The 288,358-nt window shown below is 42.5% G+C and overlaps 6 protein-coding genes and 1 long non-coding RNA gene across 10 annotated transcripts in view; 3 read left to right on the top strand and 4 right to left on the bottom strand.

The window, feature by feature from the left end:
• Nucleotides 1-145,099, bottom strand: part of GABBR2 (gamma-aminobutyric acid type B receptor subunit 2) — a 257,568-nt gene extending 112,469 nt beyond the window's left edge. Inside the window, exons 1-8 of the mRNA XM_035124845.2 lie at nt 144,760-145,099; nt 110,361-110,498; nt 76,140-76,310; nt 51,079-51,180; nt 48,123-48,188; nt 46,641-46,841; nt 44,000-44,236; nt 10,280-10,340 (exon numbers count right to left, since the gene is read on the bottom strand). Of these exons, the coding sequence (XP_034980736.1) occupies nt 10,280-10,340; nt 44,000-44,236; nt 46,641-46,841; nt 48,123-48,188; nt 51,079-51,180; nt 76,140-76,310; nt 110,361-110,498; nt 144,760-145,074 (1,291 nt within the window). The 5' untranslated portion in view covers nt 145,075-145,099. The remainder of the gene's footprint in view (nt 1-10,279; nt 10,341-43,999; nt 44,237-46,640; nt 46,842-48,122; nt 48,189-51,078; nt 51,181-76,139; nt 76,311-110,360; nt 110,499-144,759) is intronic.
• An 11,265-nt stretch (nt 145,100-156,364) lies between these two features.
• On the bottom strand, nt 156,365-190,672 carry GALNT12 (polypeptide N-acetylgalactosaminyltransferase 12). Its single transcript, XM_035125262.2, has 10 exons — nt 190,257-190,672; nt 186,271-186,440; nt 185,161-185,350; nt 179,783-179,968; nt 171,475-171,592; nt 169,791-169,967; nt 167,105-167,236; nt 163,647-163,760; nt 160,850-161,005; nt 156,365-159,372 (listed from the first exon to the last, which is right to left on the bottom strand). Exons 1-10 carry the CDS (start codon nt 190,649-190,651, stop codon nt 159,235-159,237), a joined length of 1,776 nt encoding a protein of 591 aa, XP_034981153.1. The 5' UTR covers nt 190,652-190,672; the 3' UTR covers nt 156,365-159,234.
• Nucleotides 190,673-191,156: 484 nt separating this feature from the next.
• Nucleotides 191,157-222,804, top strand: ANKS6 (ankyrin repeat and sterile alpha motif domain containing 6). 3 transcript variants are annotated; one of them, XM_035125443.2, is made up of 16 exons: nt 191,157-191,829; nt 192,766-193,262; nt 198,252-198,296; nt 199,495-199,699; nt 201,099-201,205; nt 201,369-201,517; nt 202,784-202,988; nt 203,402-203,451; nt 210,425-210,637; nt 210,907-211,072; nt 213,183-213,352; nt 214,992-215,181; nt 215,949-216,016; nt 219,709-219,825; nt 220,719-220,812; nt 222,340-222,804. In XM_035125443.2, exons 1-16 carry the CDS (start codon nt 191,477-191,479, stop codon nt 222,387-222,389), a joined length of 2,679 nt encoding a protein of 892 aa, XP_034981334.2. In that variant the 5' UTR covers nt 191,157-191,476; the 3' UTR covers nt 222,390-222,804. The 3 variants fall into 3 exon arrangements, with proteins under 3 accessions (XP_034981334.2, XP_060134039.1, XP_034981335.2); XM_060278056.1 differs by having other exon boundaries at nt 191,519-191,749; XM_035125444.2 differs by lacking the exon at nt 191,157-191,829 and adding an exon at nt 191,865-191,934.
• Nucleotides 222,805-228,928: 6,124 nt separating this feature from the next.
• Nucleotides 228,929-262,179, top strand: NFX1 (nuclear transcription factor, X-box binding 1). Of its 2 annotated transcripts, none has more exons than XM_035124986.2 (24): nt 228,929-229,074; nt 230,728-231,717; nt 233,584-233,745; nt 233,976-234,053; nt 235,157-235,262; nt 236,243-236,314; nt 239,090-239,229; nt 240,270-240,351; nt 240,444-240,661; nt 241,528-241,625; nt 243,650-243,680; nt 245,859-245,941; nt 246,502-246,610; nt 247,396-247,515; nt 248,534-248,613; nt 250,019-250,249; nt 251,509-251,582; nt 253,552-253,653; nt 254,067-254,108; nt 255,696-255,794; nt 257,238-257,304; nt 257,649-257,794; nt 258,520-258,621; nt 260,363-262,179. In XM_035124986.2, exons 1-24 carry the CDS (start codon nt 229,047-229,049, stop codon nt 260,433-260,435), a joined length of 3,333 nt encoding a protein of 1,110 aa, XP_034980877.2. In that variant the 5' UTR covers nt 228,929-229,046; the 3' UTR covers nt 260,436-262,179. The 2 variants fall into 2 exon arrangements, with proteins under 2 accessions (XP_034980877.2, XP_034980879.2); XM_035124988.2 differs by lacking the exon at nt 228,929-229,074 and adding an exon at nt 229,345-229,823.
• Nucleotides 262,180-268,205: 6,026 nt separating this feature from the next.
• Nucleotides 268,206-276,045, bottom strand: LOC118089886 (carboxymethylenebutenolidase homolog). Its single transcript, XM_035124989.2, has 6 exons — nt 275,863-276,045; nt 274,414-274,628; nt 272,502-272,609; nt 270,987-271,129; nt 269,135-269,226; nt 268,206-268,837 (listed from the first exon to the last, which is right to left on the bottom strand). The coding sequence occupies exons 2-6, from the start codon at nt 274,626-274,628 to the stop codon at nt 268,658-268,660; spliced, it is 738 nt and encodes a 245-aa protein (XP_034980880.1). The 5' UTR covers nt 275,863-276,045; the 3' UTR covers nt 268,206-268,657.
• A 139-nt stretch (nt 276,046-276,184) lies between these two features.
• Nucleotides 276,185-283,482, top strand: LOC132592563 (uncharacterized). Its single transcript, XR_009558069.1, has 3 exons — nt 276,185-276,206; nt 278,520-278,567; nt 283,384-283,482. It is a non-coding gene; the product is annotated as an uncharacterized LOC132592563 (long non-coding RNA).
• LOC118089818 (carboxymethylenebutenolidase homolog) lies at nt 278,959-288,038 on the bottom strand. Its single transcript, XM_035124777.2, has 5 exons — nt 287,822-288,038; nt 285,496-285,603; nt 282,778-282,920; nt 281,417-281,508; nt 278,959-279,270 (listed from the first exon to the last, which is right to left on the bottom strand). The coding sequence occupies exons 1-5, from the start codon at nt 288,034-288,036 to the stop codon at nt 279,085-279,087; spliced, it is 744 nt and encodes a 247-aa protein (XP_034980668.1). The 5' UTR covers nt 288,037-288,038; the 3' UTR covers nt 278,959-279,084.
• Between the last annotated feature and the right edge of the window lie 320 nt (nt 288,039-288,358).

Below are 288,358 nucleotides of genomic sequence, written 5' to 3'. Positions count from 1 at the left end.
CAGGAGAAAACAATGTGTTTGCCATGTAGTAATGAAAGAGCATACAACCAGCCAGCTGTGGTAGACTCAGAGGCCCTACAATCTTACTGCTGTTTGTGATGGCAGACAGAGAGAAGGACTCAACTCTAGGGTGCTACAAGGTAAATATAAGGCCTCTACATGTACCCAAGGTATACCACAACACTGTGTAGGACAAATGGTTATGATAACATTCCCGCCTCCCCTTCTGCATAATGAAGAATTCAACTAAGGAAGGAAGGGAGGGTCCAGATTAATAATAAGTATATCTTTCAAAAGTCACAAGTGGTACTGGCACCAAGAGGCAGAAGCGACTGTGTGTTGATGAGGAAAGCTGGTAACATTGCCAAGTCAGATTGAGGGGCAAACTTCAAAGGCTCATTAACCCAACTTCAAAAGAAGTACACTTTTTTCCAGAGATTGTACTTTCTTTATCTGCATACTAGCTTAATAGCAATGTGTGCTTTACACTTTCCTTTACGTCTTACTTCTGAAAGGAACACCTACTTATGCAGGCATTGGGTGCGAGACAAACAGCAGTGCAGTTTGAGGGCAGCAAAGACCAACTGATTTCTCCAGTTATAGCAGTCTATGTGGCTCCTTGTACAGTGTTGACATGCAACACAATGGCAAAGTAAGAACTGTCCTGCATAGTGCTGACTCCTGTAGGATAGCTAGAGGAGTCAAGAAGTGGATTTCTGCAGATCAACAACATGCATTTAGAGAAGGCCAGAGTTTTGCCTAGTACAAAGAGCCTAAAGCAAATTCTACGAATAAAATTCAGTCTGACAGGCCATTTAAAGTATGGCTGTGTTCCAGCTGGAGGATTCTGCTGAGTAAACCCCAACACAAGAGTCCTGCTAAGAAATATATTGAGGGACTTCCAAGTTTATGGGGATACCAGCTATAATTACTACCCCCATGAACTATTTATACAACCTGAAAACTTCACCCTAATCTTTTGAAACAATACATTTGGATATATGCAGCTAGGAAAACCGTAGCCATCTGGTCCCCACGATGCGTAAAAATGCTTTGCCAGCGCCAATGACTTTCTCTCTCTTCTATTTCTGGCTGTGACATATTAGATGCAATGGATACTTGAGATCAAATGGAAGCAGTTCAAAATTCACAAAGCAACATCCAGGACCTCATGCGGTTGCGAATGCAGACACGGTAACTGCAGGACCGTGTAGTTTATTTCTTAATTGAAAGCATAGAAAAATTAAGAAGAAAAATTCTTAGATCAGACGTCTTCCACTGACTAGATTGCACAGAAGTCATTCCCATTTATTGGTCTGTTAGCTGGAAATCTATCTGTTGACACCTGGTCCCCAAGTTAGTTGGGTGTTTTTTTTAGGAGACTAGGTAGCTAAGCTATATTTTTTTCTCCTTTTCAAGAAGAAGGTAGGTTTAAGGGTTGGAAGAATGCAGAGGCTGCTTATTCAGACCAACTACAAGTGATGCAACAGGGCGGCAGCGATGCTGGAAGACTCCCAAGACACCCCCTGAATCTGCGTAAAACACAAGGTGTGGGAACAAGCACAAGAGAGGTCCCAGGGATATAGAAAGAAGGAATGGATGGAATTTGCAGGATGAGTAAGCACAGTGCTGAGCCAGGAGAGAGAGAGGGAGGAAAAATAAGGGCAAGGGTGAGGGAGGGCAACCACTGTACTACAGAAAACCTTAGGGATATAAGGAAGCATTACACTACAGAAAACACCCACTAGGTGGTCTCTGACAGGAAGAGGCAACTCGGGACTCTGAAGTTTCTGGGGACCATAAGGAGCACAAATGTAAAAATAAGCATATGGCATGCATTCAACAGTTTGTTATGATTTTAGCTATTCCTGTTTTATCTGTAAGCCACCTTGAGTCCCTGTCAGGGGAAAAAGGCAGGGTATAAATAAATATAATAATAATAACAGCAGCAGCAACAAAACAACAACAACAACAACAAGAAGAAGAACGTCATCTCCTTATCTCTCTTATGGCCCATGATGCCACATAGAGATGACAATGATGTTTCATTCATTCAATTTTGCTCCCTTCCCTTTCTCTCAAGAAGTACCCGAGGTAACCAATGTACAAGCAGGAAACAAAATCAAATAAATACATAAATGAAACCTCAACTGATAATACATAACGCAAGAACACATAAAAAAGCAACAAGAAGAGAACAATTTAAAAGAAGTAGCAATGAAAAAAGAATCATGCTGATGGGTGCACAGCCCTAGTTTTTAACCATGATATAAGACACATTAAAGAGGGGAAAGGAAGCTGTAATCGAGTGGTTCTCAAAGGTGTGCCATGCAGGTGTGGCAGGAGAAGATGGCAAACGTGGAAGGCAATCAATATTATATTTTGGGAATGATTCATGTTGTTATGTAGTAGCTGCATTGTTTTATACTTTCTGGATGTCCCATGATCAGATTATAAGGTAGCTGTGTTGTATGTTATTAATCAAGCACTGCTAGGAGTTGTGTCTTTATGTTTTTCAATGTATTTCTTATTAATAAAAAATTAGTGTAGTGCAAGCAAATATTTATTCTGAAAGTGTGGCCCAGAGGGGGGGAAAGTTTAAGAGTGGCTGATGGGCCAAGATCCAATACATGCCTTAGAAGGGTCTACTGGTCAGCCTCACAGCTACAATCACCACATCTACACATACATCCTCTGGCCTGCGGGTTGGTCACTTGGAGGCTTGGTTGACCGCTCAAACACAGGAGAAACATATGCAGTCACCAGTTCCTGAATGATAATTGACACACTGTTACAGTAACTGCTCCCATGTAATCAACGCATAATGCTGCAGCTAGACATGCACATGTTAAAACAGGAATTGAGCACATGTAAATAAAAAGGATGACTGTGTGGCTTTTTAACTCAAGGCATGGTAGAAGCACATGCACCCGAATCCAAACTAGTTTGCTTCTACTAAAGGGAGAATCCAATATCAATTGTGTTGTGGCTCAAAGGGCTTCGTTTGAAGTACGCATATATTAGGATGAGTTTTGTTCTTCTCCTTGACATTTGGATGAGGCTGACTGGTCTGCAAATGGCTTCCTTCTCACAGCCAGACCTCATGCTATTTGTTAATGCTAGACAATGTTAGCCTGCTGTCACATCACACTGTCACAACCTTGCTTCAAATGTCACATTAGCAAAGTCAGACAAGAACTGCTTTGTATGAGAACATTTTTTATGCTGACCTTTTGAACAGTCAAAATGACAGGAAAGGCTCCCCTCACGGGTCTGCATAGGGAGTCCATATTTACACAATGAGAAGCAACACAAGTCTTAATATTTTCAGTTTGCTACTAAAATGCTCAATGCTATATAAATTTTAAAAAATGCCACCATCGCACACAACAGAAAATAGCAAGTTAATGGTTCGGGTGGGTGGGTGTGGACTGTCCTTCTGAAAACTGGCTGCCCATATAAATTTGTAAGCATCATTCGGCTCCTCCACGATAATATGACAGCAACAATCGCAGATAACAATGGCTCTCATAGTGAACCATTCACAGTGGGATCAGGTGTTAAACAGGGTTGTGTTATTGCCCCAACTCTATTCATTATGTTCATTCCCTTTGTCGAAGGGAAACTCCCCACCAGAGTAGAAATCATATATTGAACAGATGGAAAGCTCTTCAATCTGAGCAGGCTGAGCAGTTATTTCTAGAAGGCTAACGAATAATAGAATTGTGGAATTGGAAGCGACCACAATGGTCATCTAGTCCAACCCTCTGCAGTGCAGAAATCTTTTGCCCTACGTGGGGCTCAAACCCGTGACCCTAAGATTAAGAGTCACGTGCTCTAACAACTATCCCAGCTGCTTATACTGTGATTTTTTATTTAATTACTGTATCGAAATATTGATTATGTTTAATATTTCTATACTCATAGACAGACTATCTTCTCCTTAATAATTATTCTAATAAAGCTTAAAATAAATTTAAGCAAAATGCTAATGTGGCCATAGTACATCCACAATGAAACTTTAAAAAAAAACCACTAGTGTTGATTTTTTAAAAAACATGCTGCTGTTATTATTAATTATTATTATTATTACGAATTTTCGGTTTACGAACGCCGTGGACCCATCTGGAACGGATTAATTCACTTTCCATTACTTTCAATGGGAAAGTTCGCTTTAGTTTATGAATGCTTCAGCTTATGAACAGACTTCCGGAACCAATTACACCAATGCTTCGGATTAAGTACGCTTCAGGTTGAGTACTCCGCGGACCCGTCTGGAACGGATTAATCCACTTTCCATTACTTTCAATGGGAATGTTCGCTTCAGTTTATGAACAGACTTCCGGAACCAATTGTGTTCATAAACCAAGGTACCACTGTACATGACTTTTGGCTTTTGTCCTATATATTTATTAGAAGGTAGTAAAGGCAGTATGTTGTACTTACACTGGTACTGTGAAGGCATAAACTGGAGTGAGCTTTAGTACATTAGCCACAATCCAGCACAAATGAACACTTAATCCAATTTATTTCAAAGAGCTTATGCATTTCTAACTTTGTGCTGGATTGTGATCAATATGAAATGATGGAAGAACACAGAGAAATGAACACAGATTTTTCTCCTGCTTTCCAACTTGCTAAAGAAAAAACAACCCAGTATAGTATTTGAGCCAGTGAGTGCACTAGAAACCCTTGAAGGCATTTATTGCAGGGAAGCAGATGAGAGATGTAAAAAGGAGAAAATAGCTAACAAGAGCAAGCTAGATCATGCCTGTACAAATTTTGCAAACAGCTGGAATAAAATCAAGTTTCTCCAATTCATCTGAATAACGACTCATGCTTTTTTCCTAAACTGCAAACTACATATACCTAGAGCTAGTGAAAAAGATGGAGCGATTAAGGGCTAGTTCACAAGTCGAGAGGTGTCTTGGGGCATTGGCTATCACTGATTTAGCACTGCAAAACGAACTTTCATGTCACCTCAATGACATTGTTTTTAAATGAAGTGGATTCACATATTGAGCTGCCAGTCACTTGTAAAGAAAGCAAGTACATATTCATGTATGTGTGAAACAGTCACCCATCCTTTCTACCTAATTATTTTCCATGCACAGAAATAGTACTCAATTTCCTCCAGGCAGAATCTACATAAAACTCTTCCAAATCTTTTGGGTTTTAACTAGCACTAATCAAAGCCCATTCACAATATTTTCATACATCCCTATCAACTTGGCTGCAGGCCCAGAAGGAAAACTGGCTTTAAAAAAAAGCTCCAAGAAAGAAATTGTTAGCGATGTAAAAAGAGGGAGGAATGAACGCCTTGGTGCAGATTTTAACATGGTGGATATACTAGCAAAGAAGCTAAGGGAGCTCCAAAGATTTCAAACAATGTAAGCTTTTTCAAAAGATTTCATTTAGAAAGCGAAAGCCGGACTATACATTTTGTTACACATAAAATTGCAATGGAACTGCAACAACCACATCTTTGCGACAAAGTCCCACTAGAAACAGATAATAGGTAGCAGAGATACAATGGTAAGAGGCAAGTACTTAAAATTGTTCCTACCAGGCACTTGCCATCTCAAATTCCCTCTACACACACACACACACACACACACACACACACACACACACACACACACCGCCAAACCATTGACATTCCAGCAAGGAAGGATTTTCAAATTGCCATTATTAAAGGAAATGAAGGAATTTGCAAAGTCTACTGGTGTCAGAAAGGCCTATGTAAAAGAACCTCCAACCAACCACAAACTTAACAATTAAGCGTGCATGCAATTATATACCATTGTCACCTCTAAAAGATATGCATCTGTGAGTGCAAGTATTTCCATTTTCTGATAGCTGAGAAGTGCAGACTATGATGTGGGACTCAATTAAATCATAGCCTTTGGCCATGATCCAGGGAACAAGTGCAGCAGAAATTCACGGGGATGCCATGAGCACAACTGCAGGTTTCCATGAAAGAGGGGTAGTCAATAGATTTGGAAACAATTGCTTCCTACTGAAGATTTAACTGTATACGTACTAGATGTTTTGCTTCCTGACTGATCCTGCTCTTAGACCTGCTCCTGAGGGGATGCTGACGGGCAACACTAGATGTTAGAGGCCCTTGCTCTCTTTTTCTCTCTTTATGGATGTAGTTTAGACCATAGCTGTCAAGTTCTCCCTTTTTTTTTAAAGGGAAATTCCCTTATGCTGAATAGGCTTCCTCACGAGAAAAGGGAAAACTTGACAGCTATGGTTTGGACCCACTTTTCTGCACTGGACAGGATTCTAGTGATACAGGAATTGGTGGTATTGATATTAGTCTGTTGGATCACTACCTGAACAAGGCATGGATTGACCTTGCAACACTTTTCCAGACAGGCCTAGAGCTTTATGTCCTGGGTGCCATCAAAGATGTGTAATTTGACAAGCTTTATCTACTATGGATGTGCTACTATGCCTAGAAAAAAGGGGAAGCCATTTTGATTTCCCTGTAATACTGAATGGAAGGAGGAATGAAGATTACTTTACTGAAGCAGATTTGGCCTCAAACCCCAAGCTGAATCAGGTCGCCTTCAAAGCACAAAACTGACATATGAACTGAATATTCTGGAAGGTGCATACCTTTACGGTAGTTAACAAGTTAGCGCAAAGGCCTTCTACTCCACTTTTACAGCAGCCCCCATTCATGGTTGTTGAAAGACTCTCACTGAATCTGATGGGGCATAGGTAAAGGTAAAGGGACCCCTGACCATTAGGTCCAGTCATTACCGACTCTGGGGTTGCGGCGCTCATCTCGCGTTATTGGCCGAGGGAGCTGGCGTACAGCTTCCAGGTCATGTGGCCAGCATGACTAAGCCGCTTCTGGTGAACCAGAGCAGCGCACGGAAACGCCGTTTACCTTCCCGCTGTAGCGGTACCTATTTATCTACTTGCACTTTGACGTGCTTTCAAACTGCTAGGTTGGCAGGAGCTAGGACCAAGCAACGGGAGCTAACCCATTGCGGGGATTCGAACTGCCGACTTTCTGATTGGCAAGCGCTAGGCTTTGTGGGTTAACCCACAGTGCCACCCACGTCCCTACTCTGATGGGGCATACCACAGAGTTAATATGCAAGTTTTTGAGGGGGCAGCAATAGCAGCAAATAGGTCTGTCTATCTCTGTCATCACTGCATTAATTGAATCCTTATGAGCTTTTCTAGATTTTTTAATATGTCAACCATGCCTTGGCCTGAAATCATACCTGGCTGCAGTAAGTTATGCTCTAGCACAGGGCTAGGCATCCTAAGGCCCGTGGGCCGGACGCGGCCCAATTGCCTTCTCAATCCGGCCCACGGGTGGTCCAGGAATCAACGTGTTTCTACATGAGTAGAATGTGTCCTTTTATTTAAAATGCATCTCTGGGTTATTTGTGGGGCATAGGAATTAGTTCATATACAGTGGTACCTCGGTTTATGAACACAATTGGTTCCGGAAGTCTGTTCATAAACTAAAGCATTCACAAACTGAAGCGAACTTTCCCATTGAAAGTAATGGAAAGTGGATTAATCCGTTCCAGACGGGTCCGCAGAGTACTCAACCTGAAGTGTACTTAACCCGAAGCATGGGTGCAATTGGTTCCGGAAGTCTGTTCATAAACTGAAGCGTTCACAAACTGAAGCGAACTTTCCCATTGAAAGTAATGGAAAGTGGATTAATCCGTTCCAGACGGGTCCGCAGAGTACTCAACCTGAAGTGTACTTAACCCGAAGCATGGGTGCAATTGGTTCCGGAAGTCTGTTCATAAACTGAAGCGTTCATAAACTGAAGCGAACTTTCCCATTGAAAGTAATGGAAAGTGAATTAATCCGTTCCAGATGGGTCTGCGGCGTTTGTAAACCGAAAATTTGTAAACTGAGGTGTTCATAAACCGAGGTTCCACTGTAATTTTTTCAAAATATAGTCCGGCCCACCACATAGTCTGAGGGACAGTGGACTGGCCCATGGCTGAAAAAGGTTGCTGACCCCTGCTCTAGCACCATCTGATAGGTTTGTTGCAATGTACTTTATGGGTGTGTGTGTGTGTGTGTAGGATGGGGGGAGGGATTGATATTGGTTACTGGTTGGTTGGTTGGTTCTTGCTTTCATTATCCAGTTTGTGTTTTTATATTGCATTTTTATGTTGTGAACCATCCTGAGATCTACAGATGAAGGGCGGTATACAAATTTAATTAATAAGTAAAAAAATAAAAAATAAAATATGTGGGGCAATTAGACTTAAGGCACAGACTTTGGTTGTTAAAGCCCTAAATGACAGCATGCACTAGGAATGAACAGGGCATATTAGGAATGACCAACCCTCATATGAGATTTCTGAACTGAGCAGAGAGAAAAAATAGGGATCTTTCAGTTTCAGCAAAGCATTACCCTGATATCATGCACTGGTTAAAAGCCTAGCTGTTGCATTTTGCACCAACTGAAGCTTGTGGTTGCTCCTCAAGGGTAGCCCTATGTGGAGTGTGTTGTGGGTAACATGGAGAAGATTGACTTGGGAAAGGTCACAGCTGGTGCAGCAAATGTAACTGTGCAGAAACACACCTTGCCACTGCCATGACCTGAAAATTCAGGGACAACACAGGATCCAGAAACACTCCTAAGCTCTTTCATTTATTTTCGGGGCAGTGCAGCCACTTCTAGAACATGCTGAATCTCAGTTCCCAAGACAACACCAAACCTGCCATGCCTGGATTTATTCTCATCTTATTCACTCTCATCCAGTCCATTATTAAATCCCGACAACATTCAAGGGTATCAACTTTTATCTTTGCACAAGGAGCAATAGAGGCAAACGTCATCAGCATACTGGCAGCTCTTAACTCCAAAACTCTGAATGCTATCTCCCAGTACACTGTGTGGATGTCAAACAGCATTGGGGACAGAACAGAACCCTATTGCATACCATAAGCCAAGCCTCTGTTGTCAAAAAGCAGAATTCAGAACCACTTTCTGGACACAGTCCAACATACAAGACCAGATCCCCCGAAATATAATTTCCACAAGGCCCAACCCAGTCAGGAAATCAAGAAGGAAACCATAGTAGATGGTACTGAAAACCACTGAGAACTCCAAGAGAACTAGTAGCGCCATACTCTCTGCAGGCATCCAAAACACTCTCAGGGGTTATTCACACTTCTTCTTGCCTGCTGCTTCCCCCTGAGGAAAACCATTCTTTGGTGCTTAATCAGAGGAGACAGCAATTCAGGTTTTCTCCAGATTGCCATTTGTTCCTATCTATCGCTAAACAGCGGGAAAGGAGCGGGAAAGGGGGAAACCACTCAGACTCATGATTCTAGGTGAAGTGCAGACAAGCCCTTAGTTCCACATCCCAATTGAAGCCCAATTGCAATGGGTCTAAGTTTTGTTTTGTTTGGCCTTTCAGAGGGGTGTGTGTGTGTGTGTGAGAGAGAGAGAGAGAGAGAGAGAGAGAGCAAATTAGTTTGAATTTGTTTTAAGGAACCATGCATAGGATTGTGTTCTCAGGCAACTGAAGGTTATGTAATCAACTGACAGCCCTAATGATCTGATCATTTTAAAAAAACCTTCAATATGATCTTTTAAACATGTTGTGAGAATGTAACAGGAAAAAGTTTTTTTCAGTAATCTAAATGTTATGGAATGTTTCAAGGAATATATAGCTTAATAGGGAAGACATGAGGAAGCTGGCTGATCAAGTTTGGAGTATGAAAACCCTCTCTACAAGGGAGGAGTTAAGTTGTATGCCTGGAACTAACCCAAGTCACTGTACTGTTGTAATTCCTCATCAATGATTAGGTTTCAAAATATATTTTCATTTTTTTAAAAAAAATTCTTTAAGGAAAGTAAGCCAGTAGAAATGTTCTTATTAGAACAGCTGTTCTCATTTTCTAAATATGTCTCACTTTTCAGGTGGGACAAGAGGTTAGCACATGTTATTTCTATAATATACATTTTCAGCACACTTATCCAATCTGTATGCCAGATCACATGTAGGATGCCATGTATTTTTGTAAGCAAAGAAGGCCAGACTCACAAGTGGAGAGAGTTTCACACAATGCATTCCCCCGCCCCACTGACAAAAAAGAACCCATTATTTCTGGGCATTCTGCCACGTTTTATTACCACATATTCAGTTAATTTCCTTTCAACCTACTATATACAGTGCAAAGTGGCTATTAGGACAAATGCATCTCATATTCACATGCTTTACGAACTGTAATAATATAAATGCAAATGGATAAATAAATATCTGTCACCTACCTTGGAACTGTGTAAATTTGATTGTCCCCATCCTCTCTCCATTTCTGAACATAACTTGACCCTAAATAAAGTAAACAGACAACCTTATAAAGCTACAGTTCACTCTAAATGACAATGAGATCAACTATCTAATCTGGACTTTTCTTATTAAAAATACACTTGGAAATCAGAGACCTTGATGAACTAAAGAGATTTACACTTACAGAACCCATTTTATAAAGTAACATGACACTTGTGCAAGGCTGTGCTGGAGCAGTTATGCAATAATGATTATATAGGGGCAACTACTGGCGAAGACCATTGGTCTTTTTATGCTGAATAGCTGCCCAAAGCCAAGTCTATCATTGCAAAGATAGATAGATCAACCACCACCACCACCCCACCCAAATTGCAGGCACTATCTATATAAATAAATGTTGCATTATTGCAGGTCTGACAAGCAATTAACTTAAAGGTCACATATACACACAGGGAGTCAATTATTTTATCAATTCCATTGCAGGCAAGGAAACACAGAAAAGAAAGGTGTGGATTGCATATAGTTAAGCTGAAAGCCTCCATATAGGCAGACCCATCCAATATATAACACATAAGCCATGGGTAGGCAAACTAAGGCCCAAGGGCCAGATCCGACCCAATCGCCTTCTAAATCCGGCCCGCAGACAGTCCGGGAATCAGCATGTTTTTACATGAGTAGAATGTGTCCTTTTATTTACAATGCATCTCTGGGTTATTTGTGGGGCATAAGAATTCGTCCGTTCTTTCTTTTTTCAAAATATATTCCAGCCCCTACAAGTTCTGAGGGACAGTGGACCAGCCCCCTGCTGAAAAAGTTTGCTGACCCCTGACATAAGCAGAGGAAATGTACTTGGGTGTAAATAACTGTGAGGATATTTTTGTGCATGCTCCAGCCAATTAAGCTTCTGCCTGTATTAAATAAGGAAGAAGTCAACAAACTCCACATACAGGAAGCAGAACTGAAAACACACAAACTTGGGAATGGTGTGAAGCAGGAGCAGTCAGCAGGGGAGAGCAGCGGTGCTCACCTGACTGACTGCCACCTTTGTTACTACTGCTTACAGGCAGGTGGGGTGGTGGTGGTGATGCAGCAGCAAAGTCAGCATAGTGCAAAGGCACTGATGGAGCCAACCATGCACTCCTGCCAGTGTGTTTGCACCACACTGACCTCGCCACTGGCTCACCCCTCCCTGTAATGCAGGAGCTGGGACATCCAGAGAACTCCACCCTGCCAACAGCTGCTGGTGTGGGTACATATTGGCGGGGGGGGGCACTGCCAAGAACCACCCCTTTACATACCGTAAACAGAGAAAACACCTGAGACCCAAGCCATAGCTACTGAGTAATTACAAAAGTTGTATCTTCCATTATTCATAATGGAAAGTATTCCAGTGTGGGGTCATTGCTACTGAAAGTCACCTCCTTAATGTGAATTTGGGGAGAAACTAGTTCATACATGTATTATCTCACTGGGTTTCTCATCCCTTGGTGGCTCAACACTTGATGGATGGCAGCTGGATGTGTGGACTGCCTCCATTGGGAAGCACTGATGTGAGGAAGACATTGAGGTTCTGTTGGAAGTGTTAGCTCTACTATAGCTCTTCCATGCAAGGGAACAATCACCCAATGATGCAGACATCAAAGGACAGACATGAATGTTTGAACCAGCCCTGAGTGAAATGGGGAGGAAGCAGCATTCTGCTGCAGATTCAAAGCTAACCAGAGTGGCAGCAGCTTAGGGTTTAGTGACAGTGCTTAGGGTCTGGCGTGCTCTGGTCCATAGGGTCACGAAGAGTCGGGCATGATTAAACAACACAACAACAACAAGGGCTTAAGCCCCTCATGGAATCATAGTTGTTAACTTTTCCTAACAAAAGAGCCACTGACTGCTAAACTGAGATAATAAAGTAACCTACAGACATTCAAAAACATACATACATACATACCGTGTTTCTCATATTATAAGACACGTCTTATATTTATTTTTTCCTGAAAAAAACACACCATGGCTTATTTTCAAGGGATGTCTTATTTTTTAATTAAGTACCGGTACCGGTATCTGTACAGACCACAGACCTGCTCCCACCGGGTCGTCGCGCACGGCAGGCAAAGGCTGCAGCCGGGTCCTGGGGCTGCGCGCGCGGCAGGCAAAGGCTGCAGCCGGGCCCTGGGTGTCCGCGCGCGGTGCGCAAAGGCAGCAGCTGGGTTTTGGGGCTGCGCGCGCTGCGCGCTGAGGCTACAGCCGGGTCCTGGGTGTCCATGCGCGGTGCGCAAAGGCTGCAGCCGGGTTCTGGGGCTGCGCGCGCTGAGGCTGCAGCCAGGTCCCAGGGGTTAACGCGGCAGCAGCAACCCTTCTTTGCCACAGACCTGCTCCCACCACCCGGTACGGCTTATTTTCGAGGTATGCCTTATATTTTTCCACCTCAGGAAAATCCTGCCATGCCTTATTTTGTAGGGATGCCTTAAAATATGAGAAACACAGTACATACATACATACATACATACATACGTACATGCATACATACATGATAGATAGATAGATAGATAGATAGATAGATAGATAGATAGATAGATAGATAGCCTTGTCACTTGATTTAGTTCAGACACGAGTTCCAAGGTAAATCAAGTAGGGATTTGAACTCTGATCTCCCAGGTCTTAGTCCAACACTCTAACCCAGGCATCCCCAAACTGTGGCCCTCCAGATGTTTTGGCCTACAACTCCCATGATCCCTAGCTAACAGGACCAGTGGTCGGGGAAGATGTGAATTGTAGTCCAAAACATCTGGAGGGCTGAAGTTTGGGGGTGCCTGCTCTAACCACTGCACTACACTGGTTCATCAGGTGGAGAGGGGCAGGGGGTAGTCTGAAATAGTGGCTTGCTTAAGGCTACATAGTAAGTTCACAGCAGATGCAAGATTCAGAGACTTCCTGATTTGTAGCTCTGTGTTGTTGTTTTTAGCCACTGTGCTATGCCAGTCTGGGGTGTAGTGGGGAGGGGATTGGGTGAGTCTTACATAAGGTCCCCAGCAAACATAAAAGCAATCACAACAACTTCTGAAAGACAACATCCTAGAAATTTCTCATTATTATTTCCTGTGCAATGTATACTGTGCCTCTCAGAGCGATGGAAAGTTAGTATGGGTATCACTTTATTTATCTTCCCATTTTACTTCCTTTTTTCCTCTGTGCCAGTCAAGATAGGCCGCAGTTCTTTCACTGTGTGCAAAGCAGTGCTATTTTTCTAGAAAAAAAGAGGTGCTGGAACTCAGAATGAACACCTCCCTTGTTCTCTTAGAACGGCAATGGCCTCCACCTGAGAGGTACCAGAACTGAGTTCTGGTGAGTTCCAGCTGGAAAAAAGCCCTAGTGCAGTGGTGCAAAGTATTTATATAATGCAGCAGAATTAATGTAGCTAATGAGATGTTTCCTCTGGTCTACTTATCTCAATGTGCAAAAAGGGGAGGGGGGGAGAGATAAGTTTCCATCTCTGGCACTGGGTGTACAACAAGCATTTATAATGCTTTTTATTACGCAGCAGAAATCTGACAACATTCAGTTCTAGAGCGAACCAAGGTCATAAGATGCTCAAAGAGATTCTGCCCCACTTTGTACTCTTATTCAGAAAAGATAATTCGTACTGGTACAACATCTAACACAAACAACTACTGTTCAAATTAGATCACATTTCATCGTCATATTCCAAATGAACCATGGAAAAAGATGTCGCCTATGTCTAAAGAACACTAATAGGAACTATGTTTGCTCTTAATAGTGATGACTAATCAAAATGTATTTAATTAAGTGAACAATGCCAAATATTTCCCACTCTCACTCCCAGGGCAGTGTCGAGCAGGTCGCGCGCCCTGATGCTGAGGGGCGGAGATCGCTCCGGCGCCCCCGCCCTTGCAGGGCGCAACATGGTTTCCACGCGACGCCCTGCCTACTGGCCCAGCGCCCTGGCGCACCGCACCACCGGGGGTCTACCTAGAGCCGGCCCTGCTCACTCCACCACAATGGCGGTGGCTGGTAGAGCAGGGCAATGGTCCGCATAAGAGATCTATGGAGGGATTTTAAAAAAAATCTCTTCCTTTTTACTCTCATAGTATTCCTCAGAAAAGGGCCTTACACAGGGTAACGGCAAAGTAAGTCAAAGCTCCTGTGCCTTTGTAATTTTGCAATTGCACAGATATGATTCACCATGCAGGGACATGAAAAGCTGCAACCTTATGCTTAATTCCATGATGAGCCACTGTCTCAGGGCTGCTTCTCAGCATGAGCCTAGGAGTCAGGCTGGCAACACTCAAGAAGCCATTAAACAATTACAAGTCAATGCGCCTCCCGTAGTTTGCTCTCTGTTTCCAGAAAACAGAGTACTGGCGAGTGGAGACACCTTAAGAAAAGAGATGCATCCTCATGTTAACAGTTAATGCATCTCAGCTGATCAGTACTGATGGACCTGCGCCTCGTTAATTTAATGTGATCATCTTCTGAATCCATTTATGCTACTATCTTTTGCAAAATACTGTAATGAAAAATGTGGTGACTTGCACACTGAATGAAACAGTATTTCTCTCTGTCAATTTTAAATCTATGAAGATTTTTTTATATATAGGTTTCGAGAGAGTTAGTGGCATTTCCCTATCTGTGATTTCCTCCAACACAGATGAAGTGATATAGTTGTGCAATGCCCACACCCACCCATTATCTTCTTTTTAAGCAAATGAATGAGTTTGTCAAGTTGCAACCTGGAAAACCCTCCTCTCTTTAAAAAAACCGTGCAGCCACAAAGCAGAATGCAGTCATTTGTCTGAGTATTCATCTCTGTATGAGCTCCCAACAATGTCAGTAAGGGTGGAACTATGCATTATGAAGCAAGGGTGGAATTCCCTTGCCTCCAATGCTGAGGGTAACCGGTGAGCTTGAATGGGCTGCTTACCCATTCCCGCACCCACCAATTTTCCTCTGCAAATTTCCTCTGCAATTTTCCTGTTCACAATAAACAGCAGACAGTTTGTTGGGCAGTTCCGCCCTAAGAATGCAAGCCTTATTATAATGGACCACATTATCTCAAGGACTGCCTCTCCCCATATAATCCGACCCAGACTCTGTGTTCATCATCTGAGGCCCTCCTTCGCATGTCTACTCCTCGACAGGGTGGCAACATGAGAACAGGCTTTCTCTGCAGTGGCTCCCCATCTATGGAATGTTCTCCCCAGGGAAGTTTGCCTGGCGCCTTCATTATGCAACTTTAGGCACCAGGCAAAAGTGTTCCTTTATAACCAGGCCTTTGGTTGATCTTATTGACATCCAACACCCTTTTAGAATGTGGCTTTTTTGGGGGGGTGTTACTGGGTTACTACTTTTGGTTTGATTTTTTATGTTGTGCTCTTGTTGTGAACTGCCCTGAGACCTCCAGGTATAGGGCAGTGTATAAGTTGAATGACTGAAGGAATGAATGAATGATGGACTGATTTTACAGACAGGAGTAACAATACCAATCACCAATCAGAGACTGATATTGACCACATATTAGAGGCCTCCAAATAATATACACCGTACTTTTCCATGTATAACACTAGAGTTTTTTTACTTAAAAAGTATGTGAAAAACTGTGGGTCGTCTTACACACAAGGCAATCTCCCCCCCTATTATCTTAAATTGGAGTCCCTAAAAATAGGGGGTATCTTATACACCTAAAAATATGGTACATCACCTAAAAACGTGTCAAAAGAACAGGAAGGAGGTCCCTGTAAGCAGAAACCTCTTGAGCTGACCTCTGTGTGTGTGCTTGTGTGCTTTATCTTTAAACTTTTATAGGCTGTGGTTCTGTTCCAATACTAAACACTGCTTACAAAAATAAACAAGTAAGAAAATGAGATACAACAATGGAAAGATAAAAGCATGACATAGATTGAAATGATGTTTAACAATTTGCCTCCAAATCTTCAACAGTTTTAGCCTCAAAACACTCCATCACTAGACCAGTGTTTCCCAACCAGTGTGCCTCCAGATGTTTTGGGACTACAACTCCCATCATCCCTAGCTAGCAAGACCAGTGGTCAGGAATGATGGGAGTTGTAGTCCCAAAACATCTGGAGGCACACTGGTTGGGAAACACTGCACTAGACTATTCCAATCTCAAAATGGCTGCAATAAATATGGAAAAGGTCAACTAAAATAATCACAGTGGGAGCATTTTCCCTAGTGAAGTTTTCCATCTTCCAGGGGAAAACAAGGGGCATGAATATTGTGAATGAAAATGTTCTCCCTGACTTATACTACCTGAACTACCCAATGAAGGTGGACTGAGAACTTTAGGTCTGACAAAAAGAGCTATTACTTCATGCAGCTCATAATTTACATGTAATTCATGACTACAAAATGTGACTGCAGATTTTGTAAAGATGTAGGCAGCTGCTGAAAAAATTATTAGGCAAATTTATGGAGGGTATGCTTATCCATGGCCATTAGCCACAGCAAATAAATGAAAGCTCTGCCTGCTTCTAAGATTCCAATCTCCACCATTGTGTCCTCCTTGTAGGCTTCTGGAGTCATTTGAGTAGCCACTGTCAAAAACAAAATACTGTCATAGTCTGATCTACCAAGGCAACTATTGTCTTCATCTACCCATGGGGAACCAAGGCAAGAGATTTGCCCAAGGCCAAACCACAAGCAAAGTTCAGACTGGAATCCAGCCCTTCCTGATGCAAGTCTAACAGGACCTCATCATGTCATTTGCTCTTCCATCTCTGTCCCTCAATTCCCTATCCTGCTTCCTCACAGCAAGAAAAGAGAAAAATCTAAACGGTACAAAATCTGTTTTAAAAATCCATTCCCAAACCAAGTTGGCTGTCTCCTTTTAAAAAAACAAAAAACAAAACCTTGTTTCTCCTCCTAAATCTCCTGGGAACTAGGTCACACTATATTATCATCAGACACAGATGAGGAAATGAAGACAACAAAAATGACTTTTGGGGGGCAGCCAATGAATATATGACCATTTAAAAAAGAAAACCTCATGAGTGAGGCAGGGAGTGCAAATAGGCTATGAAACGGTAACTGAGTGGGAAATGGATGAAGGGTAAGAAAACATGGGGCGATATGGAAATGTTGTATGGTAGGTAGACTCAGACCAGGGAAAACGCAATGGCCCTACAATAAAAACCCATACACAGGGCAGGTCATTTAGCTCCAACTCTCCATCTCCTCCCATTCCACTTCCACAGCCGACCACTTTCTCAAAGGCATTGCCACGGGACTCATGATAGAGGAGAGCAACACTATGTCCTTGGGTTGGTTGGTGCTTCTGGTGGGTTATGTGCACCAGGGACTTGTCCTGAGGGCCAATCCCTCTCCCACTCAGAATACCTGGCTTCATCATTTAATTGATTCACCTTCTCAACGATTTTATCACATTTATATCAATTAGCTAACCACCTGTTCTGTGATTTAATGAATCTCATTTTACATTTTAAAGTCACATTAACCCTGCATATGGGAGACGATGCTACAGCTTGAATAAAAGGCAATAAGTACAATCATGTTTTCTATAGTATCCTATTATTATTATTATTATTATTATTATTATTATTATTATTATGCTTCAACAAGTGATGAATTCTGGGGCTAGCTGAATTGAGATGCTACGTGTTCCTGGAAAAGCACTGTGGCAGTCAGCAGGATGGCGTCGATACTAGTAAGAGGTTTTATTATCTCAGTGCTTGCCTCCATTTGTCAGCCCTGTTTTTGACTATTAATATCAAGGAAGAACTATAACCCAATAAATATAATATGTTCCATGCACTCTAACACTGTGCAATTAGAGCTGCAGTATTTCCTGGCATGTCTCTTTGCACAAGTGAAATGCATATCACAAGCTGGATTAACAGATGCGACAAGGCCCCAAGGCTGCGGCATGCCTCAATTGGTGGGGGTGGGTGGGTAATATGCCTGTGACATGCCTTTCCATTTCATTAAAGCACACGCCACAAAAGTGTACAGTCTCTCAGATTTTGTATAAGTCGTTTCCCACCCTTAAAGGAGGCTGCTAGTTGTGTACTGTATTGGGGGGGGGGGGAGCCAGAAAGAGTGTAGTTTGCATCATAACTTGCTAACTAACCAGGGGAGCTTCAACCTGGCAGTTTATTGAGAGCTTGGACGCTGCTCATGCATGAAACATTTTGTGTGTGTGTGTGTCTTGCAGCATCCATATAACACTGTCCCTCATCAAAATGAGACCCTTTCCCCCTATTTCTGTGGGATTTTCCCACTTACTGAATGTTCTGTGGATTAAATGTGAAAATAGCACTTCAATGCAGACATCATGGGGACAGTGTGCAAAACTGGACCAGACCCAAATGTGGAAATGCCACATTTAGTTAACAACTTTAGTCAAGAGAAACATTTAAGTAAACTATACCCAACCACCACAGACCTTTCCTAGTGCTAGAAATAATCAGTTGTGCACCTAGTGATAGTCTTCCAATTATGTGTTTTCCTCCCTGTGAGGTATTACCCTCAGACTGACCACTTTGGCAAAATTTGGCAAGGTGAGAGTCATGCTTCCAGTTCCAACAAGAACTTCAAAGATAACACTCTGCCTGGGCTCCTGCTTTCATATCTAGCTGATTCATCTACCACCTTGCCGGGGTGTGTGTGTGTGTGTGCCGCGGGGAGAAGGGATTGTTTTTTTTAAAAAAGATGTTGCATTTATAACTGCCAATATTGCACACCTACTTCCTATCCCTGTCCAAGTTGTACCTCTGTCTCCCCACTTGTATATACTGCTTTCTCTCCATATCCCAGAGATAGTAAATGAGAGCTCCTCATTTGGGGTGCATGCTCTCCTTCACACTCTTAAACATGAGCAGTCATGACTCAAAAACATAGCCTGCTGGATGTCTAAAGCAAAGGGTTTGAGTGCTTGCCATGCTGGGCATGGAGTGGCAGGCGTCCCATGTTCCTAGGGAATAGAACTGGAACATGCATTGCAGCACGAGCTGGTTAGAGTGTGGTGCTGATAACCCCAAGGTTGCAGGTTCGATCCCTGTACGGGGCAGCTGCATATTCCTTTATTGGACCTTCCAACACTACAACTCTATTGTTATTAATTGGTCACCTGCCTAACTCTCAGCAAACTTGGCAGCCTGCAGAATCTTTTAGGGGGAGTCTGTAGCTCAGCTTTGAATGCAGAGGGGGTTCCAGATTCAGTTCCCGGCACATCCAAGTAGAGATGGGACAAGGCTCTGTCCAAAAACCTGGACAGCCAGTCATTGTAAACAATACAGGTGGACCAAAGAGGCTGACTTGATAAAAACCAGCTTCCTATATTCCTAATACACACACACACACACACACACACACACACACACACACACACCACGAGCTGCAAATATATATAATGCCATTTTCTCAAAAAATAAAAAAGGCAAGAAGAGCTTGAAGTGTAGGAGAAACTAGATCAGGTGTGGTAGAGCGAAAGTACCTGAAATGCATTCTCAGGAGATATCAGAACGGAATAGAATTGTGAACATGCAAAATCAGGTTGTGAGCATCCACTGGAAGGGTAACCTGCTCTCAGGATACAGCATGGCATCTAAGGCCCGAGGTAGATGCCACGGAAGAAGGCAGTAGAATTTTGAAGTGGAAAAGTGGGTTTCAAACTGCAGGTGAGGAATTACCTATGTGGATGCTTCTCTACGTACAAATGCAAGTAAAAGTAACTTTCTGCAAGCAGGTAACTAGCACAGCAGGGAGAAAATCAGTATGGAACCTCCCTGATGTGCTGATTTTCTATCTGAAGGAATGTTTTTAATAATAATAATAATAATAATAATAATAATAATAATAATAATAATAATAATGTTTACATGAGAGAGCATTAAAAAATAGCACTCCTGACCTGCAGTCGATTCTATCAGCTCAAGTCTATACTACTTCATTCTGTTGCATGCCTGTTCTCAGCCATAGTGTCATCGTGTTTTTAAATAGGTAAACTAAAATGTTAATTGCCTTCGTATGCCTGCTTTCAGCTCCTTGTGCTTTAAAGGTAAAGGGACCCCTGACCATTAGGTCCAGTCGTGACCGACTCTGGGGTTGCGCACTCATCTCGCATTATTGGCCAAGGGAGCCGGCGTATAGCTTCCAGGTCATGTGGCCAGCATGACAAAGCCACTTCTGGCAAACCAGAGCAGCACATGGAAACACCGTTTACCTTCCCGCTGTAGCGGTTCCTATTCATCTACTTGCATTTTGACGTGCTTTCGAACTGCTAGGTTGGCAGGAGCTGGGACCAAGCAACGGGAGCTCATCCCGTCACAGGGATTCGAACCGTCGACCTTCTGATCAGCAAGCCCTAGGCTCAGTGGTTTAACCACAGCACCACCTGGGTGCTTTATCTTTTCTACAAATTGACAGAGTGGCTTTTGCAGCGTGTGCTCTGCAGGCCCTGACCACATGTCTTGAGCCAGGGAGGATAGCATGAGTCACAGTTACAGTGTGGCACCCACTGATGAGGACAAAAAAGCAGCAGCAACCCTAATGCTTCTCTCTGACAAGAACACTAAATGCCACAACATCACTGTCATTTACATGGTACCCCAGATTATCGGCGGGGGTGGTGGTAGGGGGAATGACTGAACTGGGACAAGATTTCCTTTTAACCCTTCCTTGTTAAAGTCATTGATTTGATTATGTCCCTCCAAATAATCAAGAGAACAAAAAGCAGTGTTTTTATTAACCATCTAAAATTAACTCATCTGCTGCACTATATTCTTGTAAATTTTGCATTGCTTGTAGTAAGCTCTCCTGGAAATGCTAATTAGAACTGAAGGGCAGGGTATAAATTTTAACACACCCCCCCAAAAAAAAAAATATTGCTGGAGCAAAGGGAGTGGCACAAGCAGATCCTCCTGAAGTCAAATAGCCCTAATATGCAATGCAGAAAATGTCCTGTGTCCCCATGAGCTAATTAACCCATGGCACTTTCTGTTCTCCTCAAAGGAGTCCCATCATTTCTAGATAATCCAGAACAAAGCTTTTAAAATGTGGCCTAGTTCTCACCGAGCCATGTTTTGGCTGCACTACACTCAGATTGTACTACCTGCAAGTTCAATGCTTCTCCATACAAAATAAAAATAAAAATCTACACAGAAAAAGCTTGCATGCCAAAAGAAAGGTTAGATGGGAATCATGGCCTTTGGCATTCTAGTTGACATATGTGGGGAATTATTCTGCATGATGGGAGAGCATTCATTCCTGCCAGCCGCCACCTGCAAATGGAAGTTGCACAGCATAGATACAGGTTTACTACCTCATTGAGAATTAGGCCTAAGATCCATTGATTACTCATTTCTCAACCATCATCAAGTCCCAAGATATGTTGCTCGAATGACTAATAGCCCTCACCATGAATAATGTGTGGCCTGCTCCAGTTTGAAATTTGTCTAGTTCCAACAGCAGATCTCATTATGCCTTCGTTTGCTACATTAAAGAGACAGCTCCCCGCTATGTAGTTAATTTTAGATGATTAGTCAAGGCACTGCTTTTCCTTCTCTTGATAATATGAAGGGGCAGCTTTCCTTGGAATGGAGAAGGAACTGTACAAGAATACAAAGTGAGTAGAATTTGTACAAAACCATGGCAAGATCAGCCAAGTGATGACGTGACCGCAACATCAATTCACTAGTGGAAGATTACCTTTTCCATGACTGCCCACCGTGTTCCAGTTCTACTACTCTTTATTGTCCTCAAGCCTCCTGCACACTATCCCTTCCTTTTCCCAGTGCCCTCTTCCAGAACATTTACTTGGAGCAATTTTTCTCTCTTCCTTCAATTGCCTTCACACAAAAAAACCCTTCCTCTTCTATGAAGGCTATGGCTTGTCCCCCTTAGAGCTCAGCCTTAATCTCTCATTTCCTTCTATGTTTTCTTTCCTACAGTTGAACTTTGTTAGCTCATCAGAGCAGGGACCTGGCTTTTGCGGGGATGGCAGTGATGTTTTTCTCGAAAGTGCCATGTACACTGATGGTGCTATAATAACTTATAATGATTGTAATGGCTTTCCCCCCTAAAATTCTAAATGGTTGGGAACTTCCTTTCCGCAGAATAAAAATGGATCAGTGGTATCCACGACACATGCATTCATCAGAAAATATTATGCCCTTCCAAAAAAAAAAAAAGTAGAATCGGCATACAATCCAAAATGATTTTCTAGTGATTTGTGTCCTGAGCTAGTTACAGGTAGGTAGCCGTTTTGGTCTGAGTCGAAGCAAAATAAAAAAATTCCTTCAGTAGCACCTTAAAGACCAACTAAGTTTTTATTTTGGTATGAGCTTTCGTGTGCATGCACACTTCTTCAGATACACAGATACATGCACACAAAAGCTCATACCAAAATAAAAACTTAGTTGGTCTTTAAGGTGCTACTGAAGGAATTTTTTGTGTGTGTCCTGAGCATTACCCTCTAATTTAAGATGAAAATCAGACCAACACAAACATGCACAACGGTGAACTTTGTGTGTGGGGATTCTGAAATCCTAATTAAATTATGCATCAAAAAGGACAGGGGTGGGGGTGGGGGAGATGTCTTGCTCCGTCTTGGGTAATCTGTCCACCTTTGGTCCTCACCCTGCACTCAGCTCTCACCTGTGGCTCCTAGAAGCTGTCAGCATGCGAAAGCGGCCACACCCCAGGAAATGGTTTCGGCTGGTCAGCTAAATCAGGTGAGGGCAGCTGATGGGTCTTCAACCCTCAGTGAGTTAAGGTCTTCACCTGCATGCAAAGACAGGCTCTGGCAGATTGAGTTGATGAGACCAATAGCGGGTCCAATGGGCAAGAAGGTTGTATCTGCACGTGCTGTAGAGGGAAGTGGGGGGCAGATGGGGCTCGTCTACCAGGAAAGGTAGCCCATCTAGGAGAGCGCAACTCTGATCCTAAACCTCCGCTGCCTTCATGAGAAAGGCTTTCCTTTGGACCACATCAGCAAGGCGGGGGGGGGGGTCTTGTCATCCGGGCAGCCATACACACAGCCCAGACTTTTGCCCCAGAGAGGTCACATTTTGCTAACACAGCCAAAACAATGCTATGATTCTCCAGCGGTTTGACTTCACCCCTGGAAGCGCACTCCATTGTCTCTAGAGATAGACAGGTGCCAGCAACAACAACAAAAAGGACAAATCACAAAATGTAATGTTGCTAAGAACAGGGTGGTATTGAATAATTTTGGCACAACAACCAGCACGGAAAATCATTGAGAAGAAGAAATCATTGAACTGAGAAGAAGGTCACAAGAAACCTGACTTGTTTTTTGAGCTCTCAAATGATGCCTGGAAACAAAAACCAAATGCAGATTTGAAACCGCAAAATGATACTTAGGTGTTTCAAGGAGCGAGGGGGAGAACAGGAAACAGAAACGACAAAAAAAAAACCTGAAGCATAAAGGTCTCTGATCCGGAAGATGATATTACATGCACATTTGATCTATAAAAGTAGTTAGTGACCCAGATCAGAGCCTGAACAGGAAAAGAGAGAAAAAGAACATTGTAAACTAGGGTGACAATGAAAAACAAATGCCTCAAAAGTTCTACAAAAAATTGCTTCCATAAATTCTTTCACTGCAAAAAAATTAAATACAGTATCTTTCAGAGTATAATTTGATATTTTCAAATTAGCTGGGAAGCATGTGGGAATTGCAGTTGTATTTTAAGAAGACCAAACAATATTAATTCCCCTGTGTCCAGGAACTCTTCACCATGCTCCACTGCCTGATGCATGGAAAAATATAAGCTACTGTATATATGCACCACTTCATGAACCAGTTTTCAAACTGCTCATGGGAAGGTTTCTCCAGGGTTTTCCCAGAGCGGCAGACATCTCCTCCTCTCTCTTCCCTGTCCTAAGCCTCCTGCTAAAGGCCAGTTTCTCATTAGAATTTCCATTGGTTGGACAAGCGACTTTCAGTGTTGAAAACCACTACACTGCTATACCACCACAGGGGATCTGACCTCTGGCAGGGGGGGGGGGCGTGATGGTGGTTACAGTTGATTTCCCAGATTTTGGTTTTTTAATCATTTTTACTTTGAACTCATTCAACTGTTCTGTAGATGTGGATTTTGCGCATGCCCAAGATGTCCGATATAATGCAAACCATCGGCAGGAGAAGTCCCTAACTCACTTAGGATTTGAGACTCATGGTCTACCCTCACCTGGTTTAGCCGGCCTGTCAAAGCTGTATCACATGCTGACGGCTTCCATGAAACACAAAGAGAGCTGGGTGCAGTGCAGGGTGGGGGACCAAAGGTAGAAAAACTACCCCACAAGAAGCACAACATGAACCCCACCAGAGGTATTACCCCTCCCCTAACATCCCACACACCACACCTCAAATGGTTTATAATACCAAATAGTGTACTATCAAAATGAGTGAACTGCCATCCTCAAACTATTTAATACATCCAACTCAAGTTGTGAGTTACAGTCAAGGACCACAACATGTAACATTGGGGGGGGGGGAGTTGTGGAAAATGCATTTTGGTGTGGCATTCCACCCCACCTCCCTACCCTCCCAGTCACACTACCCATGCTGTTCAAAGTCAAAACATTTTTGGGAAATGTTTCTTATTTGAACAAACAAGGCAATACTCCCTTAAGGTGCTAAATCTGAACTGTGAAATGCAGGCTAAATCCTGTACCGAGGACAAATGCCACAATGGATACCTGATGTCTACTTTATTGCTGGATTATTCAGCGCCAGTTTAGCACCTAGCACACTCCATCTGCTTCAGAAATGACTTTCTAACTCAAACAGTCATTGCTATCAACAAACGTAGGAGGGACTCCGAGTTGCCATGGTGAGGAGGCGGGGAATTAAGAACAGAGACTGTTTGGAACACAACACATTTTGCAGAACATGATCCAAAAGTACCAGGGATCTATTTTTAAAAAAGTAAAGGCATCTTCTTAAATCACAGAACAAATCATTACGCTAGAAATTCAAGTAGAAAGCAGCTGCCCTTTTGTAGCACACTGCATGTAACCAGTTTGGGAAAATTAGGAAAGATGGCAGATACTAGAGATTCAAAGCAGATATGGACAATTGGGGCAAAAGGGGATCTGTTCCAAGTGCCCCAGACAGAAGCAGGGATACCCTGAAGTGCTTCATGGCACTGTGGTAATTCAGACATTTTATAAAAAAAACCACTAGACTTGCTTAAACAAAACAACTTGCCATACAATGAAAATGTCTGTGAAGGAAGAGGGGAACTCCACTGTGGCTGATGGGTCTACCTTGAAATGGGAATGATTTTGTGACCAATACTCTCCTATTCAAGTGATTTGCAGTGAGGAGGGGAGATGCTGAAGTAAATGAATTGCTTTGATCTCTGATGCTTCTTGCTTCTTTGCAAGTTCTTGCCTCTGACAAGCAGTAACGTTATTACCATTCCAACACCCATTGGAGCAAGGTTTTCATTTTGCTTAAGTTCAACTCAGCCTATCCCTTTGCCCACCCTTTCCTTTCAAACCTTTCTGTTCTTTTTCATTTATTCCTTTTGAGTTCATCTTGCTGTTGCATTGGTCTTGAACTGATGGGAAATTCTAGGTAAATGGGTGCTGCAGGCCATAATTCCCATCCTCGATCCAACAGCTGGGGCATATGCACCAAGCCCTTTTAAGAATGTTGAAATCCAGCTGATTGGCTGTTTCGAAGGGGGAGCAGAAGGCTAGATTATGTCCCCTTGATGTGTTACCTCGTCCCCACCAAAATGCTAATTTGCAAGGTTTCAGCTCTTTTTTTAAAAAAAAGGCTACACTTGTATGGCCACAGCTGTTCCTTGTGCATGCAGCTGGATTGGAACCATTGGCTACAGTACAATACATCTGCATTCATAAAAACAAGGGCCCTTAAGTATGTGTATCTGTGTCGTGCAATCTTATCCATAATTCCCTGCACTTAACTACCATTGATTCCAACAGGACTTCACAAAATTATGGACTGAGTTTGAAATTGTACCTTAATAGTCTGTGCCCTTGATCTTTAGGAAAGCTTATGACCCATTTCATATTGGAGGCCAAAGTAGCTGATATCTGTAACATTTTGTGACTGTGTAATCTATGAATCCATATAAATTAATCATGGCATTTAATTTTCCTCTGTTTTATGAAAATTCTTCCATGCTTCATGAGAACAGTTCACAATTAGAGCATCTCTCCAAGGGGGAAGAATGTGTGTGTGTGTGTGTGTGTGTGTGTGTTTTGACTGGTTCATTGCTGAAATCATGTTCGCTACAGAAGAGGGGGCACTGATGTGTGAAGAACTGCAATCCATTCAGCATCAAACCTGACAACCACAGAGCATTTGCAGACTAAGAAAATCAATGGCAGCATTGTTAACAGCACAGGTAGGATTCACAATATAAGAAATTTATTTCAGCAAATGTCTATGCCCAAAATGTTGCATTTCAAGCTACTGGATTAAGCAAAACAGTGTTGTGTGTGTGATTTTTAAATATAAAGTATGGTCATTTCACATCCTTCTTAATCATTTACAGTATGTATGTATGTATGTATGTATGTATGTATGTATGTATGTAAACACTGCCGACGTTGTATGCACTGTAACATCATGAAGTTATTTTCTGCAAATACTACTATATGACATTAAAAGAAACTCCCAAACAAAACGGCTGTCAATGGGAACAGACTCCAGCAGCTTCCAAAATGGGGTGCTGATGTCACAAGTCTGGTTCGACTTGGACTGTATGTGTTGTGACCCATCATGTTTTCATAGCAGAAATACAGTGGAACCTCGGTTTATGAACACCTCGGTTTACAAATTTTCGGTTTACGAACGCCGCAGACCCATCTGGAACGGATTAATTCACTTTCCATTACTTTCAATGGGAAAGTTCGCTTCAGTTTACCGGTATGAACGCTTCAGTTTATGAACAGACTTCCGGAACCAATTACACCCATGCTTCGGGTTAAGTACGCTTCAGTTTGAGTACTCCGCGGACCCATCTGGAACGGATTAATCCACTTTCCATTACTTTCAATGGGAAAGTTCGCTTCAGTTTATGGACGCTTCAGTTTAAGTACTCCGCGGACCGTCTGGAACAGATTGATCCACTTTCCATTACTTTCACTGGGAAAGTTCGCTTCAGTTTATGAACGCTTCAGTTTATGAACAGACTTCCGGAACCAATTGTGTTCATAAACCGAGGTACCACTGTAGTACTAGATGGGACATCCTTGAAGCAAGAGGCCACAGATGCTTAGGATGACTTGAGACTCAAACCTTACCATCGGTTCTCAGGAAGCTGACAGTGCAGAACTGGCACTGTTACCTCTTTGGAGACCAGTTACAGTGGAGGAAATTTATACATTAATGGAGAAACTGAAGAATGGCAAGGCCCCGGGAAAAGACTTTATACCAGCGGAACTTATAACATCCAACCAGCTCTGGTGGGCTCCGCTTTTGGCGGCCCTTTTCACAGTGGTAAACAGCTCAGGCAAAGTACCACAAAGCTGGAAGCATGCTATAGTCGTCCCAATATTCAAGAAAGGTGACCCTAAAGAACCCTCAAATTACAGGCCAATTAGCCTGCTATCAGTAATTGGGAAGTTGTATGCCTGCTTCCTAAGTAATAAACTGACAACTTTTCTTAATGAATATAACATCCTATCTGAAGCCCAGGCAGCCTATCGAGAGAATCACTCAACCACAGACCACTGCCTAATGCTGTCTTTCCTAGCCGAAAAATATACCAGGCCGCTTCAGGGCAAGCTCTTTGTGGCATTTATGGATCTGAAGTCAGCATTCGATTCTGTCCCCAGATCCCATTTGTGGACCAAGTTAGATCAGATAATACAGGACAAGCGTCTCCTCTTTCTTATAAAAGCCCTATATAACGGAACCAAACTGCAGGTCCGATGCGGTCAGCAGGGACAGCTATCAAATAATATCGAAATGAGTAGGGGGGTTCGACAGGGTTGTGTCCTGGCCCCAACATTGTTTTGCTTATTCCTAAATGATCTAGAAGAGTGCCTAATGGACGCAGATGGTCACCTTCCAAAAATAGGTATAAGAAGGACCCCCTTGCTGCTTTATGCTGATGACGCGGCCATAATTTCACGCACCAGACCGGGTTTGAAACACCTGTTGATGAAATTTTCTGAATATTGTCTTGGAAATGGCTTAACAATAAATTATGAAAAATCAAAAATCTTAGTATTTGAAAGAAGCTTTTCCCGGTTAAACTGGTCGCTGGATGGCCATGAACTTGAACAGATTAAACATTTCAGCTATTTAGGACTAACATTCCACCATACAAGATCATGGAAGTACCACTGGCAAACCTCCCTTCAAAAGGCGGAGATTACAAAACTAGCCATACTCCGATTCTTCCATACAAAGGGCGGCAAGTATGTACCGGCAGCTCTAAAAGTATTCAATGCAAAAACTGTCCCCCAAATCCTGTATGCAGCAAATGTCTGGCAGAATGGGGACCTGCCTAAGCTAGATGGCTTCCAAGCACAATTTATTCGATCCTTGCTTCAGGTGCCCAATTGTGTGCGAAATTCCATACTCCTGCTAGAAACGGGTGAATGCCCAATTTCAACAAAGGCATGGTGGGCTGCACTAAAACATTGGCTCAAGATTGTAGCATTTGAACTTGGGGAGGGACTGTATAAATACCTGAACAATGAGGAATACATCAGCCAATGGCAGAAAACCATGGCGAGAAAAGCCACTGCTTTAGGTCTGTCACCCACCCAACTCTATTGCCTGGGATATGAAGGTGCCCTAAAGACCTTAAAGCAAAGACTTTGGGATAATTCACACAGTGATCTACGACATCAATCACTTGCGATCTGCAGTCCATTGGCAGTAGGAGTACAATATGGGCATGTCTTTAAGCCAGCAGCCTATATTCAAAACTTGACAGTGCCAAACTACCGAAGGCTGTTCACAAAAGCAAGACTGAATGTATTCCCCTCTGCAGTGCTGGAGGGCAGGATGAGAGGAGTACCCTACCAGGAAAGACTGTGCTCGTGCACCCATGATGTAGATTCTATAAAACACATTGTGCTGCACTGTGGGAAGTTTGAGCAAGCTAGGGCTGAAGTGATTTCACCCCTGCTAGCCTTGCTCCCAGGAAAATCAGAGGATTTCTATATCAGGTTCCTATTGGAAGACCGGTCAAATGCCAGAACACTAGCAGTGGCAAAGTTTTTATCGGTGGTCACAAGAACTAATGTTTCCTATTCCGAATTTGAGTAAGATGTCTGAGTGGTTTGAGGGCGGGGTGTCCCAGCTGTGTATCGCTTGGTAACGAATTGATGGGTCTATGGACCGTAATAAAGATTGTTGTTGATTACATTAAAAACCCACTAATTCTACAGGATACTCAAAGGCAGCTTCCAGTCCAAGACCCTAACCACAAGGAGACCTGCTGAGTTCATTTATTTTAACAGGTGTCCTTAAACCATTTTCCAGGCATATTGAGCAAGTTCTTTAAATTTGAAGAATAGGCCTGTCTAGTAAAACTGCCTTTTTGGGACTACCTTCATTGATACTTAGGCCCATTAAAATATATGCACTCACCACACCGATAGTATCCAGCACCTAGAGAACCTACCCTGCCACCAAATCCCTCCCTCCATTGCAAGGGTTTAATTTGTAGAAATTAATGTCCTTAGTAGGATGTTCCCACTAAGCTCTGCTATTTTATTGGCAATAACAATGTGAAACATGGTCTGCAAAAATATGATAAAATAAAAGTTCAGAATTGCAGATCAAAATATTGCTGTGCAAAAATGGGCTGTAATTATTAACTATATATATGAAAAGACACTGCATAATATGTGTATTGCTCAAGCCCATGATTCAACATACGACTAAAATATCACCACATAGAAAAAGGCTTCATTAGCAAAATCTCTCAAAAGTGCTCTGAAGAGCTGATGACTGCAAATGTGTCCTCCTCCCTTCTCTCAAGCAAGGTTCACATGAGTTTTCTCTCCTTTGTTATCTTCTCTGAGAATAATCTAAAAATTAACATGTCATGTTTCTACATCTCAGACTAAATATTTGCATTTGACAACTAGGACGGTGCTAATAAAATCCATCACTTGCATCTTGACAGACTGTCAAGTCTAAACAAGAGGTAGAAACAGGGAAGGAGGGAAGGGGTGGTGGTGGAGAAAACAAATGCAGTAAGAAAGTGTCTCATTTCCGAAATGTCTATATCTCCAGTAATTATTTTAACCCACAACCCTTTCTAATGCTTTCCCAACATCTCTCTCAGTAAGAACGTCTTTTTGTGCATTGTGGATCTTTGTTCTTAAATCTTGGGAAGTTGGTAGGTGGATTTTAAATGCACAAGGTGTGAAAAACACAAGATGACTCCACACCTCCACCCCAAACCACAGTCTCAAGGGGGGGGGGGAGTTGTTAGCAGGAAGTGACCCGAGTCCACAGTCATTTGCAATGGACTTTGGCTTCCTTGCCCCTTCCTCCCTTTTTAAAAGTCACACACACACACACACCGCCCGCTTAAAAGGGTGGCTGGGAACTCTGCAAGGCACAGTGATGGCAAGGACCCAGAAGTCGCTCTCCACCTTCATTTCCCTAGAGGCAGGCAAAACTGTGTCAAATTAAGTACCTACAAACACCCCCGCAGTCTCCAGTGTTGAGCTGACAAAACAAAACAAAACCCCAAATTCTATCACATGGTTCAGCTTCACAATTTCTGTGCAATAATACTGCAGTGAATGTTGCCTCTGCCCACAATCCCCAAACTGAAGAAGAGAAAGAGGGGGGGGGGCTCTGCTGGTGCTGCTCTACATGGTAACATTTAAGACAGAAAAGCAGCTTGCTCTGTCAGGAGCACAAGAGGATGCAGTGAGAACTTCAAACTTCCATGTGCCCAAAGATTTTCATCCTATAGCTCCTTCAAATTACACCTTCGAGAGACAAATGTGAAAGCTAAGTTCAAACTGGTAGCTATTCCAGTTACATTAGAATTTTGCAGTGTGTCAAACTGATCACTGCTCCAGGTAGCTTTTTGCCCCTTCTTCACCTTCCATCACTTTTCCTCCCAGTCCTCACATAGAGCTTGTCAAGACATTCCGTGTGTGTGTGTGTGTGTGTGTGTGTGTGTGTGTGTGTGTGTGTGTGTGTGTATATATATATATATATATATATATATATATATATATATATATATAATGGCACCTTCCTTCAAGGACAATGCATTGTGTGAATCATTTCATGTTATACGATCACGTTTCTGCTCGTACAATTCCAATGGAATACCCTACGTGGGAATCAATCAACCAACCAACCAGCCAATCAATCAATCTATTTTTCATAGCCAAAAGCCTTTACAATGTACAGTAGAGGGCATGGCAAGGCTTTCCTCTGAAATTGCAAAACATACTCTAGTCTATAAAAAGTTTACAGCATAAAAAGTTTACAGCATAATTTTCAAAATAAATTTGAGGTGATTAACATATCCAGAATGGAGTTTCTTAGCTGGCAGAGCAAATTTGGCTACCAGGTGTGTAATCTGAAGATCTTTATCAGTTGAGAGACAGTCAAGTACAGGTGATAAATTTATCTGGGCATTGAATATAAGGGGTGAAGTAGCAGGCAATGCATGACATCCTCAACCTGACTGCATCCATAAATCCACCTGCTTTCCATATGGGGAATTCCCAGGTATCTCCCCTCTAAATACGCTGAGGGCATCTGTTGGAACCTTAGTTCAACAAACGCCCTACGCAGCTGCGAGAAAGTCAGTGTCTCAAGGTAATGGGGCCTTGAGTGGTTGATCTTGATTTGGGGGTACCAAATAGAATAACAATACTCTGCATGGAAAATCTAGGTTGAAATACTCTACATGGAAATCTGCAATTCAGATGATGAAATGTTATTTAATGATTTGGGAGAAATCTTGTAGTAAATTCCACCAGAATGAGTGGGGCTAGGATTCAGGAGCTCTATGGCTGAGTAGGAGGTTCCTGCTCAGGGCACAGAAAGGCTATGGGACATAATTCTCCATCCTCCACTGCTCCCCCCCCCAAATTCTGGCTCGGCTGGTATGCAGTTGGTTGAACCAGTGCAAGTGGATCTTAAACTGACATAAGCCCTGAAATAAGGCATGAATTAGAGAGGAGGGATTTAGACTGTATCTTAAGCTCATTCATCTTGGTCACATGACACACACACCCCAGGGGTGGGGAGACAGTTGGTGTAACTCAAACACTATCTAGAGGCAAGTTTTTCAGAACAGAGTCTGGATCTGGTGTACTTTTACCCCAGCTTAACTTAATTTTACATTAGCTTCTTGTGTATGGAATAGCCCTGCTAAACAGTACAGTTGAACCTCAGTCTTTGAAGACTTCAGAAGTCGAACGATTTGGCTTTCGAACACCGACAACCCGGAAGTGAATGCTTCCGTTTTATAACGCACCTCAGAAGTCGAACGGCTTCCAAGGCACATTTCTCCATTTTTTTCAATGGATTTTGCTGACCGGCAATTGTGCCTCAGTTGTTGAACGTTTCGGAAGTCGAACAGTCTTCTAGAACGGATTACGTTCGACAACCAAGGTTCCACTGTAATTCACTTGCTTTTTGCTAGAATTTAAAAGATTCCATACTCTCTTCTAAGAGTTCCACTTAGGAAACATTTCACACATTCACAAAGTTTAGACAAATATTATTTTTAAATGCTTTCAAAACCAATTTAAAATATTGGGGGGGGGGGGTTAATATATTTTTTTTGACCAATATTTAAAACAATCACCACAAAGCATATCATTTATAGTTCTCTGGCACAAAGTTAGGAGGTTTAAGTATCAGTGTTAGAAAAGGTGCAGAAGATTGCATCTGGACTCATTTTGGAGCAGGCATCCAAACATTTGATTTTATTTTAGTGAAAAGCTGTCAGTTGCTATCATTTTTACATTGAAAAAGAGCGCTTTCACAATAAACTCCCCTTGCTGCAGAAATCCCCAGCAAAAGGTGCCCTTGGGCAGAACTAGGCATGAACGAAGAACTTGGGACTGCGGCCATATTATAATATACCGGTGGCCCAGTTTCCACTTCACACACGAAGGATGATTTCACACTAGAACTATTTAGCACTTTGCTTTTTCTGGAATCAGCTGGGTGGTAATAAAATGGCGGTTCTATGCTGCATTTTTTTTTATGACCTTCCCACAAAAATCTGGTGGTACCCATCCTCATAGACAACATCTGATATAAGCAACCATTATGGAATGCCAGGGAGGCATGGAATGGTTGAGCAGCTGTTGCATCAACCAGTATGGAAGGCTGGTTCCCTTCCACCCAGTTTAAACCACACCAGTTAGATAAGGGATCCAAGAACCAGGCCACCTGAAAATGATCCACAGATGGTATTAAACTCCAAGTAGGCTTGCTAAGATGTATAAGTCTGAATCAGATAAGTGCTGGAGATGCAAAGAGATGGAGGGAATGGTCGTTCATATGTGGTAGACTTGTAAAAGGGTAAGAGAGTATTGGGAAATGATCCACAATGAATTGGGGGAAAATGTTTGAAAGTACTTCCCCCCCCCCCCCAAAACCAGAGTCCTTTCTGTTGGGGATAATTCAGACTGAAATTCCCAGGTGTCAAAAAAGCTGATTTATGTATGCTACTACTGCTGGCCCATGTTTTGCTGGCCCCAAAATGGAAAACGAGCAAGGTCCCAACCAAAGAAGAATGGCAACTTAAGTTGACAGAATACGCACAACTTGCAGACTTAACATATAGAATAAGAGAACAAGAAGAACATACGTTTAAAGAAGATTGGACAACGTTTGTTGAATATATGGGAAATAATTGTGTACAGCTGAAAACATTGGCAGCATTAAGATAAATTCAACAGTGTAAATAAGTTTTGGTGGATGCAATAATGGAATACTGAATGGTATAGTTTTTGTAAAATATGCAGGGATTTATGATACATAAAATGAACCATGGGAAGAGAAGAAGGGAAGTCGTTGATATTTTAAGGATGTAAAATGAGTATTTTAAACTGCAAAACAGAAAATTTAATGAAAATTATATATATAAAAGAATCAGGCCACGGGACTCTGGATCCAAAGCCACTGGCATCTGCCCCCCCCCCAACCCCGAAATACCCACATTTCAAAGCTTTCCACAGTCTACCATCAGCAAGGGAAGTACTGGCAGCTGTTTAGCACCAGATTTGGTGGAGAAGGGCCTCTGTCACAGTGAAGACCGCCCCCCACAGGGGCACCCCTCCACCGATGCGAGGCCAGCAGCGAGGTGACTGTGCACCATTTCAACACCCACCTGGTCATCAGCACCATGGGGCTACGATTGGCTTGTGATATATGCTTTGACATCTGAAGGCAGCCCTGTTTAGGGACGTTTTTAATGTGTGACATTTTAATGTATTTTTAATCTTTGTTGGAAGCCGCCCAGAGTGGATGGGGAAACCCAGCCAGATGGGCGGGGTACAAATAATAATAATATATTATTATTATTATTAATCAACAAAGATCCCACTTATCACTCCCAACTTTAATATATAGTTTCCTCTGACGCTCCTTTCTTCGAAAGCCGCTTCTGTTGTTCAGCTACTGACCCTAATTAGTTTCTTCCTGTTCGCTCTTGTGACAGTGGCGTTCATGAATCAACACTTTAATTAGAGAGAGCTCCTGTTTTCTTTGGTAGGGGAGTTTTAATTACTGCTTTCCTCTTTGCAGAAGGAACTACTACCAATTAATTATTTTGTTTCATTTTTTTATGATTTCTTAATTGATTACTACCATGAAGGGGGGTGGGAGAGAGCGTGGGTGATTGTTCAGACTACCCCACCCCAAGCCATAGAAACCTACTGGGGCTGATTCAGGAATACCATGTAAATTGATAGTGAATAGGAAGAAACCATGGCTGTGTACGCACATACATTTAAAGCATGTTCCCTCTCTCAAATAATCTCAGGCACTGTAGTTTACCCCTTGGAAAGTTGCAAATCCCAGCAACTGTAAACAACAACAACCACCCTATGGTTCTCTGGATCCTTTGGTTGAGGGGTGGAAGCTTAAAATGTGCTTTAAATGTATGAAGCGTATGCAGCCTCAGTAGCTAAGAAGCAGGAACTGCTTTCAAAGGAAGGGGCAAGGAGGAAATTACTAATTCAAGCACCACTTTAGAGAGAAGCCTCCGTAAGTGGACAAGCCGATACTGCATTTTTAGTCTGAAAAAAATCACCACAAATGATCACCCTGGACAAATAAGGCAGAGTGACAAATAAGCACAACACTGTGTTTTGTTGTTTCGATTCTCCGCAGCAGCAGTAAATGCACAATGACCATTCTGGAGAAATTGTAGAAGCCCAAGAACAGACGTATAGAGTTTTACAACTTGCAAAAAAGCACGGTGGTGGCAGACAGTTGCTGCCTCTCCCTGTACTTTGCTTTGGAATACCTGGCCATCTGCTGCCATCGATCCCCATGGCAACTTCCCACCTACCCTGCCACTACCTGTGGCATTTGCAAGGAGGGCCCCAGCAGGGCGGCATTGCCCAAGGTGCCCTCTTTTAGCCCTGGTTCTGAAGATATATTAGAACTGGGGAAATTTGAGGTTAACTGGAATAATGGTCTGGCATTATTTACACAGGTGCATTATTTACACACCTGGGGACGCAGGTGGCGCTGTGGGTTAAACGACAGAGCCTAGTAGGGCTTGCTGATCAGAAGGTTGGCGGTTCGGATCCCTGCAACGGGGTGAGCTCCCATTGCTTGGTCCTAGCTCCTGCCAACCTAGCAGTTCGAAAGCACGTCAAAGCGCAAGTAAATAAATAGGTACCGCTACAGCGGGAAGGTAAACGGTGTTTCCGTGTGCTGCTCCGGTTTGCCACATGCTGGCCACATGACCTGGAAGCTGTACGCCGGCTCCCTTGGCCAATAACGCGAGATGAGCGCCACAACCAAAGAGTTGGTCACTTTACCTTTACCCATATGTAAGCAGAAGTAAAATGCCCTGAAAACAATTATACTTCCTGCTTAGCAGTGCTTTTTCCCCCTAGCCATAAGCAGTACTGCCACCTTTTGCGGGGGAAGGAGGCAGGAGGGCTCTTGGATCCTCTCAGAGCATCACACCATCTTTCTTAAAGTGGGTAAATGCTTCCTGGGCTTGGTGAAGGAGGTGTGAGGCTCTAACAGGATCCTGGAGCTTTGCTGCCTCCTTTCCAAAACCAGGCTCTCTTGAACGGTATGACCCTGTGGTGAAAAAAGACATGCACAGTCAAGGTACTGTATTGAGAGTACAGAAAGAGGTATGGTGTTGCAGCTAGTCATTTAATTATCATGCATCATGTAATAACTATATACCAAGATCTTAATGAAGTTCCAGTAAAACATGCAATTGTTTTGTATGTAATTGTTTTTCCTGGCCCCAAGGAAATTTTGTACTCCGGGCAACTACTCAGAGTACCGGCATCCTTTTCCCACAAACAAACCACTGCCACTTAGTAAATGAGTATAGGATGGCTGTGTTATTGTGCATTTATATAAAGGTCAGCTAGCCATATTACGCTCCTACAAAAGAAACCAAAATTGCTGTAGTGTAGTGGCTAAAGGAGATGAGTCTCCAAGTCATGTCATAGCCACATCCTTATTAGATGGTTTTAGGAAAGACACTGTTGCCTCAGCCTCAACCAGCAATATAGAGATAAATAATAATGACCTGTCTTACAAGGTTGGCACAAGAATTCTATAGGTAATGTACACAGCAAACTTGGAATGCTACACAATATGCTATATGCTAAAATATGTAGATGTGAGTGCTAATTCATGTGATAAGAATAATCTGCAACACCAGAAAACATCTACCAAATTATGAAGGCAGGGAAGTCAGTGCTATGCACCTCACCAAATAACCTAAGAGTAAAGGCCACCTCATGAGAAGAGAAGACTCCCTGGAAAAGATCCTGATTCTGGGAAAGATTGAGGGCACTAGGAGAAGGGGACAACAGAGGATGAGATGGTTGGACAGTGTTCTTGAAGCTACTAATATGAGTCTGACCAAACTGCGGGAGGCAGTGGAAGATAGGAGTGCCTGGCGTGCTATGGTCCATGGGGTCACGAAGAGTCGGACATGACTAAATGACTAAACAACAACAACAACAACAAACAAAGGCCCAGTTTGGTATGCAAATATCCTAGCATCCAGCTTTCAGAAAAAGGGGGGGAGTGCACACTCATTTAAATGAAACTTGCATGCCCACATTTTTCTGCAGCTGTTTCTTGGCAGTTAAGGCAGACCCATAATGTATGTACCAGACACCATTTATTATGACACTAGGAAGTGTTGGGAAACAAGAACTCTCAGGCTGTTTCATAAATTACACAGCAACAGACCCAGGTTTACTGCTGAATGTAGACTCAACAGGGAGTTGTAGCCAATCCCAGGGCTTTAATAATTGGACCAATACAAGTTTGCAATTCACTTGTCACCTTCACATTTTTAGGTATATATGTTAGGAATGTGGTATATCAACAGCCCTGTATCTTATTCAACCACTTTAATGCCATATGTACCACAGATAAAACCTTCCACTGGCTTAAACACAGCCTAAGATTCTCAGAGGCTATGTTAATGTATTATAATGCAATCAGCGATTAGAATTCCTTTATGGTTGCGACAAAAAAAATCTTTCCTAAAGGCTACTAGCTTTCCATTCATTAACAAAAACACACATATAAGGCATACCGAATTTATAAAGCATTTCAGAATATACTAATAGTTCTTGTACCTCAGGCAGTTCTTGAGCATCCAAGTGCAGATAAATGTTTGGTTAGCAAATGACTTAGCTGCAAGGATTGCTGCTCTGCTGAGGGACAGATCATGAAATTACTCTAGGGTTAGAAAAGGTCTTGTCATAAACAGACTGCAAAAAAAAAAAAATCTGCAAACTTGCCAGATGCTCTTATTTTAAATGCTGTCCTTTATTTGAGCGTGCTGAAGAATTAATCTGCTGCTCTGCACATGAGATTGCTAACAGTTTTTTGCGGAAGGGAAGAAGCCATTTGGCTTCAGCAGAAATCCCTTGACATGATAGCAGTGATGGGTGTTTTAAATCATAAGCCTTTGCTCTACGGTTGCCCCTGAATGCATTACTTTGCTAGCAGTAGGGTTGCCGCCACTGGCCACTGGCTCCAGGTTTTATTTTTGGTCATTGACAACTTTGACAGGAAGATGGTATTGAGCCTCAGTCCACTGACCTCAATGATACTGACCACTAGCCCGGATCATCAGCCTAGGACCCCTCACCACTTCAAAACCCATCAGAATCAAGAGAAATAAACTTCCCATAGGCCTTGTTGAAGAGGAATTAGCTCAGAATGGCAAAATACATTTTGAAGGCATGCTTTGGCACCTGGCCATCAGACTCTCAGAATCACTTTGTTGCCCCATGGGGCAAAACAGCCAACCCTGGTCTCCATGAGATTTGAATTGGCGCTTGCTAGGTGCCAGTCAGCACCACAGTTTTAACTTGGTCTTAGTCTTATTGTATTGGGGCTCTTGTGCACTGCTGTGATTAAGCAGTATACAAATTCTTGAAATAAATAATGAATTGATGCAAGGATCTGGCCCCAAGAACAGGGATCCCTCATGTAATTGAGCTGTGCTTCTCAGCACAGCACAGAAACTGAAGGGATGATCTCTGCCCCTTTTCCATTCCAAGCTAGTGAGGAAAATGTGATTATTCTCATCACCCTTACCAATGCATATCTGCCTATTCACCCTGCCAGAGACGCCAGCTTCTCCAGACGATTGAGGTGGCCCGACGTGACATCCTGACATTGCACGACATCCTGTTTTACATGCAGCCCTTAAAAAAACATCAGGGAGCACCCAGAGTGCCTCATTCCCAGGAGCTGCCGCCTATGCATCCCAAAGCTGCTATTTACCAGAGGAGAGGGGCTGCTCTTAGTGCCAATGGCCACCTCCTTCATGCAGTAAACAACAGCTAGTGAGGATGCAATTTTAATTTGATCCATGGCATGGGGAGAGAGGATTAATTCGCCTTCCTGTGATCCTGATCTGGCTCCCCACGTGCTCCTAACAAAAATAACATCCTGTATGTTAAATGTGACCACCCATTTGGTATGTTAAATGTGACCACCGATTTGATATAATGTGTAAGTAGCTCTCTATTGCACTTTATATTGGTAGGGTTCAATATGGTAGGGTCCAACTTCCTCAAGAGTTTCCCCAGGTTTTGCAGTATCTGAGCTCTCTGTCTTCTGGAAGTGTTTCTCAGACTTGGGTCCCCTGCTGTTGTTGGACTACACCTCCCATCATCCCTAGCTAGCAGGACCAGTGGTCAGAGATCAGCGGAGAAGGAATCCCACAACAGCCAGGGAGCTAAGTTTGAGAAAGACTGGTTTTGTGCCTTGCTACCGCATCCTGCTGCTGGCTGCCCTCTCCTCCTAGTTAGTTCTTCCTAGATCTTTCCCAGCACAGCAGAGACCCTCTTATCCTAGTTGGAACAGGAGAGGGGGGAAGCATGGCGATTATTCTGAACTTCTTGGCAAGTGTCTTATGAATTTTCTCAGGGATTTCAAGCATGGGCACATTTCTCCCAGAGTATGCCTGCTGTATGACAATACTGATCCCTAAGCAAAGGCATGGTCTATAGATACCTTGTTGTTTTCTCTCTGACAAAAAGCCAAGCCGGGGGGGGGGGGGGAATTCCTCTGGGGAATTGTGTACATCAATGTGGCTATTTAAAAGGCTTCTTGCATGCTTTAAAACGGATGCACTTCCTGACCGACCTTTACAAGGAACCGAACTGGGAAGCCCATAAAATATTTACATCCCTTCTGCTTGTCAAGCTCATTAGCTATCATAAAGGTTGTTCACTATTTAATTTTTCTTTTGGTTAGCTTTCCAAAAGATCACCAAAGAGACCATTTTTTTTGCCTGATGCCTCTCTTTTCTGTTTTGCAGTCGACACAAGTGTAGAAATGTAGAGAAACTCTACCATGAAGTCCAACAGCCTAGATTTATTAAGGAATATACCTAAGCACCTGTTAAAAGCTTGAAAGCAGATTTCCCACTTCCTTAATTGCTCAAGCTGGCAGTTGTTGCAAAAGCAACTATGGATAAGTAAAAACACTGAGAAGTTTTGCCAGGGAAAATAATGTAATGCTGCTGCGCTCTAGTTTCAAGAGTGGCTAAGCCTGTCTGAGCATGCCCAGAGGCTTCTAACATACTGAGAAGTTCAGCACATCACAGGTCTCTGGGTATTTCCAGACATTAGATGGAAGTCACCTGGATCCAATCCATAAATATTTCTGCTGGTACCAAGGGTCCTGGCCTCAGTGAGATATGGTAGCACTTCTAAAGGCACAATTAACAACTTTTTTGACAGGCATTTTAAGTGAAGGCTTTCATCCCAGCCTACATCTGCACTAGATTTGGAACTGTTCTTATATATGATATTCATATATATAGGACTCTGGTAGCGCTGTGGTCTAAACCAGTGCTCCCCAACCTTTTTATCGCCGCGGACCAGTCAACATTTGATAATTTTACCGCGGCCCGCTGAGGGGGGGGGCGTTGATTGTTTATATTTTATTTAGATTGTTTTGATTTAATAATTTTAATTTAATTGTATTTAAATGTTCCTTGGGCGGCCCGGTACCAATTGATCCATGGACCGGTACCGGTCCGTGGCCCGGGGGTTGAGGACCACTGGTCTAAACCACTGAGCCTCTTGGGCTTGCCAATCTTAAGGTTGGCAGTTCAAATCCACACGGCAGGGTGAGTTCCCATTGCTCTGTCCCAGCTCCTGCCAACCTAGCAGTTCGAAAGCACATCAAAGTGCAAGTAGATAGACAGGTACAGCTGCAGTGGCAAAGTAAATGGTGTTTCCATGCACCAAAAGCAGTTTAGTCATGCTGGCATGACCCATAAAAGCTTTCTGTGGACAAATGCCGGCTCCCTCAGCCTGAAAGCAGAGATGAGCAGTCAAATTTGACTGGACTTAACTGTCCAGGGGTCTTTTACCTTTTCCTAATTCATATATAATATTTCATATATGTAATTGCTGTAACTGCTTTTACTGTTAAATGGCTTCCTAGTCAGTTTACAGGAAGTGGTTCATAAATAGAAATCGGTAAATGGATAAATAAAAAACATACAAGTGATCCCTGTTCCCATGTAGTAATACAAAAAGAGCTCTTATGGATCAGACCAAAGGCTCATGTGGTCCACCATTATACGTTCACAGTGGCCAATCAGATGTTTCTGGGAAGCTTACAAACAGAGCATGGGTGCAACTGTATTAGTGATCCCCAGCAACTTGTATTTAGAGGGGGGGATACCAGAGGTCATGTGTAGACATAATGAATAGCATCTGCAGACAGCCTTATTCTCCATGAGTTTGTACAATCCCCTTTCAGAGCTGTCTAAGTTGGAGAAAGAGGCCGATCTCCTGCCGCGGGCTCACCTTTATCGATAAGCCACGCCCTCCCGGCGCACCCCGATTGGGTGCACCGCAGGCGTGCCGCGGCAGGGAACCGACCAATGGGCTGGGGGGAATGCTAGCCATTCCCCCCCCCCATGTGAAGGCCTCATGAAGCCCACAACATCTCCTCCCCGTGAGTCGGGAAGAGATTATATTAAACCGATGAATTAAACAAACCCCATAGCCAAACCATAAAGACAGAAGCAGGAACTAGCAACGGCTTTCCCGCATAGATGGTTCCAGAGGCTGTCTTAAAAAGTACAAGGTGCTGAAATGCCAACAGACACGTGTGGACTGAGGTTCCCCTCAGAAGAGATATGATGTCTAAGCATAAGGAAGAAGACAACCACTGAGAGGTGGTGAGAGGAATTAGGAGACAACCAAGTCCAGTTTTACCACCTGTTGGTATACTCTCAGCTGACTCCCTGACGAACGTTGATTACATTTTGTTTATGGGTTTTTAATGGGTTTTTTATATAAACCTAGATGTACACCACAAATACACAGTGCAGAATGGCTCTAAGGGTCAACAACCAGGTTAGTCTAACACAGGCATCCCCAGACTACGGTCTGCGGGCCTCATTTATCTGGGGGGCGGCGACCCCCGCCGTCCGCTCTTACTGGCGTGGTGTAGCATGGCTGCCCACTTCCGGGTCGCAGGAGCACCGGATGTAGCTTGTGTGCATGCGCAAGCGTCATTTCCAGCACACTTCCGGGTCGGAGGAGGCCCATGCGCATACACACAAGCTATTTCTGGTGCTCCTGCGACCCGGAAGTACGTCGGAAATAGCATGTGCGCGCACTCCCCCACCCTCCAGCCTGCCGCGCGATCGGCACTGCAGGCACCAGCCCAAAGTGCAGTAAGTTTGGAGACCCCTGGTCTAATACATACTTGCTGCCAATTAGCTTGGAAAAAGCAATCACCTGAGTTGCAACTGGGGAAAACGGCTCCCTAATTCTATATGCACCTTTTCAAAGCGTAACCCTCTAGCTCTGATCATAGACTCACAGAATTGTAGAGTTGGAAAGGACCATGGGGGTCATCTAGTCCAACCCCCTGCAATGCAGTAGTCTTCTGCCCAACGTGGGGTTAAAACCCACTGCCCATCTATTCCCTAACCTTTTACAAAAGCCTAGGAGAAAACCCATACCCAGTTACTCCCTAATACCCTGATTATCTTGACTGGGGGCAGATTACCCTGAAGGCCTTGCCAGAATATTTTTTTTTTTAAATACATTTTATTCCAATTTTCCAAATTCAACAAATTAACAAAACCAATCTTTTATACAAAATCTTATATTCACATCTTTTACCTTGCTCCGCCGAGCTATGACTTCCCCCCCTCCCTTCATGCGGGTTTCTTGTTAATTCCCTTTTTTGCAGTTCCTTTTTTAACATATTGGTCAATTCGTAAGGTTTATTTTAATCCTGCGAGAGTTTTTAATGATCTACAGTTTTTCTCCATATAGTCCACATATTTACTCCAGTCCTTTTGAAACCTTGTCTCCCCCTGGTCACGAATCTTGCATGTCAATCTAGCAAGTTCAGCATAGTCCATCATTTTTATCTGCCACTCCACAATTGTAGGTAATTCCTGTAATTTCCATTTTTGGGCTAACAAAGTCCTAGCCGCGGTTGTTGCATACATAAACAGTGTTTGATCTTCTTTTCTAATCTCTCCTCCTATTATTCCTAACAAAAATGCTTCTGGTTTTTTTGGAAAGGTATATCTAAACATCTTTTTCAATTCGTTATATAAACTTTCCCAAAATCTTTTAACTTTTTCGCATGTCCACCACATATGATAAAATTCACCATCTTTCTCTTTACATTTCCAGCAACTTTTATCACTCATTCTATACATTTTAGCTAATTTAACTGGAGTTAAATACCATCTGTACATCATCTTATATACATTTTCTTTCAAGGCAGTACATGCTGTAAATCTTAAAGTTTGATTCCATAATTTCAACCACGCATCATATTCAATATTATGCCCCAAATCTTTTGCCCTTGCCAGAATAAGAAGGCCTTGCCAGAATAAACACCCACAAAGCAACAAAACTTTGATTCAGCACTCAAAATATTCTTTTCTGAAGTACTTTTCACAACAGACGTTTCTATTTCTAATAACCAACAGCTGAAATAATGAAGGCAGGCTTACCGTTACACCGAAGAAGCTGGTCTGATTCATTGCATCTAGGAAAATTTTTCCAAGTTCTTTGTTGGTGTAGTTAAAGTCCTCAATTTTTTGGCTTCTGTTGGTGGCATTGAGAATCTTCATTGCTTGCTGAAGTGTTTTGGCAATTACCCAAATTCCATCATAAGCAAAGCCATGGAACTTACTTGGCTCAACATTCCCTCGCCTTTGATCATACTCCTCTTCATACTGCTGTGGTGTCTGTGTAAAAGAATACAAGGCCGGTTCACTGATCAGCATGTTAAAGTCTGTGCCCAAAATGTTAAAAGCCATGGAAGAGTCCTGTGGAGCTCAAGAAATAATGAGAAGCATTTCAGGGCAGAAAAATACAATTTTATCATTCATTATGTAATATTGTGCCATCAAGGCAACTAGTGACTCAGGTCACATCCCCACAATAGGTTTAAACCATATTTAAAGCATGTGGTTTCCCGGAAACAATTCTGGGAACTGTAGTTTGCCCCTCACATGGATAAAATACCCAGCACTCTTAATAAACTAGTTCCTGGGATTCTTTCAAAGAAGCAATGTGCTTTGAATTTATGGTGTGGATGTAGACTTGCATTAAAAAATATTTGCCTAGACCTACCAAACTAAATTACTTGCACTTGGGCCCACTGAAATCAATAGGACAAGTTAGTAATGAAGGAAGTTCAAACTAAGTCTGGTTCCAAGCAATTATTCTTAAATCAGTTTTCTCCAAACTAATGATATCAAAGGCACACTGAATTAAAATGGGGCACATGCTTTATTTTGGCACCCAAAACACTTTACTTTCAGAATGTAAATGGGTAACGGAGGGAACAACCTCATGCTTCTCAGTGTGCTACTGTGGTGGGGGTAGTTCTTGATTTGAAGGAGATAAACCCATGGCAGTAACTCATGCAGGTGCTCAATGGACACCCCTCCTCCATGGGCAGGCAATTTTGCAGGGTCTCTCCACCAGGAGTGATTGAATGGTCCAATCACGCCAACTCCAGAAATGGCACAACATTGCAAGTTCTAAACTCGTTACATTAAGTGTGAAAGAAGAAAGATCTTCCTCATGTTGTTTGGGGCACTGTTGCCAGGGTGAACTTCATTTGCTAAACAGAGCTCAAAATAATTGTTTGTGTTTACTAACAGAAAACGATTTAATAATATCCATGCACCATTAAGGTGCATATGTACATGGTTTTATAAACAAGAGTCAACATGATTCCCCTCACATCTCCCTCTCTGCAGGGTGAACAAAGATTGCTTCAACCTTTGCAGTGCCTCTGATAGAACATTTCCCAGAAATTCCACCTGATTTGAGTTGCCTTGCCTTGCCCCTCCCCTCTGCCCATCTGAAGTGCAAAGGTCTGAGTCTTTTCTAATTCCTGGATCCAACAAGGTTCCAACTGCTGGAATGGGCAGACCAGCCACAACTTAGGTAACATCCTAAGTATGGGTTGTTAAGATAACAAAGGAAGTAGTTCTGTGCCAGAGAAGCAAATGAGTGCCCCCCTCCCTCAACTGCCTGGTAGTTGGAAAGACAAAAGAGAGAGAGTTGAGGTGTGTGAGGAGTTAGAACAGGCATCCCCAAACTGCGGCCCTCCAGATGTTTTGGCCTACAACTCCCATGATCCCTAGCTAACAGGAACAGTGGTTGGGGAAGATGGGAATTGTAGTCCAAAACATCTGGAGGGCCGAAGTTTGGGGATGCCTGAGTTAGAACATGGGTAGGCAAACTAAGGCCCAGGGGCTGGATCCAGCCCAATCGCCTTCTAAATCTGTCCCGCGGATGGTCTGGGAATCAGCATGTTTTTGCATGAGTAGAATGTGTGTTTTTATTTGAAATGCATCTCTGGGTTATTTGTGGGGCCTGCCTGGTGTTTTTACATGAGTAGAATGTGTGTTTTTATTTGAAATGCATCTCTGGGTTATTTGTGGGGCCTGCCTGGTGTTTTTACATGAGTAGAATGTGTGTTTTTATTTGAAATGCATCTCTGGGTTATTTGTGGGGCCTGCCTGGTGTTTTTACATGAGTAGAATGTGTGTTTTTATTTGAAATGCATCTCTGGGTTATTTGTGGGGCATAGGAATTTGTTTATTTATTTATTTTTTTCAAAATATAGTCCAGCCCCACACAAGGTCTGAGGGACAGTGGACCGGCCCCCTGATGAAAAAGCTTGCTGACCCATGAGTTAGAAACAGGCAGAATCCAGGGGGAGACAGAGCCGTGCCTGATTTCTGGTGGAATCCAAAGCTGTGGCTATGGGAGAAGCAAGACACTTTTGGAGTGTTAATGCTGTGAGCCTCCCCACCCCCCTCAAGCTGCATATATAGTAAATAAACCATATATCCTAATGACACCTCAGTCTCAGCTGTCCCTCGTTCCGAGGAAACAGAACTCTGGGTAAATGCCTGGAACTCCTGGCCGCTCGGCGATTGGGGTGGTGTGCAACAGTATTTTAAAGTGACGCATAACGCTAGAGTATTTTTTTCTGCTGGGTATCTTTAATATTTGACAGGGGTTTGCGCTGCCATCTCAAGGTTTAAGACTGGGCTGAAAACCTACTATGACAGAAGTTTTTTGCATGCCTTTATATGCTACAAATGGTAAAAAGGAAATCAAACTCACCCTTCCTGAAATGGTTTTGATCGGTTTTGAACTGAGAGGTTCAAAATCCACTCCAATGTACCCTTCCATGGCGCCAAGAACGTTCATGGAGATACAGTGAGATGAGTTAAGCTTTGGAATAGCTTTTTCCCACCAGTGGCTCTGATACCACCCAGGAATGATCCACTGATATTTAGGGCCAAACATCTTTTCATTAAATGCCTACAGTGGAAACATAAAAGAGGGGAGAAAGAGTTACAACATTTATTTTAAAAAACCTTGTAGAGATTTAAATAATCTCAGCTACGATAGCCACTTCTTAAAAATAAACACCTTTCTTGGGGGGAAATGAACCTAAAGGAACACACACATTTTAACAAGGGAAACCCTAAATATATACTTATACATAACTTAGAATCTGTACTGGTTACACAAGAAGATGCCATCAACTGAGGACTGCTATAATACAAACAATTTCATAATTAATATGCCAATTTCATAATTAATATGCAGAAGCATTAAGAGCTTCTATATATAGGCTTGGTGGCCAAAATGCAAACAAGAAGGAATGGGGTTCCAAAGTGAGAAAAAGAGCAAGACTGAAAGTCTGCTCCTTCTCAGTCACTCAAGCTGAGCCATATGGATAAAGATGGCTAGTAGTTGGGCTCTGGAATACCCTCCCCTACTACAGCATGTGATACGGATTGTCTGGGTGACAAGGAATGGTTGGGGGCACCAGTTGGGGAACCCCCTGGGGGAGCCTCAGAAGAGGGAGGCTCAGAGCCCGGGAAGTGGTGGTGGGACCCTGAGGACAGGTCCAAGGGTGAAGTGGGTTGGGAGGGATGGTTGGATGCTGAAGAAGCTACAGGCTTTAGCAAACAAGAAGAGCCAGGTGCAGAAAGCAGTGCAGACTCTGCAGAGGAAGCAGAGGAGGAAGCAGCAGTGTCTGCAGAAGCAGCCCAGGAGCTTGCTGTTCCTACTGTACTAAGCTCCCCTCCCCCTTTGCCCCTGAGGACACAGAGGGCTATGCCTGCGGCAGAACCCCCCACCATCGTAGTTTAAGGCTGCTTGGGAAACTTCTGGCTGAGGAGGAGTCTCAGGGGGGAGGAGAGCACAGAGGCCTTCAGTCCTGCCAACTGCTTAATGGGAACAAGTCCGGCTGGGAGGCATTGCCAAGCTGTATGCCATTTACCTGAATAAAGAATTAAATACACTGCTGAGTCTTGTATGCTGAGCTGCCACCCTCGCACCTGGCATGTGTAGTTGCATAGCTTCCTGCAAAATGGCCTGCCCATTTATTTCTAGTTAAGGCCCTCTCAAAGTCTTCTGCCTTGTCCAAAAACCAGCATGTCCTTTCGTCCACCAGCTGGGAAAATTTATTGTTTTCCCTTCAATTGTCAAGGTGGCATACATAGAGTTCCCAAGTTATCTCTCATCCAGGCATTGGCCAAACCAAGTCTGCAGAGATCCCCTCCTTTTCTCCCTCTCTTTTTCTTTACTTACACAGCAGAATACTTTTGCTGCCATTTCTTCATTGAACTGGCCAAGGATAATTCGAACATCATTTCCCTGCAGAATACAATAAAAAGTATTAGTGAAATCACTACATTCTCTTCCTCTCACAGATCACAGGTATGAGATATATACTCATTAGTAATTAATTATTTTTTATTGCCACCAACTCATTTACCATTAACAAGGCGGTGTATGGCAATACACAAGGCACTGTAAAAAGCCTGATATGACTAGCTCATCAAGAAAGTTTAAACAGCTACGTAGGCCTGCTCCCATAAAATGGCCTTCAAGAGACACCTGAAAATAAAAAAGTGAGGATAACGGCCGAATCTTTTTTTTAAAATAATTTTTATTCATTTTCCAAATACAAAATCACAAAAAGCAAAACAGAAACTGAGAACAAGAAAAAAACAAAGGAAAAAGACAAAAATAAAACATAAAAAAGAAAAACATCTTAAATCTTATATTGTTTACTTAACATTGTTGACTTACTCAATTCCACCCTCACTGGTCCATTTTATAATTCCAGTTAAGCAGTTTTCATCTTATATCTTAAATTAATCTAACACATTTTATCATTAACACTCGAATATTCTATTCTAAAAATATCATCTATTCTCCACCAATAATTAATCAATTTATCCAAATCAAAAATTATTTTCCCTTCCTTGTATCTTCTGTTTCTCCCCTTAGCCTAGAAATTTTTACAAAGAACTTTCCATAAATTTAAATATTAATTCTTATATCATACTAACATTTAAGCACATTATAACAAATTTAACCCCCATTCCCCTGAACTCAGGGTCTCCCAAATTCTTCAGCGAGTTCCATAAGTCATTCCAGTTTCGGACCATCTAGAGATAACTGCTGAATCTTTACTGGAAGAGTCTTTCACAACACAGGAATCACAACACTAAAAGCCTGACTTCTGGCAAAAGCCAACCAGGGTTCTGTAACATGGGGGGGGGGCAACTAACAGTGCTCTTTCAGATGAGTCCATTAATTAACCTGGGGTCCAAAGGCTTAGGTGGTCCCTACAGCATCCTTTATAATGCCTTATATTACCGAAATGCTCTTGTAGGGGAAAAAATGGTGCTTCCTATTTTACACCGACAAGCACTTCCTGGGTAGTCTAGGATTCAGATACTATACCACCAGAAGTGGCACCATGTGCTGCGGCAGAACCACAACCAACCAGCAACAGATTCGCTGCTGCAACAGCTCAATAACAATGTCTCAAAATCTCTAGAAAGCTTCAAGCAATGGTTTTGTTTTGTTTTGTTTTGTTTTGTTTGTAATAGTACTGCCATCACCATTTTTTTGTTGCCCAGCTTTTATGTGCCAGCACCCATGACACTTTTATCAAGATTTGAGTAGCAGTACCTCAATTTTTACTAAAGAAAGTCCTGGCTTCAAGGTATACAAAAAATAATAAGTGGCAGTCTTTGGCTTCCATTGCTACATTTGCACATCCATTCCCTGTGCAACTTAAGTTCAGGGCGCTTTATTAGACAGTAAAAATAAAAATAAAGATATCAAGAATTTTTGACACGAGAATGAATTACTTTAAAAAATCACTCCGTATGGTCACTGAAAAACATGCATTTCATCAGATTTTCGAGACGTACACACTGCGCCTAATGCATTAATGTCTGGTTTTTGCTGAGGAGACCAGAATATAAAAAGATAGAAAGATGGCATTAAGAATTTAGATGTGTATGCCCTACTTTTTATCTGCAGCAATTCACACAGAAGGTATGAAGTGTCAATCAACTGGAATAGCATCTGCTTCCTAGCAGGGAACCTTTATCTCCTACTACTTTTGGTCAGTCCTGAAGGGCTAATGTAATAAACATGAAAATTATAATCTACTGTTCAGCATCTAGGCAGCATACATCATAAAGAGAGATAATAGCAGAGATGTGGGCAAGTCAAACAGCAGAGTGAAAATCTCACGCACAGAAGGCAGCATTCAACTAAGGCAAATAACTTAAGTTCATTTATTTCCAGTGGCTTTACTCTGATTATTAGTTAGTTGGATACTAGAGGGGGGGGACATTAAGAACATTAACAAATCACACAAGTGCAATCACCCATGTTTAGTTTTCTTGTGCAAAGTGGGATTTTACTGTTGCATCTTGTGGAAAGGGAAAAATAGTGCATGTGCATGTATATGTTGGATACATATCATCACACACAGAGAATCACAGAATTGTAGTGTTGGAAGGGACCACAAGGGTCATCAAGTCCAGCCCCCTGCAATGCAGGAATCTTTTGCCCAACATGGGGCTTGAACCCACAACCCTGAAATTAAAAGTCTCATGCTTTACCAACTAAGCCACTTACTTTATAAGGTAGAACCAGCTCATATTTCTGGCACATGCATTTATATGTTAAGCCAATACTATAAAGCAAGGACCAATGAGTTTCCCACTTTTGCCAAAAATATGAAATTTACCAATGAACTCAACTATTTCCCTCCCTTAGATAGCAACAGGAACCCTATGCATAAATGGCACTCTATATTACAAATGACTAACTTAGTTCTATTAATTTTAGCAGGTCTTCTTTGTGTAAGACCAACACTAGATACATCACTATTTTTTTCCTATTTGGCACTTGTTGATAACTTAGATGTGCACTTTTAGAAAGGAAGAACTTAAGGGTGAGAGACTGTGGCATTCACAGCTTTTCTACTTTGTTCCATCTGACTCTGCTAGTGCATTTTAAAATGAGCCACAACTGCTTTTGATGCATGCAATATTATATTACCTCCAATATTAATTCTTGCACCATTACAACACGGTATCCTATACAATACAATTTACTTCTTCATTACAAACAACACTGCATGGATAATTTATTAGCAAAGTGCCAATTCTACTGCCAATGATTATTTTCTTTTCTACTGCCCAGTTTGCTTCTTAATAATAGTTGCACCCACCTTGAGTTTTTTGACACTTGTGCAGGGATCATTAGAGAAACTCTCTGTGTCTGAGATTTCAATATCTTCCCCATACAGGACACCAGTCAGATCATTCCGTACCTGTTGCAGGTTGGGGGGGAAAGGCAAAAATGAATTCATTGAGACCCACCACTGAAAATGCCATTGTCTTGCAACACCATAGCATGATTCAAACAGATGCCAAGTTGGTCACCCTTCCATACAGGTGTTATATTAAATCATATGGAGCGTGGGAGTGGGGATTTCCTGACAAGCATTCCAGGCTCGAGACTGTAATATCTGCTACACTGAAAATAACATGCTATGCTGTTACAGACAAGCCAGTCCACACAAGAAAGCAGTTCATCTTCAATCTGCAAGACCCTGATTGACTCCTAAAGTCTAAACACGCTTCTTGAACCCCTGAAATGCAACACAAAGCTGGATCTTACAGTGTGAACATTCTTTCTAAAGTTTCCTCACATTTTCTAATACATCTGAACTGATGGCAATACATCCTTTTCTATTGCATTCATGTACAGTATAGCACCATGAGCAATCTTCTCACTAAATACACAGGTGCATTCTTTTTAAATTAACAACAATAATAAAATGAATTGGGAGTCAAAGAAAGTATAAACTACTTGTAATGGTGCAGTTCAAGCCTTGCTACTCAAAACTGTGAATGAATGAATGAATGAATGAATTTATTTATTTAATAAAAGCACAGATTCACAACAGAATAAAATAATTTGTATTGTCCAGCAATTTCATTATACAATCACACACTCACACCATGTTTATATAAATGTAGGTAGTGTCCCTTCTCTTAAACGCATAAGCAGAAAGAAATGCACTTTACTCCCCGTTAGCTGACATTTTATGGAAGTTGATATTGACATGTGAACCCTGACCATCTCAGGAAAAATTTTTGAATGTCCAAAAACCTCAGATGTAAGCCGATAAATGATGATGATGATGATGATGATGATGATGATATTCACTTGGATGTCTGGACGGCTGTTTGGGGCCATTCACAAAATTCATCTGGGATTATTAGCACTCATACATCAATATTGAATTTCTGAGATCCACTTTCTCCAGGGTCCCAATTCAGTGACATGACTCCCAATCTAACAGCAGTGAATAAAACCTCTATTTTCCTATCAACATGCAAGAAGGGTAATCAAGAGCTTTGACAATCACCAGCAGAGTAACCAACCCTCCCTTTCAAATAACTTACTGGCATATTGTGTCCCAAAAGTTCCCACATAAACAGAACCACCTTATAGTCCAAGGAATGACAATGCCACACTTTTATTACTAGGGAAGTAGCAGCAGGAAAAAACTAATTAATTTGTTGGAATGCACTGCAATGCAAAGAAGCATTTCCATCATTTCTTCAATGAAGGATCAAAGACTCGGCTTTGGAACAAAAGAAAAATTAAGTCCACAGTCAACCAGCTAGACAGTAAAGATGTTATGTGTTCTGAAAACAATGACAAGAAAATTGGAGACCGAAGCATTTGTAAAAAGCAGAAAGAGCAAAGAGCAGCTGCTAGAGCTTTGACAAACTGGACAGAATCAAAATAATATTTTGCAGAAAAGGGACAGGACAAGACAAGAAGTGAGAGGCCATAAACGCAAGTATCAGTTCTAATATTTTTTCATTCTAAAAACATTCTAGGGTAGAGGGCCCTGGCATACCAGTCTCCGTTGCACTGTCAAGTGCTTCTTGGAAAACAAGCAAATGTCTGCTTAGCTAACATGCCCACAATAGTACAATCTGTGCACAGCTCTGTTCCAGTATTTCCACTGTTGCAGAATCAATTCTATTCATCACTATTGAAATCTGGTCTCCAATTCATACTGGATCCAAAAAGCTACAAAATGACATTAGCATACAAAGGCAAATTCATGATAGGCCCTGCCACCACTGCCACCACCACAAAACTGATAGGGAGCTTTCTGACACCACTCTCTAAGTGACTACCAGAAAGTCAGCCTAAGAACAGCCTCAAAACACACCCTTGTTGATTGTGAGGATTCTGAGCTATGGAACAATCTGCTCCCCCAGTCATGCTAGTTCATGCAACTGCAACTTCTGAATGTGCATTTTTCAGGTAGGTAACTAGTGCTCAGAATCAATGTGTGACCCATCAAAGCACTGTAACACCCAGGAAATAAGGATGCCTGGAAGTTATTTTCATGATCCTGACAGTATTGTTGGGTTCAGGCTTGGGTTAGAAGGCTCTGATGCTGGAGGAGGAGGAAGAAACAGAAGGGAGATGCTGGGAACCTAGGTTGGAGCTGGGGGCACCTCCCTCTTCAACCCCCAAATTCAGCTGCTTTGGAAGGGGGAGCAGGGTTGCCGCCTATCCCCTCTGTCCTTTCTGTGGAGCAGAGACCTCAGTGGAGGCTGGAAAGAGCTTTAATCAGTTGTGGAGGGAAGATGAACAGAAGATGGCCATGACTAAACAAGACCCAAAACAGGAGGGTGCAGCCTTGTCCCCTAAAACTAGGTGCTGCCTTCCCAGATGGGAGATCACACATGCAATCTTGACATTCCCAAAAGGCAAGAGAGTATCACAAGTGAACGTGCCCTGTCTTTAAAAGCTGGTGGAAGGGGTGGTGAAACTTCTTGGGACATCTTCATTGCTTCCATCTGTTTCTGAACTTCTTACTCTTCTCCAGAACTCCTGTATCATGACTCCTGAGCACTGTGACTGACCTGTTACTTGCCTGATGAAGAACGTTTCTCATTTACAAGGAAGAGCCTCTGTCTGTGTGCTTTGGGTGGGAGACAGGACATCCTACCATAGCTGGAGAAGTGTCCCTTATTGTGAGAGATGAAAATAGCAGCTTCTCCTCCAACACCAAATAGTTCTAAAGGCTTATGTGCTCTTTCCAAACGAAAGCTCCAGATAGTCACCACAAAGAGGGTTCAGGTTTTGCTAACTTCAGGTCATTAACCACCTTATCTCTTACATGGTTTCCCAATTAAAATTATTTATCAGTTATTATTAATTCAGTTTTGTGTGATATATAGCCTAGCAGGACCATCATTTCTGCACCTAGTAAGCTTGCCAAAGGGGCATGGCTCTAATAGAAGTTACGTAAACCACAGAGCCTAGGGCTTGCTGATCAGAAGGTCGGCAGTTTGAATCCCCGTGACAGTTCGAAAGCAAGTGCAAGTAGATAAATAGGTACCACTCTGGCGGGAAGGTAAACGGCGTTTCCGTGCACTGCTCTGGTTTGCCAGAAGCGACTTAGTCATGCTGGCCACATGACTTGGAAGCTGTCTGCGGACAAACACCAGCCAGTAAAGCGAGATGAGCGCCGCAACCCCAGAGTCGTCCGCGACTGGACTTAATGGTCAGGGGTCCCTTAACCTTTAAGTATAATGAATGGTGATAAAATGGCTCACTTGTTGATAACTTGCTAGTAATTAGCCTACATTAGCAACACTGATTCCATATGAAAGCTAAAGCATTTCTCCAACAGCTAATGCTTATATTGCTAGTTCCAAGCTAAAATCCACAATTCCAATAACATTTATTGTTTCATCATATTATCAGTGACTCCCCAGTGAACCAGAGCTGCATGTAAGTACTGCTGGATAAATCCTTTGTTCCCGGTGTGTGTGTGTGTGTGTGTGTGTGTGTGTGTGTGTGTGTGTGTGTGTGAATGGGGGGGGGAGGGCATAATCCCACCAGATGTTGATCATCAGAGATTCATAATGAATGAGAACTGGACAGAGCAGATGGCTGGTACAATCATAAATTTGCTGAGGTTTTCTCCATTAATGATTCCTATGCAAAGTTCTTTTCTTAAAAAGAAAGAAATGTTTTCTGCCAGATTCCTCAAATTTATTAAAGAAATAAATAAATAAAATGGACTCTTTAAAAATATATAGCTGCAATGTATACACATCTGAGAGGAAGGGATTATAGTTTCTGGGATTAATAAAGAAGTATGTCAGTAGGAAGGGTGCTTTGAATCTAAAATTGTAAGCAAGCAAATTTGTATTTTCTTTCAGGCATGTGACTTTTTATAATTACAGTGCATGACAAAGCCCTAGAACTATAAGCACTATCTATTGTCTATACGCTAAGAGTTAAGATATAAAAATAGAAATGCTGGATCAGATTTTTTACTTTATTACAAAAAGAGAGGCACTGACGTCAACAGGATTGCAAAGTAGTGACACAGAATGGCACAGTCGTTGGGCATAGACCCAGGGTGGCAGAGAACACAGTGGTGCCCCAAATGGGAAGGAATCAACATGAAATATAGAAGGAGCACTGGATTTTCCAAACCTGTCAGCAGCAGCAGATTACATACAAGAGAAAAGAATCACAAAAAGGGGAGACGGGGGGGTTGGTGGAAATGGATACAACAAAAGATATTTTTACATGTATAGAGACTGAATTAACTAATTTTTATTTTAAAAGAAATCTTAGTTCATCAGTATCAATACAGCACAAAGCCAGACATAGACGTTCTAAGTACAGGGATCAGTTATGAGCTTGGTATTATTCTTTTTTATCTGACAAAAAGAGTCTTTGAAGTTTTTTTATCTGTTAACATCTTTGAAGTTCAGTGTTCTATTTAAAGAACAACCTGTAAACCAGGCACATTAAAAAAAAATCCAGAGAGTTAATGATTCCAAAGTGTGGACCAAACAGAACACAGTGAAAACGGCTTTTGCTTTCACTGCCATTCTTGAAATTAAAATAAGATGGCATTTGGGGATCCAAACAATGGTGTCTCTGCTTAAACTATACCCTGCATGATCCATTATCTATAGCCAAGTGCTGCAAAACAATGATAGTACTCTGTTCTGCAAGGAGGAATGCACTAAAGGACTTCAGGGATTTATCAAGCTCCGTACAAAACCACATGAAGTAGGAAGATACAAATAACGAAGCATTCACAAACCTCAGGCTTATTTTAATTCTCCTGCTTTTCCTTTAAAAAGCTCAAAGCAGATCCCTATTGGCTAGCAACCAGGAAGTGACCAGACAACTCATTGGCTGTGCTTTCCCTATAAGAGTGCTTCATCTACAGAGATGCCTAGCAGGGAAAATGTAAAATGACTGATCTAAAAAGCCCTCTTTGACAAGTTGCAAGAACCAAGATGTGGCACAGTGGTTATCATGCTGAGTTTGAATGTTTGAAACAGAGTGGCCTAAAGCTCACACATCTGAGGTATTCTGGGGTTAGGGAGCTCCAGCTCTGGCATTCTTGAAAGGAGAGAAAAAGGAAGACACCTGACCTTCCTGCAGGCTCCCTCTTTCTAGGTATGGAGGAGGTTAGAACATGTTGGAAAGAGGAAGGGAGGAGAACCAGGTAGCTCTGCCCCTGCCTTGCATGGAAAAGGGGAGCAAGTGGGAATCGTCTAATTCCAGCTCTCTTCTCAGGAATCCTAACATGCAGTGAGGTAGTTTCTACATGATGGTGGGGAAGGGAAGAATGGTGATCTGTCTCTAAAGTTCCAGGCAATATGGAAGCAAGAGATGGAAAACAGGACATTTTTGCTTGAAAAATGCCTCCCTTCAGCACCGTGGACAGCTCCCTAGTTTACAGTCCATGGATTGTAATTGCAGTTGAGGTCAAGGAATTAAGATTATGTAAAATGCCTTCTGGACCAAATGGTCAGGGGTCCCTTTACCTTTACCTTTTAAAATGCCTTGAAACTCTGTAAAATGTGGTTGGATCTAAAAATAAGGTATAGAAACCCATGCAGGAGAGAAGCCACTGAGTAGTTTGCAGTGAGGAAAAGGTTAACCATTCCTTCCATTAGTCATTTCTTCCATTCAAATAGTCCTTCTGGGAGGGGGGGGGTAGCTTTTCATGCACACAAAGGATGGTTGGGATAGCTTAAAGATTTTTGCAGGAACTGGTAAGTTCCTGTTGCAGATGTTGTCATCAGTTCAACACTGTTTTCAGAATCACAAAGTTCAAAAGGTTTTTTAGGGATTAAAAAAAGGAAATAATAGAGTGTCATGCCATGGGGTAAATGAAGTATCTGCAAGGTTCTGATGAAGAAAATATTAATTCGCTGATTTCAGCTGCAATTATAATATCTGTACTTGTCAACTAGGGAGCTGGTTTCAAGGCATATTACACAATTTAATAACTACGGTATATTTGTAAACATGTATGTACATATGTACATGAATAGGTGTATGAATAAATATGTTCTTGTGTCAATATCTGAAGTAGGGAAGTAATAGTATTGGAAAACTTTTTCCAATCACCCCCTCTGGATGTCACCTTTTCCATTTAAAAATGGGCTATCGTGTAATATAATCATTTCTGTATAACATCTATTGGATTTGGCTGGATTCAGCACAGAATTAGCCATGGCACAATTATTCATGCTCTGGTAATCTCCAGATTAGACTACTGTACTTTGTTTAATATGGGTCTGCTTTTGAAATATCCAGGAAACTTAACCTAGTGCAAAATGTAGCTGCCTAGTTGCTAACAGGCTTTGGCTACATCAGCCATATCTCGCTAGTTTGTAAAGAGCTTCAATGCTCACCACCTCATTTCTGGGCACAATCAGAATTGCTGCTGCTCACCTGTAAAGGCCTAAATGGTTAGCAATTCATTTGTATTTTATTCTGTTACCCACTTTGACTTTAGGAAAAGTGGGGTGGAAATACATAAACAAACAAAAGAACGAGCCACACCTCCTGGCAACTCTTCTCACAAGGAAGAAAGGAAAGATTTAGGTGGTTTTTTTTAAAAAATGGGGAACATTCTGTAGAATACAATGCTTGTAAAGGAACAATGAGACCTACACAAAACGAGTAAGAAGCTGGGGTGCTGGCACATAAGAATTAGAAATGGTTCAAAGAAACTTCTGTGTCAAGCACTGGAGGGAAGCCAAACATTCATAGCAGACAAAGACATGCTCCAGGAATGTAGTAATAAAAAACCCTTCATAAACGCAAAACTATAATTAGACACCCAAAAAGGGGATTTGAAGAGCAGCTTCTTAGACAAAAGGAAAAATGTAAAGTACCTAAAGAAGCAGGAAGTCTGCAGAATCAAGACTGATTCATTCATCACCAGAGCAGCATGGGGGCAGTTTCCATGTGTCTGGAGCCCCATGGTATTCTGGCCTCATCTTTAGGAAGATACCAGAATACAGAGCAATCACCATCACTTTCTTACCCACACTTGAATAGCACAGGATTCTCTTGGCTTTCATTTAATTGTTAAATGATGGGGCTTTTTAAAGGGGCATTGATGACTAGAAGCTGCTTGCTTAAATGTGCATTGAGGGCTTTTGGTGATTGGTGTCTAAAAGCTACCACTTCCCTGTGGGAAGGAAACAGTCCTGGAAGCTGAAATGTGTGTCCACAAAACAGAAACAAGACTTGAGTTCTGCAAGTGGCTAACAAACAGGGTATCCAGTCGGGAGCGATGTTGGCTCTATGTGTGGGCCAAATAGTGAGGTACAATAGTAAGGCACCTTTCCTGTGTGTCAAGGTAAGTTTTCAATGTCAGTGATACCAAGCTGGATTGGAGACCCCACAAAGGCATAGAGTGCTCTGTTTCTGTACAGTGGGACCTCGGTTTATGAACACCTCGGCTTACAAATTTTCGGTTTACGAACGCCGCGGACCCATCTGGAACGGATTAATCCACTATCCATTACTTTCAATGGGAAAGTTCGCTTCAGTTTATGAACGCTTCAGTTTATGAACAGACTTCCGGAACCAATTGTGTTCATAAACCGAAGTACCACTGTACTTATCTGTGTGCCAATATAACACGATGTTTTTCTATCTCTGGGTGGAATTCAACGTTGCGGTAATACAATCGTTCCATCAGTGCAAGCATACTCTTCCCTCATGCACTGTTCTGCGGTGTTCTCCAAACCTGCCAGAGCAGACTTGGGGAAAGAAATGGGGGAGGGTGCAGGGAAGGGAGGAAGGAGAACCCTATTCTGCTAGCAGAAAACCTGGCACTGGATTCTGCTAGCACACCCGCTGCACTTCTGCCACAGCATGGGTAGGCGGTAGGCTGGCTCTGGTGTATCCCCTAGAGAGTCTTCTGCACAAGGAAAGTGGAAATACCATTTTTATGGAAACACCATAAAAAGCGAGCTCCTGAAAGCCCTGCTTTCCAGGCAGCTGCCAAACAGTATGAAGCTGACCATCAGAGGAACTGGCTGACCATTTAGGTAGAAAATTAGGTTTCGGATTGTTGCTGCTGATTTAAAAATCTAATATTTCACTACAGAACACGTTGCAGATTTACTAACATTTGAACTGTTATTTAAAGCAATAAATCTAAGAAGTTGTGGCAAATTAACATTTGAATAGTTATTTCGAGATGGTTGGACAGTGTTCTCGAAGCTACGAACATGAGTTTGACCAAACTGTGGGAGGCAGTGGAAGACAGGAGTGCCTGGCGTGCTATGGTCCATGGGGTCATGAAGAGTCGGACACGACTAAATGACTAAACAACAACAACAAGTTATTTCCAGGTAGAATGTACAAATCAAGAATTTTGTTTTTTAAAACAACAACCACCACCAACAGTTCTTCAGTGACCATGCTATAAAGCAGCGATGACAGGCTGGATCTAGCCACACCTTTTCAATTTCCCACCATGGCCCAGACCAATTCTAGGTTGGGAGCAAATTAAAAGATTGGGCAGGTGTAGCTGCTTGGGACAGAGAGAAATATTAAGGGGACCCAAGGCAGGCACCAGCCATGGGCCCTGCTGACAGGTGCCAGGTCCTGATGCTGACCCTGATTTCATACAGCAAGCTGGAGGCCTTAGAATCATAAAATCAGAGTTGGAAGAGACCCTGAGGATCATCTAGTCCAAACCCCTGTAATGCAGAAATATGCTGCTGTCCCATATGGGGATCGAACCTTCAACCTGGATGTTATCAGGACCACACTCTAATCAACTTGAGCTATCACAAGGGGATTCGCTTGATAGAAAGAAGACTGCAGTAGACCTCAGTGAGTACTTACTCATAAGTAATTTGGTTGCTGCTCTTTTTATATATATATATAAACTGCATGCAAGCTGAGGGGCAAAAAGAACATACAAAGCAGGAGTCTGCCTCTCCTTGTCCAGGAAAGAAAACATGCCAGTATGACCACAACACAAAGCCTGACTTGATTAGACTAATTAAAAAAGAAACCAAATAAATGCAAACAACTTGACAGCATCTACCTTACATTATGCCTTCAAATGAAAACATTGGGACACTAAATTCTGGGGGTTTCTTTCTTTCTTTTTGAAGCAATGAGAGGTTAGGTTTTAAAAGAACAGAAGCAGTAAGAGACAAAAGAGAAATAAATCGTTTGACTTCCATTTTAATACGTCCAACATAATTTATTATTTCTTAGACTTTCATTTTCTTGATTATTGCAGTAATCCATCCAGTTGTCTAATAATACTGAAATCAATGAGACTTCATCATTTAACTGCGCAATTAAGACCCACTGCATTCAATGAAACTTAAACATGGCCGGTTTCTCTCTCTCTCTCTCTCTCTCGTATTGGCTAAAATGCTCTAGTCCAGAGGTTGCATTTTTTCTCCTTCTTTTGCATTTTATTCTATTATAATAAAAATATAATTAAATACAACATATAAAAAATAAAAGAAGCATTGCAAATGTAGCTAAAAACCACACAGTTCCTTTCAATTGCTACAACGGGCAGAAAAACCATTAAGTGGTCCTCCAAGACCCTAAGAAATTTCCAAGTGGTCCATAAGGGAAAGAAATTTGAGAACTTCCGCTCTAGTAAATTCAACAGCATTAGCTCAGTTGAGGGACTGAACTCTAGAATTGCAAGAAGTTGAATGTACTTGGTATTATATCAGAGGAAGCCAACTCTGGGGCCCACAATCAAATTTTTCTCCCTCACCTAGACACCCCCCAGGTGGTTGACTAAGGTGGAATGTGTCCCTCAGTGTAAAAAAGGAAAAGGAAAAGTTGGTCAGCTAGATTAAAGAGGCTAAGGCTACAGTTCTACCCCGACACACCTATTGAATTCAATAGGACTTGCTTCTGAATAGGCAGGGTTAGGATTAAGCTATAACTGAGCTATGGCTTCTTAAAGCCAAGTCACCTTCTTTTGAGCTTGGTTTCCAGAAAACCTGAGTAAATTCTGATTTTTCAAGTGTTTTGCATGTTTCCTGGAATGCACTATAAACTCTCCCTGACCCTGTCAACACATAACACCTCTGGCTCAGAGATCTGCAGTTGTTGCTGTTTTCTAACTGGGCCAAGTTCAATGTGTTATTGTCCTTAGACAGATCATGCTGAAAGGCTGCAACACACTTACATGAGAGTAAGCCCCACTGAGTACTGACAAACCTAACTCAGAGTAAACACGTATAAGACTGCACTGCATGTTACTTAATGCTTCATTGACAAATGGCAATTTTTCAAGCTGCATTTTTTTTTTGGGGGGGGGGGATAGATGAGAACCCTACCCACACTTTCTCATCATAAACTGAGGCCAACTCTTAAATATAATGTCTCAACACTTGCATATTTCACACCCTATTAATGACTAAATGCTATTGTATATTCTAAAACAAACATGGAGGCATTACATTATTTTAGAAAGATTTACTTTGAGTCATATAAAGAACATATTATCACTGTATGCCACTAACTCTTTAAAGCTGTACACCACGTATTTGATTTGTATTATTCTCTAATATGAGATTTACAAAAAAGGGGGTTAAATTCCAATAATCCAGCCCGATTTAAAGAATGCTTACAATTAAGGCCTGAATAATTACGATAGGGCACATTGCAATAGTTAATACTGAGCACAACGTTGATGTTAATACAGAAAACATCAGAAATGTACACAAAAAATTGGGAACTTTTGTTTTCTAGAAACAAAAGTATCCATTAATATGCATTTTTATAACTGTTTCTCAACAGCTTGATTCATGTCATTTCAATCATATATACTATGCTTTCATATATACTATGCTTTATATTTAGGACAAGGGGAAGCTATAGTTTGCACATTTAAAAAAGTTTCAATTTTTGAAAATGAAGAAAAACTTAGCTGCCATATGTACTACACTGTGAGTGGTAGTGGCTTCCAATATCTCTTTTTTTTAAAAAAAAATATTTTTATTAATTTTCCAATTAAAACCAATTATATCACATTCAATATTTCAAATTATACACATATATATATCAATCAAACCGAATGTTATGCCAAATCATCTAAAGAATTTTTTATTTGGGTTCCCATGCTTCAAGAAATTGGGAATTCCTCGCAACTGTCCACTGCCGTCTTTTTTCTAAAGTTCAAATCGTCCTCCAAGTTCATAATAATCCAGATCTTCCCCTTACAGTCACATAGATGTTTTCCACTTTCATCCGATTGTTTCCCAGCCGCTGAGATAAATATCAAACCAAGTTTCACAGGTGTTCTTTCTCCTGTGTGAGTTAATCAGTCCAGCCTCCCCATAAATCTTCTTAATGGAGCTCCTTGTTGCGTCGAAGCAGCCCGAAGTAGCGCCATCTCAAAAAGCTCAAATCACTTTCGCTTTCTCTCATAGCCATGAAGATTCACGATCATTATAGAATTTACAGCTTTTTCAGGCAGGAGACCCAAACATCAAACCATAAACTCTTGGTAAATTAATGGATCTCCTTGCCCTATAGCTGAACTTAGCTTCAGGTCGCTGCTCCAATTTAAAGTGCGTCACAACTCATAAATCCTCCGAGCGCGTCCAGAACCCCTTCCGCCCGACTAGGGGGAGGCTTTTCTCATCGGCAACTCCACATCTTTAAAAAAATATGTTCAGTAACAACAGTTATAAAGTTCAACTCACACAGTCTTTTGCTTCTCTTTCACTCCAAACAAGCCAGGACATCGCGTCCGGGAAGGTACGATGCAGCAATATGAAGGAAAAAAAAAATAAAAACTCACTTCCCTTATCGCTCCGTCCCCATCAATCCTTCTTCCAGATGCAGTGCAATCTTTGACTCCTCTCCTTTCAGCAGCATAAATTTCTCAGCAGTAAACAGTGCTTCTTCCCCTCCTTCTGAAGTATGTCCATAGATTTAAGCCTAATTATCTTCTTTAACCATGGAAATCCCCGCCATGCAGATTAGCGTCCGGGAGTCCTGGCCCTCGTAAGTGCTCAGCCCAAGCTCCCCCCACTCCAAAAACAGTCGGAGTGGGTCAGGGGGCATCGCGGGCCAGCGGCCCCTCTCCGTAACCCCCGGAGAGGGTAGGGGGTTGCCATTTACTCCCCTAGCAACCGCCAAATTCCTTACGAAGGTCAGAGAGATGGAAAACAGGTCCGCCATTCCTGCAGGCGGAAACCGGAACCACGTGGCTTCCAATATCTCAAGCAAAGGTCTTTTCTTTTCCATACTCTTAAGCAGAAAGATGCACAGTAGGGATGCAATGCATAAGTTCTATCTACCTTTAGTGAAAATTTATTGTTCATTTATTTTTTTACAAGTCTAAATGCTAAAAAAACCTTTATTGTTAAGTAGAACTTTGCTATTGCAAGTAAATAAATCACTTCCTGGTCATTTTAGTTTGATGACAATAACACAATTCTGTTAAAATAAAAAACAAAAATAGTAAGTTGTTCCACAAGCTTGAGCAGACACAGTTCCCAGGGTTCCCTGGAGAAAGAAAATAACTATGAAAGCAGTTTATGTCTGTGTTGTAGATATCCCTTAAAAGACATTAAGGTGGCAACCCTAATCACCTTTTCTAGTAAGTATGCACCAATGGGGCTTAATTCTAAATAAGCATTTTTAAGATCAGGCGGTAAGGTGAAAAGGTGAAGCAAGGAAATAAGCTTTTAATTACAAACAAAGTTTGCTCCTGCCAATTAGTGTAATATCCAATGCAAGCTTTCAAGCTTGGATCAATTCTGCTTTTTTTCAATATGTGTTGATTCTCCCTCAGTGAGGCTGATTAGTGGTCAAGTACAGAGAACTAATTTTGTTCCATGTTATTCTTGCTACAGTTTGGCTCTTGTTCAGTTTCAGCGAGACCATTATTTAAAATAGGCACAAATTGCAATCTACTTCATTGAGGTGGTGTTTAATTTAAGACAGGCTATAAAAAGAGTTGGCTTAATCAACATAAGAATGCCTATTATCAACATTTTTAGACCAGAATCCTGTTGTGTTAACTGAAGAGTAGTTCGAACCACAACCTTGGAAAATCTTGTCGAATGTTCCCCCTGTCCAAGCAGGCTAGAGGATAATATTATAGCAGAGATCATGTGACACAGCATGACAACTGGTCTGCTAAAGCTATTAACTCTAGCATGGTTCCTCAGACTGAGCAGTACATCCCTGAGGCACAGACCAAGGTGCTTTCCAATTGGGCATCTCCACATGTCTGCTTGACCACCTGTTTCCAGAAAACCAGGCCTTACAGCAATACATGCGAAATAGTTCTGCCGAGTGGGTAAAAGAAATACACATTCAGCCTCTGGACTGCTTACATGAGTCAGGCTAACAGATGCTGGGAGTAATCATCTTTTAAAAGCACAAACAGGTGGAGGCAAAGCAAAGACTGAATGCATACCCCCCCAAAAAAACAAGTAGTGATCACTCTGCCAAAATTGACCACAATGACCATCTGTTCAGCATATGCAATTCCTCCCAGTGCATGCAAACAGCTCTACATTCACAAAGTCCACCATTGTACCTGTACCTGAGCATCTTTTGACTGAACTCAGTTTAGAAGATGCTATCACATTAGAGAAGCCAATGCTCTAAGTTTCATGCTTTGGCTTCCTGTTTTAAACATATTATTATAAAATGACCAATCCATGGATACTCTCATATTTCTGACTGTTTGGAATGCTCTGAATAGCACTCACAACTAGGTATGCCTACGTTACAGATGTGATTCTGCTGCTCCAATTGGCCACCAAGACACTTTACATCTGCCTAATATTTATCAAGTGTGTTGTGTGCCACCTTGTTCTGTTGTTGTTTAGTCGTTTAGTCGTGTCCGACTCTTCGTGACCCCATGGACCATAGCACGCCAGGCACTCCTGTCTTGCACTGCCTCCCGCAGTTTGGTCAAACTCATGTTCGTAGCTTCGAGAACACTGTCCAACCATCTCGTCCTCTGTCGTCCTCTTCTCCTAGTGCCCTCCATCTTTCCCAACATCAAGGTCTTTTCCAAGGATTCTTCTCTTCTCATGAGGTGGCCAAAGTATTGGAGCCTCAGCTTCACGATCTGTCCTTCCAGGGAGCACTCAGGGCTGATTTCCTTAAGAATGGATAGGTTTGATCTTCTTGCAGTCCATGGGACTCTCAAGAGTCTCCTCCAGCACCATAATTCAAAAGCATCAATTCTTCGGCAATCAGCCTTCTTGATGGTCCAGCTCTCACTTCCATACATCACTACTGGGAAAACCATAGCTTTAACTATACGGACCTTTGTCGGCAAGGTGATGTCTCTGCTTTTTAAGATGCTGTCTAGGTTTGTCATTGCTTTTCTCCCAAGAAGCAGGCGTCTTTTAATTTCGTGACTGCTGTCACCATCTGCAGTGATCAAGGAGCCCAAGAAAGTAAAATCTCTCACTGCCTCCATTTCTTCCCCTTCTATTTGCCAGGAGGTGATGGGACCAGTGGCCATGATCTTGGTTTTTTTGATGTTGAGCTTCAGACCATATTTTGCGCTCTCCTCTTTCACCCTCATTAAAAGGTTCTTTAATTCCTCCTCACTTTCTGCCATCAAGGTTGTGTCATCTGCATATCTGAGGTTGTTGATATTTCTTCCGGCAATCTTAATTCCGGCTTGGGATTCATCTAGTCCAGCCTTTCGCATGATGAATTCTGCATATAAGTTAAATAAGCACGGAGACAATATACAACCTTGTCGTACTCCTTTCCCAATTTTGAACCAATCAGTTGTTCCATATCCAGTTCTAACTGTAGCTTCTTGTCCCACATAGAGATTTCTCAGGAGACAGATGAGGTGATCAGGCACTCCCATTTCTTTAAGAACTTGCCATAGTTTGCTGTGGTCGACACAGTCAAAGGCTTTTGCATAGTCAATGAAGCAGAAGTAGACGTTTTTCTGGAACTCTCTAGCTTTCTCCATAATCCAGCGCATGTTTGCTATTTGGTCTCTGGTTCCTCTGCCCCTTCGAAATCCAGCTTGCACTTCTGGGAGTTCTCGGTCCACATACTGCCTAAGCCTGCCTTGTAGAATTTTAAGCATAACCTTGCTAGCGTGTGAAATGAGCGCAATTGTGCGGTAGTTGGAGCATTCTTTGGCACTCCCCTTCTTTGGAATTGGGAATTGTTCTATTTCCCGTAAAAGTGGGTTTACAGATATTGTGATTAATTTAATTGAATAAATGAAAACATAAATACAATATCTACTTCAGAGGCCCTCCTCAAAGTACGTATCTTATCCCGGGGAGCAGGGAGGAAATAGCTATGTGGTGATCAAGGAGAAGATCTTTTCAGTGGCGACACCTTGATGAAGGAATGTCCTCTTCTAAAAGGTGGTAAAGGTAAAGGGACCCCTGACCATTAGGTCCAGTCGTGACCGCCTCTGGGGTTGCGCGCTCATCTTGCATTATTGGCCGAGGGAGCCGGCTTACAGCTTCCAGGTCATGTGACCAGCATGACAAAGCCGCTTCTGGCGAACCAGAGCAGCACATGGAAACGCCGTTTACCTTCCCGCTGTAGCGGTTCCTATTTATCTACTTGCATTTTGACATGCTTTCGATCTGCTAGGTTGGCAGGAGCTGGGACCAAGCAACGGGAGCTCACCCCATCACAGGGCCGACCTTCTGATCAGCAAGCCCTAGGCTCAGTGGTTTAACCACAGCGCCACCTGGGTCCCTTCTTCTAAAAGGTGAGGGAGGTGCAAATACAGAGATATTTGTAATATTTGAGTTGTTCAGCAGTCGATTTTATTGCTTTTTATACTGGTTTTATGGTTTTTTCTGCTTTTAAAACTTTTGTTATTTTGTATTTCTATTACTTCATATAATGTTTTGCATTTTTGTTATTGTTTTTATTATTCTGGTCTGCTTGCAATACCTCAAGGACCACCTCTCCCCATATGAACCAACCCGGACCCTGCAATCATCATCTGAGGTCTTCCTTTCTGTGCCTCCTCCTCAAGATGTCCGGAGGGTGGCAGCATGTGAATGGGCCTTTTCTGCAGTGGCTCCCCATTTGCGGAATGCTCTCCCTAAGGAGGCTTTGCCTGGCACCTTTTTTTACATATCTTTAGGCACCAGGCAAAAAAACATTTCTCTGTAAGCAGGCATTTAAAATTCTATGGCCTTTTAAATGTGTTTGTGTGAAGGAGAGTTATTGGTTTGTTTCCGATTTTGCTTTATTATGTATTTTGTGTTCTCATTTTGCATTTTTATGTGATCTTCAGGTGTAGGGTGATATACAAATTTAATAAATAATAACAAGTGAAGCATACAAATGCTCTAAATAACATTAAAAAGAACCATGTTTCACCTCTTCTCCAAGCCAACTTTGCACATGATTGGATTTCTTGTACAAATTGTGAACTATAGAGAGCCAACTACAACAGTTGCGCTGGCTATTTATTATGATCATTGGTATGGATTTAATAGATTCTATATATGTATATAGTTTTAATTCTACCAATGTTTAATTGCTTCATATATATTTTTCTCTGCTTTTAGCAGTTCTTATTTTTATCTGTAAGCCAAATTGAGCGCCATCAGGGAAAACAGCGGGGTAAAAATATAATAATAATAATAATAATAATAATAATAATAATAATAATAGCAACAACAACATAACTGCAACTCGTGCTTTTTGCCTTTCATATCTCCAAAAAGAAAAATGTACTCATTCCAAATAATGAATGCATTAAAAATAATAAAAGGTGACCATGTTGACATGAAAGATAAGCATCTCCCACCATTCATTGCATAGCTCTTTAGGTCTTGTCATGTCCTCCTCAACTTGCTCCTGGGGACTAAGCCAGAGGCAGCTGCCTTTGTTAATCTACCATCCTTCTCATGACAGACAAGCAGTCCTAAAGTTATCTTACAGAAATGAAACCGACATTGATGGAAAACACCAAAGGGAAGAAACCAACACAAATACCACTTCTGTACACTTTAGTAAGTTTTTAAAAATAATAATAATAATAATGGTGCAATGGCTGGCAGGTCAGCCTCTGGACTTTTGGAAGGTAAGTGCCAAGGATTTTCAATTCAATAACCTTTATTAGGCATAACAGACCCAACAATTTCAGAACAGACATTGTAAATAAAATATTTAAATTATAAACCAAGTGCCAAGGATAACCTGCAATCATTCTTCCTTTCCACCCTCTATATTGGTTTAAATCTGTCAGAGACTAAATAATTGTTTGTTTTGTTTTTATCTTGCAAGCAAATTAAAGAGTTGTTTGACAGGATACCAGGAAGACAACACGGGAATTAAAATTAATCCCCCAACTCACATAAAAGGAAACAATGAATGAGCAAAAGGAGTGGAGACAACATCATGACTTAGTATTAAAGCGAGTCAAACTACACCTCAGTGTAACTCAAGCCAACGTAAACTGGAGCATATCGAGCACAAAGTTCATTCTCTTTTGTCTTATAAAAATACAGCACTGGAACCAATGGCTGAACTAAGTTAGCATTCTGCTGTTCAGAGAACATTAGTAATGACTTCCTGTACTTTGCGGCAGCTTCCAGTAAGGGACTCTGGCTGATAGGAGAAATCTACAAGCTGCTAAAACTTGAGAACATGTTTTAGGTGAAATGATTCCTTCCATTATAAAAGGGGCCTGGGTGTCATGGATTTAAAAGTCCGCAACAGCAATTTGACAAGTGGATTCTGCCTTCCCAGTTTGCACTTCCCAAAACAATGCATGAACTGAAACTCAGGTGCATTTTGAAATTCACACTTCTCTGAATTCTCTGTTTCAGTTCTCATAACAAAAGATGTGCACAAAAAATGTTTTTTAGTGAAGGTAACATACAAAAATGCATTACACACAGGGAAAACGTTTGCAGAGATGTGTGCATATTAGCAAAAACATGCACTTGAACGCTGAAAACTTTTTTTTGCGATAATTATTATTTGTTGTTGTTGTTGTTGTGAACTGTTGTGAAAATGTAAGTTGAATTTAAGACTGGAAAATCAAGGAACTGAATTTAAGAGATCCATCCATGCCAACTCCCATCAACTGCAAGCAGTGATCACAAAAAGCGCATGTTTTTAAACATTTGTCACATTTTTGGATACAGTGGTACCTCGGTTTATGAACACAATTGGTTCTGGAAGTCTGTTCATAAATTGAAGCGTTCATAAACTGAAGCGAACTTTCCCATTGAAAGTAATGGAAAGTGGATTAATCTGTTCCAGATGGTCCGCGGAGTACTTAAACTGAAGCGTTCCTAAACTGAAGTGAACTTTCCCATTGAAAGTAATGGAAAGTGGATTAATCCGTTCCAGACGGGTCCGCGGAGTACTCAAACTGAAGCGTACTTAACCCGAAACATGGGTGTAATTGGTTCCGGAAGTCTGTTCATAAATTGAAGCGTTCATAAACTGAAGCGAACTTTCCAATTGAAAGTAATGGAAAGTGAATTAATCCGTTCCAGATGGGTCCGCAGCGTTCGTAAACCGAAAATTCGTAAACCGAGGTGTTCATAAACTGAGGTTCCACTGTATTCACATTTTACATATTTAGGTGTAGACTTAAAAAAACAAAAACCCATAGGTATATAAAACCTAAAAAGGATACCACATAAAGCACAACCAGTTGGTGTTCATGCACACCAAGAGCTGTTGGCAGCAACACAGCTGCATATGCTGTTTACATTAAAAGATCATGCGTTTCTACTGCAAACACTGGCTACAAGCAAAGCAGCCTTACATTGAAAGCTGCTGCTGCAAAAATACCACAATGGGCTGGGGGTTTTGGGGGGGACAGCTTGCTTTGGTTTTTTTTAACCTAGCTATTTCCAATTGCTGGCACTGCTCTAAACAGTTCGGGGGTCTGCATCAAGTTTCATTTCCCTTCTCCACGCAGATTATCACTGGGAATAACAATTCTGCAGCCTAAATTAGGCCCTGAGCGAGACTTGTGAGCTTTCCCACCATCGGCAAATTAAGCCCTCTGGGGTGCAGAGGAAGGCCAATTACCTCCTGCAGAAATGCCCAGGCTGGAACCCCAGTTGACTAAAACATTGTAAACAGCCTTGTGAGAGAGACAGCCCCTCTTAGGAAACCAGTTATTCTCCCAAAAATGGAGAGGATACTTACAGACTCCCAGCTTCACACCAGCTAAGCAAATACGATGTGGTCATTCAAAGACTGATGCCTGAACTTCAGACACAGCTGTGACAAAGGCTGGTTTTGTGCCTAAAGAGTAAGGCGGCTAAATATGTAAACGTCCTAATTAAATCATGTCTAGCAGTGATATATAAGGAGAGTCCTCTGCAAAGTGTCTGCCCATCTCCCCAACCACCAGCAGATGTTGAAACCTCTTCCTGATGAGCATGAATTATGATTGGCTGGGTGAGGCACTTCGTCAGTGAATACCCACCTGGGTCAGATACACCTTAAAAGATGACAGCTGTGTTGCAGTCTTTGTCTTTTCTAAATCCCCTCCCACGCTCCAGTAACCAGCAACTGATGCCTAAAGCGGCCTATGCCACAGGTAGCCACATAGGGTAAGTGAAGTTTGGATTAAGTGTAGGGTTAGTTATACCAATATTGTGGCATTGTGCTTTGTTTCTATTTGAACTGCATACAGTACTTGCTATTCCTCCTATCTTCTCCCTTTTTTACACATATTCCTTTTTCAATAAACTGCTTCACTGGATTTCTGTACCGGTTTGTGAACACAATCAAGGGCCGGTTAACCTCCCACATGGCTTAGGTTGCTGGGATCATGCAACTGGTTGTTAGAGTACCTGGGAAAGTGATGGGGGGGCAGGGGACGGGCTGGCATTGCCAAGCTGTAGACCTAGAATTTAGCTGGCTGCTCCCTTACTCCTGAGGTGACCATTGTAAGGCGGTAGGAATCCTGCATCCCTGGCTCTAGGTGTGCATGCATGAGAAGGTAGGGGCTCATTCCCATTATCCAGATGGTAACTGTGGCCACAGCAGAAATAATGGCTTGTGCCCAAGGCTGCATACGAATAGTCTACCTAAGCTAGGTGATTATTATAGATTCTGTACAGCTACAAGGTTGAAGGCAAGGTGAGGCTCAAGACAAGCTTTTTATTCAGTCTGGGGAAACCAGACAATAGATGGAACTTGGAATGCATCTCCAAGGATGTCACTATAATGCGTTTTGTGGGTGGGTGGAGTCAGAATTGGAGCTAGACCTCACAACAATACTTTAATTCTATTACTGCTTCTGGGATGACTTTTTTTTTTTAAGAGAAATGGAGCATACTCCTTAACTAGAGTCCTAGAAGACAGTATAGTGGAAAAATAAGACGTGGAGGAATTTGTCTATCTTAAAGAAAAAAACTGTACAAGGAATGAGAGAAATCCTCTGTTTTTTGGAAAAGGAAATGGGATTGCTCTCCCCTGCTTATTTTCTTTTTCTCTCCCCATGCAAATGATATACTTGCCTGAGTAGTGTGAAGAATGAACGGGGGACCTGACTGAGTATTGGAAAAGCAATGTATTGGACATGTTGTGCTGCCAGCTTCTATGACCACAGAGCTTTTTGCTGCTGTTTGTGCGTCTCCAAGCTCAGTTCTTCAGTCTCACTTGAAACCGTGTGAAAGAGAAGGGAGGAAGTAATCAGGGAAATCTTTCCATCTCTCACTTCTCTTAGATAACAGAAGCACCATGAGAGGAACAAGATAATAGAAAACCTACTTAAGACAAGAATCTAGTAGAAGCACTTTCTGTTCAGTCCCTACAATGGGAAGGACAAGCATGAGTTTGAAAAAGCAACAACTGTTTGCATTTTATTTGTTAAAGCACCCATTTTGCCAAACCGGTTCATATAATTAAACCATGTGTTTCTATTGAAAGATGTTAATTTTACTTTGTGAAATTGCATTGTAAATGCAAAGCTCTAGATGCAAACAATTATTTATCTGTTTACTACCTTCAGGCTACCGTAGCAGTTGCTATTTCTTTTATGTTGGGGGGGGGGAAATATTTGTGTAAAATTTAAACACAGGGGACTAATTAGCAATTTGTCCAAAAGAATCATAGAAGACTGAATGAGGTATTTGGATATCTTTCAGTATTATAAAGATTTTACATGCCTTAAAAATAAATAAATATGTACAGTGGTACCTTGGGTTACAGACGCTTCAGGTTCCAGACACTTCAGGTTCCAGACTCTGCTGACCCAGAAATAGAACCTTGGGTTAAGAACTTTGCTTCAGGATGAGAACAGAAATCACGCGGCAGCAGCAGCAGCAGCAGCAGCAAGAGGCCCCATTAGCTAAAGTGGTACCTCAGGTTAAGAACAGTTTCAGGTTAAGAACGGACCTCCAGAACGAATTAAGTTCTTAACCCGAGGTACCACTGTATATCCATTTTGAAGCTTACTTGGACAAGGAACTGCCATACTGAATCAAATTTGAGGATAGAACTAGTTTTGCTTTTACAATTTGTCACAACTGCTTTCCTACCTACTGTGCTTGTCAATAACCCTGGAAAGTTGGTGGTGGGGGAAGGCAGTTTTCCATTTATCTTCTCATTCCGCGCCCCCCCCACATTAAATCTGTGTATTGATTTCCATTCTTAAATGAAACAGGTGAATGGGGATTGGCTCTGCCTAGCAGAGAGATCAAAGGACTCTCTCATTTTATAGGGAAATAGAATATCCTTAAGAGTTTGATTGACTAGATTACTGCATAAATGATACATCCTGCCAGCACAGAAACGTATCCACCCCCCTCATCACAAGCTTGATTTGGTCATTCTTTGTAACTCAAAACACACCAATTCTAAAATGGATTAACTCTTTGTGTACTGCCCACAGCTCTTTAGGGGAACAGTGGTATACAAATGAAATAAATATACAGATAAATGTTTGAAGTAACAGGTAGGTAGCCGTGTTGGTCTGCCGTAGTCGAAACAAAATAAAAAAATTCCTTCCAGTAGCACCTTAGAGACCAACTAAGTTTGTTGTTGGTATGAGCTTTCGTGTGCATGCACACTTCTTCAGAAGTTGGTCTCTAAAGTGCTACTGGAAGGATTTTTTTTATTTTGTTTGAAGTAAGTCTCATAAAAATCAATAGGGTTTCCCAGTGCTTTTTCTCTTAAAAAATGTTTAGGGGTACTCTCATTTTCCTACTCCTATTGAAATACTGCCCCTCAATGAGGCCAAACTTACCAATTCACAAAATCCTCCTAGATTCACAGAGGTATGCGGGAAAAAGCACTGGGGTTTCCCCACCAGTAAATGTGCTTAGAAATGGAGTTTCAGTATTTTGCCGTAACTTGAGGCATGTAATATTTCAAACTAAGCCAGTATATTAGACAGAGTGCTATTTTTTGTTTACATTTCATTTTCTGTTATTCTAGTGCCATCTCACTTTTGTGTAATAGTTTTGCCTTAGGTGTTCAAAAACTCTTGCCAAATACCTATTAAGCCTCCAGCTGCCTGAAATTAAATTACTCTTGATACAGTGCAAAGAAGAGATAAATGGTACAACTGAAAAGTTAAATAAGAAAGGTGTCTGCAAACACATATCTGCTTTACTCTTGGTGGCTGTTAACATGGGTTACTGCTTTACTGTCGCTACTGCTAAACAGTGCCTAGTACAGGGTCCCAAAACTAAGGCCCGGGGGCCGGATGCGGCCCAATCGCCTTCTAAATCCGGCCCGCGGACAGTCTGGAAATCAGCATGCTTTTACATGAGTAGAATGTGTCCTTTTATTTAAAATGCATCTCTGGGTTATTTGTGGGGCATAGGAATTCGTTCATATTTTTTTTCAAAATACAGTCCGGCCCCCCACAAGGTCTGAGGGACAGTGGACCGGCCCCCTGCTGAAAAAGTTTGCTGACCCCTGGCCTAGTAGCTACAGTATAAAAGGTAAAGGTAAAGGACCCCTGACAGTTAAGCCCAGTCACGAACAACTCTAGGGTTGTGGTGCTCATCTCAATTTACTGGCCGAATGAGCCGACGTTTGTCCACAGACAGATTTTCTGCGTCATGTGGCCAGCATGACTAAGCCGCTTCTGGCAAAACCAGAGCAGCGCACGGAAACACCATTTACTTTCCCGCCGGAGTGGTACCCATTTACTGTATCTACTTGCACTTTTTGGCATGCTTTCGAACTGCACTTTTTGGCATGCTTTCGAACTGCAGCAGGAGCTGGGACCGAGCAACGGGAGCTCACCCCGTCACGGGGATTCGAACCGCCGACCTTCCGATCGGCAAACCCAAGGCTCAGTGGTTTGCACTACAGCGCCACCCACGTCCCTTAGCTACAGTATAGGTAACTTTAAAATAGGAATGAGAAGGAGAACAACCCCCATCTGCCTGGGTTTAAGGAACTAGATAATGATAGCTAGGCTGAGTATGATGCCACTGTTTGGCACTTGTTTTTTCATGCTAGACGTTGGCAATGAATAATTCTGAGAGCAAGTGTGGACGAAATCCAGTCCCCCAAACCATCACACCTATCACATGGCAAGGCAAGGCTGCCTGTATGCAGGTAATCCAGCACTTCAAACTCCATCTAGCTCTTTCTTCCCTTAATTGCCATTTATGGAATGCTCTCCCTAGGGAGGCTCACCTGAGATCTTGAGGTGCCATGCAAAAACATTCCTCCCAGGACTTTGGCTAATTATTGTTTTGCTTGTTATTATGATATGCATTTTTTGTGTTTTTTTATATTGTACAGCTGCCCTATGATCTTCAGATGAAGATCACATTGACATTTAATAAATAATACATTGAAATTTAACATTGACATTTAATAAATAATAATTATAACTATGCGCATAAATAGCTGTATATTTATTAGCATCTATTAGGATATTACTCCTGGAAACCCCTCCCCTCAAAACTGAAAATCACATTTGACTCAAAAAGCTTGCAGACTATTCAATGCTGTGGGAAGAAAGCTTACAAGATACCTATCTTATTATAGCTTCACACATTTCACACCAACACAGCCTTTTGTCTTAGGACTAGAAGTACAGAAAGCTAAATTTATCAGAACCAGTTCATACAATGCTTTCCCCTATTATTGAAGCCCTCTTACATGTGAGCTTGAATGTTGGGCTCATACAAGCTCACATTGCAGGGACAGGCGGAAGGGTTCACACAAACTACATAAAGTCTCCTTTGAACTCCTGTCTCAAAGCACTGGCATAATGAGATCTATGCTCTGACATAGAATAGGAAAGCAGCTTGGGAATTGTACAGAGTTCTTGCTAGTATGTCCAGGTGTCAGGAATATAAAGCGTTAAACCAGAAATCGCAACCTCAGGCTCTGTTCTGAGAGAAGCGGCATAGGGCAGCCTGGCCTTGCCCCTGGACTCTTTCCCAACTCTTCTCGCTAGCCTCTTGACCCAATCAGAACAAGCCTTTCAACAATGCCATTTGTGTCCAATTATGCATCTGCTTTGCAGGATAATCCTTGTTCATAACCTGACCCTTGGAAAGCCAAGACTTATTCATGTGAACCTGAGCTTGGCTGCACTTCTCACACCCAAGTATCTTCTAACCAACCTAGAATAGAAAAATCTCATCTGAACAACAGAGGAAGACTACTACTTTTGCACTCATGCCTTCCTTGAGATCATGTTGTTGGTCAATGTGGGACACAGGGTACCGGACTAGGTAGGACTTTGGTTTGATCCAATAGCACTTCTATGTGATTCCACCCCCCACCCCACCCCACCCCCCATATTCTGAAGTGAGATGATCCTGAAGTGACTACGCTTTAAGTGACTTCTGCCAGTTTGAGCCAGCACCCAATGAAATGCTTCTTTGAAATACCGGTACAAGTATCTCAACTTGCCACCACATGCAAAAACATGCAACTTTTGCAGCCAGTTTCTAGCACAAGAATTTAAGCAGATCTTACCTCAGAAAATCTTTGTATGTCTTGGGTCAGAGTCCCCACCCTCTTCCATTTGTAGTGTTTGAGCAACTTCAGAATTGCAGGGTTCACAGCGTTATCGGATGGCACTGTCCGGAAGAAATAAGGATACTTTTTCTTATCAGCTAACTCTGGTGTCGTTGCTGCGAATGAAAGCTGAAAAACAAAAAACATTTTTTTAAAAAATATCAGCTTAATCTAATAATCTGCAAGATATTTGTGTGTGTGTGTGTGTTATAAAAGATTAAAACGGAAACCAATTATGTACTGTACATTTCTATGTCTGTTATCCACATTGTACCGTACATATGCCTGCCCTAAAACATGGCCATAGCTGTAAGTAATGCCAATAGGATGCTTACTGTTAAAAATAGCTACACCAGGGGTCAGGTCCCACTTTGAAGGGAGATCATAGCTGCCAAGTTTTCACTTTTCTCGCGAGGAAGCCTATTCAGCATAAGGGAAAATCCCTGTAAAAAAGGGATAACTTGGCAGCTATGAGGGAGATGGAGGTTCAAAAGATTGGGGGGGGAGACCTCTTTCTATTGATGGGCACAGGGCTCTCATGTGACAGTGAAAATATGTGAAAAACACTGGTCTACATTTGCTTTTCCATGCAACCAATTTACCACATGCAAAACATATGCACATTGATTGGTCCCTAGTTGCCTCCCCATAGATTCTCAAGTCCATACAGAAGGTCATCCTTGAAGCCAATGGATCAACTGGCCTCAAAATATGAATTATGCATCAATTAATGTACATAGATATGATACGAGATTTTAACTAATATCTAGTTAACAGATAGGAAAACCAGGTTGCATTTATTTGCATAAAATTAATTCAGCGGTGATTTAGCTACAGTTTCTGTAACAATTTCAGTGGTTTAGACCAGAACAAAACTCCCACTGGTGAGCTGAGTTCTGCTAATGAGATTCCCTGCAATCCCTTAGCCCCTTAAAAATCTGTTTCAGAGGGTTGTAAGACTCTCTGGAGCAGCATGAGAGGAAGTGCAGGGGGCTGCAAGGAGGGCCAGGAATTCCACACAAAAAAAACTGCTCTGCCCCACCCTCTAGCAAGAGCCTTCAATCCTGGATACCAGAAGGCAGCGCCGTGTTAAGCATATCTTGTGCCGTGGTGCAAAGATCCCTCCTGTGGCCCCCCCCCCCATTTCCCAGAGCTGTCGACCTTTTCCCAAGCCTCTGCAGGGATCGCTCTCCTCCCGCGGAGGCTTGGGAAGGAAGCTGCACACCTATCAGCCATATAGTTGGCGGGGTGCAGCTTCCATCCTAAGCCTCTGCAGGGAGGCTTGGGAGGCAAGCTGTTTAGAACATTACTTGTTTGGGAGGGAAAAGGAGAAAAGTGAATTGGGAGGCTTAAGCAAGACTTCATGATGGTGGGTATCTGATAAAATGGTCATGAAAGCAGAGCAAAAGGAAGGTGACAGCTGACCAAGGATCCAGGAGTCCATGAGCACCCACCCTTTGGTGTGCCTAATTTTTTATGATGCAAGCCTCCACGCAGGACCTTGTGAGCTTCCTAATAATAATAATAATAGCCTTGAGAATTCAGCATCACTGAACTCGGTGGAACCTGCTTCCAAGTAAACGTGCATGGGGAGAACCGGTAGCACTAGGGTTCCAGCTCTATCCGCCTGGGCAGGTTGACTCTGAAGCCAGACCCCACTGAGTTTAATGGGACTTCAGCTCCTCAGGCATCAGATGGCTAATGAAACTAGGGAAGCCCCAACCCACATAATCCATCGCAGGACATGGCACAAGCACACCCCATTTGAATGGCAATGCCCACCAAGTGGGGGTGGGGGCCACTTCCTCAGACGACGACGACAGCGGCTCAACGGGCAACGGCTGAGGGGATTCCCGCGGCCGAGGAAGAGGAGGTGGTGGTGGTGGTGGAGAAGGCCCGTCTTCGTCCTCAACCACCACCTCAGAGTTGAGGAGTAGCTCTTCATCAGCCGCAGCCCGTGTCGTCACCGCAGAGCACTTGAGGGAGCCATTCAGCCGGTTCCTGCGTGGGGGCTCGAGGCGGAATTCTCCTCCATGCTGCTCAGCGGGGAGGGAGGACTGCCACGGCCTCAGGGCTCCCCATGCACGAGGAGGTGAAAGCAGCCAGCTCACGGCCCGCCCAGAAGGAGCAGCACAAGCAGCAGGAGCAGCGCCAATGCGCCTGCTCACGCAGAGGGGAGCAGGCCGAGGAGGGTAGTACTGTAATAAGGAAAGAGGCAACGCCAACCAGGGTGGGAGGAGCAGACCGGCCGCCCAATCAGCTCCCGGAGACAGTGCGAAGGTTGGGTTGGCGGGGCTCGCGCTGATCCTGCTGACGGACAGGAAAGGTTGTGGGGGGGGGGGTATGAGGGCGCCCACATGAGAATAACTGTTATAGACACACACAAAAACACACACCAAGTTTAGAACATTATAGTTGGTGGGGCGCAGCTGGCAGGCGTGTAGGGAAAGGGGAGGCCTCCAGCAAAGCCACGCAGCTCCCCCATTCACTGGGGCGCCCCTGAGAGGCCAGCGTCCTGGTGTAATGAGCCACTAAGCCCAATGGGAAAGACGCCTCTGCCAGAAGGAGTCCCACCTCACTACTGTTCCCCATTCATAGAGGGCTAGTGGGGATCTAATTCTAAGCCATTCATAATACTGTTGCTTGTTTATCCCACAGCAGCAGCTTTGTATTCAAACAGAAATCAAACACTGCTTTGACGTTCTCTCTCCAGCTTGCTGATTTCCTTCTAGGTCACATCACTGCTACCTCCAAACTCTGGCTTTGCTCGTCATCCATGACAACCTCACCAGGGGGCTAGCCTGGCTATTCCAAAAATTAGAAGCCTTGATTAAATTCTAACACTTGCTGGTTCCACAGTTTAGAAGGATCTGTCACACATCTTAACACCCCAAACTCCTAACAATATAATTCTTGTTAAAAGTATATGTACACAAAATAAATATCTCTTGGCACCACTTATTACTCATAACAATTCCACATACTGTGTACTGACATTGAATCAATCCACTGCTAACAACAATGAATACCAACAGAATTTCTAAATCCCAATCTTGTTATTCAAACATACGGTACATAAAACCCTATTATTGATATATTTTAATAGATATATAGTTTAAATTCTATCGATGTTTAATTGGTTTTTAATAATTTTTAAATGTTTGTAGCAGTTCTTATTTTTATCTAAGCTGCTGAGTTCCTCTTCAGGTGGGGTATAAATGAAATAACAACAACAATATATCCCATTAAAGTACGTGTTTTATTTTAAATCATTTTTATTTGATTTTACAAATATAGAGTTAAAACAATACCAAAAACCTATCCATATATAGAGATTCCTCTGAATCTCGAGACTTCCCACCATCCCCTCCATGGGTCCTGCTGTCAACATTTTCAGCTGCATATTATTTTGTAATCTATATCGTAATCTGTCCATAGTGTCCATAGTGTTTGTTACATTACAAGTGTTATAAAAATCCTACTAATTACATATTTTAAATACATATTAAATATCAGTGATAATTTAGTTTCTCCAATACCAACACCAGCAAACATCATCATAACATTTCTAAATGCTAATAGCATTTTAAGACTTCTTCTTTTTCTAAAGAATCACATGTAATATATAATTTCAGTTTGCAATAAGCAAATGACTTGTCATCTGGGATGCACTTACTATATCTGTTTAAGAGGTAAGAAGAGCTGCAAACCTTCCAAGGTTTCCTATTAAAGGTATTGGAACTTTGTCCTAATGCCAAATATTTGCACTAGCTAGCTAGCAGTTCCAAATCAAGATGCATCTAGACTACATTGTTCAGACAGTGGAGATTAGCAGTCAGCACTTCCTTCACCCCCCTGTATTCTACCCATTATCCATCCTGCCGTTTGCAGCATTTCCGAGCCACTAAACATTTCATAATTAGAGGATTCCAACAGGCAGAATCCTCTAATTATAGCTCTCTATAATTTGAAACTTTCCCATCGCTATTCTAAATGCATCAGAATTATAGGGTCACAGGCATGCCTCTGTGTTAAGGGTGAGTTGGCCGAATCACATTCTGCCATTATTATGAGAAATTGTGAGGGGCAGTAGGTTTTATGGCTTCTAGTTAGAAAATGTTTCAGTGGACTGAGATGATACTTGGCAGAGTGTGAAAAGTAAGTTTGAGGATGGTCCTTGATGAATTTGGAGTAGGAAGGATAAGAAGTTGCTTGTTTTGAAGGCAGTAAAGACATCTGTTGAACAATTAAGGGTTTACAGACTGGACTAGATAGCCAATGTTCTACTGTCAGAGGCATTATGTCTCTGAACACCAGCTGCTAGGATTTGTGTAGGGTTTACTCGTTGGCCTTTTCTTCTCCCAATGACAACCACAAGGCAGCAGATATTTCCTCCTGGATGAGCTGCCTTCCCAGGTTGGCGAGCCCCATCTGCCCCTCACTTTCCTGTACAGCACATGCAGAAACTGCCTTCTTTACCATTGGACCCACTTTTGGTCTTGTCCGCTCAATCCACTGGAGCCCCTAACTCACCAAGGGTTTGAAACCCATCTGCCCTCACCTGGTTTAAGCAGCTAGTCGTTCCCAGGGTGTGGCCACTGTCACATGCTAACAGCTTCTAGGAACCACAGGTGAGAGCAGAGTGCAGGGTGGGGACCAAAAGTGGACGAGCTATCCCAGAAGGAGCATGATGTTCCGCACCAGACGTACGAATATTCCTTTATTAAAAAAACTCTTTGAGATGTTTTGTCAAAACAAAAAAAGCAGCTCAGAAATAAAATATTGGAGAAAATATTTCAGATTGTGTTTTTAATATTTTATGATCAAATGTGTGTCTCAGTGAAAAATGCAATGTAATTAGCTGTCACCAATCCTTCGTCGCACTGTTAACAAATTAGCAACTTATTCAAGTGAGCTTTTAAAATTATTTCATTTCATTTACAGACAAGGGGAAAAAACTGAACAAAAAACATGGTTACTTCCTAACTTCCCTTCTTCTCTAAGACAAAAGTTCCATGATGTGAAATAATCCAGCTTTAGACATACTTTAGACAAGTAAGGTAAAGGTAAAGGGACCCCTGACCATTAGGGCGAGTCATGACCGACTCTGGGGTTGCGGCGTTCATCTCGCGTTATTGGCCGAGGGAGCCTCCGGGTCATGTGGCCAGCATGACAAAGCCGCTTCTGGCAAACCAGAGTAGCACACGGAAATGCCATTTATCTTCCCGCTGTAGCGTTACCTATTTATCTACTTGCCCTTTGACGTGCTTTCGAACTGCTAGGTGGGCAGGAGCTGGGACCGAGCAACGGGAGCTCACCCCGTCGCGGGGATTACCAAATATCCTTAGCTGTCAGGAGAATCATAGAATCATAGAGTTGGAAGAGACCACAAGGGCCATCCAGTCCAACCCCCTGCCAAGCAGGAAACACCATCAAAGCATTCTTGACATATGGCTGTCAAGCCTCTGCTTAAAGACCCCCAAAGAAGGAGACTCCACCACACTCCTTGGTAGCAAATTCCACTGCCGAACAGCTCTTACTGAGAAGAGTAGGCTCTATATGAAAAGGAATTTTGCAAACTTCTGTTTCTACTGCATTTTCTGTATTTTAAAAATCTTATATACACTTCCACTGAAACTGGAGAAAATGCCAAACCATCTATTCACTAATTAGCCGAATTTTACACCTATGCTTTTCAGCCCATACCAATGAATGCTATTAATAAATCACACTACAGTATTCTGTAATTTTCTGGAATGATCCTTCAAGCCAGGATCAAAAAGCAAAAAACAGGAAAGAATAACAATGATGAAGCAAAAATATATGGAAAATTGCTCCTCCAAAGGGCCTGTGGGGAACTTGGCAACGTGTAAAGAGTTACTGCGGGCAACTTGAAGTGGCTTGTTTGGATGGCAGAGGTGGTAAACAAACCCTGACAAAGCTCTTTGTGAAGGAAACAGAAAGAGCAAATTTTCCTCTGCTTTTCATGACAAGTTGCACCTCTCAATACTCAGACATGTTCTACATAACTATTAAATGGCCTCGGCCCAGTATACCTGAAGGAGCGTCTCCACCCCCATCGTTCTGCCCGGACACTGAGGTCCAGTACTGAGGGCCTTCTGGCGGTTCCCTCGTTGCGAGAAGCCAAGTTGCAGGGAACCAGGCAGAGGGCCTTCTCGGTGGTGGCGCCCACCCTGTGGAACGCCCTCCCATTAGATGTCAAAAACAGCTACCAGATTTTTAGAAGACATCTGAAGGCAGCCCTGTTTAGGGAGGCTTTTAATGTTTAATTGATTATTTTATTTCATTTTTCTGTTGGAAGCCGCCCAGAGTGGCTGGGGAAATAATAAATAATAAATAATAAATTATTATTATTATTATTATTATTATTATTATTATTATTATAAAAGATGGGAGTTCAACATTGAGATTAGAGATTGAGATTAGAGTTCAACATTGAAATGAGCTCAGAGATTTGCCAAGGAAGCATGTTTTAACTGCAGTACTTTGTTCAGCATAAGGGCATCTACTGAGCACATCCCTGTGCAGGTGATACAAGCAGAAAGTTTAATTACCCTTAAATCCGCTTTTTAACTCTCAGTTTTCCTTAACACTCGCACTTAAATGTTACACATGGCTATCAGATGGTGTCTTTAGAGCTGAGAAATTGCAAGTGTGAAAACAGCTGTGACAGTAACTGCTTTATAATCACAACAATTGGGGTGTCATGTCAGTTTTTCTACCTCTAATTTGCCTTAAGAGAGCATGGAGCACAGCTAACAAAAGATCACATTAAAAAAGAAAAGTAATCAACACAGGATTGCAATATTTCATAAAACAATAAACGAAAATGATATTTCTGAAAATGTGATGTGTATTCAGTTTCTTTGTCATATCATTATTAAGAGCACCCTGCTTTGGGTAAACTTGAGGATTTCTTTGTATGGAATCTATTATATTATGTTATTGTTACAGCGTTGTGTAGGCAGTGCTGCTCATGATCACTTTACAGAAGGAAAGGCAAGCGTATGATAGCTAACCTGCTAGAACTGTCAGTAGCAGCTATGCTGCATAATGGAGCGGTGCATCCATTTCATTGTGTTCCACTTCTATGCAGAGGGGGGGGGAACTAACTGGAGGGTAAAGGTTCGCCAAGTCCTGCAGGTGTTAAGCAGAAACAGCCAGGGGGAAAAAATTTGCGACATAGGAACAGATTCTTAGCCAGCAGTTTCATTGGACCCAGAAGTCAAGAGACTATATTGGTGGCGACTGATTCTTGTATTCAGTCCCTCCCCCCACAGGGCAAAGGGACAGGTTTGCCATTGGTGCATAAGCTGCAATAAGCCACTCGAGGTTCCCCTTAAGGCAGTATGGAGGCAGGCAGATACTGCAGCCAGTCCCATGCATGGCTCAGCTTGCCCCTCTGGTAGCCACGAAGAACTAGTGACCCTCAAAGCTACAAGACTGAAGGACTGGATTTAAGATGGTGCAGGCAGTTCCCCAACATAGGGTGCCAAGGAGATGAGTCACAAAATAATTAATAATTAATAATAATAATAATAATAATACAGTGGTACCTCGGTTTTCGAATGTAATCTGTTCCGGAAGACCATTTGGGTTCTGAAACATTTGAAAACCAAGGACTCAACAGCTGACAGCTAAGCCTCAAGATCCTGCACTCAGCGGAAGCCGCGTGGCATGTTCGACTTCCAAGGCGTGTTCGAAAACCGAAGCATTTATGGCGTTCAAAAACTGAAATGTTCATCAACGGAGACATTCGAAAATCGAGGTACCACTGTACTTATATAGGTACCTACCGAGAAGAGCAATTTAAAAAGCAACTGTACCAAAAGGAATTATTGTGATAGTAAGGGGGGGTGTCTTGTCCTTGCTCAGGGTATAATATTGCCAAAGTCTGCTCCTGCTCCCACAGAGCCCCTTAATCCTCCTTATTAGCTCATCACCCAGGGTATCACCTCACCAGGGAGCTAGCCTATTCCCAGAATGATAAGCCTTTATTAAATTCTAACACTTGCTGGATCCAGGGTCACACCCCAAACTCATAACAGTATGTCCCAGACATGGTGTACTGTTTTTTGTGAATACTGCTCACCACAAAGAGAGCACCCAAGTCTTACTGAACAAACATCCATACAGCATTCATAACATGAAACAGAACCCGGGAATGTAATTCGAATGAGCTGAAGACAATATTATTCTGAAGGACTGTAGTGTACTAATGTCTTCTAGCCACACCGCTGTGGTTTCCAAACTCCATTTCAGCACCACGTTTGCAAGGTGGGAGTACTCCCCTTTGACTGAGTGGTAGACTCTTTTCCTTCAAATCTAACATCTTAATGAGGAGCAGGAAACAAAAACTGCTGGCCTTTGGCTCAGCTCTGTTCATTAACCAAGTGAGGATGACTACAGAAGTAGAAGCAGTTATCAATCATTGCTTTGAAGTTTCTCCAGCAGCCTAATCAGCACCTCTGACTTTTGTTCTTGGGTCTGACAATTCAAATGCAACTGGTTAACCAGTTTACTTAAAGTTATAGTTTCAAGCTGATTTCCATCTGCATGGTGTTTCCATCCCGGAACACACACAGCATAGTCAACTGGTTTGGATTAAATGCACATCTCCACATGCCACACCAGCAAACAACAATGTTATCAGTGTGACTAAGGGCTCACCCGACAATTAATTCCTCCAGGTCTGAGAGCTTTTCTCATTGTTCCATGGCTTTCCTTGCAAAAATTGGGTCTTATCAGGTGCACAGAAAAACTGAAGAGAGATTCTGCTTAGCCAAACTTCATTTCAGAGGGTAAGAGCAGATTTCACAAGGTAACGCCATGGAACAAAAAGGAAAGTTCTCAAACCCAGGGGAAATAATCATTACACAATATGAGTCAAGCAGAAGTGTGGGTGAGCTCTAGGTCTAAAAGACATCCAAGATGGCACATGGAACACCTGAATGTCAAAATCAAAGTCACGAATCTCTTCTTCTACTGTTTCTTGGGGTAAGAAGATGATTTCTAGTTACTACTTTCTCAGATGGGAGTGATGAGAATCACCTCCAAATGACCTAAAAGAAAAGTTCTGCAAAAGGCTCTCTTATTTTCTACAGAAAGCCCCCAAATAAAGTATTTTCACATGGTTGTATTGGGCCCAATCTGGTCCTGGTCACTTTGTCAGCTCCAGGCTTCCCCCACTTTACCCCAGCTAGCAAAGCCACTGGATAAAGCTCTGCTGGGCATCATTCAGGATTAGGATTGCATTCTAAATATCAATAAATATGTAGGTAAGCAGGCTGATGTCAGGGACTGGCTGGACGAAGACTGGTGGGAGGCACCAACTGAGGAAACCCCAGAGGAGGAAGGCTCAGAGCCAGGGGATGGGTGGTGGGACACTGAGGAGAGGTCAGAGCAAGGAGTTTGGGAGGAGGGCCTAGATGGTGAGAGGGCAACAGGGTTCAGTGAGCAGGAAGAGCCTGTGACAGAGAGCAGTTCAGACTCCAAGGCTGAAGCAGAGAAGGGGAAGGGGGTCAAGAAGGCTTCCGGTTCAGCGCCAGCGCCGTCCGGCGGGGTCCGTCTCGAGCTGCGAGGCGACCCGACTCTGCAGGGGGGGGGAAGCAGCGGGAGCGCCGCTGCACCCCATAGAACCCCAAATCGAGCGTTTTGGGGGCAGATTTAGCCCAGCAGCGCCCCAATCCCGACTCCCCAACTCTCCGGTAGACTCTAATAAGAGCTCCGGAGCGAGAAGGGTCGAAGTCGCGGGGGCCATTTTGGAGCGCCATCGCTACCCTTGCAGGGAGAAGCTCCGTGCCGGAGGCGGAGAGCGCTGGATTTTTCCAAAGAAGGATTTGGCAAATTGAGAGACTGTGAGTAAAGATTTTAAAACTTAACATTCGGAACGGGGGTGAGATTTTAAAAAAACGGAAGCCGATCTCCCCCCTACTGATTTAAAGAGGAAGCAGCTTAAGGAAGACTCCCGGTGCCGGGGCATAGAATTTCACCGCTTGAATATACCCCAAAAGCGGATTTAAGATTCTCCCCCGGAGGCAGGGTAAAGGGGGAGAAAGGTTCTAGACTGTAAGAACCCTGCATGTATAGGTAATTGAAGAATAGACCCTCTCCTTACCCTGGAAATCGGCACCCCGAACAGAACAGCGAGTGGAAAATAATGGGGTGAGGGAAAGGAAGAAACTGATTTTTAAAGATTTTTGTTTGGATATTTGAGGGCTGAACGCAGCCTTTTGGAAATAATTAAAAAGTTGAAGATAAAATATACGGAATATAATGCATCCAGTTTGGACTATATGGAATAATTATAACTTGTAACCACCTCCTGTTTCCCAAGTCTTGCTCTGACCTTGAAAGCTAGAAAAATGTCAACAAGAGATTACACACCCGGCTTCCAGGAGAAAGTCCTCAGACTCTTGTGGGAAATAAAAATTAGCATGCATAAGACTCTATAACAATTTGAAGGAATAAATCAAGATGTACAGAAAGGCGAGACTTCTCAAGAAATGGTCCAAGAGGATAAAAAGACTGATGATTCGAACTACAACAGAACCGAAGAAAATGGGGATGTGACACAGGATTCGCCAGAGAGCAAAGAAATAGCCGAGAGTTGGAAAACCCCTCCTTTCGAGGGGGAGAAGCAAGAATTTTTGATGAGACAGAAAATCCACAAGAAAGCACTCTGCAAAGAACAAGGGTCTTCTGGGGGGAAGAGATCAGAGAAGCCTGGACTGAAAAATTTGTCAGGAAGGGGGTGGGATGAAGTAGGAAAGTATTTTGTTTAACAGGATGGACAAAATAAGGACTGAAAACTGGATTATGGACTTTGGTACTTGCTGGACTGAAAGGGGAAGGCCGAGATCAGGGGAGGGGGGGGAGAATTGGGGATAAGGAGAAAATTTAGAATTGGAAATGTAAAAAGGTGTTAAGAATATGGAAGTTTTTCGGGGGAAATTGGGGCATGGGAAGAAAAAATATGGTGATGAGACAGAAACATGATTTAAGAGTTATTTAGAAGTATTATATAAGAGATTGAGGAATAATCCAGGGGACGATTGGGGGTTCCACTCCTCCTGTCGGCCCTCTTCGCGCAGGGAGCTCTTGGTGGCAGGGGGGGCTCCTGGGGCGGGAAGGGCGGGGGGGAGGGAAGACTCAATTGGAAAAAGAACCATTGTCTCCCCCCCTTCTTCCCCCTAGAAACTCTCTGTGGCAGGGGGAGGGATGGGGGGATGGGGGGGAGAGAATGAGAAATGATGCTAGAAGAAAATTTACTAGAAAATAAGGATGGTATTGATATAAGATTGGAGAATTTTGAAAATAGAATGGGGAATATGACAAGAAAACTGCTCAAATGGTGTTGAAAATGAAAATCAGAAAGGGGGGAGGTAGGGGAAGCCCATAATACAATGTTTTGGAAAAAAGATTTATTCTATTATTATTATTTTTATCTTTTTTTAATTTTTTCTTTGTTCCTTTTTTCTTTTTTTCTCTTTCTTTTTGTCGCTTTCTCTTTTTCTTGTGTTTTTCTTTTTTCTTTTTGAGGATTTTTGGCAAAGTTTAAACGGTTGGGTGGACACTCACCTATTCTCTTCTCACTACTCTGGGACCCCTCGGTGGCAGGGAGGGTTCCCGGGGGGAGGAGGGAGGGGTGGAGATAAGCCCAATTATAAAATGCACCATCTTCGACTGCGCACTGTCCATGGGAATACCTTGTGGCAGGAGGTGCCTCGTGGAGGGTGGGTTAGAAGAAGATGGAAATTATGTACTTAATTGTGTATGTGTTTTTGTTTTGTTAATATGCAAAAATAAAAATCAATTATAAAAAAAAGAAGCTGTTGAAGAATCCAGGAAGTCTCCCTCTCCTGCTGCAACAAGCTCCTCTCCACCCTGGTCTCCAAGAACACACAAAATGAGGAGAGCAGAACAGAGGCTAGAGGTCCCCAGATGCAGTTTGAGACTGCTTGGTAAACATCTGGGGGGGAGCCTTAGAAAGTGTGGAAGGCAGGGACCTTCAGTCCAGGCAGCTACTGAGTTCTACATGTTAAATCCACTGACAACAGAGCCCTGGGTCTTTGGTGTTGACCTGCGTCTGACTCCAGCCCTTACTACTGGCTAGATGATGCCTTTAGTGGGCTATTAGATGTTCCTTTCATGTCTTGGTGCAACAGTAGTGGAAAGCTGAATGTCCTTCAGTGGGCTTGCAGAAGGGGTTCCTATCCCCTGGTCTCATGAATAGCTGAGAATCTGACCAGATAAGGGGTGCTGCCAGATTTAGTGATTAATCAATTTCTGGAGACTTCTTGTTCAATCTGGGAACTTCATCTCTACTCCTGGTGGGGGGGGAGGGACCCTACAGCAGGGGTGCAATCCAGATATTGTACTACAGTCTTCTATGACCCATGACCATGTTGGCTGCAGCCGATGGGAACTATGGTCCAACAACTTTTGGTCCATTTTGTTTACACATTAATTTACATATTTGTTCAAAAATCCACATGAAAAATGCATATGTGCTTTATCACGAAGTGTTTTCCCCCCAAATAGTTTTTATTCATTCTGAAAATATGGACAGAACAATAAATCTAGCATAGGATAAGAACAACAGTGAATACAAGGCAATTACATTCACAGGGAAATTAGAATAAAGAGAAAAAGAGGAGAGAGGAAAATTAAAACAAAAGGAACAAAAGTTATTCAGATGCATATTTTATCTCAATGTATGCATTTCTGAATGTATTATATCCTCAAATCTGCATTTTGGTACTTTTTTGAGCCTAGAACTGCAAAATCTGAAGGATAATTACCTCCCAATATACTCATTAGTGCAGAAGGTGTAGATCAGGTCAATTTACGTTGAAAGAGAAATCAAATTCCTCAAATGTCCATGTCTGCAACACATTACATGCATAACTATAGAACACACCTGGACTGCTGGGCAGAGCTTGTGGATTTCTCTTTTTAAAGGCTGCATTCACTATGGTCCTTACTCAACGTAAGGGAATATGGGATCACTGTTATTTTTCTTCTCAGCATGCCAGCAAGGTCAAGAGCATAACAGTGGAAGTTTAATCCCTTTTGAAGAGGCAATGTAGAGGGTACTGAAGTTAATGGGGGAAGGAGGAGCACTGCTGTTTGAAAAAGGTGGTGACACAGTGCAGACGTTTCACACAGTGGATGCAACTACTATTCCTCCTTTTAAAAAGAAGAGAAGCCTTTCAATAGATCTACACCTTTGTTAACTGTTCCAGCTAGAATGAGCAAGGGAAGCATTTATTTTAGAACACCATTATGGGAATGTGAAGGAAAAGATTTTGAAACAAGATTAACAGCAGAAGCAGTGAATGTCTTCAAGATATTTGGAACCTAATGGTCTTAAAATCAAGGAGTAATGCAAACTGTGAATCTTCACCGGGGATTTTAATTAAATATTAAAAGGGATGGTAGTGCAACTATTATGCACATCTCCCAGGCTTTTATAGATAGGGTCAACCAAAGCTCCTGCATGTTAGAGGAAATAATCTGGAGCAATGGCACAAGAATACTAGACAATTTGTACCTTGATATAGCTTTTTCTAAGACCTGTGAAGTGCTGGTAGCAATGACCCTGGCATTGGTACTAGGTACTTTTGTTATTTAGTTTATGCCCCTTCCCTCCTTCTCTAGGAGCTCTGCTGGGCTCAGTCCATTTGAGCAGTAAACGAATCCCAAAAATGGGCTGATTTATTTCACGGAAGAAAAACAAGCCTACCTGTGAATAGACTAAAGACAGTAATTGGTAAATTCCCTATTCCCCTTAATGAGCAGTCCTGTTGTATTGTTGTCTGTGCTTTTAACTTTATTTCAGAATAAAATGCCACGTTAAAGGGAAAAATAGCTAATTAGGTCTTTTTCTCTATTCACTAGCTACAGGCTCCTAGAGGAGCTGGCATACCCAGTGTGAAACATAGCCTACATTCTCCCATGCCAGCTCCGAAACACCATCTCTATTTCATTGGCACCGAGATAATAAAAAGTCTACAGAATACCTAGCTTATGGATGTTGTTTCCCATCTTGTTTCAAGAGGATTGCATCATGTTATAGTGTTTCTTTGATGCTCTCTACCTGGTAGCAATACCAAAGGATGCCTTGAGGACATGAAACACTAGAAAGCCATTGGAAGTGGTAGGTGGTGTTTCTTGTGTTGACAGGGAAGGCAAAGGACTCCACTTCTGCAATGTGATTTAGGCACAGAAGTGTACTGATTAAAAAAAAACTCCTCACACTAGCCATAAACTTACTAGGTTTCTTCAGGCAATCACACCCTCACCAGAAGAGTTTAATACTGTTTGCCCTACTGCAACTGAGAGGATGTATGTGAACTGCTTTGAAACAGCCTAAAGCAAGTGTAACTCCTAGGAGCTCAATATCTACTTATATTTACTTTGAAATAGGTTGGCATTTGGTGGCAAAAGTAAAATGCCCTTGTTTTTTATTAGCAACATGATATTCTGGACACTAAAAGAGTTCTAGAATTTGATTACAGTGTGGATGTTTATAACATTATGCACACTTGAGGATATTGAGGTAAAATTAACCATATCTTAAAATGAAAAATATATTTACGAATTCCTGGCCAGAATTAATGGATTGGAGGTGAGGATATGAAAGTCTGCATCTAATAAGGAAACCTTTCCAAACTGTTCTTTAGGAGGAGGAGGAGGAGGAGGAGGAGGAGGAGGAGGAGGAGGAGGAGGAGGAGGAGGAGCTACAGACTTTCAAACTCAGCCCCTCAGGTTTTGCATTATTATCAGAACATGTCAGGAAATATTGATTACACATAAGGTACTGTCATTGCCAATAAACTTTTACAATAGGTTCCAAGTGCTTTATAACATTCCACAGATTAGGTTGCTGAAAATGTTATTGTGGGGGTTTTTTCCTCCCATTCTGTAAAACATCAAGTAAAAACACGTCACAAATAATCATAAGTTGAAAACCCCATTCGTTTTTCTTCTGCCGTTTTGAAGGCAGCTGCCAAACAGGCAGAAAAATACAATTATTTTGGACATTCCTTTAGAAAATTAGTAAATGATGTTAGTGCCAAGATTGAAGGTTTAATTGCCAAGATAACAAAATTCCTTACTTGGGGGTATCAACAATCCTTTAAAAGCTGGGCCTAGTGATCACTGAATTGCAGAGCTGGAAGGGACCCCAAGGGTCATCTATAGTCCAGTCCCCTGCAATGCAAAGCTAATAATCATAGAAGCTAATCCTCTCAATTTGCATTAAAATATTATCAGATCCCAGCAACACACTCACATAATGTTATGACCTCCGCCTTGGAATGGATTTACATGAAAATAGCTCTTCGATGCAGTCCTAACCCCTGGCCAGCAGCAATGGGTGTGTGATGGAGCTGGCCAGGGCAGAAGGTGGGGGTACATGGGAACTGACCCTTTGTTCTGCCAACTCTCAGGATGGTGCAATGAAGAGGCCCAAATCAGGCACATCTCCATTGGGTCCCTTGTTTTCCCAGCCCTGCTTTCTCCCCGCCCCATTTTGGGGATTCCCACCAGCTGCAGCTTCCACTCACCCATTATTTGAGGGGATGCACCTGGGTGAACCAGTGGGGCAGCCCCATGGACAGCGGGTACTGCAGCCAGGCATGGGTGAGTGGAGGGACACCTCCCCCCGACCCTAACCTCCTCCAGTGTCATGGATCGGGGCTTTGGATTGCTCTGCTTGTTCATCCATTAATTCACCTCATATATTATTTATATCCTGCTTTTAGCTTATTTTCATGTACTACTTATTTTATTGTAAGCTGGCTTGATTCAAGGGCAGAGTATAAATTCCTATGGTAAAGCAAATCAATAGAAGCGTTTTATCTGGGAAGCTTTCGTCTATGTGATCTTCCCCTACTACAGAAGGATGTGGTGCAGTACAAGAACAATTCTGCTACTTCGCCTGCTGCTTGTGGAAACTGGCCTCTGCCAGCAAACCATAAATACAAACAAAAATGCAGATTATAACCTTTCTAAGGGTCAAACTAGGTAAAACAAGGGAACTTCATTTTTGGAGTACCCAATTTATTTTTCTTTCTTAGACATTCCTACCTGCCCCACAAACCTCAGTCCCCTAATCGACTGCTTTTTTTGGGGGGGGGGAGATGTTAGGCGCTCCAAACACAGAGCTCTCACATTGTATCTTATTTGACTCTTGCATACTTCTTTGGTGCTTCATACTAGGCATTTATAATGGAATTGCCATGCTTTGTTCACTCACTTTTTACGGGTCATCCGCACAATGCTGTTTTCTAATTATTGTTGTTCTGTAAGATCAAACCTATCCATTCTTAAGGAAATCAGCCCTGAGTGCTCACTGGAAGGACAGATCCTGAAGCTGAGGCTCCAATACTTTGGCCACCTCATGAGAAGGGAAGACTCCCTGGAAAAGACCTTGATTTGGGGGGAGATTAAGGGCACAAGCAGAAGGGGACGACAGAGGATGAGATGGTTGGACAGTGTTCTCGAAGCTACTAGCATAAGTTTGACCAAACTGCGGGAGGCAGTGGAAGACAGGAGTGCCTGGCATGCTCTGGTCCATGGGGTCACGAAGAGTCGGACATGACTAAACAACTAAACAACTACAACCATCCCTGTGGTTCTGATGTCTCTTCTCAGACCACCAAAAGTCTGACTTTTTCTTCAGAATAAAAGGAGTAGCACGATCTCCACAGGCATAAATGCCCTCAGGAGTCTTTCATCTTTTTAAAAGGCCAAGTGATGTTGTGGGTGACATATGAGGCAGATGAACCAATCACAGCTCAGCTCAGCACACAGTAGAAGGAATTCACCGTAGCGCCAAGGAGATTGCCCTGACAGTGCAAGCATTTCTACTTGTCTGATGGAACAATGTCCCCTCTCTCCACCCTGCACTGTTGGGAGGGGGGGCAGGAGAGGAGAGAAAGCCCCATTGCATAAATCCGTGCATGGCTAATAGTTGAAACCAGCCCATTCGCGTTAACATTTGCAGTGCCTGTCATTTTAACATCCTGATTATGTGTTTTTAATTGATCGTAAGTACTAAACTGCTTCTCCTGCATCTTTATTGTTATAAATAAATTTTATTGTGCCTTGTAAATGGTAAAGAATAGCAATAAAACAAAACAAATACCAATGGCTCTTGCAATTTGTTCCATAAACCAATACGTACATTGGGAAGACTGAAAACAAAGTTATAGGGCTCCATGACAGTCAGGAGCTCAGGCATGAGAGACAATTATGGTGGGGAAACTGAGCCAATTCCTCAGGCCATGTCGAGAAGGGACATGGATCTCCCCCCCTCACTTACATCTATGTTTATGCATTTCCATGACAGTAAATAACCAATAAAGCTGTCTCCCGTTTTCAAACCAAGTTTGAATTCTGCCTACTTAATACAAAAAGAGCTTTGCTTGCAGATTGCCATGGTGAAGCCAGGAACCCTGGGCAGGTCTACTTCTGTGATCTGGGAATCCTAAAGCCAACTATTTGTGCTATGAAATCACAATTATCTTCTTTGAAAGCAAGAAGAGCAAGGGCAAAGAGTTTACATTTGACCAAGAAAAATATAGACCTGCCAGACAACATGAAGATAACAGGTTCTCCCACATTCTAACAATAGGGGATTTATTCCAAATAGAGACAAATACAGTGGTACCTCTACTTACGAATTTAATGTGTTCCGAACACACATTTGTAAGTCGAAAAAAATTGTAAGTCGAATCCCACAGGAATGCATTGGGAGAAAAAATTCGTAAGTAGAAGCAACCCTATCTAAAAATTCGTAAGTAGAAAAAATCCTATCTAAACCGCATCCAAGATGGCGGACGGAGCTCCATTCGTAAGTAGAAACATTCGTAAGTAGAGGTACCACTGTAATCAGAATGACAACATGTTCCCCACAAGTCATTCACTAACAACTGGCTGCTAATTCATCTGAAATCACGCCATTTGTATATATTTGCTTATCAGGTTTTCAATATATAGATTACACAGTCGGGTGGGGAGGATGGTTTACTTGTTCTCAGCTGTTGGCAATTAGAATGAGCCTGCACCAATTGTGAACATCATCCCTCCTTTGCTTCAGAAAGCCACATTGAATTTCTATGCTGCACATTTCTATCAAGCAGTTCCTAAATATGCTGCAGCAAAACATCCTGAGAAATTTCCTCCCATCCTCCTATACCACCAAAGTTTGCTTGCAGCCAGCTTTCCCCCATCAAGAATGAATTAAAAGACTTACAGTGTGTAGAGTTCATCTTACAACCAAGGGGGGGAAAGACACAGGTGACTAAAGTGTAGGCTTCCAAACTAGGTCAACTGAAACGAATATGTAGCCTCTGAGACTTAGGACACCAAGATGCTCTGGGACAGCTACAAATTCTCTTCATCTCCCTGACAAAGAAGGCACATGCAAGGCCTATCAAGATTATCAGCTGCAGACGGGGGGGATGCAGTCAAGGTACCTAGAAATCATGAATCAAATTCTCATTAATAATAAGCTCTGAAAATAGACCAGCAAATAGGCTTAAGAAAGAAGTATTGCAATGGGAGGGGAGAGGAATTACAGATTTATTCCATGATCACTGAGAGTAGCATCTCAAAATGATGTTGGGAGAGGCTGCATTCAAATGTTACGCTGAAGCGGGAACAGCAAAGTTGTGGCATGCTACATATTGTTAGACACCAACTTCCATAAACCTCAGTAAGCATGGCCAACTGTTGAGGATTATGGGAACTGTAGTCCAACCATATCTGGAATGCCACAGGTTTGCAGCCGTGTGATGATAGTTTAGTGCCATGGAAAAGAGCTTAGGTGACTCTTGAGCTCATGTGCTGCCCTCTCCCTTCTCCTCTAGCATGGCCATAAGGATATAGAAAACTTTGGCTTCCAATTTCAATTAACCACAATTAAATTCATCTGAATTAAATTTTAACTATGACTGTTGGACCAATACCTAATCTATGGTTTGAAATTAGCTCGTTTCAGACAAACCATAGTTAAGATAAACCACCGGTTTTTTTGGCTTAAAATGAGACAGCAAACTCTGGTTAATCAAAAAGTGAAACAAAAACTTCAAAACTCCACACTGGAGAAGAAGTTGGGAGTGTGCAAACTCAGAGCTTCCCTATGTTACTTCTCGGTTTCGTGTGACATCCAAACTGGGCCATTTGCATAATGAGAGCACAAGAACCACAAGTTATATGAATTGCTTACTGTTCAAGAAGCACATTCTTGGTGTGCTTCAAATAAGGATACTGTGAATGTCCATTATTTTCCACTGCCAATGTGAAGTCAACATATTCACCGTCGCAAATTCATGTCCCAAACAGACAACAAATTCTGGAATATAGTTGTACAGCTGTACAAAAGAGGAAGGGAGGCTACTGCACATTAAAGTCAATGCACAATTAAGTCAACTACAGACAATAATATGCATGTGATACCCGAGAATGATTCTTATGTGGACTGAGAAAACAATATATCCACTTTTGCAAATCAATGTCTTGAATGTGTGATCCCAGCAGATGGAAATATGAGAATATCTGAATAAAGAAAAAAGGTTCTGCACATCCCTCATTTGAGGCAAGGCTCTCAGGGGCAGAAATCTATACTCTCATTCTCAGAAAATGAATGTGTCTAAACTCTGTTATAGGCAGCTTCTTCAGTCATTGTACAAGGATGATAATATGGATTCTACACAGACAAAAGCTTTGCTTGAAAGCTGCGGGGCATTTGCTGGTTTATTCAATATGAATGACTAAACCATTCATATTACCTGCAGCCTTTTTGCAGAGTTTTATGCCCGTATTTATTGTGTGCTGCAAGAACAGGCCCTTCTAGGCTTTTGTTGTTTCATTTTGTGCATGAAGAGAATGAGGTACGAGGAGACATGGGACTTAGACATCCCAGCCTGTAAGAGCAGAAAACAGTGGTGAAAGTTCAACTTGGCAGGGGAGAGGGCAAGTCAGGAACATTCATCCTTAGCAGCCCATAGATGTCATACTAACCCAACCACAAGCTTAGTACATAATACATATACTAGAAATCACTTCCTAAGGCAGCTCAAGACCACCAAGGATAGATTAGGGCAGCTTCTTACATTATGGAAGCATCTTCCTTGCTTCTCCCCACTTGCGTCGATTCTATCATACTCTGATTCAAGTGCGGATGCAGAAATCATGTGAGAGGAAGGCATCACACGGAAAGAATCAAGGGAGAGGTCTCTACCTGAGATTCTTTAATGCAGAGACTGAACCTGGGAACCATTAGGCATCCTTCTCCTTCAATGCATGCTTGTGGTGGTGGCTCTAGCTATTCAGAATGAATTTGCTCTGATGAAGAGGAACAAAAGACCATTTCATTGTGGAAACTGCATTCCCAGCCAGCAGAAAGAGAAATTGCCACAGAGTTTTCAGTTACTTCTAATGCCAACAGTGTGCCTACAATGATGTTCATTATGACACATCTATTGTTCCTGTGCTGACTGGCAACCTTCCCTTTTTCAGGCTGCATCTCCCTTCAGGGACTTCACAAGACTTTGCAGAAATCAGCAAGGTGGAGTTGCTGTTCCTGGTTCCAGGAGAGCAACACAGAAAGGCTCAGTAGAGGTAGAACTGTACTGCACAAAGCTATCTGTCAATTAATTTAAAAATAACTTTGCACTGAACAATGGGACAAGGCAAACAGTGGCTCAAACATACACATATTACTAAGTGCAGTGTAAGTCTGACTGTTCTGCAAGCTTTACAGGGGAATCCTATGCACCTATACTCGGAAGTAAGCCTCCCTAGCTTTAATGGAGTTTACTTCTGAGTATAAGTGCATATCCTACCAACCTAGCAATTCGAAAGCACGTCAAAATGCAAGTAGATAAATAGGAACCGCTACAGCGGGAAGGTAAACGTTTCCATGTGCTGCTCTGGTTTGCCAGAAGCGGCTTTGTCATGCTGGCTACATGACCTGGAAGCTATACGCCGGCTCCCTCGGCCAATAATGCGAGATGAGTGCTCAACCCCAGAGTCGGTCACGACTGGACCTAATGGTCAGGGGTCCCTTTACCTTTACCTTTATAAGTGCATAGGATTCCCCTGTAAAGCTTGCAGAACAGACAGACTTACACTGCACGTAAACAGGGGCATGCACTGATCATAAAATCAATTTGCTCCTTCGAAAAACAGCCCAATTCAGTTGAAAGTGCTCCAGAGGCTTCCTGATTGGGTTTGGGTCCAAATTCAAATCTTGAAATTCAGGAAAACAAGCCTTGCATCTCCCCTATTTACTATTATGGAAGAATTTTAAAAGCAATTATAGGGGTTTTTTTTTCATTTTGAGAGAACTGAACAGTATTTTCGAGCATAGTAGCCCCTCATGAGTGGATAAATCCTACAAAATTACAAATAGGCCCAGTGATTTTTGTGCTGGGCACCTTTAAATTAACTTTTTGGTTTGGGTTTTTAAGGAACCATCTACAATTTTTTTTAAAAAAAAACAACCCAAAATTATTTAGCAGAAGTGGAAATTTAGATTTCTTCGCTTCTTTGGAGAGACCAATAGCACCAAATTAAAAAACTTTAGCAGTAGCTTTCCAGCAAGAAAAGCCTTTCCAAGTTCAGAGTGATTAAAAAAAGAATTCACTTAATATGCATTCTTCTGCCTATAAAGAAGAAACCATCAAAAGTGCAGAGAATTAAGTCCAGATGGGGTTTGTGTTAGGATCTTTTAAAGTTGATTTTGAGGTGAAGAACTAAATAGGGCTTTGCTTCCCTTATTCTAGTTTTGCAGGCAACAATATTATTATTATGCCATAAACTTTAGGCATAGCTGCCAAGTTTTCCCTTTTCTCACGAGGAAGCCTATTCAGCATAAGGGAATTTCCCTTTAAAAAAGGGATAACTTGGCAGCTATGACTTTAGGTGCCTCTAGAAAACAAACCATTAAAATTTCCGAGGGATGGGTGCAAGCGCTATGGTGTTATTTAACAAAATAAATCAGGTTGTGTTCTGCTCAGTTGGAACCAAAGCCCACAGGAACTATGTACAAAGCCAACTTGACAGGTGTGTGTGTGAGAGAGGGTGGGGCACAACCGGCACAGCTGCATAAAAACTCAAATGTCCTGCATTTTCCTAGCTGACTCTCGGACACACACACACAACCATCCCCTACAAGACCAGAGTAGCCAGGCAGGAACTTCAGAGACACTGCTGTAGTGACCAGCTACCTGCATGTGAAGAGGGAAGCGATTCTGCTTAGATCAGGGGCAGATCTACACTCATGGTTTTTAACATTAAGGAAGAGTTAAGGAAGGGTTTTGCTAACACATTATGTCCTTCTTTTAATGTTCATAATGTGTTACTAAAACATGACACCAGAGGGCACTGCAGAGCAACCAGAAACCAGCAGCAGAGAAAAATTCCTTCCAGCAGCACCTTAGAGACCAACTAAGTATCTGAAAAAGTGTGCATGCACACTAAAGCTCATACCAATGACAAACTTAGTTGGTCTCTAAGGTGCTGCTGGAAGGAATTTTTTTATTTTGTTTCGACTACGTCAGACCAACACAGCTACCTACCTGTAACTACAGCAGCAGAGAGACAGTGTTTTGACAAAAAAGGTAAAAAAAACACTTTAATTTATAAGTATGCCCTGTGTCGTTTTAAACAACATATCTAATATCATTCTAATAACGTTAAACAGTTCAGTGTAGATCCAGCCCAGAGGTGTAGCCTCCAGCTTCTATACAAGCTCCTAGTCTGAGCTGCTCCATTACTGAAGCAACAGCTCTCTTTCCCAGCTCTAAGATTCAACCAGCCTGACCTGGGGAAATGAATACTTGAATTTTAATAAGATCCCCTGTCAATCTTGGTGCCGTCTACTGGAACATTCTTCTGCAGAAGTGCCACAGAAAAAACCAGGAACTACTCTGCCACTTAAGATGTCTGGAGACCAGCCACTAAAATAATCACATAATTTTTTCATTCGTAGGGGGCTTGCACAAGAGAACAGATTGTACGGTCTGCAAGCCTGTCCCTGCATTTTCATTTCATGGCATGCAACCACACTACCCTTGACCTCCTTTCCATTTATGCCCATCAAAACCACAGAATAGCAAACAAGTGGTTTTCATGTACTTATCTCTCATAATTTTACTAATGATTGTGTATGAGCACTGTTTTAGTTCAATTGCAACAGCACACAAGCAATACTGTTAGAGAACAATGAGTAATAGACTCTTTAGATAGTCCCTCTCCTGAAAGCAATAAAGAGAAATTGAATGCGGCCCTATCCAAAATTACTACTCTAGGAGCCGAAGAGGCAGAGAAAAGTATGCTGTTGTCAGCAGTGAGGGAGAAAGCAGACAGGCAATATTCATTGAGACATTGTCATGCTCTCTTGTCACTGAATTAGGATTCTCTTCGCAGAACTGCCTCCTCTGCAAGAAGATGAAACTCAGGCAAAAGCTTAATCAAAGTGATGAACCCAGGCAATCCAAATACGTCACCAAGAAAAGTTGAATTATACACTATGGCTAAATGATGCAAACTGAGCAAATTTTGATTAATTTTTTGCTCAATTTTTTTCTGGTTTTGCTATCCATAGGGAGGGAGCTATACAGAGCACTGAACACCCCTCCTCAGAAATCCTTCTCCCTCTGAGATTTCAGCAAGCAATTCACAGGCATCTGCAAACTTATCACTAAGTTATAGAACAGGCATCCCCCAAACTTGGCCCCCCTGATGTTTTGGGACTACAACTCCCATCATTCATAACTAACAGGACCAGTGGTCAGGGATAATGGGAATTGTAGTCCCAAAACATCTGGAGGGCCGACTTTGGGGGTGCATGTAATAGAAGCTTGCTTTAATTTTAAATGCCAACTCTATCCCAGGAAGCTAATTCCTGCACCCAGTAGACCATTCCATTGTGTCTTCTTCACCCCTCCTGTTACAGCATAGATGTAGCACATTATCACTAGATGTAGCAGAGGGCCATTTTTTCCTTTGTTGATATATATACACTGAAAATGGAAATCTCAACACTCTTACAAGCATAAAAAACCGCAAACATCAGCTCAGAAAAACAGGATCCTAGGACAAGGATGTGTGGCTTGGGGTATCTGTGATATTTAATCCGGTTACTGTAGAGCAGGCATGTTCAACAGGTAGATTGTGATCTACTGGTAGATCACTGGACGTCTGCGGTAGATCACTGGTAGATCATTGGCTCCCCTCAAAGAAGCTGAACAACTGTGGCTCCCCTAAAAAAAGCTCAACATTTTACCTCTTCCCTGAAAAAACTCAACAATTTTGACCCAACCCCCCCCCATGGGCTTTTCTCCTTCCTAAAAAATGCTTAACAACTTTGACTTGAACCCCCAAAAAAGGGGGTAGATCACTGCCAGTTCTTAACTCTCTGTGAGTAGATCGCAGTCTCTTGGGAGTTGGCCACCCCTGCTCTAGAGCAACTTTCTTAAGAATTTTCGGATACTTAGAAATGAGGGCATCATACACATAGTGATTTCATTTTCAGATTTAAAATGTTGGGGAATGAGACCTACCTGACCTTAGTTCCCACCCATAAGTTTTTAAAGACAGCTGGAAAATGGTTCTAGCTCCTTTCACAGTATTCCATCTCTTTTGCAGGAGAAATTTCATTGCTTTTAACAGTAAGTCAAGTTCTGACTCAGTCTGGCCAGAAACATTCAGACTTCCTTCCACAATCCTGGCTGCCAGGAAACTCAACTGACCCTTCAGTACATCCTTTTTTTTTAATGGCTCTTGCTCAGAGTGGATTGATTTGAATTAACACAATTTAAATCTCTCTCTCTTTCTCTGTTTTTTACACACACACACACACACACACACACATTGATTTCCATCAAATGACCCATTTTGAAATTCATATAGTTCCTGAAACGCATGCACACTAACAGCTTGCTAGAACAATCAAAGCATATTACCTTGCACCAAAGCCACTTGGAGACATTTGAGCTAGTTTAAACTGTGGTTAGTTAACATGCCAGGATTACAAACACAGTTCGATCTCAGCTGTTTAAACAGGAGTTCCTCAACTTCAGGCGTGGTCCAAAGTGGGGCAGTATGTTTGATGGATGCAGATTACTCAGTTTTAAGAGAATACAAGGATATTGTTTGTGTTCAATTCAGGGTTCGTTTCAAAGATGGACACTGTAACTTAAGTTGCTTCACGCTACATCCTTGTCCAGTTCCTGATCCCAGGGCAGAAAAGACAATGACTCCTAAAAGCCATCTGATTTTGTTTGGAGATGGCAGGAAAGCACTTCCTCTCAGGGCCCCTGCTCCTTCTAACAGGTTATTGGAAGGCTTCCAGGGCCAGCCTGGACCACAGCATTTCTGTCTCTCTGCCCCCCCCTCTCCAGTCCTTAGGACTCCCTGACTCACCTTCTTCATCACACCCTACCCTGCACTCTCCCCTTCCTTTCCCACCCCACTTGGAAGAAAAGCCTGGTATTTATTCCTGTTGCTGTGGATCCCACCCTATAAAGCCATGAGCTTACTGTTTGCCCCTAGTTACCTGAGCTTTCCTTTTTGTTTCCTCTCCTCCTCCACCTAGGGCTTGCTCTGGCCTCTGCTTGGTCCAAATTCCCAGTTCACAGGATAGATCACCATGCATCTTTGTCAATCAGCTACAGGTTCCATTTCACACAGCTGTAGGAGATTAGGCTTTAACTAATTACTCTCTGCAAATGGTCTGCACTTTCATGCTGCAGCAGCAACCTGGCACAAAAGCTATCAGTATTGGTGGTGGTTATAAGAACCCCTGACAGAAAGAGGAAGCATGTCTTAAGACGGCTGTGAGGAGGTGAGGACTTTTAGTCTCGGCAACTAATTTTCATGGAGCAAGACCACCAGGAATGAGCTTCTCTGCTCATTGGGCCTGACACTCAAAACAAGTCTGTGAATATGGTATCTTCCTCACCAACCAAAACTGTCACACAATAGTGTGCACGTTTTCAAGTTCCCCACATCGTCAGGCTAGCTATCTGGAAAACAAAGGGGAGGGGAGGGGGCTAATGGTGAAGCCATGAAGTCTCTATCTAGCCAATCTCAAGCTGGAGTGTTGGAGGACTTTGCAACTTGCAAATGAGACTCTCAGGAGATAGTTTCAGGTTACTTCAATGGTTGCCCCACCATTTGGGGAATATAAAATACAACTATTACATAGATCTGTCTCTATCCTTAGACAAAACAGTCATGGTAGGTGGAAAACAGGAATAGAGAGAAATAGGCCATTTGTGAATCCCTGCTTAAGTATGAAATCTTTACTGTTAGCTAACATTTTTTTTAGGAAATTAATAATAAAATTTTAATTTATATCCTACCCATCTTGCTGGGTTTCCCCAGTCACTCTGGGTGGCTTGCAACATGAAAACACAACAAAGCATCAAACATTAAAAAAACAAAATATCCTATACGAGCAATGAACAAACCAACAAATCAATAGAAACCAACAACAACAACAACCAGTTTACAGTTATACCCAAATTAAAATAATTGCCAACCCCAACTAAACATTAATGAACTGAGGGGAGAGAGACTTTCTGCAGGCAATGGCTTTTCCACCTGTCTTGCCCCAACCCCCAACCCTGGAAACCTTTTCCAGACCATGACTTTGAGAGCAGCAAAAGTAGCTGGGAAGAGATGAATTCAGGGATAGTTTTAAATACAGTGGTACCTTGGTTTACAACTACAATTGGTTCCAGAAGTCTGTACTTAACCTGAAGCGTACTTAACCTGAAGAGAACTTTCCCATTGAAAGTAATGGAAAGTGAATTAATCCGTTCCAGATGGGTCCGCGGTGTTTGTAAACCGAGACAGTTGCCTGTTTAAACAACAGCCTAATCCATTATACAAATTACGACTTTAGATTTTTCATAGTCTAGTTGCAACAGAACACATTTTCATTTAACAGTTACGTATTTACAGGCAATTACACAAATACGACACAAAACACAACCCTAAATTATTACTAGACTTGAACTATTTTCGGATTTTAAAGCCTAGGGCAGGCATCCCCAAACTTCAGCCCTCCAGATGTTTTGGACTACAATTCCCATCTTCCCCAACCACTAGTCCTGTTAGCTAGGGATCATGGGAGTTGTAGGCCAAAACATCTGGAGGGCCGCAGTTTGGGGATGCCTGGCCTAGGGCCACAATTTTGAAATTCAGTTACCCAATTAGGCTTACCCTTTCACAACTTACTGTATTAGACTACAGAACACTATTTTGGCTCAACCTCCACAAACACACAGGAAATTGGAATCTAAGGTTGATGCTTTAACAGACATGCCCCGGGATCAGAAATGATGTTGTGTAATGTCACAAGTTGTGGTTCCTTACAACTTATCCTCCAGGCATTCACATTTTTTCTTGGTCTTTCAGGCAATTATCCAGATGATGAGGACGGTCCTGTATGAAACACCTGAGCCTTAGTGTACTGCATGGGAAATCTTTAGGGAACTTGACCCATGCCTATTTAGAATTTTAGGCTTATAATGGTGGAACCACAACTATAGGAGCACCCCTATGTTCCTAAAACAGCCTTGTTATTCTCATTTCATTGGCGTAACTTTGTCAACAGAATGCCACCCTGACCAACCTACATCTTCTTCCATCAAACAAACAAACAAACCCAGCTGTTTCTCTTGCATTCACTATGCCTGCAGAGGATCCTGAACCAGGTGGAAGCTCTACCTACATGTAGGTACCAAGCTCTGGCCATAGGAGGAAGCTATAGGGAAGCCAGGCAAGACAGTCACCTCTTAACAACAGTACATCAGATTGTGTGAATTAGTACTGCCTGACTAGTACCAAAGGCTCCAGCTCATATCTTCTCACTCATCTGACCATCACATAGATTTTGGTGTTATGATAACCATTTGCTTCATTTTCCCTTACTCTTCAGTTTGACACAAGGTGGACCTGACACTATGGCACATGTATTACTTCCCATTACATCACACACCTCACTCGCTCACCTTGTTGTGGTGAGTGGACTTGCATGTTCCTATGACCCTTGGGAGCGAAGCCACCGGGAGTATCATACTCCCAGCAGGGTCACCCAAGGCAATAAGGTCAAAGGGGAGGACCTAGACAAAGAATGATCCAAGAAGTCCTCAATGGCAGAACGGGGAGCAGATAACAAGTGTCATGTTACAACAGCTCTGGAGGCAGATGAAGGCTGTAGCAGATAAGAATCTACCAAACATCATGATACTCATGCCATCAGAATAGAGCAGGCATCCCCAAACTCGGCCTTCCAGATGTTTTGGGACTACAATTCCCATCATCCCTGTCCACTAGTCCTGTTACCTAGGGATAATGGGGGTTGTAGTCCCAAAAACATCTGGAGGGCCGAGTTTGGGGGTGCCTGGAATAGAGCCTTACTGTGAAGTGCATTGGTCAGTGTGCACTGATCTACACATATAAAACAAATTCACACACAGGTGTCTTCCAAAAACCTATCCCAAACCCAAAAAAGTCTCATGGCGATCAGCAAATGGTAACGGGGGCAGGACCTTGAAATCCAGAAGCACATGGGCGGTGGATACAGATGCATTCATTCTGACTCAAGAAATGAGGCAGTTGAGCAGCTCGGCAGCTGTATCCACGACTGAGCAGTCCTATTTAGGAACCACTCTGCTCACCCTATAAAGGGGGAGGGGCTAGAAAGGGTGCCCTAGGAAGGCACGTTTGGCAAACCCTCACCATGATCGACTCCCGCCTGGAAACCTTTGATCCCACTGTGGAAGGACGTGTGGATTCAGAATTGGCCTCCATAGTTACTTACGGACTCACTATTAAGATTACATTCATGGAAGACAATCTTACTCGGCTACAAGTGATCGCCAAAGAAGATGATGACATCCACACATTTGCTTATTTACAAGCCACAGCACCCAGGCAGAGAGTAAGGGGACTGATAAGGCATATCAAGCAGATAAAACTTCACAACTAAAGGTCAACACTGCCCATTTCACTACCACGCCATGCTGCTCACAGTTGGCGGGGAGGGGAGGAATATGCCTGGCATTAATACCTGTAGTGCACACTCAACAGCAACTGTTTACCCTCACAGTACTAAGGAAGCCCTGACCTTCATCCCCTCAAAGGCTAACATTCTGGATTTAAAGGTGGGCTCAAGCCATGAACCATGCACTTGCTCCCTCATTTCCTCGAGTCAATAGCCGAAGACTCAGCCCATTACCTTTCCAAATAATCCACCAATGTTGCTTTGAGTTCAAGCTACAGTTCATCGGCAGTGATACAGACAGTAGGCACAAAAGAACAGACATTTTATTTTTATCAGAACTTAGTCTTTGTGACAAATACAACCATGTGTCAACGCTATTTCCAATGTCTAATGAAATACTACAGGCAGACGGCAGGCACATTTTGTCACAGAGTTAACAGCTGTTTTTAAGCGACAGCAAAGGCTATATAACTGCTAAGTTTCTAAAGATGTGGAAGGTTAGCATGATGGCAGGCAGAGAAATAGCACTGTTACCTTGTCAACTTTAGCAACTTCTGCGAAGGATCTCTATTAACACCAAGGGCCATGATGATGCAGAAATGAACGCACTTTGTGAAAGCTTCCCAGCTGCCCTTCTGTACATCTGTACATCAGTCAGGTTAGAAGCTATTCAAGCTCAGAGTAGTGTGAAACTCCCAGTGGGTCTGCACAGTACTGCTATGATGAAGCCATAAGGTAACCTATTTAACAGGGGCGTAGACCCTGTCAAAGGAACCAAGCAGCTCTGAGGTCTCGCTCCTTCAAATTACCGTTGCCAGAGATCTGTTCTTGAAAAAGGGAAAGGAGGTGGGGGGAAAGCTGCAAAGCACAAATTCACCCCCCCCTTTCCTTCCTAGCTATGTTTTATAGGCAGCAAATGATCCCTCCGAGCTCAAATTTGCTTCCCCTGCCTACTGGCTCTATTTTATTTAGACTCCTACAAAAATGGGAAATGCCTCTCTCATCCTCAGGCTAAATATAACACTCCATAAAAACAGATTATAAACATGTTTTTTTTTGGTGTGTGTTTTTAAGAGTATCATAAACCAAAAAACCAGCAACCATTTCAGACATTTATGGAAGTACTAGCCAGGAGTCAAAGAACTGCACAACTTGTTCTGCATGCCCAAGGGAGCTATGAGCTTATATTTCTCAAAACCGTAGCCACACAATGTCACATATCAAGCCACTACTTATTACTAAGCATTTATTAAGCTGTATCCCAACTGGAACCAGCCTAGTTTCTCAGCATTAACTGCAAAATAGCAATAGTTGGCTATGGGTATCTGTAGCCGACTTTCCAGATGAATAGGTATGGCCCAGATTGGTTTAGAAGGGAAGTGTTCTTCTGTCAAATATACAACAAGCTCCCCAGCTCACCTCTGTTTCTTAATGTGACATGGAGACACAAGCTTTTTCTCACACATGCCTGAATGTGGAAACTCATGGGCAGTTGATGGTCATAGTTTCTCCCACATCTGCAATCGTTGAAGCATTGGCCAGGATTCAGATAGGATAAACGTTAATTTGACATAGTAAATAATTTCAGCTTTTTAAATAATTTCAAAATGCACAATTATTTAACAAAAAAATATGAATGATATCCCCGTGCCTTTGTGATCATTCACCACAATATTGGAATTAAGAACAGACTTATTTCTTGGAAGTAACTGAGCAGAATACTGTCTACGTATTTTCATACTGAATGCCCATAAGTAAGAGAAAAAGAGACTTCTTCCTTTAAAAAGAATCTAACATTCAGGGAACAGCCTGGAATATCCTCCCTGAGGAGTTAAGCCCCTGCCCTGCAAAAAACCTCTCTCATTGCTACAATCCTGTATAGCACTTCCAAATGAAGAAATAGAAAGGCTAGTAAAGACCACAATTCAAACTGCATGAATTTCAGCAATTTAACCAGCGATCTCTCCAGCTTTTCAGTATCATGTTATCAATGCACTTCAAAAACATCCTTTGTTACATCCCCATTGCCTTCTTTTAGCTCTTTTCCTACCAATCAGGGTCCTCCCCCCCGCCCCCAATAGCAAGATCACTATGTTGTATCGGTCGTATCTGGATGCCATCATTGCGTGCTAAAATCTGCCAGTATGCTGCAATATCAGTTTTCAAGAAGATGCAGCCTCGTAAGTATGCAGGATTTGTCCTTCGTCTGTTCTTGATACATAATTGTGCAATTAAGGCTGCATTGCTATGGCAATATCACCATCACGTCACATCGTCTGTCAAATTTATATATTCATTGATGCCGCATCAGTCACAAAGGTTTAAGCAACTCCCAGCTCTGATCTCTTTTGTAGTCATTCATAACGTTAGACTGACAGTATAATTCCTAACAGGGAACAGACATTTGCCAGGTAAGAATTTAACTTCCAGAGCACTACTATGCTAAGGTAACCATGGCTTCCTACATACAGGGACCCTCAAATAAATTTTAGGTAGTCAAGTCCTTGAGATACACACTACTTATGCAAGCCCACAGCAAGAATCACAAACTTACGGTACCATATACTCTCTGAATTCTGAATATCTAGGACACGGGCATTTTAATACACCTCCATTTCCCACAAGATACAAACTGGCCACAGTTAATAAGAAGGCTTCTGTTTAGTTTATATTCTGGAAGCTGCCCAGAGTGGCTGGGGCAACCCAATCAGATAGGCAGGTTACAAGATGGCACCCCCTGTGCCATCTTGCAAGGTGAGCTGCAGGGGGCTCCCTCGGCACCCCACATCCCTCGATGGCACGCAGCATGTGGCGTTTCCTTATGCTTTGCCACCATGATGTAGTCTTCATGTTGTGGGTTTTAAAACATACACACAAAGAAGTCCCCTTTTCAGAATTTATTAAAATAGTCCAGGGTGTCTTGGACTACGAGCTGAAAACTGATAGCTTACCTGTTGTGAAGGTGCCTTAATTATTATTTCCGTGCCTTGTGAGTCAGCAACTAAGCGAGTCCCATAGATTGATAGGCATTTTGCATTACTGAACTTTTAGTAGAAGCCCCACTGTAAAAGTGCTTCGTTCTCCTACCCTACTTCTAACTTCTAAGGTTCCATTATATGCACAATTGGAGTAGGTCCCTTTGAAGTCAGTAGACCTCTCTTCTGAGCAAGCATGCATAGGATCAGGCTGTTCGTCTGGTTTTCTTGCTGATGTGATGTGATAAGCAATCCTATGCATATTCACTTGCCCAGTGAAATATACAAAAAAATGCCTTATATTAAATGACTGCCATTGTGCTTATCTCTCTGCTTTAGTGCCCACTACCTATAAGACACATTAGTTGCTTTTGTCTCTCTCTGCTGACCAGTTTGGGAGGTTGATGCTAGAATTCTTGATCTGTAATAGATATACATTTGTACTTTTAGATGCAGACCATTTCAGTATATGGTTCGTAGTAACCTGTAGGCAACTGGTTCCTTGAGCCACCAATTAGATTCTGACTCCATCCCTGTCACTGTTTCCTGTCAGTAGACCTTTAGGTTCTTGTGAAAAGCAGCTCATACAAGCCTAAAATCTGCTCGGCCCAGTACAGAACTATCTATATATATAAAAATGTAGACTGACCCTGTCTGTTCCACATGAATGGTCACAAAAACCGCTGGACCAATGACTCCTCAGCTTTGGCCACAACCTCACTTGCCACTATGAAAGTGACACCATACCCTTTCCGTGGTCAGATAATAATAATAATAATAATAATAATAATAATAATAATAATAATAATAAATTTTTATTTATACCCCGCCCTCCCCAGTCAAAAACCAGGCTCAGGGCGGCTGACACCAACAGAACCACAATAAAACATAAAAACAATTAATTAAAATACAGATTAAAATACAGTATTAAAATTTAAAGTGCAGCCTCATTTCAAGTAGGCCATAAATCCAAGCCATGAGGGAGAAAAACACAGGGGTCAAGCTGAGTCCAACCCAAAGGCCAGGCGGAACAGCTCTGTCTTGCAGGCCCTGCGGAAAGATGACAAATCCCGCAGGGCCCTGGTCTCCTGGGAAAGAGCGTTCCACCAGGTTGGGGCCAGTACTGAAAAGGCCCTGGCTCTAGTAGAGGCCAATCTAGCCATCTTATGACTCGGGATCTCCAGAATATTATTATTTGTGGACCTTGAGGTCCTCCGCGGGGCATACCAGGAGAGGCGGTCCCGTAGGTGTGCCATATCTGTGTCGAAAAACAACGTTTTCGACACATTTCGGAACCCACCACTCAGATACCCGGGGAAGCTGGGAATTATTCCAAAAAATCTGCATCTCTGGGGACAGATACAACTGACCACGCCCCCACCCAACCTCCACCGCAAACCTCGCCAGGACGCCATTTCCAACCGTCAGAGTCACCACCACAGCCCTCGCAACATAGGCCTCCCCCGCCACACCCGTCGCGACATCGTCACCGAAACCCCCACGGCCCAACGACATGACTGTCGACACACAGTCACTCAATGGGAACCGGGGAATAGGGGGAGGAGAGGACACGATACGTCAAACCACCGGACATGGGGGGGGCGGGAATGACTCAGGGGGAGAGGGAACGGAATACTTCAGACCTCAACTCAGGGGGAGGAGAATCACAAGGAGGACCCGTGGACCTGGGAGAGGAGGGGACAGAAGACCTCATCCATTGGACAGCCCTGGGGGGGGGGAATGATATAGATCACCCACACCAACCGAATGGAGGTAGGGACTTACCTGGGGGGGCTGGGGGGGAACGGGGTCTGAATACCTCATGGTTCAGGACAGGATGACCCCAATCACAGGGATGACCTGGGGAGTGTGGGGGGAAGAGGGGACAGGATAACTAATGGATCGGAACAGGGTGGGGGGACTCACAGGGATACCCCTTGTTTAAACATAACACCTGTAAAACAGGGGGACTCTGAGGCTCAGGGGGATCTGAAGGGGGGCTATTACCCTCCATTTGACAGACTAACACACAGTAACGTGTGCCAGGGCCAGCTAGTTAATAATAAAAATATCTACATAGTTTTTCAAAAAAAACATCTCAACATTTTAAAGGTATCAATCAATATATCTATAAGGTGTTGTTCTTACCTGTACCAAATTCCATCCTATTAGGGATTCAGCAATTATGGATGTTACGGTTGTACATACTCCACCAAAAACCATTAGGTGCGTAGGTCCATATTTTATTGCATCGTAGAAGGCTTTAAGTCCCTTTGCATTGTCACACTGAAGGGGGAAAACAAAAATAGCATAATCACTAAATGCAATTTAGTATTGCCAGCATTAATATTTTATCAAATTTAAGTATGTAGCATAATAAACCACACAGATGCAGCATAATACTCAACAAACAAAAAACTTTAAAGTGTTCCTATTAGTCGCTTTGAAAGGTACTGATGCAAATGGCTGTAGCTTGCCCTTCCATGTACTAAAATTGAAATCTCAACTTCACAACTAAAGGTCAACACTGCCCATTTCACAACCACATCATACCATGCGGGTATTGTTTTTTATTTGTTACTAGTTTTGCATTCTTTTGTTACTAGTTATGCATTTTTGTATTTTTATATTGTAAACTACCCTGCGATCCTCGGATTAAGGGTGGCATAGAAATTTGATGAGTAAATAAATTAAACAAATGAACAGGCAGAGAAAAGGCACGTAAAAAGCCAGGTTCTATATGATCAATTTAATTGTGTAACCAGAATCCATCAAAATAAACCATCCCCACCCCCAGTTTTCCTCCACTGCTGGTTTCCATAGCACTTTCAATGTTGCTTCAGGCTGAAGCTAGATTTCATTAATGATATTTTGAAAGGACAATCTCTTCAGACTTTTGCTGTAACAGTTCTTATGCCATGTCCTTAGCTGGGTGAAGTGTTTGGGCATAAAATGCAAAATAATGTCCCAGATGCCTTTGGGGCATCATCTCACTATCAACGGAGAAGAATGACCAAACTGCAAGTGGACAGAGATGCAGGGGCCAACACCAATATGGCCACAACTCCTTCCTGCACAGACTCAGAGACACCCTGCACCCTGTTTGCTGCTTTACCTTCGTCCATAGCCCAAACAAGGAGAAGAAAAGTGCAACCCTCTGCCCTCAAAACCCTTAACCCAAACGTTACAGCTGAGCTACATCTCAGGCCAAAGATCTTGAAATTAGGAAGCTGCAGGTAGCTCACTGAAAATATAAAATGTCCTCATTTTAACAGAATACAGAAAACTTTCTTTAGGCCAGGTGCAAATAGGATTCCAAAAAGACTGTACCCCTTTACAGTGCAGACTGCACTAATTTCAACACTGATAAAGTTAAGCACCATTATTCTGGTTCTGATATGAGTTCAGGACAATTTATATCCACCTGACAGTGTCAGAAGCTGACAGATCTGGTGCAGCCACTCATTGAAAAATGCACTTAATGCAGAAGGATTATCCAACCATGCTTTAATGACTGCAAGAGCCACTACTTTGTGTTCCGTGCTACCAATATACAGTATGAGTTTCTTCACACACTGCTTCTCCTGAATCATATTCCAGAGATTTAAGCACACCGTTAAAACATAAAGATGATCAACTGGTGTTGGAAAACAATGCGACTCATTCATGCACATACATCAGAGAGCTAAGACTGGCTGCAGCTCTCTTTTGTGTGTCGGCTCAGCAATAGATCTGTAATGTGTGGAATAGCCCCACATGGATGAAAAATTAAATATATCACAACCTAAAGCAGTTGTAGTTGCAGTGATGCTTGCATCCATGTAGCTCAATGTTGCATAAACACAAGGGGATGCAAAACAGTGGTACCTTGGTTTACAACCATAATCCGTTCCAGAGGTCCAGTTGTAAACCAAAACAGGTTGTAACCTAAGGTGTGCTTTCACCAATGGGGCCTCCCAAAAATTTTTGTTCGAATCAAAAAAAAATACGGTTTGTAATCCAAAATAGGTGGCAAACCGGGACACGCACTTCCAGGTTTGACATGTTTGTAATCCATAACGTATGCAAACCAAGACATATGCAAACCAAGGTACCACTGTATTACATTTTCTAAGTGTATGTGAAGAAGTAACAAGAGTTTCCATACTGTTTCCAAAATTTGTTGCAGAATTTGCAATTCTGGATACCCTTCTATGAAAGAAAGCTCCACTTATCACATGCACAGTATCTTCCTGAAACAGTGCACTAAACTGTTCCATGCTATCAGCTCCATGCTTAAATGTTTTCTGACAATTTAGTTTTAGTTTAGCTTTTTACCGGCACTACCGGTATGTTATGCTCACCACCCTCATCCCCAGGGGAAGATCTCAAGGGCATCATGATGTCCACAGGCACCATGTTGGCAACCCATGCCTTTGGTCCTGGGTGAAATAACAACAATTACACGGAAAAGAAAAAAGGATACAAAAAATAAAATAAAAATCCCAACTTACACCTCCCCACTCCAGGCAGGATCAGTCTATTCAAGTTTGCCAAAGTTCAAAATTAAATGGGATATCAGCTCCTCCCAAGGAATGCCAGATTAACAGCAACAACCGGGGGAAAGAAAGACATAGCATCTTACAAGGACAGGAAGAAACACCACCGACAGAATAATTGACACACACAGGAAGAACAAGGATATCGTTCGAGTTCCTCACTTGTGGTTTTATAAATCACTTAATGTGTCAACATGAACAGAAGATATTAATATTGCAGTTGTTGTATAAGAGATTGTGATGATGACCGGAATGTAATGGAAATTAATAAGATTTTGTAAAGCAGAAATAAAGAAAATAATCAAATCAAGTGGTTGCCATTCTTCAGGGTTATCAGTATTTTATAAAAGGATGCTCCATTTCAACAAAATAATCTACAGCGTTTGTATTATTCAATGCATGCAATCTCTTTGCTTATTTTCTGATACAGCAATGGACCACACATGCTCCAACCCCTTCCGAGATTCTGTGCCATTGGTAGGCGTGCTGCTACTAAAATGAAAGCAATTAATTCTTTATAACAAAGGTAAAAAAAAATCCCTTCTTTAAAAACCCAAACTTGAGGTACATTCCACATGTTGACCTGTAATATAGCTTATTCCTGTAAATATCCTCTGACACAAGGGCCTCATATGCTCAAGACATCCACTACACACGGATATATTATGGCAGTCTCTCCAGCACAATAGTGGGATGTTTTTCTTAATATGGCTACCCCACAACGGTGTCAAAATGCCATTGGTGCAATCATTAAAATGCATTTTCTCGTATAAGTGTTTGTGTTAACTACGATAATGTCTCCTGAATGGAGGGTGGATAGCAGGTGGTGTAGAAGAAACGGCTAGCTTTAGCACGACTGGAATGTAGTCTACTTTACAGATGTAAGACACACATCTAGTATTCTGCTCACTTTTCACCCACCACAGTCACGCAGATCATGGAAGGTTAAAGAGAGGACTCTCTCCTTAACCAGAGCCCAAAACAAGTATCAAATAAACCAAACATCTTCTTCCATCTCATCCAAAATATTCCTTACCACTTTATACAATTTGATAACATATTGAATAAGTAATAAAAAATTTAATTTAATGTGTCTAATTAAATCAGCCATCTCACTTTACTAGTCCAATCTCCATTAGTTTTAGGCTGCCCTGGTGCAAGAGGACAGGATTCCTGCGCCTTTAACATCTGTGCAGATGAGGGGATTTCAGAAAGTGCAGCTAGCGAGCATGTCAGGCTATAACTGCTGAAATTCTCTTTTCTGTACAGCTATTAAAGGCGCAGGAATCCTGTCCTCTTTTTCAGGCCAGCCTAATTACAACCTGCGATGTCAAAAGGAACCACATTGTTGTGATTCACAAAATAATATGTTCAGATTTGTCTTCCTCTCACCCCCCCCCCCCACAGACCATTTACCTCAGGAGAGGCCAGCTGGCCAGGGAGATCAGATGTTTCATATTCAGCAATTACACTAATGCTCTTGCTTAAGCCATATCCATTCACAGAAAAGAGGACAACGTGAATATGTCAGATTATTCAGATTAAATAGGCAAATAAGTAGGGACTTCTCCTTGAATTTAAAACAGTGCTGTTTCCCACATTAGATACTGTGACAACCATATTAACAAGTTCAAAGCAGACACATTAGCAAGGGAAAAGTGTTTTCCCTGTATCTCTTGTGAAAGTGTTTGAAGTATATTAACACATATTTGCATCTTACCATTCTTAATTAAGCCAATGCTTCAACTATCTTTGCCAACACATTAGGGGTGGTCTCTGCATCAGTACAGCAATATTTCTCCCTGACAAGACAACTAAAATGGGGGGAAACAACTCACTGAACTCCTCATACTTTCACAGACTGGTGCAGATGTAACATAAATAATTCCTTAACCATGGTTAAGGAACCAGAAATACTAGAGAGGATTGCAAGCGCCATTCACCTGCCCCACCCTAAATAAATTATGCCACCAGCATTAGCTGCGTTTAAGAGGATTGTGTCAACAATAAAATTAGTGCTGTGTAGTGTTCATTCTTAGGGACCCAGTTGGCGCTGTGGTTAAACCACTTAGCCTAGGACTTGCTGATCAGAAGGTCGGCGGTTCGAATCCCTGTGACGGGGTGAGCTTCCGTTGCTGGGTCCCAGCTCCTGCCAACCTAGCAGTTCGAAAGCACGTCAAAATGCAAGTAGATAAATAGGAACCGCTACAGCAGGAAGGTAAACGGCGTTTCCATGTGCTGCTCTGGTTTGCCAGAAGCGGCTTTGTCATGCTGGCCACATGACCTGGAAGCTATATGCCGGCTCCCTCGGCCAATAATGCGAGATGAGCGTGCAACCCCAGAGTCGGTCACAACTGGACCTAATGGTCAGGGGTCTCTTTACCTTTACCTTTAGTGTTCATTCTTAACTATGCTGGCAAAACTATGATTAAGAGGGGTGTGTCAACCCTTGGTTTGTACTACGTAGACTTCACTCTTAACTATGTTTTAACCAACATCAAGTCTTACTTTCAAGGTAACCCTGGTTAGCATTTACCATGATTGATTTCAAGGCTAACATAAACCTATGGCTAGAGGGAGGGGAGGATACATGAAAGACAGGAGACAAGCTGGGGGGGATCATTGTGTTCACCATGCTTGTTCCCAGTCCCTTTACCTGCGGTTTTAAGATGAACCATGTTAAATTTGCACTGGCCATATGGCAATTCATTTACTCCAAAACAGGGCAGGAACTACTCTTCCTTCTTCCAATACAACATTCCCAGCTATGTTCACTCCAGAACACTCCAAACAAAAAGCAAGAATCTACAGCTCTTATCATCTCACCAAGGCCCCTTGCTGTCCCATAAACTTTCAGGACATAAGATAGAGGACATACCTGAGGGCTGCCAATCATTGTTAAATGCAAGCCTCAAAAGTCTGCCTCTGCCCCTTGATATTTATGCTGTTTCTTAGCTTTGCAGATTAATTGCTTAAATGAAAAATAGGAATATCCATTTCTCACTTAGATCAAATAGATTTTGTTCTTGCCTGGATTTCTACAACTCCCAGCTCAACACTTTCTTTCTTTTTTCCAAACTTAATTCTAAATTTCAATCTCTACCTTCAGTCTCACAGTAATGATAATGGGACTACTGATTGCTATCGCTGAGCGCCAGGAATCCTCAAAAGGAAAATATCTGGCCTCTGTGAATAGTGGATCTTGATAAGGATTGTTCGAAGCAAATAAGTGTCTTCTTGTTCTATTACCTATTTTAGTGACAATAACTATTTAATTTTCAACAAGAGATACCATAAAAATAAGAAATCTGATCAAGAAGCTACTGAAGTGAACAAATATAGTCTGCCTGTGGGTTTTTGGCATAGAAGTGTTCTAATATGTACAAATCATTGGAGGAGAAGGCCCAAACCAGAGGCTCTGAATTAAGTCCTCAAAGTGGGGTTGGTCAAACGGCCAACCCACAACCCAGTAGCCCTACAAAATCTATGTTTTCACACTAAACCAAAAATAACAACTCCAAAACACTTTGTCTACTCTGCAATTTAGCTAATATCGGGTGGACACTGTGAGAACATAATCAAGAAGAGAGCAAAGCATGAATGAATAAAGCCACTGTAAACAGCATTAAAACAACACAGGCATCACCAGCCTAAATAGGGATGCCTAGCAGCCTCCTGATTGGTGGATGGTGAATCTCTGGCTTGGCAGGTTATCTCGCCCACCTTTGCAGCTGGCTGTGGGAAATCCCCAGTGGCTGGCCACAAGATGAAGAGGCCTTTCTTCTGTGAGGGAGGGGATCTGGCGTGACGGGCCGCAACCACAGTGCAACCTTATACTGGGTAAGCGGCCATTATAGTCCTACAGCAAGTAATTTTCAGTTCTATTCACATTATGCCTTAGTGCCCCAAGTTGTTGTTGTTGTGGTGGTGGTTTTAAACCAGGCATCCCCAAACTGCGGACTTCCAAATGTTTAGCTAACAGGACCAATGGTCAGGGATGATGGTGATTGCAGTCCGAAACATCTGGAGGGCTGAAGTTTGGGGATGCCTGTTTTAAACTTTCTCAAATAGGTTGAGGCAATTATGAACATAGTTCGTCTCTTCTACCAATGTTTATGTGTATCGCTTCTTGCTAAGTTTTTCTTTTGGAGAAAGTCCCCGTTTAGAAGCTACTAATTGACTGTTGCCAATTTATGTTTCAGTGAGTGTGTGTGTTTTCGATTTTTTAAATGCCGGGGGGGGGGTTAACCTCCACCATTATATTCCTACGACACATTCTAAAAACAACAACCAAAGCCCCCCCAAAACATGGATCTTCCCCAATTCATTTACATCCTCACCCTGAGATGAATTCTAATTCTGACAAAGCTCATATTTTTTCTTCTTCACATATTGAACAGTGAAGAAAACCACAAGAACCAAAATATTTCATTTAATCCCTAAGATATGAATGCTGCTCAGTATGTAAAGCCAGGATGTGTTGGAATCCAGTGTGTGTGATTTTCATCTTGACTGACTGGAATTTGTGGTGCTTAATCCACCCCCCAAAAATACAAAAAAATCTTCTAGAATATGACCATGATCCAAGAACTGTTGCACTACAGTTGCATCCCTAACACAATGTCTGCTTTTGTTTCTATGCTCAATGATGTGTTTTCAGAGACCTGTATGTCTTTCCCTGTGGGGGATTCATTTTGTTATTCAATTTTTTTGAGGTAAATTTCATTTTGAAGGAATATATAAAGGAATTCATACTACTGAATGTAAGGAGTTAACCACATATAAACCGTTTGACTTTTATATACAAAATATCAACAAGAGACCAGCAGGTGGCTGAATGAATGGCTAACTGTCAAACTGCATTATCTCCAAAGAAGAGCAGAGCTGGGAGCAAGGTACTTTATTTATATACAGACACAGGAGATTCAGAACTGGTGGGATCTGATTGGCCATGTCAGCAGACATTCTACTTCATCCCACTAGACCAGAATAGTGGTCTGATAAGGATGGAGAAGTCCAATCAAAGTTTAAGTGACTACCTGCAGAGAACCCAACTGGAAATAGAAGGGCAGTCTCAATCCAAAATCAAGGCCAGAGGGTAGAACAACCAAAAGAAACCAGCCGGTGTGTTGAAAAGAGGGCAAGAAGAAGCAGCTGTGCTGGAAGTTTGAGCCAGGCAAAGGACATCTAGGCTTGGGGAGCCTAAGAGAAGCCAAAAGCTGAAATCACTGGCTGGAGCTGAGGTGTTTTGTGGAGGAAAGCAACCAAACACAAAACAAAGAAGTAATCCCTTTGCATCTAAAATGGTTAGAAATAGCAGCAATCCATTTAGGTTTGGAACCTTATTGCACAACGGCACCTCACACATTTTTTTTCAGGCATCGCAGACTCTTACCGAGGTGGCACAGAACAACCTGGGACACATCCTGCTGGTATTTAGTACATAATACCGGTAATTTACACTGGATACAATACTTGACTTGGAATTAGGGACCTTGGCCTAAAGTAAATTCATTCTGATAGTATAATTGGCACAAGTCAATGCTCACCATGTGATATGGTCCAGTTTGCTCCTCTGATATAAAGATTCGGAAAAAATGTCTGTCTTGTATATTGTTATCTGAGGGATCAATGGAACTGAGCTTTAATCATAGAAATTGGCTTACAGGCATCTTCCGTTTAAAATGAATTTGATTGTGATTTGTAGAATGTAAAATGGTATTCCTACTAGCACACTAAACAAAAACTGCTTAATACATATGTATGATTTAAATGTACACAGCACTATCCCAGAAGGCATAGAAAATAGAAACAGAAGCAGAGTAAGAAGGAAATTTAACATGGTAATGTACAGGTTTAATCTCAGGGGAGAAACATTGGTAAGTTTTCAGTATTCCTAAATGCCAGAAAAATATCATCAATTATAATTAAAACATAGGATAATGTCATCGTAAAATAAATTATAAACATTTAAAATGCTCCTCCAAAACAGTAATAACATATTGGCCAAATTAGGAGCAGAGAGGCTGTCTATAGCAGCTCTCTTAAAATTGATTACTAAAGCAAATATAGTTCTTTTTCAAAATTATGTGAAACATCAGTACAAAACAAATGAGTGGGTGAAAATGGGTTTTCATGTAAATCCACATAGTGCTGCAACTCAGAATAGGCTAATCATGGGGAATATTGATAGAGAGGAACAACATCTAATGAGATCAATACCAAATGCTCATCAACTACTTGGCCTTCTCTCTAAGAAATTGGCTTTGGGGCTACTTTATGCAGAACAGAAACAATATTATGCATTAAATCCCTTTTTCTATCTCACTACTTTACAAACCTGTGGAGTACTAAAGGGCACAATAAATTAGATGGAACAAACTCTCAAGCAAGTGTTCTTAAAGCTTGTTGCTGCTGAACAAAGAATGAAGCTATATCTCAAAAGAAATAACAAGGGGATAAGATATGGGCTAGGCTGGGAGGAGACTCTCCTACCTCTGGGCTGAGATAGAGAGGAAAAAGAAAGCATTTTACGTGTCTTCTTGCTTTTGAAAAGGATCGCCTGTGTCTTTGGGTATGATGCCATTGCCAGGAAGTGGTCCTTTTCAAAGGTGAGGGGAGAGACTTTCTGTTCTTCATTAGGCAATATTGTTTTCACCTGCCTTGCCCCACCCTCCAGCCCTGGAAGCCTTTCCCAGACCATGACATTAAGAGCAGCAGAAGCAGCTGGGAACAGAGGAGTTGTATATATATAATTTGTGTGTCCTTCTTTCTGATCCTTTTTATATGGTTTTGCATGTGTTGTGGTATTGTATGCATTGTGGTTTGCTGTTATTTTTATCTATTTTAGATTGGTATGGTAATTCTTGTGGTTGGTAAGTGCAAACTGTTTAATTATTATTTGCTGATGTTTAATTTTACTGTTTAACTATTAGATTCTAACGGATTATTGAATATTGCTTCATTTGAGATAATGCTTTATTTGTTTATTTTAAAGTTATTGTGACTTTTTTATATTGGATCAGATTGTTGCCATTGACGTTTGATGTTTTATTGTGTTTTTATATGTGTTGGAAGCCACCCAGAGTGGCTGGGGCAACCCATCCAAATGTGCGGGGTATAAATAAAAAAATAGTACTACGTATTATTATTGTTATTAAAGGTAAGAAGAGACATCCAATATGGAGAGAGGGTGGTGGTACGCTAAAAACAGCTTCCTGCCCGAGTGCCATGCTTTTTAAATTCTTGCTTGAGCTCTAATTTTACTGTGAGGGTTGTTCTACAGAGCATAGAATCCAACCAACCCTGCCTGTGATATTCATTTCTTGAAGCAACATACTTCTCAGTTCAAACAGGAATCAGTAATAGACAGAAGATGGTCTGTTTTTCATCAACTGATTTCATAACTATACCTTCAATTAAGTCTAATCTTTTGGGAGGAAACACTAGAAAATCATATAATGTTAACATAATTACACAAAGTGATTCCAACATAACTACATTAAGCCATTTCTGTCAAAGTGCTTTTCCTGCTTTGATTATTTGCATACTTTTGCATTAACAGAATTGCAAAACACGAGTTCTGGGACCTTATTTTGCATTTGCAGGCGAGACATTAGAAGAGGCTTGAAAAATATTGAAGAGTGCAATCTTTTTAGTGTCTACCTGGAAGTACTCCTGCCAACCTAGCAGTTCAAAAGCACACCAAAGTGCAAGTAGATGAATAGGTAAACCTACAGCAGGAAGGTAAACAGTGTTTCTGTGCGCTGCTCTGCTTCGCCAGAAATGGCTTTGTCATGCTGGCCACATGACCTGGAAGCTGTATGCCAGCTCCCTCGGCCAATAACACAAAATGAGCGCCGCAACCCCAGAGTCGGTCACAACTGGACCTAATGGTCAGGGGTCCCTTTACCTTTACTTCCCATTGAGATCACTCACTACATTCAAATCTCGCCAGTATTTGATAAAAAGCAGTAAAATGTGATGGTCCCAAAATCATAGAGTTGGAAGGGACACCAACTGTCGTCTAGTTCAACCCTCTACAGTGCAGAATCACAGCTGAAGAATCCCTGACAGATGGCCATCCAACCTCTGATTTGACTGTTTATCCTCAAGACTTGAGGCCTAATCACACTTAACTGGGAAAAAGCCCCATTGAACTAAATGGTATTACCAGGTCTTACCCAGGTCTACTGATAAGTAGGCCCTATTGATGCTTACTCCCGGGTAAGTGGAGTTAATGTAGCGGGGTTATGCACTGGGTCCACGTACTATATTATAACAATACATTGGAGCAAGTTGGTTAAGTTACCTGCTAGAAGTTTACCATGTACAGTGGTACCTTGGTTTATGAACTTAATCTGTTCCTGAAGTCCGTTGTTAAAACAAATCTGTTCTTAAGACAAGGCGTGCTTTCCCTAATGAGGCCTCTCGCCACCAGTACCCTTCCACCGTTCGGCTTCCATTCGTAGACCGAGGTAAAGTTTGCAAACCGGAACACTACTTCTGGTTTTGCAGAGATCGTAAACCGAATAGTTTGTTAACAGGACTGTTCATAAACCAAGGTACCACCGTACTGTCAGAAGTCAATAAAATAAATAAAAGGCAGCTTTTATGAGCCCATTGTATTCATCAATAGAAAAGGCTCCCTGGCGCACCTCTGTGGAATTAACTTACAGTGGTACCTCGACTTACGAAGGCGATCCGTTCCACGGCGCTCCTCATAAGTCAAAACCTTCGGATGTCGAAGCGTCCATTTTGCGCTTGCGTGAAGTGCAGTTTTGCGCAGGCGCAGAACACACTTCCGGGTTTGCCGACTTCGGAAGTCGAAACCTTCGGAAGTCGAGGCATTTGGAAGTCAAGGTACCACTGTATTTGCCTTCTTTCAGTTACTTAATTATGCTATATCTTTCCACTGTGTGGCTGGACTATTTACTGTGCAATCCTATGCATGCCTAACCAGAAGCAAGCCCCATTGAGTTGCATGGAGCTTAATTTCAGGTAAGTGTGCATAGGATTGCAGGCTCAATCTCTCCTGCTTTACTGCTGGTATACAATGGTCCTTCCAGCATCCCATTCAGTACGCTTGTTCGAAAGAGTAATTTACGTGGACACACAGGGAGTAGGCAGCCTTCTTTGAGGGTGGGTAGCAATTCTTACTTTTTCACACTCTGAAAGAACTTTTCGGGTACAAGAATGGTGTGTCCTGTTTTGATTTGAGGAAAACATGTCTCAGGAAACAATATTTGGGCAGCACTGTGACATTGGAAAGATGACCAAATGAAAAGAACAATTCCCTGTTTCACAGTGTTGAACTAACTTTAAATGGGCATTTGACAGTTAGCAGGAATATACACATTTACTTCACACACACACACACAAAATGTGGCTGCTCCATGAATGATACTTTATCGTTGCAACTCTGTTCCTTCCTCAGTTCAGGCAAGAACACATTAAGCTAATAATCCTCTGTCATACTTACACTGGGAACTTAATGTCAGAATGTACTAACCTAACTGTAAATATATTTTGTGATGCAAATAATGATGAAGTGTGGGGCAGGGAGAGGAACCCAGCTGGCAAGTTACTTTTTATGCACAGTTCAGGGAAACATAAAAATGTTGCACTGGAAACTTGGGCTTTAAACTGATTTGCCCCATGACCTATTTAAATAAGCTTCTAATTGCTTTATTCTCAATTTAATTCAATAACTGATTACTAAGACCAAAGATGCTTGCTATTTCCTCAACAATTCTGATTAAGTTTTATGTCTTTCACACGCTACGTAGATGAAAAAGGTGAAATAAAAGTTTTCTTGTTTTTTTTTTAAAAAAACAATGTGAACGAAAGAAACACAAACAACAACAACAACAACAACAACAACAACAACAACAGATTCTGTGCCCTGATGCAGCTAGTGCAGGACATATACTATGAGAATGAGGAACTGAAGGCTGATTCTGATGTCTCTGAGGGGTATCTCATACGGTAGCTGTTGGATTGCCAACTCAGAGCAATGAGGTAGCGGCATGTGACTGGTGGTCTTTAGGGAACAGCAGCTGTGGGATTGGGGTTTGCATGCAGTTCACTGTGAAGAATGGAAAAGACACACACACACACACACACACACACACACACACACACACTTCCTTAGTGATCATCTAGTAAAAGCAGCTGTAGATCAGTGGAAGCAAATCAAGTCTAGGGCACCTAAAGCATGAGCAAAATACCCTTAGCTGTGGAACTGAGAGTTGGTGTGTTGTAAATGTTAATGCCGCTAAGGGCCATGGGTAATCAGCAGCGCAAAAAGAAGCAGATGTCATCCAGGACAAGGCCGGTCTTGGCATTTTGAGAACCAACCTAAGACACACTAGCATACACAACTGCAGCTTTCCATCCGCTAAGATAAATATGGGGAGGAACTCTGCTCCCAAGGCTTGCCAACTCCTTAAATAGCCCTGCTCCTATGCTATTAGCAGCATGGCACACATACAGTGGTGCCTCGCTTAACGAATGCCCTGCTTAACGAAATTTCCACTTAACGAAAGGTTTTTTTCTAGCGGAGGTTGCCTCACTAGACGAATTCGTTTTACGGAAAATTCGTCTAGCGAATCACGGTTTCCCATAGGAATGCATTGAAATTCAATTAATGTGTTCCTATGGGCAAAAAAATAATTCAAAAAAAATTCAATGCATTCCTATGGGATTCGCTAGACGAATTTTTCGTTATAAGAAAAGACCCGTGGAACGAATTAAATTCGTCTAGCGAGGTACCACTGTAAATAGATGGAATCCACCTACCAAATGAGGTGCTATGAAGAGCTATTTCCTCTTGCTTAATTTCTGCCTGTGTCAATGCAGGCTGCTCTTAAAAACAAAGAAGAAGGACCATTTTTTAAAAAAGTGTTGTTGCTTCTCTGCAGTGCAAGCATAAACTTATAAAACATAGTCAGCGGCCTTGAAGAAACCAAGGCCTAGTTTTTTAATGAGGTGGTGCAACCAATGGCTGACTGTCAGCATTTCATATTGCAGGTGGGAGCTCACAGAATGGAATGCTCCTTCATACAAAAGAATGATAATTCAGGCACATAGAAAAATAGCATGTTGGGGGGAAAGAGCCCAGCCTACTTTTCTATGTGCAGGTTATAATGTATCTGTATACATAAAAATAAGCTAGGCTTCTTCCTGACATGCTAGTTTTCTATGTGCAGGGAATCCCTTTTATGTATAGAAGAATTCAATCAGGTAAACCCTCACCTTCATCCTCAAGTAGCACAGCCAAACAGAGGGCTCAGTTCAGCAGGGAAAGAAGGTAAGGTAAAAAGCAACCAGACATCACAATTTTGTCACATGTTAATAAATGAGCAAAACACAACTGGCAGCACTATCCAGCTAATTAACTATTTATAAAGCTTATTAATTGCTATTCCATTCTATTAAAGCACACAAAGCAATTTTCAATTAAATACAACTAAGAACAAATAATGAAAATACCTGAAAGCTAGCCATAAGGAATGCCGAGAAAATATCGCTGCTCAGAGTACAAGCCCTACAATACATTCCTTAATAAGGCGGGGGGGGGGGCTGTCAGAAAAATGGAAAACAGCAAAGAAAGGCCAGCCATGCTTCCCTGGGAAAGGGAAATCCAATGGGTAGGTGCTGCCACTGTAAAGACTCTGCATCACATTCTGATGAGAAAATAAAGGAAAGAAGAGCAAACCTCTGTAGGATGAGATGATAAGGCAGAATACTTGGGAGCAGAAGCTCGCTAAGGTAAGAAGCAGAGTATTGGATTGGCCTTGGAAGTTAAGAAGAAGCCAAGGCAATTATGACCATAATCAACCGGGCTTGACTGTACTCAACCGGGCTTAATTCTGAGTAGGCATGCATAGTATTCCACTGCGTTTCAGACTACTGTAAAGCTGACAATACAGTAGAATCATTTGACTTCGGACCAAAGCAAGTGGAATGCTTAACATGTGTCCATCACATTAAAAGCGTATGTCCTTTCCTCTCCTTAGTATGTAACGGAATATACTCCTGTCATATCATGACATTCTGTTCCGCTGTCCTTACGCCCCCGGAGGCAGCAATAGCCAGTAATATGGATCAGGAATGGAGACACACAGCAGTGCTTCTCAAGCTATCTGATATGGTGGGTCGGCAACTTCCCACCCCACCCGCATGCCTGGGACCCGTCCCGTATTTGGTTCCTAAAGCATCCCAACCAACCTGAGCTGTGGTGGAGTCACCGGGGGTCACTAGCCAGTGGATTGTGGATTGGCACCAGTCCATGGACTACCACTTTTGAGTCGCACTGACAATGTCATTAGGATACAAGCACATTTTTTTCCTAAACTCAATACTTTACAGAGGAGTGTGCAGAAACTGTTTTCAGAGGCAGGTGTGCATTCATCATCACGTCAAGCTTTGCACCCTTATGTTGCTACATAAAATTAGTGCTTGCTTACCTTATCCTCCCTATTTTTTTCGTAATTTTTATTACCTGCCCCACACTTCAGACCTTTTAAATTAGACAACAGGTCCAATTAAGCCTGTGCAAATATATACTGGGGAATATACAAGCTCCTTGGGAAATGTTAACCTTTTAAAAATGTGCTTGGTATAAACATGACACCTGAAAAGCTTCTTGTGAAATTCTAGTAAGGTATGCCTCTCCAACAACTGCCACCCCACAAATAAGATTAACTGTTAACACCGATAACAAAGGAGTGCCCTAAATACTATTTAAATAGTCTACTAAATAGGCATCTTGTCCGTGGAAGCAGTTATGCTTCAAAGTACTTGAAACTGCTCCATATAATGAGTGCAAAAATAAATTGATGGGGAAATAGTCCATGTTTTGTACAAAAGAAATATTGCTGAATAGAAAGCAAATCTCTCAGATCACTGTTCAAGGGTACCAGAGAGTTTTCACTCAACAATTACATACTTCTGTCTTATTTTCAAGTAGTCGTTGGAATCTCAGTAGTTTGTGCTTCCTTCTCTCACTATCAACCAGAATGCATCTATCCTGTGGTGGGTCTGTCTGAGATCAGGTACTCCCAAAAAGTTTGTTTTGTTTTGTTTTCATTTGGCTTGGTTTGGTTGCAAATGATACTACACAATAAGGGTCCGTGGGAGTTAATGAACCCTCTCCCCAAGTGGTAAATGCAAAATTTGAAAAGTCTGCAAATAAGATTAGGCATGTCACCTGTTGTCCAGGAGCTAATGCCCAGGCACTGTCCTGACTTCCACCCAAAACAAGATATCCCGAGTCATAAGATGGCTAGATTGGCCTCTACTAGAGCCAGGGCCTTTTCAGTACTGGCCCCAACCTGGTGGAACGCTCTTTCCCAGGAGACCAGGGCCCTGCAGGATTTGTCATCTTTCCGCAGGGCCTGCAAGACAGAGCTGTTCCGCCTGGCCTTTGGGTTAGACTCAGCCTGACCCCTGTGTTTTCCTCCCTCATGGCTTGGATTTATGGCCTACTTGAAATGAGGCTGCACTTTAAATTTTAATACTGTATTTTAATCTGTATTTTAATTAATTGTTTTTATGTTTTATTGTAATTCTGTTGGTGTCAGCCGCCCTGAGCCCGGTTTTTGACTGGGGAGGGCGGGGTATAAATAAAAAATTTATCATTATTATTATTATTGTTATTATTATTATTATTATTATTATTATTATTATATCAGAGGCTCTTACTTGCATGTATCAGAATCACATTCTTCCATCTGCACAAATGCTTCAGTTTGACTAATGGGACGTTCTCCCCTCTCCACCCCCTGTGTGAAGTTCTGGGGGTTCTCCAGATCCCCCATAGCATAGGAGTGCACAGGGGAAGAGAGGGGACAAGTCCCATTGCACTAGCTGGACTTTTTTTGCAGAGGCTACTGCTAGCACACCTGCTTAGATGAATTTGCTCCTTTGTGTTCACGGCAGGTATTTTGTGACTGGCACCCTTAGCAATGTCTCAAAGTTCAAAATGTGCCCACATTCCCAAAGAGGCTGTAAACGACTATGTTAAGGATAGCAAAACAGATATTTCATGGCAAACCCTTATAAAAGTGTGTGGTGGTGTCATGATCTTTTAGATTACATATAATCATATGTAGCAGCAGAGAATGCAACACCCATGGATTGCCAGCGGCAAGATGAAATGCAGGAAACAGTGCTTGTCAGGAGAAAAGACAGGCAGGTTTAGGAAGGAATATGGCCAGGACAACTGAGACTAGACAGATGGGGAACAGGCTTGAGAAAGGATCTAAATGAAGGCTGAGGACAGGGTAAAGGAGGCCAAACAGTCCAGTATTGGCAGTCCAGCAACTGTCAACACAAGCTGCTGACTAACCTACCAGCTGCATGTTCCTGCTTCCTTTTATATGTGCTGCTGATAGACTTTGCCCCTTCCTAAACAAACAAACAAACAAAAAACAACCCAGGGATGCTCCAGTGCCCTTAGATGAGCCTGCATCATGAACACGCTTCAAAAGCATTTCCTGATAATATTCTCGGGGCGGGGGGGGGGGGGCCTGTAATTAAGGGTCGGCTTTCTTCCTACTTCCGTATTCAGAGAATGACACCTACAGCAGATTCTGCACCATTAAACCCGATGGAATTTTATCATTCGCTCCAAAGCGTTCAGGTCAAATCTGTGGGTGGAAGATTTGACATAGGGTTTCTCAAAGAGCAGAACATTCAACTTCTCTGTAAGTAAAATCCCTGGTTTTTAATCAGAAAAATTAGTCACGGCACCTATTTACCTCACAGCAAGAAAATGTTAACATTAGCTTATTAATGCTTTTGAACCATGTTCAGGGTATGAGAAAACACTTTAAATGCTAATATTTGGTCTGTTGCTGCACTGAACTGTTGCCACTGTGGAACTGTACATTCTTGCTTATGCACTTTTTAGAAATCAAAGAACCGGTTGATTTTTTATTTCTGAGAATAATCCATTTGTTTTATTTATAATTTATATACTGTCTTTCTTCCCAACAAGGGTTTCCATGTTTGTTCTGTATAAGCCTCCTGTTAAAAGATAACATTAAAATGGGGAAAGAGTGTGACACAGTTAAAATGGGGAAAGAGTGTGGCACGTAATGCGTCCAGAACCACCATCTTTAAATGAGGTCAATTGTGACAGCAAAAAAAAGGCCACCATCCATGCTTCATTCAAAGAAGCCTTTGCACATGTCAGCAAAGTAAACTGGTGAATTGCCTCCATCCCTTATTCATCTGCTCTCTGACATCAGGCATGACAACCAAGGTTTTGAATTCTAATGGCGGTTTCATTTGGCAGTGAGAGCCAATTCACATTTTAGATGAAAAGTATTTTTGCTGCATATGCATCCATTCACAGTGCCAAACGTCAGCAAAGCACAACATTGAGATGTGTAGCCAGTGTGGTGCAGTGGACAAAATGTTGGAAGACCTAAGTTCCAACTTCACTTGCACACTTCACTGGGAGACCTTGGGCCAGTTACTATCTCTGAGCCTGAACTACCTCACAGGCTTGGTGTGAGGATGATATTTATTTGGCACTGGGTGCATGGAGAAAAGACGGGATTCCAAATCCAATGGAAAATAAAACAGACATGGGGAACACACACTGGGATCCCCAAATCAACTGGGGGCTCTCCACTGCGTGTTTACAGACACCCAGCTACATTTTACACTCTGTTGTCTACAACAGTACTGTATATATAGCAACCACCCATAGATCAAGAGGTTTTAGTATAAACCTCATATGCTCCAATCTGAAAATCCTTTGGCAATGGCAGAGCAGGGTAGGTGGGACTTAGCAACTGAAATGTCATTTGCAAATATGTGAGGGTCGTTGTTCATACCTGATGCCTATCTCCTCTTGACCTGATGAGTCTGTGCCTGTCCTTGCCCAGGGGACTCACACCAGAGCTTTGTTGTGGGGGGGAGGGGCCGGGTGTTTTCGGGCAAATGGAGCAGGAAGGTGACTTTTGGATAGCGTGTTGAGTTGGGTGTTGATGCCGCTGGTCCCAGTGCCATCATGACATTTCTTGTAGATGACAGGGAATCTAGGAAAGCAGCGAGTAACATGGATATCAGTCTGATTGGCAGGCTGGGATTCCTTTGCTTTCTCCCCACCTCCCCTTGTGTTAATGCATTGCAGGGCACACATCTATTCTAGGTACACTGAATAGCCTTAGTAATGGATATGTTTAACTTGCATGAACTCAGGCTGAGCTGAACAGCTTGTTGAGCCTGTATTGCAGAGAGATCACATCTTTTGAAGGACAGAGGTGTGCTTTATCCCTTAACGGCTTTACACACTGACCACCTAAGTGTTAGCACTGAATAAGGTGGGGGAGGAGAGATTCGAAAAGAAATGTGCTGTTTAAAATATGTATTTATGGCATACAGTGGTCCTTATACCTGAACTTCTAACTTATAGCACTTCTTATCACAACTTGAGAGACACAATGTTTGATTTTCTAGTGTGTTGTACTACTGACTATGTAGATCTGTTGCGCCATTCTGACATAGAAAAATATATGTGACAATGCTTTTGGTTCCTTTTTCCCATCAGGATTTTGGAAAATCCTAAAAGGTTTGTACAGTATATGGAATATAGCTAATAGTTCTGCAGCAGCTTATGGTAAATACTTAACAAATTTATTGCAGCAGTAGTTTTTGTGGATCAGAGTTCACTTCATCAGAATATAATGGTCAAGTTCACAGTAGGATGGTTCAGCTACAGTTAACATAACTCTGGGGAAATATTGGAGATTTTCTAAAAATTAGTGGTATCAGGAAAAATGCTGTCCTTCCAACAGCCTGGGAGGCTGCTTCCACACAAGATGTTTAGTGCAGAATTGTCATGCTTCAGTCATTCACATTTTATGGGGCAGCCAATTATCATCATCCAGCATTATCCATGTGGTTCTTGTGTCTTTTTTTCAGACTGCAGGAAGCCTAATTTTTTTCCAGAAAAATGGAAGGTTAGCAGTCTCCATAGGTGTAAATGCCTCTAGCACTACTCTGACATAGTTTTTAAAATGTCAGAGTTTCCATGTAGCCAGTGACATATCAGGACAGTTAACTTATTACAGCTTACCACATATTCATTATAATTTTTGTCATGGGTGCCATTTTATTACTCTAAAATGCACCAAAGCAGTCTTCTGGCTATATACATATTTAAAATTAAAATAAAATGCCTCATAATACTATGACATAAATCTTTTAAAAATAATAATAATAATAAGTATTATCACTTCCAAAAACCATGATTGGAAAGTGTTTGTATTTTAGCCATATTGGAAAATAAATAAATACTTTAACACCACAACATTATAGTATTATAGCACTATTTTAATCTTTTATTTAAAACAAATGCATTCCAAGTCGAATATAGTTCAGATTCTAGTGATGTGGTATGATTCTATGCATGTTTACTCCTATGCTCTGACTTCATTTGGATTAACTCCTAAGCAACCATAGGATTGCACACTTGTGTCTTCTATTATACAAAAGGACTGTTTTTATTCGCTTAATTTATATCCCGCCTTTCTGATCCAAAGAGTCCACAAAGTAGATTTCAAAGTTCTAAAACTTAGCTGACAATATTGCTGCTTCATCCTACTGATATGTTTAGCTTTCAAGAGATGTGCTAACATTGTGTTGTATATTCACATTTTCTTTATTACTGCCATGGTGGTTTTCCCATGAAAGAACATTAACGCTGTCCTTAATTTTGCATACCTATAATATGTCCTCTCAATTGTGTTTTCACTAACTAAAAAGTCCCAAATGTTTTTGCCTTTCCTTGTGGAATGAACATTAACCAGCTTCACATATTTTTTCCCCCACATTTAATATGAGCATTAAAAAAATAAATCTCAGCATCATTGTGTCCAGTATTCAGAGAGAAGACTAAGGAAAACTATAGGAGCATTATATGTCATAGTCAAATAAAGACTCTGATTATGAAAGAAGTTAACAATTGCTCATTAACCTTAAATCAAAACCAGGTAAGCAGCTCCCAGAGAAATTCTAATCACCAAGAGGCATGAATACAACAATTTTACGTAGCACAACAAAGCCTTGGCAATTGTAGCAAATCATGTTTGGTTACTTGACCAGTTCTCCATTTGAATTTCACAATGAAAAGGAGAGGCGATCCCTGCAGCTAGCTAACTTCATGTGAATGTACTGATGGAATCAGAGAGAAATTTCAAATATCTCTGATGTTCCTTCCTCAGTAGACTAATACAGGGAGACTAAGAAATATCACTCATAAAGCTCTTAGGAACCTGTGTCTTAAGTGACAAGTACCTATGGCAGCTGATGTATAAGCTCAGAAGCCAGAGACTAGTCAACACGTAAGCAAAGGAGAGATTGTGTTTACTGTAAAACAGTTGTGTCTGTCTTCTTCGAACAGCTTCTCCTGGGGACAAGACCCCCTTGCATGTCTGACACAGAACGCTGCAGAGGTGTTTGGGGGGACGACGACATGTATATCCATGATATCCAGAACTGGAAGCTCATCACAGGTTCCTTAATTAGATGAACAATGCCGAACCAAAGCTTGCCCCGCACAGCAGATCTTCCATGCGATGCACAGCCACGAGGGAGGGAGCATTTGGGTATGTTTGAGGTTGCACTCTGGAGTTCGTGCAGGGTGACAGGGAGGCCCATCAAATCTGGCCAGTGCCATATGTGAATTGAGGGTGAACTCAAGAAAGCACCCCAGAATCATCCACAACGAACACAAGTTCCACAGCAAGCAGGCTGATGTGAAAGGCCTCCCTCTCATGACAGAAAGCCTGAAAAACTCTGCTGTTGTCAAATGGAAGACACATTTTCCCACATTTATCTAATCCACTTTACCTATTTCTTCAGAGGGTGAGCTGCATACAGACATATTGGGGACCAAAATACAGGCAGAAGCAGAGTTAGTGTAAGATGATGAACCTGCGTAGTATCCAGGAAAATCCTGCTATTAAAAAAAAAAATCCCACCTCCCAAAAAACCTTTGCATGCATGTTGCCCTCAAGATACTAACAAACAAGAACATCTTACCAACAAGAGCACTCACCCCCTAGAGCTAGAAGTTTATCTGAACAGAAGCTCCCCCCGCCCTCCCATGGCTAAGACCTAAAGTGGAGGGCAGCGTTATTGGGGATTCCAGGGGTCACATACCAGCAGTGACCTTTGCCAAAACGAAAGTAGCCATGGTCAAAATGTCAGTGGCCACCCACACAAAGTAGCCAGGGACCAATGGCTCCCCAGGCCTCCTCTACTATCAAAAGTCCTTTCCCTCAACCTAACATAAAAAGCCATTCAGGTACAGCGGTGCCTCACAGAATACATTTTGTCAGTGGTTCTAGCACCTGACAATTACGTTGTGCAACATAATTAGAATGAGATATTTAGTATCACGCTGCTCCAGCACTGACTAATAATCTGTTGTGGTTTTAAACATATGGATTTCTCATTTCATAGCACTTTCCCATCAATTGCCTGCTGAAAACAAAAATGAGCTGCAACCAAAGTTTCCAAACTGAGCTTTAATGCATACCTCCTGAAAACCAATTCAGGGACTATACAATCACCAACCTGATAAGATTTGCAAGTAAAAATAACAGATACAAAAGAGGGCAGCGTTCCTGCATATTTCTCAATACGTGTAGAAAAGAAACATTCAACAAGCGCAGCTTCATCATGACTCGTTGAACCCATCAAAATTCTCTTTTCTATACAAGCATTAAAAGACAGACTAGCCCTGTCTGTCTCTGCATCCTGATCACTTCTATTTCCGAAAAGCTACAGGGACAGTTGTGGATCAGATTTAAAATGCAATGCTTAATTCGGTCTATAATTACCACTGTATTATACTACTACTACTACTACTATTATTATTTTGAATACATATGAAGCTGCTGTGCACTGACTCAGATCACAGACCCATCTAATCCAAAGTCTTTTCCTGGTCCTTTTTTTTACCTGAGAGCTTTCAAAGTTTAATTAGAGGAGCTACAGACTTAACCCTGGGACATTCTACATATTTTCCCATACCACATTTGCTTTTTGTTCCATGGGCTGATTCCTAAGTAAATGTGCACATAACTTCAACCTTAATGTATTAATCTCCTCATTAAGGGTGCCCTTTTAGGAGGCAATCATCCCCCACCCACGTGGTTCAAACCCCATGCTTAAAAGGGGGGAAGTTTGTGTTCATCCTGTACTTATCAAATTGCTGCAGCTGTTATGGGGGTTTTTTATTTTAAAAAAACCCACAACAAATGCTTTTAAATACCATATTTTTTTTTTGCTATTTTTTTGTTGAATACATCCAAGAAACAGACCTTTGAAACATGCTGTAGATCTTGCGTCCACCAATCTCATTGCTCTGCTTTCCCACAAATGAGGCAATGCACATGAATGATTTTTAAGGCACACTTGAGACATACAAACTTGTATTTCATTGCATAGAAACTGTGCAGTGGTGCCATTTTGATAAAGTACCTCACCTTGTCCTTTGATATGACATTTATATGCCACTAGGACGGAAAGATACTATAGATGAAAAGGGTTCCTCTGCTTCCAGCTGCGTGAAAGAGAGAATTCCACCAGGAGCAAATGCTTCGTATATAGAAAGTCTCAGATTCACTCAGCAGCATCTCTACATGAAGGTATCTCCGGTAACAGTGCTGGAGGTGGATTGGGAGCAGGCCCTTTGAGGAGCTGCTCCCTGGGGGGTAGATAATTCTAGATTAGACAAACTTAAAATTATGAAATGTCATATATTAGGAGATAGACAGGATAGCTGTGGCAGTACAAGAGCACCACCCTGTTTTGCATTTGATCATCCTAGATGCTATTTAAAAGAACCTCTGGTTCAGGTACCACTGTAATCCACAACAGAAAGTATCAGAGAGAAAATTAAGGACTCTAGAACTAATTTGCCTTATCACACAATCCCCTTGTGTATGAGGGAACTGAGAGGGAGAGGGACAGTAACAAACTCTAAAGGGCCTCGAAACAACACACCACCAAAATGTTTTTAACAAGTGCATTAGAATTTACCTGAGTGTCCTGTAATGTTACTTGGAGTTCGTAGTTCTTCAGAATCCATGAGTGCCTGCGTAAATGTTGCAAGGCTATATGAATTGCAGGCAATATTCCTGCTGTTAGGTTACCATGCCCTGTAAAATGACTGACAGGCAAAAGCCCAAGAATGGATACGAGAGTGCGAGGTCGAGCAGTAGGTCGCTCCTCCGAATATCTGATCATTAGCAGTGCGCAAATCACCAGAAGGCCCATCCTCCATTTCCAAGTAAACATGTTCCTCAGACTTTCTCTCTGACTTCCTTCCTCCCTTTAGAGCTTTCATCTCTAGAGCAAACAGGCCCCAGCTTGTCTGTCAGTCTGACATTTTGAAGTTGCTACTTCCTTGGGCTGCTGTGTCTCTCTAAGAACGGAGCTAATTGTTATTAAAGGATAAACTGCTCTCCAAGGCTGGATTTTCCAATTTGGACAGTAATCCTGCTCACAGCAGTGCTGCTGTGAATCAGTTCCTCACAAGAATAATTCTTGAGGCAAACTGTTCTGCCAAGTCTAATTTTAAATATTTGTCATTTTGGACATTTCACTAGCACAATTCATCACCCCATAGTTGTCAAATTTATAAACATATTAGAATAATAATTCTTCAGGATACAGATCTGTCTGTTCATAGGAATTTCTACATTTTAAAATATCATTTTTTATGTTTCTGCACATCAGCAGGCGTGCAATATTGTACGAAAATGTGTGCATACCACCTGCTGAATTCTTCACATTAGCTTCATATTAGCTGCTGCTAATATTTCTCTAGCTCCAATGGGAAGAGCTCCGCGCCAAACATGGCAGTCTCAAGCCTTTATCTTCCTTCTTGCTGGTGCCAGTAAGCGCTGCAGCTCATCTGCGCAGACTGTTTAATGGCTCATGCTTCCAGCTTGCTAACAGGAGAATCTTATTTCCCACATGGTCACCATTTACTTTGGCCTTTTGTTTCCTGCTTACAAAAAAAAGTATAAGGAAAGAGGTTGTTGGTTTGTTTTTTAAATGCCTTGGTGAGAGAGCTTGAGATCTGCACTTGTTTGTGTGGCCATACGCTGCTCCTTTCTTCTGCATAGGCATTATGAAACATTCCCTGGTTACATGACTACATACTATTTTTCCCATCAGGATACCTGCCTCAACAGAGAGGAGAATTAAAGTTGCCTGGGAAACCACACATTTAGGACATACAGGTTTCAAGCTGGCTGGTTTTTACAAACTCAATTATCTTTTCTTAGTACTTAAAGACAACTGCACTCCTATACACACTTACCTGAGAGTCAGTCCCAGTGAACTCCAAGCGGCTTTCTTCTGAGGCTGTGCACACCATACTCTGAAGCACATTCTTTCCCCCGAAAGAATTCTGGGTACTGGAGTTTGTTGAGGGCTGCTGGGAACTGTAACTCTGTGAGGAGTGAACTACAGTGTCCAGAACACTTTGAGAGAAAGATGTGCTTCACAGGTGCTTTAAAGGTGTACTGAGCACACAGCCTGAGTGGGCATGTATAGACGCACACTGTGGACAACTGAGACCTGATGAAGGGCAAGCAGAATAAAGCCATTGGTGCTGGATTCCACATAGCTAAATTCACATGGTATTGGTATGCAAGCCACCCATGTCCCTGGAGCACTTTGCACAGACTTGCTAACACAGCAAATGTAAGAACCAATAGCCTGACTTATACATGATGCCAGTCAGAGAGAATCCCACATGGTTAAGTGTTTTGTTAAGTTTCTCTCTTTCTTTCTCTCTTTCTCTCACACTACCACACACACAATCACTTATAAATGGTGCAATGATGTCGCATGGAAGATTTTCTGTTTAAACATGCATAGGCTCATAAACCTAATTAGTAACATAATGAATAGATACACTACCAGTCAAGTTGGGCACTGGGGGTTTCTTTTAGCTGTCAGATTTCAGTATCAGGGTCATAACTGCATTCAATTACATGTTCAATGGGCAATGTTGTCATAACTATTAAAGTTTTCAGTAATTCAAAGTAATTTGAAGTTCGCCAAGCAAGATAGGATTGTGAGATCACAACTTCTCTTTCAATGCAGGCATTAGCAGAAATGTGAGATGCTATCTGGCATGGATGTATAGAAGAGAGCAAAGAACTATTTCTTCCTATATATACTAATGTAAGGTAGTCATCCTGCAGCCTCCATTGGAGGATTTGTAGTGTCTCATCAAAATCCTGGAGTTGCATGAAGACAGGGCAGGCAGGGTGGGCGAGCAATGTGAGCAGGTGCAATAGTCTACCATAAATTTACCTAGTCTGCCATACATCTGCAATAAAAGAGAAATAAAAGTATCCACACTCTTTACCCATATTCCTGATTGCATGGATGACAGTTCCCCCGTCCCTCCACTGATATTCTGTGCCTTTAGCAACTGGACGCCAAGTTCCTACCTGGGTTTTGCTGTACCCTCAGGAGATACCTTGGGCAGGCTACAGCCTTCCCAACTGTAATAGGGGAATAGTAATTATAGAGTTGTTTTAACCATCACTGAAATAATGTGCATAAAGCAAAGGAGCACTAGGGAGGGAAAATGTACAATTGTTAAATGCAGAGTATCTTATGGGGAAAGTACTGCAAACCTCTTATCCTCAAAAGGCCTGTTATGTCAAGATAAGATCTTTGTGGCCTGCAGAAAATGGCAGGTTGGCCAGAAAAGGCAGGAGAAAGTCCAGTTCAGAAAGGAATAGTGTCCCCATCTTCCTCATATCTAATACTTCAGGTTGCTCACCTTAATGAACTAACAGGTGACAGCAGAGCTAACCGAAAGGCAGAAAACAGAACAGAATAAATGGCAAATGGATCAACAATGGCCACAGGATCAAAATAATGATGCCAGAAAAAAATGTTTCAGTCTTTCCTAATCTGGTAGCCTCCACATGTTTTGGACTACAACTCTCAACAGCCCCAGTCACCAAGCTAGGCATTACTGGCTTACAGCAATTATTCTTTTTAGTACAGATACTGATTGGATGACTGTTGGCAACATATTTGATTCTGAAATTAAAGAGGAAACCCTGTTAGATTGATCAAAAAGACAGTCAAATCAAAACTGGAGTTATTTTTATGCCCAATGTCAATCCGGCCATATTGGGATGGAGCCCTGAACTTCATTTTAGAATCATATCTAGAGACCCAACTACATTCATTTATTTTACCTTATTTCATTTATATCCCACCTTTCCTCCAATGAGCTCAAGGCAACATATATGATCCCCCCCTCCCAATTTTATCCTCAAAACAGCTTCATAGCCAAGCAGGGTTTGAACTTGGGTCTCCTGCTTGCTAAGATAGTTTTCCTCCAGTTAGAGAGAAAAAGTGCAAACAGGCATGTACTTCATTAACCACAAGTTTCTCCCAAACATCCAGCACCAGGCATCATGGGTTCCAGGCAGGAATGAGCCAGAGCACCCCTTTATAGATACTACCGGTAATTCCTCCCCAAAATGCATGAAATTTTGCACATAATCAAAAACATCGCTAATATATGCAACACTATGCCCCTGATTCTAAATATGTATGAGTTTTTGTAACTGTGCCATAAACATGAGACCAAATCCTCAATTTACTTTTCTCTCCAAATGGTGTACAGAATTTTCATAAGGCCCTAATCATGCTTTACAGAGAAATTAAAGCAACTGCAATAGATTAGGTCCTGATTTAGTAACATGGCCTTATTATTTTAACTTTCTTTTCAGTGCTATTGATTAGTAGAAATACAATTATTTGCAAGCGCATGCTAAACTTATTTGCTTGCAAGATGCAAAATGCTGCATTCTGTTCCTTGTGTGCTGCTAAATTTAATCTCTTTCATTAACTCATTTGTTACTTCATTAATTCATTCAGGCTTGTAGCCCATCCCACTCCAAAACCTTAGGATGGATAACTTTAAAAAAATAAAAAATTATTTGTACCTCTTTAGCCTTGCCACCAAACATGACCCTGAACAAAAATGGTGTATAATGCTTTTGAATAAAAAATGCATTAAGCCAATTTAAATATTGGGTTTAATTCACCGAAATGGAACAACTTCAAATTCAGGCACCGTACTGAAAATGACAGCATGTCGCAAATCATTTTTAAGATAAATTTATTTCACATTCAATATTTTCTGCACAGTGTTTTTAAAAGATCCTTGCCACAACCCTGCACACATTTAGGGTGTTTAAATCCCAATAATTAAGAGCTAAGCAGTCTCTTTGCGGATTTCAGCCTTTGAGCTCAACAGGCCAGGATTAGAGCACATTACTTCAGAGGAAAGAGACCTGGTGTGTCCCTTTTCTCTTTCCCCTCTCCAAGTGTCCTCCTGAACTTTCCTGGAAGGAAGCTGATCCAGGCACCACTTCTCCTGAGCAATGAGCTGTCATTTCCAGCACCCACCCACTGCTTGTCCCACTGGCTTCAACCTATTGAGCAGGACACTGAGCAGGGCAATGCAACCCTGTACTTTCCTGCTTAAGTTCCTGCAGAGATAGCCTTATGCTCTGTGAGAAGATACACGTGAATTACTACCAACGTCCTAAATTCAAAGCCTAACTTTTTGTTCCCTGTGTGTTAGTGCACAGAAACTGCCATGTGATGTACTGACAAAATTGCACCTGATGACTCATAAGTCAATAATAGATCATTCTGGCTATCAACCACACTTTCAGATAATGAGACCAATGTTCTTGAAACTATGGAATGTAAGCCAAAATTTGTTAGGCAACAAGTATGGCCACTATAGCATCTTGCTATCATCCCAGGAGTGGAGGAGAGAGAGCTTGTGCTGATGCCTCAACAGGAAAACAAAATCACCTTTTAAAAACAGTTTTTATTCAGTATTTAAGAAATAACCTGTACAATTTACCACTCATAGTGCAATACAAGGCACCAAACATTACAACAAAGATACAACTCAGTTCAGGTAAGCACAGCATATCACTTCTTCATTCATTCATTCCTTATGTAACGGAGCAACTAAGAAATGGACGGTATTAACCTTTCTGCACACAGAAACCTCTGACAAACTTCTGTTAACAGCAATCACTATATATCTAGCAATTTATAATGTTTAATAAATGAACCCTAATGCAATAAAGCAAAAATATATTAGCAGTATGTGATTTGTACATTGCTGGGCAACTACACTTTGCAGGCACAGGTCTCAAGAGGTCTAGCACCACGGACAGCTCCATGCTCATTATTTCTTTTTTGCATTTGCTTCTTATTTCCTATATGTATATCATTTTTTTGCCTTGAATAGAAGAAGAGGGCAGGATTCAACTAAGTTGTTGCATGAGCAGAATGAGGTGTGCTCATGCAATGGGGCTTTCCCCCTTCTCCTTCCCCTGTGCCCCCTAAATCTGTTCTGGAAGGTTGGTGAAGATCTATCATGGGTTTGGGGGCACACATAGGAAGAGAGTGGAGGAAAGTCCCATTACGCAAGTTGACCTTGTTCTGCTCATGCATACCCACTTAGTGTTACACTGAAACCCACCCATGCTGTCAAATGTTTTAGCACAAGATCTGCCTTTAACCCTAGCCCGCAGCAAAAGGACCCACATTTTCTGTTAGGGGGCATCATTTGATATTGTTAATATCATGACATAGTTCAGTCAGTAGAACATGAGACTCTTAATCTCGGGGTCATGGGTTCGAGGCCCACATTGTGCAAAAGATTCCTACATTTCAGGGGGTTGGACTAGATGACCTTTGTGGTCCCTTCCAACTCTACAATTCTAGGGCAAACAAATTCATTGGGGAGGAAATAAAGGATACAGTCTTGCTCTTGGAAGTACTCAAGATTAGACTGTAAAACACACTGTGCACTTTAAGAGCAATTGTTCTGAAAATAAATCTATACATTACCTATATCGGCCCAGGTCAAAGAGTCACACCCTTTTGTTGTTTTATATAAATGAGTTTGTGCCCTTGGCATAGATACTTATTAGACAGGTTCATCTGATAAACCTGTTTAATTAGCAAGCAACACTGCATTCCTGGGAAGTAATTGTTGAAAAATAAATACAAGGGAAAGCAATACCCCCACCCATGTCATCCATTCATATACACAACATCTTTATGTTAGGAAAAGGTTTTACCAAAAGAAAAAGAGAGACATGCAGTGCTAGTATAATCCACCTGAGCTCCAACTGTGTGCCACTGGTTTGTGCTAACACCCCACCAGTTGAAGACCAATGGTGTAAGATTGTGCATGCTCTCCTACAAGGCCACCAATCATGGCTTAAAGTTAAAGGGACCTCTGACCGTTAAGTCCAGTCGCGGACGACTCTATGGTTGCGGTGCTGATCTCACTTTAAAGGCCAAGGGAGCCAGCGTTTGTCTGCAGAATTTTTTTCCGGGTCATGTGGCTAGCATGACTAAGCTGCTTCTGGCGAAACCAGAGCAGGGCACGGAAACCCCGTTTACCTTCCCGCCGGAGAGGTACCTATTTATCTACTTGCACTTTGACATGCATTTGAACTGCTAGGTTGGCAGGAGCTGGGACCAAGCAATGGGAGCTCACCCCGTCGCGGGGATTCGAACCGCCAACCTTCTGATCAGCAAGCCCTAGGGGCAGTGGTTTAGACCACAGCGCCACCCACGTCAATCATGGCTTACCACTGCATATTTACATGGAGAGACTCACATTCATGCGCTTGTCACATGTGACATGGTTCTCAGAAACTATACAGTTCAGTTTCCTACATCATAACTAGCTTCTTAGAGTAAAAATTTCAGGTGGCAAATACTGAAAAAGACGAGATATCTACATCTCTTCACAGATGCAAAACCTGCTTAATGCATAGAACACACGCTTCCTTCCTTTTCCATATTTCCATTAGTTCAACTTGTACATTTTTTCCTATTAATAATATCTGTTTAACATCAGTAAAAGAGTGGTATGTTAACAAGCATGAGACTACTCAGAAGATCAAAGTCTGCCTTGCTATTTTACAGGATTTCTTCCCTGGAGTACAAAAAAAAAAGTTGCTGGTTTGTTTTTTCGTTTTTTTAAAAGATTTTACTAAACCTTCATGTTCCACTTGGAAAAAGGAGATCCACACACAGAAGCATCTTCCATGCATGGGTCTCTGTCACTGGATCGGGAACCTATGGGTGAACATGAACATTGATTCAGTTGCAGATGTTGCCTCATTGTAGCGATACACGCATTCAGATGTGCAACCCATCCACATTCTACAGCAACTAGAATCAGAATTGCAGAGTTGGAAAGCAACACAAGGGTCATTCAGTCACATAACTATACACAACTAAAACTGTAATAGGAGATCAACAAAAAAATGCATTTTCCTAAATATTGAAACATGACAGAAAGATTATATACTTAAACTTCTCAAAGATCACAAGCAGCTCAATATCAACAGTAATCATTATCTATGAACATTTAATTAATGTATCCTATACTAACTAGCAATGACAAACCTAGACAGCATCTTTAAAAGCAGAGACATCACCTTGCCGACAAAGGTCCGTATAGTTAAAGCTATGGTTTTCCCAGTAGTGATGTATGGAAGTGAGAGCTGGACCATAAAGAAGGCTGATTGCCGAATAATTGATGCTTTTGAATTATGGTGCTGGAGGAGATTCTTGAGAGTCCCATGGACTGCAAGAAGATCAAACCTATCCATTCTGAAGGAAATCAGCCCCGAGTGCTCACTAGAAGGACAGATCCTGAAGCTGAGGCTCCAATACTTTGGCCACCTCATGAGAAGAGAAGACTCCCTGGAAAAGACCTTGATGTTGGGAAAGATTGAGGGCACTAGGAGAAGGGGATGACAGAGGATGAGATGGTTGGACAGTGTTCTCAAAGATACCAACACGAGTTTGACCAAGCTGCGGGAGGCAGTGGAAGACAGGAGTGCCTGGAGTGCTATGGTCCATGGGTTCACGAAGAGTCGGACATGACTAAATGACTAAACAACAACAACAATACCAACTAGAGGGACACGGGTGGTGCTGTGGGTTAAACCACTGAGCCTAGGGCTTGCTGATCAGAAGGTCAGCGGTTCGAATCCCCGTTATGGGGTGAGCTCCCATTGCTCAGTCCCAGCTCCTGCTAACCTAGCAGTTTGAAAGCACATCAAAGTGCAAGTAGATAAATAGGTACCGCCCCGGCGGGAAGGTAAACGGCATTTCCATGCCCTGCTCTGATTCGCCAGAAGCGGCTTAGTCATGCTGGCCACATGACCCGGAAGCTGTCTGTGGACAAACGCCGGCTCCCTCAGCCTATAGAGCGAGATGAGCGCTGCAACCCTAGAGTCGTCCGTGACTGGACCTAATGGTCAGTGGTACCTTTACCTTTACCTTACTATATACTATATACCTTTACCATACTAATGACTGGAATCTGAATGTGTGAGCATTCTATGACCCGTTCCAGGGACAGCCTCATCTGAGGTTGATGTCGATGAGATATTTAAGTTATGCCTGTGGTGTTCTGTCTGTGATGGTTCATTCACACGTGCACACTCTCAGCTGATGCTACAGTTATCAACCAAGGAATGCATGTGAGAATCAGTCTTGGGTCTCACTTTTCCAAAACTCCACATTCTGTAGATTGTTTAATAGTGGGAACCTGTGCATGACTGCTCAAAAGTATGCACTATTAAGTTCAACTGGATTTACTACCAGGCAAGCAGGTCTAGGATTGCAACCTATATCATCTCATATATGCTTACAAATGTAACCTTATAGAAACATATTCCTCCTTATTTGAATTTTAGATTGTAATTAATGTTTTCAAAATCTCAATTGCTTTTCAAGTAAATTTGACTTTTCTTCATCTGACGTATGAAGAAATATCCATGCATGCCCACTTGTTACCATTGCAATCTCATTTTCAAGCCATCCATTCAAATAATTCACACCAAAGGTGATAATTTATAGACAAAAAATTATATTTGTACAAAAATATGTATCATAATCTTGGGTTTTCTACAGATAAGGAATTACAGTCTTGCTATGACCACAGCTGTATCCTTGCTCAACACATACATTCCACATAAGATGGTTATTTTAAATGCTACTGCCCCTTGATTTCCTTTCTAAGCAAATGTGGAAAGGGCATTACGTTGAACAATGCAGAAAATGTTTAAATAAAACCAGTAATTTAAAAACCCAAAGGTACCATGAAGTATATGACAGCGAAGCATGTTCATTTGCTCCTGATTTGTATTTCTACCAAATACCAAGTGCAAAATGGAAGAAGCCTACATGGTGTCACCTTAAGACAAATTTTGGACGAGGACAGTTAACCTTTCTTCTCAGTAGTCATTCTTTACAGCAGGGTTATCTTGGCAGTGATCATCAGGCATAAGTATTACATAAGAAACTGCTGCCACCTTCAGGAAAGGTCCAACATTGAATCAGCATTTATTTGCCGCAAACACGTTTGCTTGAATTGTGACCAAAAAATCCAAGCACAAAACAATAAGCCTCCAACGTGTCCGCAACAAAGCCCCTCGATAACTTCATGTGAATGATCAGGAAATGAAAACTGAACAACCTAAGTAAGGAATTCTCTGCTGTGCGCTCTGCAACGGTCCCTCGCCCTTGGCCCACCCAGCCTAAGTGCACAAGATGTGTTACCCAGCATTTACAGGAAGAATTATGCATGGCAGACAAACGACAACGACGACGAGGGGGGAACTGCAAAATTAACTCTTTCTGGGCACTGGCTGATTGGTTTTGCACAACCGACTGATGAAAGAATGCCAGCCAAATTCTCGCCTACTTTTCTTCTTCGTCCCTTCCCGCTTCCCAACAAGCCTCTCTGTGTCTTGTGTGTGCCACTGTACCTGCCAACCAGCTAGTGCGAACTGAAACAAGAGAGGAGAGTGCGCCAAGAGGAGCGCAAGGAGAGGACGCTCCAAAGGGGGCAGCTGCTCCTGAAAGACGGAGGCTCCGGCATCCTCCTCCTCTTTGCCTCCTCTCATTGCTAAAGGGGGGAGGGCAAGACACACCACCCGCTGCATCTCTCTCCTGCCTGCCTTCCCCTTCCCGGCTAAGCGCTAGAAATCCGACTAGCCTCCCGCTCGCCCTTCAGGAGTTCACGGAGAGCATCAAGTGGGGCTCCAAGCACGCAAACGCTGCAGCTCAGCTCAAGCTCAGCTATGCGGGTGGCCAAGCGCCTGCTCGCAGCTCGCCAACCACAAATCCCTGACGTGCATCTGTTGCTTAAATAACGGGCGGCGCTTTCTCGGCACGTCAAGAGCTGCAGGTTTGAGCCCAGGCTGCTGGGCCAGGAAGCAGCTGCCCGCGGAAAACGAGCTGCAAATTCGCTAAACACCAGCCTCACTCCTCCGGTGGCGTGGTGGAAGCCAGGCCACTGAGCATGTCAAAAGGGGTGGGGGCAGCGCGATCAGATCCGAAGTGATTCCGTTCCAAACAGCTGGAGTCTCTTCGAAATGCCTTTTTTCCGCCTCGCATCGTTCCCATCCAAGGCCAGCCTCTGCTGCTGCAGACTGGCAGGGGACACAAACACGGATCGGAGTGATTCCGTTTGAAACAGCTGGAGTCCCTTCAAACATGATTCCCTCTTTCCCTTTTGGACTCGCACAGCTTCTGCCCAAGGCCAAGCGCTGCTTCTCGCAGCATAGCATCTAAATTATATGTGCATATATGCATTTAAAGCACCACGGAGGAACCCAAGCAGGAACTCGAGTGACTCCATCTAAACGGGTGGCCTCCCCTTGAAAGCTCTCATCCTGCCATCCCATGCCAAACAGCTGGCTGCAGGTCGGCATCAAAGGATCTGGCAGCGGCAGGTCCCACCTTCTGCCCCATGATCCATCAGGCGTTAAGGCAACGGGACTGTGTCGCCCTCCCCCTATACCCCACGCCGAAAGGTGCCCGGCGCTGGCCACGCAGAGAGAGCCCCCTCCCGCCCCACTCACCTCGGTGTCGTAGTAGCGCAGGTCCAGCGAGTAAGGGTCGAGCAAGGACTCGTTGAGGATCTGCTCCATGGCCAGTTGCATGGCCGGTAGGACCCCCCGACCGATCCTGCCCTTCTCCACCGAGTCGCTGAGCGGCATCAAGCCCATGATGGCGATGGGGGTCGTGGCGGCGGCGTTGGGCAGCGACCCCGCCGGCGCCCGGGAGTTGCTTCGCGCCCAAGCCGAGGAGACCAGCGGCGGCGGCGGCAGGAGGAGCAGCAGGAGGAGCAAGGCAGAGGTGGTGGCCGCGCTGGGCCGCCGGGGCAAGGCAGGCATCCTGCGGGAGAGGTCAGGGGGGCACAAGCACGAGGGCGCCCGCTGCCCTCTGCCAGGCAATGGCCCCGGCAGCGAGGAAGGGGCGCGCACGCTGCGGCCCCCCCCGGCTCTAATCCTCCTGGCAATGGCGCCGGCTCCTTCCTCGGGGCGGCCAAATGGAACCACTAGCAGCAGCAGCAGCGACGGAGCCGCTGCCCGCCACCCCCGTTTCCCACCCACCCCACCCCCGAGTCCAAAAGCGTCGGGCGAGGGCGCCTCCTCAGCCCCTCACTCAGCCGCAGCCAGGCTGGGCGAGGGCGCGCGCTTGCCTCCCTGCTCCCGAGCAGGTTCCGGAGGCGACGCGTAAACGCGATGAGGGCTGAGCAGGTGAAAACAATTGGGGCGGGAGGGGGGTGCTCGGCTCTTCCACAAGGCTGGGGACGCTAGTGCCGCATTCCCCCGGAGCCCTCCCGCCGCCGTGCTTCTCCGTTGCCGCCGCCGCCGCTGCTGCAAGCAGACACCACGCCGCGCCACACAGCGCGCGCAAAGTGGCGCGCACAAACCGGCCAAAAGGGGGGAAGCGGCGGCGGCGGCTGGATGCAGTAGGCGAGAGCCCCTCCGTGCACCCGCCCAAATCCTTCTGCCACCTCTTGGCTCCCGCTACTGGGCTTCTTCGTTCGCTCGCCTAGCTTCTGCCCTGCCTTCCTTCCCGGCGGCGGCGGCGGGAGAGGGCTGTTCGGCTGCCGCTGGGGGACGGCGGCTCTTCTGCTGAGGAGACGACACACACAAACACGAGACGCAGGAGAAGATGCAGGGTTTGGGCACGTCCAGCAGCCCATTGGAAGGCGGGCTGGGGCGGGTGGGAGAGGAAAGAGGGCCGCTGGGGAAGGCGGGGAAGGGACGGCGAGGCGGGGGGCGCAGCGGCGTCTGCCCCTTTCCTCGACGCTGTCGCGTACTGAGGTGGCCCACTTGTCTCTTACACACACACGTGACGCACGGATTGTTATTTTTATTTCTTTGGTTTTGTTTTTTAAAGTTAAAAGGTTGGCTGGGCAGATGCCGAGGGGCGCTTGGGAAAGACTTGAGGCGTTTGGCTCCTGCACTGGCTTCGCGTTCAGAGTTCCACCACCTATTCTTTTGTCTCCCTCAGGAACAATGCACTTTTTCCATTAACTTCCTCTAAACATGCAGAGGTGAACCTGTGCAGCTGTCTTACTCTTATTTATTCCCATGTCATGTTCCTAGTCTTATGGCCTAGCCCTCAGCTGTCTCCTCCATGCCTACGCAAGGCATGGTTTGCTAAGCCAAAGGCAGCCCATCAGCCATGTTTTGAGGCCTGGCAGCACCTCCCTCCTTTCCTGCTCTCTCTCTCTTCCTGCATCTGAGGGAAGTAGCAAAAACAGGAGGCAAATCAAGCCCTGGCAAGGCGCCACACATACTTGGTGAGCTTGCTTGGGTTTATTCTGGCTTGGGCTCTTCAAGCTCTGTCACCTGAGAGACTTAAATGAATGAAAAATAGTCAGGACTGAGCCTGGAACCTTTTTTTCCATGCCAGGCATGTGCTCTCAGCCTCTGAACCAATGTCCCTCCTACATGTCAAGTGTCCTTGGCAATGTGTCTTTGCCTACACCAAGCACAGCATCACTGCACACCATCTGTGTACCGAGGAGAGCCAGTCAGCTCTTCTTTTCGGAAGCAAAACTAGAATATTTTTTGTAGCCTCTGAAAAACCGCCAGATACAAGCTGGTGGGCTGGTCTCAGATTGTTGGGTCGGAAGCCCAGTTCACACCCCCATTTACTGGGCGCTTGCTGCCTTCCCAGTACTGGGTTTTATAATTCAGTGCATTATACCTAACCCAACATGCTAATGAATCCTGTACTTCGCTATTAAGATTACACTGTTTGAAGCACTGTTTCTAAAACCAGCTTCCCACCAGCTAGAGTCCTTAAACCATTTGCAAACGGAAACAAATACAACACTACTGTAATGAAGCCATGCGGACGTGAACAGCTGCCTGGAAGGGAAGGAGAGCTGTAAAATGCACCAGGGAAAAAACAGCAACTTTGCTGTGTTATTAAATCATAGAATTCCAGAGTTGGAAATGACCCCGAGAGTCATCTAGTCCATCCAACCTCTTACAATACAGGAATCTCAAGTCAAGTCAAGTCAATTTTTATTATGACAAACAGCCAGCATATTAAACCAGAAATTCTGCATAATTCTCTACATGAACAATAAAAGCAACTGGGGTTTTAACAGTCAATATACAATACTTAAAATACAGGTCCAGCAGAATAAAACACCATAAAAGAATAAGAAATTTAACTAAGAACTGTAGCCGCAATATCATCATTGGAGGGCAGGACAAATTGTTATAATACATTATTCAATAAAAGAGATTTACGTTTTTTAATAGCTAAGGTGCAGAATTTGGCCACAGCGTAGGATACTGAGCTCAAAGAGTCTTCCAGAAGGAATTTGCGTAATGTTTCGGGGGGAAATTCTAGATAATATTGCAAGGGTGTGAATTTTGATAATAGGGGTAAAATGAGTCGCGATCATTCTTCATTATAGAATTCACAGAATAGAAGAATGTGAATAATAGATTCCACCTTGTTGGACATGCATGGACAGAGGCGCTCTTCGATTGGTATACACAAGAATTTGCCAGGAATCTCAACTACAGGAATCTCAACTAAATAATACATGACAGATGGCCATCCAGACTCTGCTTAAAAACCTCCAAGGAAGGAGAGACCACCACCTCTGAGAGAGTCCATTCCACTGTTTAACGTTTCTTACCATCAGAAAGTTCTTTCTGAGGTTTTGTTGGAATCTCCTTAGATATATATTTATGTTGTTTAGTCGTTTAGTCGTGTCCGACTCTTCGTGACCCCATGGACCATAGCACGCCAGGCACTCCTGTCTTGCACTGCCTCCCGCAGTTTGGTCAAACTCATGTTTGTAGCTTCGAGAACACTGTCCAACCATCTCGTCCTCTGTCGTCCCCTTCTCCTAGTGCCCTCAATCTTTCCCAACATCAGGGTCTTTTCCAAGGATTCTTCTCTTCTCATGAGGTGGCCAAAGTATTGGAGCCTCAGCTTCACGATCTGTCCTTCCAGGGAGCACTCAGGGCTGATTTCCTGAAGAATGGATAGGTTTGATCTTCTTGCAGTCCATGGGACTCTCAAGAGTCTCCTCCAGCACCATAATTCAAAAGCATCAATTCTTCGGCGATCAGCCTTCTTTATGGTCCAGCTCTCACTTCCATACATCACTACTGGGAAAACCATAGCTTAAACTATACGGACCTTTGTCGGCAAGGTGATGTCTCTGCTTTTTAAGATGCTGTCTAGGTTTGTCATTGCTTTTCTCCCAAGAAGCAGGCGTCTTTTAATTTCGTGACTGCTGTCACCATCTGCAGTGATCAAGGAGCCCAAGAAAGTAAAATCTCTCACTGCCTCCATTTCTTCCCCTTCTATTTGCCAGGAGGTGATGGGACCTAGACAATCTTTAATTTTGTGCACAGATGTGTGAATTACTGTATGCAGGAATGTTTTCATAATTTTTGTTTATGTAGGACATATGTTAAGTGGAAGGGTCTTGAGGGCAACAGAACCGGCTGTGGAACTGGCAGTGTTACAGATACTCATTCATTTGTAAGAAACATATTTATTTATTAAATTTTTAAAATATTTAATTTAATTTAAAATGAAATTAAACGTATGCAACTGGACAAAGCAAACCTGCAGGGGGGAAATGTTAATAGAACATGGCAGAAGTTATAAAGTTAGACCAAAGAGTTGTCAGCTATGTCAGTTGTACTACAACTGCCTTGACATCAGACTTCGTTCTAATATGGAATTCAAATTAGAAAAGACAGAAAAAATATAATTAATGCCATCAAATATAGCTCTGTGAAAAACAGATTGCGTCAATAACTCATTTTTTTAAAAAAAATATAACAAGTATAAATTAATTGGTAAATTAATGTGGCAGAGTTAATTTGTAGAAAAACCATTTTGTTTCTATTAGGATTTCTTCTGAGTTAAGTTCTAATGGGTATTGATAAATTAAAAATGATTGAAGGTGGAGTAAGACTGTCAGTTCAGCTATACCAAAATAATTTAAAATGAAAATAAAGGGAGTATTTTCTGTTTTTATTAGTATTTTATTAGTAATAAGAGATAAGGAAGGGTTCAGTTTTAGACAGGAAGAATGTGAAAGAGGGGGTTAAAATCCTAACAATTAAAAAGAAAAAAAAATTTAAAGACCGAAACATTTGTTGTGGCATAAGTTTTCATGGGCTAGAGTTCACTTCACCAGAAGCATGTTTAAGCACAAGTAAATCCTAATAGAACTGTGTCCTTAGAACATAGCTACTCCTTAATCTGGCATTATCCCCAGCAATAAGACTTCACCATTGGGTCATAACTAATAGGCCTCATCCTTTATTTATAGTAGTACCACTATGTGAATGTATTTTTGCTTCATTTCCAGACATATTCAGAATGATATAATGGATGCATTCTTGTTGCAGTACTATGTCATCATTCTGTTGACAGTTTTGGAAATGCCCATACACTGGTACCAAGAAGGATGCTGAAGGTAAGTAATGAGAATTAATTTTAAAAAGCATTCAATAAATATTAGTAAATAATATTTTAATGATAATATTTGGTCTTGGGGTAGCAGTGGAACAGTAAAAGGAGATAAAAAGCAAGGTGGGAGAAGGATAGATATATTATGCTCATTAACACGTGGCAAAACACCAGAAAGCAACCAGGATCTTTAGCCAGGAAATTAAGTGGCACTGAATGTAATAATTGCACAAGTGGACATGACAAGAAGGAAGGGACTGAGGAAGAAGTGTAGGTGACTGTGGTCTGCATATTGATTGTGGGCTTTTAACAGGAGAGAAACCAGATCTGTCATGACTTCACCAATTCTGCTGAATTGGTGGGAAGCAACAATAAAAGGGGGGGTGAGTAACACAGGGAGGCAGAATCAGGTGATTCTGTAGGTCTCTGAAATTGAGATAATGGTATCATGATGCCAGCAAAATCATTTATAGCTGTTGTCCTTTGTTTCAGGAATGCTTGTCCAGCTCCTTGTGTGGCGATACCCCGATCCCTCCCAGAGTAAATAAGGACACTGGACAAATTGCATAAGGTTAACGGGCATTAAAAGGCCACAATTTTATTGATTACGGATGTAGAGAGGTATTGGCTTAGGCATTGGATCTAACCGTCTATATCCGACACCAGCCCGTTCTGCTGGCAGTCTGTGAAGGTTTAACCACCGTTGGGTGAGTCCTGTGATGCACATCAACTAGGACTCACCCTGGGGCCACCGCTAGGGGGCGTGCCTTTTGGCCCTCACCTACCACGGCTTCGGACTTGGCCACGCCCCGGACTCCTTAAGGGAGTACCCTTCAGCATTTTGGGGGAGGTGATGGCAGCAACCTCCTCCCCACCTGTAACCTTTCAGAGATAATCCAATGCCCACCGCCATAAACCAAAGTTGTGGCGAGTTGGTACGAGGTAGGCGAAAACCACCAGGCTAGAGCCATCAAAAGCAATTCAAAAGCCAATTCAAAAGCAATGTCAAAAGGAAGGGCCCTGCCTAATGGGAGGGTGGGCGGGAAAAAACGAAGCGGCTGGGGGTCAGGAAAGAGACTGAATCCCATCCGCGCGCTCGCTTAAATTAGCGAGCCACGCCCCCTTGGAGCGTCCTGATTGGACACGCCAAGGGAGCACCGCGTCTGGGAGCCAGCCAATGGGCTGGGAGTATGGCACCCAATTCTCCCAGCACGTGCTCGGGAGGCAGGGAGGCAGAATCAGGTGATTCTGTAGGTCTCTGAAATTGAGATAATGGTATCATGATGCCAGCAAAATAATTTATAGCTGTTGTCCTTTGTTTCAGGAATGCTTGTCCAGCTCCTTTTTGTTTAGATTTACACCAGGCATAGGCAAACGTGGCCCTCCAGATGTTTTGGGACTACAATTCCCACCATCCCTGACCACTGTTCCTGTGAGATAGGGATCATGGGAGTTGTAGTCCCAAACATCTGGAGGGCTGAGTTTGCCTATGCCTGATTTACACACTGCTTTCAGTCGATTCTCAAGGTGGCTTACATTGTAATCATACAATACCCCCCCCCCAAAAAAATATGTGCCTACTCAAACACTTTGATCCTGCTTGATATTAATAGGTGAGGAGGTCCAAAACACAGGTGTTGTCACACAGAGAGTTTGACTCCTCATGAATATGGAGTGAACAGCATATGGTATTTGTGCTTTGGACCTCCTCACCACTTAATATCAAGGAGAAACCCATATTATATTGTGGGAGTCGGGAATTGGATATGGGCAGAAGGCCAGACTTTTATATCCCAATTGGATCACCCAACTGTCAATCAGCAGCTGTCATTATGTAGTGAATGATGCCTCTCAAAGTACAAAGAAGATAACTTTAATCACTGATCAGCTGATTGGGGGTTGCAGCAACCTCCACTTTGAAAGCACACACTTCCAAAGGAGTTCCCTATAACCTTCAATAAGCTGCAAGACTCTGCACAGGGGAAAACTGAGTGTTTTCTTCTTTCCAGATGAAGCAGTTTGGATTTAAATCCCTAGAGGAAACACTTTAGAAGCTTTCTCTGAAGAATTATTCATTTTTAGAAGCATTTCTGCCTCTACAGAAAGAGCAGTTTGAATCCAAACGATTTCCTCCACCTCAATGGTAAACTCCTTAGTGGAGCCAATCCCATCTGATTCTTGGGGCTGTGATTTGGTGGCTGATTAATTGTCAGTTGTGCAGGGCTCTTTGCAAGCACCAACAATGAGCTGATTGTTAACATCTGCAGATTCTTAATGTTTGCACTGCGCTCTGAAGGCCCGACAATCAGGTGATAGTCAGGAGTATAAACTGCCTTGCAAAAGTGTTTGCAGGTGGCACTGACCATATTTCTATGCCATGTGCTAAGAAAAAATGTAAAGAAACAAGTCTTCAATTTTTTTATTCATACAATTTCAACATTTAAAAATTATTGTTTTTGAAAATATATATTTTAAAGTTAGATATTTAATTATGAAACCAGCCTTATTGAACATAAATTCATCAGAATTTATTCTCCACTGCATCAGCAAAACACATGCAGGGACACACAGAGACTGACCCCCCCCCCCAAGCATTGTTCTTTAGCAAGTTGTTAATGCCAAATCAAATGTGCAAAGATTTCATTTCCAATAACTCCACAAAATGTTAGCTCTCTGACTATATTCTGCTGGAGTGTTTTATCAAATTACAGAGAAGTCTGCTCAAGGGAATTGGTTGAAACCTCATCACATTTATTTTAAATCAGCAAAGGAAAAGAGGGCATGAAATCTGAATCACGGCCTATCCATCTCTTACAGTTTGCACAGAAATAAAATTCTTGTCACTTCATCATTCACTCAATGAATCTGTAAGGCTACAATATAAAGGTTATTAGAAGTGCAACAGATCCTATATTATTAATGGAATATTTCAATTAAAACAACAGGAACTTCCAAATAACTATATTTGGGAACAGGATACCAGTGGTTTTAGGTTATTTGAGTTTTTAAGTAAGTTACACATATGACAAACAAATATAATTTATGTAAACATATAGGAATAGTGTTTCGAATTGCTCTTGGAGTTGTGCCATACCCCCCCCCCCCCGAGATAACTTAGATATTCACTATTAGATGACTTCAACCTCAAGTAATGGGCCACAACTCTGTCCTGATCAAAAGAACATTTATCACATAGAGATAAATCAGATATATATAACTTAGGTAATGAGCCTTCTGGTAAATGTGCTCACCATACAGTATTACAAAGTGGAAGACAGGCTGTCTTCTCTTTGGGCTTGACCTTAGGTAAACCAGTTATTCATTCCTTCATTTTCACAACGAAAGCCAGGCATGCAAGGTGCTGATTGCCCAACTCTTGTGAGGTTACAAGACACACACACACACACACACACACACACACACACACACAAATACACATTCATACTTTCCTGGAACAATTTTTCAACTTATAAAAAAGTGTGGCTTTCCCCCATCCTTAAATGAGGCACCAAACAAACTTTTGAGTCAGTGAGCATACATGCTACACTTCAAATGGATGCTCCACTGGAAAAGCTGCCTACAAATATTCAAAATAAAGAAGTGTGAACTGCAACAAAACATTGCAGCATAGGATGCTCCAATTAAGAATGTTCTAGTCAGCTAGCCATCTTGTCTTTCACAACACTCTATTCCAGGCATGCCCAACTTGCGGCCCTCCAGATGTATTAGCCTACAACTCCCATGATCCCTAGCTAACAGGACAAGTGATCAGGGATGGTGGGAATTGTAGTCCAAAACATCTGGAGGGCCGCAAGTTGGGCATGCCTGCTCTATTCCATTCCTCACCTCAATGGACATCATTCCATAGCCAATGAGAATGCTCAGTCTCCATTGGATTATTTCAGGTTTTCCCTATCCTTGGGGGGTTGGGGAGGGATCTAAATAAATGTGTACTTCTACAAACCTTAAGGGTTACTCAAGCCTGCCGATACCCCTCTCTTGTGCATTGGTTGTACTGTTTTGGCTGCCTAAGGATTGGCTCTCAAAGAATTGAGTTTGCTATTTGTAATTGCAAGTGGGTATGTGCAGTGTTCCTTTACATTTCCCTCTTGAATACTTCACTCCATTTCCCCTTCACCTGGTTTTCTGCCCCACAACCCAACAGTTGGCCACTAAGTGTGCTTGGCCCATACTGGGTGGGATTGGGTTTCCTCAACACCACTAATCCAGTGACAGGGAACCTGTCAAGTCCCCATCAGCACCAGTTAGCAGGGGAAATGGTCAGGGATGATGGAGCCGAAAAACATCTGGAGGGCCACAGGGCTGTCATTCCTGCACTACTCACTCTACAGAAACAGTCTTGCTGTTTCTTTGAAGCTTTGAGATACAAAACTATGTGGAAACACAAATTAAAATACATAATTTACACATGACCAAGCTACTGATATGTGGACCCTTTCATGGCAATCTCAACATTACAAACTTGTATGTGCGTTTCAGATACAGATGTATTTCTTTGGTACCAAACTACTATTCTCCAGCTGGTTAATTTCCCCAGCTCCATGGCCTGTTGCTCTGTATTAACAGCACTGGCATTGAAAAGCTCTGGCAAAGTATGCTACTAGGGAGCAGGTGTCTTGATAAATGCTAGCCTCCTTATGTTCCCAGAGGATGGAGAGATGCACCTGCTTGTTGCAACTTCACCCAGCACACCAAGCAGGCATTTGTAACAGATATTGTATGGTGAATGTTTTAGAGCTAGCTATTTTCACCTCTACAGTTCTCCATACCTGTGGTTTTTATAGCCTAATGGCTCAGCTTTGCAGGGCTTCTGAAATCTCTGATTTTCCACCAAGTAGTTTCAATGTTTCTGACTTGGGATACTGGAGCAATGAATGCTGCTCTGTTTCAGCCTAATTACCCTTCTCCCGATGAAGTGTGTGACATTGCTTACTTCTGAGGCCACAATGTACATAGGTTGTCTTCAGTTGGCAGTCATCCAAGGAATGTTTAGGTTAATAGTTACTAAAGAGTTGACTACAGTGAGGCCCCTTGTGTGCCTCCTCCACAAGAGGTCCAGAGGGTGGGAACACAAGGACAGGCCTTTTCTGCGTTGGCTCCCTGCTTGTGGAATGCTCTCCCCAGGGAGGCTTGCCTGGCACCTTCATTACATATATTTAGGTGCCTGGCAAAAACATTCCCCAGGCCTTTGGCTAATTAAACAATCTATGGCCTTTTAAATGCAGGAGCAGGCGTATTGTTTTTATTTGATACTATCGTATGTATTTTTGTGTTTTTATATTGTAAACCATCCTGTGATTCTCAGATTAAAGGCGATATAGATTAAGATAAACAAACAAACAAAAATGATATAAGAGTGCAATGTTACACCTAGAGATAATTTAACATACAAAGCCATCAAATGACAAAGATTCTATTTTGAAAAGTGACAGATTATATATAGAGAGCCCCAAAAGAGATGATGTACACTCTATAAATATTGATATGATATGTTCCAGCATTTCACCAATAAAAAGGACACAGAATGAGGATAAAATGTGTAAGGCTACGCAGATGAGCTGGTTTGGTTCCCAGTGGTTCACTTTATATTGAATGGGTCAAAATGCTGAATATAATTTAGGTTAAAAAGACGCAAAAGTTCGTATCTGTCCCAGATAATGGAGTCATCAACAATAAATTTAGCTTCAACTTTTATGGCATATTAGTGCACTCTTTTACTTTCTGCCACTTAATCGTATGTGAGGAAAAATAAAGTGCTGCACTTAGGGGACAAAATGACTGTCGCAGCAGAGCCATTTCTACTACCATTGAGATTGAATTGCCTGGGCTACACCATCAAGGTTATCTGTGCACACAAAAGAAATACTACAACCTGCAAGGGGTCTCTGCAGGTTACAAGCATTCCCCCAGATGTATCTGACCTACCACCATAGCGGGTATTATTATAATGTATTTTGTAAAAAAAAAATGCCTTTATGAAATTACTGGATTTCTGGGTAGTGAGCAAATTATCAAAATAATAAAAATAGCAGAAAGTCAAAAGCATAAAGAATGCACACAAACATGCAGGAGCATCATTTTTTTTTAAAGGTCCAAAATCATTTAAAAAAATAGGACAGACTTTGCTTGGCAAAGCAATGACAGCAATGAAGTTCCACAATTAAGGTGCAACTACAGAAAAGGCCCTGTCTCTAGTAGCTACCTGCCTAATCTCTGCTTTAAGTAGCTAAGTGGAAAATACGCAATCAGGAAATAATGTTCAGTTGTTTATATTGCACTATTACCAATTCTGACATTCCAGGTTTTTTTTGAGTGTGTGTATATTCGTAACAAAACTCTTATCCTATGACTAAAACATTTTAAATGGCATCAGAAGTGCCTATTTACCCTTTGCACTGCAATGACATCTCATGTCTGTCTTAAAGACTCCTTCGATTTCATGGGTCAAAATCCAGCAGTTATCTAAATGCAAATGTTGTAGAATAAAAAAAAACAGGTATTTTGCAAGGTAGTGCAATTAACGTCAGTATTAGATTCAAAAAAATCTTTGAAAGTATAGTCTTTCAGAAAAGACTATACTTTCAGAAAAAGGAAACTGGCAGGCAACGTATTTCTTGTTTTACTTGCCTGCTTCTAGCAGATAAGGCCTTTAGGAGATTAACTTTTAAAAAAGGTTAAAAGGAAATGTTGAAGGACAAATCAACAAATATTTTATTGGCTTTTGTACTCGCTACATTAATTGAACACAGAACTTTATACAGTCTTATACAAACCTCCCACCTGTGCTCACATTCCTATAAAAAGGTGGATATCTAACCATTATAAAACAGTCTCACTATCATTTATAAAGTTACTAAACAACATTTATCATACTTTTAAACAGTTTCAACAGCCATGTGATAACAAGAATCAAAGTATAAGGTGAAGAAACCTCCCAATATCTCCAACAGAATAAGACTGCTTAATTTTTAAGGCACTTAGGAAGAAGCAGCCTCCAAGAACTATGTCATTTCATAGCACATGATGCATGTCAACAGTGTCTGATAGGAATCAGAATTATAGACCACTTTGAAAAGTAACAAAAATCATGCAATTTTGGCGCTGCAAGAAAAATACCATCAGTGAATCTAGATGCTACTGCTTCACCCCCTTCTCAAGTTTGCAGCATTGCTTCAGATGTCATCTCCCCTATGCTTTCATGTTATCCTGCTTCCCATATATTTATCTTCTTCTTCTCTGATATACCCAGCAAACACCAGGGGTAGAGATTAATGGTGGAAAATGGTACTCCTGAAGCATATTTCCCAGGGAGCATAGTGTATACCTGATGAAATAACAGACAATCCAGGCAGGCGTTGCTTTGGGCCATCCTTCATGAGACACTGATGAAGTTGATTAACCTCAACTGAAGTACAAACAGGTATGAGATGATGAAGCTTGATCTGTGAAAACTGGCAATGTATCAACTGTTGTTGCCTCAAAAATTCCAAGACTGGTGATTCAACACTGACAAAGAATTGTTTCTGATTAAGCTACAATCCTCCACACTCACACACTCTCTCAAAGTAAGTTTCACTTACTCTGTTGAGAAATATTTCAAGTGAGGAAGCTGCAAGTGTAGGAACTATCTGGAGGGAAAGAAAGTATAGATGCTGTGCAGGATTCCTCACACCGATATCACACCTCATTTTATCTGTCATGCAGATAAGTGGAGTTATCAGGGCAAGTGGGACTTTGACACTGTACGGCTTGAAGATTGGTTATGCCCTAAGTAGAGCAGTCAGTAACACAAAATGTGGTACATGAATGGCTCAAGGCAGAAAAATCCCTTTGTGTTGAAATACCAACCACTACAGTTAGTTTTTCTTCTCCGTAGTAGAGAACCAGTGATGAAAGCTGGCTACTGAAATTTAGTATTAACGTAGTATCAATTGCGTAATCTGGTATACTTAACTTTATCTTAGTAAACTGGTACCCTCTGGTATAATGCAATATTTGCTTTGTTGAAGTTGGCTGCTATGTGCTAGCAGAGCATGGGGACATTTCCTATCATGTTTTTCAAAAGGAAAATTCTCATATTAAAAAGTACCATAAGATTAAAGCCCAGTTCAAAATTTGTGGTCTGAGGTAGTTTTGTTGGTTCTTTAAAACCCAAGACTCTGGGTGATATTCAACTAAGTCATACTCAAAGCAAACCCATTAATAGGAATATTTAACTTACTTAGGTTCACTGATTTGCGTGGGTCTATTCTGAGTATGACTTGAATGTACGGAAAAAGTTTTAAGTTATTTTAAAAGCTTTAAAACTGAATGATATCCTTGGCTACCTTAATTAGCAGGGGCAAACTACCCAATACATCACAAACATATGAAACAAACCCAACATCTTCTCCATTGCAAAGCACCTTCCAGAGGTGGAGATCGGCATTAGAAAAAGGCCATGAGGAAATGAGATGCTTAACCCTTCCCTTTGCAGCAACTCTCCTCCTGGAACATCCCACCCTGCAGCTGCCTTTGTACCTAGAGGGCTCCAGACCTATTTGTGAGATAAATGCAGGTTCTGAATATTCTGAAGGGGAAGCTTCAGAGGAACAGTGCCCGGCAAGAAAAGGGTTGACTGTTCGCCTTTCCTCAGCTGATGCAAACTGCCCCTACCTGAATGTGCTTTGCCACATAGATGGGGGCTGTCAGTGCTTTGCTACACATGGCTGCAGTGCAACACATACTTTCCCCCTTAGTAAATCTGTTCCTGCAAAAAAATTTCCCCTCCACTAATTTTTCTGTATGCCAGAAGTAGGCCCCCAGTACATCTAGTTCACCATTTTTTGCCGAAATAAAGCTTACGATGGGTGCTTTATTTTAAAAGGCTAATTTCAATCACTAAATGATTAGTAATTTTAACCTAGTATGCCATGACACAGCATGATTGCTTTGCGCAAGGGGTCCCTTTACCTTTACCTTTTACTAGCCCTAAAGCAGGGATAGCCAATAGAGTAGCCCCCAGATAATGTTGGACTACAACTCCCATCATCCCTGACCATTGGCCATGCTGGCTAAGGCTGATGGGAGCTAGATCCAACATCAACTGAAGGCTACCATGTTTGCTACTTAGTCCTAAGATGTGAGATGTACACAGAAAATAAATCTACGTGAAATCTCCTGTAATCACACATTTCACAGCAAAATTTGGCCCATTTTAATATCTCTTAGAGAGGCACAACTGCTAAAAAAAATAAATATTTATGTTGTCAAATGTTAGTGCAATTGTTTGCATTTCATTATCATACCTACCGTAACAGGTTTATATAAATACATGGCCTTTTGGCAGGGGCAGGGGTGAGATTAGGACACTTTTGGAGAAGTCTTATAGCTGCCAAGTTAGGTACGGATTTCTTTTGTAGGAAAATCTGTACCAATTTAATATATACATTACAATGCCTGCTAGTATTCCAGGTAGAAAGTAGAAAAGGAAAAGTGCAGCCCTTCTGCATAAAAAAATAAAGGTTTTCTTTCTTCCATTTCAATTATTTTCTTGCACAAAATAGTGGAGTTCCACATCAGCTCCTTTCTTCGAAAAACCATTTCTGGTATTCTGAATTGGAACACGGCCGTAATAAAGGTGCTGAATTGCCATCATAAGCATTAGATTCTGCTTGTAAGCACTTCTGGGTCTGCACATGGAGTAATGTTCCATCCTACAAAAGATGGCACAGAACACTTTATACTTTACAGTAAAGACAGTATAATAATATTTGAGAGTCCAGCTGACACACTTATCAACTTCGCTTTTTAGCTTTTTATTAGTCTAATTGAAAGAAGGAAGACTAACAGAAAAACAAAAAGAGGCGTGGGATTCTGTCAATAATTTTTTTGTGCAGATTCAGAATCTGAAGATTTTTTAGCAACTGCAGTCACTCTTAGTAAGCTACTGACTCTCTGTCAAGACAATGGTAATAAAGGAGAAGTCTTTTTCTTGAAACCCTCCGAATGCAGCCTTTGCTGATCAGTGTAGAAATTACCGGTAACTTGAACACGAGTTCTGGCAAAACTACAGTGGTACCTCGGGTTAAGAACTTAATTTGTTCTGGAGGTCCGTTCTTAACCTGAAACTGTTCTTAACCTGAAGCACCACTTTAGCTTATGGGGCCTCCTGCTGCTGCCGCCAGAGCATGATTTCTGTTCTCATCCTGAAGCAAAGTTCTTAACCCCAGGTACTATTTCTGGGTTAGCAGAGTCTTTAACCTGAAGTGTCTGTAACCTGAAGCGTCTGTAACCTGAGGTACCACTGTATTTCATACCTAAATGCTGTTTATAAACACTAGGAACAGACTCCCACGAGAGGTAGTGCACTCTCCTTCCTTGGAGGTTTTTAAGCAGAGGTTGGATGGCCATCTGTCATGGATGCTTTAGCTGAGATTCCTGCTTTGCAGGGGGTTGGACTAGATGACCCTTGGGTCCCTTTGAACTCAACAGTTCTCTGGAAGTTCTGACAATGTTGTTGGTAGTAATTATCACAATGTAGCTGAAGCAGTCTATGCAGTAAGGGAGCAACAATTTAAACATATACCTACTGAATAAAGTGAAATCAAAAAAGGATTTTAATCTGATATGAAGTTTAAAATTTGAGGGTACGTCCTCCTTTTCCTTAGTCAATCAAAAATATTTTGGTGAAGGGCTGCAATGGCCTAGATCTGCAAATCACCAACAGTATACAGTGGTTTCAGATATATATGTACCTATCTGCCTTGAAAGAGGAAGGCATATTGTCATTCTTTGCAGTCCAGTATCAACTGGGGTTGCGCTGACCAAGTGGTGCTTCACTGCAATCTACAGGGGAAGCTTATCCAGGAAATCCTCTCAACACTCTGTTGTAAATATATTTCCTGATCTTTTAGGTTCAGATGTGGGGGGGGGGGCGATGACACAGGTGGGCAACAGCTTTCAGACCCCTCACCCTCACATTGTACTAAAACCAACCTTCTTCTTAAGCATGAATACATTTGAAGTAGTTTCAGTGAGTGAAAGGAAACAAGCAAGGAACTGACACCCCACTATTCTAGAGAGCAATTCTGTTTGAAGCTTCTTTCGGGGGCTGAGCCCTACCTCATTTACTCATTGCTAATGGCTGCTGGCTGTACAATACAAGCAAAAAGACTGTGCTGCATTCCTTACCTCTCTGAATAAAATTTTCTGATTTTCAGGAATGTTCTGGATACCTTCTTGGCACAAGTACATTTTCAAATAATCAGATCCTGGATCAACTGCTGCACAGACTTCAGGTTGCCGTGTGTTGTAACGTATTTCATTGCGGGAGGTGTATTCAAAAAACTGTAAACCCCAAACGGAAATCAAATCTCTACTAAAACTTTAGGAATGTATGTTTGACATTCAGACAGAGAGCCTTCTATAGCTTAAATGCAAAAAAGTCATTTTTATTGGGGGGGGGGCTCCAGACCAGGAACTAAATTAACATATCCAGTAGCGACAACTGTGAGCTTTCTGAATTGCAGCCCTAATATAGATTGTTTTTGGTAATTTGTTCATCAGGCACTAACTGCTGCCAATATAGTAACAATAGTTAATGGTAATGAATATAAAGGAACACACATAAAACTACCCAAGAAAATGACAGGGAAATGGGTAGAAAGGGGATTAATGAAGGACCAGTCAGGGGCAAGTGGTTAGTGGTATTTTCGCAGCTTACAGAGGAAACCTATGCATGTTTGCTAAGAAGGCCCAGTGTGTTCAATACAGCTTCATCCCAGGTTAGTATGGTATATAGAGTTGCAGCATTTTATACTAAAAAAAAAAATACTATACACAGCCTTTCCACCAGGAAACACAAACAAACCAGTAATAGAAACTAGCAGCAGGAAAATTGGCACACAACAAATGACAAAAGGAATGTGCTTTTACTTACCAAAAGCCCAAGGGAATAGAATAATTTTTACTCTGCACCTAAAAGATAGGATGGTAGGTGCCAAACAAGAATCTCTGGGGAGGGTATTTCATAATCAGCTAGGACCATGAGAAGAAAGAGGAGGGAAAGAAGGGGTTGTGGAAATTGGGGCAGGACAGGAGGTTTACAGTGTTAAAGGTTTGTTCGTTTGATCCACAGAGTACCGAGCAGAGAGAAAGCAGCTGAAAAGGCAAAAACCTTCCTCCTCCATTTAGCCCTGAGTGAGTTGGAGGACCTCGAATGTGAGAGCAGCTGTTACAGCAGAAGAAGCTGTGGGGCTAAGAGCTTCAAACAAAGCCTGCTGCAGGCTCTGCAACAGCAGTGAAGAGACATGCAGCCAGCTGGGAAAGGAGAACGGTGGGGGGGGGGGAAGCAAATTGTGAGAGTCCCCCACCCGCAGCATTACCATCACGGCTTACCTTTGAGGAAGGCTGAGAGTGAGCAGTGAAGGTAAAGTAGTGCACACCAATGGACTTACTCTGGCTATGCCAGGATCCAGCCCAGGAGATGAATGCCACCAAAGTTTAGATCTCAGAGCATAAAAACAAAGCCTCCTGCAGTTGCAATCAGTGAAGTGGGTTTTCCAGGAAAAAAATATTGCAGTGGAAAAAGTTGTATGCAAATTTGAGTAACCTGCATCACCCTAGTGATCAATCCAATTTAGCACTTTGAAACAACTTATTTTACCAGTTTGCATGCCACTTTAAACCACAGTTAGGCTTCACTATGGTTTAAAGGTGTACACCAGGCATAGGCAAACTCAGCCCTCCAGATGTTTTGGGATTGCAATTCCCATCATCCCTGACCACTGGTCCTGTTAGCTAGGGATCATGGGAGTTGTAGTCCCAAAACATCAGGAGGGCTGAGTTTACCTATGCCTGGTGTACACAGCTTTCTGTTGCACAGTGCCAAAACTACAGCTGCTTTGCTCCCCCACACCCCCTGCTGCTGGGAACATGCTTCATATAATATCTGTATGAAGCCGCTGGGTGAAGTTTAGAGTTGGGATTCATTAGCAGCTCTATTTCTCCATATCTACCAAGTTACGGGAAGCTTTGGAGTGCTGGATTGGTGTCTGGATATGAACTAATAAACAGACTGAATCCCAACAAGACAGAGGCCTAGTGGGTTGATGGTTTTTGTGTATGGGAATCAGGCAAACAACATGGAAGCCTTTGACACACAAGACACCCTGCCCCAAAGGAGCAGGTGTATGGCTTGGAGACTGTTTGGCCAACTTCAGTTTGATCTACCAGCTACAGTCATTCTTGATCAGGGATAGCATCTCCACAGTAATTCATGCTCTGGTAGTCCCCAGTTCAGTGACTGTAATGCACTCTATATGGGGCTGCTCCTGATGAAGACACTGAAGATTCAGTTAGTGTAAAATGTGGCAACTAGGCTACTAAATGGAACTACATATTGAAGCCAGAGTTAAGATGCATTGCATTGATTGCAAATACACTTCTGGGCCTATTTCATAAATTTTAGAGTCAATAAACCCCTAAAGAAATGGGAACTTGGGTATTTGAAGTAGCATCTCTCTCCACAATGGTGTTAAATGATTGAATTTATAAACAAACAAACTTCTTGAACATTGAGATTGGCTCATTAAGATACCATCTTTAGGAGATGCCCATTATGTGGAGATGTAGAAAAGAGGCCTGATGCCCTGGTTATGGAATGCCCTCTTTTCTGAGGTCTACTTGGAACAACTTCTGCTTTGTTTTGGTGCCAGGTTAAAAACTGGTTATTTACTCAGGCATTTGTGCACTGTTAAAATTTGCTGCCTGATACTACAATCTGCTTTGTGCTTTAGGATTAGTGTTCATTATTTATTGTTTTGTGTGCGTCAATTTATTAATACAACACTTCAATATACAAAGTAGGTGTCCTGCCTGAAATTAAGCAGGATAGAGTGGGTTGTAAATATTTTAATATCAAAAAACATGCACAAAGAAAGGGCAACTACATTTCGACCCTCTAATGGAAGTAAAGGGAAAATCTTACCTGATTTTGTCCCATGCCATGACAAGGATATAATATGACTACACGTCCTGTTATATCATGCTCATCAAGAGGATTATAATCAAAACAATAATTTGCCATCCCTCTGTTCTTCAGCTGAAAGGCAGCAGAAGGCAGTTAAGAGATACCAGCCCACAATCCAAACATCCCATCAGTCACTGCACTTTAAAAACTATTAATTTAGCAGCTTTTAATTCAGTATCATATCAGATGCAGCAATAAGAATGAGAAACCATCACAACTAAATACAGTAGTAGGAACCAATGATCTTAAGTCAGTCCTGACTAGTAACATAAGCCTACTGATTTCAGGGGCTCTACTGTGAATATTCTTAGTCAGGTACCACACATAGAAGACAATTATATTTTGGGGGGGATTTTCTCTCTTGATTGTGTTGGTTAACTGCCTGAAAATATATGCCCTGGAGCTTTTTAAAACATGCTGGCTGTTCTTTGTGCCAGGGAGGACTCCCACGTTCTATAATTGGTCTTGAAATGTCAAATACGAGCTGGTGATGAAGACCAATGGTCAAAATTCAGTCAGTTGGTATATGGACTACTTTTATAATCTAACTTTATATTCACTATTTTACGAAGAATGAGGTAGCAAATGAGAATTGTTCTACTGCAACTGTCACTGCTGTTGAGGAGTGTCATGAATAATAATTATTATTATTTCAATATGAATTTCTATTGACCCTAGCTCCAAATTTCTCTAGGCCAGGTCAGATAGAATGTAACTGAATCCTCACTGGAAGGACATTCAGGCCTTCTGTGTACTGTACTAATTTGCTGGAAAGCTATATGTGTCGTAAACATTGTTCTCCCCAGTGAAAACAAGCATGGAATGAACTGATTCTTTCTTTATTTGCATTGAACTCAAAATGTCAGACCCAAGAGCTACATAAAAAGAAGAAGAATTTCCCTTCAAGGAAATTCACAGCAGTATCACACACAAAAAAAGGATTTCATAAAGAAAGGATCTGCCAAGAACTAATAAAACCAGTAGAGGGGAGGAAATATAACATAAAGTAAGCATGACTGGGTAAGATGTTTTCAGCTACGGGGAAGACAGCCCAGACAATACTGGACAGGTATCCTCTTGGTAGGCAGCAAAAAGGAAGCCACTGTAGGAACATTTGTTAGCCAGTTATCTGATATATTACAAAATTCCCTTACACATGACCTACGGTGAATGCTAACATATTGTGGTAGTGGCACACATGTGAAAGGGTATTCCCAGAAAAAAGCATGGCTCCTTTATAGTGGCATTATACCATCCCTATCATGGGATCTAATCAGTGGGAAGCATCTAGCTGGTTACTGCTGCAAATACAATTCTGGACCCTCGATGAGCTCCAGAAGAACCTAGTAATACAATGGTACCTTGCTTCTCAAACACCTTGGTTCTTAAACGCAAAAAGCCCAGAAGTAAGTGTTCGGCTTTCAAACGTTTTTCAGAAGCCAAACATCTGATGCTGTTTTTGCCTATTGTTTCCAGGATGCCTTGGTTTTTTAACATTTTGGAACAAAAGTTTGGCACTTTTGTTTTTGCTATTTATTTTGCATTTTTGTTTTTGAGATTTATTCAGTTAATTTGTTTTTGTGACTGTGTGGAACCCAGTTCAGCTACTGATTGACTGATTGTGTGATTGCGGAAATGGATAAAAGCCCCCCATCCAAACAATGACTATCATCAGTGCAGGTAAGGAAAAAAAAGAATTTTAATTTTTCTCATCTATAATACTGTCTTATTTATTTTATAGTACAGTACACTGACACGGGTGGCGCTGTGGGTTAAACCACAGAGCCTAGGGCTTGCTGATCAGAAGGTTGGCGGTTCGAATCCCCGCGACAGGGTGAGCTCCCATTGCTCGGTCCCAGCTCCTGCCAACCTAGCAGTTTGAAAGCACATCAAAGTGCAAGTAGATAAATAGGTACTGCTACAGCGGGAAGGTAAACGCCGTTTCCGTGTGCTGCTCTGGTTCGCCAGAAGTGGCTTTGTCATGCTGGCCACATGACCTGGAAGCTGTACGCCGGCTCCCTCGGCCATTAACACGAGATGAGCGCCGCAACCCCAGAGTTGGTCACGACTGGACCTAATGGTCAGGGGTCCCTTTACCCCTACCTTTTACATTGATTATTGCTTTCATTTTATGGATCAATGGTATCATTAGATACGGTAGTAAAATTCATATTAAATTGCTGTTTTAGGGGTTGTTTTTAAAAGTCTGGAACAGATTAATCTGTTTTGCATTACTTTCTATGGGAAAGCACACCTTGATCTTGGAACGCTTTGGTTTTGGAACGGACTTCCGGAAATGATTAAGTTTGAGAACCAAAGTACCACTGTATATGAATTCAAGAATTTTAAAATGATCAGCACTTCTATAATGTCTCAACGTTTTTCAAATTCTCAGTTGCTTGTTGGCATCTGTCTGACTTGACAGACAATGGAGTGCACCTCCGGGGGTGATGTCACACTGGGTTAGCAGCACCAAAGTGACCTCCCTGGGGCAAAAGCCTGGGCAGTGGGCAGTGTGTATGGAGGTCCTGGGCTGCCCAGATGACAAGACCCCTCCTCTCAGCCTCGCTGGTGCGGTGCAAAAGAAAGCAGAGCAACATGTTTGGCACCAGCTTGGCTGCAGGAGTTGCCAGAAGGAGGCATACAAAGTGCTATCCAACCACCTTAGGGACTCCACGCCCAATTTGTGTAAGGTTTACTCCTTAGCCTTTTCTGCTCCTGAATATATCCTGCAAGGCAGCAGAGGTTTAGGATCAGAGTTACCTTCTACCAGATGGGCTACTGGTGGGGTCTGACTAAGGTAGAACGGAGTGGTACTATGACTTTCCTTGATCTAGACACTCTACTTTTGTTGGTGCAGCCTAGAACTGCATTAGCTACTTTTGCTGCTGCATCACACTGTTGACTCATGTTAAGTACGTGGTCTACTAAGACACCTAGATCCTTTCCATATGTACTGCTGTCAAGCCAGGTGTCCCCCATCCTATATTTGTGCATCTGATTCTCCTGCCTAGGTACAGAACCCTACATTTGTCCCTATTGATATTCATTTTGCTAAACCAGATGAGGGTAGCTGATGGGTCTCAAACCCTTGGTGAGTTTGGGACTTCCCCTGCATGTGAATATAGGTTCTGGTGGATTGAGCAGACTAGACCAATAGTAGGTCCTATAGTCAAGAAGGTGGTTTTTGCACATTCTCAGTACTTCTTACAAAAGCTCTGTACAAGGCAGCTGGTATTATTATCCCCACGGTGTCCAGTGCTGAGAGACAGTGGATTACCTAAGGCTACCTAGTGAATTCATAGCTAGGATGAGATTTGAACTTATTACACTTTCTGCTGATTTCTGCCTTGCCAAACAATCCAGAAGGAGAGATGTCAGTCTTACGAAAAACTCCTTAAAAACATTTTACTTACCATCCCAAAAAAGCCAGGCCTGTCCTCTGGCACATGGAGTTCTGGGTAAATATTATCCAAGTACCACTTGAAATCCTTGCATTTCAGCTGCTCTCGAAGAAATCTTCTTTCTGTCACATCTCCATAAGGCTCCTAAAAAGAAAACCGAAAGTAAATTAAGATTTCAACATAAGGAAAGCTGCATGGAATATTTGTCAGGTTTGTACAACCTGTGACCTACCAAGCTGAATTCAGCACACCAGTCATACAGTCTGTCTGGTGCTTGAAAAACAGACATTCTGCAACTGAGTTGAAATGCCAAAAATGGGATTGGGATAGGGGAAGCTATTAGATTTTGGCAGGCCACAAAACATGGCTGGTACACCATGGGTTTTTTGTTAGCTAGCAGGGCCGTCTTAAGCATATCAGGCGCCCGGGCGCCGTGGTGCGAAGATCGCTCTGCCCCCGCCCCGTTTCCCACCACGGCTGTCTGGCGGGCACAGTGCGCAGCACCGCTACAGTGCCGCAGCCGCGCAGTGCCCCCCTGGCGGCCCTGCGCCACCCAGCCTTGCCTTAGAGCCGGCCCTGCTGGCTAGCCACAAGTTGTGCAGGCCTGAAAGTAGAAACAGATAAATTGTAATGCTAAGTATATAAATCTCACAACAAAATAAAAAAAATCCTTCCAGTAGCACCTTAGAGACCAACTAAATTTGTCATAGGTATGAGCTTTCATACCTATGACAAACTTAGTTGGTCTCTAAGGTGTTACTGGAAGGATTTTTTTTAAAAAAAATTTGACTACGTCAGACCAACACGGCTACCTACCTGTAACTATATAAATATCCTCCTTCTCCAGCCTTTTAAAGTGTGCTCAAAATAGGACATCTACATACCAACATCATTAAGTTAATGCTCTATATGCTTTTTCTACTTTGATGTTCTGATTTCACATCCAAACTTTAGTTTTGTTACTGCAATAATACTGATGCACATGTTCACAGCTAGTCACTGACCTTCAAACACTGTTTCCTAATACTATCCTGATAGAGCAAAGACCATATTTAGTATGACCCAGGGATGCCAGCTTGAATTAAATATTGGGGGGGAGGTAAGCCCTGCCTTACATAATCAATCACATGACACACACCCCCACATCATTTGAATGGCAATTTACATCAATTTGGGGAGGGACTGGTCCCCTCAAATATTTTAGGGGGGGGCAAAGGGACCTCAGCCCCTAGGGGTTGGCTCCTATGGTATGACAACAATTGAAAGAGGGTTAGTTACTAGCAAAATTCCCTACAGGCAAGCATCATAGCTTATATACATAGTGAAGGACCCAAATCCAGACAAAATCTGTGTGAAGTCTCAAAAAGGTAACTCAGTACAAACACCATAATCCCCCTTTATCTGTAGTACCAGTACATATTACAGATTTATAGATTAGGGAGTTTGTGTTCTTACCTTCATTAAAAAATGTGTGGTATTTGATTGTATCCAGCCCATTAACTGAGCCAGGTTGTTTGGTATCTATTTAATCATATCCCAACCTAGCCTCAACATTTTTAGTACCAGCTGTAACCTTGATCGTCTGTAATATTACTATTCAAAATCATTAATAAACCTACTGGACTAGATGCAAGTTTCCCCTTCCAGAGGTCCAGTGGAGGCTCCTGCTGCAGAAGGTGGGGACGGAAGGAAGCTGTTTTTGCCAATTCCCCCTTCCTAGTGCTCCATGTATTACCTCCCACACTGTTTCAGAGGGTTCTCTAACCATATGGAACAGCTTTTTTGAGGATACAGGCGGCTTTAGCAAAATTGCCTCTCCCTTCTGTAGGACTACCTGATGGTAGAGCAGAGTTCCAACCTATGAAGTTTTGAATTAGAAACCCTCAAATGTCCTGGCAGAAGGACCCTCTTGATTTCATGTAATGCCACCAGGAGCTATTGGGTACCAGAGTAATCCTTTTTCCTGTGATCCTTCTTAAGTTTTATCTCTTCTAAATGAAAATCAGATTACTAGAACCAACTATTTATAGTTATCCAACTGATCACATTTTCTCAAGATTATAAATGTATTTGGTAATACTAATCCTGAAACCACATTGATTGGCAATAAATATAATTGTAATAATTATAATTCTACCATCAAAATCTTTCCTTTAATGTAGACTTATGTATCTATCAAAAGTTCAGTTATTTTAGTCAGGATAGCTAACCTATAATTATCAGGATTATGCAGCCTATTCTTTTTCAAACTGGCAAAGCACTAATGGGTAGTATCCAACAAAGTAGATCCACTACTGCACAGGTTTCCACTCTCTGTCTGTCCTCTCCCTCTGCACCTTCCCCAAATTTGCTCCAGGGGGGTTGGGGAAAATATCAGAACAGATTAGGGAGGCAGAGTGGGGGGAGGAAAGTAAAGTTCCCTTGCACGGCCACAAGTCCTTGTGCTAGTGGGTCTACTTCATTGGAGACCATTTCCATTCTTTAGGAATTTTGCCACTTTTGTGAGATGGATTAACAGCCCTGCAAAAAGTGCTCTGTGTTCTCAGCATGTTACAAAAACAGACATGCACCAAGGCAATTCAAATTACGTGCCTGTCATAAATAATACCCCTTGCTCCCTTGCCTCTCCCCTTTTCACGCTAGAGTCAAAATTTAGGTGGTAGGCTCCTCAGAAAAGTGATCTGAACAGTAAGCTTACCTTGCGTGCATGGGGATTTCTGTGGTAATAAAGCTCTTTGTATGCATCCATCCACACTTCTGCAGCACGGACAGAGTTAGCCAAAGCCTTTGCCCTTGAGTAGGGAGCTTGCTTTGGGAAAACATGTCCCACATGAGAACAAGGATGGATCTCAAGACTTCCTCCACACTGCCAGATCTAAATAAAATAAAGGAAAAACAAAACAGCCTGTATTATATGCATGCAATATTGCAGCCCTATCCTATGAGCTGGCTTAAGCAGCAGCTGTTTAAGAAGCTATTTGTACCACTCTCAAGGTTCAGAAGTTGAGCAAATACTCCTGCCAGACTTCCTCCCGAATCCCTTTTCATTACCAGTTCTGGCTACTGTACCTCTGTTTTGTGTCAGCCTCTATAGCTTAGTTTAACTCCATGCATATTTCAAGATCTATTCTATGGGAGGTATTCAACTAAGTAGAACTATTGTAATTAATGGACCTAACTTAATTTCAGTGGGTCTACTCTGAGTAGAACTTAGTTGAATACCACCCAATATTTATGATTCCTCCCCTAAAAATCTGCCTAAAGTTTGATCTCTCATGCCGTGTGAAAACAATCAAATATTGCAAGTACCTTATGTCAACTGTCTAGCACATTTATTACTGGAAGCATACAACACTGATATTTCCTACATTTGGATTTCTTCCTTGTGAACTTTGAGCAGATATGCACTGGCCTTAACTTCTAAAGAACAGGACAAATGGGCAGGGTCATTGAGTATCTTTACACAGAATGTAATTAGTTGAAGAATGTATTTTATACACGGAGTCAGCGGGTGGCTACGGAAGACACTTCAGCTAAGCGGATAGAAGAGATGCCTGGGCATTTCACAGCATGAAATAATTATTGGCTCATTTGTGCATTAGATCTGTTCAATTAGATACTATATTAAGATCAAAGAGTATATAATTTAAATAGCAGTATTAGACTGAAGCATTACAGTATGTACCAGTTTTCTTTATAGGTAGATGCAGTACAGAGTATTTTGGGAAGTTTAATCTACAAGTTCCATACTTAGTATGACATCTATGGTATATTCTCAGATGTTGCTCTATTCTCCAAACAGTGACATGGAGGCAGGAACTGTATTTTGTCATGCAACCTACACAATTTACATATAGCCAAGCTTAATAATAACGTGTGGTGCTACCAAGAAGAAATGACTTTGCAGTTATGGATCATACGCATATGACTAGACATTACAATCCATACAAAACCCAAACACCCCAGTCCAAAGAAAGCTTGTGCGGTATGTTTATGTCCCATTAATTTTAATTAGGGAATATGTTCATCTTTGGGGGGGGGATATTTTCCTTATATGGGGCATAGCAAGTACAATGTTACGTCCATTAACGTTTGGTAGGACTTTCCTGAAACTACGGAATCACCAGCTAGTTATCCATCGGAGCACTGGACTACAAAATATGAATGTTATTACAACCACCTAGTTCTGGATAACAGAAGCAGCTCAAGAGAATGAACTAGACTTTGTTTTCATGCACTGGCAAGGACTGGTTTTGTTAACAACTTACACTACACTACTTGCATATTTCCTTTAAAGGACAAATTATTCATGCAGGAGACATAAGGAGCTTAATGAAACTGGAGGGGAATGTTTCAGGGCTACTTCCAATAACGTTACTTACCCGGAATGAAAATTCAAGGTTTTCCCCTCCCCAGACTTCCATTCCTGTGTCATAAGAGCCAAGGTAGCTAAAATAATGTTTACTGACTGCAAAGAGCCCACCAGCCATAGTAGGAGACCTATGAGAGGAAAGTAACTCTGACATTAGGGAATACATCAATAAAAAAAGGAGGGAGATATTAACATTTTACAAGGAAGACAAGTTTTGGTTTAAAGAAATGTTTGAGATAAAATACATTCTGCTTTCACAGGCTGCTCGATTACAACTAGGCTAATAAATCCACATTATTTAATACTTTAAAAGAATAAGGGTTCAAAGGCTGTGAAACATAGATAGATGGATAGGCAGGCATCTTACTGAGGTTGCAATCCCATTTACCTGGGAGCAAGTCCTACTGCATTGAGTAGGACCTGCTTCTGAGTAGACACTGTTAGGATTCCTCTGTAAACCAAGCACATTCACAGCTGATTTACAGCAGGGGTGGGGACCCTTGGGTCCAGGGGCCCAATGTGGTCCTTCATTCTCTCTATCCAGCCCTCAGGACTCTATGTAGGCCACGCCCCCCCAAAGCCCTGCAGCCTCCTCTGATGACTTTTATTAGGATGGAATGTGTCTTTGAACTGTGATTATACCTCTTGCTTGCCTGGATTGAGGATTGTATATGTCTGGTCACACACACTATTGGTATGCAGCCCCTGGAAGGCTGCCCATGAGGGAATGTGGACCTCAGAATGAAAGGGGTTTCCCAGCCACCCCCGATTTATAGGTAGCACTGTGCCCAGAATGGCTAGCGGGCTTTTTTTGTTTTTTGTTTAATGATCAAACTACAAATACAAGACACCAAAACCCACTTCGAGAGAAGGGTGAAGATACCAGAAAAAACAATAATTTAAACTAATGTGACAGATCGAAGAGCAAAAAGGGCAGTTTGTATTGATAAAGCATATCTAGTATGAATGCCCTCCATTTTATCCCCCATTGTTATTTATTGTTATCACAGTGTACTGTTTTGTTTTGTTTTGCTTTTAAGATGCCTTTTATTAAAGAGAAAGGTGGGGTATATATTTTGGAATTAATATTTAAGAAACCTTCACAATAATCCTATGCGAAAATTAGGTATAGACAAAATTATTAGCCCATGGTGACCATAATAATAATAATAATAATAATAATTTATTATTTATACCCCGCCCATCTGGCTGGGTTTCCCCAGCTACTCTGGGCGGCTTCCAACCGAATATTAAAAACAGTACAGCATCAAACATTAAAAACTTCCCTAAACAGGGCCGCCTTCAGTTGTCTTCTGAAAGTAGAATAGTTACTTATTGCCTTGACATCTGCTGGGAGGGCGTTCCACAGGGTGGGTGCCACTACTGAGAAGGCCCTCTGTCTGGTTCCCTGTAACCTCACTTCTTGCAATGAGGGAACCACCAGAAGGCCCTTGGTGCTGGATCTCAGTGTCATGACTGGCTTTGGTCAAAGTCCAGCCCTCTACCCACTACATCACATTAGCTCCTAGAAAAGGCTTTAAGTGCAATCCTAACCATGTCTATTCAGAAGTAAGTTCTGTAGAATTTAAAATGGTTCATTCCCAGGTAAACAGAGTTAGGATTACAGCCTAAACCCCAAAAGAGAAGGCACTAAATGAATTGCAGATAGACAAAGACAGAACCAACACAAAGGAATTTGTATTAAACATGTTAGAAAAGGAAATGGAAAACAAAGACAACACTGGATATTTCCTCAATACAAAAGAAGGCACAGTGAGGATAAAGAGGCAGCTGAAGTAATCAAAGCCTATTTGTTTTGGTCTTTACTAAAAATGATCCATTCATGGATCAATGCCTTGTCGTGGCGAAGGGGCTTGAATAACTCAGAGAAGCTATGAGCTATGCCATGCAGGGCCACCCAAGATGGACAGGTCATAGTGGAGAGTTTTGACTAAACGTGATCCACCTGGAGAAGGAACTGGCAAGCCACTCCAGTATCCCTGCCAAGAAAACTCCATGGACAAAGACAACAGGCATATAAAAGTTATGACGCTGGAAGATGAGCCCCTCAGGTCGGAAGGCGTCCAACATGCTACTGAGGAAGAGCGGAGGACAAGTACAAGTAGATTCAGAGCTGATGAAGCGGCTGGGCCAAAGCCGAAAGGACGCTCAGTTGCGGATATGCCTGGAAGCGAAAGGAAAGTCCGATGCTGCAAAGAAAAATATTGCATAGGAACCTGGAATGTAAGAACCATGAATGGCGGTAAGCTGGATGTGGTCAAAAATGAGATGACAAGAATAAATATCGACATCCTGGGCATCAGTGAACTAAAATGGAAGGGAATGGGCGAATTCAGTTCGGATGACTATCATATCTACTACTGTGGGCAAGAATCCTGTAGCAGAAATGGAGTGGCCCTCATAGTCAACAAAAGAGTGGCAAAAGCTGTAATGGGATGCAATCTCAAAAATGACAGAATGATCTCGATACGAATCCAAGGCAGACCTTTTAACATCACAGTAATCCAAGTTTATGCACCAACTACCGGTGCTGAAGAAAGTGAAATTGACCAATTCTATGAAGACCTACAACACCTTCTAGAAATGACACCAAAGAAGGATGTTCTTCTCATTACAGGGGACTGGAATGCTAAAGTAGGGAATCAAGAGATAAAAGGAACAACTGGCAAGTTTGGCCTTGGAGTTCAAAATGAAGCAGGGCAAAGGCTAATAGAGTTCTGTCAAGAGAACAAGCTGGTCATCACAAACACTCTCTTCCAACAACACAAGAGACGACTCTACACATGGATATCACCAAATGGGCAGCATCGAAATCAGATTGATTATATTCTCTGCAGCCAAAGATGGAGAAGCTCTATACAGTCAGCAAAAACAAGACCTGGAGCTGACTGTAACTCAGATCATCAGCTTCTTATAGCAAAATTCCAGCTTAAACTGAAGAAAGTAGGAAAAACCACTGGGCCAGTAAGATACAATCTGAATCAAATACCTTATGAATACACAGTGGAAGTGAGGAACAGGTTTAAGGATTTAGATTTGGTGGACAGAGTGCCTGAAGAACTATGGATGGAGGCTCGTAACATTATACAGGAGGCAGCAGCGAAAACCATCCCAAGGAAAAGGAAATGCAAGAAAGCAAAATGGCTGTCCAACGAGGCCTTACAAATAGCGGAGGAGAGGAGGCAAGCAAAATGCAAGGGAGATAGGGAAAGATACAGGAAACTGAATGCAGATTTCCAAAAAACAGCAAGGAGAGACAAGAGGGTCTTCTTAAATGAGCAATGCAAAGAAATAGAGGAAAACAATAGAATAGGGAAAACCAGAGATCTGTTCAAGAAAATTGGAAATATGAAAGGAACATTTCGTACAAAGATTACCATAATAAAGGACAAAAGTGGTAAGGACCTAACAGAAGCAGAAGACATCAAGAAGAGGTGGCAGGAATACACAGAGGAATTATACCAGAAAGATATGGAGGTCTCGTACACCCCAGGTAGTGTGGTTGCTGACCTTGAGCCAGACATCTTGGAGAGTGAAGTCAAATGGGCCTTAGAAAGCACTGCTAATAACAAGGCCAGTGGAAGTGATGATATTCCAGCTGAACTGTTTAAAATTTTAAAAGATGATGCTGTTAAGGTGCTACACCCAATATGCCAGCAAGTTTGGAAAACTCAGCAATGGCCAGAGGATTGGAGAAGATCAGTCTACATCCCAATTCCAAAGAAGGGCAGTGCCAAAGAATGCTGCAACTACCGCACAATTGCGCTCATTTCACACGCTAGCAAGGTTATGCTTAAAATTCTACAAGGCAGGCTTAGGCAGTATGTGGACCGAGAACTCCCAGAAGTGCAAGCTGGATTTCGAAAGGGCAGAGGAACCAGAGACCAAATAGCAAACATGCGCTGGATTATGGAGAAAGCTAGAGAGTTCCAGAAAAACGTCTACTTCTGCTTCATTGACTATGCAAAAGCCTTTGACTGTGTCGACCACAGCAAACTATGGCAAGTTCTTAAAGAAATGGGAGTGCCTGATCACCTCATCTGTCTCCTGAGAAATCTCTATGTGGGACAAGAAGCTACAGTTAGAACTGGATATGGAACAACTGATTGGTTCAAAATTGGGAAAGGAGTACGACAAGGTTGTATATTGTCTCCCTGCTTATTTAACTTATATGCAGAATTCATCATGCGAAAGGCTGGACTAGATGAATCCCTAGCCGGAATTAAGATTGCTGGAAGAAATATCAACAACCTCAGATATGCAGATGACACAACCTTGATGGCAGAAAGCGAGGAGGAATTAAAGAACCTTTTAATGAGGGTGAAAGAGGAGAGCGCAAAATATGGTCTGAAGCTCAACATAAAAAAAACCAAGATCATGGCCACTGCTCCCATCACCTCCTGGCAAATAGAAGGGGAAGAAATGGAGGCAGTGAGAGATTTTACTTTCTTGGGCTCCTTGATCACTGCAGATGGTGACAGCAGTCACAAAATTAAAAGACGCCTGCTTCTTGGGAGAAAAGCAATGACAAACCTAGACAGCATCTTAAAAAGCAGAGACATCACCTTGCCGACAAAGGTCCGTATAGTTAAAGCTATGGTTTTCCCAGTAGTGATGTATGGAAGTGAGAGCTGGACCATAAAGAAGGCTGATCGCCGAAGAATTGATGCTTTTGAATTATGGTGCTGGAGGAGACTCTTGAGAGTCCCATGGACTGCAAGAAGATCAAACCTATCCATTCTTAAGGAAATCAGCCCTGAGTGCTCCCTGGAAGGACAGATCGTGAAGCTGAGGCTCCAATACTTTGGCCACCTCATGAGAAGAGAAGAATCCTTGGAAAAGACCCTGATGTTGGGAAAGACTGAGGGCACTAGGAGAAGGGGACGACAGAGGACAAGATGGTTGGACAGTGTTCTCGAAGCTACGAACATGAGTTTGACCAAACTGCGGGAGGCAGTGCAAGACAGGAGTGCCTGGCGTGCTATGGTCCATGGGGTCACGAAGAGTCGGACACGACTAAACGACTAAACAACAACTTACTAAAAATGAAAGCAGTTCTGGGTACTCTAGGGATGTTGACAAGTTCTTAATGTTTCAGAGCTACAAATCATACAAGAAAAGTTAAGGAAACAGTTGAGAAGAAAGAAAATTTGAGGAAAAAGAAAACAGGTTGACAGTTTCAAACGTTTTTAAAAGAATCTCAGAAGGAAGGGGAATAATTATTTACCTCTCTACTAAGGAAAGGATGAGAAAACCAATGACTTCTAAGCAACAGAAAGGTATAGTAATAATGCATGTTAAATAATTAGGTATCAATTCGAAGTATGTTTCAAACTTTACTTATTTATTACCTTGTTTATTTAAACTACTTTTATTCTGTTATTCAGCCATGTCCCCCAAAGTAGCTTACATCAATCCATACAACAAACTAGCCAATGATCAATATTGATTAAATAACATTATATCACGGGGGGGGGGGGACATTTTCACTTGGCACTTAAATAAACGCAAAGGAGGCACATGACAAATAGATGTGAAGAAGAGCCCTATATGGGATGCCACAGAGAAGGCCCTCTCCCTGACAACCACCATCTTTCTGATGATGGGGGTACCCAAAGCCATCCCTCTGCTGAAGATGTTACAAGGGAGCAGGCAATTCGGTTTGGGGCACATTAAAGTAATCTAACAGGGATGTTGTCAAGGCATGGAAAACAGTGGCATGATATCTTTCCAAGTAGGACTGCAGCTGACACATGTAACAGAAGTTGATAAAAAGGCACTTTGAGAAATAAGTCCACTGCAATACTGGATCTGTGTAATAGCACCCCCTACCTATGGTGTTGGTTCTGTTTGAGCAGTGCAGTCTAGAACTGGCTAAATCCTAATTCCATGGTTCATCAATATGCTGGTCATCTTGCATCGACTGAGATCCAGTTCTGCAGGGCGAGCCTATGGTATTTTGCTGCTTCAGACAAAACTGAAAATGCTCCCGATTTTGCTGCCACTGCCTCTTCCATGCACATGTGCTGCCATCGCCTCCTCCACACCTGGCTGTCCCTTTTTCCACCTCCTCCTCAGCAGCAGCCAGTGGTGCGGAGGTCAAGGCGGAAAAGGGAGCAGCCAGGCACACAAGAGGTGGCCATGGTGGCAGGCACGCATGGAGGAAGCCAGATCTGCCACTTGAGTTGACTGCTTCACATTGCTCATTGATGAGCCAGCCCTGCAGTAACTCCAGACACCTGCTCAGAACATGCACATCCTCACCTATAAACTTATTTTGAACTACAGTGGTACCTCGTAAGACGAATGCCTTGCGCAATGAAAAACTCGCTAGACAAAAACGTCTAGCAATTCTTTGTTGCCTCGCAAGACGAAGTTTTCTATGGCTGCGTCTCGCAAGACAAATTTTTTTTTTGCCGCTTTTTTTTGCCGTCTGCTGTTTGTTTCCGCAAGACGAAAATTTTCGTAAGACGGCACGACCCACGGAACGAATTATTTTCGTCTTGCAAGGTACCACTGTACTTTGCTTACACTTTGGATGCAACACTAGGGAAAACCATGGCTTGCTTCGCTCCACACAAAGAATGAGTCTGGGTTTGGATGAAACATGAAGCCAAACATAGCACAACCCTGAGTAGCATGGCAGAGCCAGAACCAGGGGAGGAGCACAATGGCTACAATCATCACTCTGGAAACTCACATGCTTGTTTGTTCACAAAAAAGCCACTGTTTGGCTTGCTATTATGTGTAAACTGGGTCACCACAATGCTTGGAGATGCAAGTACTCCAAAATCCTAGTTTGATCCACTTGTTGACAATTTCATTCAGGAATTGGGCCATCAGATAGGAACAAAACTTCCATTGCACAGTGGCTCCAATTTTCAATTAGAAAGAATTATGTTATTCTTCACTATCTCCTAAAATCTTGACATTCCAGCTTGTTCTCCGCTAGTAACCAATACGTCTTAACCTATTGTTTCAGTGTAAAATTAATCCCATGGAGATAGGTCAAGACTAAGCTTATTTTATATTAGCTCTAACATTTCTGAATTTTCACTAGGAATAGCTATCTTCAATGCGATATTACGGTACTACTCTTAATACTTTGGGTTAGAAACGAACACTGCCTTCCAAAAAACTAGCATGTATCATTCTCTTTAATTGTTGGCATCTGGAGGAAAGTAGAATGCAACTACCTTAACTGTAAAGGGGAAAGGGGAGTTTAAATCCTGTACAAATTACCAGCACATATAAGTAAGATTTTGCATTACAATGGTACCTTGGTTTGCAACCATTTTGCATTACAACCCTTCTTTTTCAATTACAACCCATTTATTTATTTTTTTGAGGCCCCATTGGCAAAAGCGCTCCTTGGGTTACAACCTGTTTTGGTTTACAACCAGACCTCCGGAATGGATTATGGTTGTAAACCAAGGTATCACACTCTACTATTTCCAAATGCGTTTGTTCAACTCTGTTAAAGGGTAATTTGGAAAGAACATTTTAGTATTCAGTGAAGATGACTGTGAAAAACCCATTCCAGATATGCCATAATGCATTTGTAACCAATATTCCATTTGCCATGGCGTTGTGAACTGAACAGCAGTTGATCTTCTCTTTGTGGCCAATTGATGTGTAACACACACACATACACAAACATATATGTACAATCATACCTCAGGATACGTCCGCTTCATGTTGCGTCTTTTCAGGTTATGGACGCGCTGAACCTGGAAGTCCCGGAACGGGTTACTTTCAGGTTTGCTGCATTTGTGACCTGCGCGCATGCGCAGATGCAGTAATCACACTTTGCGCATGCGCAGAAGCGCCACATTGCGCCAAGCGCGTGTGCAGATGCAGCACTTCATGTTGCGGCCCTTTCGTGTTGCGAACGGGCCACCGGAACGGATCCTGTTCGCAACATGAAGTACCACTGTACTGGCTTCTCACCTCCACCACCACTGGTTAATCCAGGCATCCCCAAACTTCGGCCCTCCAGATGTTTTGGACTACAATTCCCATCTTCCCTGACCACTGGTCCTGTTAGCTAGGGATCATGGGAGTTGTAGGCCAAAACATCTGGAGGGCCGCAGTTTGGGGCTGCCTGGGTTAATCTATGTTCTGAGAACTGTACAGTATAAAACTATGTTTACAAATGAGGAAAGAAGAAGATTTACATATGTGATTTTAAAAGCAGAACATTCAGAATCCATGTTGAGAAGCAAATTTCAGTTTAGTCAGCCCAATGGGTTTAGCAGTTTAAAATATATTTCAAAGAAAGTAGAAATCAGTCTCACCTGATGACATCAATCTTGGATCTCCTCTGTTTTTGCTCCCTCTCGGGTACAACATGCCAGGTGAAGACCAGTCTCCAGTCAAACCCACCAATCTGTGGCTCCCCAGGATTCCCCAAATATTCAAAAGTGTTCCAGTCAATCACATCGATCACAGGGCAGACAACAGCTGATGGCTCTTCTTTAATTCTAAGTAAGTTAATAAAGAAATAATATTTGCATGATGTTGACAGAAGCAAGAAATATCAAACATTATGGAAGAACACTAGAATACATATGTTTATAAGGTTAAATGGTTTATTATTTTCCATTGTGTGGTAGGAAGCTTTAATAACTTTTTAAAATAAAAAATAAGTAAATATAAGCCAGCTCAATTTCCCTGAAACCTCTTGAATCCACCCCCTTCCTGAACTTATTTTGCCCTCTGCTCCAACTTCTGTTTGATGGATGAATGTGAACAGGTTTATAAAATAGTTGAGAACATACAGCCCACTGGTGGCATGAGGATTTATGGAAGGGAGTGAAGGAATATTAAGAATTTTTGTCTAAAAAGACAAAGCAGGAGTGTTCGTCCTTTATCTTCCTCACCCCACCCTCCTTACTCTTTTGCCCAGCTGCTCTAAGGATTAACACCAAAGCACAATTAAGCATCTTCTCCCCCTACCTACTGCCTGCAGAGTTCCCACATAGCATCTCAAGCAAAAGAGAATATTCACCAAGAAGAGAAAAGACCTCTCCTCTTTGCAGAGAGAAGTTGCGAGCGGGAGCCATTTCCCGCACTTGCAGGGGGGCATATTCGGCCCCCTGTGTCAGTCCCTATCCGCTGCCGCGCCGAGCCCCTCAGCTGGCCAATAAGGCTAGCCGGGGGGTGGAGCCTGGCTGCCTTTTTAAGCAGCCGCGGCAGCGCTATCTCCTCATTTGGCTTCCTGCCTCCTAGGGGTATCCTAAAGGGGATCCGGTGGTCGTGGATCCTGTCCGATGCCCTGCTGGTGGCTAGGGCCATGGCACGACCCCCCTGGTGACGTCAGGGGAAGCTTCCAGTTGTATTTGCATCAACAAGCTCCTCCCACTGTTTGTTAACCCGAAAAGTGACTCACTGCCGAGCGAGGTGGAGTCAAGCATTGTCCTCTTGTCCAATGCCTAAGCCAATACCACTCACATGCTGTAACCAATAAAGTAGTGGCCTTATTTTGCCCATTAACCTAAAATCATGTGTCCTTGTGTTTTATTTACTCCACGCAGGTGGCGGGTCATCAACTCGCAAAGGCGCACCTGCCTTTGTCTTCTGACACCCATGGTTCACTCTGAAGTTGCAACATTAACCATCATTCCTAAACTACTGCAAGTATCTTGAAACCTACTGAAGGATCTTGCTCCACAATCCGACAACCTGGCTTTAGTCTAATGCAATGTGACTGTCTTGATGGAAGTATCTATTTGGGTAAGGGATGTAGCTCAAGTGGAAGGGCATACCTCAGAGGAAGCACGCCTGCTTTGCTTGCAAAAAGGTCTCACATTCAATCCTCAGCCTCTCCAGGTAGGGCTGGGAATGTCCCTTGCCTGAAACTATGAACAGCTGCTGCCAGTCTCTGTAGACAATACAAAGCTAGACGGAGCAATAGTTGGACTCAGTATAAGGCAGCTTCCTATATAAGTCACATAAGCGTAATCAATTCAGCAGTAAGCTTGAATAATTAGGGAACTATCCATTTAGTTTAGACCAGGCATCCCCAAACTCGGCCCTCCAGATGTTTTGGGACTACAATTCCTATCATCCACTGGTCCTGCTAGCTAGGGATGATGGGAGTTGTAGTCCCAAAACATCTGTAGGGCCGAGTCTGGGGATGTCTGGTTTAGACAAAGTATACAGTAACTGCAGGTTGAGGCTCAACCACCGACATTTAACAACTGTACTCTGTGAAAGGGAAAATGAGCACAAATGTTCTAATTAACAGCTACAGACTTTTTAGAGTTTAGTCACCACTAGAGAGCTGGAGAATAACCTCTTTTTGTCCCTTTCCTCCCCATTAACAACATCCCATGAGAAATGAGAAAACAATCCATGGTGGTTTTAGGGACAAAAATGGTTCTACTCCGTGCCAAACCACACCAGGTTCAGTTGAACAGAACAAATCTGCATCACAATGTTCATATATTTACTTTGCCAATGTAAAGTCATTATATTAATAGTCAGGATTTTTCATCTTTGTAGTTGAGGTAATATTCAGCAACGTACTGTAAATATACAAACAACAAAGGGTGTGGGGAGCTTATCTAACTGCTTCACAGAGTCTTTTTACTACGTCTTTTGGTAATCTTCTTCAAAGAAAGTGATGGTAACATAAGGGGAAAAGGCATGGTGAAACAGATACACAGGCAAAGCTGAAGCACAGCAGAACACACACACACACACACACACACACACACACCACAAGTAAACTCATTTTACTCACTCTCCAGTCCAAGGACCTTCAAGAGTTCAGTGACCAGTCTTTCCTGACTGGGTCTGTCAGTGAGATGGCCACAATCCAGGCAGACAGGCAAAGTGCAGGCTGGTTGCCAGACAGCCAAAGAAGAGAAAGGAGATGAAGTCAGAGAAGACGAGAAAAGGAGAGCAAGAGAAACCTAACAGCAGGAGTGGGTTACTTACAGATATTAAAGCCAAGCAGTCAAAAGATGAAAATCTGCACCAACATACATACTCATGTTTTTACATGAGTAGAATGTGTCCTTTTATTTAAAAATGCATCTCTGGGTTATTTGTGGGGCATAGGAATTTGTTCATCCCGCCCCCCAAATATAGTCCGGCTCACCACATGGTCTAAGAGATGGTGGACCGGCCCACGGCTGAAAAAGGTTGCTCTACAATGCTGTACAATGTGTTATCTCTCCCTTTACGCCTACCCTACTGGCCACGTGAAAGCAGGAACCATGATGAGCCGTAGTGTGCACTGTGATGCCATAAGTTGGGTAGAGAGTTGGCACAATTATTTCAATTTATACGATGTCAATGCACCCAGCTATGTCCCTGTTCCCCGTTTCTAATTTTTAACTGACACTTGAGTCATATCAGGTCATTTGCAAGAGAAAACGGCTATGTCCTGAACTCCTGCAATAGTGCAGTCAATTCGTTTAAACAAGGTTTGCAGTGGTGAAAGAGCAGCAGCTTGAGGACAGGATAGTAAAAACAATAACTGGGCCAAAATATATACCGTAATAGTATAGTTAATATTATGCAGGAATACCCTATGGCAGCAGTTTGCACCACTGCTGTTAGTTATGGAGGCTGCTGCAGCTGAGACCACATGAGGCACCAGTTCATAACGATATTTTTACGTGAAAATAAGAGATCGGGAAACATGTGGATCATTGCTAAGACTACATACAGTTTATATACAATAAACAAACAGAATGCAGTAAAATACAGGTATGAGGGAAATTATTCATTTTCGGTCTAAATCTTGACCCACACTGCCATCTGGTGGATTAACCACACTGTTAAAATTGACAAGCATGCCTTTGGTTACTTCAAAAGAACTGGATAAATCTGGCATATAGGCCTCTATAATCTAATAGTTCAAATTATTAAATAAAGTAAAAGCATTAGTTTTCCCTTCAAAATGTTTCCTGTTAAATATTAATTACGGTACATTCCAAGCATTATTACATGTTGTTTTTCACTTTGGTGTTTAGGCAGGTGTTCTGCCTAAAATTCCACTTCCTTGAATTATTTTTAGAGGTCTCATTTTTTTATTCTTTCATTCACAATGCAGAACCACAACCTCTGACAGCGGGGTTTGTGCTCATTGGTGGGTTTCCTTGCATTTTGGTGTTAATAATAGTCTTAACCACAAGTCTACTTTTAATGTATGTACGGTAGGAGAGGGGTTGCCAGTAAGTTATTATGGCTTAATGCTTGATGGTATTCAGTGCTTGTATAATGCATTTATGACACTGCAAAATACATAAGGGCCCAGTTTGCATCTATCACTAAGCAAAACTGTGACTAAGAGAGCATGTGGGTATCCACAGCAAAAAACTGTGTCTGCTCTGCCCCTCCTCTGGTCTTGCTGCTGCTGCACTGCCCAGAACTAAGCATTGTTTGGCTTAGTGTTACATCAAAACCTGGACTCATGGTTTGTCTTGCTCCAGACAAACTGCAAGTTGTAGCCAAAGTTCATTTAATGATTGCCACTCATGGTATGGCTGTGGAAGACACCACATAGCAGCAGATGGAAAATGAGTGAACTGGCCATGATTTTTTGCTGTGAGCACTTGCATGCTTGCTTTTTCATACTTCGACATGTTTTTGCTTACTGTTATGTGCAAACTGGGCCACATGTATTTTGTGCTGGTTGTCAGAAACACGTTATACAGCACAGTGTACCATCAAGCATTTTCTTCCCTCACCATTCTCATTGCTTTATGCCGCTAGAAAAATCCCACATCTCCATCTTGCAAGAAGCTGAAAATAACTCAGCAGCAGCAGTCAGTCTCAGAGGCATCATCTCAATATAAGCAAAATGTATTTTGAAAAAAGGAGGGCATACCAATAAACAACCTTTTTATCTACAAATGTAAACGCTATCAATTTAAAGCCAGCCCTGTCTCACTCCTGCTACAAAAACTGAGATAGCTGAAGAGACCATCTTGGCTGACTCTTGCTGCATCCACAGTTGGAGGAATGACAGCAACAGCAGCAGGCACATTCTATGTTTAAGATAATATTTTGTTCTTTTGCTAATTATGCTGTTTTAAATGTATATATTTGACTTTCTTTAGGAATATTTTCTTTTCTGTTAATTATGTTGCTTTGAAATTATACTTTATATTTGACTTTATTCTATAATAGTTTTTTCTGAATTGTTTTATTTGATGTTTCAACATAGGTTGTAAACCACTTTGAGATTTTTTCTTAAAAATATAAAGTGTAGAAATGAAATGAAAAATAATAATGATGAATCCAAGGGATTTAGGGCTTATATTTTTAAAAACGGAAGTCCTTCCTTGATACATGGCAATTTCTTCTGAACTGCGGGGGATTTTCAAAAGCAGTTTATATTATGGCAATCTATGGTTGAAATATATATTAATGATCCCATTGGGCATGCCTGAAACAGCTCCATGAATCTTAGTAAAGTACTGGAGGTTTACACATTACTTATACTGGTTCTAACTAACACATATTTTTTGAAATTAGAATGTCTTAAATCATTTTTAAAGTACTATTTGGATTCATCTAAAATAGCAGGTAGAAGAACAGAAAATATAGAATGTGAGGCAAATACTCTGGCTCTTGTTGCCACTGCTGAGAAACAAAAGGAAAATCAAATGCCACTCACTTTTTTAATGCATATGGAAAGTTTTTGCCTGAACATTACCTTTCTAATAATGGTTCGAGCCATTCTTCATGGCACTCACAGTGGCAATCAAGAAAGGTTAGAACATCCCCTTTTGCTATAGAAGCTCCCAACAGTCTTGCTCGAACCAATCCTTCTCTCTTGTTTGCCCGGATAAGCCGTACCTTGCGCAGGTTAGCCACATAGTTTTCCAAAGTCTCCTTTAAGTGCTCTGTAAAAAAAGAGATGAATGAACTGCTGTTGTACAAAGCAACTGCTAGCAAAACATTTCCAGCAATTCAGTGTTGAAATCCATTTTCAGTTCACCAAAAAGTGAGCTGTGATGAACCTCCCTTGGGAGGGTGTTCCAGATTTGTGATGCCACAACCAAAATTACCTACCTTGCATGTTCATTTGCCCCACGTCTGAAAGCAGAGCGGTGCAGTGCCCAAGATGCTGACCTGAACATATTCCAACTTAATGTCAATCAGGGTTTCTAAACCTTTAACTCCATTATCCACTTAAATATTCATTAACAGCCTGTACTCATTAAAACCTGCCTGGTTTTTGAGATCATCATTGGAAGTCTGGCTCTGGGTGTTCCCACCTACTAAGATTATGTGGGTGGCCATCTAAGATTGGGTTTTCTTGATGCAAGTACCTTAGTTAATCAACCCACTCTCCTTATCTGCTCATCTGGCATTAGGCAATGTGAGGCAACAGAAGATCTGCCCTCCAAGGAATGTATCGCCCACTACTGCTGCTAATGTGGCAGCGATGGCTGCAGTGTCTCTCCACATCCCGTGCTGGCTCACATGTCCGCCAAGACTTTTAAGAGAGGTGGGAAATAAACAACATTGTGGTATACTGACGAGATAATCACACTATGATTACCGAGAAGTAATTTTCAGGAGTATAGAGCAAACATTACAATGCAGGTCACTGGCAACACATCTCTATGCAAGCCAGTTTCAGTCTACGTTGTTCCTTGGAAATACTTCCTGCTAAGTTGCACTCTTACACCAAGATGAAACCAATTATATCCTAAAAGGGCTACACTTTCCAAGTGTAGTAGCTACTAAATGCCCTATTCCTTCCACAGAAAATCCTGTGCCAGAAGGGGGCTTTGTGGAGATATCACAAATGGCTTACCTTTATCACTGTAATCATCTACAAGGATTACTTCTTCCAGAAGGATGTCAGGAGAAGTCTCAAGAACACTATGAACTGTTCTGAGAAGCGTTGACCAAGCCTCATTATAAAAAGCTATTATAACAGAAGTCTTTGGAAGGTTATAATAATCATACTTCTTTTCTCTGCATCTGTAAGAAAAGCATACATTTTAATCGAAAATACATAATTAAACAATACTCTGCCCAACAATTTATGCAGAAGTGAGGTGAATACGCAAATACGTATCTGTGATATGAAGAGTGCTGGAGGAGACTCTTGAGAGTCCCATGGACTGCAAGAAGATCAAACCTATCCATTCTTAAGGAAATCAGCCCTGAGTGCTCACTGGAAGGACAGATCCTGAAGTTGAGGCCCAAATACTTTGGCCACCTCATGAGAAGAGAAGAGTTCCTGGAAAAGACCCTGATGTTGGGAAAGATGGAGGGCACAAGGAGAAGGGGACGTCAGAGGACAAGATGGGTGGACAGTATTCTCGAAGCTACTAACATGAATCTGACCAAACTGCAGGAGGTAGTGGAAGGTAGGGAAGTGCCTGGCGTGCTCTGGTACATGGGGTCACAAAGAGTCGGACACGACTAAACGACTAAACAACAACAACTGTGAAGAGTAGGACCTGCAGCAAGGAAATAATTTATCCTAGATTTTCATCTTGCAGTTTCAAAAAGTGTATCAACTCCATTAGGAATAGCATCCAGTTTGTGATGTGCTCCGCACTACATTAAGTATATTAGGGAATTCAATACTACTTCTAAGCACACATCAGAATGTACTGTATATGCAAGCGTCAATACCACCTATTCATGATGTACTATTTGCAAATGCCATCCCACTCCCAATTCTGCTGCTACTAATTGCATGTAAATGTCTTTTCTAAAAACAACAATTAGAGTTGAATCAGTGAGAGCTTATTTTTAATATCTGCCCCACCAAGGTTAATCACAGCCAGCTCATATAAGATTCACTTGTTCGATTTTCTGGTTTCTAGGAAATATATTTCATCAGATCATTCATTAATACCTCTCTCCTACCCAAAGGTGTTCCCATTTTGCTCACTAATGCTCCTACTGCTCCCTTCAAGGGCCAAATCAAATGATTGTTTTTGAGGTGAAAATTTCATCATGCTGATAACTTTCACATGCTGCAGTAGTCTTGAGAAAGTTCCCCAGCACAGTGAAACTGCATGGTACTCAAACCAGTTTCTGAGTCAGGTGTTTAACCAGAAACTGAGCGTCACCTGTGTGGTGGAAATATATACACCACCATTCAGTTACGCTACATTCACAGACATTGCAACGTCAGCAATTTACAATCTCTCTAGTCCAGGAAGTAAAGTGTAGTATTTTTCTTCTTCTTCTTATGAGAAATCTTGTTATAATCTTTTGTAAATAAAAGACTTCAGTTTCCTCTAACAAGCAGAAATGGAACGTGATAAGGCAGCTATTGGCAATGTCCATGAGTACTGTACAGGGCACTTTCTTGCACAGGTTGGGGTGGCAAGAATGAAAGGGTTATGAACAGCTGGCATACAGAGTGGAACTACATCCGGCTTAAGTCAGTTGAGGGTGCCTCGCTTGGAAAATTTCCAGGAAGAAAATATTGTCAAAGGCTACCACTGTGCCAGATTGAGAACAGGCAGCAATAAAAAGTCAGCAATCATCTGTGTGATCTTAAGCATGGGACAGCCTCAGTGATAAGTTTGGTTAACTATACACATAGGACTGGGTTCAAAGAAAGTGCTCAACTGAGGAATGATCATGGCCCAAATATCTTGACATGATATAAAACTTCCAAAAATGGTGGAATATAGCTGTGTGAACTCACACCTTTTTGGAGAATTATTGGGGAGGCAGCCGGACAATGGTAAGAGATGGGACTCCCTGAGAAAATATGGGAAAGGGGTTGGGCAGCAGCAGAACTGGAAGCAGCAATGATTTTGAGAGGCTACAAACATTCTCACCAACTAACGATCTTCTTCATTTGGGATACAATTTTCAAGTGGAGATGCTCTCAGAGAGGTGACCCTTTACATTAAAGCTAAGTTGGCACAGGTCCCATTCACTGTTTCTGGCATGGAGTTTGCTGGTTGCATTAACTTCTAGCCACTGGTACCACATACCATGACATTTGTACATACCGTAGGTAGGCATTATATATTGAATTACCCAATTATTTAAGGATTGGATTTTCATATGCATTCTAGCTATTTATGCCACGAGTGACTGGTTTTTTTTATGTATGAAAACACAGGCTCTAAAAGTGTGGGACAAACCCTTCCAGGGCACCTAGGGTGTGGCAGTGCACTGTTCCAGGAAGTGAACAGGTGAATCTAGAATTCTAGATTGATTAAATATCCACAAACAGAAGTCTTTAAACAAACAAACCTTATATCTGGTGGGTGACAGCTCCCCCACTGCACCATGATCCCATTCTGTCTTGAACAGGCACTTAAAGAAAGGCTATGGGGCTTTCCCCCCTCCAAATGTTGTTTCCCTGTTTTCAGAGCAGATCATAGTTGCCTGCTCTGTTCCTCTTCTGACATAGTATTTACAGTAAAGGTAAAGGTAAAGGGACCCTTGACCATTAGGTCCAGTCGTGGACGACTCTGGGGTTGCGGCGCTCATCTCGCTCTATAGGCCGAGGGAGCTGGCTTTCGTCCGCAGACAGCTTCCGGGCCATGTGGCCATCATGACTAAGCCGCTTCTGGGGAACCAGAGCAGCACACAGAAACGCCGTTTACCTTCCCGCTGTTGCAGTACCTATTTATCTACTTGCACTTAGACGTGCTTTCAAACTGCTAGGTAGGCAGGAGCAGGGACCGAGCAACGGGAGCTCACCCTGTCGCGGGGATTCGAACCGACGACCTTCTGATCAGCAAGCCCTAGGCTCTGTGGTTTAACCCAGAGCGCCACCCGCATCCCTTGTATTTAAAGTAACACACCAATATTTGCACACAACTGTATGAAAGATTGCCATATGTTCACCTGTAAGACGGGGGACAAGTTGCAGTAGGCAGGCCAAGTTTAAGGAGGGGAGATTTTAAAATGTCAGAGAAAAACACAGGCATGATACATTGTTACGACTGGAGAGTATAGCTGGGCCCCAATGAATCTGCTACTGAAAGCAAACCTTCTCTCCTAGGCACTCGTGTACACTATACTGTACAATCTTGCTTTGCCAACACTTCCCCCAGACAGGCAGTAGCTCATATCCACTCTGAATGGGTTTTTACTCAGTGTTTTTAAAAGAAAAAGAAAAAAAATGTGAAGTTGTTACAGTAAGTGCCGCACTTTGAACATTATGGGTAAAATGGGGGGCTGGAGGGAAATTCATAACTTACTTTAAAAATCATTGCAAACTGTTAAAATCATTAGTTGGATTGTAATAACACTTGTAGTCTAATGGTGAAATTTGGATACAATGGAGATGCAAAAGATTTGGATTATTATAAAAGATGCAGGAGGAAATGATTAACAAGAGGACCCACAAAGGGGGAGGGAGTGTCCAGGAGATTATTTGGGGTCTTGTTTTTTATGGTGTATGTTGGAAATCTGTTTGTAAAATTTTAATTTGAAAACCAAATAAATAAATATTTTTTAAAAAAACTGGTACTGAGTACCCTTGAGTACCCCATGGAAAAAGCACCGGTTTAAATCTTGTCTGGAGCTCACCTCCCATACACCCACCCACACCTGTGCTCTAAGTAAGGTGGCCATTTCAGGTACCTGAGGAAGCAGACTCTCCAGTGCAATCACGGAATTGTAGAGTTGGGTGGGGCCCCTGCGCGTCATCTAGCCCAACCCCCGGCAATGTAGAAATCTCAACTAGATCATATATATATTGACACACGGCCATCCAGGTTTCCCCCTGCCACCCCTCTACCTCGACTCCCCTGTTTCCTTCGGGCAGCGCCCGTCCCTTTGCCGCCCTCCCTCCCTCTCACTCACTGGAGGTGGCGGCGCTCCGGCAGGCGGCGGTGCAGCGAGATGCGGTCGCTGAGGTAGATGTTGATCTGGTGGCTCCGGATGCTCTCCTCCTGGCGCCGCTGCTCGGCGGCGCTCAGCTCCAGGCGCACGGGCCGGCCCAGCTCGCCCAGCTCCGCTTCCCTGCCCAGCGGAGGCTTGTCGTACACGGGCCTGCGGAGGAGCCGCCGGGCGAGCTCGGGAGGCTGCTGCGAGGGGAGCACGACTCCGCCGGCCTCGCCGAGCTCTGAGTCCGGCAGGCCCCGTTGCCACAGCAACAGCCAGCCCAGCGCCCCCGTCGCCGCCACCAGCAGGGCCGCCGCCGCCAAAGCCAGAGGCGCTCCCGCTCGGGACACCCGCGACCGCCGGCTCCGCCGCATCTCTGCTGCGCCGCCGTCCGAAGCCGGCGGTGGCCTCGCTTGAGGAGCGCGGGGCGGGACCCGAGGAGGAAGGGCCGCCCCGCCGCCGCTGGGCCCGGAGCGAGGAAGCGGCCTTCTTTGCAGGATGAGGCGGCGCTGAGGGAAGGAGCAGCCGAGGTGCCGCAGAGGCCGCGCGGCTCCTGGCCTTGGAAGTTTGACAGCTCGTCACAGGAAAAAAACAACGAAAACGCAAAACACGCAACAACGCAAACCAGCCAGACTTCTTCGCCTGTTTGTTTATTTAATTTTTATACGGCCCTTCATCTCAGGGCAGTCTGTGACAGAAGAAATAATAATACATGAGACATAATAAAAACCCAACCAAAAACTCCCCCCTCCCCTCCCACAAACACATTTTTTGTTCTTGTTTGTTTGTTTTCTGCAGCGGACCGTCCTGAGATCTCCGGATGAAGGGCGGTATACAAATGTTAATAAATATATTTAAGCAGCAGCAGCATAGCGCTGTTCTATTTTTCTCCTCGGGGATGGAAGGCGCTCGGGCGCTAGGCCAAACTTAACAAGCAAATTAATTAATAACTAAAACTGGCGGCGGCGTCGGGCTGTGCGAGGCTCCCTTCTCCCCGTGGCGAAGCAAAGCCCCAGTCCTCGCCCGGAGGCCTCAGCCCAGCGCCGCCGCCCTGCCCGCCTGGCTGCCGTCCCTCCCTCTTTCCCTTCCCGGCCAAACTGTGCGGAGAAGACGGCCACCCTCCCGCCTCCCTCCTCTGACGAGCGGAGCCGGGGAGCCAAGAGAGGAGGACGCCCGGCGGCGGAGCGCGAGGGCCGCGGATGGGGGAGTGCGGGGTGGCGGCCGGCGCCCAGCTGCTGCTCCGCGCCTGCGACCAAGGCGACTGCGAGGGCGCCCGGCGACTGTTGCTGGGCCCGCCGGCGGCCTCCGGGGCCGGCGATGAAGCGACGGCGGCGGAGCCCGGCAGCTGCGCCGCGCCCGGCGGGTCTGGAGCTGCGTCGGGCCTGCCGCCGGGCTCGGTGCCCGTGGACTGCGCCGACGAGGCCGGCAACACGGGGCTGCAGTTCGCGGCGGCCGGCGGCCACGAGGAGCTGGTGGGCTTCCTGCTGCGGAGGGGAGCCTCGGTGCAGAGCCGCAACCACTGCGGCTGGAGCCCGCTCATGCAGGCGGCCAGGTCAGGGCGGAGAGCAAAGCCAGGCCGCGGAGGACGCCGGGCAAAGGGGGTCTCGTGCAACGTCGGGATGCTGGGGAAGATGCTGACTCGGGTTTCCCGACCCTTGTGAGCCTAAGCGCCAAAGCACGGGGTGCCTGGGCACCCACAAAATTCCCCAGTGATGAGGCTGGGCACCTACAGATTTTGGTGCCAGGGCCTTGCACAGTCGCGGGGTCAAACTGGCACTCCTGCTTGGGTGCATCATGTGGGTTAGAAGAATCATAGAACTGTGTGGAAGGGGCAGGAGGGCCATCTAGTCCAACCCTCTGTTTGTCTGCACCCTTCTGTGTCGAAAGACAGCGGAATACACCTCCGAAAGTGAAATAAAAACCGCTATGTTCGCAGCACCAAAGTGACCGCCCTGAGGCACAAGCCTCGGTGATGTGTATGGCGGTCTTGGATGAGCCAGACAACAGGACCCTCCTCTTGGCCTCGCTGATGCCAAAGGATGAAGAAAAGCAGAGCAGTACAGTACAGTTTCACACCAGCATGACTGCAGGAGTTTGCCAGAAGGAGGTGTACAAGGCACCATCCAAGGGACTCTGCTCTGGATTTGTGTAGCGTTTAGCACTTAGCCTTTCCTTTTCCCAAATATGACCTGCAAGGCAGTGGAGGTTTAGGATCAGAGAATCGGAGAATTGTAGAGTTAGAAGTGACCACAAGGATCATCTGGTCCAACCCCCTGAAAAAATTGTAAGTGCAGAACATAATGATAGGTGTGCCTCACTTAAGAGGATTCCTAGTCTGAAGGAGATTTGAACTGAGCTCAGATCCCATTCTCTGATCATGATACCACACTGTTTCTCTGCATTGTTAAGGCAAGAGTTTATTAAATCCAAACAATGCAGTTTTATCTTACTGGGTATCATAACGTTTTCTCTCGTTTTTTCCCCACAGGTTTGGACATCTGAATGTGGCTCGCATCTTGCTAGAAAATGGCGCTGACCTTAATGCACAGAACAAATTGGGAGCCAGTGTACTTACAATGGCTTCTAGGGGTGGTCATGTCAGTGTGGTGAAGTTGTTGCTGGAATCGGGTGCTTATGTTGATAATTATGACCACCTGAGTACTAGCTGGGATAACAACAAAGAGGAATTGCCAGCTATCACCCCCCTTATGGCAGCTGTCCAGCACGGGCATGAGGCAGTGGTCCATCTTCTGTTGGACTGGGGAGCAGATTGTAATTATACCATGAAGACTATGGGTTGGACCCCCCTAATGTTGGCCGCTGTTAGTGGAAGAGTGAGCTTGGCTCAGCAGCTTATGAACAAAGGAGCCAATCCCGATCATCTGAACACACTGCATAAAACACCATATGAAATATCTGTTGACTTCAAACATGAAGATATGATGGATTATTTGGCACCTTTAACAACAGTTAGACCTCAAACAGGTATGAGCTGCTTTGCAGTTATGGGTCTCGCCATAGTTATTTTCTTGATTGGGAAACTCCCTGACTACAAAAAAGGAACAACAAGGATGATTTTCTGGGCAGGATTGATGGCTGATAGCAAAGAGTGGGTCTCTTAGGTCCATAGCTGTCAAGTTCTCCCTTTTTTTAAAGGGAAATTCCCTTATGCTGAATAGGCTTCCACGCGAGAAAAGGGAAAACATGACAGCTATGCTTAGGTCTTGTCCTTATGGCCATATTATGCCCACTAATAATGTCAGGAGATGGGTGTTTAGCTCTCAAGACATTGTAATGCAAGGGGTAAGCAGTCAGTTCAAATAATAAAGTTGTTTATAAAAAGGAATACTAGCAAGTCCAGTTTCTCAGGCTCACAAGAAACCTGGGCCTCCCTTTATGGGACCATCTGGTGCTCCTGTGTGATACAAAATTTGTTAGTCCTAATAGAAAACAAACAAGATTCTGGTTGTTAACCTTTTTGTACCAGCTGAATACCTTTGTATTCTCCCTGGACTTTCAGAACTATGTTTCGGTCCTTGGAACAGATTATTGCTGCCAGTTTTTAAATGCTGTTATGCTACTTTTAAGGCAATAAATTTACCTGATTGATTCTCAATATTTTAGATGCTTTAATGTTTTAGTTGTTGGAATTCTGTGCAAACTGCCCAGAGGACATTGTTGATTGGATAGCCAGCAAATATTACTAATTGATTGATTAATCCATTCATTTCAAGTATGTTTATATGATGTACAATCAACTACCGTGTTTCTTCGAAAATAAGACACCGTCTTATATTAATTTTTCCTTTAAAAAACCCCACAGTGGCTTATTTTCAGGGGATGTATTATTTTTTATTACGCGTCCAGCCTCGCCTCTTCCTTGGGGCCCTCCAGAACTGCGCCTATCACTATGTCTTATTTTCGGGGTATGGCATATATTGCGCAAATGCTTAGGAAATCCTGCTATGGCTTATTTTATGGGTATGTCTTATTTTAGGAGAAACAGAGTAGATATTTTCCTTTTGTAGAAATGACCACAATTTTTGTACACAAAGTGCTTATTCATGAGGGGTCTTTGTCACTCACTATAATGGAGGGGGCCATTTTATGGTCAGTTGAGTCCCCTCCCTTAAAATATATGATGATGCTTCTGGAAAAAGGGAAGCACCATGTGAGCTTCAGAGCTCCCACACTTGCAAGGAATTGCTGTATCAGAGGACTTGGGCATGGAGTTTATTTAAGTCCATAACTGATGGACTTAAATTGTTGCTTTCAGCTTCCAGTCTTTGCTTTTATTTCATTTCCCATTGTTCTTTTCTGTATTTTAGCAACCTGACTCTTTTCAAAATCCCCATACTCTTTTTCTTTTTAACCCAACTTATTTCCATGGCAAAAGAACTTGAGAATTTCTTGAATGAACTTTTGTAGAGAGTGATTTGCAAATTGTATTATTGAGCTACCGTGTTTCTCATATTATAAGACACGTCTTATATTTATTTTTTCCTGAAAAAAACACACCATGGCTTATTTTCAAGGGATGTCTTATTTTTTTATTAAGTACCGGTACCTGTACAGACCACAGACCTGCTCCCACCGGGTCTTCGCGCGCAGCAGGCAAAGGCTGCAGCTGGGTCCTGGGGCTGCGCGCGCGGCAGGCAAAGGCTGTAGCCAGGTCCTGGGGCTGTGCGCGCGGCAGGCAAAGGCTGCAGCCGGGTCCTGGGGCTGCGCGTGCTGCGTGCTGAGGCTGCAGCCGCGTCCCGGGTGTCCGCGTGCAAAGGCTGCAGCTGGGTCCTGGGGCTGCGCGCGCGGCAGGCAAAGGCTGCAGCCGGGTCTTGGGGCTGCGCGCGCTGAGGCTACAGCCGGGTTTGGGGGCTGCGCGTGCTGTGCGCTGAGGCTACAGCCAGGTCCTGGGTGTCCGCGCGCGGTGCGCAAAGGCTGCAGCTGGGTTCTACGGCTGCGCGCGCTGCGCGCTGAAGCTGCAGCCAAGTCCCGGGGGTTAACGTGGCAGCAGCAACCCTTCTTTGCCACAGACCTGCTCCCACCACCCGGTACGGCTTATTTTTGAGGTATTCCTTATATTTTTCCACCTCAGGAAAATCCTGCCATGCCTTATTTTGTAGGGATGCCTTAAAATATGAGAAACACGGTAGATCTGATCCTATAGTTTGCATTGCTTGCATTGTATGAATTCTGACTGTATGGCTGTATCCCTGGGATGACTTGCTTAAAATGCTCTTTTCCCTTTGCCTTTCTCTGTGTGCAAAAGGGTAATGTAAACAGAACAGGATGCCCAGCTCAAGGCTGGATGATGGCTGGCTTTGTCTGACGCGCAGTCTGATGCGCAGAACAGGCAAGATAAGTCAAGGCTGCTTGAGGCAGGCACCGGGGCAGCATTAGTCAGCATGTGTTTACGCACATGGCGTACACAGGAAGATGCGCACACCCCCTTGCGTGCGTGACCCCTTGCGTGCGCACTCTTACAGAGGAGGGGGAAAGAGCCCAAAAGAAGGATATAAGAAAGCTTTGCAGTTTGTGTTACTTTACTCGTGTTGTGGAGGACCACCTTGAGTCTCTCTATATATAGAGATTAAAACTCTTTCTCTGAAACTCAACCTGGTGTCGTTTTGACTATCTTTGTCCTTGCCTGGGTGCAACTTAAAGGACCCTTATCAGCAAATAAGGCTACATTTTAATGGAGGACATAGTAGTGTTACGCCAAGGGAGTAGTTGTCCTGGGACTACATCTGTAGGAATGTACATAAGGAGTAAACAATATATGATTTGATCCAAACCATGATCTAAGGAAAGGCCAGTGCTTTGCATGCAAAAGTACCAGGCTAAACCTGTGACATTGCCATGTAGGGCTTGAAAAGACATCTGTCCAAAACCCTGGACAGCAACTGTTAGCCAGTGTGACAATACTGAGCAAGATGTGTGTCATTCACTATAGAGCAGCTTATTGTGCATCTGACAGCAGAATCTGGACAACAGACTTAAGGTAGAGAAAAACAGTACCAACCTGATTTATGTAGAGCAGCCTTTCCAAAGCTGGTACTCTGCAGATGGTTTGGACTCTAACTCTCATCATCCTTTACAGTTAGCCATGCTGGCTGAGCGGTGTGTGTGTTGGAGTCCAAAACATCTGGAGGCGAGGAGTTTGGGAAAGACTGGTGATGTAAATAATCAAATCTTAGCATACAATAAGCACCACCCTCCATCTTTTTTTCCTCCCTCCTTCAGAAGGGTGCTGGTAGCCAATATATTTTTAACCTTTTATTTCTTTTTCTCTTTCAGCTAGCTCTTTCATTCTTTCCATCTCTACAATCAGAATTTCTGCCTTCTTCAATAGAAGTGTTTCCTCTCCTTTTCTCCTGTCTTTTCCCTGATCCAGCAAGTCTGACGTCTCACGGGCTTCATTAGTACAAAAGATGACTCAGGAGTATAGGACCAAAATTCTACGTGGGCTGCAGCCTTGCTGTGCTGGTTTCTGGTAAGGCTTGTTATGCCTTGGGAAAAGGCACGTCACTACTAAAGTGAGTGTCACTCTGTACCCTGCCATAGAGCATCCACACCCCTGTGAGTGCTTGTTGGCCTAGACCCACAAATCGCTGTGGGACAGGCTGCATATAGGATGCTGCCATACGCAAGGCTGCAGTGGTGGGGGAGCTGAGACTGGAGTCAGCCTTAAAGCTCCTCCCAAGGCTTCTATACTTAGTAGGGTTGGGGACAGGATTATAGGAGAAAGGAGCTGGCTAAAATGGATGCTCAGGCCTCCTGGGTCCTCAGCACTTAGATGGAGGTGGCCAGAGCCTGCCTGCCTCACAACATACAGCTTGAGGGTGTTTGTACACTCAGGGTGCACTGAATGATCTGGTATAGCCTGGCATGGATTCTGGAATGTACAAACATACCTGTGCTACTTCCCCTGGCACGTGAAGGGCTGAATCATGTCCTAAGGTTCTGTTGTTCAAGGCTACAAATATCTGTCTTGGGAGACAATGAGGAGTGCACCTTTGTGGATGGGGTCAAACTGTTGGAAGGTTACATTCCCTTTTGTGGCTGTAAAGACCGATACAGGAGAGACATGTTTTGTTGTAGCTGGGGCAAATGAAGGCGTCTGGTTGTGCTGCTGCAGATGCACTATGGCGTTTCTTCCCTCTGTGCTCCTCCCAGCAATCATTCTTCCACCGGTCACTGTTATAGATGCATGACCTGAATGCCTGTCTCCAGGCACTGTGGTTGTCTGCAAGGGATTCCCACATGGCAAGGTTGATGCTGCTACTAGTCATAGAGGCAGGAGTGCAAACATTCTGGGAATGTGGATTTGGGAGCACACATCTTTGTTTGAGACTCTGTCCTGCCATGGGATGCCCAAAATCTTATTGACACAGCACATGTGGAAGGCATTGAGGTTTCACTCCTGGCAGGTGTAAGTTGCCTATGACATCCTTCCATAAAGCAGCCTGCTCAGCATGCAAGTCCGGTAGACCTTCATCTTGGTATTGGACGTTAGCATCCCATTCTCCCATACCCTTTTGGAGAGAGGCAAGCCATTGTTGTAGCTGCAATGCCAATAATATGCAGCTATCAAAATTTGATAGCTGCATATTATTAATTTTCTTGTTCTTGTGACTTTTCACCTTATGTTTGGGGAAACGGTACCCCAGTGCTCCTTTGGGTCAAACAAAAATCACTACAGCTTTTCACACAGCAAACAATCACAGCCCCAAGAGACCAGGGGAGAGAGGAGGGTAATGGTACCTCAACAAACCTTCTGGCTTCAGAGATGAGCAGCATCACAGGACACTATCCCAAGTATTTTTTCATTACTTTAGGTTGTTTTTTTTAATCATTTATAAATCAAAACACAAATTTTGAAGTAAAACGATTTACAGTACTTAAAATTCATTGCATTATTTGTTCTTGTAGCATCAGCTGCAGCTGTTTTATAAACTTTATACTTTTCTCCCCCAGATAAACAGAAGAGGCAACCAGATATCTTCCATGCCTTGAAAATGGGTAAGGTCCTTTAAAATATTCTCTAACGCATCTGATGTATTCCTGGGTATAGTAACTAGAGGCATACTAGTGGGATAGAACCCCAAAGGTTTGGCTATTTCAAATGGCCACTCCTATTGCTGTAGCTCAGAGACAGAGAACTTCTGACCTTCCGGATGTTGTTGTACTACAACTCACAGAATGTCCAGTGGTCAGGGATGAAGGGAAATGTAGTCCAGGAACATCTGGAGGGTTACAAGTTCCTCTTACCTATTAGGAGACTCTTGATTTCTGTCTCACAATGTTTGTTTCCCTCTGGCCCCTATTTCCATCAGTCATGTACCGGTAGACCCAGCCATGTAGACCCATCTTTCATAGTCCACCTTTCCTTTTTTTCTCATGCCTTGTAATTTTTTATATTGCTGTAACTTCTGTCCATCATTCCTAGACTGCTCTGACTGCCTGAAGGGCCTGAAATGGTCAGCTGATGATAACAAGTTAATCGTTTATACTGCCAGTGTGAGTACTTTACGACACTCATCCTGGCTAGTCCTTACTAAAATGAAGTGTTGGCTCTTGCATACTATCAGTTCTGAAACTGGAGAATAACCCCCCTAACCCCACCCCACTCTCTAATCAAGATGAACAACAGAAAACCAACATTTTAAAATTACCTGACAAATATAGTTATAGAACAGAGCGCACTTGGTGAAAGCTTGAACAGGCCACCTTCTGAATAGCTCATTTGTCTCACACACTCGTTTGTGTATTCCCCCCACACTTCCTCTTTAAAACGTTTTGCCCTGCATTCCTATACAGCCTTACCTTGGAGTTAGTCCCATTGAACTCAGGAAGCCTTACTTTTGAGTAAATAATACTGGGTGGAATTCAACACAGCGCTAAGTGAGGTAAGTATACAGGGAATGAGGTCCTCTCACACAGCAGGACTTTCCCCTCTCGTATCTCTTTTCCTCTCACATGCTTCCCAAGTATGATCTGAGGTTTTCCCCAACCTCCGGAAGCAGATTTGCCCGGGGGGGGGGGGGGTTTGCAGAAAGAGGGGAAAGTCCTGTTGTGCAAGCAGACCTCTTTCAGGTGCACAAAGCAGCTTAGTTCAGTCTCACCCATACAGTGTGAATTAATCCCTTCAGCACTTAAAAAATAAACCTTTTAACTTCCTGAGCTCTTCCTTTGTTAACCATGTTAACCATCTCCACAGGGAATTTTCAGCTGGTTAAAGAGATTACAGACGAAGACCCTGCTCAAGCCAATGTAATTAATGATGATGGTGCTTCTCCACTGATGATTGCAGCTGTAACTGGACAGTTGCCTCTTGTACAGCTGCTTGTTTCAAGAAATGTGGATATTGACAAGCAAGATACTATCCATGGCTGGACAGCACTTATGCAGGCCACATATCATGGGTAAGTATCCTTCTCTCACTCCCGCCCCCTCCTAGTGTGGAGTAAGATAAGTCTTGTTACCACTGCCAAGGAGCTGTATTTGTGTTCTGGTTTTTTGTTTTTTTTTCCTGCCCATGTTTAGGTATAATATTACAGCCCCTGAAAATGACTAGGTGGGCCAAGACCTGGGGGTGTTTTCCTGTCCCACCTACCTATGGCCGTGCATTGGACATAACATTATTATTACACTTGAAAGCATGTAGGCAGGAACTGTAAGGTTGTGATGGCATGGGGAATGAAGGTTAGCCAACCATCCAACCCTTCCTCATCCCTGCCACCCAATGGATATATTTTCTCTCTCTGTCTGCCTCCACTGAACAGCCCTTTTAACATTTTGGACTTTTACTAAACCAACCTATCATTCTTATGTAGGGAGCAGAGTGTTAGGGCATCTGCTTTTGGGGTGAATAACAGGGCCCCAGTTTCTCCCCCCAAAAAAACCAAACAATGCTTTTACTTAAAGTTTAGTGAGATAACATGTTACTAGTTTTAGACAAAACAGTTTTAGGAAGAGAAAATATTATTACTGTTTAGGTAGTTACGCATAAAAGCAAATCAATATAACCAACAGTTAATTTTAGACACTTTCCCTAGCAAAGCCAATGTTTATCAGCTTGCATCATTCCTGACCATTGGCCATGCTGCCTGAGCCTGATAGGCATTGGAGTCCAACAATTTTGGGAGGGCTATAGATTTCCCATCTCTGGTTTAGGCCATGTTAAGGTGCATTGCCTAAAACGAAAAATTCATCACTCTGTTCAGTCTTCTTTATTCAATCTGTTCTTTTCTGCTAGCAACCCTGATTTTACTTTTGAGATAAATATTTTTAAAGGAATGGATTGGGGTGAAATCATGGAGGGTCACTAACTTATGCCAATATTGGGAGTTCTTCACTCTCTTCTCTCTTGTCCTGGTATAAGCAATCAGGTACATAGTACCAGGGTTGTTACCTCCAGAAGATGGAACTCACAATGATCTGTGGGTGATGCCAGAAAGTTAACAAGAGCTGTTGTTGGAAAACTCCAGGTGTAGATAAGGGTTCTTGTCTCAACCAAACAGTACTAGGACAACAAATCTGGTTCCGAGATAGCAATGTTTGGATACTGAGTGTGTTGCAAAAGTACCTAAAATCCTAATGACAACTCTTGAGCTGAATGGCAAACCAATCAGTTGGTAAGTTGCTGGGCCATATAAGGTGGCCTTAGCACAAGAAACAGTTGTTAACAGAACACAAGCAAATGTTTAGGAGAAATTAGAAGGAAGAAGCAGGCAGGCAGTTCTCAGACCTTTCTAGTACCCTCTTCTAACTAGTATACGAGTCTATTATACGTATGTAACTTACCTTCTGTTTTCTTTGAAGAAATAAAGAAGTTGTTAAGTATTTATTAAATCAAGGAGCTGATGTCAACCTGCGTGCCAAAAACGGATATACAGCCTTTGACCTGATCATGCTGCTGAACGATCCAGGTACTTCTTTTTCTAGTGGGGTATCCTTCTTGGTATCTTGCAGCAAAAACAACAGAGAGTCTTTTGGGTGGAGTACTTCCCATAAGATAAGAGCCTGGTTTTTTGCTGATGCACTTGTGGCGTAGATAATTCTTTCCAGGAAACTTGTGTGTGGTTTTTTCAGATGCGGAACTTGTGCGGTTGCTAGCCTCAGCCTGCATGCAAGTTGATAAAGAAAAGAGCAAGCAGAACAACAAATCAGTTGTGACCTCTTCAAGAAATAAGCAAACTGTAGATATTCCAGTGTTGCCTGATGACAAGGGAGGACTGAGGGTATGCAGATTTTGTTTATTTCAGTAAGGCATTGTCTTTAACTGGGAGAATCTAGCAGCTGCCTTGTTGTTGTTGTTGTTGTTGTTGTTGTTGTTGTTGTTTAGTCGTGTCCGACTCTTCGTGACCCCATGGACCATATCATGCCAGGCACTCCTGTCTTGCACTGCCTCCCGCAGTTTGGTCAAACTCATGTTCATAGCTTCGAGAACACTGTCCAACCATCTCGTCCTCTGTCGTCCCCTTCTCCTAGTGCCCTCAATCTTTCCCAACATCAGGGTCTTTATCAAGGATTCTTCTCTTTTCATGAGGTGGCCAAAGTATTGGAGCCTCAGCTTCACAATCTGTCCTTCCAGTGAGCACTCAGGGCTGATTTCCTTCAGAATGGATAGGTTTGATTTTCTTGCAGTCCATGGGACTCTCAAGAGTCTCCTCCAGCACCATAATTCAAAAGCATCAATTCTTCGGTGATCAGCCTTCTTTATGGTCCAGCTCTCACTTCCATACATCACTACTGGGAAAACCATAGCTTTAACTATACGGACCTTTGTCGGCAAGGTGATGTCTCTGCTTTTTAAGATGCTGTCTAGGTTTGTCATTTCTTTTCTCCCAAGAAGCAGGCGTCTTTTAATTTCGTGACTGCTGTCACCATCTGCAGTGATCAAGGAGCCCAAGAAAGTAAAATCTCTCACTGCCTCCAGTGCCTTACTTTTGCCCATTGTGGAAATATGTTCAATGAGAAATCTGTTGACCTACTCTCTGCTACACTGCAGCACCACCACTGAGGGTGGCATGAGAGTGGCCAAAGATCAGGTCTCACGAAGTGCCAGTTGGGTTCCACCTGCTCCTATAAAGCTGCAACTCTGGTGAAGCTCCTCATCCTGAACAATTTGTTAACATGTAGATGGAACCACTCTAGAACTGATGACTGTCACAAGTGCTTCCTGAACAATGTTCTTCTGCCATACCACTGTGGTTATTCACTGTTCTTGGCTCCTAGGGAAAGTCTCCTCTTCTTCATGGGTGCTAGTCCGAGGAAGGGACTCTGCAACAAACTATTGCATTAGATTTACACAGCAGGAAAAAGGGATGTGGATATGTCTAGACCATTTGGAGTTTTGTTTTGTTTTTAAATTTAAAAAAAAAAATCAATAAATTCCAGGTCATTTAGCACATTATTTATCAATGTTTAAAATATATCATTATGCATAATTATTTGTCTTTTTTAAAAAACAACAACACACCATATCATTATCTTTTATTATCTAGTCATGGTGGAACAGGATGTCCAATAGATTTCGCAAGCTGAAGTTGACCCAAACTTTAAATCATGGATTCTCCATCAGTCCAGCTGTACCTTTTCCAGAAGAGTCAGCATTGCCATTTGATTGCACAATGAAGGCCACGTTACCAAGTGATAACAGTGTAAATTATGATGCCATTACAGCTTGGGCAACAAAGAGCAAGGCTAATGGTAAAGATTGTTAAACATTCTTTTCAAACAGATGTGAAGCTGTCCAAAACTAAGGAAAGGTTTTGGAATCTTTTAAGGGATGTTTTTGCTAAAGCCCGTTAAAAAGATGTTTTTTGTTTGGTGTTGAGAGACAGGGGTTGAATGTGTATATTGATTATTAAACTGTAACACTGCCCCAGTTAATTTGTAGTGGACAACATGGTTTCTCACTGTGTGAATGAACTGCAAAAAGAGATGCATTCTCCTTTTTCACATCCACAAGTGGCAGATTAGAAGCTTTTGATTTCCAGCTAACCACACTGTAGTTCAAATACTTCAAATGCTGGCTTATTCAGAAATGCTAAACTTTGCATGATTTAGTCATTAGATTCAAAATAGCATTGTTTATATGTGAGGGTTTTCCCCCTATTCAGGTATAGGAAGCACAAAGGGAGGAAAGGATGACGAATTGCTGACAACAGTGGTAAGTCAGAGTATTGCTGGTGCACCTAGTTCTTGGTGTATTTACTTGCAACTCTTGTCCTAAAACAGATTTGAACCAAAAGGAATCAAGAAGGTCTTTCTCTCTGTTATTATGAACAATTACTTTATTGTCAGATATGTTATATAGACCTCGCCCCAAAAAGAAGCCACAGTGCTGATCAGTATTCGCTGAGTATTTTTATTTTTGTTAATTTAACAAAATGTCTATACCGCTTACTAGAGCAAAAGACCTCTAGGCAGTTTGCAATAAAGAGTCGAAAACAGTCATTTGAAATTCCAATAAGAAAAACATTAAAAACAAGTCACATAAACAGGAATATATAAAATAAAATCTGTAATGAATAAGACACGCTTATTAAAACCATGTATGAAGATTACATGTTAAAGTTACACACCTGGGTAGGCTTCCCAGAAGGGGGGAAAATCAGTAGGTGCCGAAAAATGTACAGTGAAGGTATCTGTCTGATTCAATGGGCATTAAGTTCCAAAATGGAAGTCCTGCCACCCTAAAGGTGGTAAAAGTGATAAAATGGTGTTCAGTTTCATTGGTTCAGTGTTTATGTTGCTGGATCTACTTAAGTTGATAGAAGTTACAGATTAATACCTATGTTTATATATATATATATATATAGCATATATAGCATATACAGTAATACCTCGGGTTACGAACGCGATCCGTTCCGGATCGCAGTTCGTAACCCGAATAGTTCGTAAACCGAACGCGATGGGCGCCGCAATTTTGCGCATGCGCAGACCGCGCAATCGCGCGCACGCCGCTTCTGTGCACGCGCACACGGCGAAAACACTTCCGGGTTTGTGCAGTTCGTAACCCGAACTGTTCGCAAACCGAGGTGTTCGTAACCCGAGGTACGACTGTATAGCTAAGAATGCAATCCTATGCATGCCTGTTCAGGGCCATTGAATTCAGTGGAATTTACTTCCAGGTAAGTGGAATGTGGTTGTGAGGGACAAGGGATACAGGGAAGTCCCTCCCATCTTAAGTTCCAGCCCATCCCCAAGCGCTGGAGAGAGTAAGGAGAGCTCTGCCTCCAGCGGAGAGTCAGGAAGTGGTGTCCGAGGCTCAGGCAAGGTTGTGGAGCCCAGGCCGCAGGTGGGACAGGAAGTTGGACGCACGGGGGGGGAGGCCAATCCCCCCAACTCCCGAATTGCGACGCAAACGTAGGGGGAAGAGGTTGGGTCTGCCAAAGCTGTGGTGCTGGAAGAAAACGCGCCAATCGCCATTCGGGAGTTCTGACACCTCACCTTAAGGATGCATTTTTACTGCTCTGAACACTGTAAATAATCAGCACTTAATAAAAGCCTTAAAAGACCATGCTGGAGTCGTCACTCTAGAGTAGCCATACCAGGCCCTCTGACAGCAACTCCCGAATCTTTTTTTGGCTACTTTGGAGGGCAGCGATGAGCGCTCAAGAGGCTGAGCATTGGAGGCTGGAGGCCGAAGCAGCGAAGCAGGAGCTGCAGAACCTCACAGCGCACGCACAGCAGCAATTGCATGCCGCTCAGGAGGAAGCGCGAGGGGCGCAGGAGGAGCTGAACAAGCTGGTGGACCAGGTGAGGACAAAAGAGGAGACTGAGAAACAGCTAAGGGTGATGGTATTGGACCTGCAGAAAAAGTTGGAAGAGGAGAAAGCCGCTAGAGGTGGGGGGGTGCCCCAGCCGCAGCTAGTCCAAGTGAGAAGGGGACAGAGCCTAGTCACCAAGTTCAGCGGCGACCCGAGGGAGTACCTAGGATTCGAGACAGAAATAAATTATGCGCTGGAATTGCATGCAGCAGAATTCCCAGATGACGCGCACAGAGTCTCCTTTATCATAGAGCATTTGACGGGGGCCGCCCGGGAATGGGTAAGACCGCTCATCGCGCAAAAAAATCCTTGCATGAAGAACGCAAAATTATTTCTAGAAGCCTTAAAAATAATGTACGCTAGCGACAGTGAAATGGAGGCCACTAAACAGGAGCTTCATAACTTAACACAAGGAAAATCGACAGTTAGGGACTACTGGGCGAGATTCACCATGCTGGTGCACAAACTGGGGTGGGATCTGCAAAGTGAGCCAGTGAAATCAGCCTTCTACCTGGGTTTGCACGAGGTCCTAGACCGCAGACTATGGATCAGTTAAGCAAAGCGGCGCTAGCGGTGGGGGTGAGACAGGAATCCAGATGGTATGACAAACAAGCGACGCGCGCAGCAAAACCTTGGTTCCCACGCTCCCAGGACAGACCACATCACCAAACCCCACCCCAGGGACCGCCCCCAGACCCGCCCAGACCAAGCCCAGAGCCGGAACCGATGGAGATCGGGGGAGCGCGCGCGCGGGCTTTTCAAACCCCGGCGGCGCCAAGACGCAAGGAGGGAAGAGGCGGGAATTGCTTTCTCTGCAACTCCCCCCGGCATCGCGTCAGAGACTGCCCTCATCGCAGAGAGTGGCAAGGAAAGGCGGGAACGGTTGTACCTTCCCCCGCTGACGCAGCACCACAGCAGGGAAACGAGACAGCCTGGCTGCAGGAGACAAGGGGCAGCAGCCAGGCACAGTCAGCAGACAACAGCCCCAGCCCGCCCACCTGCACAGAGAGGAGCAGAGCCAGCCCACCCCTCCCAGAGCAGGAGTGGTTCTAGAAGTCACGCTAACGCTCCCAAATGGCTATCCCCTGACAGTCCTCGCCTTAATTGACAGTGGTGCCTCAGCCAACTTCTTCTCGAGAAACTTTGCAGAAGAGCACCAGATCCAACTTCTGCAGCTGGATTTTCCCCTGCACGTGGCCACCATTGACGGCAGAGAGTTGCTGGGAGGGGCCATCACTCATCAAACCCCCCCCCCATGAGAATGACGGTGGGAAGGCACTCAGAGACACTGGCTTTCAACGTCACAACCATCTCAGACCCCCCCATCGTTTTGGGAATGAGCTGGCTGGCGCGCCACGACCCCTCCATAAGTTGGCACCAGAGATGCATCACGTTTGGGTCGGACTTTTGTCTGGAACATTGCATGCAGCACCAACCAGGGGAGGGGCCTCCGATAGCCACGGTGGCCACCATGCATGTCAAAGGGGGTGAGGCGATACCCAAGCCGTACTGGGACCTGCAGGAGGTCTTCAGCGAAGCGGAGTCCGACCACCTACCCCCACACAGGCCTTTTGACTGCCAGATCAACCTGGTGCCAGGGGCAACGATACCCCCAGCCAAGCTGTACGCCATGTCAGATCAGGAACTGGAGGATCTGCGCGCTTTCATCGACAAGAACCTCAAGCGGGGGTTCATCAGAGAAAGCAAGGCAGCAGGGGGCAGCCCGGTCTTCTGGGTGGACAAGAAAGACACGCAACAGCGCCGTCTTGTGGTGGATTTTAGACGACTGAATTCAGTGACAGAGCCAGTGGCTTTCCCCATGCCCAGAGTGGATGATCTCCTGACAGCGGCACGCAGGGGCAAGATTTTCACCAAGCTAGACCTAAGAGGGGCGTACAACTTGATCAGGATCCGGGAGGGCGATGAATGGAAAACCACGATGTTCACGCCTCTGGGCTCTTTTGAATATCTGGTGATGCCCTTCGGGTTGCAAGGGGGCTCAGCATGCTTCCAGGCCTTCATGCACCACGTCCTGGGGTCCCTCCTCTTCAAGAACTGCTTGGTCTTCCTAGATGACATCCTTATCTATTCCAATGACCCAGTGCAGCATGTGAAGGATGTCAGGGAGGTGTTGCAGCGCCTGAAGGACAACCACCTGTATGTGAAGCTGGAGAAGTGCAAGTTTCACACCAAAGAGGTGGACTTCCTGGGCTACAAGCTGTCAGACAAGGGGCTGGCGATGGACAAGGACAAGGTGCAGGCCATCCTGGACTGGCACAGCCCCAGGACGCGCAAAGATGCCCAACGCCTACTAGGCTTCGCTAACTTCTACAGGAAGTTCATCAAGAACTTCTCTCGTGTCACGGCTCCTATCACCGACTGCCTGAGAGGCAAGCAGAAGTTCCGGTGGACACCAGAGGCGCAAGCAGCGTTCGAAAGCCTCAAGAGGGTATTCGCTTCAGACCAGCACCTGTTCCACGTGGTGCAGGATGCGCCCCTACGCCTGGAGACAGATGCTTCGGACAAGGCTCTGGGAGCGATTCTGTTGCAACTGGACGCCAACAGAGAGTGGAGACCCTGTGCCTTCTTCTCCAGGAAGCTGACCCAGCCAGAACGCAACTACACAGTGTTTGATAGGGAACTTCTCGCGATCCACGCTGCGTTCCAGCACTGGCGACACTTCCTGGTGGGCGCCAAGCACCCCATCCAGGTGTGCACAGACCACAAGAACCTGGAGTTCTGGAGAACTGCCAGGGTGCTCAACCAGCGGCAGATACGGTGGGCAGAGTTCTTCTCGAACTTCAACTTCTCCATCCACTACATCCCGGGGGAGCAGAATGTCAGGGCGGATGCCCTCTCCCGCAAGCCAGAGTACATGGAGGAGGAGTTGCCACCAGCGCCCAGGCACATTTCCCCCCCATCAGCATGGTCATGCAGAGCAGCAGTGGTGAGCGAGGCAGAACTCACAGCACTGACAGCAGCTGATGAATTTGCCACCCGCATCTTCAGAGAACTGAGAGGGGGGAGGGAGCAGGCCAAAGACTTTGAGGAAAGGAGGGGTTTGCTTTTTTACAGGGGAGCCCTGTACCTGCCAACCAAACAGCTGAGAGGTAAGGCCCTCAAGCAGATGCACGACAACCCAACGGCGGGTCATTTCGGAAGGGACAAAACCACTCACCTAGTCATGAGACACTTCTGGTGGCCAGGGGTGCGGGAGGATGTTCGGGATTATGTAAGGGGATGTGACACCTGCCAGCGAGCAAAGGTGGTCAGAGCGCCACCAGCAGGTTTGCTGGAGCCATTAGCCACACCGCACAGGCCGTGGGAAGTAGTGTCCATGGACTTCATCACAGACCTGCCGTCGTCCAGGGGCAAGACCGCAGTGTTGGTGGTGGTGGACCTCATGTCCAAAATGTGCCACTTTATACCGTGTGCCAGGGCGGTCTCGGCAGAAGAGACGGCCAAACTGTTTGTTGACCACGTATTCAGACTGCATGGATTGCCTTTAAGAGTTATTTCGGATCGTGGCCGCCAATTTGTTTCCAGTTTCTGGCGGCGGCTAATGAACCTCCTGCAGGTGGAGGTCAGTTTGTCTACGGCTCGGCACCCGCAGACCAATGGACAGGCGGAGCGGGTCAACGCCATTCTGCAGCAGTACCTGAGATGTTACGTCAGCCAGAGGCAAACGGACTGGGTGGATCGCCTGCCACTGGCAGAATTTGCCTACAACAATGCGGTGCACGTCTCCACAGGGGTGTCGCCCTTTAAGGCCAACTACGGGCGCGACCTCAGATCTTTCCCGGAGAGGGAGGGGGAGGAGGAGGAAGAGGGCCCACAGGCAGAGGATTGGGCAGAGGACCTGGAGACGGTGCACCAGCAGCTCAGAGAACACTTGGAGAGGGCCAAGGAAGCGTACAAGAAGGGGGCAGATCGCCACAGGCGACCGGGAGAGGTCATCAGGGTGGGGGACAAGGTTTGGTTATCCTCGGAAGGTCTTCCCACCAGGGGGCGATGCAAAAAGTTAGCACCCAGGAGGCTGGGCCCCTTCACGGTCACGCAACAGGTCAACCCGGTAGCCTTCAGGCTAGCACTGCCGGAGGACATGAGAGTGCACCCAGTGTTTCATAGATCACTGCTGTCGCCGTACAGGGAAGGTACCAGGTTCAGGGACAGCGATCAGCCTCCAGAGGGAGGGGGGGAGACGGGAGACGCCCGACAGCTCAATGAGGCAACTGAGATTTTAGACTCAAGGAGAGGGGTGAGAGGGCTGGAGTACCTGATAGCATGGGAGGACACTCCGCCGTCCCACAATGAGTGGATACCGGCCACGGAAGTACCTGAGGAATTTTTAGTGGAAGAGTTCCACGCCCTGTTCCCCCACAGGCCCAAGCCCTGGCACATGGAAAGGGAGGGAGAGGGGGAGGGGCAGGAGGAAGGGATAGCAGGCAACAGCTCTCCATGGAGATGGGAAGCGGAATTTGAGGACACGGAAGAAGAGGTGTGGGTTTCACCGAGGTCGACGACGTCAGAGGCAGGAGAGGACTGGCAGAACATTTTTACTCCCACCAGCTCTGACGCCACTGACTTCTTGGGATTCCCGTCTTCTCAGGGGGAAGGAGAAAGATCGCAGGATTGGGGGGAAATTTTTACACCCACAGGGTCGGATGCCACAGACTTCTTGGGGTTTCACTCGTCCCCAGCAAGCAGAGAGCCACTAGGAAGGGGGGGAGAGGAGCCTGGGAGGGGGGTGGATGTGAGGGACAAGGGATACAGGGAAGTCCCTCCCATCTTAAGTTCCAGCCCATCCCCAAGCGCTGGAGAGAGTAAGGAGAGCTCTGCCTCCAGCGGAGAGTCAGGAAGTGGTGTCCGAGGCTCAGGCAAGGTTGTGGAGCCCAGGCCGCAGGTGGGACAGGAAGTTGGACGCACGGGGGGGAGGCCAATCCCCCCAACTCCCGAATTGCGACGCAAACGTAGGGGGAAGAGGTTGGGTCTGCCAAAGCTGTGGTGCTGGAAGAAAACGCGCCAATCGCCATTCGGGAGTTCTGACACCTCACCTTAAGGATGCATTTTTACTGCTCTGAACACTGTAAATAATCAGCACTTAATAAAAGCCTTAAAAGACCATGCTGGAGTCGTCACTCTAGAGTAGCCATACCAGGCCCTCTGACAGTGGTGTACGGGATTGCAGCCTAAATTCTAATTTATTGGATGAAAATGCTTGATTTAAAGTTTGTTTGTTTATTTCCTCTCTATTGTCATTTTGTTATAAGCAACAGTACACAGAATTGCCTTCTTTGTGATTGCCTTATTTTTCTTGCTATTTAAATATTCCTACTTTATTTATTCCTCCACCCTACACCTCCGGCTTAGCTAAGAAGTGGGGCTCCATTTACAAGACTGCCTAACGACAAACTGAAAGCTGTTATTCCGCCTTTCTTGCCCCCATCAAGTTTTGAGCTGTGGAATTCTGACAGGACGCAACCAAGCAAGGATGGTAGCAGAGAGCAAACGAGGCTTGGCCTTCCACACCGAGCGACCAGTCCTGACAATAATGGTGGTGGAAGCTCCGACAAAGGAAGAGAAGTAAGATAATACCCTACTTGGTTTCATTGAATCATAAAGAGTTGTTCAAACACATTGTTTTGTTCTCCTTTAAACCAGAGGGCCTGTTGATGTTTTGTAGTGCGCTTGAGATTTTTAAAAACAAAATGCTTTTCTTCTGCTTACCGTAATAAATGTAGGGATTTAGGCTTGCCCGAATGTACATGGAAGTAAAATAGAGTAGATAATTCTATTTTTTCAAATACTAGTGAACAGTTTTAGTTAAAGCTGCATCCCATTTCGTTTTCTAGGCATCCTTAAGTAGAGGTACTAGACCCATTAAACTATCGGCCTTTGCAAGAAGACCTCCTACTCCCTCCACCTCGAACAACTTCAACCATTCCCCCCACTCCTCTGGTGGATCTAACAGCATAGCCGGAGTTAGCAGACATGGTGGAGAAATGCATAATAAATCAGGTGCTTATATTTATATATTGATTCTTATCTCTTTGCCTGACAAGTTTTTGTTCAACACCTGTAAATGAACATGAATTTATTGTGCACTTATTTTGTAATGCCCATAAACAGACCCATCATTGTCTAGGTGGATAAGATTTCTGGTAGGGTTTCTTTGTATTTAAGTACTGCAGAATAAGTAGAAAGCCAGCTTCTAAAGCTTTCCGCAGCACCTCACCTGCTGAAAATTGTGCTTGTAAAACTTTTCTAAGCATGCACATGTCGTTAGACAAAGCTTTACTGGCCAGCTTCATACTTGTTTAAATATGCACGACCCCTCCCCCCAAAAAACAGCTGGGCAACGTCATTCTGATCAGGCAGGATTTGAAGACTAAGGAAAGCTGAGAAGTCTCAAATGTAATTGCAAATGGGTGTGGAAGATGGCAAGGTGGCAAGGGAACATTATGAGTAGTGAGGCTTCCTAGATCATTACACTGCAGCAACTTTTCCCACCTTCTTCATTCCTGATCCCTTTTGCCCAAACCTCTCCCATCTTCTGTGATGTAAAATATAAGCGCTGTTTGCTTCAACAGGTAGGAGGGTGAGGGTGGATGATGGGATCTGGGCCGAGGAAGGGTCAGAAAAAGAATGAGTGAGGATGCTTCTACTAGAATGCTGTCTGTGATTCCTAACTGCAGAACATGCCTTCAAGGCCTGAACTTGGTCAGAAACTGTGCAAGAAAACTAAAGTAGGCCAGCGAATCAGGGAGTAGTGATGGAACTGTGAATGCGCTGTACATACCACCATGCTTGTTGAATAAAGTTATTCAGTTAACTTGAACACAGCATTTCAAAAATTACATGTATCAGGCTATTATCAACCCCACTTCAGTCACAGAGTGCCCCTGTCCTTCTCATCCTCAAAGTAATTTGATATTTATTTTCTGGTATTTTTTTAAGTATTCAGATTTGATCACTCTTTAGTGAACTAAGGTTCTTGGTGCTAACAAGATTGTAGCCAAAACAGAGTCGCTGAGAAACAGGATGGGGTAACAGCAAGATTTGCAAAAGTACATTTTAAAAACGAATGAACACTCCCCAAATAGCCCAGTGAAGACTGAGCATGCTCAGTCACCATGACATGTTGACTATTAGTGGAAAGGATAGAATGGCCTGATGAAGGAAAGTACTGGTGGCTGACTGGCTGGGTACCCCTAACCTCCTAGTAGGAATGCATTCTCATCTTCTGTTGCAGGTCCCTCTTATATTGCCTAATCTCATGTCTCCAAATCTCTCCATGTCTGCATTCTTTTCAAATCCCATGCACAGATTTGCGCAAATGTGATGACATCAATAGATTCTCATTAGCTTTATGAAACAAGCTGTCAGGCTGTTTACAGGAGCTAGCCAGATGGCAATAGTAAAAATAAAAAAGCACTGCTTTAAACTGTTGAATGCCCTAGGATGACTTTGAAAGGCATTGCACAGAAACGTAAAGGGTGAATAACTTTTACATGGTATTTTATTCAGTATACATTATGAACGGTATCAGACTAACAGTGAAATCCTAACCATGCTTACTCAGAAGTCCTTTCAAATTCAGCAGGGCCTCTGTTCTCAACATTGATGAGTCCTCACAATAACATGATGTGTGTTTTCTGGTATATTGTTAACAAGCCAGTGTGGTGGTGTGGCTAGAGTGTTGGACTTAGAAGACCGGGGTTCAAATCCCCATTCCTTGAATGACCAGTCATTGTCTTTCAGCCTAATCTTCCGTTCCAGCTCTGCTCCACCACTGCCCGCCTTGCTTGCCTTCTCTGCCCCCCGCATTGCTTGTCATTTCACAGGAAGCCCCTCTTGCTCAGAACACCCTGACACTCACTGACCTCATTGCCTGCCTGTCTCCTATGCTTCCTTCACACTGCACAGTTCATCATCAGCATGACGACAGACTGGAACAAATACAGTATAAGAGAGAAAACCTCTTCTTAATTTTTATTTTAATGACACTTCAGTTCTTTTAATGTTGCTTGAAAATGTTTAAATGAGATTGGGTTGTTCTCAGTCTAGAATAATAAAATTGCTATTACATGCCTGACTTATGTAAGATTGGGGTTTGTGTTTTCGTTAGGTGGCAGTGCCGATAGTGTTTTGTCTCAAATTGCTGCTCAAAGGAAGAAAGCTGCTGGTATACCTGAACAGAAACCAAGCCAACAGCAAGTGCCAATAGGCCCAGCTCCTTCACCCTGCCCTCCTGACGTGGAAAGTGCACAGACCATTGGCAATGGACACATTTTAAAGGTTTTTGAGTCTTTTAAAATTCTCGTAGCTCAGAGCTGAAGTAGTGAAGCATGCTTGATTTGCAGACTTCCCGTCTCAGTCACACGGCATATATGTATATTGCTACGATTACTTAAGTCCTTTGGCCTGTAGACATACAGCTAATATCTATTTGTGAGAATGTCCTCAAAATGAATATAGGGAAGAAGGAACAACTAACTGTTGAGTTTTAGCATTTTAAGCAAATTGATTATGCCAACAGTTACATCAGGATGCAAACTAAGGATGTACAGTAATCCAAGACTTTGAACTCAGCGAGATCAGCTGGATTGTGACCTGGGTTCATCAACACAACTAGTGGAACACCCTTGTAAGGGCTGCCAGTCATCCAGTTACTTAAGCAAACTAAATGTGAAGCTTATTTTACCCAAAGTAGCTACAAGAAACTGCAGAAGAATGGGGACAGGGCTGTTGCATCCCCATCCCCCCCCCCGAGCTATTTGTCCTACCAAAATTGGGTCTTTCATACTACTACATGCCCAGCAGAAAAAAAGATACAAGTCCTCACCATGGAGATGAATTTCTCAGGCAAGAGTCGCAAGCATGTTCTGAGGCTTATACTGCAAAGTGAAGCACCATCCTGAATTTGGCCCATCTGAACACCCCTCCAGATAACATTTAGGCACAGTTAGCCACTTTTGTTGGATCCAGATTAAATTGTGTTTAGAGTAGAGCCTTCGAAATTAATAGGACAGGTTAGGCATGATTAACTTTAAGTCCCATTGATTTCAGTTAGCCTATTCTAAGCCTTACCCAACAGCAGTAAGCAATGATCTGGACTGGAAGTAGGGAAATACATGATGTGATGATGTCATAAAAGGGCAAAGTGCTTAGATATTACTAGAGGAAGGGGATATCTCAACATGGGAACTCCACTGTTATTTCAGGGTCAAGAGCTACCCTCTCAGGCAGTTGATTTACTGGTAAAAAGTTTGGACAGGTCGAAAGCTTTCCAGTGTTAGAAATGGCGTGTTTTCCATTCGTAAATGCATTGGATTCACTGAATTCAATTTGGCCAATTCCTTGAGATCTTTAGAATAATTTATATGTGCGTTTCTGGCACGAGTCCAGAAAGGAAACTGTGTGGGTCATTAGAGGGAAGTGGCAATATGCTTGCAAGACAACATACATGCTTGTTGTGGAACACAACCTCTGCTTTAAAGCACACATAGCTTTTTCTGTGAAAGGTTATAACCAGATGTCTTCATATTCCAACCGTGTGAATCACTCCAATACGCCGTCGGTAAGGCCAATTGCCAAATATATTTTTGTCAGGAGGAACATTTTAATTACCACGGAGTCTGCTTATGTAAGGAGATAAAAATACCCAAGTAAACATGTGCTAAAGTCCTTGTACTTCATGTGAACATTAAAATAAAATAGAGCAACATTCCTGCTACCAAAGCCTACCACTGATGTTTTATTGTGTTTTTAATACTGTATTCTGTTAGAAGCCACCCAGAGTGGCTGGGGAGGCCAAGCCAGATGGACGGGGTATAAGTAATAAATTGTTGTTGTTGTTGTTGTTGTTGTTGTTGTTGTTGTTGTTGTTATTTACCACATGGTTATTTATTCTTCTGTTCATTGTTAACAAAAACAGAAGTTGGATGTGAACAAAAAGCCTCCATCTGAAAATTCGTCTACTTCTAAAAGCACATCCCCAACTCTTACGCCATCACCATCACCATCTGCATCCCCCAAGGTTCAAAGTGCAGAGTCCTCTCTCTCCTCTTCTCACAGGCAAGGGAAAAGTAGCGGTGGCTCTAGCAGTGGAACTCTGACAGATGAAGGTAAGCAGTCCCTAGCTACATCCTCAGCAGGATCTCGCTGGACTGTACTACTTTGATTGTGAATTGTGCATTTGGATGTCCTCCTGTGTAGAAAATGCTCTGCAAATAGAAACCAGCACGTATGGGGCAAGGAACTGCTGCAGCAGAAGGTTGCCACAGAAACATGCAAGTTTTCAGTATATAGAAGTTGTTTTTTAAAAAAGACTGGTTTGTTTTCAAACATGCACAATACAACCTGAAGTAAATAGATAGGCCTTTCCCATACAGCAAAAGGAAGGCAGAGGGGAAGACAGCTATGCAGTAAGTGCTGTTTGGTTATCTCCTACTCGTCTGTCCTTCGCCTCTCAGGAAGCCTAGTTTAGCTCTGAAAGAACTGGGGCAGTGCTGCTACAGACTTGGGGAAAGATCACCCTCCCTGGCTCTCAGCTGTGACACCCTACTGCCTTCCCCAAAAGTGTGAGTACTTTGAGCAGGCCCCAGTAATTTCAGGGGTAAACTAAAATCTTCAGGCTGGCTTTTCTTCTAGAAATACTCTATGTGTATGTATGAGAAAGGACAATCACAAGACCCATTATGCTCTGCATTGCACAGATGGTTTTGCATGGCTGAATATTTTCAGGGTTACAGGAAAAGTTCAGGAACAAATCGCTGGTCAGACTACTTAATATGATATTTGCATCTACATGATTATTTTGAAATATCGGTAAAGATATGTATACTCTGCCCTTTGTCAAAATGATTAAAATCATTTCCTTTTTTATTTAAAGATGAACTCACAGGCATCCTTAAAAAACTCTCATTGGAGAAGTATCAGCCTATTTTTGAAGAGCAGGAGGTAAAGTTTTGTATAAACTTTTTATTTGTTCCTTTCCTTAATGTTTTCTTTGAGGCTGGCTGAAACTTTCAAATCATGAAGAATCATTAAGCCATGGAAGTCAATAAGGAAATTTATTTACAGAATTATGACCTCAGATTTTTATTATCTGGCTTTTCAGAAACAGTGTTCTTAAAAGGGAACACAGAGCAGTCACCAACAATGCAAGGCTGTATTTTTGAATATTTATTTGTTAAGAATACTTATATCTTCCTTATAGCCCCAAGAAGCTTTTAAGGCAGCTTAGAAGAGATTCTCAAAATGGAATCACACTCAAATTTGGTATAAGAACAAAAATTTCGTCATGACCGTATGAAACCAGGATTATCCAGGCTCTTCTCTTAATTTCATTGATTAGGGCATGTCATTTTAGGAGGTGAAACTTAATTTTTGCAAATTTCTTCAGTGAGGTGGCTTTAAAATATATTTTTTTGGTGTGAGGAATTCAAATCTGCTTTTTTTGTGATTGGACAACTAGGCCTCCTGAGAGGTAAAGGACAATAATATCATTGGCAGTCTCCATATTCCACAGCTTCAGCAGCAAAAGCAAACTACCCAGTATTTCTGGTCCAGCTGTCTTTGGTAATGCTGCATTTTCACCACATAGCAAAGGGAAGTGGCTTTTCAAAACTTACATAAAGAATTATACCCATTTGCTTGAGTGATGTCTATTGACTGTAAGTGATATTTCATGAACATAAAGGAGGAAAATATAATATATATATTCTGGGTCAGTGCCCCCAATATGAAAGTGCAAAAGCTTTGGGCATAAGTTGCTTTCTGCCTTTGAGCTCAAATAGAATAACAATTTAGTGTTCATTTAAGCATATTCCACTGCAGTGTAAACCTTTTAGAATTACTTAGAAATACAGTTGTGTTTTGCTATTTTGCCTGCTGCTACAGTTGTGATATCTTTTCATGCACATCTTGAAAGCTAGTCAAAAGTAGAACCTGTTCTCTAACTATTTCAATGAGCCACAGACATGCAACTGCATTTAAACATTCAATCAATATAACTTTTTGATGTATGCTCCTAGTTTTTAACTGTCTGGTTACAAATGGCAGAAACGTATTGACCTTAGGGACTTAGAAAGCTGCCTTATATTGAGTCAGACCATTGAGTGTGGCTCATTGTTGTCTACAATGACCGATAGTCATGCTCCAGCAGGGTCCTGCCCTAGGCCTACATGGAGATGTTCAGCCAGGGCTCTTCTGCAAGCAAAGCAGATGCTGTCACTGAGCTATGGCCCTTTCCCCATATATTTCACCTTGCATATGTCTGAGCAAGCTTGGGACTCCTACAAGTTGGTGCATATGCTAGTTGCCAAAATTGTGGAAACCTTTTGGAAAAAGTGTATTTCCAAGGTTTGACGGCTCATAACACCTGATTTGCTCTCTAAACACTCATGCTCATTGGCTACATTCAAATGAAGGAAAGCTGCTGCATATCAACCTAAGCAAGTTGCGCTTCCTTTTTCTGGTTATTTGGCTATAACTTTTGATAGAATACAGATAATTGAACCAACTTTGTTGCATTACATTCTTCATTAAAATAAAAAAATTCCTTCAGTAGCACCTTAAAGACCAACTAAGTTTTTATTTTGGTATGAGCTTTCGTGTGCATGCACACTTCTTCAGATACAGTGAAATGGAAGTTTCCAGGCACTTATGTAGAGAAGGGGTGGGGAGGGGTGGGGATGGGGAGGGGGGATCACTCAGAAGGGTGGTGGAAATGGGTGATTGACTGACTGATAGCTGTTGATGACCGCAAACGACTGCAAATGGTTTTGCATGAAAAAGCAAGGGTTGAGATGGCTGAAGATCGCTTATCATGTATAATGAGATAAGAACCCGATATCTCTGTTCAAACCAGGTCCCTCCATGGTTTTGAGCTTGGTGATAAGTTGCAATTCAGCAACTTCTCTTTCCAGTCTATTTCTGAAATTCTTTTGTAGTAAGACAGCTACTTTGAGATCTTGTATAGAATGTCCTGGGAGATTGAAGTGTTCTCCTACTGGTTTTTCTGTCTTCTGGTTCCTGATGTCAGATTTATGCCCATTTATCCTTTGGCGTAGGGTTTGGCCTGTTTGTCCAATATAGAGAGCTGAAGGGCACTGTTGGCATTTGATGGCATACACAATGTTAGAGGATGAGCAATTAAATAGTCCTGAGATAGTCAACCTAACAATGAACCAATCTATGCAAGAAATACATTTTTTGGACACTACTATAAAAATACAGGATGGACGTATAGACACCACCTTATACAGAAAACCAACTGACCGACAAACATATCTACATGCTTCTAGCTACCATCCCAAACATACCAAACAATCCATCGTATACAGCCAGGCCTTACGTTACAACCGCATCTGTTCCAACTCTACAGACAGAGAATCTCACCTAAGAGATCTACAGCAAACCTTTTTAGAACTAAAATATCCACCTGATGAAGTTAAACAACAGATCAACAGAGCCAGACAGATACCTAGAGAGAACCTGCTGCAAGACAGACCCAAAAAAGAAAATAACAGAACACCACTAGTCATCACATACAGCTCCCAAGCTAAAACAGTACAACGCATCATCAGAGATCTACAGCCTCTCCTGGACAATGACCGCTCCCTTTCTCAAGCTCTGGGAGGAAGACCTTTCATTGCCTACAGACAGCCACCCAATCTTAAACAACTCCTCACCCACAATAATACAACCACCAGACTTAACATGGACACTGGTACCAGAGCCTGCAATAAACCCAGATGCCAACTTTGCTGCCACATACACCCAGACAACACCATTACTGGCCCCAACAACATCCAACATACCATCTCAGGACTATTTTACTTCGATCCAGACCAACACGGCTACCTACCTGTAACCAACATTCTTCATTAAATTATCTTTCCATTGATATATAATTTTATGGTATTACTAAACAACAACAACAACACGGTTTCCACAATTTTGGCCACTAGTATAGATAATAATAGTGATACACAGTGGTGCCTCGTCTTACGAATTTAATCCGTTCCAAAGGCACCTTCGTAGGTCAAAAAATTCCTAAGTCAAAAAGCGCCATTGGAAACGCGATTTCCCATAGGAATGCATTGGAAACGAAAAAATTCGTAAGTCGAAGCAACCCCATCTAAAAATTTGTAAGTCGAAAAAACCCTATCTAAAACCGCCGCAGTTTCCGTTCGGATGTCGAGAAATTCGTACGTGTGCGGCCATTTGCCCCACTCGTAAGTCAAAAGATTCGGTTGTCGAGTCGTTCGTAAGTCGAGGTACCACTGTAGTGCTTTAGGGTGTTTAAAGTATTTCACATACATTATCTCCATGACCCTTATAACATCTCTGTAACAGGGTTATTAACTCCAACCGAGGCCAAGAATGACTTCCATGAAGCCACCTATGTAATGAATAGCAAACTTTTGATCCAGAGACTTCCTTTGCTATTTTGCTAGGTTTTCAGACTAGCACTTCACACAGTGCTAAATTTAGTAGCAGCAGTTCCTCAGACTGTTATGGGGACTTAAGCCTTGCTGGAGCCAAAATAGAGGGGAGAGTGTAAAATGCTCTCTCTACCTCTTAGCTCCGTGTCTCCTTCATAAATTAGAAGAGAGAAAATGCATTTATGGATTTCTGTTTCGCAGGTGGATATGGAGGCTTTTCTCACCCTGACAGATGGTGATTTGAAGGAGCTGGGAATTAAAACTGATGGTTCTAGACAACAAATTCTGGCAGCTATTTCTGAGCTGAATGCAGGAAAGGTATTTCAGAATATATTTTGCTTTCAAAGTGTAGTTTTTCTCTGCTTTTAAGAATTTTATTTTTCAACATCTGATAGAGAGAGAGTGCTCAAGAGAAGGACTGCACAGCTCCTTTGTTTTAACGCCAAAGAGTTTTGCCCTAGTGGGCTGGCTCAGGACTTTACAGTTCTTCTGTGTCCAGCCTTTATTGTCAACCATTTGTATATTACTGGGGTTAGTTTGGCCTATTGGAAATCCAGATTTGAAATTTCTGCAATGTTTTAGGGCTCGTTACTATGTGGGCAGGGCCAGTTAGATACCGTAAGTCCTTGCCACCCAATCATCACTTTCAGTTCCTGCTGGGCAACAAGTGTATGGAAAGTGTTCTCTCCAGGTCAGGTCAACAGTTTGCCCTATTAACATGATTCTGCCACTGCAGAACAAGTTTATTGTTATTTAGATTTTTCCTCCCAAAGGAGACCTGGGCAGAAACACCAAAGGAATAAAAAACATTTGAAGACAAATAATTATCCCTGTAGGTAAATTATTCAAGGTTGTCTAAAACAGCATCTTTCAGCCATCAAGTGCATGGATGAGAAGGAACGCTTTAAAATTCTGCCAAAATAGTACTAAAGAGGGTAGCAGATGCATCACAGTATAATATATAACCAGTGGACTGTGTTTAGCTTGCTGGGCCACAAAGTTGTACAGTCCCAAACCAGAGTACCTTGTGCCAGAAGCAGACTGGAGCAAACAAGGTTATTTCATTGACACCATTACCAGCAAACATGAACGCCCTTCTTGGCATGCGTTCCTAAAGAACCAAGCTGAAATTTCTCTTACTAATGATTGTATTGATAGATTTAAACATGGACTATGCATTTGGTTCTTGCTCTAACTATGGTTTTCAACAGGGCCGAGAAAGAAAAATTTTACAGGAGACCATACACAACTTTCACTCTTCCTTTGAAAGCAGTGTTAGCAACACTAGCCCTGGAAAACCTCAGTGTAAGTATAGGGTGATGGTTTATTTATCTTTATATTTTGGAAAGTTGTTTGCTTGTTCACTCTGCATTTGGACACCTCTTATGATATCATAACCAAATTTTGCATGATGGTTCTTGAGATGAAGGAACAGTTTTCTTCTATATTTGGGTTCAATTAGATACCATTTTAAATCAAGATGGTGGACTGAACCTTTCAAAACTGATTTCAAAACTGCAGGTTATTATTGTTTTGTTTCCTGTAATTCCTGATCAACACTGGGGATGAAGCTGATAGTTACTAATAAAACATTATTTGAGAGACTTGACTCCTGGCCCTCTTGAAACTGAATCTAGAGCTGAAGATGGGTATAAATTTGAAATCCAGAACACAAATTTGAAATCCAGAACATATCTTTATCCAGAACACATAGGTCAAATTTCATGCCAATATCTCATTTTCAAAGGAAATTTGAGTTGGGTTTTACATATTTGCTAGTCTCCTTGAAAACAGGTGTGATCATGGTGGGGTTTGTCTTTGAAAGACAGCATTTGAAAGACAGCCCCGTATGTGCAAGCTGTCTTCCATCTGATAACTCACTCTTCAAAGGAGATATTACATAGCATTATATCATATATATTTCCTGTCTCCCTTGCAAATAGGGGAAATTTCTGTAATTGGATAGGAGACCATGTGTTGAGATTTCTGCATTGCAGGAGGTTGAACTAGATACCAGCTCTACAATTCTGAATGAATTAAAAACCAGAAAACAATCATGGACAGATAAATTTTTATCAAGGGAGAGTTCAATGGCTTGGTTAACCCCCCTCCCCCCAAAAGGTCATCTTTAAGGGGAATAAGAAAAAAATTGTCTTTTTTTAAATAAAAAACATTATAACTAGGAAATATTATTGATATATGGAGATACAGTACGATCGCATATTATGTGACAGTTCACTTTCAAGGCTTCCACATATACATGAAACTGCATATACTCAAACCTTCCCCTTGAACCATCCTCATACCAGCATCCCTAACATTCCAGATCTGGCATACTAAGTGGAGTTTGCTGTTTTGGGACTTGCTTAGCTGGCTGAACAGTTCAACGAAGTCTTGATGCCCTTCCAGCTCATGTGATCCAGAGCGGTATGAGGGCTTGCTCAGCTGAACAGTTTAAGGAAGCCCCGTGCATGTGTGTGAGCCAAGGCGGTATGGGGACTTGCTCAGTAGGGCTGGGAAATGTATCTCGGCTGCTTGTTCCTCCACTAAGGTGGGGAGGAAGAAGCAGCTGAGATACATTCCAGACATACCAGCATATCACAGTATTTAGCTGCTGATATATCACAATGTTGAAAACCAGATATCGCCCATCCTTAATGGCCAAACCTATAGAGAACAAACGGACAGGTGGACAGACAAACCACTTTCCAAAATATATTTGTAAATATTTGTTTTAAATCTAGCACTTCATGCATATATACTTTATGCATATCTAGCAGTTTATGCATTTTAAAACAAAACAATTAATGATGAATTCCTTTCTGTTTGTAGCACCTGGATGCTGGGTAAGGCCACAAGAACCTTCTCCTACTAAGAGGTAGTTTTTGAACCAAGATGACCCACTACCTCACCACGATGCCCTGAAGAAGAAGTATCATGTGTACCTGTTACAGCAACATCTTTTTACAGAATGTGCAGGAAGGATTGTTTGTTAACAACTTAAACCCTTCATTCTGCTAAGTAGCTGTTCCCAAAGCTGAAACTACACATTAGGTAGTTTGATACTTTGAAGGCCATCAAAGACTTTCAAAAGTGAAGTGTAATGCAAGAACATGTATGGGTCATTTCACAGAAGTGCAGGAATGAGAATCTGAACCAAACCCCTGTGGGCGCAACAAACAAAAATGTGTGTTGAGGAAGGACCACAACAAAGTAACTGCAACTCACTGGAGTCTGCCATAGTCACCTGAGACTTGACTGTGCATTTTGTGATAATGCAGGCATCTAAATTTAAAAGAAATTTAAAAGCAAGTGTTTTGTAAGGAGTCACGTGCACTGACGTGTGCCCAAGGTGTGTTTTTGTGAAGCACCAAACACAATTAGTACTGATGAAAATTCAAATAAGATTTTTTTCTAACTAAAGAAAACTTATGATTTGTAACCAGCCTTTTGTATTCATGCTTGGGAAGTTGGTGTTTGAGGGTGCCAGGCTTGCGTACACATTATTCACAACTTCCAACACATCTATTGTAGACAAAGTCTAGGAACAAATGCGTCTTGAAATCGAAATGCTGCTCTAAGCTCCTTGGAGAAAAGGTGTGATTATGATGATAATGCTGTGTGCTTATTGAAGCTTATGTACCAAAATATTGTACAGAAGTGAACACACCATTTCCACCCCTGCCAGTAGGAGGCCCATTGAAGCCCAAAAGGGGGGGGGAGATCACCTGCCATATTTTCAAAAAATAGTTCTTACCTTTTAAACTTAGGTTAGTGTGTATAGGGCTGCAGCTTATCTTATTTCTATTCAGAAGAAAGCCCCATTGAGTTTAGTAGGACTTACTTCCAGGAAAGTGTATATAGGATTATAGCTCCCACTGATTCATTGAGTAGACATGCAGTGTTAGATACTGTTCTAGAGGCAAATATGGAATATTGCCCACAGGGGTTGAGAGAAACTACTACGGTAGTTTATACATGACAAGTAGGTAGAAACTGGCAGTGGCAGGCAGAAGACAGAAAGTATAGTTTGTAAAGCTAGCATATGATTGTAGACTCTGCAGTTTAAACAAGCAACAGATCTACTTGAGTTGGACATATTTCCATGTACGGTAAATATCCTTATGACTAAAACCCAAGACCAGGGCTCAGTAAATTGACATGGAGGGAACCTTAGAGACTGCAACATTGCTGGAGCTAGCAGGTGTGAATCTGACCAGTTCTTTGAAGGAAAGCTGCATGAAGCAGAAGAATATATCTTGAAGAAGATTACAGCCAAATATCCATGGTTGGAAAGGATTTGGGAGCAAAAGTCATGGCCAAGTTGACAGTGATGGAAGGAATACATAATTAATTTTGATTTGGTATACCTTGCAACTACTGACATTACTTTGTTTTAAGACCACATTCAGCATCATGTAGGTAGCTGTTACTTGCTTCCTGTTATTTGAAATAGACATTGTCTATTTCTCACCCCATCTCCCAAAATAAAACATCATGTTGACAAGTGGCAGGGATACATACTTCACATAAAAATACATTATATGCTAAAGAGGGGTTGGTGAGCCTCTTTTAAGACCCATGGCCAGATTCATACCTGGCCAATATATTTACAGTATATACGGTATTTTACATTCAGTTCCCCCTTATTCTTTGGAGGAATTGTATAGAGAATAAGTGAAAGATATATGAGATGTAAAATTTTATGTCTAACCCCATGACTGACAGATGTCAGATGACATCAAGTGATTGGCAGCTGCGAGGACTTTGCCGGAAATGGCTTTGTGGACCATTTGAAGGGGCCTGGCAGGCCTGATGGTTGGAGGTTCCCTATCACTGTACTAAGGGAAACTGTTCTGCTGAATTAAAATACTTCAGTTTCCTTCCATTACAAATGGCTATCCTCTTGGAATAGAATTCACCCTTAGCCCCATTTCATACTAATAACCAGTAGAAATGACGGTGGAAGCGATAAAATACACAGAGCTAATAATTGCATGAATTCCGCACACCCATCATGCATGGTGAGCAGTTCTCACACATTGTGACCACTGTGTGGAGCTCTTGCTACACAGAAGGGTTTTTAATCAAGGGAACAGGGTAAAAAAGTGATTTTGTACTACAGTATATTCCCTTACCCTTCTTTAATTGAATGAAAAAGGTGCTGATTTTCTCACATGGCCAGTCTACTACCCCTAAGAAATAAGGAGGCTCTCTTAAACAGCCAGGCCACAATCCCGCTAAATTATTATTTTATAAAGTTAGTTGCTATGGGTGCAGTCCTGTTTCCCCTGTCACCTAGGAATAACTCCTGGTGAACTCAGTGGTGCTTACTTCTAAGGTGACACATAGAATTGTTATTGACCCTTTGTACGTTCATGTAAAGATTGGGATAAAGCCACATCCTTGCCAGGAGGTGGGGTTGCGGGCGGTTACGATCCCTCCACGTGCATAGTTAAGCAGCATGTAGCCGGGGGATTTCACTGTTTCCCCCGCTCCAGCTGCTTTAAATAAACAATTATAATGTACAGCTGCATTAAATCTTACTGACAGCCACAATACTTAAGCTGTGATGAACCTGCTCTATTGGTTTCACTGCAGGAATTAATGTTCCACAGCAATATGTATTAATATATGATTGTTTTAATTAAAAAATGAAATTCTTTATACTGTAGTGTTTTCTAAAATGCTTTACCAGTAGCCCATACATGCCAGGTGGGAAAGTTAAGCAGGAAAATGAAGGAAGGCTTGGTCTTTCTACCACTCTCAGAGGTTCAAGGCGGGGCAGCTTGTGAGAAAGTCTTATCAGTTGTGGCCCCAATAATGCTTGGATCTGTCAGGCCAGCTACTTGCACTCTGGACCTTTGCCCCTCCTGGCTGATAAAAACTAGCAGGGAGGGGATAGCTTGCTGGGCCATGGAGGTGATTAATGCTGCCTTACAAGAGGGGTTGGTCCCTGCCTGCTTGAAGGGGGCAGCGGTAAAAAAATTCCTCAATAAACCCTCAATAAAATCTAAATAACTACTGGACAGTTGCCAATCTCCCTTTCCTGGGCAAAATGATTCAGCAGGTAGTCGCAGACCAGATCCAGGCGCTCTTGGAGAAAATTGATTTTCTAGATCCATTTCAATTGGACTTTAGGCCCTGTTTTGACACAGAGAGAGGCAAGGAAATATGTCCTTGTTAATTCTCCTCGACCTCTCAGGTGGCTTTCAATACCATCAACCATGGTATCCTTCTGGAGTGGCTGAGTTGGGGTTGGTGTCACTGCTTTGAGGTGGTTCTGGTCCCACTTGGATGGCCATTTACAGAGGGTGATGCTTGGGGAGTGCTCTTCAGCCCCGTGGAGCCTTCAGTGTGGGGCTCCTCAGGGTTTGGTTTTATCCCCCATGCTGTTTAACATCTACCTGAAACCACTGAGTGGGGTCACCCAGAGTTTTGAAGTACATGGTCAGCAATATGCTGATGATACACAGCTCTTCTCTTTTGCATCTGCAGTTGCAGCAGCAGATGTGCTGGACTGTTGCCTTGCATTGATAAGGTACTGGATGAGAGCCAATAAACAAGCTCAAGACAGAGGCACTGTTAGTTGTGGCTCCCTGGACCAGATGGCTGGGAAGTTGGCTGCTCTTGATGGGATTACACTCCCTCTGAAGAAGCGGGTATGCAGCTTGGGGGTCCTTTGGGGTCCATTGCTGTTGTCCGAGGCTCAGTTGGCTTCAGTGGCACTGAGTGCCATCAGCTTTGGCTGCATCCCTATCAGGACAGGGATTGCCTAACTTCTGTTGTCTATGCTCTGGTAACCTCCAGGTTAAATTACTGCAATGCATTATCTGTAGGGCTGCTTTTGAAGATGTTTCAGAAAATTAAGCTGGTGCAGAATTCAGCAAACAGGTTTGCAGGGGCAAAACAGTTTGAGCATATAACATTGGGTGCAGGCCTGACTGTTTCTGGGCCCAATTCAAAGTGCTGGTTTGGACCTATAGTCTTAATCTTAATCAGTTCAGGACCACAATATTTCAAGGACCATCTCTCCCCATATGAATCTACCCAGGCCCTGCGATCATCATCTGAGGCCCTTCTTTGTGTGCCGGAGGTCCGGATGGTGGAACATGAGAATGGCCCTTTGCTGTGGACTGCTTCACTGTCATGACCTCCATCTTGTCTGGATTCAATTCGAGTTTGTTCATACTCATAAGCTTTAATTGTCTTCTTCTGGTTAAAATGTATTGACATCCTGGTACAATTAGGATGAGGGAAACTGTTAGTGCCATCTTTGCAGCAATCTGCTCCTAATTCTGTAGACAGAATACGGAAGTTGTCTTGGCTGAATACATCTCCTGATATGTTGTTATTAAAACACAGACCTTAGTATTTGGGAGGCCAGAGATTTTTCACTCAAAACAAAAGATTTTGTGTGGGTGAATGTAGTATGCAGCTTCTAGAAAGAAGGGTTTCTACTTGAACTGCTGCTCACACTGCCACAGACTTTGGTAATACGGTACCCTGAGAGCAAAATTTGGTTCCCCCTAATATTTTTTCTTTTCACAATAATTCCTTTTGGTACAGTTGCTTTTTTGTGGATATTATCAGTAGGTACCCATATAAATATAAGGCTTTTATTCTTATTCTTATTTTGGGATCCCTCGACTCGAGACCCTGTGCAGGGGAACTGCCCACACCACACTAAATTTGATATGGTTTGAAGTAAGTCCCACTGAATTTAGTGGAGCTTACTCCCAGGCAAGTGGGTATACGACTGCAGTCTTAAGTTGCTGGTGTGATATGACAACTGGGGAGCCAGATACTGAATCCAAATTTGTGCAGGTTGAGAGATATGCTCTTCCTCATTACTTCAACATATTTAAGACTCCTGAATCCAAGGGCTAGATGCTGTGGACAGCTGCATGAAAGTAAAATGTTAAACAGGTGACAGATCTTCCATTTCCAAGAGAAGCTTTACTGATTAATTTTTTGCTGGTCATGCAGGTAGTAAGGAGCAGAAGGGGCAGAATTGATATAACATATAAATCGTAATGGTCCTGGCATTATAAATACATTCCACCTTCACTCAAACATAGCTGACATTAAGTATTTTGTCCTTAGGACAATATACTCTCCAATATACAAGTTGAAATTACAAATTGAAACAAATACTGTAAATAATGAGGGGTGGGGAAAGCCAGGCAAAAACTTTCCTCTGTAACCAAGCCGTTGGCCTTTTAACTACCAGTGGCTTTTTAGAAGTGGGTGGGATATTTTAAATGTGTATTTTCTCTTTCCTCTTCCTTTTAATATATCTGTGCTTGGCTGTAGATCGCTTTGGGTTACCCTGGGCAAGATAAAGCGACTGACAAAATAAATAAATAAATAAATAAATAAATAAATAAATAAATAAATAAATAAATAAATTTCAAAACCGTATCTGGCACTATCTGATTGCAGCTTGTTGATTGATGAAGACAGTGCTTTTTTCTAATAAAAATGTTTAGGGGTACTCTCATTTTGACTCAAGAAAATCACCATTTTATAGTTCAAATTGGGAAAAATAAATGCAGCAAATGGACAAAAGTATAAAAGATTCACAAAATGTTTAGGGGTATGTGTCTCCCTGCATCCGCCCAGAAAAAAAAATCACAGGATGGAGACATACATCTTTACCTTGACCTTTAAAAACCGAATACCTGATCTTACTATCCTGTAATGTGTTGGATGGAATTATTGTTTTGGAGGATTGTTGTATGTTCTGTATTGCGTTTTCATATGACTCAGGGACCTTTAAAAAAGAAAAAGAAAGGCAGGCAAGAAATGACAACTGCCAGGATTTTTGTTTGCTTTCAGACCTGAATACTGGCTACTTAAAAGAACGTGTGTGTGTGTGTGTATTTTTGAGAACATAATTTATTTTGGTTGTCCGGACCTCAAAGAAGAAGCAGGGACTAGAAGTGCTCCTGAGGAGCAACCATCATTGCACTGAGAAATGCTCCCTCTCCATTTTCCCGTCTCTTTTCTGAGGGCTGGTCCTATATTAAATATATAGGTGCCCAGTGCTTTTTTCTAATTAAAAATGTTCAAGGATACTCTCATTTTCTTACTTATATCGAAATACTGCCCCTCAATGAAACCAAACTTGGGGGGGGGGGGAGAGAGAGAGCACTGTTGGTGCCTATTATTTATTCGTATTGTTTCTATGTGGGTAATATTCAGGGAGGAAAAGTCGGCATCCAACTTGGATTTTGGGCGCGCAAGCCTCAGCAGGGCCTGCGCTTTCTCGCCAGCGCTGTCCTGAGGCGGCCTCCTCCCTCCCGCCTGGCCTGCATCAGGTAGTTGTGGCAAGAGGAGGAAGAAGAAGAAGAGGGGGCGCCATCGCCCGTCGGGCGGCGCCAGGCGGAGGCAGTGGGCGGTCGGTCGGTCGGAGCGCGGCGCCTGCGCGCCTTCCACAGCGGGGCAGGCGGGAGCTCCTCGGGGCAGCGTCGCGGAAAGGGGGATCGCGGAGTTGTGTGTGAGGCGGCTTTGCCCGGCGTGGCGCGGCGGGAGGCATGGCGGAGGCGGCGTTGCCAAGCTCAGGTAAGGAATGGCCATAGCGAGGGAGCGGGCGGGAGGCCGAAGCCGCCGCCGGGCCTGAATGGTGGGGGGGGGGGGGGAATGAAAAAAATGCGAGCCTCGTGTGTGACAGGACCCGACTTGGGAGGCCGGGGCCAGCGGGGTGGGGAAGGGGGGGCGAAGGCGCCGCCTCGCTTCCTGTTCCTGAGGGGAACTCCTCGCCTCCACCCGGGTTAACCCCGCTGCCGGGCACAAGGCCTCGGACGGGAAAGGTCGGAAGGGCGAGTTTTCGCCTTGCTTCCATGAGTGCAACTGGGGAGGAGCAGCGGCGGCGGCGGCGTGTGCGCGGGCCGAGGAGGCCGGGGGGTTATACAGGCGGCAGTAGCATCGGCTGCATAAACGCGCTGCTTGTGCTACTTGTACGCCGGGCTCTCCAGCGAGCCTGGAAGAAGTCTGCAATATTGCATGGTGGTGGTAGTGACGGTCCACATTCCTCAGCTTTCTCCGCCGCCGCTGTCGCTTGCTGCCGCTGCTGCTGCAGTGCATCTCGCATCAACAGATGTCGTGACGCTCATGCAAAAAGCGCGGAAAGGAGCATCCACACAGCTACGCGAGCTGCAGGAGCCCATCGATGCAGGGAACCCCAGAGCTCGGGAAAGGGCTCCGTTGAAATGCCCCATACGGGGGCAGATCATCTCGAAATGCCGTGAAGCCGAATATGATTGTCCGTGGTTGCAATGCAGCACTGAGACGTTGGGTTTTTTAGCTTGCCAGTATGTACTGCGGGATGTAGTGGGAGGGGGGGGGAGCGGCAGAATTTAATTCTAGAAGTGTTTGTTTTTGTGCAAGGGTTGTTGTGAGAGTCGTTTTTCTCTCTCCCCCTTATCCTCGCCCCCCCATCCACTTTTGTAGTTGACCTTTACAGTAAGGTTATTTGAAATAGGCATCTTATAGAACGTAATTTTTGCAAAATGTTATTTCCTGAGTAGGGTACGGAGATGAGGCTACTGAATTTTTGTTGTTGTTGAAGCAAATAAGTTCCTATCTGTAATAGTAACAACAAGATGTGCGCTGAGACTCTTGGTTGCTGCACAACCAGCAGTAAGTCATGCACACCAAAGGATATTTGCTTATAAAATGTAGCTGATAAATTATTATTATTATTGTTATTATTTATTATTTATTGAATTTATGTACTGCCCTGTTCCTGGGGGTCTCAGGGCGGTTCATATAAAATACCCTGACAATATATAGAATGTCATAATGGTATGTGTATCTGAAGAAGTGTGCATGCACACGAAAGCTCATACCTATGACAAGCTTAGTTGGTCTCTAAGGTGCTACTGGAAGGATTTTTTTTTATAATGGTATACTGCATGAGAAAAGCACATATACCTCAGTGCTTGTAGTTATTTGGCTTAATACTGCAATCAATCAGTTAATTGTGATAAATGTAGCACTGTGGTCTTGATCTTTTTACCAAAGAAACAAAATGCTGTTTGGCATAAAAAGATGCCAGTGTGTCCTGCATTGTTTCCCAGCAATTTCTCCCCCAAACCTGAAAGGTACCCAAAGGAGGCTACAGTATTTTGACATTTCTTGGCCAGAGTTAGTACATTCTGTATTTTGCTGAACAGCAAAATGTTTTTTTTTAAAATATATATTCCTTTTTCCTAGGTGTGTTAAATCCAGATGCAACTGACTTCATTCCAAGAGACAGGCAAGCTTTCAGTCTGAACTGGAATAGTCAATCCAGATTGGAATCAAATCGGGACAGAAATGCTATACCACCTTCTGTTCACCCTAGACACAGTAAATATGAAAATTCTCCTGTAGATCAGCATACTTTTTATAGTCTAGAGAGTCAGCATAGAAGCCAACCAGATTCTTCATTGTTCAACAGTATGGGTAAAACAAAGGGCCGCAACTTACACAGTCAGCGATGGCTGAGATCAAGGAATGATAGAACACATGGCAGAAATCAGGCAAAGCAGACAAATGCAGGGAATTCAGAAGATCCTCAATGTTTAGATGGCAGATTGATTCAAGGACGAAGGATGAATCCAAGAGAATACAGTGATTTTTCTTCAGACAGTGAAAAAGAGGCTGCTACTGCAGATAACAGAGGAGCAAAGCCAAAGAAGACATATTTGATGCATTCACGTGGAAGAGGGTTGAAGGAAAAGGAGAAACATCCTCCTGAAAGGGATAAAAGAGTAGTTTCTAAATGGAAGGACAAGCCCTTTGAAAATATACCAGCAATAGATCTTACACAGTCAGACTCTTCTGATGCATCACTTGGAAAAGCAATATCTGATGGCTTTTCTGACAATAGCATTGCACGGAGAAAGTACCCTTTTGCCAACAGATATTTTAGGGAGCCTATGTGGAATAAAGAGACTGGCAAAAGGCAAGATACATCTAGGAGCAAACACGTAAAACATGTTAAGAATGCGTCCCTTCCGCATCCTCCCAAAGAACGCACCAGTGAGAAGAGAGAATCTGTGCTGCGCGAAAGGGGTTCAAACTTAGTGAGTGTGGCACAGGCACAGCCAGTACAGGAATCAGGTACACGTGATGGGAGAAAACCTGTCTTTCAAGATGGATATAAAAGTAGGCGCTGGAAAAAGCAAAATGATGCACCAAAGAGCAAAGAAACTCATACAGGTAAATTTCTCCATTCTTAACCAATTTGAGGACCTGAAAGCCCAGCTTTGTGCTTTCCTTTAGCTTTTACAAAAGGTGGCAGTGGATCTCCAGATGTTGGATTCCAATTCCTATTAGCCCCAGACATCATAGCCATCAGTAAAATTGGAGTTGTAGTCTAGCAAAATCTGGAGCCAAAATATCCTTATCCCTAAACTATCTGTTTCCCCTTGGTTGGATAACGTTAGAATTTGTTTTGATCTTATGCTGCTTCATATGGTTTTATGCTGATTTTACGCTTAATTGTGTGCTGGTGCAGCTGCTGAGTCAATTGCTTACTTGTTATTTATTTGTAGTTGATTGTATATCTTCCTAGGTTTTCAGTTGTGAACTTGATTAATTGTGTGGTATATAATTGCACCAGGCAAGCTTTTAATTTCCTGGGTTTAGAATAGGCTGGGATAGCTGAATAGTGATCCTAATTGATATCCAAATGGTATTTTGGTGGTTTTGAGGAACACTATGGAAGTTTCCCTGGAACCTTCTCAGGAGTTCCTCAGAAGAAAAAAATCAACAATGGCTGATTTTGCAGTCCTAGTCCCATGCATGTGGGAGTAAGTGCCATTGAATTCACAAGGGCTTACCTCTAAGTATACATGGTTAGGATTGTGCTGTGAGAAGCTTTTCTGAAACAGCTTGCTCATCATAACAATTATTTGTGCGCTATCAAAACACCAGGGTGTTTTGGTGCACATGTGGGAAAGTGGTGAGGCGTAACATGGATGCACTAGAACAGGCATCCCCAAACTGCGGCCCTCCAGATGTTTTGGCCTACAACTCCCATGATCCCTAACTGGCAGGACCAGTGGTCGGGGAAGATGGGAATTGTAGTCCAAAACATCTGGAGGGCCGAAGTTTGGGGATGCCTGCACTAGAATTTGCCTCAGATTATCTGCAGCAGTAGTTGAATCAGTGTGTGAAGTGTTCTTTAAAGATAGAACACTTTTAACCACTAAGGTTATAAATGGCATGCTCTGTTTGTAACAAACAAACAATGTCCTGAAGTTCAGCAACATGTTGCTTGGAAAGGTGTGCCACTAGTACCGTAATGTACTGTAATGTCAGCAGCGCTTGCTGTGCAAAGTCTCTCATCTTTGTAGTACTGCTGAGCAGACTGGTGTTTTGGAATTGCCTGCTGTTTCATGTTACAGCCACTCTGCATTTGCAAAGTTGTACCTACAGAGAATCAGGACTCCTGCCGCAGTGATGAGATAGTGTTGATATTTAGATGAAAAGATATTCAGTGCTTGACGGAGCATCTCCTTACCTATTATTATTATTATTAGCAATATGACACTTTTTGCTTCTTGTAATGTAAGTGGGTGATCAGGGTTGGAGAGGAGCATCTAAAGTCTGCGTGTATATCTAGCTGACCTCTACCACCACAAAATATTTGTTCATTTTGCTGCTCAGACCTGTCATGGACTGGTTGGACGCAGAGGAATGGTGGGAGGAACCAGCTGGGGAACCACCAAGGGAAGAAGGCTCAGAGTACGGGGAGTAGTGGTGGGATGACAATGAGTGGTCCGAGGGAGAAGGCGGGAGAGGAAGTGTTGGATACCTTTGTTCATCAAATGCCTGGAGTGGGGAGTGAAGGTGTTTGATGTTAAATGCAGGTACAGTATGGGCCTTGGGTAGGGTAGGGAGATGATTATGCAAGATAAGATTAAAAAATAAAGGAATATGTCCTGAAAGCAGAAACACCATTCACAAATTGGTAACTGAAGGCAAAAGCATTGTTATGCTGCTGTACATTTGTTTAAGATGCCACAGGGCTTATTTGCTGTTGGAATAATGTTTGTATATGTCCTAAAATATCTTTCTTAGGGTCTCTGATAGAGCAGCTTACCTCAGAAAAATATGAATGCATGGTATGTTGTGATGTGATCCGTGTGGTGGCCCCAGTGTGGAGCTGTCAGAATTGCTATCATGTATTCCACTTGAGCTGCATTAAGAAGTGGGCAAGATCACCAGCAGCGCAGAATGAAGGTCAGTATTTCCTCCAGCTTGTTAAATGTATTGATAAGACCCCCTGTGCTTAACTGCTTTTACATAATCTTGTGTGACTGCCTCAATTAACTTTATGTAAAACACGTTTATTGAAGTACTATATGAGACTTTTTTCAAGAAATTGTTTTTCCTATATTTTGTTACTTCTGGTGATCAAATACATCCTGAAATTGATTGAGAATTATAAAGCCTCCCTCATTTTTTTGCAGATGGTAATAGTGGTTGGCGGTGCCCTGCTTGTCAAAATGTTTCATCCCAAGTTCCTAATATTTACACCTGTTTCTGTGGTAAGTGTCTTCCAGAGTCAGAATTCATGGAATATTGAATGTTTTTGAAAATTTCATCATTTTGATATGGGTTCGTTTTGATTGCATTTTTACAGCTTGGCATAATGAACCTTCCAGTGCATATGTAACTCAGTATGGCTATTGTTTTCATTTTGTTTATCAACAGTAAACATAATCTATTACAGTATTCTTCAACAGCCACTCACTTCTCACCCCACATTATTCAGAAGGCCCTCTTCTACATGAAAGAGAAGGGCACTTCCTTAAGTTAACTAATATTTTTCATGTTAAGGTTGTTTGTTTGTTTACTGTTTTCACCTAAAAAACTAGAATGGGTGGAATTTACACTAGGGAATTTGCCCAACGTATTACATGCCTTGAGAAAAGCAACACTGAAGAGTAGCATATAAATTTAATATACTATATATATTTGAACATTTTTAATATATACATACATACATACATACATACATACATACATACATACATAAATATACACACACACCCATACATACTTACACAAGTACACATTTCATATGCTTGTCTTTATAAAGATCTTTATGAAATACTGTTTGCACCTTGTGGTGTGGATGCTGCCATCTTGTCTGCTGCTGAACAGTTTGCTGTCACTATGGAAACATTCAGCTCCCATCTTTTAAAGCATAGACTGAATAACATATGTTTAAAATTATAATAGGATATGAATGATTATGGCTGTAGATGATTGTTTCCAGTTCTTTTAATAGCTGGCAGGGCTAAACTTGCAAGGAACATGGAAACTTTAATTGTATTTGTAGGTACATGAAATGAAGTTCTGTGCATACTTCTTGTAATACATATTACACACAAACACACACATATACATAGACAAAGAATGGATTAGAGATAGAAGAAAAGGGTGATGTGTGCTGGAAGAATTTGGTCATATTGTCCTCATGTAAGTTTAAAAACCTGTTGTAAAAATGTAAAAGATGATTAATTTTTTTAAAAAAAACTTCATTAAGAGGAATCACAAAAAATGAAATCTTTTAAAGTTTTAATATAGTTCTGTCTTTGATTGATTTTTAAAACGAACATTCTCTGTGTTGGGTGTTTTTCCATAGGTAGGGTAAAAAATCCTGAATGGAATCAAAATGAAATTCCACATAGCTGTGGAGAACTCTGTAGAAAGAAAAGATCAGCTCAAGACTGTCCACATTTATGTAATATGTAAGTATGTTTTCAAAATCCCCAGCGCATTAGATGATATGCCTTAACTTTTGAAAGAAATGCAGGGCTTTTTGCTTTTGTTCTGCAAAAGCATGTGGTGGGTAGAGCAGTCCTAACCCTTGATCCACTGCACTGAAGAAAAGCTAGGAGGCAGCTGACTGTCCAGCTGCCACTGTGAAGGTCCTTGCTATACCAGCCAAAATGGTGGGCAGAAGCTATCACTGGTGGTATCCCCACTAGTGGTAGCTAGTATCATCTCCCCAAAATGGAGCTTCAGGGTCAGTGGGTGAGGAAGAATGCAGAGCTTGACTGGCCAAGAATCCACTGGATGCTAAGCTGGTCCAGCTACTGCTAATGGGCCCAACCAGGGCCTCTTGGCTATACCAGCCCAGAGCTTGTGCAGTGAAAAAGAACATCTTCACTGGTCTCCCCGTTTGCCTGCCTAGCCGGTGGGAACGGCAGCATTTTGGACACAGCAGTGGTTCTGCTGAGATCATAAGCAGGACTTGCTGAGATGGTGCAAGCGTTGATGGTGGGGTTCACTTAGTTGCATGTTAGAGATAAGCAGCTGTAGGTTCATATATTTCCTTCCCATCCAGCCGCTTCCTTTTAGGGTGTGAAATACTTTTGCCCTTTCCCTGTTAACTTTCACCATGGGTGAGTGTTAAATGAAAATTCACATTAACTAGAATATCAAATGATTGTGCTGTAAAATAAAGAACTACTCCTGATATTCTAAACACAGCTGGGGACTTTGTTCCTCATCATTATATCTTAACTAGGCGTTTGTGTTGTGTTAGGCATGGTAGTATTGTGTCCAGCATTGTAATTATTAAATTACGTTCCGTGTAGTATACTAAAGTTCTGATGATGCCTTAACTTCAGTATGCAAGGATAACTGCTTGTGAATTATTTTGTGAATAATATTGAAATGAAAATGTTACAAAACTTAAATTCTGTTGAATACTTCCATTTTTCAGACTCTGCCATCCAGGACCTTGCCCATCATGCCCTGCTTTCATGACCAAAAAATGTGAATGTGGACGCACAAGGTGAGATCATACTTAGACTTTATTGCAAAATGCTTAATATTTATTTGCGGCCTGTCACAGAATAATAATTTAATATTATTTTTTTGTAATGTCTCTGAAGAATCTAAAACATTTAAAATAATATTTATTTAAAACAGTATTTTAAAATTGTCCACATTATTAGGAAATTGGCTGGCTACCGTTTTAATGGCATGTATCTCCTAGTATACATGCTCCTTCCATGTCTGTGCAGTTGGATTGTCTACTGCAGTACCCTCCTCTGGCTGGTGGGCAGTGTTTTTAATGGCAATCATTCTTCTTACCAAAATTGGAAAATAGGGAAGCGTGCTGTTAGGGAAGAAAAACAAAATTACTTGAGAAGGAAAGCATGGCATAGATATTAATATTATATGAAGCTTCAGTGGCATATTGCAATAAGCAAATCCTTCTGTACGTGATCTCTATGCACAGTGACAAACTTTTACAGACTGTACAGCAAAACGCATCAGAAATAGATGCCACCCTCTCTGCTGTGATTGCCTAGCAATTGCATGCTGTCTTTATGATGTACACCACAAATAACTCTTCCTATTGTGAGTAATCACGCCCCTGCTGTGTGAGATTCCTGTCAAGTAAGAATTTCCAGACAATCAATAGATAATTTTGATACATCTGAAATAAATGGAACGTGATTTATGGGCTGGCCCTCAAGTTTTCTTTGTTCATTGCTACTGCTGATGTAAAAAATGAAGTTGCCAATATTTGGTGCTTTTCTATCTATTGTTATTAAGGTGTTTTTTTCTCAGGTTGTCCCACGAATAAGAAAAATAGTGAAAGGTAAATACAGTAAGGCCCACTAAGCTCAGGTTTTCAGTTTTGTGTTGCTTCTGTGTGTATCATAGTATGCTATATAATCATTTTGTGTATGATTACAATTCAGAGTTGTAGATTAGATTGTCCTGTTGAACTTGCATTATACCCTCACCCCCCCATTTCCTTTTTAGTCTTAATTTCCCTTCACTTTGAAAATAGTCTTATCTGGATAGACTCTTGTTTGGTTATATGGGAAAGGGCATGCACAATGGTACTTGAACTATAAATCAGCATGGATACTGAGAGCAGCCTTGAAGAAAAATCTAAACTAAAACAATGCCAGGCCAATTTTCCCCTGAGGCATCAAAAGCAGGGGTGTTTGGGGTGGGGATGAGAGAACCACCAGTACTTTATTTAGGGCTCTCCTGACTGGAGGACACAGCCCTGCCAAAATGCTTTGACCTTTGAGATGAGTTCTCTGCAGTGCCACTATCTCCCCAGCTACACAGAAACCAAATACTGCAAAATGAGGTCAGGGCCCTTTAGCCACTCAGTTGCCAGATGTATAGCTATTTCAGAATGCTCCAGCTAGTAGACCTGCCTTGGAGTGATGGGAATCGCAGCCCCAGTCACTGAGAGACAGGGATGCCTACCCTGCCTCTTAAGGTAGTGGTAAAGTCTGCAGAGGAGACACTTTGCTAGTGAGCAAGAAGATACTTTCAGTGTAATTGCCAGTGTTGCTTTCGCATCACAGTAAACCATGGCTGATTCCTCCAGTGCAGCCAGTATGTGAGTAATTGTGAATTAGCTCCAAATTGGCATATGAAAAAAATGGTTTGAAGTTGGCTTGGAAAACATGGCTTAAATTTTAACATATGTACTGGGCAAAACACTCAAATTTTTCTACTTGCAAGATGGCAAGCTGAAATCTCATTGATATATTTCTCTGTGGGGCAGGCTTAGAAGAGTAAGCTAAAACATAGGTTCCATTACAGCCTGGTTCACACATCATGCTAAGCCAAGCTTGGGCTAAATGTGAATGTGTCAGGGGCTTGGAGAGGAGCTCAAAGCTACTTTGACCCCAAATCTCTGGCCAGTGCTGGCTGGGGCTGATGGGCATTGGAGTTCAGTAACATCTGGAGAGCCACATATTCCCCATTTGGAGTTAAATAACTAACTTCTAAGCTAGATAACTCATCTGCTTTACCATTCTAAGAGGTTTTCTTATTGTCCACCCCAACCACCATGATTTGTATGGATTTCATGTACGGTACATAAGAATTTCTAATTCTTTTGTGTCAGGTTTGCAAACTACCAGTACCTTCTCATATTGAGCTGGCTCCCTTTGTTATAGGTACAAATGAATTAACAGAAATGCTACATTATCTCCTTTTGTTTGCTTAAAAGCCATTTGGACTACTTCACAGATGACAAATAGAACCAAATGGAAATGGTTCCCTCCCCCCAAGTATTTTCTCTTAGATAGCATATGCCCAATTGTGTGAGAACGCTTCTTTAGACACACTGAACTCAGACTAATTGTATCAAATTTGCATTTGAGAAAGGGTGCATGGGCATTTTATTTGAAACAAAATAACTGCCACTTTAAAGTTACATGTTGGTGTAACCTGCTGTGTGCTGCTAAAACTGTATAATTGCAAAGAATAGTTTTACATTTTCAAATGGTGCAAAAGTATATGCTTTAAGACACGCTGGTACTGTGGGTGCTGGAAGCATTTTTCATGTTTAAATAAAGATCTCTGTGGTTTTCACTGTTATGGAATTATTCTCCCTTTAATTTAGCAAAACCCTCAATGGAGCATGTATTAAAGTCTAAAGGGACTTGCCTGTTAATATTAACAGCTCCTTTACTAAATATATATAGTCACATTCAGAGGGAATGTGGGTGATAGCCTAAACTATAAACACAGTATTCTAATCTTGTCCACTGCAACTGATGACTGACTGAGTTTTCTTCTACAGCCATTCAGTTCGCTGTGGGCATTCTACTGCAATTCAGTGTACTAACATATGTGGGAATGTTTTGAATTGTGGTACACATAGCTGTACCCAGATATGCCATTCAGGAAAATGCCAGCCGTGTGAAATGACTGTAAAACAAGGTGAGTGGTGGTGGGGTGTGTGTGTGTGTGTGTGTGTGTGTGTGTGTGTTAACAACAACAAAAATGTAGAAAATTAAATTTCTAATAAAATAGTACTAAAACTTCCAGGAGTTGTTGATTATGTAGGACCAACATGCTTCAGAATTATGTTAGGCTTTCCTGAACCTTTTCACGGATTGACATGAAGAAACAGAAGAGCTATTGAAGTACAGTAACAAAAATGAGGTAGCAGCAACAGGACTGGAGACACCATTGTTCCATCAGGAAAACGGAACATAGCTAGGGGGATTGGGAGTATTATCAGAAGAATAGTGCTCTCCCTCTCACATTCCACTGGAGTTATATGTTAGTGATGAAGACTACAAAGAGCAACTGGTCTCTAAAATGAATCAAAACATTTTTTTCCTCTGAAGTTAAATGTCCAGTTGCTAATCAACTGCATGCAGTTCATAAGATTTGTTGTTTTTCTTCTTTTAAGGCTACAGTATTTGTACACACTCCTAGTGGTTCAACCTAGTAACTTAAAATCACAATCTTACATGAGAAGGATGAAACAATCTAATCATACACTGTGCAATTTCTTACGGTTCCAATTGGGGATGGCATTTTAATTGTGCCAATTTCTGCTGTGGCTGCAGAAACTGGTAACTGCTGCCCCCCCCATTGTTTTTGCTGCATTAGCAGCACTGAAGTGACCTCCCCAGGGCACAAGCCTGGGCAAGTGCTTATGGAAGTCCTGGGCTGCCCAGACGACAAGACCCCACCCCACCCCCAGCCTTGCTGTTGTGCTCCAAAGGAAAGCAGAACAATATGTTTGGCACCAGCTTGGCTGCAGGAGTTGCGAGAAGGAGGCGTACAAGGTGCCGTCCAACCGTCTTGAGGACCCCACTCTGGATTGGTGTAGGATTTACTCCTTCTTTTGTGGGGTGGGTTAATCCAATTGATCTGATTAATCTTTATTTTGGCTCCTGTGTTGTCCTTTCACTTTATGATAACTCTTTCTGTTTCTCTTTCTCCCCCAAATGCTTTTCTCTGTACAGTGTGTTACTGTGGGAGCACCTCTCGAGAAGTGTTGTGTGGGACAAGTGAGGATCATTTCTCTTGTCTGAGAACTTGTGGCAAGTAAGTTCTGCTTAGAACTTGAGCTCAATTTTGTCAATGTTTGTGGATTAACATAGCCTTACATGGGATAAACTATATTTCTTTAATTTCAGAAAACTATCCTGTGGAATGCACAACTGTGCACAAGTATGCCACCCCCAGTCTTGCCAGCCTTGTCCACGGCTTCCACAAATAGTGCACTGTTGCCCTTGTGGGCAGACGCCCCTTAATAAATTATTAGAGCTGGGGTGCACAGAACGTAAACTCTGCACAGATCCCATCCCATCGTGTGGAAGAACATGTGGAAAACCTCTGCCTTGTAGTAGCTTTGGTAATTAGAATGTTGCTTGCTTGTGTATGTAACATTCATTTGTGTTGAATTTTATTGCCACTTCCAGAATGATTTTTTTAAAAAGATGAAATAAAAATGCATTTCTATGGTGGCAGTTCAAGTTGATAGAAAAAGCCTATATAGAAAAGAAATTTTTCTTTGGGGAGGAAGATGGAAAAGAGGTTGTAAGCTGCTCTGTGTTTTACCAAATGGTTGTACTTTTGCGCAGCCTCTCACCTCCAGCCACCAGGATAAAAAGGATCTAAATGCTGTAAAAAAGTCAGTTTTTCCAAGCTGGTGAATCCTGCACAAGAGCAAATGAATGGAGCACCATACTTTCGTAATGTATAGACCCAGTGTGATGTAATGAATAGAACACCAGACTTGGGCTAGGAACGCCTGTTTTCAAATTCTTGCGTGACTGAGCTTGGGTCAGCCACTATCTGTCAGTCTAACCTACCTCACAGGACCTAGTGAATGATATATTCACAATAAAGTTAAGTTTCAAAAAAAATTGCAAAAACGGTATCATGGACAACTAGTGTTATTGTTTACTCTAAGGAATGGAATCTGTGATTGCTTATTTTGCTCAGGGAATGCATAGTTACTCTGGGTTGTATCCAAATTAGCATTACCATGCCCCATCAATGCAATAATATCTGGTTATGGCACAATACTTTTCCCCCCACCCTCCTCCTCCAGCAGGCCTCTAAATCTGTTCTAGGGATTTGCCCAACCCTCTGGAGCAGATTTGGTAAGGGTGTAGAGTGAGGAAGGGGAATCCCATTTGCTGACAGGACACATTAGTTAAATACGACCCAGTGTATTAAAGTTTCAGTTAACCATATTCTCTTAATTATGCATAGATGCTGTTCATACATGCGAAAACCTCTGCCATGAAGGAGAATGTGGACCGTGTTCTCGCACATCAAAGATTTACTGCAGATGTGCCTTAAAAACAAAGGTAATTCCTGAAAATAATAAAAAATGAATATTGAAAGTAAAACAGTCTTGTGGCACTTGAAAGACTAAAGCATATGATATCTACTTTTTATGTTTGCATGGTTATCTTCTAATCTGAGCTTGCAAAACCGTTTTTCCGTTTCTGTCCCGTGTGATGTGTTTTTTCCTATATAAATATATTTATGCCGCAATTATTGAATGTCCATTTATTTTTGGCAGTGTTACATAGCATTTTAACCAAAGTATTCAAATATTTTTTAAATATATGTGCTATAATGCTTACCCATGGGCCATTTGGCTTCCCTCCCCTCGTTTTGGAAATGTGATGGTGTAAGAATCCCCAAGTAGTATTGATGAGGTGAATTGGGGTTGAACCAATGAATTCCAGATCTCTCAATTTCTGCAGCTTACCCTAAAATTGGGTGATTTTTAAGGATCAGCACCCTAATATCATAAGCTCTTCAGTATTTAATATCTTGATACTTGATGAGAAAGAGGAGAGAGAGAACTTTTCTCCCTTCTCTTGTAACACTGGAACCCAGTGTCATCCAATAAAGTTTACCAGTAAGAGATTGTTGTCGTTTAGTCATGTCCGACTCTTCGTGACCCCATGGACCAAAGCACGTCAGGCACTCCTGTCTTCCACTGCCTCCCGCAGTTTGGTCAAACTCATGTTCGTAGCTTCAAGAACACTGTCCAACCACCTCATCCTCTGTCGTCCCCTTCTTCTTGTGCCCTCCATCTTTCCCAATATCAGGGTCTTTTCCACTGAGTCTTCTCTTCTCATGAGGTGGCCAAAGTACTGGAGCCTCAGCTTCACGATCTGTCCTTCCAGTGAGCACTAGATCATAATCTCCAGTGAGAGCTTATGGATGGACAAAAGGAAGTGGTTCTCACACTGTCTAGCTAAGCAATGGAATTTGCTTCCACAGGACATGATGATGCCACCAGTTTAAGACAATTTTAAAAGTGGATCATTCAAAGTGATTTAAAAGTGGATCGTTCAGATTTGTGGAGGATAAGGCTATCAGTGACTCTGGTCATAATGGCTATATACTACTTCCAGGATCAGAGAGGCCAGGCCTCTGAACACCAGCTGCTGGGAGCACAAGTAGGGAGAGTGTTGTTGCATTCCTGTCCTGTTTGTGAGCTTCTCATAGGCACTTTGTTGTCATCTGTAGAAAACAAGGTGCTGGACTAGCAGCAGGGCTCTCTATATTCTCATCCAACCTCTGATTCCCAGTACTGGGGTTTTGGATGTAAATACAATTTCAAATCAGCTTCCAATAAACTATACTATCTCCTGTATAGTTACAGGTAGGTAGCCGTGTTGGTCTGAGTCGAAGCAAAATAAAAAAATTCCTTCAGTAGCACCTTAAAGACCAACTAAGTTTATATTTTGGTATGAGCTTTCTGTGTATCTGAAGAAGTGTGCATGCACACGAAAGCTCATACCAAAATATAAACTTACTTGGTCTTTAAGGTGCTACTGAAGGAATTTTTTTATTTTATCTCCTGTATAGTGCAGCAAATGTACTGTACTTAATGTACTGTACTTTATGGTAGTGTTGATTTCAAAGGAGAGTTTTGCAATCGCTAATGCAGCCACACATAGTAGATCTCTCTTTTATTTTTTTATAAACTAACCCAGGAGACTGATATTTTCAGTCCTTTAACCAGATCATTAGGCTGCCTCTAGACACTTACGTATTTGAAATTCTGCTTGTTGGTTGTGAAATACATGCTACTATCCTGAATAGTTGTCCCCTCCTGTTGGTTGTAAGGTGACTGCTTTTGTGTGCTTCTGGAATAATTCAGCCTTCACACAGTTCAATGGATTCATCCATCACAGTCAGACTTTTCAGTTTCCAAATGCTGAAAATCTAGGTGTAGTGAGAACATGTGGCACTGAGAATTTTTGCAATGGTTAAGATGCAATATTAGCTGTTACAAGGTGTTTTTCTTTAATGTCAGTCTGATGATATTTTAATGTGGCTATAATCCAATCAATTTTCTTTTCTTTAGGAAGTTCCCTGTGCCTCACTCAAAAACCAAGGTAACAAGCACATTCATGGCTATTATATGCTAGTACTCTTGTGAAATATGTAAACACAGTGGTTCCAACTCACAAAGTTAGTTCGGCACACTCGGCTGAGGCTTCAGTCACTGACTATTGAAAGAGAAGGAGACACCTTGCAGACCTTTGCCTGTTATAGCCAATGCTGGGGAGCCCCGTGTGTATGAAAAAATGCTAATCATTGCTGCTTGTTGTCTGGCTCCTTGACACCTCAGAAAGTATAAGCATTTCCTGATATGTCATTGAAAGCACATAAGCAAAATTCTTGCATATGTGCACACATATGCATATGCACACATATGTATACCTTGGTTTGCAACCGTTTTGGATTACAACCGTTTTGGATTACAACCATGTCAAACCCAGAAGTGTGTGTCCCTTTTCTTGGATTACAACCCATTTGGGGGGGGGAGCCGCATTGGCGGAAGTGTGCCTTGGGCTACAACCTGTTTTGGTTTACAACCGGACCTCCGGAGTGGATTATGGTTGTAAACCAAGGTACCACTGTACACTCTCCTCTGCTTTGAGAACTTAATCTGTTCCCCAGAAATAGTTGGTTAGACGAGTGTTCACATACCAAGGCACTGGTTTCAGTTGTTTCCCATGGGGGAAATCCCACTGTGTTCCCAACCTAGAAGAAATGACAAAATCCATGCTTCGCAGGTCATACTGCGTGTGTGTGTGTGTGTGTTTCCTGCTGCCACTCTCTGAGAATGACTTTACTTAACAATCTCAGCAAATATAAAATACCGTAGAGTAACAACTTTATAGAAACCCTCTTCCTTTTTGTTTTTTGCTGGTTGTACACAGCTAATTCAGGTGCGCTCACTATTCCCTGGTTCCCTTTATTCAATTGTGGTTTCTCTTCACAGTTTTTCTGCTTGTACCTTCCCACCCCAGCATAACAAGTGGACATTATGCTGGGGTAGGAAGGCACAGACAGAAACACTGACAGGGGAAGGGAAGAGCTGGCATGGCTGGCGGGGAGATCACTGCTGCGTGGCCTCACTGCACGCCAGGGAAGCTGCTTGTGAAGGAGAAGCACCACATAGGAGCCAATCCTTCACGTTCACCGTCGTTAAGTGGAAATATCAAATCCTGCATGGTGCTGCTGCTTCAGCAGCAGCTTCTCTGCATACAAGTAGAAGGGAGGATCTGTTTCTGCATGCTGCTGAGCAGGAAAACTGAGAAGGGGAGGGGAAAACCTGTGTGGCTAGCTAGGAGAGGCAGCCGGAACCAGAACTGAGGAAAGGAGCCCGAGAATAGCGATTGCGGCACCCAAAATGGCTCTGCACAACCAGCAAAAATCAGACAAGCAAAAAGAGGACTAAACAAGTTTATTTAAAGCCATTACTTTATTTTCACTGAGACTAAGGAAATTCATTCTCAAGCGTTTTGCTTACATGCAGGTCTGGCTGTTTGGGTATCTGAATCAGCCGTTTGTGTAGCGAGGTCCCTTGCAACTTTGTGATTCTCTGACTCTATGAGGTATGGGTTCAAAATCCCTGTGTTTAGATAAGTGAATTTTCACATAACAAGCAGACGGATAACAGGATCTCTCTCTCCCTCTCTCTCTGTGTGTGTGTGTGTGTGTATACACACACACACACACACACACACACACACACACATATATATATATATATATATATATATATATATATATATATATATATATACAGTACCGTATATGAAATATGCAAATATTCCTCAAGGTTTACCTGCAGTTGATATGCTGCTTCTTACACAAGTAATCATTAACTCCCATATGGCTTTGTCATTCCATACTTGTCATTCACTGAAGCCAGATAAGCCAAATTAAGTTTTAGGCCTCATGGTTGAAATGTTTAGTAACTTCTAAATAGTTATCAGTCTTCTGCTAAATCAAAAGCAATTTTGTTTTATGAGTTATGATATTTGCTTTTCCAATTACTTTTTATATGTTGATACAATTCTTAAAATTGTAGCTTAATGTTTCCTGTAAGCTGCCTTGGAAGGGTCCTGAAAGGCAAGATACTAATAAGATTTGTCTGCGTTCTTTATATGGGTCTTGCAAGGGCTAATGTCTTATCACAGTTAATACAACGTGGAGCCTAAGGGCAGGTGCAGTAATTTTCAATGAATAGCAATCATTTAAATGTATTTTCTCATTTCTAGTTGTAGTTGTGTTCTTGTGTGACAAGAGATGCAACAAGAAGCTGTCATGTGGACGACACAAGTGTAATGAGATTTGCTGTGTGGTGAGTTCATAAATATAATGAGATTTTTTTCCAGCAGAAAAAGAATTCCCCCCTTTTATTAGTTGTTTGAACTCTTAATTAACATTTAGAAGGCTGGCCAATAATAGCCATAAGCAATCATCCTGGTTTTGATCTTTAAAAAATCTGCTTGAAGCCATTTTTATTCTCTTCTTTAGAGGCTGAAGCAAGGAACAGGTTGATGTGAAACTTTGTGGGTTTTTAAAATTAATGTTCGTTTTTCTTTTTTTCTACTTTTTAATGCTTTATTAAAATCATAAAGAAAGCATACATTCAGAAAAAGAAAAATACATATTCCCATATTCTTAGGCTTTTTCCTTATACTGTATATAATTTCTATAACGACTTCCCATCACTCCATTGTGGATCCTAAATGCTTTAACGTCACACTCTTCCTTATCAGTCCAAATCATTTAGAAGAAAGACCAAGTATTAAGCATAAATTATTAATTTCATATAAAGGAAAGAGGGGGCGTAATTTTCATTTTTCACATCACACATAAAACGACATAAATTACACCACATTTTTTCCCCTTTTGCAGGACAAAGAACACAAGTGCTCTTTGATTTGTGGACGGAAACTCAATTGTGGCATCCATAGATGCGAAGAACCTTGTCATCGTGGCAATTGTCAGAAGTGCTGGCAGACTAGTGAGTGCACATCAGAATTGTATGCTCTATACTAGTTTTGAAATACCTAGTCAATTCCCTTCACTCAAGTTGTTTAAAATTAATTTGTTTGTTTAAAATTATGAGTACAGTCCCAATCCTTAATCTGTGCCGCTGGAGAGGGTTGGGAACAGGTGGCGGTATCCTTTTGCTGGGCTCTGCCATCATGGGGGCTCCCATTCAGCTCACCAAAAGGATAGGAAGTTGGGGAGCTACTGTTGGCAGTATTCCTGCTGTGGGTAGCTGGCGTAAGTCCCCAAAATGAGGGTTTTATTGGGGCAGAGCAGAGCCGCCAATGGATCTGCTGGGTACAAAGCAGATCCATTTCCCAGAGTTGTGCTTAATCTGCGTCTCTTCTCTGCTGTGCCAGCCTTGAGCAAAATTGGGAAAATAACAACAACAACAACCTCCATCTTGGTGTGAGCAGCAGGATTGTTGAATGTGGTGGTGGATTTGCTACTCTTTCCCACCCTGCTGTTTGTGACCAGGGCTTTGGATTGATCTACCCCTACATTGAGCACAATGCAACACCCCTTAGTTTCAGTTAAGTCCCATACCATTTTTTTCAGCTTGCTTTCGTGCCCACTTTAAAATAAAATAAAATAGATAAGTGCCCGCTATCTATAGATATACTGATCTATATGGTTAGTTATCAGTTGGATAATAGGTCAAGGAAGCTTTTTCATTGCGTGCATGAAAGTCTTTTGTGCCAGCAAAGCTGCAGCATTGGTTATGTCTGCAACCTATTTGGTTTTGTTTTTCTTCAGGCTTTGAGGAATTAACGTGTTACTGTGGTGAATCAGTAATATACCCCCCAATACCTTGTGGTACTCGACCACCAGAATGTAAAAATTCATGTACTAGACCTCATGAATGTGACCACCCAGGTAAGACTTACATACAAACTGTATTTAACAACTACAACTACTACAACAACCGTGCCAAATTAAGATGATGAATCTATTAAATTTTCAAATGTATGATATAACAATAAATCTTAATATTAATTTCTGAACTCCGGAACTTTTCTTACTGTAGTAAAATGCAGGTGTAAAAGCTTTCAAAGCATTTTCTTAGTTCATAGAAGAATAAATAGGGCATTCACTTCAAATAAAAGTAGATTCAAATACTCTTCATGTGATCAGAGACCTGATAAAAGAGAGTTTGGTAAGGTTTCCTCTGTCTTGTTAGTAGAATAACTGAGGCAGTGGTTTTTTTTTTTCAATTAGCGTGGAACAAAATAGCTTGAAATACAAGGTTGCGTCCATTGTTGCTATTCTGCTTGCACAGCAGATTCCACTGCACAATGGAACTTCCCCCCTCCTTTTCTCTCCTCAGTTACACCATCAAAATCTGCTCCAGGGAGTTGGGAAACCCTCTTCAGAAGATTTGGGGGGCATTCAGGGAGAATACATGAACGGGAAGTCCCATTGCGTGAGTGGAATGGCGCTCACATTGCATTGGATAAAACCTAGTAGGTTGGGAGATTGAATGGAATGAATTAATTTGATTAGCTATCAGGTACCTTCCCACAATACAGTGTAGAGGGAGGACATGCTCTGGCAAAGAATGATGTCATAGTGTGCACTGTGAAGCCTATTTTTTTGTGCACTAATATAGGAGTCCTCTTTTAAGCTCAGAGGAAGTCCATCTTGAGAACTGGTAAAATGATACCACATTTAAAATGAGAGCAGACCAAGTGACTTAGATGAGGCCATAATTGATGTACCAACCATGTAAAATTTTGCTTGCCTGATTGCACTGAACAATAGAATGTAAAAATATTAAATGCTAAAATACATGGCGTTAGAAGGACATATTTGAATTTGTTTCATTAAAGAGATTTCGTTCTGAGACATTTCCTTACATTATTTGAAACTGATTTCCCTCCTTCTGTGGATGCAGTGTATCATTCCTGTCATAGTGAAGACAAGTGTCCACCATGTACGTACCTTGTTCAGAAATGGTGTATGGGAAGACATGAGGTAAGTGTGACTGTTTAACTTCCCATTTTTAGAGATAAAGCATAGCTGTGTTTTATTTGTACATGTTAGTGGTGTTGCAGAACTCATATCTGCACACTGTACAGCTGCGTCCAGATCATGTCTTGATTTATTAAGCTAAGATTTAAATCAGGGTCCCCAAACTAAGGCCCAGGGGAAGGATGCGGCCCAATCGCCTTCTCAATCCGGCCCCCGGACGGTCCAGGAATCAGCATGTTTTTACATGAGTAGAATGTGTCTTTTTATTTAAAATGCATCTCTGGGTTATTTGTGGGGCATAGGAATTCGTTCATATTTTTTTCAAAATATACTCCGCCCCCCCCCCCAAAGTTTGCTGACCCCTGATTTAAATAAACCTTTTGTCTGCACACACAGCCCCTTCTCTTCTCTCTTTGCAGTAACACCTGGGTCAAATACAGATGACTCCAATTGACCACAGTGTCCTATTTCATCTGAACCAGGCTTATCATAGAGTTTGGAATGAATGTGAAGCCATAGTTAATTGTATACAGTCGTACCTTGGATCCCAAAGGCCCTGGAACTCGGGCTTTTTGGCTCCCGAACGCCTCAACCCCGGAAGTGATTGTTCTGGTTTGTGAATGTTCTTTTGGAACCCAAACATCCAGTTGGATTTCCGCGGCTTCCGATTGGCTGCTGGAGCTTCCTGCAGCCAATCAGAAGCCACGATTTGGTTTTCAAACGTTTTGGAAGTCAAACGGACTTCCGGAACGGATTCCACTCAACTTCCAAAGTACGACTGTAGATCTGTACTTCATTTGGGTGCAGTTTGAAAAGAGAAGAAAGTCTGCATGCATGGGCAATAGGGTCATTCATAGTTTAGCTTACTGAATGAAAACGTGATTGTCCAAACAGAACTTATGTTTTTAGATGCTTTTTTTAAAAAAAAACACAGACCAGACCAGTTTGTTTCCTCAATGACAAAGCTCTTAAATTTTTGCTGATGCAGAGAATGGAGTGTGAGTTGTGTTTGCTTTTTTTTGTGTGGCTCTGAACTGACAAAGCTCTTTAAGTATTTGGCAGCCCATGCCCATTAAAATATGTGGGCTTAGACAACCATTTTCTCACAATGAGTTGACATTTGGATAGCCACTTTTACAGTGAAAATCTGAAGATAACTCTGCTGTATGAAGGGGTTCATCATGTGTCTCACTGCAACACAGTTTCATGATGAACTCATTCAGAAGCCTTTAATGAGCACAGGTCCCTTCATATGTCTGTCAAAAAAGTTCTTCTACAATGAGAGATGGGCCCATCCTATGGACTTAGTATATATGCTTTTAAATAATAGGCAATCTTAAACCTTATTTCTTACAAGGTTGTCCAGTATCCATCTCTTTGTTTCATTTTTTTCCTTTTCCTGGCTCAGCTGCGGAGCAATATTCCCTGTTACCTCACTGACATCTCCTGTGGTCTTCCCTGTGATCGAATGTTAAAATGTGGAATGCACAAATGTAAAAGGATTTGCCACAAAGGGGAATGCCTCATAGATGAAGAATGCAGGCAACCGTGTACTATTCTTAGGCTTCACTGTAATCATCCATGTATGTCTCCATGCCACCCATCTTTACCATGCCCCACAACGTCTTGCAGTGCAAAGGTAGGCGACATAAAAAATAATCAGACATTTTTTTCAAAAATAATAATAAATGTTTTCATTTAATGTCAGCTACTTTAGATGGGCAGCATGGCCCAGTCTGCAAAATATAAAAACAACAGCCTTTCTTTTTAAGCTGGTTTTGTCAAATGGGTTTGTACAGATGTCATGAACTTGCAAGTATTAAAGTTTCCTTAGTTTGTGAATGATACCGTTGAGGGGGCATTATTGGTTTGTCAGTTGGTCTTGTTTTTATTATGTGTTTTGTGTTTTTATATTGTATCTTTATGTTGTGAACCACCCTGATATCTATGGTTAAAGGGCAGTACTGTATACAAATTTAATAAGTAAAATAATAAATAAGAAAGCCACTGAAATCTTTGGTGTATTGCATTTACGAAGACGGTTTGATCTTGCTACTTAGAATGATTTAAGTTTTGTTAGGGACTTAAAGCATCATAAGAAGGTGGAAAAACCTATTGGCCATTTCTCCAATAGAGATGAGCCCTATTCAGTTTTTAACATGCTGTATCAGGCCAAGGGCCCACCGAGTCCAACAGCATGTTCTTGCTGGCCAACCAGATTCCTGTAGCAAGTCCTCAAGTAGGAACCGAGTGCACTGCCACTGTCCCCACTTTTGCTTGACAGTGGGCATGGAACAGAACTGTTGTATCTTATAGCCACTGAGAGCCTTATCCTTCATGAATTTGTCTTAATTCTTTTAAAAGCCATTGAAGTTGGTGGTCCTCAGTGTGTCTTGTGGGACCACATGCCATAATTTAGCTATGTTCTGTGTGAAGCTGTCCTGAACATTCAGCTTCATTGAATGGCCATAAGTTCTAGTATTATGAAAGGGGGGCGGGACTTCTCTGTGCAGCATTGATGCACTATATATGTTATTATAGTAGATATAACCTTGATGCTGTTCCAGTCAATCAAGCAGAGTGTTTGGCAGATTATTTGGATTGCTACTGTTATAGTGTAGTGCAGCCTGTTGCCGTCCCTATGTTTTAGATTACATCTACCATCAGCCCCTGGCAACACGGCCAATGATCAGGAATGTCTTGGAAGTCGTCTAAAACATCTGGAGGGTACTAGGTTGGGGAAGGTTGATTGCAGTAGCTTGATTTTCACTTAGATAACAGCAAATGAATCCATCATATTTTGGGGAATCAGGGAATTCTCACCTGTGTTTTCTTCAAGTCATAAAATACTATGGAACGATAGATTCCTGCCATATTACTGTTTATGTGCCATTACAGGTTGAACTTCATTGTGAGTGTGGGAGAAGAAAGGAGACTATGATTTGTTCAGAAGCATCAAGCACTTTTCAAAGGTATTTACTGACTCTGACTTCTGTAGTACAGTAGGCCTTTCCCTTACATGAGGGTTCAGTTCCCGGGATGGGGGTAGGGTCCATGCATGCAAAGGCAAAATTGTGCAAAATCGGGAACTCCCGGAACACCCCCCCCCCAAGCAAGGTGAAGGACTGCTTATCGGGGTCTGAGAAGGTCACGGGGCGGGTGGCTGTGAGCTTCCCAGGGCTGTCCTGCAAGCTTTCCTCATCCTGGTAAGCAAGGAGGCACCTTCCTTAACTGGCCTCTGGGACAGTCCCAGAGCTGTCACACCTCCTTTTTAGAGGCCAGTAAGAGAGGCACCACCATGCCTACTGGGCTTTGGGAAGTGGGCATGACGGCTCTGGATGCTTTCAGAGCCCTCCTGCTCCCTTCCCAAAGCTTGGTAAGTGAGGAACACCTGCTGGGTGCACAGGGGTGGGTTGGGTTGGGAGAAATAAATGGAGAGTGAAGAGCAGTGGGGTTCCCCAGCTTTCCAATTACTTACTTACTTATTTCCACCCCACCCACATATGGTTGCAATTGTGTAAGCGGAGTCAGCACAAGTTGCGGACTTAACGTGTGTGTGTGTTGCTGTTTCTGTGCAGTAATTAATCATACACAGCCATGGCTTTTCTCTAAAATTTGTATGCCCTAGAAATAGAAAATTAATTTACTCACTTGCTCTTTCATACTGAGCATTGTAATGTGTTCTCCTGCTACTCAGGAGGTGGCAGCTCTGCAATAAAAGTCGCTTGTGTTTCAGTTTAACAGGAAGTCTATAAATAAATAAATAACTAGACATAAATAAACTGCTGGCAGAATTTTTTCTTGTCAACTATTCTGAGTGGAAAATTATGATAGTTTTTCCTACTTTTAATATTGAATCATTTTTTGTAACTCCTATCAGAAATGTTACATTTTTTATATATAAAAAACAACCTTATTAATCATGGTCTAGCTTGGGTATTTAAGACCACTGGTGTCTGAATTAAGTTTTTCAGATGGCAGAATTCATGCCAGTAATAATATACATGCAGAATTTGGGGGCAGCTATGGATGCAATCAGGAAGCAGGTGGCGCTGTGGTGTAAACCCCAGAGCTTAGGGTTTGCCGATCAGAAGGTCGGCAGTTTGAATCTCCGCAACGGGGTGAGCTCCCGTTGCTTGGTCCCTGCTCCTGCCAACCTAGCAGTTTGAAAGCACGTCAAAGTGCAAGTAGGAAGGAAGGAAGGTAAAATGGCAGGAAGGTAAACAGCGTTTCCGTGCACTGCTCTGGTTCGCCAAAAGAGGCTTAGTCATGCTGGCCACATGACCTAGAAGCTGTACGCCGGCTCCCTCGGCCAATAAAGCGAGATGAGCTCCGCAACCTCAGAGTCAGTCACGACTAGACCTAATGGTCAGGGGTCCCTTTACCTTTATGGATGTAATCACATAAGATCTGCTATGTATTCTTCTTGCATTATTGATAGGAGAGATTAGTTCATTCCAAAACAGAAAAGACTTCTAAGGTTTATGTTTCTCTCATTCAGGTGCATTCTATCATTGCCCTTGGCTTCATAGTTTTCCTGACACACCCACTCCTCTGTGTACCCTCCAGCCCTCTGTACCCTCTAAATTAGCTCTGGAGGGTATGTATTCTTCTTGCATTATTGATAGGAGAGATTAGTTCATTCCAAAACAGAAAAGACTTCTAAGGTTTATGTTTCTCTCATTCAGGTGCATTCTATCATTGCCCTTGGCTTCATAGTTTTCCTGACACACCCACTCCTCTGTGTACCCTCCAGCCCTCTGTACCCTCTAAATTAGCTCTGGAGGGTTGAGAGATGATGTGGAGCTGTTTTGGAGGTTACAGCCCAGGCTATTGCACCAGCAGAAAGCTGCTGGTGCAGGTTTGGGTGCCATCCCCCAATAATTTTCTATTGCCTCACTTAAAGACATTTTATGTTTCATAAGTATCATTCTCTTCCAGAATAGCTGCTATTTCTATAGCCTCTAAGTTAACAGATCCACATCACGGAGATTCAATAGAGATCAGCAAATTGATTACCAAAAAGGAAATGAAGCAAACCAGGTAATCAAATTATGAAACAAATACTTGTATAGACTCAAATTACTGCTGAACTGAGGAGCTTAAAACTTTTAAAATCAAGGCTTATGTATCAGTTGCTGCTTCAGCTTGGGGACTGGAGATGCAGTTGTCCCCTATAATCAGTTACCATTGTTGACTGTTCACTAATTATGAGGTGTCCATAGTTTCCTGAGGAGGGTGAGGAGTGGAAGCTGAACGTAGAGTTATTCCAGTTAAGCATCAAGTCAGAAAACTATTGAATACTAGCAGCTGCAATCTTTATATGCTATGTCCAGCTGCTGGTAAGACAAGGCAAATAAGAGCTTCTGTTTCACTGAAAAAACTATTTCTTTGTATGGAAGAGAGAGGATTTTTCAAGGAAATGTAATTTTGTGCACTGTATCTCGTTTGTGTAGGCTGCAGTGTGATGATGAATGTTTGGCTCTTGAAAGAAACAGGTAGGTAATATTTTTATAATTTAATTTAGCAAGATGGATTGTGTGCTATAGCAGTTAGAGTGTTGGACTAAGACCCGAGAGACCAGGGTTCTAATCCCCACTCTGCCATAAAGGTGACCTTGGACCACTCAGTGTCTGTCAGCCTTAACTACCTCACAGGGTTGTTATGAGGATAAAATACGGAGAGGGGAAACGTTGTGCCACCTTGGGCTCCTTGGAGGAAAGGTGGGATATAAATGTAATAAATAAAACAAACAACCATCTCTTTATTCTAGATTGGGTGAAAATATCATGTGGAATTAAATTACGTAATATTAAGAGGAGGTAATCTGAAAAGACTGGAATTTATTTATATTTCATTTATTTAACAAACTTTTGTTCCTTCCATTAAAAAAAAATGCTTTGTAGGGTAGCTTGCAGGTACACAAAAATGAAACATTAATAAAATCCAAAATAATGAGAAGCAGTGATAAATGCAATAAATATGAAACTAGCCACATCCTGTGTTTAAAATGTTCAAAGGCCTAGAGCAGAAAATATTTTCACTTGACACTGAAAAAGTAACAAAATGGGGACCAGGTGAGTTTCTTGACCAGGGGCACCAGTGTCAGCACTGAGAAGAGCCTCTCCCTAGTACCCAGTGGCACCCAGAAAAGGGCCTTCAGAGAAGACCTCACTCTATGGTAGGCTGATGATGGGGCAAGTGAGTAATCTAGGACCCCTCTTGTCCCAAGCTGTGTATGGCTTTGAAGGTAAGCACTAGTACTTTGAATTGTGCTTGAAATGGGCTGGGAACAAGTGTGGCATCAACCATGCCAGTGGGCAACTTGGAATTCCGTTAAGCTTTGGAGATGAACTGTTGGAAAGGGTCCACCACACCTGTGGAGGGGAGCAGTCTTCCTCAGTGCAAATGGCATAAACGGCAACAGGAAGTTACCAGACCATGATGAAGCCATAAACAGGAATTTCCCACTTGTGTAAATGAGAAGCATTTATTTGGCATAATCATGGGTCAGTAGCAGGGTTAGAACCAGAGATTTGAAAGCTAGGAGCTAAATGGCACCTTAAACCTAGGATATGCGCACAACAAGGGAATGTCTAGGCGTGCTTTTTTATAACGAACGCAAAGCTGAAAATGAATGAACTGCAGCTGAAACATTATGTTCATTTTTCACATGGTGTAGTCCTTCCCCTGTCCAGCGCCCTAATATTCTTAAGTGGATCGGATTTCTTCTTCAGTTTTCAGAGAGTGGCTGGAAGTGGGGAGGCTCCTTTCCTTCCACCCTGCAGTTTTAATCTGAAATCTTAGGCCTAGTACTGTGCCCAGAGCTCAGAAACGGCTCGTACTAATGAAATTTTGTGTTGCAAAATGCATCTAGAACAATGGGAATTTCAAACACTGGTAAGTCATGGCTTTAAAAACTCTTGAGCGCCTCAAATCATGTAAAAGAAAAGAATCTGAGAGGTGACTCATGATTCTGTAGTATAATGACTGTAAGAAAGGATTGAAATCATGTGAATGTTGTGTAGTTTAATATTTGTCAAGTATTGGGGTAAAAGAATTACTTTTTAATATTCATTAATTAGGCGGTTTGCTGAGGCTCTTCATATTGATGACAGTTCTGATCCTTTTAATGTCCGTGCCTCTGTACCCAAGTACAGTGATAGCTTGAAAGAGGATGCAAGGTATGTATCATTGTTGCTTAGTGGTTTGTGTATTCTCCAGGGAACACATGGGTAGTCCTTTGACTTCAGTGTCCAGAGGTTATAGTTAGAGAATTGTTTTAATGTTAAAATTCTAGTTGGTCTAATTTGCAAAGGTTTTGTTAAATGCTCACACTGATAAAGTGCCTCTTCTCCCCCATACATGATAGGGAAATCTGTTTGAATGTTTCCCTATTTTCTTGCGAGTTCTCCAAGAAAATAATGGTGGCATAGCTATATTGTTAAAAGCATGTTTAGTACAGTTGTACCTTGATTCACGAACGCCTTGTGATGTGGAACGTTTTGGCTCCCATACGCCGCAAACCTGGAAGTGAGTGCTCCGGTTTGCAAACGTTCTTTGGAACCCGAACGTCTGGCGCAACTTCTGATTGAGTGCAGGAAGCTCCTGCAGCCAATCAGAAGCCGCACCTTGGTTTGCAAACATTTTCGGAAGTCGGATGCACTTCCGGAACAGATTCCGTTCAAGAACCAAGGTACAACTGTATATTGAACGTAAACTGTGGGTGGGGGCATAATTTCATGCCTCAGTGGAACACATGGGCAATGGAATTCTGTATTCTTCCCCTGCCTAGGGTTTCCCTTCTGTAGCTGATTTTTCTTTTACCCATGTTCATTTCCAGTATTTGAGCTGGTTTCAGCTAGGAGGAGGACTGTGGGGAGAGGAAGCATGTGGAGGAAGGTTCATAATCTCCATTTCAAATTGATTTATGACAGCTATGAAATTGGCAAGCGCCATATTAGAGATAATTAAATAATTAGGGACAAATTCATGGCAGCGAAATCTCTGAATGGCTGCTGTCCACAGGGGCTTTGTTCTTCCATTGTTGGGCAGAATAATCTCTGGATACTTGTTGCTGGGAATCACAAGGAGGGAGAGTGCTGTTGCACTCAGTTCTGCTTTTGGGGTTCCTGTAGGCATCTGGTTGGCCACTTTGAGAAGACAATGCTCAACTAGAAGAGTTGTTAGCCCAATCAGGCTTTTATGTTCCTATCTGGTGCTTTATTTGTGATTCTCACTGACCCCCATTTGAAGGCACAGATTTGCCCACTGGTTCAAAGAGGTTGGTGACCTCTTGGGAAAAAAGCTGTGAAACAATATGTATGATGCTTACTCCATCAAAATTTAAATGCAGTATGAATGTTGAAGCTTATATATATATATATATATATATATATATATATATATATATATATATATATATAATTGTGAAAAAGCAGAAAATGTCAATTGTGGCTCTAAAATGAGGCATAATGAAATTGGATTGCAAGTGAGTGTCTGAAACCATTCACGGCGTATCCTTTACTTTATGATTTGTGCTGGGAAAACACTGGTGTATTTCAAATGCTATGTATGGATAGTAACAGTCCTCCTTACATTTGTCATACAATTCTTCATTATTACAGGAAAGATTTAAAGTTTGTCAGTGAAGTTGAGAAAGAAATGAAAGCCCTTGTAGAAGCAGTAAATAAGGTTAGTAACGGGGGAACCTTTTATTTCCTATTAATTTTTTGAAGTGCACATACATTTCAGCCATGAACAAAACTAAAATTTATTTTGTAAGATTTCTTTAACTTATGGGGCAGAGGGCAATATGTATATATGATGTGCATAGGTACATAAACTTAGATGCTCTAGATATTTTGATTATTGCAATTAACAGTTGTGATTCAAAGAAGTGATACATATTTATTGTAGATAGTTCATTCTCTAGTCTTGCAGATTAACACATAACAGAAGCTAGAGACTACATGCTTCATTCTTCTCCAACCTTCATAAAATAAACAATAAAAAATAAACATCTCTCTCTAATCCAGAGCAAGCATACAAAGAAGAGCCATTGCTTCCCACCCATGAACAGAGAACACCGCAGAATCATCCATGAGCTTGCTCAGGCTTACGGCATAGAGAGTGTGAGCTATGATAACGAACCAAAGCGCAATGTTGTTATCAGTGCGGTGAAGTATGTTGTTCCATTTTCTCGTTATAAGTTGCAAAATAACCTCCTTAACAGACACTGTAATATTCACATTTGTTCTGTTTAAACCCGTTTGGTTTTTACATTTGCACTGTGCAAACATCTCGTGTGTTCTTTGTGTGTTGCGTATTTCAGAATAGCATTTTGTGTTGTGGAGAGGAATGTGTCCTCATGAACATTTCTGTTGTTGAAAACGTTCCTCATTTGATTCATTTTTTAAATATACTTTTTACATATTTGAATTCTGTAATAGTTGGCATCAAGTCAGATTTTCATATAGAGCAAAAGTCAGCATGAGTGCCGTTAGTTAGTTAATCAGTCTTCCTCCCAGCCCCCATTTTTATAGACATTGTAGACTTGTGTGTTGTCTTACTGTGGGAGCAGAGAGGAGGGACATTGTTTCTGTCCATCACTATTAACTTGGTGGATGGGTTTTTGTTTTGTTTTTTCTAGTTTTCTCTGTATACTCACTAGTATTTCCAAATAACGCATGACATTAAATGAAAGCATTATCCTATCCCACTGGGGTTCTTGTGTGAAGCGAGATCTATACAAAGCATGTGCTTTTCTCCCTTGCTTTCAAAACTTATTTCTTTTTAAAATTTTGATATAGAAGTGGCTGTGAGGGAATGAGAGGAAGGGAAATCTAGTCGCAGCCATGTAGGCATCCTTTGTCAAAGCTCATTTATATTATGGCTCTCTTTCTCCAGAGGGAAATCTGTTTGCCCAACAGTTACTCTGACTTCACTGCTTACCAAGGAAAGGCAGACGAGGCCCCCACCACCTATTCCTCATCACAAACAATCAGAAAAGTAAGTACTACTGCTTTCAAATATTTGTGCTGTATTTTTTTATCAGTGTGTTTTCTGAAATAAGACTGGATGCATACATTTACAAATGGGCAAGCTGGCAATGCAGCCCAGACTGTCCTACCACCGCAGAAGGTAGAATCGGGATTTAAAATGATCATAACAGATTGGAGAACTGGGGCCAAGCTAACAAAATGAATGTAAATGTAAAGATTGGAGAACTGGGGCCAAGCTAACAAAATGAATGTAAATGTAAGGTCCTGCACTTGGACAGGAAGAACCAGATGCACAAATAAGATTGGGGGCACCTGGCTTGCTAGCAGTACATGTGAAAAGGATCTAGGGGTCTTAGTGGACCACAAGCTTAACATGAGCCAAGAGTGTGGTGCAGCAGCAAAAAAAAGCTAATGCTATTCTAGGCGGCATCAACAGAAGTATAGTGTCCAGATAAAGGGAAGTAATAGTACCACTCTATTCTGCCTTGATCAAACTACACCTGTAATACTGTGTCCAATTCTGGACACCACAATTTAAGAAAGATGTTGACAAGCTGGAACGTGTGCAGAGGAGGGCAACCAAGATGACCAAGGCTTTGGTAACCAAGCCTTATGATGAACAGTTGAGGAGCTGTGTATGTTTAGCCTGGAAAAGAGGAGACTGAGAGGAGATACAATAGCCATCATCAAGTATGTCAAGGGCTGCCACATGGAAGAGGGAACAAGCTTGTTTTTTCCTGTTCTGGAGGGTAGGATTCAAACCAATGGCTTCAAGTTAAAATAAAGGAGATTCCGACTAAACATCAGGAAGAACTTTCTAATAGTAAGAGTTGTTTGACAGTGGAGTGGTCTCCCTCGGGAGGTTGTGGACTCTCCTTCCTTGGAGGTTTTTTTGCAGAGGTTGGATGGCCATTTGCCATGAATGCTTTAGCTGAGATTCCTGCATTGCAGATGGTTGGACTAGATGACCTTTGGGTGTACTTTCCAACTGTGCCATTCTGTGATTCTATGAACATCTGAAGGGCCACCTCTTCCTTACCTTTGGACTCCCCCAGTTGATGCCCCAGTTATTTTCAGCCATAGCCACAGCACAAATGTCTTACCCCGCACAGGCATGTAGTTGCACAATCAGGTAGTGGACTTTGATTTTGAATCCTGTCTTTTTATCTGTAAGGCTGCTAAGTATCAGTGCATTGACTTGTATTCTTCTGATGCAATATTTGGCAGAAGAGTGTTCCAGAAGGTAGTCTCAGTATGAATCCCACTATAGTAAAACATTACTGGAGAAAGCAGAATTTAGTTTGAATTAAGAACGGGGGAGGGCAGCCCACCCCACACTTAAACAGGAAGCACACACATTCATGTTGGTTGTTTGGGAAGAGGAGGACTTAGCATTTTTTGTGCAGTCCACACACCCTCACTAGGTGTCTTAAAATGCTTAATCTAGTGCGATTACCTTCTTTCCTTTTGTCATCTTTTCGTTAGCTCACCTTGTTACCTTGTTGTAACAGTGCTTAGTCTTACTCTTCAAGTTCAGGAGCTTCTCCAGGTTCCAAGCATAGTCGTGGAACGGGGGGGGGAGCCCTCCCCTTTAACGTAATTTGTAAGGTGACCCTGCCTGCTTACCAAGACCAAGGTGCTATTGTGTCAGTCCAGAATGCCCTACATTACTGAGAACCCCCAAAATTGATTTTTACCTGAAGGTATCACATTTTTATTCCCCCCCCCCAATTCTGTTTTAATTTCAGGCACGGGAATAGCAGCACAGAGAGAGGATTCAAAGAGGAGCCTGTGATTGACTACTTTGATGTACAGGACTGAAAAAATGAATGTGAAATTTGTGCCGTTGAAAAGTGGAAGTTATGCTACCAATCATTTTTTCCGTTGAAACGCTTTGTACTCAGTGTATTCAAAGTACATCCTGGAAACAGCAGATGAAAAGAAATAGCTTGTCATTCTTTAACCCTCTGTGTGTGTGTAACCAGCTTTGGGGTGGGGGGGAACGAACATAGAATGTAAGTGCAAGTTGTCTGTACGTCTCAACAGACTGCATCTGACACTGCAAAACCTGTAGTGGTTCGTCAGGACAGAAAAATGCAACAAGTTGGCATCTAAGGTAATCTGCTATAAAATATAAACAAATTATATCTCCTCTGTAAGGTAAACTTTTTGTCTGGGTATAAGGCACAATGAAACAATAGCCCTATGCAAGCTGTCTCCCCTCACTCATGTAAAATTGCACCCACCTTTTGTGATTGGCAGCCCTGCCCTCTGCCATCCATGTGCTGGGGAGAGCTCCGAAGCAGGAAGCTTGTTCCGTGGTTATAGGCTCCCTGTATGATCAGAAACACCCTGCGCAGTCAGGTCCCTAAATCATTCTGGGAGTATAAACCTATAGGGCTGGCTCTTTGTTTTAGACCTCCCCCCAACTCCAGCTTTTAAAGTTTTCAGCTTAAGGAAACAAGTTAATTGAATTTGTGAAGTACAAAATTAGGGATCCCAGCTATGCTGATGTATCCAGATGAAATGATGAATGCCACCTTTTCAGTCAAAGCATTACAAGGCATAGTCCCATAGCAATTTGAACTTTGTGCAGCCTAGAAACAGTAGGATTGGTGAGTCAGTAAGTTTATACTTTTTGTATCTAAACTTGAGTTGCCTTTGCCAGTCTAATGCTGGATATATTCAGGTGGTGAGTGTATGGAGCTGGGGATTTTTTATGTCATCTGTAGGTTCCTTTTTGGGTTTTTTAATGGAAATGAGCTTATCGGTTATTCTTCAGTTCGGGTAGCATGTAGCCTTATGCTTTGCGTGTAGTGGTGACAAATAATAATAATAATAATAATTATTTGCATTTTTATCAGTGGTCAGACAGCAATTGAATATGGTTACTGCACTTGAAATGAACTATAAAGCCACCTTATTGTTTCTCCTCCTTTTCATCTTTTCAAACTGTGACCCATACATTTCCTTAACATTCTTCCTGCTTCGTACCCCTTCCTTTTGTGGACAGCTTCCAAGCTACAGGAGTGCCCACATGGGTGCACCTTACTAAAAATAATAGTGTGTAAGAATTTTAGATGAGGGTACTGTTTAGTCAATTTTACTTAATTCGTACCCTGCTTTTCCATTAAATACAGGTGAAACTCGGAAAATTAGAATATCATCGAAAAGTGCATTTATTTCAGTAATGCTTTGGAAATTCCACAGTAATAAAACAAAGTTACAATAATACAAAAATAAACATAGTTATTACATTTCATTAATTACATTCCATTTATAATTGACCTGCCTAACGACTAATAATTACAATTACAACAAATAAAGGCTTGACATATCTTGCTTTGCATTTCATGCATCTATCTCATACATTGGTTTCACCTTTTAAGTTGTGTTACTGAAATAAATGCACTTTTCGTCAATACTCTAATTTTCTGAGTTTCACCTGTATGTGTAATAGCATTTTATCAGTATGCAGGGGAATCCTGAAGTGGCTTGCACTATCTGTATATGCCTTGTGAACACGTGCAAGTTTCCATTCTTGGTGCATTATGATTTAAATTAGTGGAATGGTTTGTATCAAGAGAAGAGGCCAAACCCATGTTCCTAGTAGAATTTTTAAGCTCCTGTCGCACAGAGACATTGGGTTAAGTGGCCCTGCAGCACAGACAAGTGATTGTTCCTTATATACACGTTTATTATTATTTAAATTCCAAAAAGTTGAGCACAGTTGTGCCTTTCCCACATAACCTTAAAGTAAAACACACTTCTTTTCTGCACATGGAGGGAAGCTGTGCTTCTGGCACCCCCACCCAGTGGTTGGTTTTCCTGCGTGGTAGGGATTTTGCACTCAGTAACAGTTCTGATGCCCCCACCCCAGAGACATGCACAAAATAGCTGCTATGTTACAGCTAAAATCACATGAATGCAGAAGGGATTGATCAAGACTCAAGTGAAAGTGCAGCTCTACATTCCTCCAACTAGTACAATGTACTTCTGCGGCATCAGTACACAAGTAGGATGTAGCTGGACATCTTGAACAGAGCCCATAAGCACAGAAACATTTATTCATTTTCATTACTTAGCAGTTTTTATTTATGTGGATAGTGGTTTTTAAGTGACTGGTTCTGCTATTGCTTGGTGAAAAAGTGCCATGTATACATTAAGGGATTAAACCGGTGTTTCTCTTTGTTGGTTTTGTAACATCTCAGCTTTTTAAAAAAATGCCATTCTCATTTTATTCACTTCTCATTTGGTTTTTGCACTTTTTGGTGATCGGAGAGGGAAAAGTCCAATTGGAACAAGTTTTTCAAACTTCTCTTTTGCAATTATAAACAGGGCATTTGGATCCATACATGCAAACAATGCAGGCAGAATTTTAGGACTGAGGCTTAGTAATAATTACATATTCAAAACTGCTGAGAATACTCAGTGCTTTGTGTGCATCGATTTGTGTGTAATCTAAAGTTGTGAAAATTGCTATGGAAATCATTCCTAATGGAATTTCTCTTGGTGTACTTCATGATGAATTAAGTGAATTGATTTATGTTTGGTTTTTAATAAGTTATTTGTCAAAACTTTATATATATACATACACACACAGAGAGAGACACAGACACAACTTGCTTGCTTTCAAATCAGTGGTGTAAAAAATTACTGACTTTATAAATTTGTAATACAAAACTGTAATAAAGTTCAAATGGATCTTGTCCATCAATGTTCTGACACCATGTGAATGCTCCTCCAACTTTCCTAAATATCTTCCATCACAATTTGCAGAAAACATAGCAGTGGAGGACTTTGTGCTTTCTGATTTCAGCGTTGCCCTGTGCAAGGCCAGAATTTGGCACCTGTTCCCCCACCTCTCGCCTTCCACTCCAAGTCATTTTTGCAGCACCCTCTCAGCTCAGCACCCAGTGCAGGCAAACTGGTAACATTCCCCTAAAACTGCCTCTGATCATAGTTCAGACTGATTAGCAAAGCCTAAATTCAATGCCTCATTTGCAGTTTTGGAAACACGAGTAATCTGTCCTGACAGCAGTTCAAATTTAGCCTTCAGGAGCTGCAGAGCCTCTGGCCGCTCCAATGCAAGAGCCGTTCGGATTTTATTAATCAGGTTCCCGTGTCTTGTCTGTTTCACACCTTTTTAATTATGGAAGACTCACCATGCTATGCCAGTTTCAACAGCCTCATCCAATAGCACAAAAAAGTCTGTCTTTTGCCTCTTTTAGATCATATTTGGCCAATTTGTCCCATTAGGTGCCATAGCATTATCACTTTACTAGTAGCTTTTCGCACTTTATATCAAACTGTTTGCTGTCATCCTTGGTGAATATTATTATTTATTATTATTATTATTTATACATACATACATACATACATACATACATACATACCCCGCCCATCTGGCTGGGTTTCCCCAGCCACTCTGGGTGGCTCCCAATGGAATATTAAAAACAGAGTACTGTATTTTTAATATTTACCCTTGGTTGCTGGAGACTTTGTTTCAAGCTGCCATTAGGCTTTCTGGCAAGCCATACCATTTTTGCATTATCTTAAAACATTCATAATTTAATACTATCCCGTTGATTCTCCTCTGGTATGATATTAATCTATCCCAATAATATTTATAAAATTCTGCAGTGTACCCATTGCAGCAATTTCTCTCATAATAATTGGTTCTTCCAGGAAGGACTAATCCTCCTTTGTTAGAGATAAACTGTTTACATTTTTCTGATAATATTTTGCTTCATTGTTTTTTTAATCATATCCCCCCCCCCCCATAATAAGCATCAGAGTTCTATTTCCTAATCATCACAACTCTGCATTTGTGCCGTACCTCCACCTAGTGGTCGGTATAAAAGTAGCAAAGAATCTGCACTAATTTGTTGAAATTTGGATGACAAGTGAAGTCACACATAGCTGCAACCCTGGATTCAAACAGAAATCAAACCTTGCTCTGTGGTTCCCAGTTTGATGCTTAGTCTCCAGCTCACATCACTGCAGTCTCTCAACTCTGGCTTTGTCCTTCTAACTACGGTATCCCTGAGTTGGGGAGCACCCATTTGCAGTTGTGCACTGAGCCCCTTTCCTTTGTTCCCCTTAATGGCCCATCAGCACAGAAAGCTACCCTGGTTTATATTTTAACACTTGCTGGATCCAGGGATGGAAGGAAGGATATCACATACAAGCCTACTTCATCCCCCCAAAAAACCATATTTCAAATTCAAGTGATACAGAGTTCTTTGTGAAAAGGGAATGCAAGGATGCCAGGATAAACAGCCAAACAAAATTTGAAGCTTTAATTTGCAAACCAAATGTTACAGAAAGGCTCTCTCATGAAGAGTAACTGGGAATGAGGAATAGAAATTGCAGTGAAGGAATTAGCTGACCTAGGCTGACTAAACCTTAATTCATATACACAAAGGATGGGGTATACTCTCACACAAACACTAGGAAGAAGGCGAGGCCTCAGAGGAGGGGCCTCTCTGAATTTGCACTGTTTCAGTCTTCTCATGTAGTTGTAATCCTTTTTGTGAACTGATCCTCTTGGCCCTCTCAGGGGAACAGACAGGTTTCTTTGGCCAGCTTAGAAAGATTCGGCTAACTCAGCCCCAAAGGTCTGTGACGCTAGTCCCCCAGAAACTCCGCCAGAGTGCTGCCGCCTCTCTGATTTGGCTACCAAGCGGGATGGAGAATAAAAGGAGCCATTTATGAGGGAGAGAGGTGATTTGAGATGAGAGATTGGGGTGAACGTTGGGTTTGGATGAGGGAGAACTGGTTCTGATTTGAGTTGAACATCCATGCTGAGGAGACTACTGATAAGCAAGAGGATTAGATAGAAAGTTTAGTGTCTGGAAAGTTTAGTGCAGCTTAGATAGAAAGTTGAGTGTCTGGGGAAGGTATACAGACAGGAGTTAATTGGATGGTGTGACAGAAAAGTTTGTTTTTACGGGGCAGGTTGGTTCGCCAAGTGTGTCCTTTTTCTTTTTTCCTGCCATCAAATAGTTAGCAGACAGCAGCTTATAATAGGCTGGGGTTCCAGCAGGAGGGGTAGTTGAAAAGGAGGATTTGGAGAGTTTATAGTTTTGGGATTGAGGTTGGGAGAATAGATTGGGAGACAGGTAGGGAGATCGGAAATGAGAGGAGAGTTGGTTCTGGGTAGAAACATCTACTCTGAGGAATATATCAAAAGCTAGAGAAAGGAGACTCTGAGCTTAGTGTGAAGGACAGTGTGCGGTGTCCTGTAAGAGTAATTAGGGCAGGAATTAACTGGGAGGCTGAGGCTGAGCCAGGAGAAGTAGAAGCTGTGAGGATACAGTCTATTTAGGACTCATTCCAGTCAGAAGGTGAGAGATTCTTCTACAAAAAGAGACGACTCCCAAACCATTGATCCCTTGGGTCTGTTATTTTGAGTACCTCAGGAGTAGGGTTGTCTAACGGACAGCAAGTACCACCTTGTTTAAGAACCAAAGTATTAAGCAGTAACGGCTGTGCAACAACTGAGAAAGCACTGAAGTGAAATAACATAATCTTAAGTATCCTATATTTTACCCACTTGTGTCATAAACTTCTTCTGTTAAATAAAATATTTATTGTTTATTTGATCAAATCCTGCCTGGGACTCCAACTTATTAAGTGTTCCCTGACACAAGTCCCCCCACAAGACAATCTGAGGTAGTTTTGTGGGAATTCGTGGAATTGGTGTTCTGTGAGGTGGGTGCACTATAAGTGAGGGCAGGCCCAACAGTGCCAGGGGGGAAAGTGCCGTTGCGCCATCTCAGAGGGCTGAGTGAGTCAGGAGAGGTAGAACCTGTGGGAATACAGGCTACCTGGGTCTCATTCCTGTCAGGAGGGGAGAGTTCTTCTAGGTAAAGGAGACTCCCATGCCAGTAACAAGGGGTGAGGCGATCCTCTGGGTCTGTTATACTCATCAGAATACCTCAGGGGTGGGTTTGCTAAGAGAGTGTGTAACTTGACAAAAAGTACTCCTCACTCGGGAACGGTATTAAGCTGTGAAGGAAGCTGTGCCGTGTAAAAATAAATCCAGTGTAATAACGAAGTAAAGGAATGAGGGTGAAGCAGCAGAAACTGAGGCAAGCATTTCACCACCTATTCTAGAAACCCCTCTGTTCTCAAACCCAATTAATAAAGGAGTAACAGAAACTGAAGTGTAACAACTAATTTTGAGTAAAGGGAGTTAAAAAGAGAAGCTGTGCCTGTACTACCGTGTTTAAGCCTGAGACATCCTTATATTTAGTTTAAGTAATTTAGTTAACTTCTACCTGAAAGAACATGTCTCCTGACACAACTTTATTTCACCAACTTTTTTTTTGTAAATAAAACTTTCCTTGATGGATTAGCTCCTGCCTGAATCGCCGTTTCCCTCACACAACACCCCCCCCCCCACCAGATAGCCTGTTATAAATTGTATACATTCATTTAATTGGTGTACCGTGAGGTGGCAGTTAGCAGAGTGAGCTGGCTACAGATTAGAAAGACGAAGGGAAATAGTGCCAGATTTTCCAAAATAATGAGTGAGTTCTGGCAGAGGCCTGTAAAAATCAAAACATGAAAGGGACTATCTCTTACTCTACCAAGTTTCCAGAATACATCTTTCCTAGTTATACAAAAGGCTCCAACTATGGTTTCAAAAAGTTCCAAAGAAGTGTAATTCGGGAAGTTTATTCATCAGCCTCACCTCACAATATCTGTAGTGCTGAGGTTTTTCTGCAAACTTCCTTAACCACAGCTAAGGATGAGCAAAGCTATCTATGTTTTTCATTTTTATAGCTTTAAATTCTGTTTGTCACATTTCTGCATCATTCATACGGTATATATGTGTGTGTGTGTGGACTGCAACATAACAGTACTGAATAAAAAGAAGAAGAAAATTGCATATCTTCTATTAAAAAAAAGTTTTCATGAAAACTCATCAGAATTTGATCTTTTATCCTAATAAACATATTTTGTATGCAATTTTGCCTAAGATATATTTATGCAAACAAGTTTCTCTAATATAATGCACCTTTTCACTTACATTCATTTTTATATACAGGTGGCGACCGTTTTAGGCATATCCAATTAATGCACGATCACTGACGTGCTGGTCTTTTTGCACCTGGAATAGGGTGGGATGGAGGCAGAAGGGAACAGGGTGCACTTATGCAAGCTGTACTGTTGCGTGTGGGGTCTGAGAATGGAACCCCCATGTGAATTGGTCTTAGCCTGTACACTTTATATACATTTCCCCCTAATGTATGCATCACATACACCTTTTAGGACTGGAGAATCATAGAATCAGAGTTGGAAGGGACCCAAGGGTCATCTGGTCCAACCCCCTGCAATGCAGGAATCTCATCTAAAGCATCAATGACAGATGGCCACCCAATTCTTCATTCAGAAGTGCACTGCAAAAATTTGGAGAAGCAAATTTCTAAGGGTAGCTGCAATTTGGTTCACATCTTGTTTTGGGAAGTACAGATACTGGTAAATTTTCAGGGAAAATATGTACCGAACTGAGTTTCTCCCCAATCGCTAACCACAGCTAATGGATATATTCCCTTAGGCACCCAATGAATATAAATATGATGCAATTCAATTTAAAAGTTTATTGAATAGATGAATCAGCATATAAAATTTATACCAAACATTATTACTTTATGTTTCAGGACTATGTTACCAAGGAAAAGAAAACAGTTTTTCTGCTCCTAACCAATTATTCGGTCACTATTCAATTGGTTTTGCCCATGAGTAGATTGTGGTTAATGCACTGTACTCTGGTAGGGGAAGGCCCTCCGGTAGGGGAAGACCAGGATCTGCCATTTGCAATAGCTACTGTATGTCTCTCACACACTTGGGCATGGTCTACTTGTAAGCAGTGGCAGTAGCTCAGCTCCTGATACCTCCCTAACAAGCTAAATCTACAACGGCTTTGTTCAGTGGTGATGGTGACTCAGGACTAGGAAGAGGCAAAACAACAGACAAAATGTTGTTCATATTTGGCTGGCTAAGAGTTGATGCATTTTTGGATGAATAGATAGTTAGATGTATCTGCTCAGCCAATTCAGCATGTCCTTCCTTGCTTCTTCAATGTAAGGTCTGTCTTGAGGGTTAATATCTTCCCTTTTACGATGTACAAAACCATGAGTTTGTCCAGGATATATTTTCACTTCATGCTCAACTTTGCACTGCTGTTTCAGCTTCTGTTCAAGGACAGTGACCTGCAACAACAAAAATACCCTCACATTACTGGTACTGAAATAATTTCTTTCTTTATGAGATTGCCAGAGTTCACTTGTCACATCTTGGAACAGAGGGGGCGGAAATGGTATAAATGTATGACCTTCAGATATCCAAGAGAAATATCAACTCATCCAGCCAGAATAGCCAACATACTCTGGATTTCGGATAATTGTAAGCCATTCCCCACCCCCAAAAAAGCATTTTCTTCAGCAAAATTTATACACCAGGAAAACTGCTCTTGATTCAGGAACTCAGTTTTTGAAATAATGCCTTACTTGGTCAAGAGGAATTACGTCATCTTTCTCTGCAAAAATGAAAAAGGTGGGGTTCATCAGGTTGCAGTTATCCTCTGTAAATCTGATCACTCCTAGAATGCATTCAACAACAAAAGTTACATTAAAATGAAGCATACCAAACACTTTCAGTAAGAGTACAATATTTAACATTTTGCATGCAAATCTTTTCATATATTTTTATCTTGCCAAAGGTTCTAAATCAGGGATGAGCAATGGCACATTTGTCTCCTTAAAGTGAATCCCATATAGACAAGGACTTTTAAGAGCAAAAGGACTGGTCAAAGTCATATTGATGTTGACAAGTTTGACTTGCAGGTAAATTCCAAGTCAACATCCCATGAAATATTTCGATCTGGTTAAGTTAGTAAAATGCATCCTTTTATACTGGTGCTCATGCAAAGCCTGACATTCACCAGTTTACATGTGGTGAGCTGTACAAAACGATAGGCTCCTAATATTGACACATGCTCTAATGGATGAGTCTCCATTAAAGGAAAGTCCTATTGAATCAAACAACAGCCTATCTGGTTCAACATTTCCCCGCCCCCCCCAAAAAAAATGTTATTCATTTTATCACCATAAAACAATATAACAAAAACAACAATACAAGAAGAAGAAGAAAAAGGGGGTGGGGAGAAAAGAAAAAGAAAAAAACACATGAAAGACCCAAACAAAATACACAAAAATCTAACTTTCATCTACTAAATTTCTAAACATAATTAAATGGGCTTCTTCGAATCCCCCCCTAACTGATTTTCATATAGACTCATCTTTGGCAGTTTTCATACATCATAACTATAACCCATTATTTAAACATATATTTAACCTATAATCCTCATATTTTAAACTATTTTCATCTTTAGTAATTTCCATGATCCTAACTTTGACCCTTTTAAACTTAATTAAATAAATCATACCTCTTATTTTTGTCCTTTTCTATACAATAATATCATTATACATTCACATCCTTTAATAATCTCATTTCATCCATTTCAATTCTAGCAAATTTACCCTTATATTTTATTCCCTACCACCTCATATCACTTCTAAAAATAACCCTCAATTTTTTATATATATTTATATAACACTTCAAATAATTATTATACACAACAACATATTTCCAATCTTTCCCCACCAACTCTTCCCTCTTGTCACTAATTCTCCCATTCCGTTTGGCAAGTTCCATAAGTCAGTCCAGTTTCAGTCTGGATTAGCCTATACCTCTAACACCAAGATTCCATCCCCACCCCACTCCCTCCCTAGCATGTCTTAAAACCCCAAAACCTTTACTTCCCCCCCTGCTGCCCCCCACTTCTCCACCAACCCTTCAATTTGGCATCCTTTTTCATGACTTTTTCAATTTCTTTCTTTAACCTCCGTCGCAAAAATAGATCTTGCTCTCTCTTTTGTACGAAAACGAAATTCTCCAATACTTCTTGTTGGCTTTGATCTTTTTCTTCTTTCAGCCTCTCACCCGAAAAGTCCCCCATTTTCTCTTCTTTATGGACTTTCAGTCTCTCATCCGAAAAGCCCTCCATTCAAAAAGTTTTGCTTTAGGATGGAGTGAAAGGAAAAAAGTAATCACTGAGCCAGCCTAGAATAAGTTTAGAGTGGTGATGAAAAACTAGGCATAACTATTTCAGATGAGGAAGTACAGATTAGGTGATACGTGTTCCATGTGAACAGCTTCTGTGCAAAGTATAACAGATATATTTTCTAAAACCTGGTGCAAGTGTCAAAAACGTGCTGCAAAGAAAACCATATTCCAGCCATAATTTCCAACACACACAGTGATATCAATATTCTTAGCCTTCATTGTAGCTACACATACCATAAAGGGATACGCCCGCCTTAAAGATAGAATATTTCAACATCAGATGATGTACTGCAGCTCCACCCCAACAAAATCCAATGACACCCATCTTCTTTGCATTACATTGTTCCTTCAGAAACTGCAAGACAACATCCGTTTCCCTAAAACAGAGAAATATAAGGGAACAAAAAAGCACTACTGAAAAGACACCCTCATAAATTTGCACAATGTTGAGAATTTAAGGGTATAAACAAAAAAAGGCTTAATGGGGCCAAAGGACTGCTGCAAACTTCCTTAGTAAATAGTGCCAGTAAAGTCTTTTGTTAGGGAAATCATAGTTAATTGGCCCACGGGCTTAAAAAAACAGCCAGGAGATACATTTAGAAAGTGAGAATAATATTGGCAAAAGGCATTTGTTTCTTCCTTATCCTCTTTGTGAGGAAAACTGCAGTTTTTAGAATGGAACTGAGAAAGTGGCAGAGGGTAAGCTTTGCCCTGTTGAAAGCTCATTTGTGTGTGTGTGTGGAGGGTGCTTCTTTCGACATCTGATTTGGGACAGAGGTTTGCTTTTTATAATGTTTAAACTTTTTGTAATGTTTAAACTCTTGGTCTCCACCTACAGTCAACTTGTATATTTTTTTTATCGAAGTAAGATACTGCAAAGCTCCTTAAGAACTTTAGGCTCTCTCTTCATCCAAAAGAAACAAAACTCCGGCAATCGCCGTACCCCAGAAGTTCTTTTGAAGATCACTTCAAAAAGTATTATTTCAGAATCCAGCTGTGTAGTTCAGGATCTAACTGTCATTCAAGGATTTGATGGAAAGGAAAGACAAAGCTGGGTGCTATACTTTTATTCCAAATCTACGGATGATCCCACCCAGTGGTTTTGTGAATACAGAAGAGCATGGGAGATGGTGCAATGTTGTGACACCTTTGCAGGCCAATGAACATGGGAAAACAACCACAGATTAGTGCCCTTTAAACACTCTCAACCCAAGAGGTTGGTTGAGGATAATTCCATGGCCAATGTTTTTTGTATAGATTTTTAAATTTCATTTTATAATGTATATAAAACAGAGAAAACTGTTATGAGAACAGATGAGAATTAAAAGTGGATAAAGAATAAAATAATGAGTACAGTTGCATATGGGTTAAAATAACAAACTCCAAGTAAAAAATATTAGCACTAAAATCCAAAAAATCTTGCCCCAATTTACATTCTCACCATTAATGATAATATAACCAATGGTGCTGAACAGTTTTATAAGAGAGAGATGTTCAAACCAAGGCCAAAATCTGCAAATCCTCTCTCCATGTGTACAGTTTAATCTGAACAGTCATATTACCAGCCTCAAAAATCCACAGCAGGAAGCAGTGTTTTTTTTCTGGGGGTACGAGGGTGTAAGCATACCCCTAAACATTTTGTGAATCTAAGTTTGGCCTCATTGAGGGGCAGTATTTCAATATGAGTTGGAAAATGAGAGTACCCCTAAACATTTATTTAGGAAAAGAGAAATTAACTTAAACCCTTACTTGTTGATATTCTTGGAATCTCGTGTTTTTCTCCAGTCATCAAATGCAGACCAATCATTAGATGGCTTCCAAGGTTCTTGTCCCTTGTAAAAGTCTGGACAAATTGCTCTGCATAGAAAATAAATTTAAGTTCATTTTTCAAATATCACAGCACTGGTATAAATACAACTAATCCAGAATACGACAGCTAGACTGGGAACAGCCACTGGGCCCATATAACACCAGTCCTGAAAGACCAACATTGGCTCCCAGCATGTTTCTGAGCAGAATTCAAAGTGTTGGTGAGTAGATCTTTAAAGCCCTAAACTATGGTTAGCATAGGACGTTTCAACCTCCACCCCCGTGCCCCACTCCCGGAGGGAAGGCAGCGCGGCACCACCAGGGACAAGGGGCGCCACAGCACCTTCCTCACCCCCCCATTAAACTCACCATCTCCGCAGTGGCTGTTGGAGGGAGAGGTGGGAGAGAAAGTAAAGAAGCCCACCCATCTTCCTGCCTTCCTCCCCCTCCCCGTTTCCCCCTCAGCCTTCGCTTTTGCGCCTCTTTGTTCATGTGAGAGGCTGCTGCTACGCTCGGTCTCTCTCTCTCTCTCTCTCTCTCTCTCTCTCTCTCTCTCTCTCTCTCTCTCTCTCTCTCTCAACTCAGCACAGCACAGCTCTTTTCTATGATTCTCTTCCTCTTCTTCACTGCCTCAGTGCCTCACTCGTCGTTGTCCCCCAACTTGAGCGCTCACTGTGGGCTCATCTGCTGCGGGTGGCTCTGCTCAAATTCGGGGTGAGCGTTGATCGAGGAAGCAAGACAGAAAGAAGCTCTCTGGCTTGCGCCTTGGTTTAAATAGTGCCCCCCAAGCCAGTGGATTGGCTGGCTGGAACTTTGATGTGGCCGGGACCTCCGGTGCTGCTCGCTGCCATGGCGCCCGCCATGTTGCCTCGACGGAAGTCCCCAGGCATAAATCCAGGGACATTAATTAAAATCCGGGGACATTCTGGGGACAGATTTTGTCCGGGGACAGATTGGTGGAACCAGGGACTGTCCCCGGGAACCGGGGAAGTCTAGTAACCCTACCCTAAACAGCCTCGGCCCTGTATACCTGAAGGAGCATCTCCCCCTCTATTGTCCAGTCTGGACACTGAGATCTAGTTCTGAGGGCCTTTTGGTTGTTCCTTCATTGCGAGAAGTGAAATTACAGGGAGTCAGGCAGAAGGCCTTCTTGGTAGTGGCACCCGCCCTCTGGAATACCATGCCATCCGATGTCAAGGAATTTTTAGAAGGCATCTGAAAGCAGGCCTGTATAGGTAAGTTTTTAATGTTGGAGGTTAGAGTTTAAGAGAAACAGTGTGATGTAACCAGAAAGCAGAGAGCAACTGGAATGTGTCCTGCAGAGCAAGAGAAGTTGGTGCCTTTTGGGCTGCTGCTGCTCTGAACTCTTCCATTATAGGCTTCAGGTTGTTTAGATGTGTAAATCAGGGTGGCCCAACGCATATTCCCACTTGCTCCCCTAGCAATTTCTTGTGGGTCTCCAACATATACTATTAATCAGAATAGGACAGAGAGCTTTCTCAGAAGGCAGAGGGCCTTCTCGGTAGTGGCGCCCACCCTGTGGAATGCCCTCCCTTCAGATGTCAAGGAGATTAAGAACTACAGTACATAACTTTTAGAAGACCTCTGAAGGCAGCCCTGTATCAGAAAGTTTTTAATGTTTGGTGCTTTATTATGTTTTTTATATATTATGTAAGCCACTCAGAGTGGCTTGGGTATAAATAATACACATTTACTACTTCAGCTATGGGTAAAAAGTTTAGTCAAGCAAAGTATTTTTGAACAACTACATCAACTTGCATTCACAATTCATAATGCATAAATATGTCAACTGAAAGAGATAAGACTATGAAAAATAGAGACAATTTCTCACGTATATCCATGGGATGCGAGCATATCTACTATGTATCTGGTGTTTGGTAGCTGCCATCCATATACGTCATGAATCACAATCACAGCTTTGTCTGTGCTGTCAGAGGGCTTGTTGATGTAGGCCTTGATGTGCCCAACAGAAATTTCTTGCCCGTGACCTTCATATTCAAATTTGTCTCCAATGTCACATGGGCATGGTTTTTCTTCATTAGCCATCTGTAAAGTTTTAAAGATGCATAAAGGTTAATGTAACTAAAGTTTAATAGAAATAAGTCTGCATACTTTACATTCACTGCAGTTGCTTTTTAAAAAAAAAAGTCAGAGAGGCTAAAGTGCAGAATCAGATTATTTATCTTTGCAGTTTGTGCACGCAACAATGGAACAGTAGTTAATGAATAACTCAATTATCTTGCTGGTGCTTGTCCCATGATGTCCTTGTGATATTTTTAATCTCTTCGCAGACATGGTATTTTCTCACACAGTTAGCAGTCACCAAACAACATTTCTTGGGGTTTCTCCATAGTGTTCAGAATTCTTTATGTCTTTGCACAGGGGTCAGCAAACTTTTTCAGCAGCCGGTCCACTGTCCCTCAGACCTTGGGGGGGGGGGCAGACTATATTTTGGAAAAAATAAATGAACGAATTCCTATGCCCCACAAATAACCCAGAGATGCATTTTAAATAAAAGCACACATTCCACTCATGTAAAAACACCAGGCAGGCCCCACAAATAACCCAGGGATGCATTTTTAATAAAAGGGCACATTCTACTCATGTAAAAACATGCTGATTCCTGGACCGTCTGCGGGCTGGATTTAGAAGGCGATTGGGCCAGATCCGGCCCCCGGGCCTTAGTTTGCCTACCCATGTGTTTGCACATTGATTTTGGGAAGCATACTAGAGCCCACCAACCTTAAAATGCGTAGTGCCTACATACAATGAGGAAAATGGGACCCCTAGTTGGCAAAGATGGTGTGTCAGCCCTCAGCTACTCTTATTATTACAACGTGTGGCCACAAGTTAAGTCTGGGGCCAGGGCAGGGGGTACAGCCACATCTAGCTCCAGAGGGTGGCAAGACTGGGCATTTACTCAACAGTGATATCATTTTCGCTTTGCAGAAGAGTTCCCAAAAATGTTAGGATCTATGTGAGATAATGCATGGCCTCCGTGTTTGCCTTTTTTACAGTTAAGGAAGCTCATTGAAAATTCCAAGTCCGTGGGCTGCCAAAATCCTGGAGCTGGCGCTGCTTCTCTCTGCCAATACATTTTGAAATAGATGTGGGTAAATCGAACCTTACTAAAAGTGCAGGAGAACCGATGAGCAAGCTGTTGCTGTTACTGCAGTTATTTTTATCAAGGCACCATACACTCCTAAGGCATCTCTGCCTCCCTCCCACTCAACTTCCTGCAGAAAACACTTTGGCATATCACGCTGGGACTCTTACGTACCTGGAATTCCAAAGTTCTTCGTTTTCTTTTCTTCTGGGAGGTTAGAAAGGGTTATTTCCCAAAGCTGTGAAAGATATTTAAAGGGGAAAAGAAATCTGCTTGTCTGCTAAAAGGTGCTGCAGCTTCCCCCACACAGCTTCCCTGCAGCCTTCATGAAAAAGATAAAAGAATTCCCTTATTACAAAACAGCACCAGAGGTGACTCAGAATAACCCAGCTAGGAAGTGGGAGGAGGCTTGAACTCCTCCTTCTCTGCTCTTCCAATAGTGCTTCTTTAGCATACTGTACAGTAGTCTTCTCTGTTTCCTTATTTATTCCTAACCCATTCAACTGTGCACACGAAACGTAAGAAACGACATCTTGTCCCTGCTCTGATGTTTTTGCTATTTAAAAAAATCCTGCTTTATTCTGTCTCACATTACTGTAGTTGTGAACATGTGTATGAACTTAACAATGCTTAGCTTATTTTTTTAGTTGCTATTCTGCTCATGTTAATATTGTTTTATAGATTATAAATGCCACATTGATTTGTTAACCGTATACATTTTGCTGCAATTGTGATGTATAGCTTATTTTTAAATTTGCCGTTTTGTTAATAGGGTAAATTGTAATTGTTTTATTGATGAGTTGTTAATTACTTTATATGATTTATGCTATATTTGTGATGTTCTTTAGTGACAACAATTCTAAATGATCAGTTACACCCAGTACTATTATTATAGAAAAAGAGGTGCAAGAACACCTCCCTCGTTCTCTTAGAATGGAAATGGTGCCCACCTGAGAGGTGCCAGAACTGAGTTCTGGCGAGTTCCGGATGAAAATAAGCCCTGGTTACATCATATCATGCAACAAACCAAAGAAGCAGCCATATTTCAGAGGGAGTGATGCTCTCAACTCATTCTCCACCACCCAAAGTTCGTGCAAAAAGGTGCTGCATCTTGGTCTGCCAACAAAACATATTTAATGACAGGATGAGACACACCTTAGAGAGCGCATTCTACAACATTGAGGGCCACCACAAAGAAGGTCCTGCCTTACACAAGATGGTAGAATCACCATGTTGCAATGTAGGAGGAAGCATTCTTTGAGATATTTGTTGTCTAAGTTGTTTGGGGCTTTATATGTCCATGTAAGCACTTGAATTTAGCTTGGAAACACAAAGACAACCACTGCAGACCTTTAATAGTAATACATACTACACCTGGCGGTACCCTGGCTGGTGCAGATTTGTTGCAGATAGAGCAGGCGTTTTCAGGTTTGGTGGTTCATACATTGAAAAAAAAATTACAGTTATTTTGGGAGTTGTACATAAGTTATATGATATATATTGTATTTATTTTAGTATTCCATACGTCTGAGAAGGGAGTGTATGGATTTTAATTCTGTGAAATGCAAAGATGCTATTTATTAGGTGTGTGCAGAGGTCTCAAGGTTCATATTGAATTTTTTTTAAAATAATAATTCTGATCTGCTTCTGAGTTGCTCTGTGCAATCTTTCCACCCAAGTCTAGGCTTGTCCACGCCAAGGTGCAACGTGTAACTGAAGTTGCCTCTGTCTCAATCTAATCAGCGATGTCCATACAATGTTGCCCTCTTTCACTGCTAACACACTCACTTTCCAAAATAATTGTGCAGGTAAAATCTGAAAAGTTAAAAAAAATCACTCCAATCCCAGGGATGGACGCTTAGTAGCTCTGTTGTTCAATATCCTGTTCGGGAATCAATTACGGTGTTCATAGGGTGCTCATAAGAGAATGGAGAAGCATGCTTCATCTGCTGTGAGTCTCCTATCAGCTGTTGGGTGGGTGAAGCTTTGTCTGCTGGTTGGGCTGCTCCTCACGGGGTATTCATGTGTGAGTGGGGAGAGGACCCTTTGTGATCCACTGGGACCCTCCTCTCTTATATCTGCTATTGGGTGGGAGAGGGTTTGCCCTCTGGATTGGCTGCATGCTCATGTGAGCGGTGCTGATGTGAGAAGCGGATCCTTGCAGAAAGCAGGCAGCAGATTTCCTCCCCTGGCATTGGCTGTTGGGCAGGAGAGCCCTTAAGCACTGGATCAGCCACATCTACTGGTGCCCCATGAGGTAATCAAGCCAATCCCTGCAGGAAGCAGTTAAGCAGTTGAGTCTGCCCACCTGTCGGATGACTGGCAATGGCGGCAAGGGAATGAGGTGTGAATGTGAAACAGCATATCAGACCTCTTCCCCCCCACCCCACCCTCACATATATACTTATCGGGTCTGAACTGGCAGTGACTGATCAGGAATGAGACCTTGGGGTTGTAAATAGATAGAAGATGTCAACCCAGTGGCAGCTCTGAGGAAAAGCAGGTTCCATGCCAGGGGTTGTTAGGAAAGGAACAGAAAACAAAACTGCCGGTATCATAATGCCATTTTACAAATCTGTGGTGAAACTTGCATTTGGAATACTATGCACAGTCCTGGTTGCCTCAAATCGGGAAGGATATTTCGGGGTTGGCAAAGGTCCAGAAAAGAGCAAGCCGAATGATCAAGGGGATGGAGTAGCAGAGGAAACATTGCAGGGTTGGGGATTTTTTTAGTTTAGAGAAAAGGGGAGCGGTTACACGACAGATGTTTATAAAATCATGCATGGCACAGAGAAAGTGGATAGATAAAATTTTTTCCCCTTCTCTCATAGCATTGGAACTTGTGGACAACCAACAAAACTAAACATTGGAAGATTCAGGTAAGGTGAATCAGGTGAAGACATCTCCACGCCCTCCCTGGTGTGTACAGCAATATAGAAATGTGATTTGAAACTTGGTGTGAGTGTATGGGAAACAACCTTATTCCATTTTAAGCTGCTAGTGTGTACATAGCCCTAAGGCCCAAAATATGGCTAGTATATAATACATTTTCAGAGCCTGATCATTTTTGTTTTCTGGGGGTGGGAAGGAAATGGGACACATAAAATGGGGAAAAAGAATAATAAGTTTTAATGTGGCCTTAGAATATAAAGTTCGTTATAAGGCATGCACATTTTCCAATACCGAATGCTCGTATCTTTGTGTGTCGGACAATGATTTTAAGGACCTCTATTATAAATATTTCATAATTTATTATTGAAAGTTCTCTAAAGTATATCTTCTCTTTTCTCCGATAGATATCACCACAATCTATAAATATTTTAAGGGGGGGGGAATAAATTGCATTTTTTTGTGTGGTGGTGGGAGGAAATAAAACGACATATATTTATTCAAGTTTCAAAACATAATGTATCTGTTCAGCCAGTCAATCATATCCATTTTCGCCTCCTCTATGTAAGGCTGATCTTCAGGCTTCATGTCCTCAGGCTTTAACTGAGCAAAGCCATGTTCTTGTCCGGGATAGACTTTGACTTTAAAGGGCACTCTACAGTATTCTGCCAGTTTTTCCTCCAACAAAGTGACCTGTAACATACAATCAATTTCATTAGATATCTACAAAAGTTAAAAATCAAAACTTCCAAATTTGCCCCTTTTTAATCTGAATTCCTTCAAGATTTTTCTTTAAATCTAGTGTTGCCATAACTACAATTAAGCAATAATAAATTATACCATGCCAGAGTGCAATTATTATTATTAATATTATTTTAAAAAAACTACCATTTTTATGCCATGGCACCCAAGGCAGTTTACAACTTTAATATAATAAAAGAAATAAACAATATAAAATGTGAAATTTGCCTAGGGGCAGGGTGGAAGGGGTGGAAGATGGAGACAGTCTCACTGAAGCAGACCTAATGTTGTCTTTGCCTGCCTTCCTGCCAGCCTCCCTCCCTCCCTCTCTCTCTTATTCTTTTCCACCTGTATCAAGTATGGTTAGTCTTTCATTCTCTGCCCTGCTCCTTTAATACACCAGTATGGTTCCTTTTCCATTTGTGGCAATGCCTCTTCTTGACAGAAACAGATGCAAAATAATATTAAATCAGAAAAGTAAGTAGTACTAAGCACATGCAGGTTGCCTGTCCCTCATTACAGAGGAATTGCAGCTTGTACTCAAGAGGCCATGGCAAGCATCAAGGAAGTTTGAATCAGAGGGCAATGGATGCTAAACCGCCAGCTGGAAAGGAGCAGTGGCTGTGGTCCAGCATGGCTGTGGTGGTATTGGGCGGTCTTCCAGCTTCGGCACAGCCACTTCCTCCTCTACTGGCTGCGCTTGCTGCTGGGTGGTTGCAACCAACTGCAGGAGAGCTGTAAATGCCAGCTGTACCCAGGCCTAGGTCTCAGCTGATGCTGATACACTACACTTCTTGACATGTGGCTATCAAGCCTCTGCTTAGAGACCTTCAAGGAAGGAGACTCCACCACATTACTTGCTGGCAAATTCCACTGCCAAGCAGCTCTCACTGTCAGGAAGTTCTTCCTAATGCTTAGGTGGAATCTTCTTTCTTGTAGTTTGAATCCATTGCTCTATGGAGTAGCAGAAAGCAATCCTTCACCCTCCTCTATAATGGCGTCCTTTCATCATATCACCCCTCAACCTTCTCTTCTCTTCTAAACATACCCAGCCCCCTAAGCCGTTCCTCATAAGGCATTCCTTATAGTTTACGAGCCTGTAGTAAAATAGGAGAGGAATGCCTGTCAGGCTACATTTCTGGGGGCTTGCAGGCCACGTCTCTCACATGAACAATATATGAGCTTGTAAAGTAAGATAAGAAGGAAAATACTTTGCTCCATCATCTTGCTTAATGGGAACTTGCAAGACCCCTGCTGTGGGGCGAGGAGGGGCCTTGCTTGCCCAACGCAGCCGAGGCTGGAATGTTTCAACATGACAGTCCAAAACGGAGGAGTCGGGCTGCCCCACCCCGTAGGAGCAAGGGTATATAATGTAGCTACACACTCTGCACAGTGTGCTGCTGTGAATGATCACGCACCACCTTTTTGCTCTGCTTGCTTTGCAAAAATAAACACCTCTTTTCTCTGAAACACCTGGTGTTGTTTGACTCCTTTCCTCCTCCACGGAGGCATGCTGAACTGTCAGCCTTCAGGATCTGTATGGGTTGTTGTTGTTTTTGCCTACCTCCTAGCAATTGCCGCATCTTGATGGTGGATAAGGCACTGGGTTGAATCCTTAGTCTAGGTGGACGAGGGTATCCAGAGTCACCCCACCACTCCAAGGAATCAGGGTATCCCATTAAAGGAATCTGGGGGGGAGGTGCTTTTGTGCAGGTGCCCAGACAGGGGCTTACAGGCCATAGCACTCCCAAAATGGTGATTTTGGAGGGGCCACTCCAATTTGATGTATGGTCCTTAACCTTGCCAAATCTACCAGTAAAAAAGGGTTGGTTGATTCAGGATATGCACCTGATGTCTGCGCCAAAACCTGCTGACACCTGTGATTAATACTGTAAAGCCGTAGCCTGTTTAAATCCTAAGCGATTGTTTTGTGTATATTGTAATGTCAGCATGCCTTGGCCCCTCTGCTGGAGACTTAACACTGTGCAACAGCTTACCTGTATTTTAATATTTTGTTGGAAGCCGCCCAGAGTGGCTGGGGGAACCCGGCCAGATGGGCGGGGTATAAATAATAAATTATTATAAATTATTATATTACCTGATCAGAAGAAATGGTGTGGTCTTTTCCACCAAACATGAAAAAGGTAGGGTTCAGCAAATTATACCTACTTTCAGAGTCTCTGATGATTCCTAAAACATTTTTAAAGAAAGAGGTAAAATCAAGTACAGTAGTATGTTCTTCAAGGTCAATAGAGAGCAAAGGCTTCTATTTACTTCACCTGTATGCTATCTCTCATCCATTCTTTCTCATGTTCTCAAGGGCAGTAGTTTTAAAACAATAATGCCCCATCAGCTTAATTTGCAGTGTTATAAGTAATGATTTGTGCCATTATAGCAATCAAATGCCAGGAAAATCCTATATTTTCCTTGTAGGATAATTTTTACTGTTTGATGGCTGAGGTCCCAGATAAGAGGCACACTTGAAATATAAAGTTTGTTGAGTTAGTGTGTTTAACAACTAATCACTGTTCGTTGCAAATCGGCAACCCTGGCTCATACAGGTGAAACTCGGAAAATTAGAATATCGTCGAAAAGTGCATTTATTTTAGTAACGCAACTTAAAAGGTGAAACCAATATATGAGATAGAATCATAGAATCATAGAGTTGGAAGAGACCACAAGAGCCATCCAGTCCAACCCCCTGCCAAGGAGGAAACACCATCAAAGCATTCTTGACATATGCCTGTCAGGCCTCTGCTTAAAGACCTCCAAAGAAGGAGACTCCACCACACTCCTTGGTAGCAAATTCCACTGCCGAACAGCTCTTATTTTCAAGAAGTTCTTCCTAATGCTTAGGTGGAATCTTCTTTCTTGTAGTTTGAATCCATTGCATGACATGCAAAGCAAGATATGTCAAGGCTTTATTTGTTGTAATTGTAATTATTTGTCATTAGGCGGGTCAATTATAAATGGAATGTAATTAATGAAATGTAATAGCAATGTTTATTTTTGTATTATTGTAACTATTTGTTTTATTAATGTGGAATTTCCAAAAGAAAGCATTTGTTAAAATAAAAATAAAAAGTTGCATTACTGAAATAAATGCACTTTTTGACGATATTCTAATTTTCCAAGTTTCACCTGTATGTGATGCTAAGCTGAACTTCTGTGAAAGTGAAACTCAACTCAACAGAACTTCCCTCCAGACATGTGGAAGAAAAAGAGAAGAGGTGTTATGGGCCAAACCCTATGGAACTCCCTCCCACAGGAACTTAGGCAGGCACATAGAATTGCATTCTTATTCCCCTTGTTTGAACAGTGAGAGAACGAAGCATATGTTGCTGAAATAAATAGCCATAATGAATGCTGCAGCTCATCCTTACACAAACTTAAGATGATAAACCTTTAAATGCACAAATACACATGAGCCTGCTCAAGTTTACAAACATTTGTCATTACCATAGAGGGATACCCCAGCTTGAAAATCAGGATTTGTCAACATCAAGTGATGTACAGCCATTCCACCCCAAGAAAATCCAATTACACCGATTTTCATTGCATTGTAGTGCTCCTTAAGATACTTCATGAAAATAGCAGCTGTCCTGCAACATATGAACAAAAGGGAACTAAGACGTCTACATAAACATTAAAAAAATGCAATATTATCAATACTTGCTTCCCCACCTTCTCCTGCTGTTAAAAAAGCATTGACCCACTCAGGAAGATGCCAGGTTATCAGAGGACCACTAAATTATGGGAACTGATTTTAAATGAAATCATTTGCTTTGAATGGCACATGCCCTTTTAAATGTGTGGGCTTGCCCACAACTGGCAACCAAGAGAGGCACCATTTTGAATTTTATAGAATTACAAACACAGGAAAGAACGCTTAATTTCTCTATGAAAATGGATATCTGGTGCTATTCCTCATTTTTACACACTTGTAAGAAGAACAACTGAACATGGAAGAGTGACAAGAATTGATAATACTAAAATGAATGTCAAAAGAATGTGTAAATCATCAGTATGCGGGTGACACCCAGCTCTACCTCTCTTTTAAATCAGAACCAGTGAGGGCGGTGAATGTCCTGTGTGAGTGCCTGGAGGCGGTTGGAGGATGGATGGTGGTTAACAGATTGAGGTTGAATCCTGACAAGATTGAGGTACTGTTTTGGGGGGACGGGGTGGGTGGGTGTGGGGGACTCCCTGGTCGTGAATGGGGTAACTGTGCCCCTGAAGGACCACGTGCGCAGCCTGGGAGTCATTTTGGACTCACAGCTGTCCATGAAGGCGCAGGTTAATTCTGTGTCTAGGGCGGCTGTCTACCAGCTCCATCTGGTACGCAGGCTGAGACCCTACCTGCCTGCAGACTGTCTCAACAGAGTAGTGCACGCTCTGGTTATCTCATGCTTGGACTACTGCAATGTGCTCTATGTGGGGCTACCTTTGAAGGTGACCCGGAAACTGCAATTAATCCAGAATGCGGCAGCCAGACTGGTGACTGGGAGCGGCCACTGGGACCACATAACACTGGTCCTGAGAGATCTACATTGGCTCCCAGTACGTTTCCGAGCACAATTCAAAGTGTTGGTGCTGACCTTTAAAGCCCTAAACGGCCTCGGTCCTGTATACCTGAAGGAGCGTCTCCACCCCCATCGTTCAGCCCGGACACTGAGGTCCAGCGCTGTAACAGCCAGAAGTAGCAGCGAAGGATGTAGCAGAAAGGCTTGTTACAAGCGGTGGGCTCTCATGAAGACAAGACAGACAACTGATAGAATCAACCAGTTGTGGGACGAGAGCCCCGAGCTCTCTCGTGACCACATATTTATTAGGTATAGAAAATGCATATTCACAAGCCATAAACCAATCATTATAGCACACCTATCTAGCATTATCCAATAATATCAGCAGAACACACTTATGCCCATTTATGCTCAGACCTATTGTTCTCCATAGCATGCTTGTCCCTCATGGGTAACTTGTGCCCCTGAGGAATGAATAACTAATGATGGATGTGGAGATGTTCCTTGTGGCTGGCTTGGCCTCTGGGGATCATCTATCTTGTGTGGTATGTGGAGAAGTGCAGACTCTGCATCCCTGGCTCATTACACCTAGCCGATGTTGCCATGGTGCCCGCATACCACTTGAGAGAGGAGCGCGGAAGCACCACTTGATGCCTTTGGGATGTGGCTGCATTATTCCCACACAGTGCCGAGAGCCTTCTGGCGGTTCCCTCACTGTGAGAAGCAAAGCTACAGGGAACCTGGCAGAGGGCCTTCTCGGTAGTGGCACCTGCCCTGTGGAACGCCCTCCCATCAGAGGTCAGAGAGATAAACAACTACCTGACATTTAGAAAATACCTAAAGGCAGCCCTGTTTAGGGAAATTTTTAGTCTGTGATATTTTAATGTATGTTGATGTGCGTTGGAAGCCGCCCAGAGTGGCGGGGGAGACCTGGCCAGATGGGCGGGGTATAAATAATAAATTGTTATTATTTTTATTATGAAGGGGAGTTAATAAGTTTGTTAAGGAATAACAGAGGTTGGGCGTGTCAAATTATAGCAACACTCAGGGTGCTGCTGAAATTTGAGAGCCCAAAGTCTGCCACTGTTTGGCCTAAAATCCTATGCACACTTTCTTGGATTGAAGTTCCATTGATCTCAACAGGACTGACTTCTGAATTACCATAGTATGCTTAGGACCATACTGCATATGTCATTCAATACAGACCCTCCAAGGGATGTCCCTGGTTTAGAGAAGGCCTCCCAAGTTTCTGATTTGATCCTGGAATGTCCCTATTTTCATTGGAGAAATATTAGAGGGTATGGTGTAATCCGACTCCTGAGTTGTCTGAAGACAATCCTGTACAGGGAAGGTTTTTTAAAATAATAATAATAATAATAATAATAATAATAATAATAATAATAATGTTTTATTGTGCTTTTATATTTGCTAGAAGCTGCCCAGAGTGGCTGGGGCAACCCAGTAAGATGTGTGGGGTATTAATAGTTAAATTATCATTATGGAATGGAACGTCCCTATTTTCATCGAATAAATGTTGGAGGGTATGCCAATGCCCCTCCCAAAATTCTATTCTCCTATCAATGCTGAATTAACCTTATGTTGTCCCCTTAGCTACATCTGTTAGTTATAGCTTTGGAATAAATGTTAGTCTTACTTGTCCACCTTCGTGGGATCTCGGTGCTTTAACCAGTCCGCAAAATTCTGCCAACGATCAGTAGTTTTCCATGGTTCTTTTCCCAGGAAGAAATCTGGGCATATGGTTCTGTTTGGAATAGCAGGCAGATGTTACTCATAAAGTACCTATGACCTGTTCAGTTCCCCTTTAAAAAATATGTCATTTTAAGTGTGTGCATAGAGATTGCAGCATGCAGGAAAGTTTTACCCTTATCTCCCCAGCGACAATCTTTGCAAAAACTGCCTCCCTGTGAGCTGTGATTAGCGATAATGAAATAATTCTCATTGACACCACCTCAGATCATTGTGGCATCCAGCCAACATTCATCCAATGTATAGCAGTTAAGAATTCACATATTTTCGTGAAGTTGTTTAAACCTAGAGTGTTTATGCTTCAAATTCTTATTCTCATTACACAATTGGTGTGTGACATGCACTTGCAGCAGTTCCATATCCAGGAAAGGAAGAGGCACTGTCACAGTTCAATGACACATTTCAGCAAGACGAAAGGACTCAATGAAAGGGCAGGGCATGTGAGTTTTTGTGTCTGGTCTAGGGAGTGTACCAAGGGACGGGCAAAATAATAATAATCCCCCGATCCTGCCTGCATTGTCTGTAGGCAGGTCCACTCTGAGGCCCCGAGAGGCCTGGGCCACTTCTACCTTTTGAGGCCCGTAGTCAAAATAATAATTCAAAAAATAACAACACAAAAACAAAATAAGGCACTGAAAAAGGAGTGGTTCATATATATTATCAGCTGATTTGTGGCATAAGAGCAGATACATTTTTATTAATACAGTGGAACCTCGGTTGTCGAACGTAATCCGTTCTGGAGCACTGTTCAACTTCTGAAACGTTCAACAGCTGAGGTGCAATTGCCGGTTGGCAAACTCCTTTTTAAAAATGGAGAAACGCGCCTCGGAAGCCTTTCAACTACCGAGGCACTTTCAAAAAAGGAAAGCATTCACTTCTGGGTTGTCGGTGTTTGGGTTCCGAATTGTTCAGCTTCCTAAGCGTGTGACAACCGAGGTTCCACTGTATGAATGAACATTTTATATTCTTTAATATGACACCACACCATCTGTATCAATTCACAAATTTGCACTTCTAAGCTGAGAAGGTGTGTCACGTGTTGCTCCATTGCACATAAAAACAAGTTGTGAAACTTGCCAAATACCAAAAAAAATGAGGGCCCTGTTGATATGGCCCTCCTGGGTCACCCTCTGATTGGCCCAGTCTGTTGCTAAACCCTTTATATCTAGACTCTGCACCTAACTCAGTGCTTTGTTACATGTTTAGCATGGATATTAGTAGTCTAGTAGTTATTGGGGGAAACATCCTCAGCGGGGACCCCTTCACCCAGAAGGGCATATAAACAGAGAGCTCCCTCACAGTACTGTATCTTTGAACTTTTTGCATACCCTGTGCTAGGCAGGGCAGTCTTGAGCAGGTTGGGCGCCCTGGCGCTGAGGCACGGAGATCGCTCCGGCGCCCCCGCCCTCGCAGCACGTAGCACCGGGACTATACCTAGAGCTGGCCCTGGTGCTAGGTGAAAACAGTGTTGTGGTGCTGTTTGAAGTAGACCTTTGCTAGTCAAGGCCCCCAGCAAACGCCCAGCTTCACCACCGACTGAAACTCACTTTCTCTGAGGAAGGGACAGGATTATGCAGCACTGCTATGAATTCTTTATTCTTTATTTGTAAGCCATTTTATTTCCAGATCCACTGTGAACTTAAGAGAAAACAATGCATTAAGTGCCCGCATTTCAGGTAATATTTCTTAATGTAGTTTTTTTTAATGAGACTAATGCCTTTCAGGAAGACATTCACACAAGAAGTGACAGTTAACTTTTCTGTATGAAAATCACAAGTCAGGTCAAATTTCAGGCCTTGCAACCATAACGTATAGATTGAGGAAGGGTAAAGGTAAAGGGACCCTGACCGTTAGGTCCAGTCGCGGATGACTCTGGGGTTGCGGCGCGCTCATCTCGCTTTATTGGCTGAGGGAGCCGGCGTACAGCTTCCAGGTCATGTAGCCAGCATGACTAAGCCACTTCTGGCGAACCAGAGGAGCGCATGGAAACGCCATTTACCTTCCTGCTGGAGCAGTACCTATTTATCTACTTGTACTTTGACATGCTTTCGAACTGCTAGGTTGGCAGGAGCAGGGACCGAGCAATGGGAGCTCACCCCGTTGCGGGGATTCGAACCGCCGACCTTCCGATCGGCAAGCCCTAGGCTCTGTGGTTTAGACCACAGCGCCACCCACGTCCCGCTGAAGAAGGTTAAAAAGAACCAATTGCTCACATGTATCCTTTAGCTGCGACCATATCAGCAACGTATCTGGTATCTGGGAATTGCCATCCATATATGTCGTGAATCACAATCACAGCTTTGTCTGTGTTGGAAGGAGGTTGGCAAACATATACTTTGATGTTATCAACTTCCACTTCTTGGCCACGCTCTGTGTAAGTGCTTCTTCTTCCAACATCATATTGGAAAGGTAAATCTTGACTAGTCATTCCAAAAACCTGGAATGTAAACAAAATGTAATTAGTCAAATATAAGCAAAAAGAAGCTATTGTTAAAAACACGCATACCTTTTTTGGACAAATTACTTCATAAAATTAGGGTGTGCATTAGATTTGATGACACATTTACATTCGGCAGCAAGTGCCACACTTTTTAACAACAACAAAAGAGTTGCTGGTACTGAATTCCCTTGAGTACCCCCTAAAAGCACTGGGTGTCTGATGCAACTAATCAAGGGCTTCATTAGATTGGGGAACAGAAGAAATCACAGTATGGGAAACAGAAATAAGTTCAGACCAAAGTGCCAAGGGC

The sequence above is a fragment of the Zootoca vivipara genome, chromosome 8 (genome assembly GCF_963506605.1).
Source record: "Zootoca vivipara chromosome 8, rZooViv1.1, whole genome shotgun sequence".
Lineage (NCBI taxonomy): Eukaryota > Metazoa > Chordata > Lepidosauria > Squamata > Lacertidae > Zootoca > Zootoca vivipara.
The sequence above is the reverse complement of the archived record's forward strand: the minus strand, read 5'-3'. Positions and strand labels throughout refer to the sequence as shown.

Bases quoted from the DNA above. Each gene is read 5' to 3' on its own strand.
- GALNT12 (XM_035125262.2), bottom strand. From the start codon at position 190,651: ATGCGGCGGAGCCGGCGGTCGCGGGTGTCCCGAGCGGGAGCGCCTCTG. The intron at 167,237-169,790 runs GTAAGCTTACTG...TTTTCTTTTTAG, and splicing joins GAAATCCCCATGCACGCAAG to GAGCCTTATGGAGATGTGAC. The intron at 159,373-160,849 runs GTAAGGAATGCA...CATCTTTTGTAG, and splicing joins AGAAAATTTTATTCAGAGAG to GATGGAACATTACTCCATGT.
- ANKS6 (XM_035125443.2), top strand. From the start codon at position 191,477: ATGGGGGAGTGCGGGGTGGCGGCCGGCGCCCAGCTGCTGCTCCGCGCC. The intron at 203,452-210,424 runs GTAAGTCAGAGT...CCTCCGGCTTAG, and splicing joins ACGAATTGCTGACAACAGTG to CTAAGAAGTGGGGCTCCATT. The intron at 211,073-213,182 runs GTGCTTATATTT...TGTTTTCGTTAG, and splicing joins AGAAATGCATAATAAATCAG to GTGGCAGTGCCGATAGTGTT.
- NFX1 (XM_035124986.2), top strand. From the start codon at position 229,047: ATGGCGGAGGCGGCGTTGCCAAGCTCAG. The intron at 241,626-243,649 runs GTAATTCCTGAA...TCTTTTCTTTAG, and splicing joins GATGTGCCTTAAAAACAAAG to GAAGTTCCCTGTGCCTCACT. The intron at 243,681-245,858 runs GTAACAAGCACA...TCTCATTTCTAG, and splicing joins TGCCTCACTCAAAAACCAAG to TTGTAGTTGTGTTCTTGTGT.
- LOC118089886 (XM_035124989.2), bottom strand. From the start codon at position 274,628: ATGGCTAATGAAGAAAAACCATGCCCATGTGACATTGGAGACAAATTT. The intron at 272,610-274,413 runs GTGAGAAATTGT...TTTTCTATGCAG, and splicing joins CTCGCATCCCATGGATATAC to AGCAATTTGTCCAGACTTTT. The intron at 269,227-270,986 runs GTATGTGTAGCT...AATGCATTCTAG, and splicing joins GGCGGGCGTATCCCTTTATG to GAGTGATCAGATTTACAGAG.
- LOC118089818 (XM_035124777.2), bottom strand. From the start codon at position 288,036: ATGACTAGTCAAGATTTACCTTTCCAATATGATGTTGGAAGAAGAAGC. The intron at 282,921-285,495 runs GTAAGACTAACA...CATATGTTGCAG, and splicing joins GATCCCACGAAGGTGGACAA to GACAGCTGCTATTTTCATGA. The intron at 279,271-281,416 runs GTAATATAATAA...TGTATGTTACAG, and splicing joins ACACCATTTCTTCTGATCAG to GTCACTTTGTTGGAGGAAAA.